At 58.0% G+C, this 270900-nt stretch overlaps 8 protein-coding genes and 1 long non-coding RNA gene across 12 annotated transcripts in view; 6 read left to right on the top strand and 3 right to left on the bottom strand.

The window, feature by feature from the left end:
• Positions 1–42815: 42815 nt before the first annotated feature.
• On the top strand, positions 42816–88517 carry LOC133354818 (uncharacterized). 2 transcript variants are annotated; one of them, XM_061571962.1, is made up of 3 exons: positions 42816–42922; positions 61065–61154; positions 73846–88517. In XM_061571962.1, exon 3 carries the CDS (start codon positions 74040–74042, stop codon positions 86358–86360), a length of 12321 nt encoding a protein of 4106 aa, XP_061427946.1. In that variant the 5' UTR covers positions 42816–42922; positions 61065–61154; positions 73846–74039; the 3' UTR covers positions 86361–88517. The 2 variants fall into 2 exon arrangements, with proteins under 2 accessions (XP_061427946.1, XP_061427947.1); XM_061571963.1 differs by lacking the exon at positions 61065–61154 and having other exon boundaries at positions 42837–42922.
• On the bottom strand, positions 58573–92798 carry LOC133354819 (uncharacterized). The gene is made up of 9 exons (XR_009756629.1): positions 92669–92798; positions 89662–89745; positions 86076–86324; positions 85564–85726; positions 73087–73242; positions 62503–62757; positions 60452–60529; positions 59208–59290; positions 58573–59052 (listed from the first exon to the last, which is right to left on the bottom strand). It is a non-coding gene; the product is annotated as an uncharacterized LOC133354819 (long non-coding RNA).
• A 448-nt stretch (positions 92799–93246) lies between these two features.
• On the top strand, positions 93247–166200 carry LOC133354840 (zinc finger protein ZFPM2-like). 3 transcript variants are annotated; one of them, XM_061571991.1, is made up of 8 exons: positions 93247–93798; positions 128233–128406; positions 134163–134246; positions 146376–146518; positions 152106–152208; positions 156170–156427; positions 157647–158540; positions 159694–166200. In XM_061571991.1, exons 1-8 carry the CDS (start codon positions 93735–93737, stop codon positions 162393–162395), a joined length of 4422 nt encoding a protein of 1473 aa, XP_061427975.1. In that variant the 5' UTR covers positions 93247–93734; the 3' UTR covers positions 162396–166200. The 3 variants fall into 3 exon arrangements, with proteins under 3 accessions (XP_061427975.1, XP_061427977.1, XP_061427976.1); XM_061571993.1 differs by lacking the exons at positions 93247–93798; positions 128233–128406; positions 134163–134246 and adding an exon at positions 150295–150468 and having other exon boundaries at positions 146510–146518; XM_061571992.1 differs by lacking the exons at positions 93247–93798; positions 128233–128406; positions 134163–134246; positions 146376–146518 and adding an exon at positions 149895–150468.
• Positions 166201–170881: 4681 nt separating this feature from the next.
• TRHR (thyrotropin releasing hormone receptor) lies at positions 170882–175246 on the top strand. The gene is made up of 3 exons (XM_061572023.1): positions 170882–171168; positions 173384–174421; positions 174749–175246. Exons 2-3 carry the CDS (start codon positions 173516–173518, stop codon positions 175244–175246), a joined length of 1404 nt encoding a protein of 467 aa, XP_061428007.1. The 5' UTR covers positions 170882–171168; positions 173384–173515.
• Positions 175247–193433: 18187 nt separating this feature from the next.
• On the bottom strand, positions 193434–223983 carry NUDCD1 (NudC domain containing 1). Its single transcript, XM_061571997.1, has 11 exons — positions 223690–223983; positions 216183–216337; positions 215777–215962; positions 210897–211074; positions 210105–210350; positions 207424–207628; positions 203246–203366; positions 201229–201342; positions 197759–197918; positions 194769–194947; positions 193434–193957 (listed from the first exon to the last, which is right to left on the bottom strand). Exons 1-11 carry the CDS (start codon positions 223799–223801, stop codon positions 193832–193834), a joined length of 1782 nt encoding a protein of 593 aa, XP_061427981.1. The 5' UTR covers positions 223802–223983; the 3' UTR covers positions 193434–193831.
• A 919-nt stretch (positions 223984–224902) lies between these two features.
• NAGPA (N-acetylglucosamine-1-phosphodiester alpha-N-acetylglucosaminidase) lies at positions 224903–237228 on the top strand. Its single transcript, XM_061572030.1, has 12 exons — positions 224903–225107; positions 227899–228115; positions 228294–228571; positions 229266–229420; positions 230157–230265; positions 230781–230909; positions 231538–231743; positions 232253–232300; positions 232754–232882; positions 233694–233816; positions 234334–234403; positions 235632–237228. The coding sequence occupies exons 1-12, from the start codon at positions 224977–224979 to the stop codon at positions 235882–235884; spliced, it is 1848 nt and encodes a 615-aa protein (XP_061428014.1). The 5' UTR covers positions 224903–224976; the 3' UTR covers positions 235885–237228.
• A 1135-nt stretch (positions 237229–238363) lies between these two features.
• Positions 238364–244401, bottom strand: LOC133354875 (cytochrome b5-like). Its single transcript, XM_061572025.1, has 5 exons — positions 244223–244401; positions 242056–242184; positions 240326–240352; positions 239696–239733; positions 238364–239571 (listed from the first exon to the last, which is right to left on the bottom strand). The coding sequence occupies exons 1-5, from the start codon at positions 244376–244378 to the stop codon at positions 239478–239480; spliced, it is 444 nt and encodes a 147-aa protein (XP_061428009.1). The 5' UTR covers positions 244379–244401; the 3' UTR covers positions 238364–239477.
• An 819-nt stretch (positions 244402–245220) lies between these two features.
• Positions 245221–260796, top strand: TBC1D31 (TBC1 domain family member 31). Its single transcript, XM_061572006.1, is given in 23 exon segments — positions 245221–245660; positions 246406–246552; positions 246848–246963; positions 248110–248288; positions 248806–248957; positions 249380–249539; positions 249674–249775; positions 249777–249887; positions 251145–251419; positions 251621–251767; positions 252418–252526; positions 252528–252552; positions 252810–252943; positions 253746–253925; positions 254443–254678; positions 255164–255316; positions 256260–256395; positions 256702–256794; positions 256994–257143; positions 257573–257770; positions 258052–258175; positions 258681–258809; positions 259640–260796. Coding segments are annotated over 23 exon segments (3273 nt in total). The 5' UTR covers positions 245221–245586; the 3' UTR covers positions 259783–260796.
• A 2422-nt stretch (positions 260797–263218) lies between these two features.
• LOC133354827 (inositol monophosphatase 1-like) overlaps positions 263219–270900 on the top strand; it is a 12766-nt gene continuing 5084 nt past the window's right edge. The window contains 6 exon segments of the mRNA XM_061571975.1: positions 263219–263355; positions 266355–266488; positions 268633–268737; positions 269097–269142; positions 270813–270839; positions 270842–270900. The exon segment at positions 270842–270900 is cut by the window's right edge and continues 23 nt beyond it. Coding sequence (XP_061427959.1) covers positions 263278–263355; positions 266355–266488; positions 268633–268737; positions 269097–269142; positions 270813–270839; positions 270842–270900 — 449 coding nt within the window. The 5' untranslated portion in view covers positions 263219–263277.

Here is a 270900-nt window from a genome sequence, read left to right as displayed (position 1 = left end):
TGTATGCGTGTGTGCGTGTGTGCGTGTGTGCGTGTGTGTGTACGTGTGTGTGTGTGTACGTGTGTGTGTGGTGTGTGTACGTGTGTGTGTGCGTGTGTGTGTGCGTGTGTGTGTGCGTGTGTGTGTGTACGTGTGTGTGTGCGTGTGTGCGTACGTGTGTGTGTACGTGTGTGTGTGCGTGTATGTGTGTACGTGTGTGTGTGTGCGTGTGCGTTGTGTGTGTGTGCGTGTACGGTGTACGTGTGTACGTGTGATTGCAATTCGCAGGCGAGGTATTTCAATGGATGCATTGACAACCATCCCGGTCCACTTGTCGGCCTCGAGGAGACCTCCTGCACGAGACGATCGAAGTGTGAGCCACCAACCCCGAGGCACCTTGTCACCGGCGTGCGTCCAACGGGGGGGGGGGGGGGGGGGCGGTGGAGTGGAGATTGAGAGCGGGGGGAGGGGAGGAGGGAGGTGAATGCGGGGGGGGGGGGGGGGCGGTGGATTCCAAGTTGACGACTTCACACTGAGAGCGACGCCAGGAATCGCGTTGGGAGGGCGGTGGTGGTGGCCGTGGGGGTGGTTGTGGTGGTGGTGGTGGTGGTAGTGGTGGTTGTGGTGGTGGTGGGGGTGATAGTGGTGGTGGTGGTGGGGGATGTCGGTGGCGTCGCTGCCTCCGGGAATTAACTCCCCGTCACCCGCCGTCGCCGTGTGAATGGTGATCACCACTTACTAGCGGGGGGCGGGGGGGGTGCACGTGTTGAACTTGGCACGGAGCTCGTCCAAGTGCATTACCGGGAGCAGCAGCAGCAGCACGCGCTCCGTGCTGCACGTGAAGCCGGCAGCGGCAGCGGAAAAGTCGCAGGGGCAGCTGCTGCAGCGAGGGCAGCAGTGGCGAGGGCAGCACGAGGGTGGGGAGGTAGAGCGCCGCCCGTGCCTCGCCCCACCGCGCCGCGTGCCGAGCGCACGGCGGCAGCTCCAGCCCCCCCCCCCCCCCACCACTCCCACACCGCCCCCTTCCTCCTCCTCCTCCATTCCCGACTCCCAACCTCCTTCCTTCCATCCACCCTATTCCCATCCCTCCCTCTGGTTCTCTGTGTTCCCCTCACTCCCTCGCCTCCCCACTTGAGGAGTAGCTTAGGACAGGATGAAGCCCACTCACAAGCTGTGCTGCCAGGGGCCCGAATCACTGCGCCACCGCTCCCCACACACCACGCATGGTGCTCTCTCTCTCTCACAAGTGTAGTTACAGGGGGTGCCTATGAAGGTGCACGATGGGAGTGGGGGGGGGGGGGGTGACCCCAGGGATCCGCTTCGGATTCCACTCGCCACTGATGTCAGCCGGGCCACTCGAACTCGGGTGGCCGGGTTCCACTGCACCCACGACTCGCTCTGGACTCGCGTCCCCGCACCCACAGCGAGGGGCAGAAGGGACGGAAGAGACGCAGAGAGACCCGGGCAGGGGGACCACGGGGAGGGGTGAAGTGGGGAAGTTGACAAAATAACGGGGCGGGCGAGAGACAGAGACGCGTTTTGTTCCACGTGCGACCACCCGTGCCGCCACGAGGAAGGGCGCCCTGCAGGGGGGCTCCTCTCTCTGCCCACCTCTACCCCCCCCACCCACCCCTCCACTCAACCCACCTCTACCCCCTCCCCCACTTCTCCACTCAACCCACCTCTACCCCCCACCCCTCCACTCAACCCACTTCTACCCCCCCTCCCACCCCCCACACAACCCACCTCTACCCCCCCACACCACCCACCTTTACCCCCCCCCCCACCCACCCCCCTCCACACAACCCACCTCTACCCCCCCTCCCACCCCCCCCCCCCCACACAACCCACCTCTGCCCCCCTCCCACCCCCCACACAACCCACCTCTGCCCCCCTCCCACCCCCCACACAACCCACCTCTGCCCCCCTCCCACCCCCCACACAACCCACCTCTGCCCCCCTCCCACCCCCCACACAACCCACCTCTGCCCCCCTCCCACCCCCCACACAACCCACCTCTGCCCCCCTCCCACCCCCCACACAACCCACCTCTGCCCCCCTCCCACCCCGCGCCTCCAGCCGCCCGCGGGGCACCCTTCCTGGAGGCGCCTCGTGATGAATGCGCTCACGTGTAAGATGGGTCCGTGGGGGGCGATGATGACGATGATGACGATGAGTGAGTGGGTGAGTGAGATGGGGGGATGAAGGATGAGGGAGGGGGAGTCAGTGACTTCAAGGGGGAGGGGGGCTGCACAATATAGACGAGGTAGTCACCCACTAAGTAGATTAGTGATCAATCTATTAAGCCTATAACGGTGCGTCGATCAAGATCCGAAAGAGTGAATGAGTGAGCGAGTCAGTGGATGAGTGAGTGATCACGTGATTATTATAAGAGGTGGAGGGTTTGGCGACGTAGTGTGTTGGGATGAGTGTGTGAGCGGCTGTCCGAGTGATGAGTTCGATTCGCAGGCCACGGCGAACATCAGTGGTGAGTGATATCCGAACGCTGAGAGTGCATGAGGGTAATTCGCCCGAGATATGGTCAGATCTCGCAAGCTGGTTAGTACTTCAATTATCCACCACCACGTACTAACAGGGTGCTATAGGCTGCTGCTGCGGGGTGAGAAGCAGAGAGCAGTGCCACGCGATCCATCTGCGATAGCACCTCCACACGTGTCGCTTTCACCAGCTCGCGCTCACCAGCGTGGCATGGTCGTCTCATCCTCCTCCGACACGGGGTGTGGGGTGCCCTCATCCAGCGGTGCATTTTGCACGAGCCCATCCACACACACAAATAGACAATCGTTTGCTCCCCCACCCCCCACATCCCATCACGCCCCAGGGCCCTTCCGGGAAGTGATTTGCACCAGGAGCATTGACTCGACGCATTCAGACCCCGGATCGGTTTCGCGCATTCGCTGTCCTCTCAGCAGAGTGGGGGCAGCGCGCTCGAGCGGCTGCTCTCAGGCGCACCGTGGGAGCCACGCGCCACCCCCTCGCCACCCACTCCCTGGACGCTCTCACGGTGGAAGTGGGGGGGGGGGGGGGTGAGAGGGAGGGGTACTGGGGGGTCTCGTCTCGTTGATGAAGTTCGCGTGCAATCCGCAGCTGGAGATGCAGAGACCACGTCCTGTGCGCATTGCTGGGCCCCGCGGGACCAATCCCCACCCTGTGCGTGAGGACGACCTGGCGCGCTTCGTGAGTGATAGGCACCCCCACAACAAGAGACAAAGATCCCCTGTATAGCCTTCACACACTCCTGGGGCAAATGCTGTGAGCGAGCAGTACCTATGAAGACACGAGGGGGGGGGGGGTGGGGGGTGACCAGCACCATGCCCGACCGCCTTTGTCTTCCCAATGGCGATGTTTACGCACAGCACCAGGTACTCGTTTGAGGCTGAATCGACCTAGAGGAGGCCCAGGATCGGTTCAGACAAATCCTGTCCGCTGTTGGCTGTGGGAATCGCACTCGGGTCGCTGGGTCTGCCGAGCAGTGCGCGAACCATCGCGCGCCACTGCACCCCACGTAAGCGTGCAGCCGTGCACGAGAATCGCCAACTCCGCACACTGCACACACACACGCACACACACACTGCACACACACACGCACACACACACTGCACACACACACTGCACACACACACGCGCACACTCCTGCACCCACGCAGCGCGGGTGTGAACCAGCCAGAGGTCAAGGGGTCACCGCGACGCCGCGTCCCCTCACTCCTCCGCGCCGCGCCTGTGCGCGTCTCGCCTGCGCCAGTGACGTCACGCTCATCGCGAGCCCCGCGTCGCCTCCGCCGAATGCTCCCGCCTCCCCGTGCCCCCCCCCCCCATCTAACTCACCCCCCCTCCCGCCACCGGTAGCCCCCCCCCCCCACCCCGATCTGCTCCGAGCTCGTAATCCGGCTCTTCCGAGGGAGTGACACCTCTAATGCCGATCCAGCCTGTAACCTGTTTTGCCCCGCGCTATACCCTCCCAAACCCCCCCCCATCCCCACCCCCCCAAAACAGCTTCTTCACTGCGGTCCCCCGCACCCCTCCCGCCCCCTCCCCCGGAGGTGACTGCCCCGGCTGGAGCGGAGGCCGCGTGCAGTGGCAGCGCTTGGCGTGGTGGTTCCACATCACGTGGTGGTGGTTCCACATGACGTGGTCGTTCCACATCACGTGGTGGTGCTTCCTCGTCGCGTGGTGGTTCCACATCACGTGGTGGTGGTTCCTCATCGCGTGGTGGTTCCACATCACGTGGTGGTGGTTCCACATCGCGTGGTGGTGGTTCCACATCACGTGGTGGTGGTTCCACATCACGTGGTGGTGGTTCCACATCACGTGGTGGTGGTTCCACATCACGTGGTGGTGGTGGTTCCACATCACGTGGTGGTGGTTCCACATCGCGTGGTGGTGGTTCCACATCGCGTGGTGGTGGTTCCACATCACGTGGTGGTGGTTCCACATCACGTGGTGGTTCCACATGACGTGGTAGTGGTTCCTCATCACGTGGTGGTGGTTCCACATCACGTGGTGGTGGTTCCACATCACGTGGTGGTGGTTCCACATCACGTGGTGGTGGTTCCACATCACGTGGTGGTGGTTCCACATCACGTGGTGGTGGTTCCACATCACGTGGTGGTGGTTCCACATCACGTGGTGTGGTTCCACACCACGTGGTGGTGGTTCCACATCACGTGGTGGTGGTTCCACATCGCCAACCCCGGCGGCGCTGCACTCCCTCGTCTCTCGCGTGCACTCCCTCGTCTCTCGCGGGGTTCATTTCTACGTGGGGCACACGGTGGTGCACTCCTCGCTGCCCAGCCGCTCGCGACGCGATAGCGACAGCGAGGTCGGTGTGCGATTGGGTCACGGGGGAGGGGGAGGGGGTGGTGATCAAAAATACACAAATAAAATAATTCCAGAGAATCACGATCTTTATTTATTCAGGAGGAATCTGACGAGCTATAAAGATCTTTATCATAAATGTCCAGAAGGTGCGGGTCATAGAGAACTAGAGACTTCGCATCAAGACCCAGACTCTTTGCGTAGAGACTCAGACTCTTTGCGTAGAGACCCAGCGACATTGCATGAGAGAACCCCAGAGATTACATGAGAGAAGGCACACACACACAGACTCAGTGTCACATCAGCGTGTGACCTGAAGATGTTGCCCGCGCCCCAACAGCTCACATTGTTCTGTGAAGTAGCCCCCAGGATGACCACCCCCAGTGGCGTGGCTTCGTCACCGCTGCTGGATGTGGGCCAGGGCCCAGGGAGGTTTCTCGCGCTATGAGTCTCAACATGAGCCGGGAGAGGGGGAGGGGTGGGCGAGGGATTGGCAGCCTTCAATCCCCGCGACATGTCACCGCTGCGCGTGCTGGCGAGTGTAGCAACTTTTCCCTGCGTGGAAATAAACAAAAAGACCCCACGGACAAATGGGGGCGGTACCACCCCACCTCGAGGGGGCGGGGGGTGGGGGGGGGGCCCAGGGGGTACCTCGCTCGCCGCTTGTTGCAGAGGTTCACATTTCAAATCCATTGGGCCGCCCCGGTTATTACTGCCGGGTGTGTTAACCGCACATACTACTAATACTACGTGCCAATCGTCGGGGACCAGATTTAACAATGTCGAGCATGACAAATTTCTCAAATGGGACTCTCACACGCACAGCACTAGCAGCAGCCATCGCCCCCCCACTACTGGCAGACCGATGTCCCAGGTCTCTCTAGCAAATAAAGACTCCATCGTGGTCTCTTGAGTTCTCACCGCCCGGATGAACAAACTCAACTTCAGCTGCACCTCGCCGAGCCGCGCGACTCTCTGCTGGGTCCCCGCAGGTGCTGCCGATGCGGCTGCCACTGCTGTGTCGAGGAGACAGTGACTCTTCGGTATAGAGACGCAGATACATTACGTAGAGACCCAAAGACCTTGCCTAGAGATCCAGATAATTTTCATAGAGACCCAGATCCTTTGCATAGAATCCCAGAGACGTTGCCTAGAGATCAGAGATTTTGATTAGAGTCCCAAAGACTTTGTATAGAGACTCAAAGACATTTCCTAGAGGTTCAGACACCTTTCATAGAGACCCATAAACTTTGTATAGAGTACCCGAGACTTTGCCTAAAAACTCGGAGACTTTACATAGAGACCCGAGACTTTGCCGAGAGACCCAGCGAAGCAGCCCGTCAACAAGACGCAGCAGCGCAATGGCAGTCCAAAGGAGGGGGAACGCGCCCGAGAGATGGAGCGTTGGAATCGGTGAATGTGCCGGTGCACGGAAAGATTGTTTTTGCCACATCAGCAGAGCCCTTTGCTACATTGGGATGTTTTGGCCAAATTCCGTTAACAATGTGGGGGGGCGGGAGGGGGGGGGGGGGCTCGTGTCACGTGGAGGAGATTCCCGCTGAGATCGCAGGAGGCTCATGCTGCATGGGGGGGGGGGGGGGGGCACGGGAGAAAGGAACGAGAGAGAGGCACGGGAGAGAGGTTTGGCTGCGTGTGACAGAAGGAGATCTGAGAGACGGGAAACGAGATACCAACTCGGCACGCACACGAGGAGGCGACGTGTGGAGTGGGGGGGGGGAGTGACATTGAAAGGTCGGCACATGCGGGTTTACAACCCACCTGCTCTACTGCCACAATCCCACCGCTCTCCCTCGTTTAAGAATTTCACAAATGCGCTGGATTCACCAACATTTGCCTCCAGAGTGTTTGGTGACAACACGTAAGTGTCAATGTCTACCCTCCCGCCCTGCACGCCCACCCCTCCCCCCATCGCTGCGCTAATGTGGACGAGCAGTGATGGGTCCCCGTGGGCAGCGGTGAAAAGAGGATTACAACTCCCCCCTGGATTGTCAAGACGAGGGCGATAACGCGTGCTGGTGGATTCATTGAATTGCAACGAGCCGACAATCGTTGTGCACAGAAACCCACTGATTCAGAGGCCCACAGATTCACACAGAGACCCACAGATTCAGAGGCCCACAGATTCACTCCCATACTCGCACGAACCCACTCACCGCACTGCTGGACACCTCACATCTATCCCTGCTTGTTGTGTCCCTCGTCACCACCACCTTCATCACCACCACCTTCATCACCACCACCACCACCGCCTCTCTTCCCCCGAGCACCTCACCACAAACAACAACCTTTGCTCGATGCAAGGGCACGTGCTGCACTCGTATCGATCACTGAACAACCTTGATAGTGCTGTTTGTTGCTGCCCGCTTGGCACTCCGCGTTAAGGAATCGCCGCCCACGGATGGACGGACAGGAGAGTGGGGGGGGGCCTCCTGAGCTCGTCCTCACGTGAACCGAGGAAGCTTTGACCGTGACCCTCATCCTGCGAAATCTCGACACCGCGTGACCCGGAGCCGAGCGCGCAGCCCGTAACCCGAAACGCGGCGGTTCCCCTCCTCGGCCCGCAGTCTCTACCCTGCACTCCCCACCCCCCACCTCCCCCCACCTCCCCCCACCCCCCCACCCCCCTCGCCGCCCGGAGCCCGTCAGTGCTGGACGCGAATTCACGGCGAGACGCGCGCTGCGCGACCCCTGGGGTCGGGGCTCCGCGATGTCGAATTACTCCGCCCGGAGTGTGGGGGGAGGGGGGGTCAGGCCCCTTCACTTCACCTGATTCCGCCGCGGAAGGCTTTGAAATGAAAGAAGCGCGTACGTGCGTGTGTGTGATTGCGTGTGTGTGTCTGTGTGTGTGATTGCGTGTGTGTGTGTGATTGCGTGTGTGTGTGTCTGTGTGTGTGTGTGATTGCGTGTGTGTGTGTGATTGCGTGTGTGTGTGATTGCGTGTGTGTGTGTGTCTGTGTGTGTGTGTGATTGCGTGTGTGTGTGTGATTGCGTGTGTGTGTGATTGCGTGTGTGTGTGTTAACGCGAGTGCGCTACGAACCCGGCGACCCGAGTTGGATTCCCGCTCTGAACCGATCCTGGGGCTCCCCTAGGTCTACTCAGCCTCAAATGAGTACCTGAAGCGATTTGTAAGACATCGCCACTCGGGAGACAAAGGCGGCCGGGTGCGGTGTCGCCCACCCGTACCCCTCGTGTGCCGCGCGTTCCCCATAGAAGCACTTGCCCCAGCGCTCTGACAAGGCTACACGGGGCATCTGCGTCTTTGCGAGTGAATTGAGACGCGGGCTGCAGCGTCGTCTGCGGTGAGTGGAAGCAGCTGCCCCGCGCCTCTCGCTGCTGCTGCCGCTGCTGCTGCGAGTGACGCATTGAGCGCCGCGCGGCTCCTTCCCCACTTCACCAAATCACCCCCCGCCCCCCCACCCGCCTGCTCCACCAGCAGCACCTCGCTCCGCAGCCTCGACTCGGAGTGAGCGCCAGAGCGCGGAGGAGAGCGGACGGCGGCAGGAGGAGCAGGAGGAGGAGGGCAGGAGGAGGAGGGCCGCGCCGACTCCCCGCGGGCGAAGAGCGCCCAGGACAGCATCGGGTGGAGTCTCGGTTCGCCACGCGATAAAGGTGAGACCCGGTCTCGGTGTGCTACGACCATTGGTATCTCGGCGTGATGAGGTGGAGGGAGGTGATGAAGGCGTGACGAGGTGGATGGAGGTGGTGAAGTGCCCTCTGCACTTGAGGCCACTGCGCGGCACCGTGCGCGGCGTCTCGCCGCAGGTGAGCGACCTCCCGCCCCGGGTCAGGGGCCCGGCCGTGCCTGGCGCTGGCTGCTGTGCCTCCAGTGAGGGGCCCTGAGGCTGCCTCGTCTGGGGGGCTGCCTCGTCTGGGGGGCTGCCTCGTCTGGGGGGGCTGCGTCTGACTCGTGCTGCTGTGCCAGGGATGGCTGGCCCCTGGGATGGCTCTGTGTCCTGGGTAGGCGTTTGGCGAGGAGGGCTGTCTCTTTCTGGGAGGCTGTACCTAGGAGCGGCTGTATGTGGGTGAGGCTGTATCTATCAATCAATGCAACTTTATTTCTGTAGCGCTATTCGTGCAAAAAAAAACGCAATGCCTGGTGCTTTACAGGCATGAAGAATACAAGTAGAATTGTAGGCAAAATACAATCACGATGTAACAAAGTTATATCAAGGGCATAATAAAAAATGACACATTAAGAAAATCGTTAATAAAAGCAAGTTTTAAAAAGTAAGTTTTTAGATTTATTTTAAAAGTGCTTAATGATTGATAATTGGTTCTTTACCCTTCTATCTGGCAACAAAACTGACACCTTTTTGCAAGGAGTCATGTTTGCATAGACCGCAATACCTGCAGTCATAATACAAACAAAAGAACATAACTCTGATAATGTGCACTGTCCTTGAAGTTGATTGGTCCACACCCGAGACAGCTTTCCTTCGAGCCTAGTCTCATATGTCTCATATGGGTTGGACCAGATGACGCCTTTTGGCGTCATCTGGTCCAACCCATATGAGACTAGGCTCGAAGGAAAGCTGTCTCGGGTGTGGACCAATCAACTTCAAGGACAGTGCACATTATCAGAGTTATGTTCTTTTGTTTGTATTATGACTGCAGGTATTGCGGTCTATGCAAACATGACTCCTTGCAAAAAGGTGTCAGTTTTGTTGCCAGATAGAAGGGTAAAGAACCAATTATCATATTTTTACTGGCAAATGAGGTCCCCATAGTGCTTAATGATTCTGAAGCCCTCCGACCCCTGGCAGGCTGTTCCGCAGGCGAGGACCGTAAACACGAAAAGCCGCTTCGCCCTCGGGTTTAGTCCCTGGCCTTTGGGACTACTCAAAGACCGGCACCAGAGGATCTGTGTGGTCTTGCTGGTTCATATCTTAACAGCTGGGGGCTGCGGGTCTCTGTCAGCCCGTCTCGACAGTCGCAGAGAACGCTCCACGCGCGACGTCCGCGGATGGTGGTGGAGATGGTGGTGGTGGGGGTGGTGGGGGTGGTGGAGGTGGTGGTGGTGTAGGTGGTGGGGGTGGTGGTGGTGGTGGTGGCGGTGGTGGTGGTGGGGGTGGTGGTGGTTGAGGTGGTGGTGTAGGTGGTGGGGGTGGTGGTGTAGGTGGTGGTGGCGGTGGTGGTGGTGGTGGTGGTGGAGGTGGTGGTGGTTGAGGTGGTGGAGGTGGTGGTGTAGGTGGTGGGGGTGGTGTAGGTGGTGGTGGTGGTGGTGGTGGAGGCGGTGGTGGTGGAGGTGGTGGAGGTGGTGGAGGTGGTGGAGGTGGTGGTGGTGGAGGTGGTGGTGGGGGTGGTGGAGGTGGTGGTGGTGATGCAGGTGGTGGGGGTGGTGGAGGTGGTGGAGGTGGTGGTGTAGGTGGTGGAGGTGGTGGTGGTGATGCAGGTGGTGGGGGTGGTGGAGGTGGTGGAGGTGGTGGTGTAGGTGGTGGTGGTGGAGGCGGTGGTGGTGGTGGAGGTGGTGGAGGTGGTGGAGGTGGTGGTGGTGGAGGTGGTGGTGTAGGTGGTGGTGTAGGTGGTGGGGGTGATGGTGGTGAGGGTGGTGGTGGTGGGGGTCTCGTCACGCCACGTCCGTCGGCGGGGCCGGGTGCGAACCGGGGCGAGATCTGCCACCGCGTGGAGTGAGGAATTTTGGCTTGGGCAGGAGAGGGGCGGAGGGACGTTAACAGCAGCCGTTAGCAGCGCGCAATTGCGGCTCAGCCACGCGCACCCTCCGCCTGTGAGGTCCCTCACGTTGCGACGCGCGGGCGGATTAATGAAGCGGCCGGTGAAAAGAGCGTCGAGAGGGGCGGTCAGGGCACGTCCGTCACGACCCCACGTCCCCACGTGCCCACGTTCGTCACGTCCCCACGCCCGTCAGGCCCCCACGTCCGCAGCGTGGCCGCGTGGGCCCCACGAGCCGCTGCGCGCTCTGTCAGCGAGAGTCACTTTGAGCTCGAGGGCTCCAGATCGGCGCGGCGTTGGCGGATGTGACCCCTGTCCCCCGACTTTTTGGCCAAAACCCTCGCGCGCCTCCATCATCGGCAGCGCCCCAGCAACGTGGAGAATTCCGCGTGCAACGCGGCGAGTTTAACCCAGACGTGGAATCTCGGGCCACCCAAGGTCAGCAAACGTGACCTCAGGGGGGGGGGGGGGTTGGCCGTGGGGGTGTCGTCGTCCCAGGGCGGCCCGTCACGTGACCCGCTTCCAGCAGCGAGCCTTCAGCACGTCACGTGACGGCGTGAAAGAGGGCACCTGTCCTGAGCGGCCCTCATTGTTGGTGTTGCTGTGTGTGTGTGTCTCACGTGGGAGCGGTAGCGCGACAAACTAAATCATCCGCCACCCTCACTTAAGCAGTGAGCGACGTTTAAACTGCACTTCCCCGAGGTTTTAAAACGAATAGCTGCTGCGACCTGTGAACAGCGGCACACACAACGGCAGGTCGGCGTGGTGCTGGTGCCACGTGAACAACAACAACAACAACACGTGAACACGCTCCTCCTCCACGTGAACAACAACAACACGTGAACAACAACAACAACACGTGAACACGCTCCTCCTCCACGTGAACAACAACAACACGTGAACAACAACAACAACAACACGTAAACACGCTCCTCCTCCACGTGAACAACAACAACAACACGTGAACACGTCCTCCTTCACGTGAACAACAACAACACGTGAACACGCTCCTCCTCCACGTGAACAACAACAACACGTGAACAACAACAACAACAACACGTGAACACGCTCCTCCTCCACGTGAACAACAACAACACGTGAACAACAACAACACGTAAACACGCTCCTCCTCCACGTGAACAACAACAACAACACGTGAACACGTCCTCCTTCACGTGAACAACAACAACACGTGAACACGCTCCTCCTCCACGTGAACAACAACAACAACACGTGAACAACAACACGTGGAGGAGGAGGAGCTCGCGTGGTGCTCACGCGACGAGGCTCTCGTCTGGGCCCTTGTCCGCGGCGTCGGCGGCGGCGATCGTCTTCACCGCCCTCCCCTCCTACGGGCCCCGGGAGAATTCGCGCAGATTTCACTCCGCGCGGAGCGGCCGATCGGCAACCTCTGAGCCGCCACGGGAATGGCGGTGGGGAGCGGCGTGGGGAGGTACGGCTCGTGATCTGCGTCCGTCAAAGCCTTCACATCATCACCATCACCACCGCCGCCACGATCATCATCATCATCAGCATCATCACCACCACCACCACCGCCACGATCATCATCAGCATCATTATCATCATCACCATCACCACCGCCGCCACAATTATCATCATCACCATCACCACCACCGCCGCCACGATCATTATCATCACCATCATCACCATCATCACCATAATCACCATCACCACCACCGCCACAATTATCATCATCACCATCACCACCACCGCCGCCACAATCATTATCATCACCACCACCGCCGCCACGATCATTATCATCACCATCATCACCATCACCACCACCGCCGCCACGATCATCATCATCAGCATCATCATCACCATCACCACCACTGCAGCCACGATCATCATCACCATCATCACCACCACCACCGCCGCCACCATGGCAGGCAACCCAGCGTGTGTACGGCGGTGGGCACGCGTTCGCCGCTCGCTGTCGATGTTCACGGTTCGAAGCAGGCGGCCGCCCTGGCGAGAATGCCGCGGTGCGGGCACGTGGCGTGAGGGACGAACACGCGCCCCTCGCAGCCCGCGTCACTCGCGAGACTTCGCCGTTTACATTTACAACAACAACAGCAACAACAACGGCAACAACAACAACAACAACAACAACGGCAACAACAACAGCAACAACAACAACAACAGCAACAACAGCAACAACAACAACAACAGCAACAACAGCAACAACAACAACAACAACAACAGCAACAACAACAGCAACAACAACAACAACAACAGCAACAACAACAGCAACAACAACAACAACAACAGCAACAACAGCAACAACAACAACAACAACAACAACAGCAACAACAACAGCAACAACAACAAAAACAACAACAACAACAGCAACAACAACAACAACAACAACAACAACAGCAACAACAGCAACAACAACAACAACAACAACAGCAACAACAACAGCAACAACAACAGCAACAACAACAACAACAGCAACAACAACAACAAAGCGACGTCAACATTTACACCGCGGATTCGCGTCGCCGGAATCCCGCACAGTGGCGATCATCGCTGCCCCAGGCTGCAAAATAAATAAATAAAGTTTGGCAGGACCCCATGACAGACCCCTCCCAAGTCGCGAACACCCCCGTGAAGGATGAGGGATTGCCCCCCATGGAGATCCGCCGACTCTGAGATTGTGACCGGCCACTTCATCACCCGGCACGCGCCCGATCTCGTCACGTCTGTGCCTGGCCGGTGCGTGAACGTGCGAGCCCCGGGCATAGCAGGAGATAGAGGCTGCTGCCGCTGCTGCTGCCGCTGCTGCTGCCGCTGCTGCTGCCGCTGCTACGTGGCTACGCGGCGAGCGGCAGCAGCAAGAGGCACGGCGACTTCATCTGGGCGCCGAGCGTATCGCGCGGCCACGGCCTCCACCCCCCGCACCGACCAGCGAGGTGAAGTATAGCCAACTAGCCACCCCGCCCCCCTCTCCCCGCGACCCCGAGGATGCGTGGAGGTAACCCCCCCCCATCACCCAGCAGTGGGTTTGACAAAGCGGCTCGACGCGCGAGCGGTGAAGGCGACACCCGCCCGGGCGCTGCCTCGGGGTCTCCCCGTGGGGTTCGCGCCCCTCGCTGGCCCCGTGGCTCCCCGTGGCTCCCCGTGGCTCCCCGGGACTCCCCGTGACTCCGCGACTCGCTGCCGCCCAACGCGGCTCGCGCCGTCCGTGGCGTATCGCGTTTCCACGACTCCAGGCCTCCCTTGAACTATCCACTTGAATTCCCTGCGGGCGCTCACCTGGCTCAAATACAAGAGCTGCAGCGTCGTGGGGTTCAGACCCGGGGGGGACTCACGTGGGGGTGGGTGGCGTTGTGGTGGGTGGATGGTGGGGGTGGGTGGCGTTGTGGTGGGTGGATGGTGGGGGGGGGGGGCTCCCTGAAGGTCAGGTTCACACACACAGCGGACACAAAGGGGACCCGCCCTCTCCATGAGATCCTCCGCGGGGCACAGATCGCCTGGGTAGCGCCGAGTTGGAGAGAATGCTGCTCATACATCCATACATCTTCCTCGCTCTCTCTCTCTTACATCTTCCTCGCTTGCTCTCTCTCTAATTTTAATGTCTCTCTCTCTTACATCTTCCTCGCTCTCTCTCTCTCTCACATCTTAATGTCTCTCTCTCTTACATCTTCCTCGCTCTCTCTCTCTCTCACATCTTAATGTCTCTCTTTCTTACATCTTCCTCGCTCTCTCTTTAATCTTCACGGCGCGCTCCACGTGACGCACCGAGGCTTCCGCTGCCCCTGCGCCACCCCGGGACACGCGCCCGCTTCGCTCGCCCCGTCGAGTTCCCACCGCACGGCTGCTTGAGTTGTAATCACGACAGAGTTTTTATTCTCGAGGAGGGAGAGAAGGTGATGATTTAAGCCCCGGGGGAGGCGAGCGGAGCAGGATGGATGAGGGAGAGGTGTGCGGGGGGGGGGGGGTCGGTTGGGGGTGCGGGGCTGCGGTGGTGGGGAGGAAGGGAGCAGGGGAGTGGGTGGTGGAGTGGGTGGGGGTCAGCCCAAGCCCTCTCGTGTGGGGCGCAATGGAGAGCGAGTTGCCGCTCGCCACCCGAGCCGCGACCCCTCGCGCCCCGAGCCCAGGGGCCCCTCGCGCGAGGCCGAGCCGGGCGCGGGTCTCGGCCTCTGTGGCGCGGCAGGAGGCGGCAGCGCCAAGACGCAGTCGCGCCGGTGATGGAGCCGCGTTGTGTCGGCGGCAGGGGCGGGGGGGGGGCGCTCGGGTTACGCTCGGTCGGCCGCTATCCCGCCCGGCCACTGCCCTCGCGAGACGCGCGGCGTTCACCCCGCGGGCAGGGATCGTGTGCGGGGTTGGTGTGCGGGGTTGGTGTGCGGGGTTGGTTTGCGGGGTTGGTGTGCGCGTGACGGAGCGCGCCTCCAATGTCTCGCGCGCGCCGGGCGAGCCGAGCGAACGTCACGGAGGTTGTGGTGGTGGTGGTGATATTAGCGGTGTTGGTGGTGTGTGATTTTGTTTTTTAAGTGATTAAAATCGCTATTTTGCATTACCGATAACCGAATGCAATACAACGGTCAGACGCGGTTACCGGTTTGCCACGTGTATAGAAAGGTCGAGAGCAAAAAAACACACACAAGCCTACGTGTTAAACACACAACGTGTTTAGCATTTTATCCGAGAATCGAAGGAAGGGTCAGAAACACGCTGGATTTGCCATCCAGAGGTCACGGCTCCCATGCAACCTCCCGCCTCTGTCCAGGAATGGCGGGGTAAAGTGTGGGTGCTTCCACCTCTTCCGAGGCACCGGGCCAGCGTGATGGAGTCGGCTCTCTCTCTCTCTCTCGAGCTCGAGCTCGAGTGGAGGTCCTTCCGCCGAGCAGGGAGCGTGAGCCGGACGTTTCAGGGCTGCGCCTTTAACTCTCCCGTGCAATTCCTTTCGGGGTCGATCCCGTTCTCACGGAGATCATTGATAGCCGCTGCTGATTTCATTTCTCCCCGTTTTAAACTTCTCACAGGCAGACTCGCTCAGACACTTCCCCCCATTACAAGCTCCGATTTAAAACAATGTCGCTCTGAACAAAGAGACGCTAGCAAGTGTCAACACCTTAGTCTGTGACAATTGCAGCGCCCGGGCTTTTACAGGGAAGCCAACATTGGTTGTCCCTTTTGAGAGTTTCCCCCACCCACCAAAAGACCCCGCCATGGGACTGTGGAATTTCCACGACCGGTTCAGGGCTGTTCAACATGAGCTGAGCACCGATGCCTCGACGCCCAGGGCATCGCTTCGACTCTCTTGAGTGGCACCTCGCGACAAGGTGACGCTGTCTAAGATGTGATCGCCCTTCGGTAATTGTTGAGTCCCAGCAACGTTTCCGTCTCGCCGTGGCCTCGCCCCGGGGCAGCAGCGGGCTGCCTGAAGTCTCCCGGGCGCAGCAGCATCATCGCCTGTGAGAGTCGTTCTCTCCAGGGCTCTCCCACTCGCATGAACTCCCAAACATCTCGCTGCTCTGAACGAGTCGTGCAGTTGAATCTTAACTCGCCCAATCACCGCGGCGTGCGTGCCCCGCTTGCGTAAAGCATTCCAAGGGGACCCTCAGTGGCAGCTGTCCCTGCGTGGCACAAGATTACTAATCACCGGCCTGTAAGAGAAAATTAGCCTGTGAAAAATAGCCTGTCAGTAGGGGGGGGGGGCGAGAGGGGGAGGGGCGATGGAGAGGGCGATAACTGCTCTGCGCGTAATCCCAATTGAGCAGTCTGCGGTGACATGTCAAAACAAAGATTTACATTCAGATTTGGGACCGTCTCTCCGACACTCGATGGGCTGAGCTTCCGAATGACGTCACGCGACGTGTGTCGTCCACCGTGGGGAGCACGGCGCGTCCTGACGTCACGGTCGTCAACGCGCACCGCAGCAGGAGCCGGGGGGGCGGGGGGGGCGGGGGGGGCGGGGGGAGGCCTTCAGCACCCGGACCGCGGAGCCTCCGTCGGCAATGGGCAGCAGCAGCCGCGCTGGCGCGGGCCCAGCGGCGCTCGCCGGCACTCGCCGGCGCTCTTCAGCGTCGGCTCCATCTCGTCCCTCGGTGTCCGCGAGGGTCGACGTCGACGTTCACGACTGGAGGCCGCCGGTCTCGTCGCGGGCCTCGGCACCCCGTGAGGCGAGAACCTCGCCCAGACCCTGGGGGGGGGGGGGGGGGGGGGCGCTGGCGAACGAAGTAGAACAGCGCGGACGTCCAGAACAAACACCCGCGCTAGGGCCTCCACGGCACCATCTTTGGCTGACGAGTCCAGCAGACGAGCTGTGTGATCCGTGGGTCCCCGACAACCGCTTTCATCGCCACACATCGAACCCATATCGACACTGGGTGGGGGGGAGGGTGTCAGTGCCTAGAGCACGTGGCGGTTGACTTGACTAATCACCTGGCTCAAGCGAGCCTGACAGCTGACACCTCGTGTCGAAATCCGCCCGGAGTTTGCTCGTGCTGATGATGCGCTCTCAACAGGCCGTGTGGCCCACGGGGATGCGTACAACAAGAAGAAAAAACCCCCACGGAATGTGATTCCTTATTACGTAGTGGAACGCGTACGAGGAGTTCTCATCTCGTTGCTCCAAATCCGTGCTCGGAGCGCGCCAGCGGCAGCAGCAGCGTCGTGATGAGCGTGCCAGAGTGAAGAGGCGGCGCTGGGGTGGAGGGGGGTGGGAGCGGGGGGGGAGGCAGCTCAGAGAGGCACCTCCTGCGGGCTGTGATCGACTCCGCTGTGGTTCCGCGTCCATCGTTTTGGAAAAAGGATCTCAATTTCCATGCAGTGCCCCGTGCAGCACCAGCCTGGGGGGGGGGGGGGGCTCTGTGCTGTCTCCAGGCTGTGAGCACCTGCTGCACACAGGAGCCCTCCTCACCCCCCCCCCCCAATCCGCCACCCATCCCCTCGAACCCCCTGGGAGGATACCCCCTCCCCCTCTACCCCCCTCAAGCAGCTCACGGAAATTGTAGTCGAGCACCTGACGGCGTCTGCGCTGAGCCTCCTCGCCCGCGGGGGGGGGGGGGGGGCAGGGGGAGGGCGCCCTGCCCGTCCCTGCGGTGTCTGCCGGCGCGTGTCGGGCCCTGGGGGTGCGGGCATTCCGCGCTGTGTCCCGTAGGAGGGGGGGGGGCAGAGCCAGGGGACAGGGACGGGGGGTGGGGGCTGGGGGGCCGCTGAGTGGCGTCCACGAGGAGGCTGCGTCCCGAGGAGGAGCGGCGTTGGCAGCTGAATCGAGAGCGTGGTGGCAGTGGTGGTGTTGTTGTTGGCGGTGGTGGTGTTGTTGCTGCTGATGTTGGTGTTGTCGTTGTTGGCGTCGTTGCACCGCAGAGCCCACCACACAGGGCTTCCCTTCCAGCTACTTCGCACCCACAGCTACAGAGAGGGCCTTGCCTCTCAACATCGAGCACCACGCCAGCACCCACAGCTACAGAGAGGGCCTTGCCTCTCAACATCGAGCACCCCGCCAGCACCCACAGCTACAGAGAGGGCCTTGCCTCTCAACATCGAGCACCTCGCCAGCACCCGCAGCTACAGAGAGGGCCTTGCCTCTCAACATCGAGCACCACGCCAGCACCCACAGCTACAGAGAGGGCCTTGCCTCTCAACATCGAGCACCTCGCCAGCACCCACAGTTACAGAGAGGGCCTTGCCTCTCAACATCGAGCACCCCGCCAGCACCCACAGCTACAGAGAGGGCCTTGCCTCTCAACATCGAGCACCTCGCCAGCACCCACAGCTACAGAGAGGGCCTTGCCTCTTAACATCGAGCACCCCGCCAGCACCCACAGTTACAGAGAGGGCCTTGCCTCTCAACACCGAGCACCTCGCCAGCACCCGCAGCTACAGAGAGGGCCTTGCCTCTCAACATCGAGCACCACGCCAGCACCCACAGCTACAGAGAGGGCCTTGCCTCTCAACATCGAGCACCTCGCCAGCACCCACAGCTACAGAAAGGGCCTTGCCTCTTAACATCGAGCACCCCGCCAGCACCCACAGTTACAGAGAGGGCCTTGCCTCTCAACACCGAGCACCACGCCAGCACCCACAGTTACAGAGAGGGCCTTGCCTCTCAACATCGAGCACCACGCCAGCACCCACAGCTACAGAGAGGGCCTTGCCTCTCAACATCGAGCACCCCGCCAGCACCCACAGTTACAGAGAGGGCCTTGCCTCTCAACATCGAGCACCCCACCAGCACCCACAGCTACAGAGTGGGCCTTGCCTCTCAACATCGAGCACCTCGCCAGCACCCACAGTTACAGAGAGGGCCTTGCCTCTCAACACCGAGCACCACGCCAGCACCCACAGTTACAGAGAGGGCCTTGCCTCTCAACATCGAGCACCACGCCAGCACCCACAGCTACAGAGAGGGCCTTGCCTCTCAACATCGAGCACCACGCCAGCACCCACAGCTACAGAGAGGGCCTTGCCTCTCAACATCGAGCACCTCGCCAGCACCCACAGCTACAGAGAAGGCCTTGCCTCTCAACACCGAGCACCTCGCCAGCACCCACAGCTACCAGAGAGGGCCTTGCCTCTCAACATCGAGCACCTCGCCAGCACCCACAGCTACAGAGAGGGCCTTGCCTCTCAACACCGAGCTCCTCGCCAGCACCCACAGCTACAGAGAGGGCCTTGCCTCTCAACATCGAGCACCCCGCCAGCACCCACAGCTACAGAGAAGGCCTTGCCTCTCAACACCGAGCACCTCGCCAGCACCCACAGCTACCAGAGAGGGCCTTGCCTCTCAACATCGAGCACCTCGCCAGCACCCACAGCTACAGAGAGGGCCTTGCCTCTCAACACCGAGCTCCTCGCCAGAATGTGCCCAAGGGATGCCCGAATGCCCAAAGTTGTGCACGTGTCACGACGACGCTGCTGACATTATCGCGCATGCGCAATGTGGCCGTGCGTGATGTGCTCACATTATGTAATATCGCTCCATTGCAATTGATATGAGGATTTTTTTCTCCTGGATAATTCCAGAGCAGTGGAAAGCATTTTTAAGATGAGAAACATCGTAATGAGAGAGTGCGTGTGTCCATCCCTTGGTTCATAATAGACCCCCCCCCCCCCCCCGCTGTGAGGGCGCTGGGTCTCGTACAGGAGCCGAGAGAGAGAGGGAGTGAGAGTGATTGTGGGGGAGCTGGGTCTCGTACAGGAGCCGAGAGAGAGAGAGGGAGGAATGAAGGGAGAGTGGTTGTGGGGGATCTGGGGGGTCTCCTGGCTCTGTAATTAAGGCTGCGAGGCGCGGGCCCCGGGACGTCCCCGTGGTGTCAACATCTCGCGAGCCGCTCGCTAAACTCGTCTTTTTCCGATCCGTTTCGGCTCGCGGACTTTTTTTTCTTTCTTTTTACTCGCAACAGAAATAATGATTTTGGCGAGACTGGAAAAATTCGTTCCCTTTTGGACGGCTGCCCGATATCTCGCCCGCGGTGAAAATGAATTTGGTCGGTGACTCTGGGCAGCACAGTCTCGTTGTGGCTCGGCTCGGTTAAGAACCCGGCACGGGTCAGGTGTCACTGCGACCCCGAGTCGTGCCGAGCCGAGATCGCCAGGTGGATTAGTTGCAGGTGTATCTGCTCGAGGTGACGCTTGATTCGAGGAGAGGACCAAGTGGTGCTCCAGGCCTGCTTGCCTGGGCGCCGTAGTGGCGAGGAGATGTTCACTACCTCGCCTGGCGTGCAGGGGGGCGTGGGCTCGATCCCGACTCTGACACCTGCCGCTGTGTATTTGGAGTTTGCGTGTCTCTCTCTCTCTGCCTGTATTCGCGTGGATTTTTCTCCGGGTGCTCCGGGTTTTTTACCTCCACATGTTAGAATCAACATCACCAAGCGTTTAGAGTATTTGGCTGCTAGAAATATCCACGCGATAAGCCACTTCGTTTAGCTATCATGTGTGGCCAGGTCACTTCTGAAAAATAGCTACGTAGCTCTCAGTGGACTTTGCCTGGTATAATAAAAGGTTTAGTTTCGTTTTCGGTGGGTTGCATGTGCAGGCGTGAGGTTGAGTGCGGTGTTTTGTTTGATGGAGACGCGTGTTTCTGCTCCTCCCCTCTCTGCTGGACCGAAAATTTCTACCCTGAACGCATCACCAACCACCCCGCTTCGGTCTCAATTTGTGATATGTAATGTTCACGATGATTGTGGTGGTGTGTAATATCTGTGTAATATCTGTGTGATACCTGTGTAATATATGTGTAATTGCTGTGTAATTCCAGTGTAATATCTGTGAAATATCCGTGTAATTGCTGTGTAATTCCTGTGTAATATCTGTGTAATATCTGTGTGATACCCGTGTAAACAAGACAATATTGTCGCGTGGTGGCATAACATTACCACGTGGCCGAGCGCCAAAACAACTCGAGATCAGAGTTGATACCATTTGTTAGCATCATCACCATGACCATCACCACCATCACCATCATCACCATGACCATCATCACCATCACCATCACCACGACCATCATCACCATCAACACGACCATCATCACCATCACCACGACCATCATCACCATAACGATCATCACAATCACCACGACCATCATCACCATCACCATGACCATCATCTCCATCTCCATGACCATCATCTCCATCACCACGACCATCATCTCCATCACCACGACCATCATCACCATCACCATGACCATCATCACCATCACCATGACCATCATCACCACCACGACCATCATCACCATCACCACGACCATCATCATCATCATCATCACCATGACCATCACCATCAACACGACCATCATCACCATCACCACCACGACCATCATCACCATCACCATGACCATCATCTCCATCTCCATGACCATCATCTCCATCACCATGACCATCATCACCATCAACATGACCATCATCACCATCACCATGACCATCATCACCATCACCACCACGACCATCATCACCATCACCATGACCATCATCTCCATGACCATCATCTCCATCACCATGACCATCATCACCATCACCATGACCATCATCACCATCACCACGACCATCATCACCATGACCATCATCACCATCACCACGACCATCATCATCATCACCATGACCATCACCATCAACACGACCATCATCACCATCACCATGACCATCATCTCCATGACCATCATCTCCATCACCATCACCATGACCATCATCACCATCACCATGACCATCATCACCATCACCATGACCATCATCACCATCACCACCACGACCATCATCACCATCACCATGACCATCATCTCCATCTCCATGACCATCATCTCCATCACCATGACCATCATCACCATCACCATGACCATCATCACCATCACCATGACCATCATCACCATCACCACGGCCATCATCACCATCACCATGACCATCATCACCATCACCACGACCATCATCACCATCACCATGACCATCATCTCCATCACCATGACCATCATCACCATCACAATGACCATCATCACCATCACCACGACCATCATCTCCATCACCATGACCATCATCACCATCACAATGACCATCATCACCACGACCATCATCTCCATCACCACAACCATCACCACCATGACCATGACCATCATCACCATCACTATTACCATCATCATCATGACCATCATCTCTATCACCACGGCTATCATCACCATCATCTCCATCACCACAACCATCATCTCCATCACAATGACCATCATCATCACCACGACCATCATCACTATCACCATGACCATCATCTCCATCACCACCACCATCATCACCATCACCACGACCATCATTTCCGTCACCATGACCATCATCACCATCACCACGACCATCATCACCATCACCACGACCATCATTTCCGTCACCATGACCATCATCACCATCACCACGACCATCATCACCATCACTGTTAATATCATCATCATCACCACGACCACCGTCATCATTGTTAACATCGCTATTGTCGTCATCATCAGCACCATCGCCGTCACTACGAAGTGGGGGGGGGGGGTGCGGTGTGGGGGGGGGGGTCTGTGAGAGCGGCCCCCTAACGGGGGGATGCGAGTGTCTCCACACACAAGGCGCGCTTTGAGAGCGGCTCGCGCCCGCCACGGAGACTTTCGCGTTCTGACGCGGCCCGGCCGCCCCGGGTGAGCGCCACATTCCTTCATCCGCTAGGAAATCGCGGAATCGTGCGGAATTTGGGCGGAATGCGCCGAGGTTTTTCGAAACTGGAACCCGGGAGAGGTTTTCCGTCGGGATGAATATTGAATGAGCGGCTCGACGTTTCTCACTTACAGAGCCCCTCACTCGCTTACACTACCCCCACAGACTCCCTCACTCACCTCCACTACTCTCACCCACAGACTCTCTCACCCACAGACTCCCTCACTCATAGTCTCCCACTCACTCACAGACTCTCCCACTCACAGACTCTCTCACTCGCCTCCACTACCCCGATAGACTCTCTCACTCACAGACTCCCTCTCTCACTCACCTCCGCTACTCTCACCTCCCCTACTCTCACCCATAAACTCTCCCACTACGCTTCCCCTACTACTGACAATGCAATCGTCACGTGCGGACTCTCGCGGCCCAAGGATTCCGTGTGAGCGCTGCATCACTTCCACGGACCCCCCCCCCCTCTTCGTCAGCACAGACCCCCCTCCCGCCCATCGAGTGCTCGTGGCTGTGGTCATCATCGCGGCCCTCCTCCTCCTCCTCGCTCGCGGTGCCGCTCCGCCGTCACCCGCGGCGCCGCGGTGCGCTGCGGGTCACGTGGCGCGCTGCGGGTCACGTGGCGCGCGAGGCAATCGGCTGCCGGAGCGAGGCGCGGTGTCCCCGACACCTGCAAGCTCGGGCGTAGTGGTGGGGGTGAGACCCCCACCACTACCCCCCTGCCCCCCAGTCTTTATGACATGAACAGATGCACATGCACAGTTGGTTTAGCGCTCCCGCGTCTTCATTGAATAACAGTCGCGCGAAGCCAGCGGAGTGCGGTACTTCACAGCGGCCAATAAAGCGCCTGGCAGGGCCCCGATTGGCCGGGGAGGCTGCGCGCGCGGCAGCTTCAGCAGCTGGCGCTGCGGGGCAGGGAGAGCGGAGATCGTGATGAGGGCCACGGCGAGGTGAGCCACAGAGAGTCGCGGGGTCAGAGTGACACAGGGTCAGAGTGACACTCACGGGGTCAGAGAGAGACTCGTGGGGTCAGAGTGAGACTCACAGGGTCAGAGTGACACTCACGGGGTCAGAGTGAGACTCGTGAGGTCAGAGTGAGACTCACGGGGTCAGAGTGACACTCGTGGGGTCAGAGTAAGACTCGTGGGGTCAGAGTGACACTCGTGGGGTCAGGGAGAGACTCACGGGGTCAGAGAGAGACTCACGGGGTCAGAGTGACACTCGTGGGGTCAGGGAGAGACTCACGGGGTCAGAGTGACACTCGGAGACTCGCGGGGTCAGAGAGAGACTCAGAGACCCACTATACGCGAGATGAGAATCAGCTATGCACGTGGTCTCCGCCTCACCTCTACGTCTTGACCCCGTGAATTTGACCTCACCGTGAAATCTACCAAAACATCCCAATGCAGGACTCCCTGGCAGCGAATATTGTGACTCCGCGAGCCTTTAAAAGACGACATTAGCATGAGACGTTCCCCTTGGCGTGGTCGACTTGCATCCCCACGCTCGGGGTTGAGGTCGGACGAGGCGGGTTGGGGGACGAGACTACAGCCCCCTCCCTCTCTCGTGTCCCCCCTCTGCCCCCCCGGGTATCACCCGGCTACAGGAGCGGCTGTCTTGCGCCTGCGCCACATTTGAGGGTTTTTTTCTCTGGAGCCGGACACTGGACCCTTGTGAAGGTCCTCGTGGCCCGCAGACGAATTGCCCTGCCGATCGGTTACTGAAATAACAGCGGCCGATTTATTTTGACACCGCGATGCTCAGAGCGGGGGAGGCGCCGTGGGTGCCCCCGCCCCCGCCACGGCCTTGACGGGCCACAGCGCGCACGCGTCGCGTGGAATTCTCAGCGGCCCCCTGCGAGGGCCAAGGGCGGCACAAACGCGGCCTCTGTGCGGCCGCCGCCGCCGCCGGGCTCCCCGACGAGTCTCGTCGCCGTGTCGCCGCCGCATTCGGTGTGAAATTCGCGAGCGCGGAGAGAGTGGCCGGATGTCGCGACCCCCCCCCTCTCACCCCAGCCCCACCCCCTCCCGCCGCATCGTCCGTGCAATTCAGCCCAGAAATCAAGAAGTCATTGGGATCGGTAAGGATGTGGCTGTTCACCAAACCCGCACTGACCCTCGTGGTGAAGCATAGCCCAGTGCCCCCCACACCCTGCGGTCTTCATCCAGCAGTGGATCGATAGGAGGGTTTCAAGGAGGCGATGGAGAGCGAGGAAGAAGCCACCCGGAGCGCGGTGAAGGGAAGGGCCGCGTGGGGCCAAGTCTGCGCTCGCCGCTGTATCGAGAGGCTGTTCTGGGATTTGCCCGCGGAGGGACATCGCGACAGCAGCGCACGAGCGGCGTGGCGGGGAACCCAACTCGCGCGCTCCGTCTCGACACCGACACAAACACATCCATGCAAGTGCCTTTTTCCCTGACACACATCCCATCAGCCACACGCGGCCTTCTGGGAGTGCCTCCCATCGGCAGCCGTGGCTTGACACAAGCGACGGTCCGGAGCGGATTCCACTCTCGCCGCTCTCATCATCATCAGCAGCAGCAGCAGGCGGCGGTTTTCTTGAGGCCATGCTGGTGAGCAGCTTCACCAGACTGTGATCGCACGCGCAAGGATGTCGGTGACCCGCGAGTAATTCGTTTCCCCGGCGGAGTGCGACGCACAAGCCGATGGAAAGCGCTGCCGGCTCCTGGTGAAACAATAAAGAGAGGCGAGAGAGGAGGGGGAGGGGAGGGGGGACCCGATGGGGGGGGGGGGGGCAGGAAGCGTCACCGCTGCCCGAGCGGCAGCTGCTGGGAGGTTGCGACTGAAGAGCGCGGCGGATGAAGCTGGGGTCACGGCTCGGTGGAAGAGGAGGTGGGGGGGGGGGGGGGGTGGAACTGGGGGGGGGGTTCTCCCATGACCCAGGAGAGTCACCACCCCCCCGCTCCCCCTCTCACCGCCCCTCCACAACCCCTTCCTTACCCCGGCCGCGATGCGCGCTCCATCTCCGTGTCTCCCAACCCAGCGCGCACGAATCCTCCCCCCTCCCCCTCCTCCTCCGATGGCGGTGGGGGGTTTATATATTTATTTATTTTGTAACAAATCCGAGCGCTCTGAGCAATAGGGAAAATATAATGAAGTTTAAACGCAGCTCGATCTGATGTCAACATTCCTGGCGTTAAAAAGAAAAGCACGCACGGAGAAAAACGACCCCCAAACCCCGCACGTCACCGCATGGGCGCAAGTTGAGCGCGGAGTCGAATCGTCTCGGCGCGATCCTCGGCGCGATCCCTCGACTTGAACCGCGGCCGCCGCGAGGTCTCAACCCGCGGGTTGTCCGGGTCGATCGGCCAGGGGGGTGCCTCTCACCGGCGGAGCGCCCCCTGACCTGCCTGGGGCGAGCAGCGCAGGGAGGCATCGGTGGGATCCCCCGGGGAGGTGCGGGGCGGGCGCCGGGCGCTGCGCTAGAACGCGTCTCTGTTGGCGAGCAGCAGAGAGCAGCGGCAGCAGCGGCAGCAGTGGCGACTCGTGAGTCTGGGAGTGTCCGAGGGAGACTCAAGCGGTTGCAGATGGCGGTGGTTGCCGCCGGGTGTCGTGCTGGAGAATCGCTCGGGGCCAGGGCCCCCGGGCAGCCCGGCCCAGCGCCACGCACTCACGTGGGCATGGGCCAGGCACGGCACCAACATGAACCCTGACCCTGACCTCTAGCCCACAGCACCAACATGAACCCCGCCCCCTAACCCACACCAACATGAACCCTGACCCTGCCCATTAACCCACAGCACCAACATGAACCCTGACCCTGACCTCTAGCCCACACCACCAACATGAACCCTGACCCTGACCTCTAGCCCACACCAACATGAACCCTGACCCTGACCTCTAGCCCACACCACCAACATGAACCCTGACCCTGACCTCTAGCCCACACCAACATGAACCCTGACCCTGACCTCTAGCCCACACCAACATGAACCCTGACCCTGACCTCTAGCCCACAGCACCAACATGAACCCTGCCCCCTAACCCACACCACCAACATGAACCTTGACCCTGCCCTCTAACCCACACCACCGACATGAACCCTGACCCCTAACCCACAGCACCAGCATGAACTCTGACCCTGACCCCTAACCCACAACACCAACATGAACCCTGACCCTGCCCCCTAGCTCACAGCACCAACATGAACCCTGACCTTGCCCCCTAGCCCACAGCACCAACATGAACCCTGACCCTGCCCCCTAACTCACAGCATCAACATGAACCCTGACCCTGACCTCTAACCCACAGCACCAACATTAACCCTGACCCTTCCCCCTAGCCCACACCACCAACATGAACCCTGACCTCTAGCCCACAGCACTAACATGAACCCTGACCCTCCCTCTAACCCACACCACCAACATGACCCTGACCCTGCCACTGCCATTAACCCTGAGCATGCATTTAACGTTGACAAGAACGCTAACCCGTACCCTGTCTCTAACTATAGCACCAACATTAATCATTACCCTCCCACTAACACGAAACCCTAACTATAGCCCACACACGAATCTTATCCCTATCTATACCTCTGACCCTAACACGTCGCTATATTTCTCACAGTGACCCTGAGTGTACACTAATCTTAGAATTGCCTCTTCCCAATAACCCCTAACTCGAACCTTAACCCTGGCCCTAAGAGTCGTCCTACAATTCTCTCCCTGACCTATACAAAATCATAAATATCTATGTATGCGGGAGGAATCCGAACAGCTATAAAGCTCTTCTTCACACATGTCCAGTCGGGGGCGGGTCGGAACGTGACACCAACAAAGAGTACACGACACGATAGGAGTGCAGAGTTTAAGAAAGGTAAACACATCACGACACCAATAGAAATAAGGCGAATCTATGTTTTTCGCAGGTAAAGCCCACGAAGCTTTTAGTTTATTTTTCAGAACCGACCTGATCACAAATGATTGCTTAACGAAGTGGCTTAGGGGCCGTCCATAAATGACGTCACGCACCAAGGGGGGGGGGGGGTTGAGAAATGTGACGTCACATCTTTAAATAAATATAGACAACACGTTCTCCTTAATTAAATATACATTTTAATTAAAAAAATCCTCCTACAGCATCAGAGTGCAGCGCCACATTAAATACGCACTACAATGACAATAGTTTAAAGCGATTTTAAGCATGTTTATTTTTTTTTAGGGGGGGGAGCAGAGCTTTGTGACGTCATATTTGAGGGGGGTCTGACTTTTTGTGACGTCGTGTGATGAAGGGGGGAGGGAGTCAAAAATCGTCCAAAATAGCGTGACGTCATTTATGGACGGCCCCTTGTCGCGTGGCAATGTAGAGCAGTGAAATACTCTGAACGCACGTCTCGAACTCTACGCCTCTTGACGCGATCTCTAACACCACCACAGCTACAACCCCGAGTCCACCTCGCCTCGAGCAGCTCTTCCTCGGGGTCTCCGTGTTGGCGAGGCGTTGACTACCTCGCCTGGTCTACGGGAGGTGGTGCCTTGAGAGGAGTTGGCTGCTGTAACATTCCACATGCGATCAGCCACTTGGTTGAGCTGTCATGCACGGGCAGGTCGGTTCTGAAAAATAAACGAATAGCTCAGTGGGCCCTTACCTGGTAAAATAATAAAAAAAAAATGTTTAAAAATAAAACATATTGCTGAGCGTGGAAAAAGGGTGGGGGGAGGTGGGGTGGGATTCCCAGCTTCCTCGGGGAACTCCACGCGCTCAGCCTCGCCCCGTCTACCGGACCCCCCCCCTGCCATCACCTCCACGTGGCACGACGGCGCTCCCCACGCTCGCCGCCCTCGCATCGAGACGATGGGGTGGGGGGCTGGGTGGGGGGCTGGGTGGGGGGCTAGGTGGGGGTGGGGGGTGGGGTGGCTGGGTGGGGAGTGGGGTGGCTGGGTGGGGGTGGGGTGGCTGGGTGGGGGTGGGGTGGCTGGGTGGGGTGGCTGGGTGGGGTGGCTGGGTGGGGGGTGGTGTGCTGGGTGGGGGGTGAGGTGGCTGGGTGGCTGGGTGGGGGGTGGTGTGGCTGGGTGGGGGATGAGGTTGCTGGGTATGGTGGGGGCTGGGTGGGGGGTGGAGACTCGAGCCGGGGCCGACGCGAACGCGCGCGGGTGACGGAACGCAGAGCGAGAAATCCGCGACGATTATTAAATAAACAACGAGGTGACCCACAAATAGTGAGCGGGCGAGGGCACAGAACCGGGACAATTGGGCCGGGCTTTGAAGTGTGAGCGAGGGGAGCGAGGGGAGGGGAGTGGAGTGGAGGTTCGCCACGGACTCGAGTCTTGACGAAGGAAATTCCGCGGTCCCTCGCGGCTCTACAGATGACTGGCGCCGCTGTTGCCGTCAGTGCCGCCCAATTACTTCCCAGGATTTTGCTGCTGCCCCGGGATGAATGATTGTTTCCCGCGGTGCCTGCGAGTGGCGGGGGGCTGTTGTTACCTTGCACGGGAGAGGGGTAATGGGAATGTCTTCTGTTCGTGCCGGAGGCGCGCGGCCCGGGGACCCTGCCTGGTGACCCAGAGCGCCGCCAGTCCACGGACGACGGTGCGCGCACGACTCACAGACGCGGCGTGCGCGCGAGTCGGTTCCCGCTCACGGCCACCGACACGGGCGGGGATTGTCCGCGCCAGTCGTGGGCCTTGACGAGCTTCTGCTCAGCCTCAAATGAGCTTGGGATGCGATGTGTGAATGGCGTCATTCGGGAGACAAAGGCGGTCGGGCGTGGTACTGGTCACCCGAACGCACCCTCGTGTGCCGTGTCGCCCCTTCATCGGTGCTCGCTCGCAGATCTTTCCCCAGCAATATGTTAAGACGTTTGCCTTTGTGTCAAAATACAAATATCAACGCTGTATACAAACACATGCGCACGGACACGGGGACACGCTACTGGGCAGTTGGAGGCAGTCCGCACGACAGACGAGCGGCGCTCACCCTGACGGGCAGAGCGCCGGGCGGGCGGCTCAAGCGCAGCGGGTATCTCTTCTCTTCGCGATTCACGCGAGAGTCAACACACGCGGACATGCGCCGTGGCATCGCGCGCGCGTTTAACGGATCCACGCGTCACAGTCGTCTGTTGTTGTTGTTCTATAGGGTGGGGGGGGGGGTTCTCGTCATCCACGCAGCCGCTAGAGACCGCTACATTCTCGAGCTCGTACATCGAGATGACGAGTCGAATCGCCCGTGACGGCTGCGGGGGTGGAGGCTGGGGGGTTCGCGGGGGGTCACGGAATAACCCCCACGGCGTCGAATTCGTCTGTGACGTTGCTGGCGGGGTGGCTGATGGAGGCGGGCGTGCCGAGTGGCCACAGAGCCGCCGGCGGCTCCTGGGGGAGGCGCGCGTGGAAGTCTGCCCCCTGGGCCGCCCACTGACAACGGATTCCAACCGCACCACAGGCGGCCAGGTGGACTCACCACTGCCCTGGGGCTGTGAGGACAACGCGTGGCCAGGGGGTGGGGCTGCGTGGCTGTGTATTGTGGCGGAGTTGGTGGGCGAGGGAGGGGGGCGACTCGACGATGCGAGGCTCGTGATGACACGTCCCGAACGCACCAAGCCGCACGCGGCGAGGTGGCACGTGACCGTCGCCGCGCGCGACGCGAGACGCGTGGCGGGTGACGTCACCGAGAGACCCCCCCCCCCCGCAGCGGAGAGTTCCCAGCGATGTTATCATTCCCAGCATCATCAGTAGCAGCATCATCAGCAGCAGCATTATCAGCAGCAGCATCATCATCAGCAGCATCATCAGCAGCATCATCATCAGCAGCAGCATCATCAGCAGCATCATCAGCATCAGCAGCATCATCAGCAGCATCATCATCAGCAGCAGCATCATCAGCAGCATCATCAGCAGCATCATCAGCAGCAGCATCATCAGCAGCAGCATCAGCAGCATCAGCAGTAGCAGCAGCATCATTAGCAGCAGCATCAGCATCATCAGCAGCATCATCATCAGCATCATCAGCAGCACCAGCAGCAGCATCATCATCAGCAGCATCATCATCAGCAGCAGGCGCGCTCAATCCACTCCCCACCCCAAGCTGTCGCCATCTCTCACGGCACCCCGAGACGCCACGACCCACCCAGCAGCTGCCGCCCTCTCCGCCGCCGGTCTCGAGCGGAGTCCTGGCCGAGTCGACGCGTGCCGCCTTCCCGGCATCGGAGCTGCAACTTTGACAACCGGATCACCGTCACAGCGGCCGGATCTCGTCAAATCTTAGAAGCCGAGCGAGGAGTAGAGGGCCTGGTTTATACTCCATTGGCCGGACGACCTGGGAATTGCAGAAGTTGTGTGCCGTGGGCAGCCACGTGGCCAGGAAAGGGCGGCTCAGCACGAGATGACCCATTGCCCCGGTGCGGAGCTCCCGAGTGCGGACCCCTCGTCTGGGCTGTCTCCGGCCCCCTGCGGTTTCCCGGCACAAGAAGCCAAACTCGAGTTGTCAAAGTGGAATTGCCCCAAACTTTCCGATGTAGCGGGACCCGCGTGGTGATAAAAAAAACCCAAATCCCTGAGACTCGGCGAGGCCTTCCTGGGAACACATCTCGAGTGGAGTCCATCTCACACAATCCCTCACCCCCCCTCACCCCCCCACCCCCTCACCGAGTGGAGTTCCCGTCAGCTCCGTGCGTCTGGGCCGGCCCGGGCTCCCGTCCTCAGGGACCCCGTGTGGCGCTGTCCGCCTTCACGGAGGCGAGGTGCGGGCGGATTCATTGCGCGACCTCCTGACCCCCATCCTTCCTCCCCACCCCCACCCCAAGCACGTGCTGCCAGCCCCGTCCGCGCGGCTCCCCTGCAAACAATCGCCAAGTCGAGGAGCGCGTGGAGGTGGGAAGCTCTCGTTACTGGGGGTGGGACAACAACAACAACAAAGTTACTCTCGGGTATAGTCATCGCACCTCCGATGAGCGCGCTTTGACCACGTACGGTACGAAAGAAGTTCAACATTCGTACAGATACAAACGTCTTGACGACGGCCGTGTGACGTCACTCGCCAATGCGGTGACGTCACAGGAGCACAATGGCGGCGCGGCCCGAGAGACTCAACAACCCGCGTCGCGCTGAAGCCAACGCGGCGTGATGGGCCCGTGGGCTTCATTGTGTGGGGTGCCTACCACCACCACTGCCACCACCACCGCCACCACCACCACCACCGCCACCAACACCACCACCACCGCCGCCACCTCCACCGCCACCACCACCACCGCCACCACCACCATATCATTACCTGAGCCGCCTCTGGGGGGGGGGGGGTGTCCACTCGGGGCTTGGCGCGGGCTGGAGGCGGCAGTGACGGGGGGGGGGGTCGCGGCTCCCCGCGCGGCACTCGCACGCCGCTGGGAGTCGTGGCCCGAGCATCGCAACGCTGCAGCCGCCCCGCTGAGAGCAACAGCGAGACTTCGTCTGGAGACGCGCGGTGCAAGCTGTGGCCGTGTGAATAGTTGACATTATTGTTGTTATTTTCATCGAATACCGGCCAACGAGCATTAGCAGTGGTATGCCGAGCGAGTGGAAACGCCCCCCCTCCCTCAGCCCCCCCCCCCCACCACCCCCCCACCACCCCCCCACCACCCCCCCCCCCACCACCCCCCCCCCACCACCCCCCCGCGGGGTGGCCGGGATCCAGGAGCGGGAGATCTCAAACGGAGGCAGCGGCGCCCGGCGGCGCCGCTGCCTCAACAGCGACGCAGCGGCGCAATCACAGCCCCCTCCTCCCCCCCAGTGTCCACCCCCAGTGTCCACCCCCCAATGTCCACCCCCAGTGTCCACCCCCAGTGTCCACCCCCTCCCCCAGTGTCCTCCCCCAGTGTCCACCCCCTCCTCCAGTGTCCATCTCTCCCTCTGTCCACCCATTACGATGCCCCCCCCCCCGCACCCGTCGTCCTCCCCCCACTCTCAACTCTCGCCCTGAGCGCCGCGTCCCATCACGCCGGGGAGCGGCCCGCGGAAGCAGCTGCCGCAGAACCAACGGCGGAGATCGCTTCAGGTGGCGACCTCTCGCCCCGCGCGAGGGTCTGTGTCGCCCTGAGCGCGCCGTCCATCGCCACGCGGTCGCGGTCGATCTCTCGCTCTACCCGGGGGGTCGTGCTCGTCGCGCGAGCCCGATTCAAACCCAGAAGAGGTCTCAACGCGACCCCTGGCGAGGCCAAACGCGTCATTACGAGCTCCGTCCTGCTCAGACGAGCCCCCGCTTACAGCCCTGAGCCAGCGGCGGACTTTCCGCATCCGTATGGCGGCGGCCGCATGTTGATCTTCCCCACGAATTGGTACTAATTTTAACGACCTCGGAGGGTGGATCTGATGGGATTCAACCCTTGACCACGACACTGAAGGCGCGCGCACCCTTCCGACTGGGAGCCTTTCGCTCATGCCGCTGAGTAGCCGCCTTCACGCTGTGACTCGAGCGAGTGCGTCTATGGGTCTCTGTGAGTCACGTGGTCTGTGTGTGAGTCTATGGGTCTGTGTGCGAGTCTGTGGCTCTCTGTGTGAGTCTATGGGTTTCAATGTCAATAATGTGGTCTGTGTGTGAGTCTATGGGTCTCTATGTGTGTCACGTGGTCTGTGTGTGAGTCTATGGGTCTCTATGTGAGTCACGTGGTCTGTGTGTCAGTCTATGGGTCTCCGACAATGCGCCCTAGGGCACCGCTCGCGTCAAACGAGCGCGAATTCCTGGAGCCGCCCTGCGCCGCGTGTGAGCGCGCGAGTGGGAGGGCGAGCGCGAGAGAGTTTAAGTGAGTGCGAGACAGAGTGTCAGTGAGAGTGTGAGAGTGTGAGTGAGTGAGTGAGTGCGAGAGAGAGAGTGTGATTGAGTGCGAGAGAGAGTGTGAGTGAGAGAGAGGGTGAGTGAATGAGAGTGTGAGTGTGAGTGAGCGTGAGTGTGAGTGAATGTGAGTGAGTGAGAGTGTGTTTATGTGAGTGAGAGTGTGAGTGCGAGTGAGTGAGAGTGAGTGAGAGTGTGAGTGAAAGTGAGAGTGAAAGTGAGAGTGTGAGTGTGAATGAGAGAGTGAGCGAGTGAGAGTGTGAGTGCGAGTGAGTGAGAGTGAGTGAGAGTGAGTGAGAGTGTGAGTGAGAGTGAGTGAGAGTGTGAGTGAGAGTGTGAGTGAAAGTGAGAGTGTGTGTGAGTGAGTGAGCGAGTGAGAGTGTGAGTGATTGAGCGAGTGAGAGTGTGAGTGAGTGAGTGAGCGAGTGAGAGTGTGAGTGATTGAGCGAGTGAGAGTGTGAGTGAGAGAGAGAGTGTGATTGAGTGCGAGAGAGAGTGTGAGTGAGAGAGAGGGTGAGTGAGTGAGTGAGCGAGTGAGAGTGTGAGTGAGTGAGTGAGCGAGTGAGAGTGTGAGTGAGTGAGTGAGCGAGTGAGAGTGTGAGTGAGTGAGCGAGTGAGAGTGTGAGTGAGAGTGTGTGTGAAAGTGAGAGTGAAAGTGAGAGTGTGAGTGAGAGGGTGAGCGAGTGAGAGTGTGAGTGAGTGAGCGAGTGAGAGTGTGAGTGAGTGAGTGAGTGAGCGAGTGAGAGTGTGAGTGAGTGAGCGAGTGAGAGTGTGAGTGAGAGTGTGTGTGAAAGTGAGTGTGAGAGTGAGAGTGTGAGTGAGAGGGTGAGCGAGTGAGAGTGTGAGTGAGTGAGCGAGTGAGAGTGTGAGTGAGTGAGTGAGAGTGTGAGTGAGTGAGCGAGTGAGAGTGTGAGTGAGTGAGTGAGAGTGAGTGAGTGAGTGAGCGAGTGAGAGTGTGAGTGAGTGAGCGAGTGAGAGTGTGAGTGAGTGAGTGAGCGAGTGAGAGTGTGAGTGAGTGAGCGAGTGAGAGTGTGAGTGAGTGAGTGAGCGAGTGAGAGTGTGAGTGAAAGTGAAAGTGAGAGTGTGAGTGAGAGTGTGAGCGAGTGAGAGTGTGAGCGAGTGAGAGTGTGAGTGAGCGAGTGAGAGTGTGAGTGAGAGTGTGAGTGAAAGTGAGTGTGTGAGTGAGCGAGTGAGAGTGTGAGTGAGAGTGATAGTGAAAGTGAGAGTGAAAGTGAGAGTGTGAGTGAGAGAGTAAGCGAGTGAGAGTGTGAGTGAGTGAGTGAGCGAGTGAGAGTGTGAGTGAGAGTGTGAGTGAAAGTGAGAGTGTGAGTGAGAGAGTAAGCGAGTGAGAGTGTGAGTGAGAGTGTGAGTGAAAGTGAGAGTGTGAGAGTAAGCACGTGAGAGTGTGAGTGAAAGTGTGAGCGAGCTCCCCGCGCTTACGCGGGCTCGTGGCCAGGAACAAGTTGGCCGTGGGGGGCGAGGGAGGGGGGGCTAGGGGGGCGAGGGGGGGGGATGGGGGGCGAGGGGGGGGCTTTGTCAGCGCTGGAATTTTCCGACCCTCCACCCCGCCTACCTTTTTATTACCAATTTTTCTTTTTTTTTTTCAAAATAAAAAATCCCTTCTCGGTTATTGGAGAGAAAGGAAAGAGTCCAAATGTCTTATCCCGCTGCGTAGAGGCGGGTAGACGATCGCCTACCTGAGACCAGGAACGGCACCGGGCAGAGATGATCTCCCAAGCGAAATGCTGAGGGAGGGTGGCGTTTATGCACAGACAGCCCTACATGACATCATAACAACAGTCTGGACCACTGGACGGGTTCCGCAGGATTGGAAGGATGCCCTGGTGGTCCCCCTCTTTAAGAAGGGGCACTGCATATACTGTAACAACTACAGGGGCATCTCACTCCTCAGTGTGCCGGGAAAGGTCCTGGCAAGGATTATTCAACATCGCCTTGCCAGGCACGCGGAGGAGAGGCTTGCGGAGCCCCAATGTGGTTTCAGGAAAGGGCGGTCCTGCACAGATGCCATATTTTCTGTCCGTCTGCTACAGCAGAGGTGCAGGGAATTCCAGCAAGACCTACATCTCTACTTTATTGACCTGGTCAAGGCCTATGATACAATCAGTAGGCATGGGCTCTGGGTTGTTCTTCGTACTTTCGCAGTCCCTGACCCGCTGCTCACGATAATTAAGGACCTTCATGATGGTGAGCGTGCCCGGGTAAAACTACGTGGCCGGGAGTCGGAGCCAACCCCTGTACACCTTGGGGTGCAACAGGGATGTCCTCTGGCTCTGACATTATTTAACATCTATTTCGACCACGTAGTTCGTGAAGCCTTCAATAGCTGCACCAGAGGAATTTCCATCTGGTACAGATACAATGGGACGCTGATCGATCTCCGGGTGCGGTCAAGGGATTGCTCCCTATTGGTCAACCACGTTATGTATGCCGATGGCCTGGTAATTGCTGCTCAGAGGAGGAGTTGGAGGCGCTGCTGCTGAACCTGGAGCTTGCCACCAAGAGGTGGGGACTGACCATCAGCCCCACCAAAACTAAGCACCTGCCTGAGTATTTTGTACAATCGGATAATCCACCCCCACAACTCCCAATTGGTGATAGGGCAGTTGTGGAGAGAGTGGAAAGTTTCCCATACCTGAGCAGTGTGCTCATGACCGGCTCCGGTTTGACAGCAGAGGTCTCACTCCGAATCAGTCGAGTGGCATTATCTTTTCATCGGCTGCGTCACGCTGTGTGGAAGCTATCTGGTCTGTCGCTCCGCATTAAGCTTCAGGTCTTCTCGGCCACGGTCATTTCCTCCCTTCTCTACGCTTGCGAAACGTGGACCCCCTTAATGTACCATCTTCACCGGTTAGAAACATTTAGGCTGGCCTGCCTACGATCCATCCTGGGTTTAACCAGGCTAGATTGTGTGAGGAGCTCACAAATCCTTGAAAGATCTGGGCAAAGTCCCATCGGTGTGCTCCTCCGGCAGGCAAGGCTGCGTTGGCTGGGTCATGTAGCCCGCATGCCCAGCCACCGCATGCCCAAACAGCTTTTGTTCGGCCGGATCGAGGGGGCTAAACGGGCGCGGCACGGGCTAGAGAAGAGATGGAGTGATGTGGTAGAGGAGGATGTGGAGCTTAGTGGACTTGCCGATGACTGATACTAGCGGTGTCAAGATCGGCCTCTGTGGAGGAGGCTCGTGAAGGACGCTACTGGGCAGTTGAAGGCAGTCGCCCTCCAACAACAACGGAGGGGGGAGGAGCGACGCTCACAACAATGAGCGGAGCGCCGAGTGGCTAAAGCACAGCAAGTTGGCACAGTAGGGGGCAGAGGTGGTGCATCAGCCAGTCATCTCAGTCAGTCGACCCGTGGCACCTGGGTCTGCCCAGCGGACGTTCGACACTTCACGTGGCCTCAACGTAAAATTAAATGAAACTGAAACGTGCACACAGCCTGGTACAAGCGTCGTGGTGACGTCACCGTCACTTCGTGGCGAATGGCAGTTGTTGTTATTGGGGGTGAGTGAGGGTGTGGGGGAGGGGGTGGGGGATGGGTGGCGGAGGGGGTGGGGGTGCAATCACAATTGAGTCATTTTCAACACGTGGGAACTGTGGACACGTGACGCTGGCAATATAATTGGCCTACTCCTGGGGAATGACGGCACGTGATCTTTAATTGTATCTGCTCAGTAGTGGGGGGTTTTGATGTTGTATCATCTGTGCAAGGGACCGGCTCATTGATGTTGCAGCGTTGTGGTATTTATGTACATGAATGACGCTCCATAAAATGAAATTATCATCATCATCATCATTATTTATGAATTATTAGATGGCGGCGAGTGGTGTTTCTTACGCCAATGCACGCCGCGGTATTAACCAGGGCGGCCGCTGACAATCGACGTGCGAACCTCCTGCAGCAACGAGCGACGAACGCGCCGCCGCCTCCTCTGCCGTGGGGCCGCGTTCGCGAGACGAGCCCCCCGGGACGAGCCCCCCCCCCCATCTCGCCGTGCCCGACTTCCCCCTTTCTGTCAGGAGCCCGCGGTCAACCTTCCATCCCCCTCTGCCCCCCCCCCCCCCCCAGGGTCTGGAACTCCCTCCCCAGCCGTCCGTGCTGTCCACTCCCCTACCCCCTGTTCCAGGGTGCTGGCCTCAATCTTCTCCTGTGGCCGTGATCGCCTCTTTCCTTGCCGCTAGAGACAGCGGCCCTCTTCGCCCTCCCCTCTGCCTGGCTCGGCCCCCCTGCGCCCACCCGCCCTCTGCCTGCCTCGGCCCCCCTGTGCCCCACCCGCCCCTCTGCCTGGCTCGGCCCCCCTGTGCCCCACCCGCCCTCTGCCTGGCTCGGCCCCCCTGTGCCCCACCCGCCCCTCTGCCTGGCTCGGCCCCCCTGTGCCCCACCCGCCCTCTGCCTGGCTCGGCCCCCCTGTGCCCCACCCGCCCCTCTGCCTGGCTCGGCCCCCCTGTGCCCCACCCGCCCTCTGCCTGGCTCGGCCCCCCTGTGCCCCACCCGCCCTCTGCCTGGCTCGGCCCCCCTGTGCCCCACCCGCCCCTCTGCCTGGCTCGGCCCCCCTGTGCCCCACCCGCCCTCTGCCTGGCTCGGCCCCCCTGTGCCCCACCCGCCCCTCTGCCTGGCTCGGCCCCCCTGTGCCCCACCCGCCCTCTGCCTGGCTCGGCCCCCCTGTGCCCCACCCGCCCCTCTGCCTGGCTCGGCCCCCCTGTGCCCCACCCGCCCTCTGCCTGGCTCGGCCCCCCTGTGCCCCACCCGCCCTCTGCCTGGCTCGGCCCCCCTGTGCCCCACCCGCCCTCTGCCTGGCTCGGCCCCCCTGTGCCCCACCCGCCCCTCTGCCTGGCTCGGCCCCCCTGTGCCCCACCCGCCCTCTGCCTGGCTCGGCCCCCCTGTGCCCCACCCGCCCTCTGCCTGGCTCGGCCCCCCTGTGCCCCACCCGCCCTCTGCCTGGCTCGGCCCCCCTGTGCCCCACCCGCCCTCTGCCTGGCTCGGCCCCCCTGTGCCCCACCCGCCCCTCTGCCTGGCTCGGCCCCCCTGTGCCCCGCGTCCCGACACGCGGTCGCATCTTGACACGCCGCGTCCTCGTCACACGGGGTGGAGTGCATTGTGGGATATCTGATTGCAATTGTCGCTCACGAGTGGTGGGGCGGGTGCGGGGTGGGTGTCTCGGGGTCTGTAAACTTGGAGTCGAGTTGTTGAACCATCGCGCACTGGGTCATGCCGCGTCCAGGGCTGTCCAGGGCACGGGAGTAGCCAACGCTGAATGACCACGTGCACACACTCACTGTCACCCACGTGCTGTGTGAATCCACGTGCTGTGTGAATCCACGTGCCGTGTGAATCCACGTGCTGTGTGAATCCACGTGTTGTGTGAATCCATGTGCTGTGTGAATCCACGTGCTGTGTGAATCCACGTGTTGTGTGAATCCACGTGCTGTGTGAATCCATGTGCTGTGTGAATCCACGTGTGCTTGAGGGGTGCATCTGCGAACTTCGCATTTGGGATCGCTTCGTGATTCGTGCCACGATCACAAGCCCCGCGTCTTGTCACCCCCCCCCGTCTCCCGCGAGCCGCTGCCCCACTGCACCGACGATGTCTGCCGCGTACCGCGACGTCCCAACTTTATGTCTGCCGCGATCTTTCAATGGATTGTTACCCTGTGTGTCTGTGTCTCTCTCTCTGTCTCCTATCAAACACATTGACACGTCACGGTGTGTCACTGTGTCAGACTTCTCGAAACAACAAGAGCTCAACAGTGTCCTAGCGTCTCCGTGTCTCAGCATCTCTGTGTCTCCGTGTCTCAGTGTCTCAGTGTCCCAGTGTCTCAGTGTCCCAGTGTCTCAGTGTCCCAGTGTCCCAGTGTCTCAGTGTCCCAGTGTCCCAGTGTCCCAGTGTCTCAGTGTCCCAGTGTCCCAGTGTCCCAGTGTCTCAGTGTCCCAGTGTCCCAGTGTCTCAGTGTCCCAGTGTCTCAGTGTCCCAGTGTCCCAGTGTCCCAGTGTCTCAGTGTCCCAGTGTCTCAGTGTCCCAGTGTCCCAGTGTCCCAGTGTCTCAGTGTCCCAGTGTCCCAGTGTCCCAGTGTCTCAGTGTCCCAGTGTCCCAGTGTTCCAGTGTCTCAGTGTCTTAGTGTCTCAGTATCTCAGTGTGTCTCAGTGTCCCAGTGTCCCAGCGTCTCTGTGTCTCTGTCCCAGTGTCCCAGTGTCTTTGTGTCTCCGTGTCTCCATCTCCACCGTGGCCAGTAAACGTGTTTCTGCTCGCACGACTCCCCCACGCCGCCCCACGTGGCGGTAACAACACACCCGACTTGGCCCGCAACGGCCACAACCAAGTGAACGCGAACTCCGTCTCCTCTCCTCTCTCTCTCCTCTCTCTCTGATTTGCTTGGCCAGTGGCCGCCGCTCCTCCCGCTTTTGGCTTCGGCAGCGCGGTCCAGCGACGTGGAGTCCTCGAACAGAATTGTGAGCAGTGAGGAGTTGGGGTGGAGGGTGGTGGGGTGGACAGAGGGAGGGAAATGGTACCCCCCCACACCCCCCCACCCCAGGCGCCCACCCCAAACGCGACCCTCCTTGCTCGATGCGGTGACCTTGTAGCGAAGAGGTCACCGCCAGGTGAGGGCGGCGTGCTTCAGGTGCGGTGACGTCGCGTGTGGCCAGGCAAGTTGGGCCGTGAGCCGCCTCGGTGCATTCGCTGCGTTGTTGCTAACTGGCAAGTTTATCGCTGTTGGGGTGGCCGCTGCTGCTGCTGTTGTTGGTGGTGGTGGTGGTGGCTGCTGTTGTTGTTGGTGGTGGTGGCTGTTGTTGTTGGTGGTGGTGGTGGCTGCTGTTGTTGTTGGTGGTGGTGGCTGCTGCTGCTGTTGTTGGTGGTGGTGGTGGCTGCTGTTGTTGTTGGTGGTGGCTGCTGTTGTTGTTGGTGGTGGTGGTGGCTGCTGTTGTTGTTGGTGGTGGTGGCTGCTGTTGTTGTTGGTGGTGGTGGTGGCTGCTGCTGCTGTTGTTGGTGGTGGTGGTGGCTGCTGTTGTTGTTGGTGGTGGTGGTGGCTGCTGCTGCTGTTGTTGGTGGTGGTGGTGGCTGCTGTTGTTGTTGGTGGTGGTGGTGGCTGCTGTTGTTGTTGGTGGTGGTGGTGGCTGCTGCTGTTGTTGTTGGTGGTGGTGGTTGCTGCTGTTGTTGGTGGTGGTGGTGGCTGCTGTTGTTGTTGGTGGTGGTGGCTGCTGTTGTTGTTGGTGGTGGTGGTGGCTGCTGTTGTTGTTGGTGGTGGTGGTGGCTGCTGCTGTTGTTGTTGGTGGTGGTGGCTGCTGTTGTTGTTGGTGGTGGTGGTGGCTGCTGTTGTTGTTGGTGGTGGTGGTGGCTGCTGCTGTTGTTGTTGGTGGTGGTGGTTGCTGCTGTTGTTGGTGGTGGTGGTGGCTGCTGCTGTTGTTGGTGGTGGTGGTTGCTGCTGTTGTTGTTGGTGGTGGTGGCTGCTGTTGTTGTTGGTGGTGGTGGCTGCTGCTGTTGTTGTTGGTGGTGGTGGCTGCTGCTGTTGTTGGTGGTGGTGGTGGCTGCTGCTGCTGTTGTTGGTGGTGGTGGTGGCTGCTGCTGTTGTTGTTGGTGGTGGTGGTGGCTGCTGTTGTTGTTGGTGGTGGTGGTTGCTGTTGTTGTTGGTGGTGGCTGCTGTTGTTGGTGGCTGCTGCTGTTGTTGCCGCTGCTGCTGTTGTTGGTGGTGGTGGTGGCTGCTGTTGTTGTTGGTGGTGGCTGCTGTTGTTGGTGGTGGTGGCTGCTGCTGTTGTTGGTGGTGGTGGTGGCTGCTGCTGCTGCTGCTGTTGTTGGTGGTGGTGGTGGTGGCTGCTGCTGCTGTTGTTGTTGGTGGTGGTGGTGGCTGCTGCCGCTGTTGTTGTTGGTGGTGGCTGCCACCGTGCAGCAAGCACGGCACGTGTCTGCAGAATCACTTAAATTCGCTCATATTTGGCACCAACGCCTCTTGAGCTCCCACCTCGCACCCCCCTCACCCCTCCCCCTCCTCTCCCCCACCTCGCCCCCCCCTCACCCCCCCACCTCACCCCCTCCTCTCCCCCACCTCGCACTCCCCTCCCCTCCCCCTCCTCTCCTCCACCCCCCCTCACCCTCCCCCCTCCTCCCCTCCTCTCCCCAGCGCCCGCCCCGCGGTCCCCGTGTTTAGCCCCCAGGGCAGGGCCCGAGTGCTCGCGCCTCTTCATCGCAGCCCCCCCCTCAGCCCCCCCCCCCCCTGCGGCGAATCGGCGCGAGGCTCCTGATTGAGATCACGGCGAGTGGGGGGCGGGGGTGGGGGGGGCTCGTAGAGGTGGGGGGAGTCGGGGGGGCTGTGGGCAAGAGGCGTCGATTCCCCTTCTGACCGCGCGTGGTCCTATTGGAAATTCGCGACTCGATGTCGTCGTCGTTGTTGTTGTACTGTACTCCTGCCCCGCTTCTCCTGCCCCATGGCTGCACGTGTCGCGAGCTTCTGCATCGACCGTGATCGATGAGCTCGGTGGTTATTATTATTGTTATTATTCTTCTTCACCTGAGGGGGGGCGAGATGCCCTTTCTGGGGGTGCGAGACACGGACAGATTTATTGAGAAGGTAACTCGTAGAAAACGTAAAGTCAGTTGCAACTTACTTTGTTCCATCAAACCCTCGCGTTAACTGATGCCTCGCTACGCCGCGACCACGTGGTGCAAATACCTGACCACATGACCCGGGTCAGCTTCCAAGACCAGCGCTCAATCGCGCTGGTCTTGGAAGCTAAGCAGCACCTAGCCTGGCCAGGGCTGGGATGGGCAGCCACCATGCATAACAGGTGCTATGGGCTCCGGCGGAGCTCGATGGGTGGGCAGCAGAGGGCAGTGCAGCAGCAGCATCCTCGCTGTCCCGGCATGCACTCGGGGGCTCCCACGTGAGCGGCCGCCGCTTCACAGACCCGCACTGACCGGCGCGGTGAAGTATGGTCAATTAACCCCCCGCCCCCCGCACGACCCGCAAGCGGCCTCGACGCGGACGTCGTTCGTGCGGTCACTTGCCGGGGGTCCCCCGGCTGGGGGGAGGGGCTGGGGGCTGAGGGGAGGGGCTGGGCGCTGAGGGGAGGGGCTGGGCGCTGGGGGGAGGGGCTGGGCGCTGAGGGGAGGGGCTGGGCGCTGGGGGGAGGGGCTGGGCGCTGGGGGGAGGGGCTGGGGCAGGGAATGGGAGTTGGGGGGGGAGTTCCCGCTGCTCCTATTGGCTGTGACTGGTGATGATGAGCTCAACTTGAGGAGGTGGCGGGGGAGGACTGGGGGGAGGAGGGGGAGGACTGAGGGGAGGAGTGGGAGGGGTGGGGGGAAAGCCGGCGCGTGGGGGGGGGGGCATCGGGGAGCCGCGTCTCACGCGCAGCAGCAGCAGCAGGGGAAGTGTCGCTGCTTCAGTTCTTGCTGTGCAGCACCATTCCCCGCAGCAGCGGCGGCAGCAGCAGCAGGAGGAGGAGGAGGTGGTGGAGTTTTGCTCCTCGCGGCTCTGGGGGCTCCTGCGCCGACTCCTCCATCAAGGTGCGCGGGAGTTCATGTGCGCGGGAGTTCACGTGCGTGGGAGTTCAAGTGCGTGGGAGTTCATGTGCGCGAGAGTTCATGTGCGTGGGAGTTCAGGTGTTTGGGAGTTCATGTGCGCGAGAGTTCATGTGCGTGGGAGTTCAGGTGTTTGAGAGTTCATGTGCGCGAGAGTTCATGTGCGCGAGAGTTCATGTGCGTGGGAGTTCAGGTGTTTGGGAGTTCAGGTGTTTGAGAGTTCATGTGCGCGAGAGTTCATGTGCGCGAGAGTTCATGTGCGTGGGAGCGAACTGCACTAAAATCTCTTCGCGACTCCACTGCTTGGCGAGTGTCTCCGTGGCGCGTGTCGGTTTGCTTCTCACCCAAACCTCGCCACGCCGGCCGCTCACGTCACCCTCGCCTCTGACATCCCCCACAGCAGCCGGGGGGAGGGGGGGGTCACAGCGCGCCGCTGCGCTAACCACAGCGCCACCGCTCCCCCGCCTCGTGACCCTTGCCGTGTGCCGCGCGATGAACGAGGAGAGCGCCGATTCGTGAATCAGTCCAAGCCCGTGAGCGGGTCACCGGCATCGCGGCCACCTTGACACGTGTCGGAAGCTCAGCGGGGCTCAGCCTGGATAGGGCTCGGATGGGCGATCAGGATGCATGCTGTGCAGGTGCTATGGGTTTGCAGCGGGGGGCACGTCGTGGCTTTTAAAGCTCAAACGCGGCGAGTTAAATGTTGTACTGTACTCGTATGCTCCCTCGGCCACGCCCCCTCCCTCATCCCTCCCTTCCCTCTCCCGCCGCACTGGCAAGCGCTGGTGAAGTATGGTGAAGTGTGGTAAAGTGTGGTGAAGTGTGGTGAAGTATGGTCAAACAACGGCCGCACGACCCGCGACGGCCCTCATCCAGCAGTGCGCGCGCCGCTGATCACGTGGTCGCCACTGTGCAGAGCATGAGGGTCTCCGCGCGTGACGAGCGCGTCGCGTTCAGCTTTGATGGGGTCTGTCGGGGTGTGGAGGGGTCTGGGGGGGTCTGTCGGGGTGTGGAGGGGTCTGTCAGGGTGTGGAGGGGTCTGGGGGGAGGGATGGGGGGCCCAGGTGGAGGGGTGGAGGCCACGGTTTGCACGGGGGGGGGGGGTACTCGTGGGAGTCATTACCTGGGCGCCACGGTGGCTAGATGTTAGCTGCCTCGCCTGGTGTACAGGAGGTCGTGGGTTCTATCCCGACCCTGACGCCTGCTGCTGTATATTTGGAGTTTGCGTATCTCTCTCTTACCATCATCATCGCGGTGGCTAGGAGATGTTAACTATCTCGCCTGGTGTACAGGAGGTCGTGGGTTCTATCCCGATCCTGACGACGCCTGCTGCTGTATATTTGGAGTTTGCGTGTCTCTCTCTCATCATCATCGCGGTGGCTAGGAGATGTTAACTACCTCGCCTGGTGTAGAGGAGGTCGTGGGTTCTATCCCGACCCTGACGATGCCTGCTGTATATTTGGAGTTTGCGTGTCTCTCTCTCTCTCTCCGTGGTCGCGTGGATTTTTCTCGGGGTCCTCCGGGTTTTCCCTCCACATTTAGAATCAACATCACCACGCGTCTAAAGTCTTTGGCTGCTGCTATACATTTGCACGTGACGAGCTACTGCGTTGAGCTATTATTTGTGGCCAGATTGCTTCTGAATAAATATAAAAAATTGAAATAGTTTAGTAGTTTTACACTCCCTGGTTTATTTTGTTTTATTTTTCACGCAGTTGCTGAGCACAGACTCAAGGCGCAAGACGCCAAGCGACCAGCAACACGCATCATCATTAGAGATGTCATAGATACGAGAAGTGTATCACGTATCTTGAATTGAGCAAGCTTGTGATTTTAAGACAATGATGACGATCATGGGAGGAGAGATTTCCAAAGTGGAGCAGAGCGAGGGAAGATGCAGCAAGAGAAGTGAGGTAGCCTGCAGTTTGGTGGCTGGGTGTGTGTGTGTGTCAGTGGGTTTGTGAGTGAGTGGGTCAGTGGGTGTGTGTATGAGTGGGTGGGGGGGTGTGTCAGTGTGTGAGTGTGTCAGTGGGTTTGTGAGTGGGTCAGTGGGTGGGTGGGTGAGTGAGTGTGTCAGTGGGTTTGTGAGTGTGTCAGTGGGTGTGTGTATGAGGGGGCAAAGGTGGTGCATCAGCCAGTCATCTTGGTCATCTCGGTCAGTCGACCCGTGGCACCTGCTGGGTCTGCCCGGTGACCTCCTGCCAGCGGGCGTTCGACACTTCACGTGGCCTCAAGGTGCACTTGGCCTGGCACAAGCGTCGTGGTGACGTCACCGCCACTTAGTGGCGAATGGCAGTTGTTGTTGTGTATGAGTGGGTCAGTGGGTGTGCGTATGAGTGGGTCAGTGGGTGTATGAGTGAGTGGATGTGTGTGTGAGCGGGTGAGTGGGTGTGTGAGTGTGTGTGTGTGAGCGGGTGAGTGGGTGGGTGAGTGAGCTGGTGAGTGAGTGAGTGTGTGAGCGAGTGAGTGGGTGAGTGTGAGTGTGTGAGTGAGTGTGTGAGCGAGTGAGTGGGTGTGTGAATGTGAGTGTGTGAGCGAGTGAGTGTGTGTGTGAGCGGGTGAGTGCGTTGTTGTAATCTGCAGCGTGCTGGTGCTGGTGGTTGAACACTGGTGGTGGTGGTGGTGCTGCTGGTGGTTGAACACTGCTGGTGGTGGTGATGATGGTGGTGGTTGAACACTGGTGGTGGTGGTGGTGCTGCTGGTGGTTGAACACTGCTGGTGGTGGTTATGGTGGTGGTGGTGGTGCTGGTGGTGGTGGTGGTTGAACACAGCGTGGATGAGACGAGACAGCCGACGTGGCCGCTAGGCCGAGTCCTCGTCACGGGTGCGAGGAGTGAAGTTCGCGGGGACGAGGCGACGAGACCTCACCACGCTGCTCATTGGCCTGCTGACGAAGGCAAAGCAACAGACGTGGGGGGGGGGGGGGGGCAATGGGAAGCCCAGTGCAGAGACGTCGACGCGCATTGCGCCTGCCTCTGCCTCTCGGATCCTAGTCCCGCGGCACGCGCGCGCATCCCTCGCTCAGCCTGGCTCAGCAGGGCTCAGCCTGACTCAGCCTGGCTCAACCTGACTCAGCCTGACTCAGCCTGGCTCAGCCTGGCTCAGCCTGGCTCAGCAGGGCTCAGCCTGGCTCAGCAGGGCTCAGCCTGGCTCAGCAGGGCTCAGCCTGGCTCAGCAGGGGTCAGCCTGGCTCAGCAGGGGTCAGCCTGGCGAGGCGCTATAGCCGATACAGCCTCTCCTCTCTCACGTTGCCACTCGCCGCCGCTGCTACTGCTGCTGCTACTACTGCTGCTACTGTTGCTACTGTTGCTCCTGTTACCGCTGCTGCTACTGCGACTGCTGATGCTGCTGCCGCGGCTGCCGCTACTTCTGCTGCTGCTGCTACTGCTGCTACTGTTGTTACTGTTACCGCAGCTGCTGCTACTGCTGCTACTGATACCGCAGCAGCTGCTACTGCTGCTGCTACTGCTGCTACTGCTGCTACTGTTCCACTCGAGCCGGAGCAGCACCTGGTGACCCGAGCGGCATCGGGAACCGAGCCAAGTGGCAGAGGGATGTGGAGAGAGAGAGAGAGGAGAGAGAGTGACGAGAGAGTAACAGAGAGAGAGAGAGAGTAACACAGAGAGAGTGGAGAGGGAGAGTGGAGGAGAGAGAGAGATCCAGCGAGTAAAGAGAGCGAGCGAGCGAGGGGGGAGAAACGGGAGATCTCTCAAAGAGTTACGGCGCTCACCCTCCCTGGGGGGCCGTCTCGAGGTGAGGTATGTGACTATGGCCAAGTATGCAGCTGGAATGCGGGCCCCGTGGAGAGGGGGGGGGGGGTGATGAGTGCGGGGAGATGGGGGGGGCGGGGGCGCGTGCCGTCTCTGAGGTCCTCGCATCGGGGGGTCACGGGGTCACGGAGGGGCTGAGCTTGCAGTCAGGTCACGGGGTCACGTGTAGCCTGGGTGAGGGGCTTAGAAGTGAGGGTGGGGGTCACGGTGATGGTTGCGCTGGGGGCGGGGTCAGCGCCGTTGGCAGAGGTCATTATGGAGTTCATGATGAGGTCAAGGTCAGGGTCACGCCTGAGGTTGGGATCAAGGGTTTGGGGTTATGTTTAAGGGGTTATGGGGTGAGGGTTGTGATTTTAATGCATCAGCATCAATGAGCTATTCATCACAAAGTGTGACAATACCTACAGTCCACGTGCGACCACTACAGTACATACAGTCCACGTGTGACCACTGCAGTACATACAGTCCACGTGTGACCACTACATTACCTACAGTCCACGTGTGACCTGGGCAGCGTGGCCTCGCTCACCGTGCACGCTCCCCGCACCCAGCACGTGGGCCACAGGGAGCGCGCGTGTCACGGGTGACGGCCGTGACACGCACACACACGCACACACACATCTACACACACACGCACGCGCACACACACGCGCACACACACACATCTACACACGCACACACACACGCACACACACACACGCGCACACACACGCACACACACACATCTACACACACGCACACACACGCACGCACACATCTACACACACGCACACACGCACGCTCACACACGCACACACGCACCCACACACATACACACTCACCCATCCACACACATACACTCACCCACACACACACTCACCCACCCACCCACATACTCACACATGTACCCACCCACACACTCACCCATCCACCCACATACTCACACACACACCCACCCACATACTCACACATTCACCCACACACACACTCACCCATCCACGCACATACTCATACACACACCCACCCACATACTCACACATCCACCTACCCTACCACTCACCCATCCGCTGTAGCGGAGACCCTTCCGTCGGCAGGTGCGTGGACGCGGCATTGCAGGGCTGCGCCTTCACCCATCACTCCGAGCGCGAGGCGAGCGGCAGGGAGGCCGAGCGTGAGGCCCCTGGTGGCTGTGCGGGAGGCGAGGAGGCCGCCCGTGCCGAGCGTGACCCCCTTCATCGCCTTGTTAGCGGGGCGCTCGTCTCGGGCAGGTGCCGCCATGCCCCCCCCCCCTCCCGCGTGGCCAATCAGCGCTGATTGTGAACACGTGCGGAGTGACGCTCGCAGGCGCGTGGGATCGCGGCGGATGGGGGGTGGGGGGGATGAGGGTGGGGGCCCCCGGGGATGCGCTGCGCAGTAGCGCGCTGTGACGTGGGGCGTGTGAACCACGGGGGGGGGGGCCGGGGGGGGGTCCCCCGCGGGGTGCCCCGAGCCTCACTTCGCGTCGCCCGCGGAGACGCTACCGGGGGTGGGGGGCAGCGCAGGGGGGCGGGGGGGTGAAGGGGGGGGTTCTCAGCGCTATTTCCGCGGCTTTAATCTCCTCCCCCCGCTCGGGTCTTCACGCCGCGTGCCCCCCCCCCCCACCCCCCCGCCCGTGACTCGGAGACTCCGCGATTTCGCGAGGCCGCGCCGATTGCGCGTGGGATCGCCACCGAGACAAAGCGGCCCCGTGTGGCCCCAGCAGCGCTTCGTACTCTCAGGCTGATGGCGAGTGGCGCCTACGAAGGGCGGCACGGCGCGCCAGGGGGTGGGCGGCCAGCACCACGACCGGCCGCCTTTGTCTCCCCAGCGGCGATGTTTACACACCGCGCCAAGTACTCATTTGAGGCTGAGTTGAGCTAGGGGAGGTTCAGATATTCATCGCCGGTGTCGCCTGTGAGCGGTATTCGAACTCGCGTCGCCGGGTCCGTAGTGCAGTGCGCTAACCACTGCACCACCACTCCCCACGCGTTAGCAGCAGACGAATGGCCCAGGTGACGCTCGGCTTGCACACGCGACTCTGCGCGGGTCTCGTGACTTCTCTCACCTGGTGAGAGGTCAACTTGAACGCCGCGAGACTGAGAGTCACCTCGTGACCCCACGGCTCAATGGATCCGTGACCACGTAATTTGGTGATCTCTTGATTCCCAGATTCAGTTACCACCCCCCCCCCCCCCCCCGTGATTTGTTCTTCCTGATGACAATTAGTCTGCGACCTCGCGACCCACGGATGCACGCGAGGCCCTGCTGGGTGCACACAAAGCGCGTCTCGCTCGTGAATCCGTGACCCCCCCTGAACCGGAGGCTCGGTGACTCTACGGCCCCCGTGGGATCCGTGACCGAATGATGCTGTGACCCGCTCAGACCTGGCACCTTCGAGGCTTCTCAGTGCCGCGCGCGGTCTTGAAGACGGACCCCCGATCGAGTTCCCACGCCTGGTCTCTCACGAGCTCTGCCTCGCAGACGCAGAGACTGATGGCGCGTGGAGGGGTCCGTGCGAGTGACAGTGAGTCGTGAACTCGCTCAGTGGACAGCGAGTCCAGAAATCGCCACATCAACCATCGCCTCGTGGCCCAATCTCATCATTGCATCTCCCATCTCCTCGCCACCTGCGCCCGACATCGTCTGCTCGTCACTTCGTGGGCCCGCCAGCCTCGCGTGCCGACCCCACGTGTTGCCTCCCCCCACATGGCGGCAGCGGCGGCAGCGGCAGCAGCAGCGGCAGTCGTTGACTCCCGAGCGAAGGGCAGAGTGGGAATCGTGTCCAGATCGCCGCCCAACTTCCCTCCCTCCCCTCCAGCGGTGTCGGCTGAGTTCCCTTTGAAGTTCGCGAGGATCTCGCGGTGCGAGTCGAGTGCGGGTGGAGGCCTCGCGAGAGCTGCCCTCGCTTTTCATCATCAGCGGAGTCACCGCCACCATCGTCATCAGCAGTGGCGTCTTCAGGGGAACCACAATTTAGTTTGTCAGCAGCAGCAGCAGCAGCGTCACGATCGTAATCATCGTCGTTGGGGCCGCGACGGCAACCGCCGCAGGATCATCGTCACCCTCAGCATCTCCGGCGTTCTCGTCGCCAAGTTCACGCGTGACGTGGAATCTCTGAGCGCGAGTTTCTTCTGACCCAGGGTGACCCTCACTCACTCACCACTCAGACTAACTCACTTACTCACACTCACTCACACACACTCACTCACACACTCACTCTCACTCACTCACACACTCACTCACGCACACTCTCACTCACTTACACACACTCTCACTCACCACTCACTCACACTCACACACTCACTCAGTTACACTCACTCACACACTCACACTTACACTCACTCACTCACACTCTCACTTTTACTCTCACTCACACTCTCATTCACTCTCACACTATCTCATTCACTCCCACACATACTTACACATACTCACTCACACACACTCTCACTCATTCATTCTCACACTCATTGACACTCACACATATTTCCCACTCACACTCACGCAGGGAGAGTGTTAGTGATTGATAGTGTGTGAGCCAGGGAGTGTATCAGTGAGTGTGTTAGGCAGGGAGTGTGTTAGCATGCGAGTGTATTAGTGAGTGTCAGCGAGGAGGGTGTCAATGAGGAGCTGTCCCATGTGGCGAGGCAGCTCTCTCCCTGGCAATGCATCCAACATTCATTAACATTTCACATTTCACATTTAAGATTCAACAATTCACATTCAACATTCTCCGCTCGGCTTCACTCGCTGAGCGGCTTCCTGGGGTCACAGCGAGGTCATGCGGTAGCACGCGAGGCAGGGGTCAGCAGACGGGGTCAGGGGTCATCGGGAAGGTGTGGGAAAGCTCGTGTGGGTCGTCGGTTTATGGTCAGAGGTCAACATGCAAGTTAATGGGGCCATCAGACGAAGTCGGGGGGTGGGGTTATCTATAAAGGTCAGGGGTCATCAGACGCGTAAGCGTTAATAGGCGCTCGCTAACAGCACTTGCCCCAACAGTCTGTTAAGGCTATACAGGGGATGTTTGTATGTTGTCTTTGTGTGTGGAGAAGTAGTGTAGCGGTTAGCGCGCTGCGACTACGAACCCAGAGACCCGAGTTCTATTCCCGCTCACGGCCAGCACCAGTGACGATTATCTGAACCGGTCCTGCGCTTCCCCTAGGTCGACTCAGCCTCAAATGAGTACCTGGCGTGTAAACATCACCAGTGAGGAGACAAAGGCGGCCGGGCGTGGTGTAAGCCACCCACCTCCTCGTGTCCCGTGCCGGCCTTGCTAGGTGCTCGCTAACAGCACTCGCTCTAACACTTCGAGGCGAGATGGAGGAATCTTTGCCTTGTACACAAGCGTGTGTGTGAGTGTGAGTAGCACCGGGCTCCCGCCATGTGGAATGGTCGGCAGGCGCTGTGAGAGACAGAGACTCAGATGGTGGAGCCATGTGGAGACCGCACCGATTGTGGCTCTACGGCTGTGACCCCCCCCCCAGGCTGTGACCCCCCCCGTGCCCGGGTCCCATTGTCCCGCTGCCGGCAGGAGGAGGCCCCGCGCGCCCTTCCTGCCCGTCCTGCTGACGGATGCGAGGAGCAGCCCCGCGTGCTTGTGCCGCCAACGGGAAACGCCGCGCGCTGCGATACTGCTGCTGCTAGATGATGCTGCTGCTGCTACTGCTGCTGATGATGCTGCCGGTGATGGTGATGGTGATGCTGGTGATGCTGCCGATGATGGTGATGCTGCTGCCGATGATGCTGCTGCTGCCGATGATGCTGCTGCTGCTGCTATTGCTGCTGCCGATGATGATGATGCTGCTGCTATTGCTGCCGATGATGATGATGTTGCTGCTGCTACTGCTCACGATGATGACAATTCGACTGGTCGGTGGCCGGTTGGGATTCCGACTTCAAATGCCAAAAGTCTCGGTCACGGGGATATCTGGGTAAGCTCTTGGTAAGCTCTTGGTAAGCTCTTGGTAAGCTATTGGTAATATATTTGTAAGCTCTCGCTAAGATCTTGGTAAGCTCTTGGTAATATCTTTATAAGCTCTTTGTAAGATCTTTGTAAGCTCTCGGTAAGCTCTTATCAAGGTGCGGGATTAGACGCAGCGATGTCATATCTGGCGTGTCGGCTCCTGCTCCTGATGAGGATGACGATGCTGATAGTGTATCTGCTGCTGCTGATGATGATGATAGTGTATCTGCTGCTGCTGATGATGATGATAGTGTATCTGCGGATGATGATGATAGTGTATCTGCTGCTGATGATGATGATAGTGTATCTGCTGATGATGATAGTGTATCTGCTGATGATAGTGTATCTGCTGCTGCTGATGATGATAGTGTATCTGCTGCTGATGATGATGATAGTGTATCTGCTGATGATGATGCTAGTGTATCTGCTGATGATGATGATGATGCTAGCGTATCTGCTGCTGATGATGTTGATGATAGTGTATCTGCTGGTGATGATGATAGTGTATCTGCTGATGATAATGTATCTGCTGATGATGATGATGCGAGTGTATCTGCTGATGATGATGATAGTGTATCTGCTGATGATGAGAGTGTATCTGCTGATGATGATGATGAGAGTGTATCTGCTGATGATGATGATGAGAGTGTATCTGCTTCTGATGATGATGAGAGTGTATCTGCTGCTGATAATGATGATGATGAGAGTGTATCTGCTGCTGCTGATGATGAGAGTGTATCTGCTGATGATGATGAGAGTGTATCAGCTGATGATGATGATGAGAGTGTATCTGCTGATGGTGATGATAAGAGTGTATCTGCTGATGGTGATGATGAGAGTGTATCAGCTGATGATGATGATGATGAGAGTGTATCAGCTGATGATGATGATAGTGTATCTGCTGATGGTGATGATGAGAGTGTATCAGCTGATGATGATGATAAGAGTGTATCAGCTGATGATGATGATAGTGTATCTGCTGATGGTGATGATGATAGTGTATCTGCTGATGGTAATGATGAGAGTGTATCTGCTGATGGTGATGATGAGAGTGTATCTGCTGATGATGATGATAGTGTATCAGCTGATGATGATAGTGTATCTGCTGATGATGATGATGAGAGTGTATCTGCTGATGATGATAGTGTATCTGCTGATGATGATGATGAGAGTGTATCAGCTGATGGTGATGATGAGAGTGTATCAGCTGATGATGATGAGAGTGTATCTGCTGATGATGATGATGAGAGTGTATCTGCTGATGATGATGATGATGAGAGTGTATCTGCTGATGATGATGATGAGAGTGTATCTGCTGATGATGATGATGAGAGTGTATCAGCTGATGATGATAGTGTATCTGCTGATGATGATGATGATGCTGCTAGAAAGCGGTGTGGATGTGATCAGCAAGGGGGAAGGGGAGTGGTGAGTGGGACACGGCAGCACAGTGGAGGGGGTGGAGGAGCGGGGCAGGTGACAAGGGACAGGCAATGGGTTGGGGCACCGGGCAGTCGGCAAACGACGGGAAGAGAAGACCAGGCAGGTGGTGGTGGTGTTGGTGTTGTTGGTGGTGGTGTTGGTGGTGTTGGTGGTGGTGTTGGTGGTGGTGTTGGTGGTGGTGTTGGTGGTGTTGGTGGTGTTGGTGGTGGTGGTGTTGGTGGTGGTGTTCGTGGGTGTTGGTGGTGTTGGTGTTGCTGGTGGTGTTGGTCAGAGTGTGAGATCAATCCTTGAAGGATATGTCAACCGTGTCAACACTCATGAACGGAGTTGGCAAACATCCCCAAGCAGGACCACCGGGGGGGAGGGGCTGCTCAATGTCGAGTTGGCAGCGCCGGCTCTGGCCGCCTTCCCCGTCTGTGCTTTGGCCGCCGCGGGTTACAAAGTCGATTGCAGCGGCAAGGAGCAGCAGGGGCGGCGCGAGCTGCAGTTTGCGTCCTGCGGGCATGTCGGACTTCTTTCGCACCGTACGTAGCCAACCGCGCCAACCGGAGGCGCGGGAGTAGACCGCGAGAGCGAGCGGAGCCGTGGAGGTGGCGTGGAGGTGGCGTGTTGACCGCGTGGCAACTGCAGGATGCAGCAGAGGGAAGGAAGCGACGGCGGCGAGAGGCGCTGGCGTCAACGGCATCGTTGAGGTTGACCTCCTGACCCGGAGAAGGGGATGCCCTGGGTGGAGCACAGAGACGCGGGGAATGCCCCCCCATCCTGACCCTCACCCCCTGCCGCGTGAGGCCGAACCGTGACCCGCGGTGTTGGTTTTGTTGTCTCCGAGCTGCCGGGAGAACCGTGAATCTCCACCATGAGCAGAGTCCACCCAGGCTCCGCAGCATTGATTGAAGACAAGGATTGCTCTGGACCACTTCTGACACGCAGTGTCTCATCAGCAGTCTCTAATCAGCAGTGTATCATCATCATCAGCAGCAGTGTCTCATCAGCAGTGTCTCATCATCATCAGCAGTGTCTCATCAGCAGTGTCTCATCATCATCAGCAGTGTCTCATCAGCTGTGTCTCATCATCAGCAGAGTCGGGCTCGCTCGAGTCAATGCTGCTGGGTGATTTCCTCTATCCCTCTACGCTATGGGGTCCTAGTTGGACGCAAAATGATAAGAGTGATACAACCACTCCAAATAAATACATGGATGTATACGAGGAGATGCGGGCGAAAGTACGAACGCTTCAATGAATGAATCCATTGATGAATGAATCCATTGATGAATGAATCACTGAACGAATGAGGGAACTGTGGGGACGATGGGCGAGTGCGGGTTGCCGGTGTGCGAGTGGGTGACTGCACGGGCAGCAGCAGCAGCAGCAGAAAGCCGCGTGCCGCCTGCAGCCCCAGCGGGGGGTAGGGGCGGGGTGGGGGGTAGGGGCGGGGTGGGGGGTAGGGGCGGGGTGGGGGGTAGGGGCGGGGTGGGGGGTAGGGGCGGGGTGGGGGGTAGGGGCGGGGTGGGGGGTAGGGGCGGGGTGGGGGGTAGGGGCGGGGTGGGGGGTAGGGGCGGGGTGGGGGTGAGGGTCGTGCCGCTTCCACGCCGCACGCCGTGATCCGCGTGCTGCTCCTATTCCCCACAAACGTGGGGGGGGGGTGGGGGGGGTCCGGACCACGTGGGTCGCGACGCGCGCCCCAACCCGACGCAGTTGAGGTTGGGCCCCGGGTCCCCTCGAGGAGTGAACGCAGCGGGCCGCGCGCGCGTGACACCGAGCTGCTGCTGCTGTGCGTGGCACGGACGTGACCCGTCGACACACAGACCGTGTTATCGCGATCTGCGCAAGGGCGTTTCATTCGACCAGATCGTTCACCCCGGAGCGCGGTTGGATGTGGACAAGGTCTCGCAAGCTGAGCAGGCTCGAGCCTGGCGAGAACGACTTTGGTGCGAATGGCTGTGTCACGGCCTGCTTGCTGGCAATGCCGAGTGTCACCCCCCCCCCCTCTCCCGTCGTGTGCGCCACGCGGCTGAGACCATCACCTGGCGTCGCGTACGAGCCCGGGCTCATCACGGGCACCTCTGAACCCCGGGTCACAACTCAGATTCTCGGGTGTTTCCAGAGTCAGGGATTCGCGTCTGCGTGAGATCGTCCCGGGGGGAGTCGGCGGGGGCACGGGGGGTGGGGGTGGAGGGGGCTGACCGTCCCCCGACACCCCTCGATCATCGCCGTGCTTTGTTCAATTCCTCGCTGCGTGTGGATAGTCTATCCACGATCTATCGACTGCTGGACGAAGGCCTCTTGTCGACCTCGTCGTGATAGTCGACCTCGTCGTGATTGTCGACCCCGTCGTGATAGTCGACCTCGTCGTGATTGTCCACCTCGTCGTCCGTCGCCGTCCCTTCGAGGCGTCACGCGTCCCGCCCAGTCCCCACGAGATCTTCTCAGCAGTTGAGACGAAGTCGTTGGCCTGCGTGTCATCTCTAGTCCACGCGTCCCTCCGCACTGCCAGGGACAATGTTCAGTCTCTGTTCCGTGAGCGTGGCCGGGTAATTAGCGATGGGTATCTCGTGCGACTTGAGTCAAACCCGGTGACATCAACTCCCTACACACACACCCTGCCGCCTTCTTCTGTACGTCTCGACATCTGTATCCCCCCGCCCCCCTCCACCAGTAGTTTGGTTGGTTTCATTTGCCGATGGGGACGCCACGAACTGTGAAGAGAGGCGCGTGGCGCGTTGGCAGGACGCGCCACGGCGAGCCGAGGGCACGATGGCCGGCGTGATACCGGAGTGGAAGTCAAGGAATTATAATGATGGTGGTGATGGTGTTAATGATGGTGGTGATGATAACGTTGGTAATGATGGTGGTGATGATGGTGGTGATGATGGTAATGATGACGATGGTGATGATAATGTTGGTAATGATGGTGGTGATGATGGTAATGATGACGATGGTGATGATAACGTTGGTAATGATGGTGGTGATGATGGTAATGATGACGATGGTGATGATAACGTTGGTAATGATGGTGGTGATGATGGTAATGATGGCTATGGTGATAACGTTGGTAATGATGGTAATGATGGTGGTGATAGTCAAACCGAGTGGGGATATGCCACTCTGAGCCCTGTTAGCCAAGTCTACGCATGGGGCTCTGTGTGCGACTCCGCCGCGTGTGGGGAGCGGTGGCGCAGCGGTTAGTGAGTTACACTCCGAACCCAGCGCCTTCCGCTCATGGCCGCAACGCCGGTGACGATTATTCATAATCTTGGGCCTCCCCTAGGTCGACTCAGCCTCAAATGAGTCCGTAGTGCGGTGTCTCTGCCACTAGGAAGACAAAGGCGGCCGGGCGTTGCTAGTGGCCACCCTTGTGTGCCGTGTGGGCCTGCCGAGGTGCTCGCTAACAGCACTTGGCCCACAAGTATGTTGAGGCAACGAGGGGGGCGGGATCTTTGTCTTTGTCTGCATACCCCGTACAGCCCGGGATATGCAGGATCTCGAAAGCTAAGCAGGTTTCAACCTGGACGGTGCTTATAGCAGGTGCTATAGGCCACGGACTGCACGGCTGAGTGACTGGCATCAGAGGACCAGCGCAGCAAAACAAATGCATTGTTAATAATGACAAGTTTTTTTACCTGGAAACAAAACTGACCTTTTTTTACAAGGAGTCATGTTTGCATTGACCACAATACCTGCGGTCGGAATGCAAACAAAAACATAACTCTGATAATGTATGCACGGTCTTTGAAATTGATTGGTCCACACCCGAGACAGCTTTCTTTAGAGCCTAGTCTCACCCTGGTGTTGGACCAGATGACGCCAAAAGGCGCACAACTCAAAGACAATGCACCATCAGAGTATGAGAGCTCGGGGTAAGCATTTACACCATTGGAACCTCATTTGCCAGTAGCAAAATATGATAATTGGTTTTTGACTCCTTGTAAAAAAGGTGTCAGTTTTGTTGCCAGATAAAAGGGTAAAACCCAATAATTATATTTTGCTACTGGCAAAGGAGGTTCCAATGGTGTAAATACATTGTTGTACAGTACTGTACGTCTATGTTTCCGCGGCTGTTTGTCTCCGCTGTCATCCGACCCGTGCTGACCTGCGTGGTGAAGTATGGTCGAATAACCCCCGCTCAGCATGGGGGAGGCACCCCATCCAGCAGTGGATAGAGAGTGAGGAGGACTCGTGTGAGTGAAGCCAGGGGCTTGCCGCGCTGTTATTTTAATTGTAAATCGCGGTTAGTTTCAGCTCGCTTGTCCAAAGGTCCCCCAAACGCCAAGCGGCCAGCAGCAAACCGCACCATCAGAGCTGTACGCGAAGAGAGTTCACCTCGGTGGAAGGGAAGCATCAGGGACAATCGGGATCAGGGAGCGGCGTGGGGATTGGGGCTGCCTGGTGAGGGATGATCAAAGGGGGAGGGGGGGGGGGTCAATAGATGGGGATGGTGGCATTGACCCCCCCTCGCTCCCCATCCCCTACTGGAAACTTGACTCCGCCTTCTGTAGAGAATAATAATGATGATGATGACTGCTACTCTGCAGCGAGATCAGCTCCCAGACTTCGCCGTGGATTTCGCAGCGAGACGCCGCCCTTCATCACGGCGACCGGCTGCAGCTGCCTGCATCTGTTTTATGTGTGAAGGTGGAGGTGGTGGGGAGGGGTGGGGGTGGTGGTGGGGGGAGGGGTGGTGGGGAGGGGTGGTGGGGAGGGGTGGTGGGGGGAGTGGGGGGAGTGGGGAATCCGCCCCGACCTGCGTCAGTGCGCTCCTCCCGGCTCCCCCGCTCTCACTGCCACCGCTCCCGTTCACTCAGCGACAACAGAGTCCGGCCTCTCGCCCTCTCCGCCCGTCAAGAAGTCTCCGGGTGTCTGAGGGCCAGGCCGCAGCGGGCGGACCTGTACAGTGTGGAAGGTTTCCGAAAAAACAAAAGTATGGGGGGGGGGGGGGGATTGTGCGCTTATGGGACACGGGGGAGGGGGCGGGCGTAGTGGTGGGGGGTGATGAGGGTGACGATGAGGTGGGGGAAGGTCTTTGGGCTTCCGCTGATTTCTATTTTCACGCTGCTCATTAACCTGTGGAGAAACTGTTGACATCCATCCTCCCCTCGTCTCCCCCCACCCCTCCCCCCGTCTCCCCCCACCCCTCCATCTCCCCCCCCCCCGCTCCACCCCTCCATCTCCACCCCCCGCTCCACCCCTCCACCACCCCACCCCTTCCAGGCTACATTTGTATTTTTCATTCCTGTTCTGCTTCATGGCAAAGCCAGACGCCGTGGGTTCATTAAATGAGAAATCTGTGAAATATTCATGAACAAGGGACTTGGGGAACTTCCAAGCGGCTCGGAAGAATGGGGGGGGGGGGGGGGGCGTTCCGTGGCGTGGAGGGGGGTGAGGAGGGGGGGATTGGGGAGGGGCGTCTCTTAGAATCAGAATGTTTATTTATACTGCAGGAATCCGATGAGCTATAAAGCTCCAGTATTTCACAGATGTTATCCATCCCAGGGTCAGTGTTTGGTGGTGGTGGGGGGGGGGTAAGCAGGTGGGGTTCCCCAGGTGAGGTGGGGTCTTCCAGGTGAGGTCCCCCAGGTGAGGTCCCCCAGGTGAAGTTTCACACTCAGGCCACGTGAAGCACAATAACCGAGCACCAGGAAGTCTCAGAGATCTCTTGATCAGTGCCTGCCTCGTGCACTCATGTCCAGAAGCTTGGCCGCGCATATGATGATGATGGTGGTGGTGATGATGATCGTGGAGATGATGACGATGACGATGTTGCTGCTGCTGCTGCTGTAGCCCTGGGTAGTTCTCTCTTGGGCGGAGAAGCTGCCAGAACCTCAAATGCCTCAAATACTTCGCCACGTGAAACGCGTTGTGTTTTTGTTGGGAAGAGGAGCCCTGCCTGGACCTGGACACCGTGGCTCCAGGAGGCTCCGTGCAGGCTCCGGGAAGATCTCGGAAGCTGCGGGAGACACGGGGGGGGGGGGTGGGTGGCGGACACCAGTGGGAGACAGTAGCAGGAGTTGAGGGGTGCAGGGAGACGCAGGGAGACGCAGGGAGGAGGAGGCACCGGTGCCGTCCGGGGCCCCCGTGTGGAGCTGCACTTGTTTTTCTTACCGTTTCGCTTCATCCGCCTTCTCTGCTGCTGCTGCTACCCAGGAGCCGCGCGGTGCCTCATGGAGTCGAATTCCCCGTGGCCTCTGGGGAGCGCGAGAGCGAATGCGCGAGAGTGCGAGAGAGAGAGTGCGTGTGAGAGTGTGTGTGAGAGTGCGTGTGAGAGTGCGAGGGAGTGCGTGAGTGTGTGTGTGAGAGTGCGTGTGAGAGTGAGTGAGAGTGATAGTTGCGTGCGAGTTGTGTGAGAGGGCGAGGTCGAGTGAGAGAGTGCGAGGGTTGTGTGAGAATTGTGTGCGAGCCAATGTGTGAGAGAGTGCGAGAGTGAGGGTTGTGTGAGGGTGCGAGTTGTGTGTGAAGTGAGAGTGCGAGTGAGAATTGTGTGCGAGCCAATGTGAGAGTGTGAGAGAGTGTGAGTGTGAGAGTGAGGGTTGTGTGAGAGTGCGAGTGAGAGTTGTGTGAGAGTGAGAGTTGTGTGAGAGTTGTGTGAGAGTTGTGTGAGAGTGAGGGTTGTGTGAGAGTGAGAGTTGTGTGAGAGAGTGAGGGTTGTGTGAGACGGCGAGTGAGAGAGTGAGAGAGTGTGAGAGAGTGTGAGAGTGTGAGAGTGTGAGAGTGTGAGAGTGTGAGTGAGAGTGTGAGAGAGAGTGAGAGAGTGAGGGTTGTGTGAGAGAGTGAGGGTTGTGTGAGACGGCGAGTGAGAGAGTGAGGGTTGTGTGAGAGTGTGAGAGTGTGAGTGAGAGTGTGAGAGAGAGTGAGAGTGAGAGAGTGTGAGAGAGTGTGAGACAGTGTGAGAGTGTGAGTGAGAGAGTGAGAGTGTGAGAGAGAGTGAGAGTGAGAGAGTGTGAGAGAGTGTGAGACAGTGTGAGAGTGTGAGTGAGAGAGTGAGAGAGTGAGAGAGTGAGAGAGTGAGGGTTGTGTGAGAGTGTGAGTGAGAGTGTGAGAGAGAGTGTGAGAGAGAGTGTGAGAGAGTGTGAGAGAGTGTGAGAGAGTGTGAGACAGTGTGAGAGTGTGAGTGAGAGAGTGAGAGAGTGAGAGAGTGAGAGAGTGAGGGTTGTGTGAGAGTGTGAGTGAGAGTGTGAGAGAGAGTGTGAGAGAGAGTGTGAGAGAGAGTGTGAGAGAGTGTGAGAGAGTGTGAGAGAGTGTGAGAGAGTGTGAGAGTGTGAGTGAGTGAGAGTGAGAGAGTGAGAGCGTGAGAGAGTGAGGGTTGTGTGAGACGGCGAGTGAGAGCGCTCAGGCGGGTTCACGCTGACCGGTCCGCTGCTGGTGTTGACCGTGATTGAGAATCCAACTCAGGTCTCAGTGTTCGTGACTCCGTCACCGATCCTCATCTTCACACACAAAGACAAAGATCCCCCGTATAGCCCAAACAGACTGCTGGGGCAAGTGCAGTTAGTAACACCTCTGAAGGCCGACACGGCACACAACTGGGTGGGCGGGCAGAACCTTGCCCGACCACCTTTGTCTCTCCAAGTGCTGATGTTTGCACACCACAGTTGGTACTAATTTAAGGGCGAGTCTATATCTAGGGGACAACCAGAACTGGCTCAGATTATTGTCTGAATGTAATTCGGATTCGTCGTTTTTGTAGCGCGGCGCGCTAACCGCTGCGCCACCGCTCCCCCCCAGACACGCGCCCCCGCAGGTGCGAGAGCGCCACGTGGCCCTGGATGAGCGAGTCGCTGTGACCACGCGCGGGGGGGGGGGACAATCGTGAAGGGAGCCGCAGCCACCAGGGCTCACAGCGCTGTGCATGACGAGGGAGCTCACCCCCCCCCCTATCTGCCCCCCCCACTCTGCTCCCCCCCCTCTTCTCCTCTGCTCCCCCCCTCTGCCTCACCCCCTCTGCTCCCCCTCCCCCCCCAGGGTATTCGTCTGGACCCCCCAGCATGGCCCAGTGAGCACAGTCGCCGGCCCCCAGCTGCCCCCGCTCCCTCCCACCTCTCACCTCTCCAGGTGAGCTCCCCCCCCCCCCCCTCAATGCCCTGACACCCATCAGCGCGCTGTGCGAGCAAGTCCCATACCTCTGCAGCTGGGCTATTGTCCGAAACGTCGGCGATCACGTGCGTGCGTGTTTCATAACGAGGGCCGTGTTACTGGCGAATGTGTCGATGTTTATGATGTTACAGCTGCTGCTGGTATGATGCTGCTGCTGGTATGAGGCTGCTGCTGGTATGACGCTGCTGTTGTTGCTATGATGCTGCTGCTATATTGAGGCTGCTGTTGTTGGGCTATCGCTCGAGGCAGCCTCAGCTCCCAGGAGCCGACAGCCGTGAGAGTGACGAGTGAGTGACGAGGTCTGATTAATTCACCGGAGCAACCACCGTCCCCCCCCCTCCTCCCCGTCCGCTCTCCTGGGGGGAAATTCCCGTGCACCCCCAGCGCCCCCCCCCCATCCCAAGTGGGGGTGGAGGGGGTAGGGGGCAGACAGCGTTCAGCCACGCGCCGCGGGGGGTAGCCCCCCCCCCCCCTCTGTAGAGACGCCCCGGCACGACTCGGAATGATTCCCGCCGGAGTCGTTGCTGTTCGCGTTACACCAAGTAAATCACCTGCAGCAGCAGCAACACCATCACTCGCGTTCTCCCCTCGTCCTTCGCCGTGTGGTCGCTGTCGCTGCAGGGCAACAGCGAGCTGTGGTTCACATTGAGAGGTCGTCGCCCCAGGGTGACTTGCGGAGCGGAGCATCGCTGCGATGACACCTCCGCCTCCCTCCCTCCGTATTTGCAAATCCGGTGCCGAATCGTTTCATGCTCCAGGGTTCTGTTCTGGGCACCACTGAACGGAGATTTTTTAAAATGAATTTTCCATTCGTCATCATCATCAGCGGCGAGTAGAGCCGCCGTTGCCATAGTTTGTGTGCGGTCGCGAGTTCGGGTGGTGGTCCGTGAGATCCGAAGCCAGGGAGCTCGTGCGCCAGGCTTCTGCGAGGAGGAGTTTTTGTGGCTTCTTGTGCAGCACATTCGGCCTTCCAAGCATCATCGTGAGGGTTGAAGTTGCATCGTTATAATCACCAGGGTCTCATCAGCAGTAAACCAGGACCCATCCATGCAGGATTGGTTCAAGCGAGACAACGACCTGCAGGATTGGTTCAAGCGAGTCTGACTGCTGACGAGCCACTGAATGCCAAAACCGGTGCGGAGTTTTTCGTGGGTTGAACCAATGCCGCTGACAATGTCGTGACGAGGCCGATGAGAGGTGCACATCATCATCATCCTCGTGGGGTTGTAGATGCGGAGACCCCGATATGTAAAGGAGGCGGATTGTGGGGTTATATATTTATATTCATGAGTATTTGCGTGATCACCTGCGCAGGTGGCTCCCGCTGCTGCCGGCCTCCGTCTGTCCCGGGGCGGAACGAGTCTGGGCGCGTGCCGAGTGCGAGACGGGAAGCGACTTGGGCACGAGTCGTACGTGGGACGCGTGAGACGCGTGAGACGGGGCCGTGCGTGGGACGTGAGTGTGACGGGACCCCGCGGGTGATGGCGCTGCTCTCCGACAATTATAATCACCAGTCCGATCGCAAGTGACGTCTCCGAAGCCACCGTCTTAGTCGGGTAGCCTTGTCGGGGAGAGGACAGGGGACGGGGTGCAGAGGGGGGAGGAGGCGAGGGTAATAGCGGGCAGCGTGTGCAGGAGGGCTGCTTCTAGACGGCGTTTGTGGTAGGGTCAGTGCAGTGGATAGGGGGAATGGTACTGGAGTTGTAAACGGGTTGGAGTTGGGATTGGCGTTGCGCAGTTACGGGTCGGGATGTGAGCTGTGCGAGTGTCGTGGCCAGCACTATGGCTTTGTTCGCGATAGTGTGGTGGCTATGGTTGCGTTCGCGATAGTGCGGTGGCTATGGCTGTGTTCGCGATAGTGTGGTGGCTATGGCTGTGTTCGCGATAGTGTGGTGGCTATGGCTGTGTTCGCGATAGTGTGGTGGCTATGGCTGTGTTCGCGATAGTGTGGTGGCTATGGCTGTGTTCGCGATAGTGTGGTGGCTATGGCTGTGTTCGCGATAGTGTGGTGGCTATGGCTGTGTTCGCGATAGTGTGGTGGCTATGGCTGTGTTCGCGATAGTGTGGTGGCTATGGCTGTGTTCGCGATAGTGTGGTGGCTATGGCTGTGTTCGCGATAGTGTGGTGGCTATGGCTGTGTTCGCGATAGTGTGGTGGCTATGGCTGTGTTCGCGATAGTGTGGTGGCTATGGCTGTGTTCGCGATAGTGTGGTGGCTATGGCTGTGTTCGCGATAGTGTAGTGGCTATGGCTGTGTTCGCGATAGTGTGGTGGCTATGGCTGTGTTCGCGATAGTGTGGTGGCTATGGCCGTGTTCGCGATAGTGTGGTGGCTATGGCTGTGTTCGCGATCGTGCGGTGGCTATGGCTGTGTTCGCGATAGTGTGGTGGCTATGGCTGTGTTCGCGATAGTGTGGTGGCTATGGCTGTGTTCGCGATAGTGTGGTGGCTATGGCTGTGTTCGCGATAGTGTGGTGGCTATGGCTGTGGCTGTGTTCGATAGTGCGGTGGCTATGGTTGCGTTCGCGTTGGTGGCTGTGGTTGTCGCCGTTGCGGTCCGCGTTGGGTGTCGTGAGCGGGTGAGGCTGTGGCTGAGGCTGTGGCTGACCGTCTCGCCGCCTCTGGGCGTCACCGCGCATCGCTGAGCCGACGTCGCCCCCTGCTGCCCGCAGCCTCAATCACGCGGGCAGCAGCGGTCAGCGAGCGGGGAGGGGGTCATTGACAGGGGGGATCATTTATCAGGGCTCAGTAAGCGGGGATCATCGATTAGGGATCGTGGATACAGGATTCTGTATCCGGGATTAAAGATCGCGGAGGAGGAGGAGGGCCGTCGTGTATGGAGGACGAGGAGGGATCAGGGCGTGGTGGATGCGGGGGCCTTGCACTGGGCGAGTTTGCGGGTCGTGGAGGAGGGATCAATGAGAAGGGATCGTGTCTCAGGAGCCACGCTGCAGGCAGCAGGGAATAGGGATCACGCGGAATCAATGTCGCGCTCCGTGTGGGGCCCCCCTCGTCGCGTTAGTGGCCGCAGGGGGAGTTGGGGGTGGCGGGCTGGGAGGGGGGGGACACGTGGGGGGTGGTGGGGGGGGGGTGGTGGGGGGCGGTGGTGGTGGTGGGGGGTACACTTGAAGTGGCGCTCCCCACACCACCTCCCCCCCACCCCCCATCTGCATCTCGCGGTGGGTGGGGCGAGGGGGTTCAAAGCGAGTCCCCGGCGCTTGAGGATTAAGCATTGCGTGAAGAATCGCAATGCACAACTCGCCCCCCCCACCCCGAGCCCCCCCCCCACACCCCATCGCGACCCCACGCGTGGGGTCTTGAGTCGGCGTCCCGCTTTTTGCAGGTGACCCCGGTGCGAGCAAGGGGGGTCTGATCCGGCGGGAGGTAGCGTGGTGTGTGTGGTGTGTGTGTAGTGTGTGTGTAGTGTGTGTGTTGTGTGGTGTGTGTAGTGTGTGCGGTGTGTGTGCGGTGTGTGTGTGTTGTGGTGCGTTGTGTGGTGTGTGTGTGTTAGCTGGGGGTGGGGGGGGAGATATCGGCATTGTCATTGGAGCCGCCACTGGGTGTGAGGGGTAGGAGTAAAGCCCCAGCCACGTTCGCACCCCTCACCCCGAGCTGCTTTGTTTCTCCCCCCCCCTCCTCCCCCCTCGACAACAAAAGCGGCGCCTCCGGATTGATTTCATAGCAGGACACGGCCCGCCCCCACGCGGCCCCCACTGGCCACGGGGCCCCCACTCGCAGTGCAAAATGTCCTTCGCTTAACATTTCACTTAATTACAGAGCTCGTGAACATGCTAATGAGGCTGGCCACGCGGCGGCCGGTCGTGGCGTCTGTGCGCCGTTCCGTCCGTGCGTCAAATATCTCTATTTTGGTAGCGCGCTGGCGGGAGGTAGCAGGGGCAGAGGGGGGGGGGGGTGGAGGGGGGGGGGCTGGAGGGGGAGGGAGGAGGGGGAGGGCAGCCACTAATGAGATCCAGCGCCGTGTAACCCGCGGAGAAGTGCGCGTCGCGCTATCTCCGCCGTGCGTGCGGCGCGGAGCAGCGCCGCTAATCTGCCGCTAACAGGCGGCCCAGTCATCAGCCCCAAAAAACTCGCAGCTCATTTGCTTATGAATAGTCATGCGGAGATAGCGCCTCGGCCGCCTCCCTCCTCCTCCTCCTCTCTCCTCCTCCTTCTCTCTGAGTGGCCGCTAACGTCACTTGATATTCACGGCACACATCAGATTTGCATGCCGCGCGCCGTGGCTGTGGCCATGTCGCTCTCTCTCTCTCTCTGTATTTATTTATTTTATTTCTCAAAACTTTGGCTCATTATCTCGGTGGCCATAAATGTGCAGATAAAACACACGCGGCCCCCCACCCCACCCCCCCAATTCGTAAGCAAATTCCTCGCGCGCCGCTTTCTTCATGCGAGGCGACCATAGCGCCGCTCGAGATACTTGATGATTTATATTTGTCCCCGTGCACCCTATCTGTGCTCATTTCACTTCACCCACACACACACGAGATACACACACACACAGATGATACACGTTCAGAGATACACACACAAACAAAGGTCTCACTCCATCCCGTGTAGCCTACGCAGGCCGATGGGGCAAGGGATTTTTAGCGAACGGCATCTACAAAGACCGGAACGGCGCACGAATGGGTGTAGCCGGAACGACCACCCACCCCCAGCCGCCTTTGTCTCCCTGGTTATGATGTTTGTGCATCGCGCCGGGTGCTCACATGTGGCTGAGTCGACCTAGGGGAGACCCAGTGATATTTTGTCGTGAGCGAGAATCGAACTCGGATGGCCGGGTTCGTAGCGCAGTGCACTACCGCTCCCCATAATGACAACATTAGAACAAGAACAGCGGCCATTCTCAACTAAGTGTCTGTGAAGTCATCGCGGCGCTTGTGCCAGGCTAGGTGCACTTCTAATCCGCATGAAGTGTCGAAGGCTCGCTGACATGTGTTCACGGGACAGACGCAGTTGCCATGGATTGACTGAGATGACTGCAGATGCACCACTTGGGTTCCATGCTGTATTCTTAGGTTTTTTCTGTATTTTAACCACCTGGCGCTCCGACCGTTGTTGTGAGCGTCGCTCGTCCGTCCCCCGCTTGTGTTGCATGGAGACTGCCTCCCACTGCCCAGCAGCAGCAGCGTCCTTCACGAGCCTCCTACACAGAATCCGATCTTGGCACTGCTGGTACCAATCGTCGGCAAGTCCACTCAGCTCCACATCCTCCTGTACCACATCACTCCATCTCTTCTCTAGCCTGTGCTGCGCCCGTTTAGCACCCTCTATTCGATCAAACATTAGCTGCTTGGGCAAGCAGTGTGGCTGGACATGAGGGCTACATGACCCAGCCAACACAGCCTTTCAAGCATAGAGAAGGGAAGGCATAACTCGGCACGGACTGTAGAAGAGATGGACTGATATGGTGCAGGAGGATATGAGCCGAGCGGACTTGCCGAAGACTGGTACCAGCGGTGTCAAGATCGGCCGGCCTCTTTAAATGTGGCTTGTGAAGGGCGCTACTGGGCAGTTGGAGGAAGTCACCCTCCAACAGCAGCGGAGGACCGAGGAGTGACGCTCACCACAATGAGTGGCGCACCGGGCGACTAAAATACATCAAGTTGGCACAGTGGGGAGCACAGGTGGTGCAACTGCCAGTCATCCCAGTCAACCCGTGGCACCTGGGTCCGTTCCATGACCTCTTGCAAAGCAAGCCTTGTACACCTCAGATGGCCTGAAAGTGCACCTAGCCTGGCACACGTGCCGTGGTGACGTCACCTGCAAACTTAGTGGCGAATTATGGCTATTGTTGTTGTTGTTGCTTTTGTGTGGTCGTGGTGGGAGATGGGAGGGAGAGTCGGAGCAAGAGTTCGCTATATGAAAGCATGCGGCCCGTATCTTAGGCGAGCAATTGGAAGGAGCTGATGAGGAGAGACAGACGTCCGCTCAGAGCTCATCAGAGGATTAGGATTACTGGGGGACGTGAGGAGCAGGAGCAGGAGGAGGAGGAGGAGCAGGCGCCGTTATCGGCGGTAGCAGCTCCGGTCGTGACGGAACGGGGCCTGCATGGGGGGCGGGCGGGAGGGATAGGGTGGGGGGGTTGGGGGGAGCAGGGGGCTCCTACCCCCCCCCACGGCCCCTCCAGATGAGGCAGCAGGTATTTTTTTTATCCCTAGAAATTAAAAAGGGAAATTATGCCCGTGGTCCCGCCGCGCCCACCGCTCTCCGCGTGTGACGCGCGGCGAGCGGCGTGTGACGCGTCTCCCGTGTTGTTGTTGTTGTTGCCACCTGTTGTCTGTAAACAGATGGCAACAACGTGGAGTGGCCAGCAACAACCGGCACGGTAAAAGTTGTAATCGTTCACAGGTTTCTTAAATTGAGCAAGGTTGTTGCGATAATAGCTCTGGGGGAAGAGGGAGAATGATGGGAGGAGGAACTTCCGTAGTGAAGCAGCACGAGGGAAGACGCAGAAAGAGAAGTGAGGTGACCTGCAGTTTGGTGAGTGGGTGGGTGAGTGAGTGGGTGGGTGAGTGGGTGAGTGAGTGAGTGGGTGGGTGGGTGGGTGAGTGGGTGGGTGAGTGGGTGGGTGAGTGAGTGGGTGGGTGAGTGGGTGAGTGAGTGGGTGGGCGAGTGGGTGGGTGGGTGAGTGGGTGGGTGAGTGGGTGGGTGGGTGGATGAGTGGGTGGATGAGTGGGTGAGTGGGTGAGTGAGTGGGTGGGTGAGTGGGTGGGTGGGTGAGTGGGTGGGTGGGTGGGTGGGTGAGTGAGTGGGTGGGTGGGTGAGTGGGTGGGTGGGTGGGTGAGTGGGTGGGTGAGTGGGTGGGTGGGTGGGTGGGTGGGTGAGTGGGTGGGTGGGTGAGTGGGTGGGTGGGTGGGTGGGTGGGTGGGTGAGTGGGTGGGTGAGTGGGTGAGTGAGTGGGTGAGTGAGTGGGTGGGTGAGTGGGTGAGTGGGTGGGTGGGTGAGTGGGTGGGTGGGTGAGTGGGTGGGTGAGTGGGTGGGTGAGTGGGTGGGTGAGTGGGTGGGTGAGTGGGTGGGTGAGTGGGTGGGTGAGTGAGAGGATGAGTGGGTGGGTGGGTGATTAGAGAGGATGAGTGGGTAAGTTAGTGTGATTTGACCAGCAGTGTCCAGATCGGCCTTTGTGGAGGAGGTTCGTGAAGGACGCTGCTGAGGAGTTCGAGGCAGTCGCCCACCAGCAACAACGAAGGGCAGAGGAGCGACGCTCACAACGAGAGGAGCGCCGAGCGGCTAGAACACAGCGAGTAATTTCACTCAGTCGACTCGTGGCACCTGGGTCTGTTCCGTGACCTCCTGTCAGAGGGCCTTCGACACTTCACGTGGCCTCAAAGTGCACCTGGCCTGGCACAAGCGCCGAGGTGACGTCAGAGTGATTGAGAACCCGGCACTCACTGATTCCCTCGTCGCTCGTGGGCAGTCGCCTCCTTGTCACTGTTCTATCGCGACTACCACGGTCACTCTTCCCGTGAACTTCACTTGTTGATTCCTGCACCCATCTCAATCGCAGTGTGTTCAACTTCCACCACACTGCATGCAGGTCATAAAAAAGAGACAAGGACAAAGATCCCCCATATAGCCTTAACAGACTGTTGGGGCAAGTGCTATTCACGAGCACCTATGAAGGCCGGAACGGTACACGAGGGGGTGGGTGGTCAGCACCACGCCCGACCGCCTTTGACTCCCCAGTGGCGATGATTACACATCACACCAGGTACTCATTTGAGGCTGAATCGACCTAGGGGATGCACAGGACCGGTTCAACTAATCGTCACTGGTGTTAGCCGTGAGCGGGAATCCAACTCGGGTAGCCGGGTTCATAGTGCAGCATGCTAACCACTACACTACCGCTCCCCAGCCACTCACAACCACTCACTCACTCACAACCACTCACTCACACCATCGCACTCACACCCACTCACTCACACCCACTCACTCATAACCACTCACACCCACTAACTCACTCACACCCACTCAGACCCACCCACTCACTCACAACCACTCACAACAACAACCGCCATTCGCCACTAAGTGGCGGTGACGTCACCACGACGCTTGTGCCAGGCCATGTGCACCTTGAGGCCACGTGAAGTGTCGAACGCCCGCTGGCAGGAGGTCACGGGGCAGACCCAGGTGCCACGGGTCGACTGACCGAGATGGCTGGCTGATGCACCACCTGTGCCCCCTACTGTGCCAACTTGCTGTGCTTTAGCAACCCGGCGCTCCGCTCGTTGTTGTGAGCATCGCTCCTCCACCCTCCGTTGTTGTTGGAGGGCGACTGCCTCCAACTGCCCAGTAGCATCCTTCACGAGCCTCCTCCACACCGCTAGTACCAGTCATCGGCAAGTCCACTCAGCTCCACATCCTCCTGTACCACATCACTCCATCTCTTCTCTAGCCTGTGCTGCGCCCGTTTAGACCCTCGATCCGGCCAAACAAAAGCTGTTTAGGCATGCGGGCTACATGACCCAGCCAACGCAGCCTTGCCTGCCGGAGGAGCTCACCGATGGGACTTTGCCCAGATCTTTCAAGGATTTGTGAGCTCCTCACACAATCCAGCCTGGTTAATCCCAGGATGGATCGTAGGCAGGCCAGCCTAAATGTTTCCAACCGGTGAAGATGCTCCATTAGGGGGGTCCACGTTTCGCAAGCGTAGAGAAGGGAGGAAATGACTCACACCCACTCACTCACACCCGCTCACACCCACTCACTCACACCCGCTCACACCCACTCACTCACACCCGCTCACACCCACTCACTCACACCCGCTCACACCCACTCACTCACACCCACTCACACCCACTCACTCACTCAGCCCCACTCACACCCACTCACTCACACCCACTCACTCACCCACACTTACTCTCACTCACTCACACCCATTCACTCACCCCCACTCACACCCACATACTCACTCACTCACACCCACTCACTCACCCCCACTCACCCCCACTCACTCACACCCACTCACACCCACTCACTCACACTCACTCACCCCCACTTACTCACACTCACTCACTCACACCCGCTCACTCACTCACAGCAACTCACACCCACTACTTTGCCCTATTGGCTGTAGACGCAGGTGCTGTTAGGGAGGAGGGCATGACAAACACGGGAGTAGTGTAGCCACCACCATGCCCGTCTCCCTTTGTCTCCCCAATGTTGATGTTCACACATCACATCAGATAATTTACAGCGCTTTGTTTATTCCACTGCTGGATGAAAGCCTGCCCACATCATATCTATCATGGGATTTGATTGGCTATACTTTACCACGCTGGGCAGTGCAGGTTGGTGAAGGTGGTAGTCAGGACAGCTTCAAATCTCACTCAACACCGATGTAACCTGGGTTCATAGCGCAGTGTACTAATCACTGCGCCACCGTTCCCTACGAACAAACAGCCTTACACGCTCTCAAGAGACAGATTCCCTCTGTGGTACATGCAGACTGTTGGAGCAAAGACAAACTCCTCCGTACAGATGTTTTAAAGAAGCATGCTGTTACATCATGGGACCTCCTTTGCCTGTACCAAAATATGAGAATAGGTTTTCCACTTTTTTCTGGAAACAAAACAGCTGTTAAGTTGTTTAAACACCAAACTGAAACCTTTTACACCAGAGACAAATTTAAAATGAAAGCTGTCTCTGGTGTGGACCAATCAGTTTCAAAGACAATGCATCAAATATTATCAGAGTAAGTTTTTTGTTTGCATTCTGACCACACGTATTGTGGTTAATGCAGACATGTTGCTGGTAAAAGAAGGTTTCAGTTTGGTGTTTTAACATCTTAACACCTGTTTTGTTGCCAGAAAAAGGGGAAACCCTATTCTCAAGCATGCTGTGAGCGAGCACTTATTAAGGCTGGCACAACGCACGAGGGAGTGCTACGGCGGACAGCACACTTTGCCGTCTTTGTCTCCCCGGTGTTGATGTTTACAAACTACACCAGGTATTCATTTAAGGCTGAGTCGACCTATGGGAGATCCCGAACCAGTTCAGATATTCACCACTGATGTTAGCTGTGGTCAGGAACCACTCGAGTAACCAGGTTGATAGCGCAGTGCGATCACCACTGCACCATCACTCCACATGTTGAGACACACACAATATCATATTGACATAGGGGAGGTTCATGGCAGGTTCAGATATTCGCCACAGATGGCAGTCGTGACCGGGAACTGAACTTAGTTTGCCGGGTTTGTTGCACAGTGCGCCAAGCACGAACACCGCCGCTTATGGCTCGCAACCACTGCCGCGCTCGCGCACACGAACACACGCACACCCACGCACGCACACACCCACGCACGAACACACGCACGCACGCCCGTCCGCCGTGAAGGAGCGTGTGGGTCCCCCGGTGTGCACGCGCGCGTGCCGTGCTCGCGAGCTGTGGCTCATTCTCCATGGATTCTGGCCTGTTGTGCAACAAGAATTGTGACAACACGACTCGCTTCTCCTTTTTGTTTCTCAGAAGTGAAGTGGCTCTTCCCTGCATGCATTGCCCGTATGCCCTCCCATCACTCTCGCCCATTAACACCACGGGGCCGACTGCCGATGATTCGTTTAGAAGATGCTTATCAGACGCATCGCACTTTCAAACGCCCGAACGGGTGTACGTTTACGCGCATGTAAATACTGCCCCTCCTCCCATTCCCCATTAATGAAATCTGAAATTTGAAACCGCGATTTCACGAGGCACGGCGAGAAATTTCACACGCGCGCCGTTGCCGTGGCGACGTGAATGGCGAGCGGTGCTCTCGGGCTCTGCATCTCCGAGCCACACGCCGATGATTTCACGGCCTCGGTCACGTTTCATTGAACATTAATGGACATGGCAGCCCCCCCCCCCCACGCCCCAACCTTCCAATCTACAAGGGGGGGCCGGTTGGGGGGGTGGGCATAGGGCGAGAAATCCCACAAAATAAAGAAGCCCTTGTCATAACAGGCGTGATGTATCATGGAGGCAGGAGGAGCGCCGAGCTCGTTTCGCGATGCGATAGCCGAGTTTGGCGTCAACAGGTTATCAGCCAGGAGCAGCAGGGCTGGCTGGACCATAACCGGAAGCAGATGCTCCCAGTGTCTCGACCGCAGACCCTGCCCGCTGGCTTGCACCACCTCCGTGGACCCGCGGGGATCTGCCCTCGTCCCTTGGCCGATTGGTGCCGGTGTCCCGCTATCGTGCCCTCCCGCTCTCCTCTGTGTCACCGACGTCAACCAGAAAATTTATTTGCGGTCTCCCGCCGCGGGATGATGCTGCAAAAAGCGTGCGGTTGGGCGGTAGCGTGGCGCGCGGCCCTCGCTCGCGGGCGACGGGGCGAGGAGCGGCGCTCCGCTTCGCTCGGGCCCGGTTGGGGCGCCGTCCACGTCGCGTGGCCCGGGGCCCCTTGGCTCAGAGACAAAGAGGAGCAGCTCCGGCCTCCGTAGCCTCCCGACATGGTGGGCCCCATCTGACCCGGCGGCGATGGCATCGTACGCTCGCCTAACCCGCCTTCGCTCCGCGTTGGTTGCGGCTCATGAACACAGGCCCCCGTGCCAATGTGGCCCACGGCTTTCTTCTTACAGCGCAAAATAATGATTCACGTTGTTGTGGAGAATATAAGTAACTCAATAAATCATCAGACAATATGCCTAATTGAGCCTGACTGCTGACGTGCTATAGAATGTTGAAACTGGTCCAGAGTGCGCTTGTGTTGAACCAATACTGCTCAAATGGTGCACTCCCCGATGGCCCTGGAGGGACATATTTGGGAAGGAGGTGAATTGTCTGCTTATTGATTTAGTTTCTTCTGATTGTGTATGCTATTTTCCATCTCCAGGAATTATCCAGGTCAAATATTTAAATCGGTAAAGTAAAACATTTATAATAATGGGTACCTGGGTGAGGCCACGCCACAGCGTCATGGTCTGCAGTGTCTCGTGCTTTCAGTCCTCCACCCAGTCCAGGCAGAAGGCAAGAACCATCATCCTCCTTAATATGCGTCGCGGTTGGCACTTGTCCACTGCAATGTGGAGGTCGTATCCAAGCAGAACCTGACGACAAACAAGACGTAGACAAATGAGGAATGCACATGGACGGACGCACTGCGACTCGCCCTCACGCGTGAATGCGGTGGTAGAAATGTTGCTGGTGAAACAACGCTAAGAGCAATATCCACAGACAAAGGAGGTCCCTCTAATGCATTCATTAATTATACGGTTCCTCCCATGCAGTAGATCTCGAGGCGCTAAAACATGGTGGGGGGGACATTTGAGAAAATGACAAAAGATTGTCCGTAAAGAAGTGATTTCAGACTACGTATAATTATCAAAACCAAGGTAGTATAGACAATACCCACAAACAACAGCGTGCATACTCCGACGGTGATTCTCAGGGTTGTGCTGCTCCGATGTGTTTTGTGGTTGTACCGCATGTTGTCTGGCACAATGTCCAACATTCTGGGAGCTTCTTCAGAAGCTGAATTGAGCTGCTCACATTCTCTGCTGGTTACATAGCATCATTGCTGGCTGCTGCTGGTTTCCGATGCAGGCTGTCCGATGTTGTTGATTCACTTCACCTGGGAGGAAACCGAAGGACCTGAAGAAAGGATAACGGCACTGTACAAGTCCACAATTGTGTTCGTTTATTTCTTCCAGGACTCATGGCCGTGGAGGAGGGTGGCGCAGCACCGTTGGGCCATGAGGTGCGGGCTCCTTGTGCTGTCCGAGGGCCCCAGCGCAAGGTCTCAGCGCAAGCACCGGCCGTCCTGCCACAGTGATGACCCAGCTACCAGCGCGTGCCTCATCGCCGACGCAGGGCGGCACCGGCGGGCGGCTCACGGGCGGCGACGATGAGCAATCGCTGCAGGCGCGACCTCGCATCGTACATCCACGAGCATGACGGCGGCGGCGACACGGACGAGGCGCAATGGCGCGCGGAGGTGCTGTGCCGACGCTGCTCGTCAATGGACATACGGCGAGCGGAGCATGTGGAGCACGTGGAGCACGTGGGGCGCATGGAACATGCAGCAGCAAGAGACGCCAATGTCTGTCGGGAGGCGACGGCGCACACGCAGGTGGCAAGCGCCGAGCGGGAAAGGGAACGGTGCGACTGCTGCAGGGCCCAGGGGAGGGCCGCTGGCCACGGTGGAGACGCCATACGTGGCCCGTCCCCAGAGAAGCACCGGGCGCCGGAGCGAGTGAGGAGGAACAGCCGTGGGGAAGGGACACACGGTGGTCTCTGCAGGAATAAGCCGGGTGGCCCCAAGAGCAACCCTACCATCGGAATTGCCTACCCGCAACAGAAGGCCGTTCCACAAAGGAGGGCCCCAGGGCCGCGGCCGCCCGTCAACGGGAGCTACCGCTTCCACGTGCCCCGCATCCCCGAGCGCGAAGCCGAGCTGCAAAAGGAGGACATTGGCCACCGGCAGCGCGGGGAGGCACCGCACTTCCATGCCCGGCCGCCCGTGGGAAAGTGCCCGCCGCTGCCCACGCGTACCGCTCAGCAGCAGCAGCACGATGCAAGCCCGCGGGTCTTCCCGGACGGGCGGACGCAGGGTGGTGCCTTCCGCGATGAGCTGGGTTCTGTTGGTCATGTCCCGCACTTCCGCCGCGGCGCGACTGCCGCCACTCCCTGGGGGTTTGCGAGTGCTGGAGGGGAAGCGGCATCGTCTGACGAGAGCAACTTGCTCCCCGGCGTCGTCGAAACCTCGCTCCTCGCACAGTCGCTGCAGGCCGTGTGCGGGCAGCAGCGGCCTCTCCCGCGTGACTCCCCCCCCGAGCCGCTCACGCAGGGACCCTACTCGCTACAGCCGCCACCGCGCTTCTGCCACGGAGAGCACTCCGTGCACAGGCTACCCTATGGCGAAATGCACTCTGTGCCTTTCCAGTGCACCGCGCAGCTCCCCGTCAAACACTTTCCTCTGCCCCTATTACAGCAATCCACCCTGTACCACCATGGGCCAATAGCACCCTGGGTGGAGTGCTCGCACCCATCTGCCCCGTTCAGCCCCATGGAGCCCTCGGATGACGACCCGTCTGGCCCTGCGCAGGCGGCGCCCTTCGGCTTCCAGGGTCCGTGCTTGCCGACGTTCGACGGCAGCGCCACCTCCGACTGCGGCTTCCTGATTCAGAAGCACGGCAGCCTGAAGCAAATGCCAACCAGCTTCTCCGCTGGCAATGCGGCCGAGCAAGTGGCCGGCGATGGCGTGAATGGCACGGACGCATTCCTTCTGCCTCCGTGGGAGCTGCAGGAGGCGCCGTCGCTGTGCGTGGAGGCCGACAAGGGACTACCGTTCCTGTGCGGGCAGGAGCCTCGCTTGGACCAGCTGACACATGGCACCTTTCCCAGCAACAGCAGCAGCATTAGTGGCAGCAGCGTGGGTCATCAGGAGCAGCACATGTCCCTGGGCCCGGTTCCCCTGGGCCTGGCCAAGCTGCCCTGGCAGCAGATCTACCACGCGCCCGTCACGACAAACCAGAATCGGATTGAACTGTCGCGCCAGCTGAGCCACCAGCAGCAGCTGGTGATGTCGGCATTGGGACCGCACGGCAAGGACTGCGCAGACAGGAAGCGCCCACCACTCCCTTTGGATGAGGTCTCGGCTTGGAGATGCGAGGCGGTTGAGGGCTACTCCGGGGCCCCGCAGGGCCCTGTGCCCACCTTTCCTCCCCACGAGAGCCAGGAGCCAAGGATTCCGGGTGTTTTCTCTTTGCCGCAAGTTTTCTTCGGTGCTCACGTCGGCAGAGGGAAGGCGGCGCCGGTACCCGTTAGTGCGGCGAGCGTGGCCGCTTCCCTGCAGATGTCACCATCCTGCACTGGTTCTGGAGGGCCCTGGTCGGGACGGACACGCGCAGGGCCCTGGGGCTGCGAGGGGGGCGTGCCACCGAGCGACGCGGGACTCGACTTGCCGGCGCCGGGTGAACGACAGTCTCGCCTGGACGCCGCGGGGCAACTCTTACAGGATTCACTGTGCAGGGTCATGGGAATGCACGTGGCTGCGCAAAACCAGCAGAGCTTCCTCAACTCCCTCAATGGTGCCAGCTTGGATGGTCTGGACGTGTTCTTGACGTGCCGGCAGTGCGACAAGAACTTCGTCGACGTGGCATCGCTGCTGCAGCACCGGCAGACGTGCAGCGTGCCGACCGGGCCGAGTGCCGCTCTGCTGGAAAGCGTGACCTCCTCGCTCGGCGGCGGCTCCTGTCGCTCGGCAACGCAGCGGCCCGTGTCAACGCAGCTTCCCGAGGGCGGAGGTGTGAGAAGCTTTGAGTGCGGCTCGAGGGCCTCCTCCTCCTCCGTCTGCGCCGAGAATATCCCGGCAAAAGCCAACAAGGACGAGCTCTCGGTCAACCCGAGCCAGCTGGCCACAGCTCCAGGCCACCTCACTCATGCGACGGATTTGGACATGGACGACGCGGCCCGGCTCGACAGCCTGATCATCGAGACGCTCAACGGACTGGGCTACCACACGGACGATGGCGAGCTGGACAGCAGCTTCATCGAGGCGTTCGCGGACGAAGATGCGCCCGTGCCACGTCGTGCCGGCGACGTCGCGGCGGCGGCCACGTTGCCACAACCTCCGGAGAGCACAGCGGAGGTGGCCGCAAGGGACAACGACGTCGGGAAGGGACACGAGGAGACGTCGCCCACGGCGACCGCGGGGCGAGGCAGAGCCAGTCGACACCGGGGTAGGCGCGGGCGAGGCAAGGACATGCGGCAGCTGTACCACACCAGCCGGAGGAGCAAGAAGAAGCAGCGAAGGGGACGGTGGGCAGCCCTGCCAACCGGGAAGCGGAATGGCTATAACCTCACGATCACAACACCTGTGACGTGCATGCCCACAACACCTGTCTTCTTGAGACGAGACATCCTGGCACCATCACCAGACAGCGCGAGTAGCCCTCTCCGGCCACACCATACATCCTCACACGATGTTGGTGGTGCCACTGGTGGAGGTCTGGGAGATGGCACTCTTGATGGGAACACGTGTGGAAAGGATGGACTCAGTGCTGACATGGTGGAGTCCCTCGGCTCACGCCCGGAGAAGCCTCTGCCCTCCGTGTACAAACCCATTGCTCACAGGAGCATTAAACATGTGGACGTGCTGAGCCGGAGGGGAGTGAGTGGCCGGCTAAACAAGGAGCTCATTCACAAAATCGTGCTGCAGAAAAACAACTTCTATAAAGTGAGAATGAAGCCATGGAGGTCGCCCCTCGACAAGTTGAAGCTCGTTTTAAACATCCCAAAGTCCGTGGAGAAAGATCAGCCACTCAGCGAGTACGACTACATATCTGATACAGACACGGATTACGATCCCATGGGAGGCAAGGGCATAAAGACCGACCTAAGAGAGGTTCCTTTGAAACAGCCAATCGCACCAAGTGAGAGGTTGAACATCGCCTCAAATTCACAGACCACCACAAATTTCTCACTGGGGAAAAACAGACTCCAATCTGATACTGTGCAACAATCAGAATTTCCTGAGCACCAGAAAGAATCACACGCCTGGAAGGAGCAGCACAATGAAGACACAGAGCTGGGCATGGCCACTGAACATTGTAAGCATGACGGTGGCAGTTGTGCCAGTTCCGGCGAGGCGGCAGTGTCAAGGCAAGAGGAATCTCAGCCAGAGATGGATAGGGGGTCACTTGGCGGCATATGCAGCCCAGGGCTACAGGGGGGGCCCCAGTTCCATGAGGGAGCTTCTCTACAGGCCCTCAGCAGTCCCTGCTGGAGACTGGAGGATCATGAAAGGTGGAGCGATGCCGTGAGCTGTGAGTCAGGGAGCAGCAGAGATGACCCGACACAGAACTGGGAACCCGGCGCTCAGCACTCGGACTCAACCAGGCCCCTGCAGCATCCGTTGCCGGCAGTCTCTCCTGGCGCCAGCCACTCACTGGCGAGTACTGCCCTCGAGGTATTTGACTTGGGTGGCAGCGCCAGCCCTCAGCTGCCCTTCCCGCCGGGCGGCCACCTGGGAAAGACAGCGGCTCACTTTGACGCAGAGGACATCCTGGAGGCACTGCAGCTCAGCGAGCTGGGCGAGCGGTCGCGGTGTGAACCGATCGAGGCCAGCGGAGTGGCACATGCCACTGACATCGGCCAGGATGGCAGCGCGGCCCACGTGGACACTTTGAGTACCACGGATGCCATGGAGAAGGAGTGGTCCTTCCTAGACGAGATGAGCAGTATTTTCTCGGGGAATTTTGACCTCAACCAAGAGCTGAACTCGAATCTAGCGCAGCCACTGCTCAGTCACGGTGGAAAACTGTCGCTGAATATGGAAAGTAATTTCGAAGAACAGACAGACATCGGCTCTACAGAATTCCACATGACAGACACGTTTCACACCCCGCCTTTAGTCCAGGGTAGCAAGATCAAGAACATAATGGACACCATTAAAAATATTACAGATGTGGAACACCTTAAAAACACAGCTTTGCACAATGACACTTGCATCTGCACTTCAGAGAGCAGCAACAGCAGTAGCAACGGAAGCAGCCTCGGTGAAGGACAGCCAGCCGAGTGCAGGAGAGGAAAAGCACAGTCGCCCGAGTCTGTTGTGGCAGTGCCGAGTGATGCCAAGCAAGCCAAGACAAAACCCATCAGCTTCCTGTCGCCAGTGCTGCACTGTGACTTCTGGACAGGCGACTTCCACCCATTCAGCCCTTGCTTCGATGAAGCGCCATCACCGTCCCCGGACTCCCGTGCGCTCACCGTGCTCGAGCGCTATCTGCCCTGCGACAACAACACAAGCGAAAGTGGTGCTCTAACCATGTCCCCAGTGACCCGGATGATGAGGACGACGACAACAATGCCACTTGGAGCGAAGTTGCCGCAGGTTGAATTGGGGCAGCTTGGTTCGCAAGCTCCCGAGGACACGAGTTTCCTGCCATCAGCTCCACTAAGCGTCCTCGCTGCACTGTGTCACTCGGATGAAGATGCTGCAGCAATGGTCGCCCCCTGTGGCATGCTGAAACCGTCAGACTCTGAAAAACTAGAGCCTTCACATAATGGTAATGTTACTGTGTGCGAATACACGGGGTCTCTAACAGCTGAGCAGGAAGCAGGAAGAATTTCACTGGGACTGGTAAAGAACTTGGAATGCGATGAGGTCCACACACAGCCTGCAGTTACTTGTGATGAAGCTACATGTCTCTCTGAAAACGCCACACTGAACGGAGTCCCTGAACTCTGTGATGAAGGCCCTGAAGCTGCAGTAGCATGCATCAAGGAGAAGGCCATGGTAGTTTCAAGTTCAGTGCAGGGTGACCCACCCATCTGTTCAGAGTTGGAACCAAGGGACTCACCTTACTTCCCTACAGATGGAGCACCTGGAGTTGGAATACATTCGCCCAAGTGCCAGATGCCCATGAATCCTGCCGTAGGCCTTCACGAAGTTCTCTACTCCCCTATTTCCCCTGACAGCTTCATCTTCGGTGACGCGGCGAGTTGTGATGGTGGCTCTGAAACTGACATCGTGAACAGTGCCGAGTGCGGTGGATTTGCAGGTGGAGCCTCTGCCAGGGAGGACATGAAACCAGTTTGCAGAAGCCTTGTGCAAATTAATGCAGATCTCCACGTGAAATCTCTCCTGGACTCTTCTACACTTGAGCACAGCCCAAAAGCAGATCCGGAAATACAGCTCATGGACAGCATAGTTAAATCTGTTGAATCAAGTTATGCAATAACAAAAGAGAATGTTGAAGCAGTTGGTGAGTGCATCGAGTCCGCAAAACCTCCAGAAATGAAAAGACCAAAGGCCACATGTGAAGGTTTACTCTTTGCAAGCGAGCACATCTCTTTGGGTCATAGGAGCAGCAGTTTCTCAGCCACAACAGAGAGTGTCATGACTTTTTCTCGTGCTTGTCCACACTCCTCTAGTGGTGACCCCTGCCCTGACGAGCCTCAGCAGCAGCAGCAGCAGCCACAAGCAGCTGCGGGAAACAGATGTCATCTCACCAATGCTACAAAGTCGCCTCGTAGAAGGAGAAATTCATGCCCCAGTGAAGGAGCGATGGGTCAGCAGCTGCGCTTCGCAAAAGAAAATGGAGAATGTATCACCTCTCAATCTGATGCCGTCCCACTGAATATTCTGCACTCATCTCAAATTGAAAGCAAAACTGAACGGGAATTGGAAACCAAGGCAATGAACCCTTCAGGTGAAACTTGCTTGGGGGAGCGTGGGAACCCAGAGGCCGTTTATCTTCACGCCGAACCCCATCGTGGCCTCCCTACCAAATCTGCCGAGCTCCTGGTCACTGTCGTGGCCCACCATGAACAAGAACTCAATCGCACCGCTCAGCACTGGGGCCTGGGTGCCACGCGGCTCCAGGTGGATGAGGATAACAGCGCACATCCGGTGGCCTTCACAACAAGCCGAGGATCACAACCAGCGCAGCTTGTTGACCGGTGTGAGCCAATAGGCGAGCAGGATCGCCCTTCGTGTTTGGGCTCCTCCGTGCTGGAGTTCACTGCTACAGGAGGAGGACGCGGAGGTCACGAAGGAGGCAGAGATCACGGTGGAGCCATCGTCAGCGGGGGCCATGAGCTCCCTCGTTTAAACACGGAGCACACAGGTCCCGACCTTGATCAGCCAGTCGCAGGTTCAGCCACCAAGAGAGAAAACCACTCTCTCGATTACGAAGATGCACAGACAGTGCCATTGTTGGCGCTGAGTGGCACATTTGGGAAGTCACCTGCAGATGTGCAGGTGAGATTCCTGAGCAGTGGTGAACCTGAAGCTCTGGAGGAAGAAGAAGAACCACCACTCAAGAAGGGCCCTCACTCCAGCCCTCCTGATCCAGGCTCCAAGATAATGAGCCACCCTTGTCCACATTCGGTAACCCAGGCCCCCAGTTCCCCAAGCATTGAGGTCATCACGGGATGGGGTCCAGAGGAGGCCCCCTCACTGTGCAATGTGTGCCAGGCTTCCTTCAGGTCCCGGGTGGGATTAGTGCGGCACAAGGCCATCAGACACAACGCACAAGTGCAGCTTGATGACATCTCGCACGTGAAGGAGGATGCAGTTGAGGGGGCAGAACCGGTGGTGGCAGAATCAGTGGGGGCAGCACAGGAGGGAATATCGCATCCTAACCTTTCCATGCTCACACACAACTCCGACCTGCGCTGGCCACACAAGCAACCTGTGGCAGACATTGACGGCTGCTCACGTGCCCATATAGCACAACTAGACTCGACCATAACGAGCACCAACATCTCGCAGGTGTGCAACGCAGACATGGCCACGACTGTGAACAGTTCCCGACCAGCGCAACCCGAACTATCGCCACCGCAATGTGGTTCTCTCAGCCCGTGCACACCAGTGGTGGAGAACACAGCGCAGGCTTTTGTAGAGAGTTTGTTCCAATTCAATGAACTGGACCAAATTCCTGCAGCTGCGACACATGAGAGCTCAGGTACTGAGATGGACGGTGCAGACAACAGCCCTAAAAGAGCTGGTGGTGTTGGTGAATCCGTGATGCACAGGCACCGGCTGCCGTCGCTGCTTGCGGGAGACGCAATAAGAGATCTGCATGCACAAGTGGATGCGGGTGCCGGATTAGTGAAGATGTGGGAACCCTGTGCACAACCCAGAGCGACAGAGGAGGATGCAGATGTGGGTGGACAGAGAACACCGGAGCCCCGAAGCCCCTTCCTCATCGCCACTGCTCCAAGGGTGATGCCTGTCCCCTACAACCAGAATAAAAGTGTGGAGGATGAGGAGGACAAGGAGGAGGAGGAGAACGAAGACACAGAACGACAGGACATGGAATCACATGGCAGCAGCAGGGAGGAGCCGATGGTGCTGCAGGATCACGGAGCGCGCAGCTTTGAGGCCGACCTTTACCAGGGCCCCTGCAGCCTGCAGGCTTCGCTACCCCTACAAGACACGTATCCTGATTGCCCCAGCGTGGCCATGTTTAGCGGGATTCTGGAGGAGAGGGACGAGAATGGCAGCTGCAATGGTAACAGACATCCCCAATGCATTCCAGAGGTGGCGCCCATGGAGATGATGGGCCAGTGTGAGTTGACCAAAAGCCCGATGCTGGACCTACCCGAGGACCCCTTCATCGAAGCCATCGAGCGGCACCTGAGCACGGTGCGGGCGCACGCGGATGCCCCCCGCGACGTCCCAATGCGCGGCACCGCCGAGCCGAGCGCCGAGGAACCGCACATCTGTGACCTCTCCTCAGCCACAGCAGCCCACGGCGGCCGATGCTCACCGGTGCTGGACGAACAGCTCCTGCCATCCTTCGTGGAGGAACGTCGCCTCTTCTCGCCGTCTCCATCCGACGCGTCTGAGGCTCTGGTGGACGCGCACCTCCTGGCAGAGCCACTGCCACCGGGGTTCCTCGAGGGGGTCCTCCGGGAACTCGCCGACGAAATCAAAACGTGTTCCCGGGGCCGGCAAGAGCCGACCGTGAGGAATCGCGACAAGCAGTACAAGTGTCGCGCATGTTTCCAGTGGTTCCTCACGCTGGGCGAGCTGGACTTCCACAAGCTGTCACACATCCCGGCGCCGCCCCCCACTTGCTACATGTGCGTGCAGCGCAAGTTCAGCTCCCGCGAGCAGCTGCGCGAGCACCTGCGCGAGAAGCACTGCAAGCAAAGTCAGCAGCGCACGTGGAGCTGCGGCATGTGCCTCAAGGAGCTGTCGGACATGTGGATGTACAACGAGCACCTGCGCGAGCACGCGGCACAGTTCTCCAAGAAGGGCCAGGTGCACAAGATGGCGCTCATGATGGCCGCGTGCAACGACGAGTACGGCACCCGCGACTCCGACAACGACGAGGAACGGGGCCCGAAGCCGCAGGCGCCGCTGCTGCCCGCAGGGGCCCTTCCCGAGCCGGTGGCCGGAACCGGCGTGGACGCGACATCCGTCTCTCCTGGCCAGGGCCCCGGTGGGGCACGAGAGGGACCGGCAACGAAGGTCGCGACTGCGGAACCCGAACAGGAACCCGAACAGGGACCCGAACAGGGACCCGAACAGGAACCCGAACAGGAACCCGAACAGGGACCCGAACAGGGACCCGCGTGCGAGCTGGCGGCCGCGCGCATCCCCGCCGGGGGGGTCCACCCCGACTGCAAGGACCCTTCGCGTGACTGCCACCACTGCGGCAAGCAGTTCCCCAAGCCCTTCAAGCTGCAGAGGCACCTGGTGGTGCACAGCCTGCAGCGTGCGCACGTGTGCCAGCTGTGTCCCGTCGTCTTCCTCGACGCGTCGGACCTGCGGGCGCACCTGGGCGCGGCTCACGGCGTGGACGAGGAGGAGGCCGAGGTGGTGCGCCACGTCACCATCTACGACTGCGAACAGTGCGCCGACGTCATGCACGTCATCAAGAAGTCCTTCATCTGCAGCGCTTGCAACTACACCTTCTCAAAGAAGGAGCAGTTCGACCGACACATGGACAAGCACCTGACGGCCGGGGGAGCCGTCAGGGCCTTCCGGAGGGCCGTGAGGCCGCGGGAGTTGCCCCGTGCCAACACCAGCTCACGTGCACTGACCATGGATTGCGGCCCGCGACCGAAGAGGTGCAAACTGGGGGTGGACGAGGGCGACACACTCGAGATGTTTGCAGAGCGCAGGCGAATGATGTTCGGCGAGGAGCCTGGTGAAATGGACGGAGATGCTAAGGAGAACCCCATGCAATCGGAGACGATAGGGGCAGCCAACGTCTTCACGATGTGTGTGGCGAGGTCACATGGCTTCCAAGCAAGGATCTTCCCTTCTGAAGCACCTGCTGATGATGATGATGATGGAGATGATGATGGAGATGATGATGGAGACGATGATGGAGATGATGGAGATGATGATGGAGATGATGATGGAGATGATGATGATGCTGATGATGAAGTTCTGCAAGGAAACAGCTGCTTCACCGTTCCTCATTCCCCGCCTGCACCCCTCACCGAGGGCAATGTGGATGAGGTTGCCGTGTCCCGAGAAAGGGTGCTGCTCCGAGGGGTCTCAATCCCCGCGGGGGGGATCGACTACAGCACCAGCAGAGGGGGCACCAATAACAGCAATAACACGAGGGACACGATCCACAGCAATTGTACAGAGGAAAATCATATCAGCAGGACAGGGGGGACAATCAGCAGCACAGGGGGCACAATCAGTTGCAGCAACAGCACGGCTAACGCCAATAATGGCACAAGCGCGGGAGACGTGAGCCACAGCACCGGCACGGGGGATGCCGATAGCAGCAGTAACAGCGGCACAGAGAGCACGAGAAATAATTGCAGCATAGGGGGTATTAACAGCACCAGCAGTAACAGCAATAGCAGCACGATCACCAGCAGCAGTAGCAGCACAGATATCACCAATAACAGCACTAGCATGGGGGGCCCTAATAACACCAGTGCCAGCATGGGGGCCAGCAATAACAGCACTAGCATGGGGGCCACCAATCACAGCACTGGTACCGGGGGTAATGATAGCAGCAGCAGCAGCAGCACGAAGAACACAAGACACAGCGCCAGCAGCAGCAGCACCGATACAGGGGGTGGCACCAACAACAGCTGCAGCATGGGGAGTGCCGACAGCTACAGCACCAGCACATCAGGCACCAGCTACAGCGACAACACGGGGGACATGAAAAGAAGAAACACAGCGGACACCAACAATAGCATCAGCGGAGGGAATACAGATAGCAACAGCATGGGGGACGCGAGCAATGACAGTGGCAGCAGCACATGGGGCACAAGAACCAGCGGTAGCACCAGTACAGGGTCCATCAAGAATAGCATCAGGAACAGCAGCATGGGCATTACCGATAACAGCAGCGACACAAGGGGCATCGGAAACAGCAGCTCCAGAATAGAGGGTTCCAGTGCAGGGGGTACCAGGGCAGAGGGTAACGGTGCAGAGGGTACCAGCATGGGGGTCACCAGCGATACCAACATTTCAGAAAGCATCAGCGATAGCAGCAGCATCACACCGGGCATCTCCGGCACGAGCGCAGAAGAGTCTCCCGCAGGGGACGGCACGACAGGGATCGCCGTCGTGGGGCACACCAGCAGCACCAGCACCAGCAGCACCAGCAGCACCAGCAGCAGCACCAGCAGCACCAGCAGCAGCAGCAGAACAGGGACCAACATCACGGAGGGCACCAGCACGCGGGGCACCGGCACAGGGGACACTTCACCAGGGGGCACCGGCCAGGGAGGCTCCTATACTCTGACAGAGGGCACCAGCGATAGCAGCAGCGTTGGGTGTACTTTCATGAAGAACATCAGCAACAGCCACGGTACAGGAGGTATTAGCAAGGGAGGAACTATCACAGGTGGCACCGGTACGGGGGGTACCAACACGTGGGGCGCCGCCGCCACCACCTGCAGCACCACCAACAGCTACAACCGGAAGAGCTCACCTGATAAGCCCCAGAGAGGCCCCAAGCGGCCCTGTGACAGCGCTGGCCCCACCGGCGGTTGTAGGGAGGCACCCGGCAAGCGCCTCAAGGTGGCGGCAAGGGCCCCCAAGCCCGGCCACCCCAACCAGACCATACCTCGTCATGGACACCACCTGGGTCTCGCCTGCGGTGGTGGGGGAGGAAATGTCGGTGGAGTCGGCAGTGGAACTGGCGGCAGAGGTGCTGGCGTTGGAAACGTCACCGTAAGCGGCAGTGGAAATGGTGGTACTGGTGGCGGGATTGGTGGAACTGGTGGGGGAAATGTTGGTGGTGGAGTTTCTAGTGAAAAAGTTAACAGTGCCGGAGGTGGAAACATCAGTGGAAAGATTTACGGAGCTAGTTTTGGAAGTGGTGATGGAGTGTCCGGTGGAAAGCTCAATGGTGCTAGTGGCGGAAACGTCAGTGGAACTTTTAGTGGAACGTCCGCTGGCAATGTCAACGGTACGAGCTCGTCTGCTGGCGCAAGCGGCGACCTTGAAGACTCCAGGTCCAGCGTCGGCACCCTCTACACGGCCTTCTTCTCGAGCCACTCCTCCTCGCGCGAGGTGCCGGGGCCCCACAGGAGGCCGCTGCTCGATTCCCTCTGCGGTGGGAGTCGCACGGGGGGCCCTCACACCCCGAGGCCACGGCCGGCACTGCCCGCCAGCTGCAAGTCGGCCCAGTCGCAGCGGGATCTCCTCAACCAGATGTTCGGCCACCGCCTCACGACCTTCAAGATCCCGCTGAGAAAGGAGTGCAAGGAGCAGCTATCGGAATAACCAGGAGGCTTATCAACTATCTCCACGCAGTGTGGCCCTCTCCTGATATTGTGCAGCCATCACCATCAGCAGTTATCTGTCCACTGCTGGATGAAGGCCTCCCCTTGCCATCGCAGTCCAACGCTGCTTCTATGCATCTCACTTATACTCGTGTGGTCAAGTACCATGAATTACCAGACCAAAGAAGCCTTTACATTTCTTCTGTCCTGCTGTACCTCTCCAAGATGTGGCAGATTGTATTTTATACAGACGCGTTTGTTGATTTTCCTCTGCCGAGGTGGGCGAGGTGGTGACACTGAAGTCAGTGGCCTAGCTACTGAGTGCGCAGGCAGTGCAACTGCACCGGGGATTCCCACGGGCCAGAGGGGAGGGCCCGGGCACCAGGAGGGTGACGCTGACAAGGGGGAGGGCACATTGAATTCCTTGCAACAGCGCCCATGACAACCACGCCGTGCCACTGGTGTCAGTATTCTGTGTTATCTCCTGTATTTAAATGTTTACAGCTGTAGCGCTGAGCAATCGCTCTCGGACACAACCACGATTTGACGGAAACCGCAACCCAAACACCACGAGCAACTCTTATCCCACCCATCCCAGCCGGCACAATGCTGCATCATCGATTAATATTGATTCTGAAGCTCGCAGCGCACGCGTCGAACTGCGGTGGCGCAGTGGTTAGCGCGCTGCACTATAAGCTCGGCCGCTTGAGTTCAATTCCCAGCGCATGGCTAACATGAGTGCTCACATCTAAATTGGTCCTACGTCCCCTCCCCCAACCTTCACCAACCTGGACTGAGCCAGCGCGGTGAGGTATGGTCAGACAACACCCCCACGACCGAAATGGCATGGGGAGGCCTTCATTTAGCAGTGGATTGACTATAAGGGGCTGAACATTCTTATTTTACATGTAATGGGTTGACGTTACCCATCGCAGCAGCCACGAGTGGACGTTTAATTCACCAGGCTGTGTTACGGGCTGTCACACACGAGTTTGTGTAGCTTCATCATTGATAAACCAACAAAACAAACCCCTGAAAAGTCACTGTCAGAAGTGCTGCATTGACGTCACTCAACTCCCATGGACATGCGAGCGTTTAACGTCGACATAAGTGCGACGATAAGCGCGATAATTTATATCGCTGCAACTGCCACGTGGCGGCTCTGTCGGCTCTTAGTTACCACCCACAAGGGCAGGCTCATATCGACGGCACGGATGCTAAACATCGGCACCCGTGCCGATCTCGCAAGATTTGAGGTGCTAAAAACCACACATATATAGAAGCCTATATATAGATGTGCAGAATAACACTATATACAGGGTATATATACATAGCACTATGAGTGCAGTATAGACTGCGCATCTGTAGCTTCTACTATATGTGCAGTATGCTGTATGACTATGTAATGGTGTAATACAGTACTATTAGTGCAATGGATGTGTAGTATACATAGTCTATATACTGTACATACTATAAAAAGTGTGCAGAGAAGGCTATTCACTGATAGGTAAACAAACAATTTAATATCTACATTAATATATGTGCTTTTGTGTATATGTGCCTTCATAGGTGCTCGCTAACAGCACTTGCCCCAACAGTCTGTTAAGGCTATACGGGGGATCTTTGTCTTTGCCGAGTGCAACCTTGGACACATTATGAAGTTAAGACACGGCGATTATGCGGCCGTGGTTCTGTGATCTTTCTTTTTACGCGAATACGGGACGAGCGTGGCCAGCGAAGGGGCAGGAGCCAATGGGAAGTGAGATGAGTGGCGGCCGCGCTTCACCGCGCGTGGAATTCGCGTCGGAGAAAATGTTGGATCAGGTGAAGTCGACACAAACACCCACACGTGAAATTCTAGCTGCGCCTCTTGGAGACGGAAACGTAATTTGACGCCTTGTATCGATATAACCAAGTCACGTGGCAAGTTAAGTCGACATCGCTCGTGTCGCATACATAAGCCGGTGTTAATCCTGCCCTCAGTGGGGTCACTGCATCACTGCTGCTGTGACTTCACAGTCCTTTCTCTCGGTAAGAAAGCTTCACACTCGCGTGGGATGGCCCGGGACACTCAGCCCAAACGTGCAGCTACAAGAGAAGAGGTGCTCATTGTTTTATTTGGGTCCCGTATTCCTCGAGAAATGCGAGACCTGGGAGTGAGGGGAGAGACGGGGGGCGGGAGGGACGGGTGGGTTTGCTGTGAAGTCTGGGCCCAGGTCTCCCCTGTGCCGTGTGGCCCTGGGTGGGGGATCAGAGCGAACCTCCATGCCACCACCGCCAGCCGTGCGCAGCCAAGACGACTTCGATTTGAATACTGTGACAGGTGCACGGGTGGGGGCCGTGCGGCGGTTGTGCGAACGGCTCGCTGGCCCCAGGGTCAAGCCCTTTACTCTGATCCAGCCCTGACGACGCTAACCCCGACAGTATTTCTGAGCCTAACCCTCGCCTTGCCCCTAGCCCTGAGCCTAGCCCTAGACCTAACTTTACCCTCGGAGACCTGAGTCTAACCCTGAGTCTAACCCTGAGTCTAACCTTACCCCTAACCCTGAGCCTAGAAGCAACGTTATCGGTTGTCCTGAGCCTAACTCTGAAGATAACCCTCACACTAATCCTGAGCCTAGCTCTGAGCCTTACCTTACCCCTAACCACGATCTTCACCCTAACCCCGCTATACACCCTACAGGTGACCCCTAAGCTTTGCTCTCACATGAAGCCTTCAACACACGCGTCATTTCTTACCCAAACCCTGATCCCGAGTCTAACTCGAACCCTGAAAGCTTGCTGCCGCCATGTGCAAGTGCTGCATCTCATCGTTCGTCATTGTCTGTGTTGATGTTTTAGTGTTGTGTGGTGGGGGACAGAGGGAGGGGGTCATACCTGCCCCCCCAGGTTCGTTCCCCAGAGTTTAATGTCTGACTAAATATGTTACGGGTCACTGGTAGATTCGACTAGGTGCCACGTGACGAGTAGCCACAGCCATAGCGAGAGGAGGTATACTGGATGTGGTGTGCCAGATGCAGAACTATGGTGTTACCCTCCACTCCTCCTCCTCCTCGATCACCACCACAATACTTGCTGTATACCTGCACGCCTCTCGTCAGTACACAAGTACACGTACACAAGTACAAGCACATGTGTGCTTACACACACGCACGTACACGTGTGTATAAATAAGGTGCTTGCATTGAGGGGGGTTGGTGGGCCACGTGAGGACGGGAGTCCTTGACTGGCCCGCGACCGCCCTCCTTCCACTCGCAGTGGACCAAACCCCATGGTGCTATCAGCTGACACAGGTGTGTTACCTGCAGAGTAGGCGAGAGTGATGTCCGATATGAACACGAGGCTCCACGCGGTGAGGGCCGAGATGGAATCGTGCTCACGGGGACCTGGGACTCCACAGAGATGTTACAATGACAATTATTATTTTAAAAATAAATGAATTATAATTATTATTGATATATTAATGACGAAGGTGATGATGATGATGAAATAAATACTCATCGCAGAGATGGTGCCGGCTGCTGCCTGTGTCCTGTTTTACTGCTGTGCGCAGCGAGAGAGATCGAGGTCGGTCGTGTTGGGGTTAGGGCTAGTTGTAGGTAGTAAAAGTGTTGTTAATAATGTTGGGGCTGGAGGTAGCTTTAGTGTTTAGGATAGACGAAGGACTAGGGTTAGGGGGAGTGTATGGGATAGAAGTAGCATGTGGGTGTTTGGGGTAAGGTGGTGGTGTTGGGGATCGTCGGCTCGTGATAGTTATATTTTTGCACACAGAAAAAGTGTGCTCAAGAGCTAAATGGCAATGTTGAGGACTGCTAGCCACGAGAGGGCTGCGGGAGAGAGAGTTCATGTCGCGTTGCTGTTCCTCAATGTAAGGAGCGCAGACTACAGTGGTCTGCTGCGTGATCTCTAGCTCGGGTTGCATGCCCACCATCACACTCCTGTGGCTTGTGTCTTTTCCATTCATGAAGATGTGCTCATCGGCCTGTTGATGTTCTGATGCAGCTGATCGTTACACCAACGTCTTCAAAAGAATGTCAAAGCCATGGGGTGCGATGTGTGTGTCTCGAATGAGGTGTTTCTTTTGGACGTCTGCGTTGTTCCACTCTGCCCGCCAGTGTTCTTCCAGATCTGGGTGAGATGTTCGGATGGTGAGAGGGTGAGAGGGCGATTCAAGGGGGATCGGGACTTGAGTTGGAGGCGAGGAACATTGTTAAGGTCTTGCTTGATATTTAAGTGGTTGTCGTTGGCAATAGAACGTGTAAACTACCTTGCAGTTTGCACGGCTTTGCGGGTATTCGGTGGCAAAATGTTCGATAATGGTAGTTTAAGGGGTATATATAGGTGGTGCTATTGCTAAGGGAAGAGGCAGTGTTTGTGTTAGTTATAGAGGTGTCTTAGTAGTTCCGGGGTAAAGATGGGGTAGAGTAACAGCGTACTCGCAAAGAGGCAGGTGATAGGCAGGGGGAGCTCTCACACAGGTGAGAAAGTGGTTGTTACTCTTAGGTTTTTTCCGATAAAGTCACCTAAGAGTTTGAATCCTTGCAGTCACGAAAGCTTCAAATCTAAAGTGGTTGTTGATGATGTTGGTGATTATCACGATGGTATTAGGGAGGATGGTGAGGATGATTTTTGTCGTGATAAAATTAGTGATGTTGATGGTAGTAGGTGATGATATCGATGAAAAATATGCCATTTATTCAGATGATTATATTCGTGAGGATGCTGCCGAGAATATACGTGATAATTATGATGACAACTCCTGATTATGGTGATGGTATGAGTATATTTGTTTACGGCGATGAGTGATGTAGATGAGATGATCTCAAACTGCGGTCTGCGGACCACGCTCCATTCAGGTGGTCCGCGGAAAGGTTTCATAACTAGGGAAAGGAAGTGGCTGCGTGTTGATAGATCATATATATAGTAAAGCCTTTCACATACTGATAGAGGATGGTTTAGTTATACCCTGACAACGTTTGACACGTATGGTGTTGGAATCAATACAACTAATATTCGATTTTACGTTTAGCTTTATTACACGTTTTCTCGTCGCACAACTGATTCTGAGCTCACGACGACTCGGTTTGTCCACCACTGTTACATGGAAAGCATTGTACCAGAATGCAGTGCGTTTTCTAAAATTTAGTGAGTGCAGTGGGCTCGTATCAGTCGTTAGACATCCAGAAATGGATGTGGCTGAAATGGGATCTTTTCAAACGACAACAACTAATATAGCCAGTGATGACACGGTGAAAAGTCGCGACTCGAGAAAGCGGACATCCACCTGCAGAGGACTTGGAGTGCAGGTGCGTGGTGCTGTTGTTGTTGTTTCGTGGTCAGCGCTACGCTGCGTAGAACCCGGCGACCCGATTTCGATTCCCGCTTCACGGCCAACTCCAGTGACGATTATCTGAACCGGTCCTGGTCCTCCCCTAGGTCGACTCGGCCTCAAATGAGTACAGTACCCGGTGCGGTGTGTAAACATCGCCACCGGGGAGACAAAGGAGGCCGAGCGTGGTTCTGGCCACCCACCCCCTCGTGTGCCGTGCCGGCCTTCATAGGTGCTCGCTAACAACACTTGCCCCCTCCAGCCCGTTAAGGCTACACGGGGGATCTTTGTCTTTGGTAAGCAGCACGAGTGGCCGTACCGGGAATGGGGGCGAAATGACCTCCCAAAAAACCAGAAATAAAATACGACTCGAGCTGTGTGAACGCAACATGAAATGTTAAAGGTCATGGAAAGTTCATATCACGCCAGCCTTCGAATCGCAAAAAAACAGGGAAGCCACCACACACGAGTGACGAATAACCTCCTCTGGCTTGCAAGTAAATAACTTGTCTACAAGGCGGGTAAAGAAGCAGAGGAGGCTCGTGAAGGACGCTGCTGCTGCTGCTGGGGCGTTGGAGGCAGTCGCCCTTCGGCAACAACAGAGGGCAGAGGAGCTACGCTCACAACAACGAGCCGAGCGCCGGGCGGATAAAACGCAGCGAGTTGGCACACGGTGGGTGCATCTGGGAGTCATCTCGGTCAGTCAACCCATGGCACCTGTGTCTGTCCCGTGGCCTCCTGCCAGCGGGCCTGAGAATACTTCACGTGGCCTCAAAGTGCACCTAGCCTGGCACAAGCGCCGTTGTGACATCACCGCCAATTAATGGCAAAAGGAGGTTGTTGTTGTTGAAAGTGATGGCGTTGGTGATGTCGGTGAGACTGATGTTGATGGTATTAGTGATGTTGCTGAGGGTGATGATGTTTGGTGATGGTGACTGTGATGGTGGACATCACCAAACTCACCCTCACCTTTCCCTCACCTGTGGGTTCCACCAAAATCCGCAACGCGCATGCGCAGCTTCTGTTCACACTTGGTAGTGCTGATAAGCGCCTCTGCGGACACCAACGGTGATGGAAAGCGGCTATACAATTGCCAGTCTGGATACGCGGGCGACGTCCCGCCCCCTCCGCTGGTATGGGCGGGGCTCGGGAGGGGAAGGCGAGGCCCAAACACCGAGCTGCTCCAATAGGAGGCGTCGAGCTGCCAAGCGGGGGGAGGGGTCGTGGGGGTTGTAGCTGCGCCAATCGGATTGGGTGAGCACGGCGGTGGGCGTGGCAATCGTGGGGACTCGTAGCCAATCGGCGGCGTTAGACGAGAGGAGGGGCGTGGCGGGGGCGTGGCCCGGTCCAGGGGGGAGAGGGGGGTGTTGGGGGGTGATGCGGGGGGGGGGGAGCGGCTGTCAGTGGGAGCGGAGCGGGCAACGCGGACCCCGGCTCCACGCCGCGCTCTCGCTCGCAACATTCGCGGGGGGCCACCGTGCTGCTGTGCTGGGGGGCACGGGACCTGGGTGACATTGTTTGGAGCGGCGGCCGGGGTGGTGGGGGGGGGGGGGACGCCTTGTCTGTGGTGGTGGGAGGAGGAGGAGGGGGGGGGCGCGAAGCGGGGTGCAGGAGACCCGAGACCCCCTCAGTCGGGGTCTGGGGGGTGTTGTCAGAGTTGAGTTCCCGGCGACGCGAAAGCGCAGGTGGCGGGGGGGGGGGCGGGGGGCTCTCCTCTTCTCCGCGCCTCGCTCCGCCCGCCGCGCACGTGCGGCGCGGCGGGGACAAGTCGGCGGCGGCAGCAGCAGCGGCAGTGGCGGTGTCGCGGACATCATCATCATCATCGTGACCATCACCATTGCTAACTCCATCACTCTCAGCATCACCTCCCCCGTCGCAAACAACATCACTATCGCGACAACTATCATCACCACCATCATCATCGTTGACACGCGCAACAACAACATCACCACCACACTCATCGCCCCCATCGCCCCCATCATCACCATCATTGACGCACGCACCACCATCATCATCGCCATCGCCCGCGGCGCCGGCGGCTTGGCGATGTCCCGGCGCAAGCAGCGCAACCCGCGCCAGATCAAGCGCAGTCGACCCGGAGCCCTGGCGGGTGAGTGACAGAGTGAGCGAGTGAGTGACAGAGTGAGCGAGTGAGTGAGCGAGTGAGTGACAGAATGAGTGAGTGACAGAGTGAGTGAGTGAGTGAGCGGGTGAGTGACAGAGTGAGTGAGTGAGTGACAAAGTGAGTGACAGAGTGAGCGAGTGAGTGACAGAGTGAGCGAGTGAGTGACAGTGAGTGACAGTGAGTGAGTGACAGAGTGAGTGACAGAGTGAGCGAGTGAGTGAGCGAGTGAGTGACAGAGTGAGTGAGTAACGCGGCACACAGGTGAGTGAGCGGTGCTGGCAAGCGAGTGACGCGGTGAGTGATGTGATGTTGTGAGTAGGTTACTCACTTGGGGAGTGAGACAATTGGTGAGTAAGTGGCAAGTGTGTTCGTGACTTGGTGAGCTCTCGTCGTGAGTAACTTTCCTAGTGAGTGATGATGTTTTCTTGACGTGGTAAATGAGTGTGTTGACGAGTGAGTGTTGGTGAGCGAGTGACTGGGAAGATGACTTGGTGAGTGAGTGAGATAATTGGTGAGTGACGTGGTGAGTGAGTGTTTGTGAGCGAGTGACTTGGTGAGTGAGTGTATGTGGTTTGTGGTTGAGTTTGGGAGTGAGTGCCACTGTGAGTGTGGTTGGTGAACGGGTGTCTAGCACACGGGTGGATGTTTCACAGAGTTGGTGACGACATGGTGAGTGTGCCAGCGAATGGACGGGGATCGTCAGTGTGTGAATGAATGAAGAGAGAGCAGGCGAGTGGTTGATTTGGCGGTCTCTCCGCGAGTTACTGAGAGGGTGAGTGAATGAGTCGATGAGTTTGTGAGTGAGAGGGCGAGTGAATGAGTCAATGAACTTGTGAGTAAGAGGGTAAGTGAGCGAAAGAGTCAATGAACTTGTGAGTGAGAGGGTGAGTGAGTGAATGAGTCTATGAGCTTGTGAGTGACAGGTTGAGTGAATGAGTCTGAGCTTATGAGTGACAGGGTGAGTGAGTGAGTGAATTGGTCGATGAGCTTGTGAGTGACAGGGTGAGTGAGTGAATGCCCTGGTGCGAGAGTTCGGCAACCAAAATAAATAGAGGAGACATTTTTTTAGTTCGAATTCGATTAAAAAGTAAAAAAAACCCGCGACATTTCAAGAGCCGCGGTGCCATGTGGACACGAGACGGCGGTCCTTCATAATTCACACGTCGCGATGCAGCAGCAGCCCTCAAGAGCCGCCGCATGCGTCTCTGAAGCAGCAGGTTGATGAGCCGAGCGCGAGGTGGGGGCCCAGTGGGTGGGTCAGCGTGAACGAGTGAGTACAAGCGGCTGTAGGTGAGCGAGTGCGGTGAGCTGGTGAGCGAAGGGGTGCGTGGGTGATTGAGTTGGGAGGTGGGTTGGTGAATGGTCGTGTTTCTCCGGAGTTGCACAGCCGCGCGCGCGCCTGTGAGCGACTCGCGCGTGGACACAGGGAGGGAGACGCGGGGTTCAGATGTTCACTGAGACTCGGTTGAGACAGACTCAAGGAGACGCGGGGATTTGGATGTTCACTGAGGCTCGTTGAGACGGACGCCGGGAGACAGGCGCGTGGGGACACATTGTACACATTGACAGCGGGAGATACGTGCGTGTGACCTATGTGTGTGTGATGTGTGTGGGTGATGTGTGGGTGATGTGTGGGTGATGTGTGTGTGATGTGTGGGTGATGTGTGTGTAATGTGTGGGTGATGTGTGTGTGTGATGTGTGGGTGATGTGTGTGTGTGATGTGTGGGTGATGTGTGTGTGATGTGTGGGTGATGTGTGGGTAATGTGTGTGTTGTGTGTGTTGTGTGTGTGATGTGTGTGGGAGTGGTAGTGTAGCAGTTAGCGCGCTGCGCTTACGAATCCGTCGACCCGGGGTCGATTCCCGCTCACGGTCAACAACCCCCTCGTGTACCGTGCCGGCCTTCATAGGTGCTCGCTAACAGCACTTGCCCCAACAGTCTGCGATGGCTATACGGGGGTTCTTTGTTCGTGTGATGTGTGTATGACCACACTGCGCGGTTGCAGTGTGCGTGGGTGATATGTGTATGATGTGTGTGTGAGTACACTGTGTGTGTGAGTACACTGTGTGTGTGAGTACACTGTGTATGATGTGTGTGTGAGTACACTGTGTGTGTGAGTACACTGTGTGTGTGAGTACACTGTGTGTATGATGTGTGTGTGGCCACACTGTGTGACCACGTGCGTGTGTGATGTGTGGGTGACCGCACTATGTGTGTGGTGTGTGTGTGGGTAATGTGTGTATGGTGTGCCTATGATGTGTGTTCAAACACCAAATATATACCTTTTTCAAGGCATCAAGTCCGCATTTATTGCCAGAAAGGGTAAAACCTATTTTTATTTTTCATAATTGTTTGATCCTGGCAAAAAGGTCTCATAGATATGATGGGGAGCGGTCGTGCAGCGGTTAGCGCTACGCTGCGCTACGAACCCGGCGACCCGAGTTCGATTCCCGCTCACGGCCAACACCGGTGACGATTATCCGAACCGGTTCTGGGCCTCCCCTAGGTCCACTCAGCCTCAAATGAGTACCTGGTGCGATGTGTAAACATCGCACGGAGTTAGACTGATGGCTTTAATCTAAGCTGTCTTGTGGTTGTTGTTGTTTGACTTGCATCCCACTGGGATTTTTGCACACAGCGTTGGTGTACGGTGCTTTTTCTGGAAGATTTTTGCTGTTTTTTCCTGGATTTTTCGGTTTGCGCTAAGTCACTTTAAGATGTTTTCTTATTCATGTTTTTGTTTTTTGTTTGTTGCGATTGCACCTGATTCAAGAGCCGATTGTCTCACAGGGCTATACCAAATAAATGAAACTGAAAAAAACCCAGAAAAAAATCGCCACTGGGGAGACAAAGGCGGCCGAGCGTGGTGCTGGCCACCCACCCCCTCGTGTGCCGCTCTGACCTTCATAGGTGCTCGCTAACAGCACTTGCCCCAACATTGTTACAGGCTATACGGGGGGTCTTTGTCGTGTGCTGTGGGTCTGACTCTCCCATCACTGGCAGCTTGATGGGACTGCGGCAATTGGGCACGGGAGTTCTTCGTCTTGCTGATGATGATGATGGTGGTGATGGTGGTGGCAGGAGGAGGCGCGGGGGGGGGGGGGCTCTTTGCGTGTGGGATGTGCAAATAGGGAGGCGCGCAAAGTGTCGGGGTGAGTTTGTGCACTGTACTCCACAAGTATATCGATTTCCACGCGGTGTCACGTGTGCTCTCCCCATCGCACTGTACGTGTTTACACACAATCAGTGCCACCCGCTGTGTGTGCGTGTGTCAGCTGTGTGTGCGTGTGTCGGCTGTGTGTGTGTGTGTCGGCTGTGTGTGTGTGTCGGCTGTGTGTGTGTGTCGGCTGTGTGTGTGTGTCAACTGTGTGTCAGCTGTGTGTGTGCGTGTAGGGCTGTAGGCTGTGTGTGTGTGTGTGTCAGCTGTGTGTGCGTGTGTCAGCTGTGTGTGTGTGTCAGCTGTTTCTGCGTGTGTGTCAGCTGTGTGTGTGTGTGTCAGCTGTGTGTGTGTGTCGGGCTGTAAGCTATGGGTGTAGGCTCTGTGTGTGTGTGTGTCAGCTGTGTGTGTGTGTCAGCTGTGTGTGCGTGTGTGTCAGCTGTGTGTGTGTGTCAGCTGTGTGTGTGTGTCGGGCTGTAAGCTATGGGTGTAGGCTGTGTGTGTAGTGAGGAGCGGTGGTGCAGCGGTTATCGCGCTGCGCTACGAACCCGGCGACCCGAGTTCGATTCGCGCTCACGGCCAACACCGCTGACAATTATCTGAACCAGTCCTGGGCCTCCCCTAGGTCGAGTCAGCCTCAAATGAGTACCTGGTGCGGTGTGTAAACATCGCTACTGAGGAGACAAAGGCGGCCGGGCGTGGTGCTGGCCACCCACCCCCTTGTGTGTCGTTCCGGCCTTCATAGGTGCTCGCTAACAGCACTTGCCCCTACAGCCTGTCACAGGCTTTGTAGGCTGTGTGTGTGTAGAATGTTCAGCTCTGCGAGTGTATGAATTGTCTGCGTGTGAAGGCTGTGTGTAGTCTGTGGTGTATAGGTTATGTGTAGACTGTGTGTGTGTATAGTCTGTGTGTGTGTATAGTCTGTGTGTGTATAGTCTGTGTGTAGGCTGTGTGTAGTCTGGTGTATAGGTTATGTGAAGACTGTGTATACAGATTGGGCAGGCTGTGTGTGTGTATATAAGCTGTGTGTGCATAGGCTGTGTAGGTAGACTGTGTATATAGCATGTATATATGCTGTGTGTGTATATAGGTTGTGTGTGTGTAGGCTGTGCGTGTGTGTAGGCTGCGCATTGGCCAAGGGGAACGAGTCGCATTGTGGTTGGGGGGTTCGTTCGGGGGGAGCAGAGGGGGGGAGCAGAGGGATTTCAGAGCGCTGTTGGCTGCTGTTAGCGAGCGCCTATTGAGGCCGGCAAGGGTACACGAGGCCAGAACCATGCCCGGTCGCATGCCTGCACCAACCCAGATGTTTAAAGCTGCTCCTGCTGCTGATGCTGCTGATTCTGCTGCTGATGGCACCGCTGATGCTACTGCTGCTGCCATTGCTGCTGATGATCCATTAATAGTGTGACGGGGAGGTGTGATGCAAGGTGTGATGGGAGGTGTGATGGGAGGTGGGCCATCCTGCGGTTTGCGAGAATAACTTTGAGTCACGTGACACTCATACGCGGGCTACGACTGCTGCTGCTACAATGACTGCTGCTACAATGACTGCTGCTGCTACAATGACTGCTGCTGCTACAATGACTGCTGCTGCTATTGCTGCTGCTAGGAGCTGAGTGGCGAAGTGGGAGCCCGACCTGTTTACTGAGCCACCACCAACATCACCACCACCACCATCATCACCACCACCACCATCATCACCACCACCACCATCATCATCACCACCATCATCATCATCACCACCACCACCATCATCACCAACATCATCATTATCACCACCATCATCAGTGCAATCATCATCAGCAGCCATTGCGAGTGAGTGAACCCACAGAGCGGTGGTGCAGCAGTTAACACACTGCGCTAGGAACTCAGCTACCCCCCCTCCTTCCCCATTCGATGCCCGATCATCAGTGGCAAGTGATAGGTGACGCGGGGCCTGGGCCTCCCCTTGGTCGACTCAGCCTCAAACGAATCCCTGATTGCACGTTGCGTGACCATCAGCGCTGGGGAGGCAGGAGCGGCCGTGCGTGGTGCCGGCCACCCACCCCCTCGTGCGCCCTGCCGGCCTTCACGTGATGCGTTGCTCGCTAGCAGCACTTGCCCCTCAAAGTATGTAAGGCTATAAGGGGGATCTTTTGTGTGTGCCCCCCCCCCCCGCACGGCGCACCCCAGCGCATGCTAACGAGCCCTGACCGCACACGTTAAGTGGGACCGTGGGGGGGCCCTAATGAAGGACGTGCCCCTCCACGCCCGCACCCCCTCCGCGTGAAAATAGACCCCTGGGTAGTTTTCATCTCTCGCGATAAGAGCCCCTCCCCACCCACCCACTCCCCCCCACCCACCCACTCCCCCCCACCCACTCCCCACCCGCTCCCCCCCACCTGCTCTCCCCTTCCTCCCACTCGTTCTCCCCCCATCCACTCCCTCCCCACCCACCCGCTCGCTCCCCCCACACCCGCTCCCCCACCCGCTCGCTCCCCCCACACCCGCTCCCCCCACCTGCCCCCCCCCCCCGCGTTCTCCCCCCACTCCCTCCCCACCCACCCGCTCGCTCCCCCCACACCCGCTCCCCCACCCGCTCGCTCCCCCCACACCCGCTCCCCCCACCTGCCCCCCCCCCCCCGCGTTCTCCCCCTCTCGGCCACGTCTCCTTGCGTGACATTGGCCAGGGAATTAGGAGCTTGGAGAGCGGCAACTCCTCCCCTCCTCTCTTGTCTACTGCTGCTGCTGCCTCCGCTGCCCCCCACTGCCCCCCCGCTACCCCCCCCCCAACGCACCCAGGAATATAATAATTATGTTAATCGCTGGGCCGTGTGATTAGAGCCGGGAATGTTAAGTGCTTATCCTGCCAAAATAGATTAACGGTGGGGGGGGGGGGGGCGCATGAGGGAGGGGGTACGAGGGGGTGGGAGGGGTGGTGAGTGGGTTGGTGAGTGAGTGAGCGTCGGGGTGTTGCGCTGTGTGGTGTGTGAGTGGTGGGGTGATGTGTTTTGGCGTGATGATGGAGTGTGGTGTTGGGTGAGTGGCTTGGTTGGTGAGTGAGTGTCAGGGTGTTTGGTGGAGCGGTGACGCAGTGGTTAGCCTCGCGCTGGACTTTTTGAGCCTGGGCACCACCTGACTCCGAGTCTCGGTCACGGCTAACATCAGTGGCAGAACGTGATATCTCAACCTGTCCGAGGTCCCACCCCTCCACCTTCATCAGCCCGCATCGACCAGCGTGATGGTCGAACAGCCCCTGACACTCGACCGACACGGCGTGGGGCGATCTTCTTCCAGCAGTGGATTGACAAGGAGCTGTGGAAGGTGTTGGACAACTGAGCGAGTCTGTGTCCGGGTGTTGGTGGAGTGAGTGTGGGCGTGAGTGAGGGGGAGCGGTGGCGCGGTGCTTAGCACGCTGCGGTACGAACCCAGCGACCCGAGTCCGATTCCTGCTCGCAGCCAACATCGGTGACGAATTTCTCAACCTGGCCTGTGCCTCCCCTAGGTCGACTCAGCCGTAAATTATGAGTACCTGGTGCGGTGCGTAAAAATGAGCACTGGGAAGACAAAGACGGCCGGGCGTGGTGCTGGACCCCCTCGAGAGCGCCGCGGCGGTCTTTATAGGTGCTCGCTAACAGCGCTTGCCCCAACAATCAGTGCAGGCTACATGGGGGAGCTTTACCTTTTGTGTGTTTTTCAGGTTTAAAGTTTGAAGTTTGTTTAATCAGCTGTGCGCTGGTGAGCGTGGTGAGAGGCCGGCATTTCCGGTCCCGTGTCAGGCCAGGTGTGTGTGCACGCTGTCTGCCTGCCCCGTGTCAGGTGCAGGTGTGTGTGTGTGCTGTCTGCCTGCCTGCCTGCCCCGTGTCAGGCCAGGTGTGTGTGTGTGCTGTCTGCCTGCCTGCCCCGTGTCAGGCCAGGTGTGTGTGTGCTGTCTGCCTGCCCCGTGTCAGGCCAGGTGTGTGTGCTGTCTGCCTGCCCCATGTTAGGCCAGGTGTGTGTGTGTGTGTGCTGTCTGCCTGTCCCGTGTCAGGCCAGGTGTGTGTGTGTGTGCTGTCTGCCTGAGTGCCAAACGCAGTAATATCCAGAGATTCCTCCCCAAATGCTCACTCCCACACACACAAGTCTCTCCCGAAACGCACACACACATCTATCCACCGCCTCCTTTACGTATCTTTTTGTTTACATGCAAAGAAAATCCAAGCCTCTGGGAGTGCATAATTGCAGAAGCATTGGTTACGCTCACCAGGTCTCAACCCACGGGGGGCCCTTCATGGAAGGTGCAGGCTGCGGCATGCATCCCGTGCAGGATCATCAACGCCACGTTGCGTTGACAAAACAGCCTGGTAGACAACAATAAACAAATGCCTTGCTCCCACCACTGTGTAGCCCGCACGTGCTGTTGGAGCGAGTGCTGTTCTCCAGCACCTATGAAAGTGAGCACGGGACACGAGGGGGTGGTGTAGCTAATACCGTGTCAGGCCGCCTTTGTCTTCCCAGTGCTGATGTTTACACACCACACCGATTACTCATTTGAGGCTGAGTCGACCTCGGGGAGGCCCCGGACCCATCGAGATATTCATCACTGATGTTGACCGTGAGCAGGAATCAATCTCGGGTCGCCGGGTTCGTAGCACGGCGCGCTAACCGCAAGAGCAACGCCAGCCGCCGTTCGCCACTAAGTGGCGGTGACGTCACCAAGTGGCGGTGACGTCACCATGGCACTTGTGCCAAGCAAGGTGCACTTTGAGGCCACGTGAAGTGTCTAAGGCTCGTTGGCAGGAGGTCACGGGACAGACCCAGGTGTCACTCGGGTGACTGGCAGATGCACCACCTGTTCCCCCTACTGTGTCAACTTGCTGCATGTTCGGCTCCCGTACGCTCCGCTCACTGTCACTCATCTGCCCTCCGATGTTGTTCGAGAGCGACTGTCTCCAACTGCCCAGTAGAATCCTTCACGAGCCTCCATAGGGGCCGATCTTGACACGGCTGGTACCAGTCATCGGAAAGTCCACTCATCTCCACATCCTCCTGTATCACATCAGCCTATCTCTTCTCGAGCCAATGCCTGTTTATTTCCCTCTCTGACCAAAAAACAAGCTGCTTGGGCATGCGGTGGCTGGGCATGCAGTGGCTGGGCGTGTGTGTTACATGACCCAGCCAACGCAGCTTTGCCTGCTGGAAGGAGCTCTGATGATACTGTGTCCAGATTAACACACTCTATCCTGGTTAAACCCAGCTTGGATTGTAGACAGGCCAGCCTGGATGATTATAACCGGCGCAGATGGTCCATTAAAGGGGGCCACGTATTGCAGTCATAGAGAATAGAGGGCATAATTCTAACTGAGAAGACCCAAAGCATTGTGGAACGAAAGACCAGGTAGCTTCCACACAGTGTTAGACAGCCGATGAAAATATAATGGCGCTCGACTGATTTGGAGTGAGACCTCTGATGCTAAACTGGAGCTGGTCATAAGCATGCTACTCAAATATGGAAACTCCTCCACTCTCTCCACAACTGCCCCATCATTCATTGGGAGTTCAGAGGGTGGAGTGTTTGATGACACAAAATAACCAGGCATGTTTTTGTGTCAGTGGGGCTGATGGTAAGGCCCCACCTCTTTAATGGAACGCTCCAGGTTTAGGAGCAGAGCCTCCAACTTTTTCTCAGAGCAGCAATTACCAAATCATCAGCATACGTGACATAGTTGGCCCATAGGGAGCCATCCCTCAACCATACCCGGGCATCGATCATCCTTACGTAGTATCTGTACCAGATGCAGATTCATCTGGGACAGCCATGTAAAGCTTCTTGAACTACGTCATCGAAAACGATGTTAAATAATGTAGGAGCCAGTTGACATCCCTGTCGCGCACCGCAAGGTGAACAGGGAATGGCCCTGACTCCCGGCCAGGTCGTTTTACCCACGTCTCCCGACTATCGTAAAGGTCCTTGATGATTGTGAGCAAGGAGTCACATACCCCAGAGCACGAATAACAACCCAGACCTTTTGATGGTTATCAGAGGCCTTGACCAGGTCAATCAAGTCGATCCTACACCTCTGCTGTAGCAGGCGGACAGAGAATATGGCGTCTGCAGAACCGCCCTGGCCTGAAACCACATCGTGGCTCTCAGCGTTCCTCTCAGCGTGCCTAACAAGGCGATGTTGGATAAACCTTTCCAGGACCTTTCGCGGCACACTGATGAGGAAGATACCCCGGTAATTGTTACAATCATTAGGGTCCCCCTTCTTAAAGAGGGGGACCACCACCAGGGCATCCTTCCAATCCTGCGGAACCCGTCCAGTGCTAACCACCGCAAAAGACAAAGATCTGCCATATAGCCTTAAGAGACTTTTAGGGCAAGTGATGTCCATGAGCACCTATGAAAACCGACACGGCACACGATAGGGTGGGTGGCCATCACCACGTCTGGTCGCCTTTGTCTCCCCAGTGGCGATGTTTACACATCGCACCGATTACGCATTTGAGTCGACCTGGGCCTCGGTTCAGATAATCGTCACTGAGGTGGAATGGAACTCGGGTCGCCGGGTTCGCAGCAGCAGCAGCGGCACGCTAACGGCGACACGACCGCTCCCCATACACATGGACACACACTCGCACTCATCCCAATCCCAAGCCGCCTCATCCCTCAACTCCCCCCCAGCGACGACCCCTCCTCACTTCGCTCAGCACCCCCCCCCCCCGCCTACCCAACCCACACCGCCCTCGTCTCTCCGCCGCGGCCCTCGGCAAACAGATAAAGGCGCGAGTTAAACCGGGACCCATTAATTTGCAGCGATGTTCGGCGCGATAAAAGCCGAGGCGCAGATAATGGGGCCGATAAGGCGCCGCCGCCTCGGCCCGGCCCGGCCCGCGGAGTCTGCCCCGCTGCTGCTGCTGCCGCTGCCGCTGCTGCTGCTGCCCCCGTGACGGTCTCTGCGCGGCGGGGCGCTCTGCGCGCTCCGATAGGGAGGGCCGCCTCCTCCGTTCCCATCACTTAGCGCGATAAGGGCAACGCCGCGCAGCAGAATACGGCCCCGGCGGTGGCTCTGCCTGATTACAGTGTCTGGATATTCTCGATAATGCGTTGATAAATTATGGCTGTATTAGGCATGAAAAAGAGAGGGAGAGAGAGCGGGGGGGGGAGTGTGTGTGAGAGAGATCCGGAGAAATGTGACGCTCTGAGATACATACGGCCAGACACACGCGCAGATATAACACACGCAGATATAACACGGTACAAAAACAAAGGTCCCCCACCCTTTAACATGCGGGGGCGAGTGGCCATCACCACGCCCGGCCGCCTTTGTATCCCCAGTGGCGATATTTACACACCGCACCAGGTACTCATTTAAGGCTGAGTCGACCTAGAAGAGGCCCAAGACCGGTTCAGATAATCGTCACTGGTGTTGACCGTGAACGGGAATCGAACCCAGGTCGCCAGGTTCATAGCGCAACGTAGCGCTAACCTCTACACTACCGCTCCCCACCTAAACATACAACACACACAGACAGACACACACAGACACACACACAGACAGACACACACAGACATACAACAACACACAGACACACACATACAACAACGCACACAACGACAACAACGCACACACAGACATGCACGCACAGACATGCACGCACAGAGAGCATATCCACAGACTCGCACACCGACATACAACACAGAAACACCGACGTGCACACGACGCATAGACACATAAAGATAAAGATTCCCCGTGTAGCCTTACCAAACTGTTGGGACAAGTGCTGTTAAGCGAGCAGCTATTAAGGTCGGAACGGCACACGAAGGGTGGGTGACCAGCACCACGCCCGGCCGCCTTTGTCTCCCCAGTGGCGATATTAACACACCGCACCAGGTACTCATTTGAGGCTGAAGCCCAGGACCGGTTCAAATTAATTGTGACCGGTGTTGGCCGTGAGCAGGAATCGAACTCAGTTCGCCGGGTTCATAGCGCGGCGTAGCGCGAACCGCTCCACCACCGCTCCCCACACACACACAGAGAGACGCACACAGAGACACTAGCAGAGAGACACACAGATAGACACACACACACAGAGACACACACAGAGAGACACAGAGAGAGACGCGCACACACAGAGAGAGAGACGCACACACAGAGAGAGACACACACACAGACACACACACAGAGACACGCACACAGCCGCACATCCACACAGACGCACACACAAACAGAGAGACACACACACAGAGAGACACACACACAGAGACACGTGCGGAACTTTGCGCTGAGTTTGGTCTCTAAGCCCGAGGCAGGGAGCCGCATTGTGAGAGCGGCTCCAGATTGAGAGCAGAGATAGTGGCCGTGTGTCTGTGTGTGTGTGCGTGTGTCTGTGTGTGTCTGTGTGTGTGTGTCTGTGTGTGTCTGTGTGTGTCTGTGTGTGCGTGTCTGTGTGTGTCTGTGTGTGTGTGTCTGTGTGTGTGTCTGTGTGTGTCTGTGTGTGCGTGTCTGTGTGTGTCTGTGTGTGTGTCTGTGTGTGTGTCTGTGTGTGTGTCTGTGTGTGTGTGTGTCTGTGTGTGTCTGTGTGTGTCTGTGTGTGCGCGTGTGTGTGTGCGTGTGTGTCTGCGTGTGTGTCTGTGTGTGTGTCTGTGTGTGTGTGTCTGTGCGTGTGTGGGGAGCGGTGGTGTAGCAGTTAGCGCGCTGCGCTATGAACCTGGCGACCCGGGTTCGATTCCCGCTCACGGCTAACACCAGTGACGATTATCTGAACCGGTCCTGGGCCTCCCCTAGGTCAACTCAGCCTTAAATGAGTACCTGGTGCGGTGTGTAAACATCGCCACTGGGGAGACAAAGGCGGTCGGGCGTGGTGCTGGCCACCCACCCCTTCGTGTACCGTTCCGGCCTTCATAGGTGCTCGCTAACAGCACTTGCCCCTACAGTCTGTTAAGGCTATACGGGGGATCTTTATCTTTGTGCGTGTGTGTCTGCGCGTGTGTGTGTGTCTGTGCGTGTGTGTCTGTGTGTGTCTGTGTGTCTGTGCGTGTGTGTCTGTGTGTGTGTTTGTGCGTGTGTATCTGTGTGTGTGTCTGTGCGTGTGTGTCTGTGCGTGTGTCTATGTGTCTGTGTGTGTGTGTCTGTGCGTGTGTGTCTGTGTGTGTGTCTGTGTGTGTGTCTGTGTGTGTGTCTGTGCGTGTGGCTGTGTGTCTGTGTGTGTGTGTCTGTGCGTGTGTGTCTGTGCGTGCGTGTGTGTCTGCGCGTGCGTGTGTGTGTGTCTGCGCGTGCGTGTGTGTGTGTCTGCGCGTGCGTGTGTGTGTGTCTATGCGTCTGTGCGTGTGTGTATGTGTGTGTCTGCGTGTGTGGCTGTGGCACCGTGCACTGTGTGTGTGTGTGTGGGGAGCGGTGGCGCAGTTGTTAGCGTGGCTGGACTGCGATGCCCGCTCATGGCCACCAGCATCACTGACGATTATCTAAACCGGGCTTGGGCATCCCCTCGGTCGACTCAACCTCAAATGACTACCTGGCGTGGTTTGTAAACATTAGCACTGGGGAGACAAAGGCGGTCGGGCGTGGTTCTGATCAATCGCCCCCTTCGGGTGCCTTCATAGGTGCGCAATAACAGCACTTGACCCAAACGTGTACGAAGGCTATTAGGGGGATCTTTGTATTTGGTGTGTGTGTGTTGCGCGCCGCACATCAGGAGCAGGGAGCGTGGTGGGTTGTGTGGGTTGACGCGTACGTGTGTGATGGGGTGGGTGGAGGTGTGGTGGGTGTGGGGGGGGCTGAGAGGGGGGGGGGGGGGCACACCAGGCCCTATCAATGCTATCTCTGAATCTTTTCTCACTCCCTGAACAGGCTGTTGTTTTTAGCCTTATCAGCGCCGCTCCAAATGCGAGTAAATTTGTGTATAGATTGCGCCGTGCCACACGACTATCGCCCAATTTATTACAGAGGCAGAGAGGGGATGGAGTTATGGGCGGCGCGGGCCCTGCTGCACTCCTCTGATAAAATTGTGCTGCTGCTGCTCCTGCTGCTGCTGCTGCCCACGACTAATAATAATATTCATGCTGCCGCTGCCGTGAGCTGAGGGAGCGGTGAGCTGAGGGCGGTGAGCTGAGAAGTGAGCTGAGGGTGGTGAGCTGAGAGGGCGGTGAGCTGAGAAGTGCACTGAGAGGGTGGTGAGCTGAGGGAGCGGTGAGCTGAGAAGTGAGCTGAGGGCGGTGAGCTGAGAGGGCGGTGAGCTGAGAGAGGGGAGCTGAGTGGGTGGTGAGCTGAGAGGGTGGTGAGCTGAGAGGGTGGTGAGCTGAGAGGGTGGTGAGCTGAGAGGGCGGTGAGCTGAGAGGGCGGTGAACTAGGAGAGAGGGGAGCTGAGTGGGTGGTGAGCTGAGAGGGTGGTGACCTGAGAGGGTGGTGAGCTGAGTGGGTGGTGAGCTGAGAGGGCGGTGAGCTGAGTGGGTGGTGAGCTGAGAGGGTGGTGAGCTGAGAGGGCGGTGAGCTAGGAGAGAGGGGAGCTGAGTGGGTGGTGAGCTGAGAGGGTGGTGACCTGAGAGGGTGGTGAGCTGAGTGGGTGGTGAGCTGAGAGGGTGGTGAGCTGAGTGGGTGGTGAGCTGAGAGGGCGGTGAGCTGAGAGGGTGGTGAGCTGAGAGGGCGGTGAGCTAGGAGAGAGGGGAGCTGAGTGGGTGGTGAGCTGAGAGGGTGGTGAGCTGAGAGGGTGGTGAGCTGAGAGGGCGGTGAGCTGAGAGGGCGGTGAGCTAGGAGAGAGGGGAGCTGAGAGGGTCGTGAGCTGAGAGGGTGGTGAGCTGAGAGGGCGGTGAGCTGAGAGGGCGGTGAGCTAGGAGAGAGGGGAGCTGAGTGGGTGGTGAGCTGAGAGGGTGGTGAGCTGAGAGGGTGGTGAGCTGAGAGGGCGGTGAGCTGAGAGGGCGGTGAGCTAGGAGAGAGGGGAGCTGAGAGGGTGGTGAGCTGAGAGGGTGGTGAGCTGAGAGGGTGGTGAGCTGAGAGGGCGGTGAGCTGAGAGGGTGGTGAGCTCAGAGAGAGGGGAGCTGAGAGGGTGGTGAGCTGAGGGGGCGGTGAGTTGAGGGAGCGGTGAGCTGAAATGGTGGTGAGCTGAGAGGGCGGTGAGCTGAGAGGGTGGTGAGCTGAGATGGCGGTGAGTTGAGAGGGGGGAGCTGAGTGGGTGGTGAGCTGAGAGGGTGGTGAGCTGAGAGGGTGGTGAGCTGAGAGGGTGGTGAGCTGAGAGGGCGGTTTGCTGAGAGGGCGGTGAGTTGAGAGGGTGGTGAGCTAAGAGAGAGGGGAGCTGAGAGGGTGGTGAGCTGAGAGGGCGGTGAGTTGAGGGAGCGGTGAGCTGAAATGGTGGTGAGCTGAGAGGGCGGTGAGTTGAGAGGGTGGTGAGCTGAGAGGGTGGTGAGTTGAGAGGGGGGAGCTGAGAGGGTGGTGAGCTGAGAGGGTGGTGAGTTGAGAGGGGAGAGCTGAGAGGGTGGTGAGTTGAGAGGGTGGTGAGCTGAGAGGGTGGTGAGTTGAGAGGGTGGTGAGCTGAGAGGGTGGTGAGTTGAGAGGGTGGTGAGCTGAGAGGGTGGTGAGTTGAGAGGGTGGTGAGCTGAGAGGGTGGTGAGTTGAGAGGGGGCAGCTGAGAGCGCGGAACCTCTCACCGGGACCTCCGCCACCCCACCACGGCGAGTGGGAATGGAAAGTTTGTGAACGTGCGGAGCGGTGGCGCAGCAGTTAGCGCGCTGCCCTTTGAACCTGGCGGCCCGGATTTGATTCTCACTCACGGCCAACATCGGTCCTGGGTCGACTCAGCCTTAAATTAGTACTTGATGCGGTACGTAAGGGAGAAGAAGGCGCCATCACACAGTGTGTCAGTTTGCAGTGTCGGCCATCATAGGCGTTTTCTAACAAGCACTTGGCCCAACAGTTTGTGGAGGCTACATGGGGGAATTTTGTCTGAGTGAGTCTGTGTGCGGTGATTGCACATCCAGCCCCATGCCCAACGTGACTCCCCCCTCCTTTCACCCCCCTCACCCCCCCTCACCCCCTCCCTCACCCCCCTCACCCTCCCCATCACCCTGGGCCACTCATCCCAACGTGAGTTACAGTCGCATCCCCAACGCCTGTGGGAGCGGAGGGCGCGAGGGAGAGTGCGGAGGAGGATGTGAGAGTGTGAGAGTGAGAGAGTGTGTGGGAGATGTTGAGTGTGAGAGAGTGTGAGAGAGCATTTGCGAGTGTGTGGGAGTGAGTGAGAGTGTGAGAGAGTGTGAGAGAGTGTGAGTGAGAGAGTGTGTGTGAGTGTGTGTGAGAGTGTGTGAGAGTGTGTGAGAGAGTGTGAGAGAGCGAGAGTGTGAGAGAGTGTGAGTGTGAGAGAGTGTGTGTGAGTGTGAGAGTGTGTGTGAGTGTGTGTGTGATTGTGAGTCATGTGAAATTTTACTCACGCAGTGCCACACACTGACACTGACACACACACAGACACACTGACACAGTGACACTGACACGCTGATAGTGACACACTGACACAGTGACACACTGACACAGTGACACACTGACAGTGACACAGTGACACACTGACACACTGACACAGTGACACACTGGGACACTGACACACTGACTGTGTTTACCAGCTGTGTGTGTTTACCAGCTGTGTGTGTTTACCGTGTGTGTGTTTACCGTGTGTGTGTTTACCAGCTGTGTGTGTTTACCAGCTGTGTGTGTTTACCGTGTGTGTGTTTACCAGCTGTGTGTGTTTACCGTGTGTGTGTTTACCAGCTGTGTGTGTTTACCGTGTGTGTGTTTACCAGCTGTGTGTGTTTACCAGCTGTGTGTGTTTACCGTGTGTGTTTACCGTGTGTGTGTTTACCGTGTGTGTGTTTACCAGCTGTGTGTGTTTACCGTGTGTGTGTTTACCAGCTGTGTGTGTTTACCGTGTGTGTGTTTACCAGCTGTGTGTGTTTACCGTGTGTGTGTTTACCAGCTGTGTGTGTTTACCGTGTGTGTGTTTACCAGCTGTGTGTGTTTACCGTGTGTGTGTTTACCAGCTGTGTGTGTTTACCGTGTGTGTGTTTACCAGCTGTGTGTGTTTACCGTGTGTGTGTTTACCAGCTGTGTGTGTTTACCGTGTGTGTGTTTACCAGCTGTGTGTGTTTACCAGCTGTGTGTGTTTACCGTGTGTGTGTTTACCAGCTGTGTGTGTTTACCGTGTGTGTGTTTACCAGCTGTGTGTGTTTACCGTGTGTGTGTTTACCAGCTGTGTGTGTTTACCATGTGTGTATTTACCAGCTGTGTGTGTTTACCGTGTGTGTGTTTACCAGTGTGTGTGTTTACCAGCTGTGTGTGTTTACCGTGTGTGTGTTTACCAGCTGTGTGTGTTTACCGTGTGTGTGTTTACCAGCTGTGTGTGTTTACCGTGTGTGTGTTTACCGTGTGTGTGTTTACCGTGTGTGTGTTTACCAGCTGTGTGTGTTTACCGTGTGTGTGTTTACCAGCTGTGTGTGTTTACCGTGTGTGTGTTTACCAGCTGTCTGTGTTTACCGTGTGTGTGTTTACCAGCTGTGTGTGTTTACCATGTGTGTATTTACCAGCTGTGTGTGTTTACCGTGTGTGTGTTTACCAGCTGTGTGTGTTTACCGTGTGTGTGTGTTTACCGTGTGTGTGTTTACCAGCTTTGTGTGTTTACCAGCTGTGTGTGTGTACCGTGTGTGTGTTTACCGTGTGTGTGTGTTTACCGTGTGTGTGTGTGTTTACCGTGTGTGTTTACCAGCTGTGTGTGTTTACCGTGTGTGTGTGTTTACCGTGTGTGTGTGTGTTTACCGTGTGTGTTTACCAGCTGTGTGTGTTTACCGTGTGTGTGTTTACCGTGTGTGTGTTTACCAGCTGTGTTTGTTTACCAGCTGTGTGTGTTTACCGTGTGTGTGTGTGTTTACCGTGTGTGTGTTTACCGTGTGTGTTTACCAGCTGTGTGTGTTTACCAGCTGTGTGTGTTTGCCGTGTGTTTGTTTACCAGCTGTGTGCGCGTGCGGTCTCCTACCCATCGTACCCCCCCACCTCTCGCTTGCGCCCAGCAAGCAAGGTCAAGAGAAACAAACACCAATCACTCACCAATCACTCACTCGCCACCGCACAGATCTCGCGATGAGATGGGCGATAGCGAGCTATGGAGGGAGGGAGGGAGGGCGAGGGAGGCAGGGAGAGAGATCTGGAGGCTGAGCAGATGTGGCGTGGAGATAGCGAGGGATGATGATGATGCTGCTGCTAATGTTTATGACGAGACGCAGGTGTCTGCGATCCGCGGGGACGTCTCCTCGCCGCTTGTGCTTCTTCAGGGCGCACGCCGCTGCTGCTGCTGCCTGCGGAGTGATCGCGCGATTGGCACGGGCTGGGGCCGCTTGCTAGCGGCACGGGCTGGCGGGACAGGATGGTGGGGAATGTGGAAAATTCCACATTCCCCACTATCTGGAGCAGGGAATCACTCGGGACTCCGCTCGCTCTGTTCGCTCCGTGAGCCTCAGTGTCACAGCCGCAATCTCGCCACGAATCACGGGACAAGTCACCCTCGATGCGTGGTGATGCCGCGTGTCTCTCTGTGTGTTGAGTGTCTCTGTGTGTCTCTGTGTGTTGAGTATCTCTGTGTGTCTCTGTGTGTTGAGTATCTCTGTGTGTCTCTGTGTATCTCTGTGTCTCTGTGTGTCTCTGTGTGTTGAGTATATCTGTGTGTCTCTGTGTCTCTGTGTGTCTCTGTGTGTCTGTTTGTGTCTCTGTGTGTTGAGTATCTCTGTGTGTCTGTGTGTCTCTGTGTGTTGAGTATCTCTGTGTATCTCTGTGTGTCTCTGTGTGTCTCTGTGTGTCTCTGTGTGTCTCTGTGTGTGTGGAACGGTTGGCAAACCTGGCACCCGTTATTTGATTCCCGCTCACGGCGAGCAACACCGGTAACGATTATCTGAACCGTTCCTGGGTCTTCCTTAAGTCGCTTCAGACTCTAACGAGTACCTGGTGCGGTGTGTAAACATCACCACTGCGGAGACAAAGGCGGCCGCGCGCTGTGCAGCCCACCCACCCACCCCTTGTTTTCCGTGCCAGCCTTAATAGGTGCTCCTCGCAAACAGCACTTGCTCCAACAACCTGTTAAAGGCTACACGGGGGGGGATCTTTATCTTTGTTTGTCGTGTGTGCGTGTGTGTGACCAGAGTTGTGTAACCTTATTGACAGCGGTCACGCGAGCGCCGTGCAATCCGTTCATCATCATCACCGCCACCCTTCGGCGCTCTCAGCCTGCGAGCGCTCCTCTGCCGGACGATGATCTCCTCATCGTCCGCCAGGAGAGCGCTCGCACGCTCCTCATCGTCCGCAGGAAGCGGTCGAGTCGGCGGAGCCGGAGCTGCGACGGGCGAGTTTGAGTCGTGCTCCCGAGCGATGGCACGCTCCGCCTCTCCCCGCTCGCCATCCCCCTCTCGCGAAGGGCCGCGTTGCCGATCCACCGCTGGATGGAGGCCTCCTCCTGCCATCGCCGTCCGTCGCAAAGGACGCCGGCGCAGTCAGCCGTCCGGCTCCGGCGCGCGAGCATATTCGCCGCTCCGTTTCCGTGCGTTGTCGAGAACGCGGCCTGCCCCAAGGGCCCCGCTCGCTTCCCGGAAGTCTGCTGGCCCGCGCTAGCCCAGCCCGCTCCTGTGATTGCGGCGTGCGTCTCTCCCGCTCTCCGTGTTGGCGTGGCCCAGCGGTGCCGCGCTCGCCGCCCCTCGCGGAGCCTCACGGTTGCGGTGGCCGCCGCCGGCTCCGATTGCGGCGTGCGGCCTTGAGCGGAGCGCAACTCCGAGCCGCCTGCTGCACCCACAGCGGTGTTGACGATCCCCTGACGTCGAGCGCAAGAGTAGGCCGAAGAGTAGGCCGTTGTGTGCCGGGGTCGGGGTCGGCATTTTTGACGTAACAACGGCAGCGACAATCGCCGCCCCCCGACCGGCACGCTGATGCCCCCGGGTCGCTCTTGCAAACGAGACTGCACCCCGAGCAGCTCTCGAGGTCTCAGCCCACCCGGCGGTTCAACAAAATCAACGTGAACTCTCTCCGACCTTTGGTCCATGCCGCTCTTTTCGGCAGCGTCTGCGTTTCTGCCCCACGCGTCCTGGCGATGGGCGATGATGCCGATCTCTCTCCTCTCGGGGGGGGAGGGGGAGTGTTTCACTGCCCGATTTCCCCGAGTGCTGTTCCTCCCTGCGCTCCCTCCACCTCTCGGCGTCTCCGGTGGCGCGATGCCGTGCCTCTGCCTCCCGGCCCGTGACGCGCGGCTCGTGTCGACCCAGCGTCTCCCTCGTGCCGCGTTAAGACGCGAGCCACGGGGGGTGCGGAACCTGCAGCCCGCGGGTCAACCGCGGGTCAAACGCGGGTCGAACGTGACTTCATCTCGCACGGCCTGTGGCCAACGTGGGCACCGCCACTTTGAACGCGGCGCGCAGACGACGTCCATCCGTCACCGCGCGAGCGCCGAGCCGCCCGGAGTTGGGATGGGGGTGGAGATTGTCGACCTGGCAGCACGGCCGCGTGTCGCGCCGTTGCCCTATGCCCACGTTGTGATCGCGTGGCGATGTTGGCGTTGTGATCGCGTGGCGATGTTGGCGTTCGTGCCGAGCGTTCGAACTCCGACGGTGGCGCCCGAAAGTCCTAACGCGGTGCGGGAGAGGTTCGACGCACGGCAGCGATTGGCAGCTGGCAGCAGAAGGATCGAGAGGCAGGAAGAGGATTGGACAATGGCATGACCCTCGCTGTGAAGGGAAGTGAGCGGGGGGGGGGACGCGATGGCCGAGGGTGGAGCGTGACAGCTGAGCTGCAGCCAAGGGATGGAACGCACCCAAGACACGCGGAGAGAGAGGGAGAGAGGGAGGGAGAGAGAGGGAGAGGGAGCCGCACGTCCGGCGCGGAGACGGAGCGATGAGTGAAATCAGCTCGTCGAGCGCTTGGCGGAGGCCTTCATCCAGCAGTGGATTGACCGTGGCTGCTGCTGACGCCGATGACAGTGGCTGGGTGCTGGTGTCTGTGCCGCCGTGGGCCCAGCGTGGTCCCTGCGTAACGGGAGGCGCGCGGTAGCGGACGCGGTAGCGGACGCGGGGAGCCATCGCCGTGCGGGGTTTATGGCCCCAGCAGCGGCAGCGTGCGGACGCCGCCGCCGCCGCTGGGGCTGTAACTCCGTGACGACACCCGCCTGCCCGCCCGCGGCGCGCTACGCGGCATTCTCACAATGCCAGAGCGGAGTGTTCGCGGCGTGTGTGTGTGCGTGTGAGTCCATGTGTGTGTGTGCGTGCGTGTAGCGTGCGTGTGTGTACGGGGAGCGGTGGTGCGCTACGAACCTGGCGCCTCCCCTAGGTCGACTAAGCCTCAACTGAGTACCTGGTGCGGTGTGTAGTAAACATCGCCACTGGGGAGACAAAGGCGGCCGGGCGTGGTATGGGCCACCCATTCCATCGTGTGCCGCACGTGCCGGCCTTTATAGTTGCTCGCTAACAGCACTTTACCCTACAGTCTGCTAAGGCTATACGAGGGGGGGTCTTTGTGTGTGCGTGCACACACACACACACGCGCGCGCACACACACCGTGTACACGTAAGCACACACGTGCGGGGGGGGGGAGCAAGCCGTTGTCACAGATTGCAACACGTGGCCTCGCTATCAGTGAACTCATCTGGGCGACTGAAAATAGTTTTGGCCGCGATAAGGAGGGGAGAGCGGTGCTTCTGAGATAGTGGCGGGCGGCGTGGGTGCTGGGTGAGCGGCAGGGCGAGTGGAGTGCGGAGCGGTGGGTGATGATTGGGAGCGGGGTGGGGGGGTGGTGAAGTGATGTGAGCTCTGGGTTGGCAAACAGTGCGAGTCACGCAAAGCACGCGGGGCGGGAGGAGGAGGTGGGGGGGGGCAGAGACACGATGGTGGGGGAGCTGCATCGGGGCGTCCCGTGTGTGTGTCTCTGCCTCGTTTCAGGTTGTACGCGCGTGCGTTGTAGTTTCAGGTTGTATGCGCGTGCGTGTGTGTGTGTCACCGTGCGTGTGTGTGTGTCAGCGTGTGTGTGTGTCAGCGTGTGTGTGTCAGCGTGTGTGTGTGTGTGTCAGCGTGTGTGTGTGGTGTCAGCTACCACGTGTCGCACGAGCGGCTCTCTCCTCGATGATGATGATGAGCGATGTAGACGATGGTGGTGATGTAGACGATGGTGGTGATGGCAGCGATGTGATCTCAGTCAGCATACTATCTCACGGGGGCAGGCTTCGGGTTAGATTTCGGGGTCAGGTTTGGAAAAGGGGGGCATCGATGATCGTGGCAATCCCCCCTCCCTCCCACCCCCTCCGCGCTGCCCGGGAACTATCGGGGGGATCATTATGCACAAACGAGGCGTGGTATCGGCCCTCTCCATCACGAGCTGTTTGTGTTCTTATCGGGCAAATACAGTGGTGGGAGTCAACAGCGTGGGGTTGTCATGGGGACATCGTAGGAAAAAGGTCAGCGTGGGCCCCTATCGCATCGCGAGCGAGAGGGGGGAAGGAGGAGTGGGAGTGGGAGAGCGGTTGAGAGTGTTGGGGAAGAAGTGCCGATGAGCGACGGAGGAACCAATTCACCCCCTGCTCCCTTCCCCCAGCCGTCCGTCCCTTCCTCCGTCTCGTTCATCCCGTCAGCCACGCGGCCTCCCCCCCCGGAGGCCGCGTCTTCTCCGCGTTCTCTCGACGCGAGCTCAAACCCCGGGCCGCTTTCCGACGTTCGCCGTCCCGTCGGCAGAGGCGGCAGGGCTCTGCTCGAAGCCGAGCGCCGCTGAACTGCCCGGCGTTTAATAGGCGAGGGGGGGGGCCCTAGGCGAGGGGGGGGGCCCCCTCTCTCTCCGTGAGGTCTGGGTCCTCCTCGTTCGACGCTAAACTCCGCGACACGCAACGCACAGAACCATCGCGCCGAGCGTCGTTGCCGAGAATATTTGGTCGTCCTCAGCGCGACGGCAAATTCGCCTCTTTCACGGACACTCTGTTCTCCTGTCGACGCGGCGGTAGTCGTTGCGTTCCCGAGGAACACCGCGTAGTGGGAAACATCGCGTCGTAATGAAGCGTGACGCGTGAGATGCGCACGCAGGCCGAACAAAGGCCGAGGCGCGTGGCTCGCAACGGGAAGCATCCAGCAGCATCCCGCCCCCTCGCCGAGGCAGCCGCACCGCCGCTTGTTCCTGCTCGCGCGACGTCGTTCCCGTCACTCGATGCGCGTTCTGAAAACGCGCTGCAGCAGCAGCAGCGCGGACCTCAACTGCCTGTAGGTCCACAACAACAAACACATCCCGCCAGGTCGGCTCTTGGTGCTGCCTGGTTGACGCTCTCCGTGGGTGTTGGGACAAGCGGTTCGGAATACGCGGCTGATGATTCATCGCGTTCATCATCACCGCCATCATCATCATCGCCACCATCATCATCGCCATCATCATCATCGCATTCATCATCACCGCCATCATCATCACCGCCACCATCATCATCACCGCCATCATCATCATCATCACCGCCGCCATCATCATCATCGCGTTCATCTCATAGCGTTCATCATCATCACCACTATCATCATCGTCATCACCGCCATCATCATAATCACCGCCATCGCTAGCCCCCTGCCCCCTGCCCCGCGCGAGTGAATGAGGGCGCGAGTGAACGAGAGGCACACACTCGCTGTGTATAGCTCGTGAGGGCAGATGGCGGAGATCACACGTGGCGCTGCCTGTGTGTGTTGCATTAACAGCTTCACAGTTTCATCTCCCGGGCGGATATCATCTCTCCCAGCCTGACAGCTCCCCGACTCTCCCATCATCTCCTCCCATCTCTCTTATCGCTCCCAATTCTGCCGTATCTGCCATCTCCTCCCATCTCTCTCATGTCTCGTATCTCTCTCATCCCTCTTCACCTCTCCCATCCCTCCAATCCCTGCCTCGCAGCTCTGCTGCTCGCGCCTGAGACCGGCCAGGTGCTCGGCACGCGGCTGCGGCGTGTGGGTGGGTGGGGGTGGGGTAGAAGGTGGGTGGGGGTGGGGTAGAAGGTGGGTGGGGGTGGGGTAGAGAGTGGGTACCCCAGTAAGAACGTCGCTGACGCAGCGATGGTCATCGGGCGTTCGGTCTTGAGCCCCCTATCTCCAGCCCCCTTCCCTCGCTTCCCCCTTAGAGGGGTGGGTGGTGGTGTGGGGGGGGGGGCGGTTGCCGGACGGAATTGAAACCGCGTGGCTCCGGGAACCGGTCGCGAGTCCCGGTCGCGTTGCCTCACTGCGTTGCGTCGTCTCCGGCGGACGCGTGGCGTCACAGTGGGGGGGGGCTAGGGGGGGTGGTGTCACACTCAGTGAGGGGGGGGCTAGGGGGGGTGGTGTCACACTCAGTGAGGGGGGGCTAGGGGGGGTGGTGTCACACTCAGTGGGGGGGGGGGGCTAGGACGCGTGGCGTCACACTCAGTGGGGGGGCTAGGGGGGTGGCGTCACACTCAGTGGGGGGGGTGCGAGGGGGGGGTGCTAGGGGGGGTAATTATTAGCTGCGGTCTCTCCCCCCTCCTCCCCGCCCCCCACCAGACGCGGGTGTTGTGCAACTCCAAGGGGCAGGTGCCACGATAGGGAGAGCGATAGGGCCGGGGGCTTGCGTGGGAGGGATGTGGATTACGTCCCGGCCGGATTTGATAGCGGTGATTAGATTGGGTTAGCAACCCCCCTCCCTCCCTCCCCCTCCCCCCGTGAGGTCACTCCTCGTGCTTCACCCTCCTCCCTCTCCCGGCTCTTCCTCTCTCCACCTCGTCAATCCCCTCCCTCCCCGCCTCCCCCTCCTCATCCTCCTCCTCCGCACTATCGCCTCTTCCTCGCAACTCCTCTGCATCCTCCTCCATGTCCCCCCCCCCCCCCCCCGCTGTTCTCACAGCAGCAGCCTCGTCGAGTCCGGGTGGAGTGAGCGCGCGGTAGGAGGGGGGGTGGAGGGGGGGTGCAGGGTGGAGGGGGGGGGTGGAGGAGTTTCGCCTGTGAGTGAGACGGTGCGAGCCTGCGTCGTGAAGCGCGCTGCTGCTGGTGGTGTAATGGTTAGCGCTACGCTGCGCTACGAATCTGGCGACCCCAGAGTTAAATTCCAGCTCACGGCCAACACCGGTGACGATTGTCTGAACCGATCCTGGGCCTCCCCTAGGTCGACTCGGCCTCAAATGAATAGCTAGTGCTATGTGTAAAAACATCGCCACGACGGGGAGACAAAGGCGGCCGGGCGTGGTGCGGGTTTAGTGGTTCATCATGGCCAGAACCACAGGTGGGCCTGTTACCCGTGGCTTTTACTCCGGGTTCTCTGCGTCCCTGCCAGAGCTAATCACACCACCCACAAGTGTCACCGCTAGGCAGCCGCGCCACGTCTCGGAGCCGACACAGCGCGTCGCTGCAATTGGGGATCGCACACGGAGAGCAGCAACATCGCCCCCCACCCTCCCCCCTACTGCGAGCACGTGGCAAGAGGGACCCTCGTGAGCAAGGAGTTGTGAGGCTCTGCGAGGCTTTCGCGGGCGAACGAGCTGAGCCATCGGTGACTAGGCACGAGCGGGTGGCACGCGTGGCACACGGGGTCACAAGTCAGGGGGTCACAAGTCGGGAGTCACAAGTCAGGGGTCACAAGTCAGGGGTCACAAATCAGGGAGTCACAAGTCGGGAGTCACAAGTCAGGGGTCACAAGTCAGGGGTCACAAGTCAGGGAGTCACAAGTCGGGGGTCACAAGTCAGGGGGTCACAAGTCAGGGGTCACAAGTCAGGGGTCACAAGTCAGGGGGTCACAAGTCAGGGAGTCACAAGTCAGAGGTCACAAGTCGGGAGTCACAAGTCAGGGGTCACAAGTCAGGGGTCACAAGTCAGGGGTCACAAGTCAGAGGTCACAAGTCAGGGGTCACAAGTCAGGGGGTCACAAGTCAGGGGTCACAAGTCAGGGGGTCACAAGTCAGGGGGTCACAAGTCAGAGGTCACAAGTCAGGGGGTCACAAGTCAGGGGGTCACAAGTCACGGGGTCGCGGTGATTTGCGCCATGGCCGACTCGCCGGACACTGCCCCCCCCCCCCGCCCAGCACCCCCCCCATTCTTGCCCCCCCCTCTTGCCCCCCCTCTTGCCCCCCCTCTTGCCCCCCCCAACCCCCCTCTTGCCCCCCCCAGCCCCCCCCCCCAGCCCCCCTCTTGCCCCCCCCTCAGCCCCCCTCTTGCCCACACCCCCTCTCGCTCGGGATTTGCATATTAGATTAGGACGTGTCCGTCTCGCGGCGGCGGGGAGGGAGGGAGGCGAGCGAGCGAGCGCTCTGCTCTCCGTGTTATCGTCGCGGCCGCGGGTATAATGAGGTTTTTGTCATATTTGGACGTTGGTCACCCAACTGGCCGATAAGCGCACGGGATAAGAAGAGACACAGGAATTCGCGATATGCGTGGGAGTGTTTTCGCTCCCTCTCCCGCGCTGGTGCAGCGGCCGGGACGCGGGACTGCCCGCTCCGTTCGGCAGCATGGCCCCACCGGACTCCACTCCCACGTCCCATCTCATGAACCCTTCCTGTGCGCGCGCCCGCAACGTGTCATGTGGGGAGCGGTGGGGCAGCGGTTAGCGCTATGCTGAGCTACGAACCCGGCGACCCGAGTTTGATTCCACGCTCGCGGCCAACACCGGTGACGATTGTCTGAACCGGTCCTGGGCCTCCCCTAGGTCGACTCAGCCTCAAATGAGTACCCGTTGCGGTGTGTAAACATCTCCACCGGGGAGACAAAGGCGGCCGGGCGTGGTGCTGGCCACCCACCACCCTCGTGTGCCATGCCGGCCTTCACGGCTGTTCGCTAGCGGCACTTGCCCCAACAGTCTGTAGAAGGCTACATATGTCAGGGGGATCTTTGTCTTTGTGTTATGAAATCTCGCGAGTAGGCGGCTGTGGTGGCGATGTCTGTAACAGCAGCGACGGTAATGCCGCAGTTATCTCTGCCTTGTTCAGTCACCCCAGACCCCCCCTCCGCCTCCTCCTCCCCCCGCCCCAATCCTCCCCCCTCCCAGCGTCCTCCCCCTTTTATTCATTCCTGCAAAGTCTTGTGAGCGCGACGCGCACGGAATGGTGCGAGTGTGCGCGTGTGCGCTCGAGAGAGGAGTGTGCGCGTGTGCGCTAGAGAGAGGAGTGTGTGCGGGATTGCGGGTGGGGGGTATCTGAGCCCATTTCTGGGCATCATCTAGGTCGACTCAGCCCTAAATGAGCACCCCGTGCCGGTGTTGATAAACATCGGTGCTGGGCGGAGGGGGACAGAGAGCGGAACGCAGCGTGGTAGCTGCGGCTGGCGCCCCCAGCCCCTCCGTGTGCCGTGCCGGCCTTCGTCGTGGGTGCCACTCGCCGCCGGCCCCTTGAAGCTCCACGGCGGCGTCTGTGGCGCGGTGGCCACGAGTCGTGCTACAAACCCGAGTGCGGTTCCCGCCCATTGTCAATATCCGTGACCAGTATCTGAGCTTCCCCGAGGTGGACTCAGCCTCACATCGTTAGTAGTACCTAGTTAGTAGTACCTAGTTAGTAGTACCTAGTTAGTAGTACCTGGCACGCGGTGCGGTGTCAACACGAGGGACACAAAGGCGGCCGGGCGTGGTGCTGCCCCCCCCCCCCCCCCCCGTGTGCCGTGCCGGCCTTCATGGGTGCTCGCTCACGACACTTGCCCCAATAGTCCGCTAAGGCCATCCAGGGGATCCTTGTTTGTTGCGTGTCTGGAGTGACTATCCACGGGGACACGACATCAGCTGCTGCGCTGTGAGGGTTGTCGCCCTGTAATCGCGCGTCACGTGTTCCGCGAGCCGCTCCGTCTGCCTGCGACGTTGCGCGCGCTTCCAGAGCTCGTGGCGGGGGGGGGGGTCACGCTCCTCACAAAGTCGCTCAGCTGCGGTGGTTCACTCAGGATCCGCCTGCCGTGAGTGTCCCCCTGGACACACGCACGTGTGTGAGTGTGTGTGTGCGTGTGTGCGTGCGTGTGTGCAACTGCTGCTCCTTAGCCACACACACGCCACCACTCGTCACAGTCAACTACGTGTGTGTGTCTAAGGAGCAGCAGTTACACACACAGCAGCAGTTACACACACACACACATACGTGTGTGTGTGTGTCACTGCTGTCAGTGCCAGCAGCAGCAGCAGCAGCACTGCTGGAGGCTGCCCTGCTCGAGGACGTGGCTACCTGGATGGGTGGTGACAGCTGTGATTTAATTATCATCGCCTGCAATGATTTGTTGCAAAACGGGACAGTGCGGTTACCGCAGAGCGCGTATCGCACAGGACACTGCGATATCTACGCATCTCGCTATCTTCCGTGCGCGCGCGTGTGTGTGGAGAGCGGTGGCGCAATGGTTAGCACACAGGGCTATAAACACGGCGACCCAAGTTCGATTTCCGGCCGTGACCAACATCGGTGGTTTCGTGATTTTGGACCCGGTCCTGGGCCGCCCCTAGCTCAATTCAGCCTTAAAACAAGTGCTTTCAGCAGTAGGTGAACTCTTTAATTACTGGGGAGAAAAAGGTGGCCAGCCGGGCGTGGTGCTGGCCAACCTTCCCCGATGCTCGCTAACGGCACTTTCCCCAACAGTCCGTTTCGACTATACAGGGGACCTTTGTCTGTGTGCAGGTGTATATAATCCATAATAGTCGGTTAGATCGCGTAAAAATATAAATGTGTCATTAAACCCGCCACCACTCGACACAGTCAACTAGTAAGGGTTGTCACGTAAACAGAACGTGCAAATTCGTCACTAGTACAGCACACCGGTGTGTTGGAGAGCCAAGCCACAACATTTACAATCTGTATGTGTGTATAACTGCTGCTGTGTACACACGTCTGCAATTAGGTATGTCTATATGTGTCTATATGTGTGTTTGTGTGTGTCTATATGTGTGTTTGTGTGTCTATATGTGTGTTTGTGTGTGTCTATGTGTCTATATGTGTGTTTGTGTGTGTTTGACTCCCGGCCACACAGTTACACAGAGTCCTGGCTCCCACATTATTCAACATCATCTTCGACCGTGTCATTCGAGAAGCCTTCCATGGCTGTACCAGTGGCACAGATACAATGGGAGGCTGATTGATGCCTGGATTCGGTCGAGGGATGGCTCCCTACTGGTCAACCATGTTACGGACGCTGATGATCTGGTGGTTGCTGCTCACTTTGAGAATGAGTTGGAGGTTCTGCTGCTGAACCTGGAGCATGCTGATAAAAGGTGGGGCCTTACTATCAGCCCCACCAAAACTAGGCACCAGCCTGGGTATTTTGTATCATCCATTACTCCAACCCCCTCAACTCCCCATTGGCCATCAAACAGTTGTGGAGAGAGTGGAGAGAGTTTTCCATTTGTGGGCAGTGTGCTTTTGACCTGCTCTGGTTTGACAGCAGAGGTCTCACTCCGAATCAGTCGGGCGGCATTATCTTTTCATCGGCTGCGTAACACTGCTGTGTGGCGCTACCTACCTGGTCTGTCGCTCGGCACGAAGCTTCGGGTCTTCTCGGCCACGGTCATTCCCTCCCTTCTCTACACTTGCGAAACGTAGACCCCCCTAATGGAACATCTTCGCTGGTTATAAACATTTAGGCTGGCCTGCCTACGATTCCTCCTGGGTTTAACCAGGCTGGATTGTGTGAGCTCACAAATCCTTGAAAGATCTGGACACATTCCCATCACTGAGCTCCTCCAGCAGGCAAGGCTGCATTGACTGGGTCATGTAGGCCTCATGCCCAGCCACCGAATTCCCAAGCAGCTTCTGTTTGGCCAGATAGAGGGGGATAAAAGGGCACGACATGGGCTGCAGAAGAGATGGACTGATGTGGTACAGGAGGATTTGGAGCTGAGTTGACTTGCCAAAGATTGGTCCCAGCAGTGTCAAGATCGGCCTCTATGGAGGAGGCTCGTGAAGGACGCTACTGGTCACAACGAGTGGAGTGCCAGGGAGCACAGTTGGAGCATCTAGCAATAATCTCAGTCAGTCAACCCATGGCACCTGGGCCTCTTCCGGGACCTCCTGTCAGCGAGCCTGCAACACTTCACGTGGCCTCAAAGTGCACCTCGCTTGGCACAGGTGCCCTGGTGACGTCACCACCACTTAGTGGCGAATGGCGGTTGTTGTGTTGTTGTTGTGTGTGTGAGCGCTCGTTATCTGATGCTTTTGTTGCTCGGGGAAGTCGCTGCTGCTGTTGCCGCGATCTTGGCGCCCACTCTCAGATTGAGACAAATGCAGAAGTTCCCTTCCGCGCTACCGGGAGGTGAAGAAAGCGCGCGCACACACACACGTGCACACGCACGCACGCACACGTACAGAGACAAAGACCCCCCCGTATAGCCTTGACAGACTGTTGGGGCTATTGCTGTGAGTGAGCACCTAATGAAGGCCATCGCAGGACACGATGGGTTGGGTGGCCACCTTTGTCTCCCAAGGGGGTGATGGTTACACACCGCACCAGGTACTCATTTGAGGCTAAGTCACCGTCTTGGGTACACAGGACTGGGTCAGATAATTATCGTAACCGGTGTTGGCCGTGAGCGGGAATCGAACTCGCGTCGGCGGCTACATAGCGCAGCGCGCCAACTGATGCGCCACCGCTCCCCACGTACACACACAGAGGCGCGCACACACACACAGACGTACACACAGAGACGTGCACACACACAGAGACGTGCACACAGAGACGTACACACAGACGTGCGCACACACAGACGTGCGCACACACAGACGTGCGCACACACAGACGTGCACACACAGACGCGCGCACACACAGACGCGCACACACACAGACGTGCACACACAGACGTGCACACACAGACGCGCACACACAGACGCGCACACACAGACGCGCACACACAGACATACACACACAGACGTACACAGACGTACATAGAGACGCACACACACACAGAGACGCACACACACAGAGACGCACACAGAGACACACACAGACGCGCGCACACACAGAGACACACACAGAGACGCACACACACAGAGACACACACACACAGAGACACACACAGAGACGAACACAGAGACACACACACAGAGACACGCACACACACAGAGACGCACACACACACAGACGCACACACACACAGACACGCACACATAGACACACAGACACACACACACACAGAGACACACACAGACACACACACAGACACACACACACAGACATACACACACAGATACACACACACAGACAAAGACAAAGACAAAGATCCCCCATATAGCCTTAACAGACTGTAGGGGCAAGTGCTGTTAGCGAGCACCTATGAAGGCCGGAACGGTACACGAGGGGGTGGGTGGCCAGCACCACGCCCGACCGCCTTTGTCTCCCCAGTGGCGATGTTTACACACCGCACCAGGTACTCATTTAAGGCTGAGTCGACCTAGGGGAGGCCTAGGACCGGTTCAGATAATCGTCACTGGTGTTAGCCGTGAGCGGGAATCGAACCCGGGTCGCCAGGTTCATAGCGCAGCGCGCTAACCGCTACAGTACCGCTCCCCACACACACACACAGACACACACAGATACACACACACACAGACACACACACACAGACACACAGACACACACACAGACACACACACAGACACACACACAGACACACACACACAGAGACACACACAGACACACACACACACAGACACACACACAGAGACACACACAGACACACACACACACAGTCTTCTCTGCATTGAGCCGGCTCCGTGGGAATGTCGCCGTCTCTGTTATCACGCGCGACACAGAGAGGAGAGAGAGTGGTGGGGGGGGGCTTGCTGGTGCCCCCCCTCCACTCTGCTGTCCGCACGATGCCCGTCTCCGTTCGAGCCTTCACCTTGGAAGGGCGAGCGAGTGGGGAGGGGGGTATCCCCCCGCAGCGGTTCAGGGGGGGGGGGTTATTGTGTCTCCCTCCGCTCGGTTTGTATCCGCCAGCCCAATTCAGTTCTCGCGGACTGCGCACTCCGTGGCCCTAGAAGGTGGGGGGGGTGGGGGGGGATCTCGTGATCGCAGTCTCGGGGTTGTTAAGGCACGGCGGCCGGGGGGGGGGGGCTGTGGATGTGAGCGGCCAGGGAGGGGGCAGTCGAGCTGGGGAAAGGGGGGGTTGTTGGTGGGGATATAAGCTGCCTGGTATGCAAAGCGGGCGGGCGATAGGGATCTGCTTGTCATTATGCTCTCATTTTCATGTCTATTTCCTTAATGAAGAAAGCCCGGATCAGACTTGGCCTCGCCGGGTCTGTGCGGGCCGATAACTCGCTCCCTGCGCCTCTCTCTCTCTCTCGCACGTTAATCCGCGGCAATTACTACGCCCGCGGGCAATCAGGCCTGATGCTCCACCAGCACCACCAGCACCTCCACCACCAGCACCAGGCACGGCGACTCCACCGCGCTCGGTGATGCAAACGGGCAACGGCGCGCCTACAGAGACGGGGAGAGAGAGAGAGCGGGAGAGTGAATGAGAGAGCGAGCAAGAGAGAGAAATGGCATTGCCTCCGCTGCCCTGCATGTTATTCCCACTTTGGGAATGCGTCTATCCGCGGGATGGAGATGATCGGGGTGGGGTGGGGTGCGAGTCAAGTTCTTAGATTTATTTCTCCTTGCTGCCGATGCCGCGACTGGCGTTTTCATCTCCACTTTATTCCACCTCGGATTATGCAAAGCAGATTAACTCGGCCCGAAAAAAAATGAAAGAGAGAGTGATGGAATGGAAATTGCCGTCTTGAGGAGAAGGAGGGGGGAGGAGGGAGAATCGGTGAGCGGCGCCGAGGTTTGTCCGTCCGTGATCTCCGTCTCTTACTCGAGACGGACGGAGACACGCGGGGACACGCAGGGACACGCGGGGACATGGAGACCCATAGGGGGGCGGTGGGGGGGGCGACACACGGAGACACCCGGCCCATAGGAACCCCGTCTCTCATGGGAACCCAGCAACGCGACATTTCCACCCACAGGGAACGCTCATCATCATCATCCTCATCATCATCACCGCCGTCATTGTGCCTCCGCTCGGGGCAGCAGTGGCGAGAGTGGAGCCGATGAAAACTCGTGAATGCGCGAGACAATGGGCAGCCCCGGGGGGGCATCCAGGGCGCCCAGCCCGGGCACAATGACTCCCCAATGAAGTGTCCACATCCGGAGGAGAGGAGAGGGGGGGGGAGATGGGGGAGCCACTCCCCCACATGAGGAGGGCTGCAGTGAAAACATCCGTGGCGCGGGATGGAGGCAGGGGCAGCAGCAGCCTGCCCTGTCTCCCCACGCTGCCGGCCCTGCTTGAGACGAGACACTGCTGGGCAATAAACAGCGATACGTGAACAAATGCACACGCAAAGACAAAGGTTCCCCGTATAGCCTGAATAGACTATTGGGGCAGCACCACGCCCGGTCGCCTTTATCTCTCACCGGTGTTGGCCGTGAGCGGGAATCGAACTCGGGTCGCCGGGTTCGTAACTCAGCGTAGCGCTAACCGCTACACTACCGCTCCCCACACACACGACACCACACACAAAAACAAAGATCCCCATTGTAGCCTGTAACAGACTGTAGGAGCAAGTGCCGTTAGCGAACGCCCTTGAAGGCCGGCACGGCGCACGAGGTGGTGGGTGGCCAGCATCACGACTGGCCGCCTTTGTCTCTCGAGTGGCGATGTTTACACACCGCACCAGGTACTCATTTGAGGCTGAGTCGACCTTGGGGAGGCTCAGAACGGTTCAGATAATCGTCACTGGTGTTGGCCGTGAGCAGGAATCGAACTCGGGTCGCCGGATTTGTACACTACCACTCCCCATCACACACACCATACACACCACACACACAACAACCGCCGTTCACCACTAAGTGGTGGTGACATCAACACAGCGCTCGTGCCAGGCTAGATGCACTTTGAGGCCACTTGAAGTGTCGAAGGCCCGCTCACAGGAGGTCACGGGACAGACCCAGGTGCCATGAGTTGACTGAGATGACTGGCAGATGCACCACCTGTACTCCCTACTGTGCCAACTTGCTTTGCCTTAGCCGCCCGGCGCTCCACTCGTTGTGAGCGTCGCTCCCCTGCGCTCCGTTGTTGTTGGAGGGCGACTGCCTCCATCTCCTCCACAGCGTCCTTCACAGAGGCCGATCTTGACACCGCTGGTACCAGTCATCGGCAAGTCCAGTCAGCTCCACATCCTCCTGTACCAAATCACTCCATCTCGTCTCTAGCCCGTTCCGCGCCTGTTTAGCCCCCTCCATCCGGCCAAACACACACCACACACAACACACACACACATCACACACAGGTGCATTTTGTTAAGATAATAGTGGTATTTGGTCGTTCATGCCATGTTGTTTGGTGCCGTGTGGTTGGTGGTGGTGCAGTGTGGTTGGTGGTGCAGTGTGGTTGATCGTGGTGGTGGTGGTGTATGATTGTGGTGGTGGTGTAGTATGATGGTGGTGGTGGTGTAGTATGATGGTGGTGGTGGTGTAGTATGGTTGTGGTGGTGGTGTAGTATGGTTGTGGTGGTGGTGTAGTATGATTGTGGAGCGGTGGTGTTGATGAGGAGCGCTCTCTCATTGACTCACCGGTGGATGAGCTGACACGACACCAATCGGCGCGTCGGCACAACGCTTGTGCACATGACCATCGAAGTGTTTGGCTGTACTGGGTGGTGGAGGGTTTATAATCGCAGTGACCACGTGGCATAAACATGTGACTTGCTTGTGACGTCACTGGGGAGGGAGGGGCTTAGCGGCACGTGCTTCCTGTTAAGGTACAGTCGATATACAGTAGAGAGCGGCGGCTGCTATCGTGAAAGTTGTCGGCTTTGCTCCCGAAGTTGTCTAAACAAGATTTACATGGGCTAATAAAGCTTCGTTTACCGTTATTTATCGATGCGAGACCACATCCTGAGCGTAAATCACCCTGAGCTGGTTAATTAGTGAGGTGCTGAGGAAGAAAGTGAATTAGACGCCAATCAACATCAAGCGTGAGGCATCGTCTTGGTGGCTTAATCATGTTCAGTGGTGGTGGTGGTGCTCTTTGTGGTTGCGTTAGTGGTTGTGATGGCGATGTCAATGATGTTGATGTTGGCGGTGATGGTCATGTCGTTGTCGATCAAGTTTATCTTGATGGTGGTGATGTCGGTGACGTTGATAATGGCGGGGATGTTTACATTGATGATGGTGATGTTGATGGCGGTGATGTCGGTGATGTTTATTTTGATGTCGGTGATGTTTACGTTGATGATGCCTGTGATGTCGGTGACGATGATGGCGGGCATGTCGGTGATGTTTATTTTGATGGTGGTGATGTCGGTGACGTTGATGATGTGGGTGATGTTCGTGGTGACGGTGCTGCAGGCTGCGTGGGGGAGGAGGATGACGACGGCTCTCTGGCAGAAGTCCCTGACCTGGGGGGCACGGAGGGGGACACGGGGGGCACGGAGGGGGACACGGACACCGATGATCGCGACCCCTGCTCCTCCGACCCCGATGACGATCGAGCCCCGCCCAGCAGCGCTGCCGACTCACCAGGTGAGAGAAGGGGCGGAGAGGCGAGGGCTGCGAAAGAGGGGGGGTAGTAGGGCAGGTGAGGGGTTGGGGGGTAGTGTGGTAGGTGAGGGGGTGGGGGGTAGTAGGGCAGGTGAGAGGGTGTGGCAGCTGTGGCAGGTGAGAGGGTGTTATTGATTGCGATGGAGCAGAGCGGCCGTGTCGCGCGGGCCTCGGGCTGCGTGCACGACGAGGGGGAGGGGGCTGCTGGGAGCCGGTGGGCAGCAGCAGGAGGCTGGAGCTCAGCCACAGGTGCAGACACAAGGTTCTGTGTCGCCCCACTCTGCACGGCATTCTGTCTATCTGATGAAACCCGCCGGCCGAAACATCACCTAATTAATATATTCCTCCCCCTCGTCTGATACCCAACTCGCCTCTCGGTAACTGATACGGCAGCCCCAGCCCCAGCAGTGGAGCGGTCGCTTGATCGAAAGCCGCTTTGTGCGGTCCATCGCTGGGTCGGGTCGCTTAGAGGTCACCCTTTTGACCCTTGTGCCGTGGGTGGTCTTTGGCGGAGGAGCCCCGGGACCTCGCACGATCGGGTCGCTTTGCCAACTCCGAAAGCTGCCGCGCAAATTACCCTGGCGTCTTGCCGATTGGACGTGGGTCCCCGTTCGACGCAAACCTCCGTATTGCAGCGTGCGCTGTGGAGAATACGACTCCTGTTGTCCGCAACGACTCGCACACAGACCCCTTAGCCGACGTGTTGAGTTGACCGATGGGGCTTGTGCGTCACTGCCAACCAAAGCAGCATCGACAGATAGTTTATTTGATTTCAGAGAGCCCCCCACCGCCCACCGCTCACGTGTAAACTAGCGCTCTCGGACGGGAATTCATTTCCCACTGAATATTTTCCGGGTCGCTGGGAGCGCCGGAGTCACGTGACCAGAAGCATCCACCGCCACGGCCTCCTGTCTTGCCGTGCCCCCGCCGAGAGAGGTGGGCACGCTAAGCGGCGGGCGCGTGCCTCCGGTGCCGCCGGCAGCGCCGTGCCCATTGCTGGCAGGAGACCGGCGGAGCCTCTGGTGTCCGTGCCCTCAGATCGACGGCGGTTGGTCGGCGCGTCGCTGGTCGCGGCCGAACGGGGCGCTCGCGACGAGGGCGCCGAGCTTGCGATGACTCGTTGGGTTCACGTCAATCACTTGCGCCAGTCGGACGTTCAGGCGTGGGTCGGGGAAGTGAGACGCGACGCACACGAGGCCGGCAAATGCCAGACCGAGAGACGGGGTTTTTGGAATCGTGGAGATGAATCGGATTTTGCGGGACAAGGGCGGCTCCCAGCATGCGCACTTTGGCCACTCGGGCAACGCGACGATCGCTGCGATTGTCTCGAAACTAACGCGAGCATCGCACACACATGCACAGACATACATGCACCCACACAACAACAACAACAACTGGTTGTGCCGTCAGCATGCAGCTTTTACCAGGCAAGGTGCACCTTGAGACCTCGTGAAGTGCGGAAGGCTTGCTGACAGGAGGCCACGGGACAGACCCAGATGTTATGGGTTAACCGACTGAGATGACTGTCAGATGGACCACACGTGCTTTCCACTGTGCCGACTTGCAGTGTTTTAGCCACCCGGTGTTCTGCTCGTTGTTGTGAGCGTCCCTCTTCTGCACTCCATTGTTGTTGGAAGACGACTGCCTCCAACTGAGCAGTCGCGTCCTTCACGAGCCTCCTCCAGAGGCCGACCTTTACACCTGCTGTCATTGGCAAGTCCGCTCAGCTCCACATCCTCCACGCTCGTTTAGCCCCCTCTCTCCGGCCAAACAGAAACTGCTTCATAATGCGGTGGCTGCACATGCAGATTATATGACCCATCCAGCACACCGATGGGACTGTGTTCAGAGCTTTCAAGAATGTGTAAGCTCCTGGCTCCTGGTTAAGCCCAGGAGGGATTGCAGACAGGCCAGACTTAATGTTTAAAATCAGAGGAGATGCTCTCTCAGAGGGGTCCAGGTTTCACAAGCATACAGAAGGGGGGGCATGACTGACCGAGAAGACCCAGAGCTTCGTATGGAGCGATAGGTCAGGTAGCTTCTACACAGGGTTGCATCCACACAAAGAACCCCCGTATAGCCTGGAACAGACTGTTGGGGCAAGTGCTGTTAGCGAGCACGTATGAAGGCCAGAACGGCACACGAGGGGGTGGGTGACAAGCACCACACCCGACCACCTTTGTCTCCCCGGTGGCGATGTTTACACACCGCACCAGGTCCTCGTTTTAGGCCGAGTCGACCTAGGGGAGGCCCAGGACCGGTTCAGATAATCTTCACTGATTTTGGCCGTGAGCGGGAATCGAACTTGGGCCGCCAGGTTCGTAGCGCAGCGTAGCGCTAACCGCTACACCACCGATCCCCACACACGTACACACACACACACAACCACGTGTACACAACACACACGTACACACACAACCACGTGTACACAACACACACACACCTACACACAAACACAACCACGTGTACACACACGTACACACACGCGCACGCAGGTGTGTACAAGAGACACGCATCTTTGTATTTGCACGGGGAGAGGTTGCGGGCGCGTGGGGCTATTCATGAAGGGTGACCGCAGGGCAGGGGGGGGGTGGGGGGGGCGCTACTCGCCGGCCCCCCGCCACGGGCGGAACGAAAGCAAAGCAGCCAGCGCTCCGTCACCGCTACCGTTGATCCCACGGCCGGGGAAATTCATCTGCTCCCCCCTCCACCCCTCCACCCCACCCCCGGCCTTGTTCCCCCGCCGCGGCGCGCATCGGAGCCCCGCCGAGGCTTTGGTCGGCCGGACGTGGCGCGGGGTCACGGCTCTGTTGTCGGGACATTCAACGCGGCGCACTTTCTGCCAGCAGCAGCAGCGTGTTGAGCGATTGCAGCGCCGCACCTTGTAACCCGCAGGAGCCGCCGCGGGTGAATTGGTCGGCGCGGCAGACTTGCGGTCCACGGTTTTCGCGAGTTCAGCCTCCCATCATCTCCCTTTACCCTTACGGTGCTGTTCGTTGCTGGCCTGCGCTCGACAATAAAAAAAAACCTTTCTTAAATGCCCTCCCCCCACCTCTGTCCACCCAGCGGGACAGCACAGTCTATCGGCAGGTCACGTGCAGGAGGATGAAGTGTGGGTACTGCCACCTCTGCTAAGACGTGCTGGCCTGCGCATGGAAATGCCATAGCCGTATCAGCCTATGGATCCACTTGTTGTTATTCCGCTTGTTTACCTAGAAAAATCTCACCGAGTCTCAGGACTCTTTTTGAAGAGGGTCCTTCCAAGGGGGGGTGGGGGCATTGTTGCTATGCAGACTCCGCACGCAGTCCTTTGCAGGTTTGGCCAATACCGGAAAACATTGCCTGGCAGAGCGCGACGCCGCGTCTCCACGGACAATCGCAAAGTGGCCCGCGAGGTGCCACGGCCCGGCACCGCTCTGCTCCTCTGCCCCTGCCGCTCCGTTCCTACTCCCCCGCCCCCTCCTCCCCAGCCAGCTTCTCCACCCCGTCCGATGGGATGGGCCGCGATCAGCGGTTTTCTGATGAGGGTTTATCGTACGCGCTGGCTTAAGTACGACTCTTGCGGCGTTTCTCTCCCCCGTTTTGCGAAGGAAAACCGGCAGGTCCTTCCTCGTTAATCCCGTGACGTCACGGCCTGGCTGTGAGGCCCCACTGTAGGCCCAGCTGTGAGGCCCCGCTGTAGGCCCAGCTGTGAGGCCCCACTGTAGGCCCAGCTGTGAGGCCCCACTGTAGGTCCAGCTGTGAGGCCCCACTGTAGGCCCAGCTGTGAGGCCCCACTGTAGGCCCAGCTGTGAGGCCCCACTGTAGGCCCAGCTGTGAGGCCCCACTGTAGGCCCAACTGTGAGGCCCCACTGTAGGCCCAGCTGTGAGGCCCCGCTGTAGGCCCAGCTGTGAGGCCCCGCTGTAGGCCCAGCTGTGAGGCCCCACTGTAGGCCCAGCTGTGAGGCCCCACTGTAGGCCCAGGTGTGAGGCCCCACTGTAGGCCCAGCTGTGAGGCCCCACTGTAGGCCCAGCTGTGAGGCCCCACTGTAGGCCCAACTGTGAGGCCCCACTGTAGGCCCAGCTGTGAGGCCCCGCTGTAGGCCCAGCTGTGAGGCCCCGCTGTAGGCCCAGCTGTGAGGCCCCACTGTAGGCCCAGCTGTGAGGCCCCACTGTAGGCCCAGGTGTGAGGCCCCACTGTAGGCCCAGCTGTGAGGCCCCACTGTAGGCCCAGCTGTGAGGCCCCACTGTAGGCCCAGCTGTGAGGCCCCGCTGTAGGCCCAGCTGTGAGGCCCCGCTGTAGGCCCGGATGGCACCCGTCCCGGCGGCTCGGCCCGGTACTGCGCCCCCCCATCGCGGCTTACTTTCGAGCGGCCATGTGAACGCGGCGCTAATTGCTCGGGGGGACCGACGAGAAGAGGAGACGTGGGAACGGGGGGGGGGGGGAGTGTTTGGGGCGAGCGCCCGGGAGGGGGGGGGGCGGTGAGGGGTGGCTCCCCGGCCCCCCCGTGCCCTGCGTGCCCCGATAGCTGCAGCGCGCCTTGAGGTTGCGATAAGATTAGCGCAGCCCTGGCGCCTCGAGATGAAACAACCAGAAGACAGTTTCAGTGGAAAGAATTACTTCTCCAGCGCCGTGTTCCCACCCTCTTCCCCCCACCCCCCCTTTGCTCATCCCTCCCCCCGCCTCACCCCCTCATCTCCCCCCCCCCCATCTCATCCTCAAACCCCGATAAGCCCTGGTGCTCTCGAGAGCTCTGTCTCTGTGCCGCTGTGGTTCACAATTTGCCGGTGTTTGTCTCGGGGTTTGTTTGCTGCTGCTACTGCAGCTGCTGTCGTGACTGCCGATGCTACGACTGCTGCTGCCACGGCTGCTGATGCTGCTGACAATAATGAGCCTGCTGCTGCTGCCGCTGTCACTGCTGCTGATGCTGCCACTGTTGCTGATGTCGCGGGGGCGGCGCGTTTGTCTCTGACCGTGACGGTGTGCGGCGGTTGACCAGGAACGCTGTCCTTGCCGTACGATGACGAGACGAGCGCACGTTCTTTTTTATGTCCTCAGAAGAGGCTGATTTCCCCTTCTCACTAGTGGGGCCTAGTTAGGCACCGTCAGCTCCTCGTGGACGGCCACAATGGCTCCCATGATCAAGCTGAATGCACACGCGATCACCGTATACACCTTATACTACCAGGCGAGGGCCTGTGGCTGCCCAGGGGAATCTCGCCGAGCCTCAAGACTCATTCGCAGGAGGGATCCTGCGTCGGGATGTCTTGGGTACCCCGAGTAAAGCCACGCTCGTGCCGGGATAGCGTGGCCCTGCGTGCAGGTTCATGATCCCTGTTGCTCTATTACTGCCTCCGTGAGCGAACTACCGCGCCCCTCGCCCACCCCTACCCACCGCCGTGGGTGAATGGGGAAGTCTTTGCTGGGCATTGCCACGTCAGTCGGGGCTGATGATTGAAGCCCTTCCAGTGAAGTGTCACAGTTCGTCGGGGCGGTGTTGTATTGTTTGTCGCAGCTTGGTGATGGTAACAACATTGGTGCTTGGTGGTGATGGTGATGATCGTGGTGATGATCGTGGTGATGATCGTGGTGATGATCGTGGTGAAGATGGCAATGCTAGTGATGGTGAAGATGGTGATGATGGTGGTGGTGATGATGATGATGGTGGTGGTGATGGTGATGAGGATGGTTGCGAGGACGATGATGATGATTATTATTGTTATTTTGACCCCTTTCTGCGCCCCCCCTCCCCCGCCAGTTGCGGTCGATGCCGGGAGGCGGTCACCTTCGGAAGACGAGCGCGACCAGGAGTCACCACGTCCACAGCGGTGGGCACTACCGGGTGAGCGTGACCTCGACCTCGCCCCTCACTCACCCACGCACAACAAAGACAACGATCCCCCCTGTAGCCTTAACAGACTGTTGGGGCAAGTGCTGTTAGCGAACACCTATGAAGGCCAGCACGGCACACGAGGGGGTGGGTGGCCAGCACCACGCCCGGCCGTCTTTGTCTCCCTCGTGACGATGTTTGAGGCTGAGTCGACCTAGGGGAGGCCCGGGACCGGTTCAGATAATCGTCACCGGTGTTGGCCGTGAGCGGGAATGGAACTCGAGTCGCCGGGTTCGTAGCGCAGCGCGCTGACCGCTGCTACACTACCGCTCCCCACTTTACTCGCTCACAGACACACACACTGAGACACGCACTGACACACACACTGACACACACACTGACACACACACTGACACACACACTGAGACACGCACTGAGACACGCACTGACACACACACTGACACACACACACTGACACACACACTGACACACATACTGAGACACACACTGAGACACGCACTGACACACACACTGACACACACACTGAGACACACACTGACACACACACTGAGACACGCACTGAGACACGCACTGACACACACACTGACACACACACACTGAGACACACACTGACACACATACTGAGACACACACTGAGACACACACTGAGACACGCACTGACACACACACTGACACACACACTGACACACACTGAGACACTATACTATTGTTGCGTATGATGGCAATGTGTTCAAGATCTTAATGCCAATGTGGAGGACTGCTCACCACGAGAGGGCTTCAGGAGAGAGACGCTGGGTGTCGCTTTGCTGTTCCTCCTGCGTTGAAGGAGTGCAGGTCACAGTGGTTGACTGTCTGGTCCAGAGTTCGGGTTGCATGGCCACAATCAGCACTGTGGCTACTCTTTAAATGTTCGTAAATTTTCATTCACGAATAAGATGTGCCCATCGGCCTGTTGATGCTCTGACCCACACACTGATGCACTCACTGACACATTGGCACACACACCGACAGTTAATGTGTGAGAGCGTGTGTGCGTGCTTGCGAGTGCGTGCGTGTGTGAGAGCGTGCGTGCGTGCGCGTGCGTTCATGGGTGTGAGCGTGCGAGCGCGTTGGTCAGCGAGCCGGTGAGCGTGTGTGACTGTAGGCGTGCGGTTGTGCATGACCGTGCGTGCGTACATCAAGATCGGGCGAGCTCAGTAGCCGCGATGGCCGTTGCACCAGGCCGCAGGCCTCTCGTGTGGTCACGCTGGGCAGCGCGCGCACGGAAACGAGATCTCGCGTCGCGGTTCGGCGCCATCCACCGGCGTCTTGCACAGTGGCACAGCACAGAGAGAGACACAGCAGAGAGAGAGAGGCACAGCAGAGAGAGAGTGGCACGGGAGAGTGGTACAGCAGAGAGAGAGTGGCACAGGAGAGAGAGTGGTACGAGAGAGTGGCACAGCAGAGAGAGAGTGGTACGAGAGAGTGGCACAGCAGAGAGAGAGTGGCACAGCAGAAAGAGAGTGGCACAGCAGAGAGAGAGGCACAGCAGAGAGAGAGTGGTACGAGAGAGTGGCACAGCAGAGAGAGAGTGGCACAGCAGAGAAAGTGGCACAGCAGAGAGAGAGTGGCACGGGAGAGTGGCACGGTGCCACACAGGGCGTGCACCCAGTGATTGTGCGTTGACCTGATCGGCGGTGTTGTCAGCGCCGGACGCTCACCGGTAGTGGTGATAATGGCAGTGGTGGCGGTGGAGGTGGTGGTGGTGGTGATGGCGGTGGTGGCGGCAGTGGTGGCGATGAAAGCCCTGGCCGAGGCTCCGACTCGGCGCCTGCTGTTTTCTTTCGTGGAATATTGCTGGGTGCCTGCGCCAAATATTAAGAAGTGCTGACACAGCGACAAGAAATCTGGAGAGCTCCTAATCTCTGGGGTGGGGGGTGGGGGGGGGTGGGGGGGGGCTACCGGGCGGGGGAGGGAGGGGGTGGCACGGGGGCACCTCCTTGGCATCCTTCTGTGCTCCTCACTCGAGAGCCACGTGAACTGGTTAGTTCCGCGCGTCAGGCGTGGTCAATCCGCTGCTGGATGAAGGCCTCCCTCCCCAAGGCGCCGCCGCCACCTCCCACGAGCATGCGATCCAGCGCTCTGCTCGACACAAGCCGACTTCATCGCTCCGTCTCCTCGCAGGTCGTCCTCTCGGATGCGTTCCATTCCTTGCATTCCAATCGACCATCGTCCCTCATCATCATCATCAGCCGTAGTCAATCCACTGCTGGGTGAAGGCCGTCCTATGCCGTATCTGTCGTGGAGCGAGCGGCTCGGCAGGTTCTGAGTTTTTAAACAATCCTGGTGGTGGGGTCGATTCATCCCATGTGTGTACATCTCTCGCACCGTACGTAGGCAACCTTGCTCATCAGAGGTGGCGGTTGGTGGGTGAATGGGTTGGTAGTTGGTGGGTGGGTAGGTGGGTTGATAGTTGGTGGGTGGGTCGGCGTGGGGTGGTAGTTGGTGGGTGGGTAGGCGTGGGGTGGTAGTTGGTGGGTGGGTAGGTGGGGTGGTAATTGGTGGGTGGGTAGGTGTGGGGTGGTAATTGGTGGGTAGGTAGGCGTGGGGTGGTAGTTGGTGGGTGGGTAGGCGTGGGGTGGTAGTTGGTGGGTGGGTAGGTGGGGTGGTAGTTGGTGGGTGGGTAGGCGTGGGGTGGTAGTTGGTGGGTGGGTAGGCGTGGGGTGGTAGTTGGTGGGTGGGTAGGCGTGGTAGTTGGTGGGTGGGTGGGTAGGCGTGGGGTGGGGTGTGTGAAGGGGAGTGGGCAGAGAGAGGAGCGGCGTGCGGCGCTCCGTCCGTCACGCCGCTGGGAGAACATTCATTCGGCGTGGAAAAGTCGACGTTTGTGAAACAAAATAAAACTCGCGATGAAGGGGGGGAGGGGTCTTGTTTTTTTTAGCGCCTCGATAAGGATCCGGGTGGGGGGGGGGGGGCCGAGGAGGGAGATGGCGGCGGTGGCGGCGGCGCTGTTCGGGGTTGCGGTCGCGTTTCCGCGTCGCTCTATAAACTCCAGCGCGCCGCTGATTTATCGCGTCGATGTTGCGTTAGTGGTCGTATCGCCTCTCCCCCCCCTCCACTACTGCCCCCTTCCCCAACCGCCACCCCCCTGCACCTCCGGCAGTAGTCACGAGGAGGGGGCGCTGCTGGGCGCGTTGGGGGTGAGGGCGACGTTACCCCCCCCACCCCCCCTCACTCTGCGGTCAGCTCTGAGGTTCGCTGGGTCGGCGATGACGGTGGTGGTGGCGATGGCAACGATGGTGTCGCGATGGTGGCCGCGGTGGTGTTAGTGATGATTGCTGATAGTCACGCCGATGGTGAGGCCGAGGGAAATAGCGTCACGATCATGATTGTACGGTGATGATGGAACGGTGATGATGGTACGGTGACGATGGTGGGGATGATATTGAGCCCTGATAACGCGACGGTGGTGGTGGCGATGATGATGTCGCGGCCGATGGCGACGGCGCTGGCGACGAGCGCTGGCGCTGGAGGAGCGGTGGGGAAGCGGCGACGAAGCAAAACAAGCGCCAGGCGGTTGTGTCTGGCTCCGCTCCAGAGCCCCGGGACCTGTGGCCGCTTCCCCCGGCGGCGGCAGGGCTCTTGTTCCCGGAGCTGTGCTCCCAGCTGCCTGCCGGCGGAACTCTCGACCGGAGGCTCTAAAGCACGCGTCCGTCCGTGCGTGTGCCCGTGCCCATGCGACCTGGACGCGCGTGTGCCCGTGCGTGCGTTGCGACCTGCGCGCGTCCGTGTGCGCGCGTGTTGTTTGGTGTTAGGTTTCACTTTTTTAAGGAAATTCTATCAAAGGGTTTGGTGAGCAGGAAGGGGATGCGATTCACCACTGTTCTGTGCGTGTCTGTGTGTGTGTGTCTGTGTGTGATTGTCTGTGTTTGTCTGTGAGGAGCGGTAGTGCAGTGGTTCGCGTGCTGTATTGCGAACAAGGAGACCGAGTTCGATTCACTACCAACACACGGTTGCCTGAACCGGTCCTAGGCCTCCCCTAGGACGACTCAGTCTCAGATGAGTGCCTGGTGCGGTGCGTAAACATCGCCACTCCGGAGACAAAGGCGGCTGGGCGTGGTGCTGGCCACCAATCCCTTTGTGTGCCGTGCCAGGCTTCAAGGGTGTTCGCTAACAGCACTTGCCCTAACAGTCTGTTAAGGCTATACGGGGGATCTGTGCGTGTCCGGGTGTGTACGTGCATGCGTGCGTGTCTGTACGTCAGTGTGTCTGTACGTCAGTATGTCTGCATGCATCTCTCGCATCAGTAGCCGGGACCCCCCGGGAGTGAACGCGCAGGGGGAGTAGCGCACTCCCAGGGTAGCCGCGCCGATCGTGCGCCCAGCGGGTCGATCGGCGGTACGGGAGACGCGCAGCGGCACCCGCAGGGACGTGCGCCCTTGGCCGCCCGTGGTGCCGTCTCACGGCAGAGCCGGCCATTGTGAGCCCCCCTGCCCCCCCCCCCCGCCCCCCCCCCCCCCGTTAACCACGAGTCGCTCGCCGTGCAGCGGAGCGGAGAGCGCGCCGTGCCATCCGTGTGGCGACGTGGGCACCCGTGCCCTTGGACTCACCGCGCGCTCCCACCCCGCCACCCCCCCCCCCCCGTCCCCGCCACGGTGTCCGCTTACCATCAGATCGCGTCTCTGTGGCTGCCGCTGCCCAGACAGGAGGCCGCTGTCTCCGGAAGACAATGGCCAAGGCCGTGCGCCGCCATCCCCGCCATGCCCACCGTGCCCCGGCCACGTCCTGCCCGCACGTGAGCCCGTGCGTGCACGCACGTGCACGCACGTGCGTGCACGCACGGGCTCACGTGCGTACACGTGCGTGTGTGTGCGTGCGCGCGTACACGTGCGTGCACAAGTGCGTGTTTACGTGCGTGTGTGTGTGCGCGTACACGTACGTACACGCTTGTGCGTGCGCACGAACGTGCACGTGCATGAATGTTACTAATCGTAACGCCGTGACACGCAGTGTAATACCATACGATGGCGTATAATACCGTGTTCACATTACGACCGCTGCAACCGCGGCGTTAGTGGTCAGCAGCAGCAGCAGCGCTGGATTCGCAATGCAGAGGTCGCCGGTTTGATTCCATTCCCCGGCCCGGGCGGCTGAAACAGACGCTGCGAGTTTCTTAAATCCCCGCTCCTGCCTCTCCTGGCGCTGTCCACCCAGCGAGCAAAGCAGAGCTCCACCGCGGTCTGGGGGGTGTCAGCAGATGGCGCGCGGTGGGGGGGGGGGTGAAGCGTGGCTACTCCCGCCTCTTCCAACGAGCGCTTGGGACAAGTGCTCTTGATTGGGGGGGAGGGGCCCATACCAAAGAGGTTGAGAATCCCTGCTGGACACGATCGACGGTGATTTAACTCGCAACGAATTGCCACAATTCAGGTCGATGATTCAGGTCGATGATTCAGGTCAATGATTCGGGGCCAGTGATTCGAGTCCCGTTGCCTCACAGGGGGAGGGAGGCGGGGGGAGGGAGGCGGGGGGAGGGAGGCGGGGGGAGGGAGGCGGGGGGAGGGAGGCGGGGGGAGGGAGGCGGGGGGAGGGAGGTGGGGGGAGGGAGGTGGGGGAGACAAAGGCTGCCAGGCGTGGTGCTATCTACCCACCCCCTCATGTGTCGTTCTGGCCTTCATAGGTGCTCGCTAACAGCACTTGGCCCAACAGTCTGTTAAGGCTATACAGGGGATCTTTGTCTTTGGTGTGAGTGTGGGATCGGGGTGTGTGTGATGAGTGTCATGTTGTGGCTGTAGAGAGTAGAACGATCGCACTGCCCACGTGAAGGTCTCATTCCCAATGAGTTGAGTGGCACTTTTCATCTGTCACGTAACGCTGTGCGGAAGATACCTCGCCTGTCTCTCCACGCTCGTGCCCTCTCCTCTCTATGCTTTGAAAACGTGGCCCTTTTTGAGGAAATATCTGCACCTTTTTGAAATATTCAGGCTGGTCTGCCCACAATCCATCCTTTGGTTAAACCAGACTAGATTGTATGAGGAGCTCACAGATCAATGAAAGATCTGGACACAGTCCCATCAGTGAGTTCCTACGTAAGGTTAGGCTGCGTTGGCTGGGTCACGTAGCCCGCACGCCCAGCCACCGCATGCTCAAGCGGCTTCTGTTCGGCCGGATCGAGGGGGCTAAACGGGCGCGGCACGGGCTAGAGAAGAGATGGAGTGATTTGGTACAGGAGGATGTGGAGCTGAGTGGACTTTCCGATGATCGGTACCAGCGGTGTCAAGATCGGTCTCTGTGGAGGAGGCTCGTGAAGGACGCTGCTGGACAGTTGGAGGCAGTCGCCCTTTTACACTTCACATGGCCTCAGAGTGCACCTAGCTTGGCACTTTGAGATCGAGATCTCTCAGCTCGCGATCCGTATTTTCACTATCGGCAGGGCCCAAAAAAAGCAAAACGTGTCAACCCCAGCCTCGCACCGGACAGGCACATGCGTGCGCCTGTGTGTGTGCATGAATGTGTGTGCCTGAGCGCACGCGTGTGTGTGTGTGTGTGAGCGTGTGCTATTTTTTGTTTTTGTTATAATTAGGGGGGGAAAGTTAACGATCTAATTTTATTTTTTTTCCGAACTCTCCCTGCAAGAATTTATCTTATCGAACAGAATCTGCAATCTAGAGCAAACATTTCCTGTTGTGACTGGCACCGCGCGGAGATTTCAGCTGAGTGCAGCCGAATCGAGCCGAGCTGAGCAGAGACCCCGCTTCCTGCTCCCCCCCACACCAACCCCCTAACCGCCCCCACCCCCACCGGACTGCCTACCCCCCACAATCATCACCTGCCTACCCACCTCCCGGTTAGCCTACCCAATCGCCTGCCTACCTAATCGCCAGCCTATCCATTCGGCTGCCAACCCACTCGCCTACTCGCCCACCTGCCTGCCCACCCACCTACCCATTGGCCAGCCACCACACATAGCCGTCCTCATTGCTGCTGCTGCCCTTCTCCACTGAGCTGTCCTCACCCCTATCCCCGACCGTCTCACTCACCCCCCCACTCACCTGTGAACTCACTCGGTCACCCACACTCACCAACTCACCCACCCACCGCTCACCCCCCCCCCTCGTCATCCCCCCCCTCCCCGTGTCGCTGGGACACGTGGAGCGGTCGACGCTGCGTGGTTTTCACGCTGCCACCGCCTGTTCCCAGAACCCCCCCCCCCAATCCCGTGCCCCCCACCCCCTCCCCCCCCCTCGCGGTCTCTGCTGGCCGTGCTCGCGGTCGCCCGGAGTGGGATCTGTGGACACGGCGGCGGTGAAACAAACCCGAGGGGCTCGGCGAGAACAGGAGGAGAAGGAGCCGGGGCAGTCGCTGGTCCTCTGTGTGGAAGGTGCCATCCTCCTGCTGCTGCTGCCACTGCTGCTGTCACTGCTGCTGTCACTGCTGCTGCCACTGCTGCTGTCACTGCTGCTGCCACTGCTGCTGCCACTGCTGCTGTCACTGCTGCTGTCACTGCTGCTGCCACTGCTGCTGCCACTGCTGCTGTCACTGCTGCTGCTCACTGCTGCTGCCACTGCTGCTGTCACTGCTGCTGTCACTGCTGCTGTCACTGCTGCTGTCACTGCTGCTGTCACTGCTGCTGTCACTGCTGCTGCCACTGCTGCTGTCCACTGCTGCTGTCACTGCTGCTGTCACTGCTGCTGCCACTGCTGCTGTCACTGCTGCTGCACTGCTGCTGTCACTGCTGCTGTCCACTGCTGCTGTCACTGCTGCTGTCACTGCTGCTGTCACTGCTGCTGTCACTGCTGCTGTCACTGCTGCTGTCCACTGCTGCTGTCACTGCTGCTGCCACTGCTGCTGTCACTGCTGCTGTCACTGCTGTCACTGCTGCTGTCACTGCTGCTGCCACTGCTGCTGTCACTGCTGCTGCCACTGCTGCTGTCACTGCTGCTGTCACTGCTGCTGTCACTGCTGCTGCCACTGCTGCTGTCACTGCTGCTGCCACTGCTGCTGTCACTGCTGCTGCCACTGCTGCTGTCACTGCTGCTGCCACTGCTGCTGCCACTGCTGCTGCCACTGCTGCTGTCACTGCTGCTGTCACTGCTGCTGCCACTGCTGCTGTCACTGCTGCTGTCACTGCTGCTGCCACTGCTGCTGTCACTGCTGCTGCCACTGCTGCTGCCACTGCTGCTGCCACTGCTGCTGTCACTGCTGCTGCCACTGCTGCTGTCACTGCTGCTGCCACTGCTGCTGTCACTGCTGCTGCCACTGCTGCTGCCACTGCTGCTGCCACTGCTGCTGCCACTGCTGCTGTCACTGCTGCTGCCACTGCTGCTGTCACTGCTGCTGCCACTGCTGCTGCCACTGCTGCTGCCACTGCTGCTGCCACTGCTGCTGCCACTGCTGCTGCCACTGCTGCTGCCACTGCTGCTGCCACTGCTGCTGTCACTGCTGCTGCCACTGCTGCTGCCACTGCTGCTCATTCCACTGCTGCTCATTCTTCTGCTGCTGTCACCGCTGATGCTACTGCCACTGATGTTACTGCCGCTGCTGAATAATCATCGACTTGGCACGGTGCTCGTACTGCCATAATCACGTTCACGCACATTGGTTCCCCGTAATAGCCTCAGCAGGCACTCGCTGGGACTAAGACAAAACGAAGATCCCCCGTGTAGCCTGCACAGACTGCAGGGGCAAGTGCTGTTAGCGAGCATGGTGCACCGGAGGGGTGGATGGCCGGCGCCACGCCCGGCCGCCTTTGTCTCCCCAACGCTGATGTTTACGCACCGCGCCAGCCGTTCATTTACGGCCGAGTTGACCTCGGGGTCAGCGGTTCAGATATATTCGCCACCGTTATTGGTTCTTGAGCGAGAATTGACCTCGGTAGCCCAGCGCGCTAACCACTGCGCCTCCGCTCCCCGCGCACGTACTCCCACGCGCTCTCTCTCTCGCGCTCGCCACAGGGAGCCGCGCTCTCCCCGCACGCTCGCAGATGTTCCGTCAGATCCTCGCAGCCCCACAATCATCCGCGCTCTCTCCTCGCGAAATCCGTCTTGGCGCTATCGCGCGCCGTGACAAATGAGCGCCGCGCTGTCTCCCGCCGCCGCCGCCACACCGCGCCGTTTTGTTTATTTTATGCGTTATTTACAAATTGCATCGACGACGACAACAACAACAACAACGGCGGCGAAAAGACAGCGGGACGGGAGCACGGCCCCCCCCTGCCCCTCCTGCCGCATCCGCTGCAAGCTGGGACAGACAAACACAATGATGGGGGGCCGGTGGGGAGGGGCGGCGGTCAGGAGGGGGGGCGGTGGGGAGGGGGGGAATGGAGAAGGAGGAGAAAGGAAAGGGGCAGCCGGATGGTGGAGCGACATTGCAGGATGTGGGGGGTGGGGGGGGGGAGTCAGAACGAGTCGACGCTCACCGTTCGGTGGCGTTGCCGTGCGTGTGGGTTCAGGTTTAGTGGCGGGTGGTTGCTGTGGTGGTGGCGGCGGTGGTGTTTGTGGTGGTTGCTGTGGTGGTGGTGGTGTTTGTGGTGGTCGCGGTGGTGGTCGCAGCGGTGGTCGTATTTGTTGTGGTCGTGTGGAGGCTTTGTTTCAGGTGGGGCCTGCGTTTCCGCTGCTGGCGGTGGCGGTGATGGCGGTGGTTGTGGTGGCGGTAGTGCCCGTGTGTTTAAGTTGGTGGCGGGCCGCGCCAGGCATCTGCGGCTGCTCGCCTCGTCGCCATGGCGAGCTAATCTCTGTTTTGACAATGTGTGCTCGCCTGCCGCTTGCGCAGACTTTATCTGCGTGGTGTTTTGAGACGATGGTTCTGCGCAGACACCCCTGGTATTAAACAAACACGTCCCTCCTCCTGCGTCCCGTCCGGGACACGCGCCGTTTCAGCCTGCGGGCGCTTTGGCGCAGTTGCCGAGAGCGGCCGCATCTGTACGCCGAGCAGGGCAGGAACGAGCGGCGCTCTGTCGAAGTACGTAGTAGATGGCGCGAGGTTGTGAGGCGCTCTGAAACACCCCGGGTGTAATGGGCGCTCTCTCGAAAAAAAACGAAGTGCTAACTTGGGGAGAAGAGACGGCGATGATGGGAGGGAGGGAATTCCAACGTGGAGAGGAGCAGTGCAAGGGAAGAAGTGTGTGAGTTAGTGGGTGGGTGAGTGAGTGGGTGAGTGAGTAGGCAGGTGAGTGGGTGAGTTTGTGAGACGGTGAGTGAGTGAGTGGGTGAGTGGGTGGTGTTGTGACCTGCAGTGTGGTGGTTGAACACCGTACGGTGGATAAGGCGACACGCTCGGTGTCTGATCGCGACCGAGTCCTCAAATGCGTGGAGGAATCAATGATTGACATTCACGGGAACGGTCACCATGGCAGTAGCGATAGGCGAGCGATAAGGAGGCGACGGACCGCCGGTGAGCGACTGGAGGGAGTCGGCGCTGGACCATCAGTGGCCCCTGATGTTGGGTCTGCACGTGAGCACAAGGTCACGGGTGGGCGTGCGTGCCAGGCTAGGTGCGGGTGACGTCTGTGCGTCGCAGCTGCCGGGGAGGGTGGTGGTTGCCTCTCACCACGGTTGAAAGGGAAGAGGGACGTCACTTGAGATGGTGGAGGGGGGGGGGAGTGGGGGGGGGGGGAGTGATGGGGGGGTGGGGAGGAGGGGCGGGGTGGGGGGGGCAGCCCCCGGCAGCCCCCTGCAGTTTAAACAAACGTAGCAGCACTGCTGCTGCGGGTCACGTGACAAGTGCTGCGATTGCCTGTGTGTGGTCGAGCAGGGTTCAGGACCCCCACAGGGGGTCACTCGTCTGTGACTCGACCCGTCATCCCACTGGGGTCGATAAAATAGGTACCAATCTGTGGGGAACTCAACAATGGGTGTCCTGTAGATAGACTGGCCCCTGCCATCGGAACGTGGAATTGCCACCACTGTCTTTGCCGGGCTGTAAGCAAGAAAATTATTAGCCAATGCCTCAAATGGATGAATGTTGAGATGCCACTTGACTGATGGCATCCAATCGCAGGGCGAGGGTCACAGCAACAGCTGCGTGTAAAATCGTGGGCAGCAGTGACCTCTCATCGTCGTCGTCGTCGTCATGGCGCTCTTCGTCAGCAGCCACGATCCAACCACTGCTGGATGACGGCCTCCCCAAGCTGCTGCCACCTCTCGCAGGCTTGCGATGTGACGACCCATCTAGCACTGGCGCACGGGCGGAATCCCTCGCCCCATCTCCTCGGTGGAGGTCCCCTGGTTGCCCTCTCGGGCCGTGCCACGGCAACTCCGTTCTGGAGGAGGGTAGAGGTTCGTCGAGCCAATTTCATTTTTGGGTACGCAACGTGGTGGTGCCTTTGGCACAAATCTGCCACTCAAAGCATCGTCGTCGCCGCATTAATATTAAAATGTAAACAATTGTATACAATGAGAGAAAAATCTACTATCTATAGTTACCGCACGAACGAATGAGTGACTCTCTCTCACCCACACACACACGGTGTAGCCGGCATTGGCCACACACCCCAGTGCCAAACATCATCTGCAGTTCACTCGGTTGGGATCACACGCAGCAGCAACGGTGCCCCTCCTATGGCGAAAACTGGGCAGGACTCTCCTGAAACTCGTCCTGAGACTCGGCGAGGCTTTGCCGGGTGAACGAGCTCGTGAACGCCTCACGTGAATGAGCGAGCACGTCACGTGAACGTGAACGAGCGAGCACGTCACGTGAACGAGCTTGCGTGCACGTCACGTGAACGAGCGAGCACGTCACGTGAACGAGCTTGCGTGCACGTCACGTGAACGAGCTTGCGTGCATGTCACGTGAACGAGCGTGCGTGCACGTCACGTGAACGAGCGTGCACGTCACGTGAACAAGCGTGCGAACGCCTCACGTGAACGCGCGAGCGTGCAAGTCACGTGAACGAGCGTGCGTGCACCACGGCTACGTTAAGAAATGCATTGGGAGTGACACAGACACTGCTTTTTTAATGTCTGCCTTGATATTTATCTAATAAAGCGTGGTCCGTTATGGGAGTGGCGCCTTGGCTCCCCCATGTCTCCGTGCTGCCGTGTCTCCTTCTCCCCGTGTCTCCCCCCGTGTCTCCCCCAGGTCTGTCTCCAGGTATCCATGAGATGCGGATGAGTTGAGCACTAACGACCGCCGTGTCTCTGTCTGCAGAGGAGCTGAGCGCCAGCGAGGTTCCGCTGGAGCGATGCCGCGTTCGCAGTCGGCGCCAGCTGCTGCCGGGGGTCACGTGGGGGCCCTACCCCGGGGTCATGCGGCACGGGGGGCACGGGGGGCACGGGGGCGACGGCACGGAGGTGACTGCCTGCACCCACACCCCGCACGTGTGTGGGGTGTGGTATTGTGTCCGTGTGGCCGCGCGTCCGTCTGGCTGCGTGTCCGTCTGGCGGTGTGTTTGGGGTTCTGCCTCTATGTGGTTGTGTGTGTGTGTAGTTGTAGGTGTGCAGTTGTTTGTGTGTGCAGTTGTAGGTGTGTGTGTGGTTGTGTGTGTGTGTAGTTGTAGGTGTGTGTGTGGTTGTGTGTGTGTGTAGTTGAAACATTTAGGCTGGCCTGCCTACGATCCATCCTGGGTTTAACCAGGCTGGATTGTGTGAGGAGCTCACAAATCCTTGAAAGATCTGGGCAAAGTCCCATCAGTGAGCTCCTCCGGCAGGCAAGGCTGCGTTGGCTGGGTCATGTAGCCCGCATGCCCAGCCACCGCATGCCTAAACAGCTTTTGTTCGGCCGGATCGAGGGGGCTAGACGGGCGCGGCACGGGCTGGAGAAGAGATGGAGTGATGTGGTACAGGAGGACGTGGAGCTGAGTGGACTTGCCGATGACTGGTACCAGCGGTGTCAAGATCGGCCTCAGTGGAGGAGGCTCGTGAAGGACGCTACTGGGCAGTTGGAGGCAGTCGCCCTCCAACAACAACGGAGGGCGGAGGAGCGACGCTCACAACAACGAGCGGAGCGCCGGGTGGCTAAAGCACAGCAAGTTGGCACAGTAGGGGGCACAGGTGGTGCATCAGCCAGTCATCTCGGTTATCTCGGTCAGTCGACCCGTGGCACCTGGGTCTGCCCCGTGACCTCCTGCCAGCGGGCTTTCGACACTTCACGTGGCCTCAAGGTGCACTTGGCCTGGCACAAGCATCGTGGTGACGTCACCGCCACTTAGTGGCGAATGGCGGTTGTTGTTGTTGTTGTGTAGTTGTAGGTGTGTGTGTGTGTAGTTGTAGGTGTGTGTGTGTTTTTGTGTGTGTGTGGTTGTGTGTGTTTGTTTTTTGATGACGGTTGCTGAGGACTTCCCCAGAATGCCAAGCAGCCAGCAACAATCAGCACTCTTGAAGGTGTAATTGTTAGAGTGTAACACATTTCTTGATTTGAGTGAGGTTGTTATAAGAACCTGGGAAGAGAGAGACGATGATGGGAGGAGGGAATTCCAGAGTGCAGCAGTGTGAGGGAATGAGCAGAGAAAGAAGCGTTGTGACCTGCATTGCGGTGAGTGGACGAGTGGGTGGACGGGTGAGTGAGTGGGTGAGTGTTGTGTGATGCACAGTGTGGTGGTGGAACACTCTGTAGATATAACAGGCTCGTCTGGCACCCACAAGACTCGTTGAGTCTCAATCACGGCCGAGCCGGCCCCCCTGGGGCCCCCCCAGGGCCGGGGCCCCCCCAGGGCCGGGGCCCCCAGGGCCCCCCCGGGGCCCCCCAGGGCCCCCCCAGGGCCCCCCCGGGCCGTGTGCGTAGATCTCTGCTCGATGGAGGCGGCGGTCCGATCCCCGCGGTGCGAGTCCCGAGCGCAGGCCGAGTTGGCACGAGGCGCAGCGCAGCTGTAACCCGGCGAGCGTGCCGCGCGGGGTGACGGGGCCGACCTGCGGGGGGGTGGGTAGAGGGAGGGGGCTCTCTGTCTCGCTCTCCCTTTCGTTGTGTGTCTCCCTTTCGTGCCAAGAATGCGATTCCTCCGTAATCTTTTCCACTGGATAGCCGCGCTGGAGTTATCATTACAACTGTGGCCCTTCTCACGGTGATAGCCGGGTGCTGGCTCGTGGCGGGCGGGCTGGCGGGCTGGAGAGAGAGGGAGGGAGGGAGAGCGTCGCATCGGCCAGAGATAAATAAATCTGCGTGTTTTTGTCGTTTGTGTCTGTTACCCCCGCTCACCCGATCTAAGCAGCGACCCCACCCCCAAAAAAAAACGCTCACAGAATCTCTCGCTCGCCGCGCGACCCCTCGCTCGTTCCCGCCGAGTTGTCCGTGCGTCGCCCCGCGGCAGCGGCGGCGGGGCGTTCGGCACGGAGAGGGGAGGAGCGGCGAGGAATCCGCGCCATGGGCGCGGCTGTAAGTTTGCGAGGGCGGGGGGGGAGTGGAGGCCCGCGCGGATCTCTCTGTGACTAACTCTGCCCGGCCGCTATCAATTATTTCATTCTATTATTCTGATTTGGCTTCGGAGCGGTGGTGGCGGGTTGCGGGGGGGGGGGGTAGATAGGGATAAATGTGGCCGATAACGAGGGAGACGGGACGGTCCGTCCGCCTGCCCGCCGGGGTCTGGAGTTCGTCATCGCCAGCGCAGGGGGCTCACACGTCCGCCACGCCGGCGGGGTCCCCTTGGCGGGGTGCCTGCCGACTACCGGAGTCCGATAGTCGGGTCTGATCGCCGTGGTCTGGCTCACGGGGTCTGGCTCACGGGGTCTGGCTCACGGGGTCTGGCTCACGGGGTCTGGCTCACGGGGTCTGGCTAACGGGGTCTGGCTCACGGGGTCTGGCTCACGGGGTCTGGCTAACGGGGTCTGGCTCACGGGGTCTGGCTCACGGGGTCTCGCTAACGGGGTCTGGCTCACGGGGTCTGGCTCACGGGGTCTGGCTCACGGGGTCTGGCCAAGGCCGTCCGAAGGCGTCGGCGCTATCGGTACGTGGCTGGCGCGTCGCCGCGTCTGGAGTCGTGGAACCCGGGCACCGTTGAGAACCGGCGAGCAGACCTTGAGGAGAGCGATGCAGCGCTGTGGTCAGAGTCACGGGACCGAGGAGGAGGGGGAGGAGCAGGAGGAGCCGCTGCTCATGGGAATTCAGAATGGAGCTACGGAGTAAAGCGGGGGGGGGGGGGGGGGTGTTAGGTGGGCGGAGGGGTGTGGTGGAAATCAGAGGGAATTTAGGAGGGGGGGGCAGGGAGGCAGGCAGAGGGGGGGTGTGGGTGGGGGGTGGCCTTGGTACCACACCAGCTGATAAGGGCTCCTCTCTCCTCCCACTGAGCTAAAGGTGGGGTGCGGAGAGAGAGGAGAGAAAGCATGAGACACACACGTACAAAGACAAAGGTCCCCTGTATAGCTGTTAGCGAGCACCTATTAAGACCGGCTACTATCTCCGTCCGCCTTTGTCTCCCCAGTGGTGATGTTTACACACCACACCAGGTACTCACTTGAGGCTAAGTCGACCTAGGGGAGGCCCAGCACCGGTTCATATAATCGTCACTGGTGTTGGCCATGAGCGGGAATAAAACTCTGGTCACTGGGTTCATAGAACAGGCAGTGGCGAGTTGACCACACACATACATACAAAGACAAAGATCCCCCATATAGCCTTAACAGACTGTAGGGGCAAGTGCTGTTAGCGAGCACCTATGAAGGCCGGAACGGTACACGAGGGGGTGGGTGGCCAGCACCACGCCCGACCGCCTTTGTCTCCCCAGTGGCGATGTTTACACACCGCACCAGGTACTCATTTGAGGCTGAGTCGAGCTAGGGGAGGCCCAGGACCAGTTCAGATAATTGTCACTGGTGTTGACCGTTAACCGCTACACTACCGCTCCACCCACACATACATACCACACTCACTCATACACTCCCACACTCGCACAGGCACGCATATACACACGTGCCGCCACGGACACAAAATCATCTCCGTAAGAAACCAACAAAAACATTTCCTCAGAGCAACAGATCTGTGGCGTTATCTCTCACTGCACTAATGCATCTCGCTCCACCCACTCTGCCCGCTCCGCCCACTCTGCCCGCTCCACCCACTGACGGTGGTGGTCGTGGCAGCGGTGGCGGCGAAGGTGGTGATGGTTCCTTTAAAAGGAGTCCACGTTTTGCGTGCACAGGGAAGGAAGGGCATAACCGCGGCCGAGACGACCCCGGAGCTTCGTGCGGAGCGACAGACCGGCCAGCTTCGACGCGGCGGCGTTACGCGGCTGATGAAGAGACAATGCCGCTCGACTGATTCGGAGCGAGATCTCCGCTTCCAAACCGGAGTTTGTCATAAGCACACTGCCCAGGTTCAGAAACTTCCCTCCATAATTGCCCCCCTCACTCGTGGGGTGGAGTATTTGATGACATGAAGTCCCGAAGCAGGTGCTTTGTTTTTGTGAGACTGATGGTCAGGCTCCCATCCCGAAGTAGCACGCGTCAGGTTCAGCAGCAGAGTCTTCTCCATTCTGTCTGAGAGTGAGCAGTAATTATACTACCAATCATCGACCATTTTGGGAGCCATTCCTGGACCGCACCGCGGAATCGATGTACCTGTACCAGATGTACCTGTGCCAGATGGAAACTCCTCCGGTACAGCCATGGAAAGTGTCTCAAATTACGGAGGCAGAAAATGAGTTAAATAATGTGGCAGCCAGAGGACACCCCTGTCGCACCCCTAGGTGAACTGCAAATGCAGCTTTACACGTGCCTGCCCACCATTATGGTCCTCATTGACTGTGAGCAGAGGATCAGGGACCCCGAAAGTACAAAAGTGGTGGTGGTTAAAAACTAATTTCTTTAGAACTGATGTTTGTGTTTCGTTTGTTGTCCTTCCCTGCACCTCCGATTAGCACGGTTGGCTACGTACAGTGCAAAAGACGTTCAACATGCATATATGGTGGTTGCGGGAGTGGCAGTGATCTTGTTGTTGGTAGCGGTGGCGGTGGTGGTGCTGGTGGTGGTGTTGGTGTTGGTTGTGGCGGTGCTTAAGGGGTTGGCGGCAGTTGCGATAGTGGACGGTAGTGGCGGTGATAGTGGGTCATAGTGGTGGTGGCGGTGTGGGTGGTAGTGGGTGGTAGTGGTGGTGGTGGCGGTATGGGAGCGGTGGTGATGGTTGTACGCCTGTGTTTAGGAAGCGCTTTATTTAACGCACGGTTTCTGAGCACAGGCCCAAAACGTCAAGCGACTGGCAAACCAACAGCCACAACAATCTGTTGAGGCTGTATGGGGCATCTCTGTGCGCGAGCGTGTCTCGGTGTACATGTGGATGTATGCACGTACGTGTGTGTGTGTGTGCGCACCCGTGTTTGGATGTGCGTGCATTTATGTGTAATTGTGTGCGTTTGTGTACGATTGTGTACAATTGTGTACGATTGTGTGTGTGTGTGTGTGGTTGACATCTGTGCACGTGTTTATGGGGAACCGGTGGCGTCAGCAGTTAGTGCACTTTGCTACGAACCCAGAGACCTCAGTTCAACCGGCAGCCGACATCAGTGACGAATATCGATGACCACTTTTCTCAGTAATCTGTGAAGGCTCGGCGATGGACCCGTGCGTGTTTCCCGTTCTTTGTGTGAGTATATGAGAGTGCGTGAACAGCAGTTGTGGTGTGTAAACATCGCCATTGGGGAGACAAAGGCGGCCAGGCGTGGTGCTGGCCACCACACCCCTTCGTGTGCCATGCCAGCCTTCGTAGGCGCTCGCTAAAGGCACTTTAGCGAGCGCCTACGAGGAGCGGCGGTGCCGTGGTTGGCCCTCCCTGCTACCAACCCGGCGACCTTAATTCAATGTGCGGCGTGCGGTGTGCGGCGTGCGGAGTTCAGCGTGCGGTGTGCAGCGTGCGGTGTGCAGCGTGCGGTGTGCAGCGTGCGGTGTGCAGCGTGCGGTGTGCAGCGTGCGTCAACTACACGGGGGGGGGCATCTTTGTCTCGCGTGCGGTGTGCAGCGGGCGGCGCTGGCGCGCCTGCCGGTGCCGGGCGACTGCTGGCTCCGCGCGCTCGAGGTCACGGACGCGGAGGAGCGGAGCAACTGCGTCGTCTTTCGGAAAGGTCGGTCCCGCGCGTCACGTGACCGGGCAGCCCCCTCCTCCCACCATGGAGCACCCCCTCCCCTCCCCCCGCACCACCCACCCTCCTCCACCCCCTCCCCCAATCCCCTTCCTTTCTCACTTTCAAAGGACTCTTGTTTTCCGTGTCTGTCATAGTGAGGGAGGAGGGCTGGAGGAAGGGAGGAAGGGAGGAAGGGAGAGGAGGGTGTTTGTTTTGAGAGCTGTCTGCTGCGCTAGCACGAGGGCCGGGCCCTGATAACGCAGCAGCAGCAGCAGCAACGATCGCGGATCTCTGGGCCTGGAATCGTTGAGACATTATCAACGTTCATCACGACCCGAGGGGGTGAAGTCTAATGTACACTTTTTTAATCACTGGGGGGGGGGGGTATGACGGGAAAACGTACAATGTACCCTGTGTCGGGGTCAAGAGGTCATCGTGGCCAGTGCCGTCATCGCCTCCTTCCACCTGCCAGGTGCCGCATTCGTTCAAACAAAATAACTGAGCGGGCGATTCTCCTCCTTCGCATGCGTGGGGTGCCACGGTGGCTATGAGATGTTATCTACCTCGCCTGGTATACAGGAGGTCGTGGGTCCGATGCCGACCCTGACGCCTGTTGTGAATTTGAAGTTTGAATGTTCTCTCTCCCCGTGGTTGCGTGGATTTATCTCCAGGCCCTCCACGTTTAGAATCAACATGCGTTGGCTGCCATACATTCCCACGTGATGATGAGAAGCCACTTCGTTGAGCTGTCGTTTGGGGCCAGGTCGCTTCTGAAAAAGAGCCAAGATAACTCAGTGGGGCCTTATCTGGCAAAATAAAAATAGAAGTAAATCGTAAAGAATATCTGATCCTCCATACCTAGAACAATAAAAGTGTGTCTGTACACAGCCCATCAGCCACCGCTGCCTTCTGGGAGTGTGCAGTTTCGGTCGTCTTGGTGTAACCCAGGCAACGGTTTTCGACATTCAGCATCTCATCGGCATTTCTCACTCGCCAATTGCACGCCGCCACGAGTGAGGAGCGCGCTGGACTTGCAGTCCAGATTTTTATCTCCCGGCGCGGCAGTTGTAGCAACGGGGCAGGCTGCATCTCCCCAGCGGTGTAAATGGGTCACACCACAGATAGCCGACCGGCAAGCCGTGTGCGGTGGGGTAAAGTCTGGGAACTGCCACCTCTTCCAAGGCAGTCTGGCAAACGTGGAAGTGAGAATCAAAGTGATCTGCTGCTGCTGCTCAAATGAGCTCGGTGCTCATCTTTTGTTCATAGCCCTGAGCCAGTAGTGGATATTCCACATTCCCATGGCGGGGAATGACAAGAGTTGGTGAAACACTACTCTCTAGAGGGGCCCCCTAGAGCTGCCTGTAGTGCAGGCCGTTCCGCTAGCGGTGACGTGAGCAGGGAATTGCAGGGCTTCACCTTTACCCGCTTCGTCCGAGCGGTGTGGCGCGGTGTGGCACTGCGCGGCGTGGTGTTATTGTGCCCGCGGCACACCGCGCTCCGGCTTGCGATACCTAAGCCGCTGCGGCGGCAGGGCACGTTTCCCAGCGGCGATAAGCGGAGCTTGAGTCTGAAGTTTCTGCTGCTGCGTCCGTTCCAAAACAAACACAGAGAGTGACTGGAATTGTGCGCTGAATTCAGCGCTTTCCGGACTAAGAGGTTCACTCCTGTTTCCTTGATTTGACGCGGATAAGCCTAAGCTGCTCTTGTAAGAGGGGGCGCTCCGAGTTGTAAACCGGAGTCGTTACGAGGATTTTTTCACTGTTTTCTCTCCAAGCGTTGTTCGTTTTCTTTGGACGGCTGTCGCGAGCGATAGCCGGCGAGCGAGCAGCGCGGACCAACGGGCGCTCCACCCTCCACAGCGCGCTCACAGCAGCTCCCTCACCCAAACCCTCGCCTTGAACCCAAACCCTAGCCTTGAACCCAAACCCTAGCCTTGAACCCAAACCCTAGCCTCAAACCCCAACCCTAGCCTCAAACACAAACCCTAGCCTCAAAGCCTAGCCTCAGAACCCCAACCCTAGCCTCAAACACAAACCCTAGCCTCAAAGCCTAGCCTCAAACCCAAACCCTAGCCTCAAACCCAAACCCTAGCCTCGAACCCAAACCCTAGCCTCGAACCCAAACCCTAGCCTCAAACCCAAACCCTAGCCTCAAACCCAAACCCTAGCCTCGAACCCAAACCCTAACCTCAAACCCAAATCTCAACATCAAACCCAAACCCTGGCCTCAAACCCAAACCCTAGCCTTGAACCCAAACCCTAACCTCAAACCCAAACCCTAGCCGCAAACCCAAACCCTAGCCTCGAACCCAAACCCTAGCCTCAAACCCAAACCCTAGCCTCAAACCCAAACCCTAGCCGCAAACCCAAACCCTAGCCTCAAACCCAAACCCTAGCCTCAAACCCAAACCCTAGCCTCAAACCCTAACCTCAAACCCAAACCCTAACCTCAAAGCCTAGCCTCAAACCCCAACCTCAAACCCAAACCCTAGCCTCAAACCCAAACCCTAACCTCAAACACAAACCCTAGCCTCGAAGCGAAACCTAATGTCTAACCCTTACTCTGATCTCTAACCTTTTCCCTAACTTTGACTCTTACCAGTAACCCTAAACTCTACCCCTAATCCTAAACCAAATCTTAACCCAAACTCTCATCCTAACCCTAACCTCTGACCCTTGCCCTGAGGGAGAGGCAGCGGCGAGTGGCGGGGCGCAAGGAGACACCAGCCTGGGTGGCCTCAGCCAGCGTTTAGTCTGCCAAGGCCCCAGGCTGTAGGAGGAGGGGGAAGGGGGGGGCGACTCGTGCACGTGACCAAGTGTTAACGGCACCCCCCCCCCCACCCCCGTGACCCTCACCCTGCCCAACCCTCACCCTCCCTTGACTCTCACGCCCCCGCTGGTGAATTTGCACTGAGAATTATTCTCCCAGGGTAGAGAGGGGAGATGAGCTAGACGGGGAGCAGTGGAGGGAGGGGAGGGGGGGAGGGAGCATGGTGTAGGAGATGGAGGAGGCAGGGAGGGAGAGTAGGGAGGGAGAGGAGCGGGACCTGCTGTAGGGCAGGAGACAAATCTCTTTGGTTTGTGTGAGTGGGAGGAGAGAGCGAGTGGATGCCGTTGCGATGAGCCAGCAGCGGGAGATGCTGATAAGTGGATCACGTATCCCAGCGCGCAGAGGGAGGAGGCCAGGGGTTAAACGCTCCGCTCGCTGATAATGCTCGGCCCGAGTCAACAGCTCTTGCCCCCCCCCCCTCCTCTGTAAACCGTGGTCCCCTCCGTAACGAAGAGCCGGGGCCGCGGTTAATTGTCACGGTGGCTGGCCGTGCCACGTCATCTCTCTTGGGAAGGTGCGGAGGGGGGCGGTGAATCTGTGTCGCGATACCGTGAGTCGGCGTCACGGCCGTCACAGGTGAGAGGAGGGCCTCTTTGTCAGCGGACACCTGGGCCATGACAGCGAGACCTCGGGGCATGAGAATCCACTTCCAAAACAGCCCACGTGCCGTGACCCCTCCTTCCAACCCCTCACCCCGAGCCCTCACCCCTGAGCCCTCACCCCGACCCCTCACCCCGACCCCTCACCCCGACCCCTCACCCCGACCCCTCACCCCGAGCCCTCACCCCGAGCCCTCACCCCGACCCCTCACCCCGAGCCCTCACCCCGAGCCCTCACCCCGACCCCTCACCCCGACCCCTCACCCCGACCCCTCACCCCGACCCCTCACCCCGAGCCCTCACCCCGAGCCCTCACCCCGACCCCTCACCCCGACCCCTCACCCCGACCCCTCACCCCGACCCCTCACCCCGAGCCCCCACCCCGACCCAAATGTGGCTCTTTGTGAAGCGTCATGTGATGAGATCCCATTTTTCCTCTGTGTGAATTCAAATTACTACTGCTCGTCACGAGTTGAGCGTTTACCCGCGTGTGCCCACGTGTAACCTGGTGTTACCCGCGTGTGTCCGCACAGGAGGGCAGCTGTGGTGCTCGTTGACGCGAGCCGTAGTCGGCGGAGAAGAGCTCGTGAGCTACCGGTTCGGCGGGGCCCGCGGGGGTCCGACCGGCAACGGCGCGCGGGACGGGGGGCCCACCGTGAGGCCGCTCGTGGAGGCTGCGGCGGTGGCGGCGGCACCGGCGTCGTACCCTGAGCTGCGCGCGCCACACACGGTGGTGCTGCTGCCCCAGCAGGCCTGCCTGGCGTCGCTGATGCCCACCGCCATCATCAACAGTACGCGCCCCGCACCACGAATTCGCTCACCCGCCCACTCGCTCGGCCACTCACTCACTCACTCAACTATTAACCCAATCACTCGCCCGCCCGCCCACCCACTAGCTCACCCACCCACTAGATCAACCACCCACTAACTCACCCACCCACTCACTCACTCACCCACTCACTAACCTACCCACTCGCTTACCCACTCCTTCGCTCATCCACCCACCCCCGTGTCCAGCACCCATTAAAACATTTTTAAGTGCGGCCGGGAAATGTGGGATTCATAGTGGCCGTGTCGAGCCAGCACCGCCGATTGCCTGGGCGTGAATCAGGATTTCGGCTGTCCGTCATGACACCGCGTAGCGAGTTGATGGTCTCAGCCTGGTCGGCCATTGGCTGTGAAACAACCCCCAATAGGAGTCACTTGTGCCTCTTCACCCCGTTCTGTGAACCTTCCCACGTCGCCTCCGAGTGAGTGGATACGAGAGGTCACGGGAAGGGGCCACCCGCAAAGCCGAGTCGTCAACATATCCATCGCGGTGGGTACTCGCGTCGACAAGCCAACGGAGCGAGTAATTGGCCAACGTTTCGGGCAGCGGCCCTTGTGCACGGCGGAGAACGGAGCTCCGCGCGCCGACCGAGGTCGGGGCGGCCCGAGGGGCGGCGCGCTTCGCCGCCCGCCGTGCACGGCCACTCCTGCCTGAACAGTCTCCTCCACTTGGCCGTCAGACTCGTGGAGACCGCTCTGAATCCCATCTCGGCAACCGCCATTCCTGCCCCCGCCCTGTCCAATCGCATCTCCGGCACGCTCGCCCGCCACGTTCTCTCGCCGGCCTCCGAGTCGCTTTACCCCGGTGCTCCCCGTCGCACTCGTCCCACGCGTTTGCGGAATCCCACCTCTCCGCTCTCTCCCGCACGCCTGCGTGGCTTCTCGCGTCTCCGCCACGACGTCGGTTCGCTCTAAAACAGAAGTGCCCTGTGCGCCATCTGCTTCGCAGGAAAGCATTTGAGATTTCCGGGAGGACGTTCAACCAGATGGGGCCATCGTGTGCGATGGTTCAAATTTGCAAAAATGGCACCGCACATCACTCATTTGGAATATGCAACATAAACGCTGGGCATGACCCTCCTGAAATAAGCGGAACAGCAGAAACTGGGAGTGCACGGCTGTGATTGGCTGGGTTCGTGGTGGTGGTGGTGACACTGCTGTGTGTGGTTTGTGGCTCTGCAGAAGACCTCTTCCCGTGCAAGTTCTGCGGGATCTGGTACCGCAACGAGCGCAACCTGCAGGCGCACCTCACCTACTACTGCGCCGGGCGCAACAAGACGGGAGGAGGCAGAGCGGCCTCCGACGGGGGCAGTCCCCCCACGTCGCCCACGCACGGGGGAACCCACGCGGGCGCACCCACGCACACGCCCACGACCGTGCACGCGCCCGCTCACACGCCCGCTCACACGCCAACGCCCGTGCACGCGCCCGCTCACACGCCCGCTCACACGCCCGCTCACACGCCCGCTCACACGCCAACGCCCGTGCACGCGCCCGCTCACACGCCCGCTCACACGCCCGCTCACACGCCAACGCCCGTGCACGCGCCCGCTTACACGCCAACGCCCGTGCACACGCCCGTGCACACGCCTACGCACCCGCCCACGCACGTGCCCACACACGCACCCGCTCACACGCCCACGCACGCGCCCAGCAGCTCGCCCACGCACGCATCTGTGCCCGCCGCCACACGCAAGGCGGAGCCCTCCCCCGCTCGCTCGCCAGCAGCTTTGCACGCGGGGACGCACGTGGGGACACACGTGGAGACGCACGTGGGGACGCACGTGGGCACGCACGCGCCTTCCCCCGCGTGCAGCCCCCTCTGCTCTCCCGGCCGCTCGCCGCCGGCCGCAACCCCACCCGCGACCCCGCCCGTGACTCCGCCCGTGACCCCGCCCGTGACCCCGCCCGTGACCCCGCCCGTGACCCCGCTCGCGACCCCGCCCGCGACCCCGCCTACCGCCACGTCCCCGGCCGCCCCCGCCGCCCGGGTCACCCCGGCCACTGGGAGCTGCCCCCCGGGGACGCCGCCCTCCGTGGGCCCCGGCCAACACATGGACTCCGACCCCGGCGCAGGTGAGCAGCGTGGACTCGCACACAGAGACCCATAGACTCACACATAGAGACCCATAGACTCACACATGGAGACCCATAGACTCACACACAGAGACCCATAGACTCACACACAGAGACCCATAGACTCACACATCGAGACCCATAGACTCACACACAGAGACCCATAGACTCACACATAGAGACCCATAGACTCACACATGGAGACCCATAGACTCACACACAGAGACCCATAGACTCACACACAGAGACTCATAGACTCACACATCGAGACCCATAGACTCACACACAGAGACCCATAGACTCACACATAGAGACCCATAGACTCACACATAGAGACCCATAGACTCACACAGAGAGACCCATAGACTCACACACAGAGACCCATAGACTCACACACAGAGACCCATAGACTCCCACATAGAGACCCATAGACTCACACACAGAGACCCATAGACTCACACATAGAGACCCATAGACTCACACACAGAGACCCATAAACTCACACACAGAGACCCATAGACTCATACACAGAGACCCATAGACTCACACATAGAGACCCATAGACTCACACATGGAGACCCATAGACTCACACAGAGACCCATAGACTCACACATCGAGACCCATAGACTCACACACAGAGACCCATAGACTCACACATCGAGATCCAAATACTCACACACAGAGACCCATAGACTCACACACAGAGACCCATAGACCCACACATAGAGACCAAAATACTCACACACAGAGACCCATAGACTCACACATCGAGACCCATAGACTCACACGCAGAGACCCATAGACTCACACATAGAGACCCATAGACTCACACATAGAGACCCATAGACTCACACATAGAGACCCATAGACTCACACATCAAGACGCACGTTCCCCTACCCGGCTAAAGCCTGGCCGAGGGGGCTTGCGCGCTATAATCTGGTATCTGCGCGTTGGGACCCCAGATCCGTGTAGAACTGACACCAGGCGCGTGGATTGGATGTGCATCTTACTCTGGAGAACACGGCGCTTGGCAGCAATAATGGATCGCGGTGGTCGAGTGTGAGGCAATTGTCACGCCCCCCCAGCGGGCAGGAGAGCGCTGGCCGGTACTGAACCCCCCCCCGCCCGCCGCGCTGTTTTCCCCCCCGCAGGGGCGGCGGAAGCGGAATGGAAGATCGAGGGTCCCTCCCCTCGTCCCGCGTCGCCGAGCGCCGGCTTCCGGCCTCAACCGCGCCCTCCGGCCACGCCGCCGGCCACGGCCGATCCGGGCCGGCCTGACCCCCATGCGGGGGCCGGCGACCTCGGCGACCCCGGCGACCCCGGCCGCGCGGCGCCAGACCGCGGGACGATGCGCGGCGGCGGCGGCGACGACGCTCGGCGGGGAACGCCGGACGTGCACCGGCGGGCGGCGGGCGCCAGCGGAGGGGGACGAGGCGAAGGCAACAGAGACGGCGCCGGCCACGAGGGCGGCGCCGGATTCGCGGGAGACGAAGCGGGTCGCGGGTTTAAGCGAAGGCGCGGCGACGAGGAAGAGGAGGAGGAGGGCGCGGAGGAAAGTCGGCTCGCGGACGACGGGAACCGGCGCGTCTGGGACGGTCAAACGGGCGGCGGCGGAGCCGATACAGCGACCGGCGCCATCCGCGTGGTGAAGAGGGAGGCGGGGGCGACGCCTAAAGGCAGCGACGCGGAGGACGATTGTGCGCGAGCGCCGTCCCGCTCGTCCCCGTCAGCTGTCCCCACCGTGAAGCTGGAGCCGCTGAGTCCGCAGCCGGTGGCGTCGCCGGTGCAGCAGCAGGCCAAGGGGCCGAGCGGCGGCGTCGCCCTGGCCTCCGTCTTCCCGCCTCACTACTTCTTCATGCCGCACCTACAGACCACGGACGCGCAGGCCTCTGAGATGCTGGCGCGCATTTCAGAGTTGGCGCACCACCGCCTGCAGCGGCAGGCGTCCGTCGCTTTCCCGGCGCAGACCCATCCGGGCGCCATCGCCGCCACCGCCGGCGGCCCCTTCTTCGCGGCCCGCGGGGCCGGCGGGGGCGTGACGTGCGTCGAGTGCAACATCAGCTTCAGCAGCCTCGACAACTTCATGGTGCACAAGCAGCTCTACTGCGCCTACAGGCAGCAGCGCCAGCAGCAGCAGCCCGTGGGGAACGGCACGGCGAGGGACAGGCCGGGCCGGCAAGCCGGCAAGCCGGCGCACTGCTCCCCCGCCGACAAGAGCGGCTCCCCCAGCCCGACGGTGCCCGCCCGGCAGTCGGCGCCGGCGGTCGCGGACGGAGGCGGCGTCGCCCCCGCCCCGGCGAAGGCGATCAAGGCGGAGCGGGCGGAGGAGCCGGCGCGGGCATCGGGGGACGAGGGGAGGGGCCCCGAGGGATCGCCCCCCTCCGGGGCGGACACGGCCCCCGATGACCCCGCGCGGACGACGTGCGACGCCTGCAACATCACGTTCAGCCGGCGCGAGAACTACGCCGTGCACAAGCGCTACTACTGCGCCACGCGGCACGACCCCCCGCCCAAGCGGCAAGCCCACGGCGGCCGGGCCGCCTCCGCTGCGGCCGCAACCGCGGCCGCCGTGGCGCCAGCGGCGGCGACGGTCGTGGCCATCTCGCAGAACCAGCAGCAGCAGCGAACGCGCAAGAGGCGGCGGGTGTGCGGCGTCGCGCACCCCGAGGCGGCGCCGGGCGGCAGGAGGCTCGCGGACGCGGCCAGCCCGCCCGGCGAGGACGCGGCTAAGCGGCGCCGAGAGGAGCGGACTCCGTCCTCCTGCTCGTCCTCCACGTCGCCGGCAGCCTCCACCGCCTCCTCGTCCTGCAGCCCCCCGCGGTCCACCGCCTCCGCCGCCGCCGCCGCCCCGGGGGTCGGCGCCCACGGGGCGGCGGGGAGCACCGGCGTCGCCCGCCGATCCCCGTACCCATCGCCGCCTCCGCCGCAGGACGCCGACGCCCCCATGGACCTGAGCAGAAAGACGGCGGCGCCGGCGGAGCAGCCCGTGGCTCCGCAACGCTCGCCGGAGACGCCCGCCCGGCTCAGCGACTACCACAAGTGCGCGTCGTGCCAGATCACGTTCAGCCGCCTCGAGAACTACCTGGCGCACAAGCGCTACTACTGTTCCGCCACCACCACCCGGCAGCCGGCGGCCGCCGCCCCGCCCGGCGCGCCGCCGCCGCTGGCGGCCGCGCTGCTGACCGGCAACGGCGCGTCCCCGTTGGGCCCCGGCGTGCCCGTCCTACCTTTCGCTCTGAACTCGGTCGTCGCCGCGCCGGCCGGCAGAACCGCGCCGCGGGGAACGCCGACGGCGGCGCCGGGAGGAGGAGGAGGAGCTCACGGTTGCCTGCTGTGCCCGGAGGTCCCGACGGACCTGGCTCGCTTCCCGGGCCTCGCGCCGCTCGCCGAGACGAAGCCGGCGCTGTGCCCGTACTGCGCCTACGCTTGCGGCTCGGGCGACGGCATGGAGGAGCACCGGCGCCGGCACCACGGGGCCGCCACGCCGGGGCCGCCGCCCGAGGCCCGCGGCTCGCGGTCGCCCACGCCGCCGGGACGCGGCGCGGACGGGGCCGCGGGAGACGACGCGGACGGTGCCGCGGAGGGGCCCGCGATCGCCTCCGCCTCGCCCGGACCGCCCGCGCCCAGCCCACGCCCAGCCCCGGCCGGGCGGGGCGGCTCGCCGGCGCCGGCGCTCGGCCCCCCGCACGCGCCGGGCAAGGCGGCGGCTGAGCCGCCGGCGCTGGCGAACGGCGGCGGTGGCGGCAAGTACTGCCGCCTGTGCGACATCCAGTTCAGTAGCCTGTCCAACTTCATCGCTCACAAGAAGTTCTACTGCGCCTCTCACGCCGCCGAGCACCACGCCGTCAAGTGAGGGCCCGCGCCGGCGGCGCCGACCGCGCCAAGCCGTTCCGCCGGGGCCCCGGGGCGCCCGATCGACGGTGGCGGGGAGGAGGCGGCGCGGGGGTCGACGGGCGGCGGAGGGGGAAGCCCTCTCGCCGCGGGGAGCGATTATTTATTTGTCTCCGCGCGCTCCCCGGACGCGCCGCCTCCCGACGGACGCGCACGCCGATGGCAAGATTCTGCCGAGTCGTTGTGAGCAGGCGGGGGGGGGGCGGCAAGAGGAGGGGGAAAGAGCGGGAGGCTCCCACGGCGATCGATACGTGCGGCGGCGGCGGCGGTGACAGCGCCGTCGCAGCTGACGCGGCCGCCAGATAAGAGGTCACCACGCGGCGTCCATCGCTAGGGGGGGTGGGGGCCACGTCCACCGCCGAGGTCGATACGTCCACCCGTGGCGAGCGTTGGCGTCCATCGGCGTGTGGAGCTGTGGCCGCCGGAGCCGAGTGGAGGAGGCCGGCGCCGGTCTCTGACCGCACCCCGTGCTGCCCCCCTTGGCTCGCACGGGATGAGTTCATCACCCTCTCGCTGAGCAGACTAACATTGGACTAGCCACCTTGGCCTAGGGCTCAAGGTGAGGGTTTAGAGCTCGGGGCTTAGGGCTGTGATTTGCCCAGGGCTGGAGTTGGAGGTTAGAGTTGGAGCGTGGGATGTTGGCAGGGGTAAGTTGTGGTCATGGCTAGGTTAGGGTTATGATTAGCGGTAGGGTTAGTGGCTAGGGTTAATGGTTAGGGTTATGATTAGCGGTAGGGGTAGCAGTTAGGGTTAACGGTTAGGGTTATTCTTAGCGGTAGGGGTAGCAGTTAGAGTTAATGGTTAGGGTTATGATTAGCGGTAGGGTTAGCGGTTAGGGTTAGTGTCTCGGGTTAGGATTAGCGGTAGGATTGTCGGGTAGGGTTAGCGGTGAGGGTGTGCTCACACAGGCCTTGCTGGGTATCCGCGTGAGAGGCTGGAGACCTTCGCTCGGCCTAACCCAGCACTCTGAGGCGGCGTGCCGGCGTGAGGGGACGAGAGCGCGATGGGCACGGGAGAGACGCCTCCGGAGTGGGGTACAAGAGGTATTCTCGAGTCCGTCGGACCGATTCATTTTTCACGACTTTGTGGGTTTTTTGTTGTTCCACTTGCATGAAGAGCGCTTATTTGAGCCACAAATAATCACTGGAAACCAGCGACACCCCCCCCCCCATCGATTACACAGCCCCCCCCCCCTCTTGAATTGACAAGCCCCCCCTCACCCGCTCGCGCCCCGCTCGGAGGCTCTCGGGAAGAGACGGGATGGAGCCGTTTCACGGCGGATGCGAATGACCAATGCACTGACGATGCGGTACCAGCCGTGCCGGGGGGACCGGGGTAGTCCGGCTCCCAGTGGACTGGCTCCGCGCCGGGGTTTCTTCATCGCCGCAGCACCGGCAGCAGCAGCGTACCCCCCCCCCCTCCCCCCAACTACAGACTGCTACCCCGTACAGCTCTGCCGGTGCAGTGAACAACACGCGACCCGGACTTTGGCTCCAGATGGACCAGGATCCACAAGCAAAAGCCTGCCACCTCACGGCCTCTTCCTGGAGCTGGCCATGGTGAGCCGAGGGCACGAGGCAGAGTTCAGCGGGAGCTCTGCTCATCTCGACTTGCTCACACGGAATACGGAGAGAGAGGTTCGAAGAAGAAGAAGCTGTGACGATGGCGATGGCGACGACGACGGTGGTGGTGGTGGTGTCAGGCCTGGGTCTTTGTGTCCACGCCCGGGTGGGTGGGTGTCTGAACCCTGGGTCTGGTGTTGAACCCGGAGTTATTTTGCTGGTGGAGCCCCATTCGAAGTCCTCGTGTGTCCCCCCCTCTCGCTGTCGTTCCCCGCGGGTTCTCCACAGCCGGCGGGCAGCCTGTGTCGGGTTGTTGAATGCGTCTGGGAGCGAGTGCGGAATTCAATGTCTGTGGAAGCTTAACGGATAGTGGTTGATTGTGTGTATATGCGCGTGTGTGTATGTGTGTATGGTGGGGAGTAGTAGTGTAGCGGTTAGCGCGCTGCGCTATGAACCTGGCAACCCGGGTTCGATTCCCGCTCACGGCCAACACCAGTGCAGTGACGATTATCTGAACCGGTCCTGGGCCTCCCCTAGGTCGACTCAGTCTCAAATGAGTACCTGGAGCAGTGTGTAAACATCGCCACTGGGGAGACAAAGGCGGTCGGGCGTGGTGCTGGCCACCCACCCCCTTTGTACCGTTTTGGCCTTCATAGGTGCTCGCTAACAGCACTTGTCCCTACAGTCTGACAGGCTACACGGGAGATCTTTGTTTTGTGTATGCGCGTGCATGTTGTGTATTTGTGTGTATGCGCGTGCGCGTTGTGTATATATGCGCACGTGTGTGTATATATGTGTGTGCGTGTTGTGTGTGTATTTTGTGTGTGTAAGTGTGTTTATGTTATTGTACGGTATTTTGTGCCATAAAACACTCCACCCCCTCAACTCCTCATTGATGTTGGGGAAATTGCGGAGAGAGTGGAGAATTTTCCATACTTGGGCAGTGTGCTTATGACTAGCTCTGGTTTTACAGCAGAGGTCTCACTCCGAATCAGTCAAGCGGCATCTTTTCATCAGCTGCGCATTGCTTTGTGGAAGCTACCTGGTCTGTCGCTCCGCACGAAGCTCCGGGTCTTTTCGGCCACGGTCATTCCCTCCCTTTTCTGTGCTTGCGAAACTTTGACTACCCCCCCCCCCCTCCAATGGAACATCGCCAGTAAGCAACATTCATGCCGACCTGTCTACCGTCCATCCTTTGGTTTAACCAGACTGGATTGTGTGAGGAGCTCGCAGATCAATGAAAGATCTGGACAAAGTCCCATCGGTGAGCTCCTCCGGCAGGCAAGGCTGCGTTGGCTGGGTCATGTAGCCCGCATGCCCAGCCACCGCATGCCTCAACAGCTTTTGTTCGACCAGATCGAGGGGGCTAAATGGGCGCGGCACGGGCTAGAGGAGAGATGGAGTGATGTGGTACAGGAGGACGTGGAGCTGAGTGGACTAGCCAATGACTGGTACCAGCGGTGTCAAGATCGGCCTCTGTGGAGGAGGCTCGTGAAGGACGCTACTGGCAAGTTGGAGGCAGGAGCAGTGCTCACAACAACGAGCGGAGCGCCGGGCAGCTAAAACACAGCATGGTTAGCACAGTAGGGGGCACAGGTGGTGCATCGGCCAGCCATCTCAGTCGACCCGTGTCACCTGGGTCTGTCCCGTGACCTGCCAGCGGGCGTTCGACAATTCACGTGGCCTTAAAGTGCACGGAGGCCGGCACAAGCGCCGTGGTGACGTCACTTCTACTTAGTGATGAATGGCGGTTGTGTGTATGAGTGTGTATGTTGAGTGTGTGTGTATGTGAGTGTGTATGTGTGTGTATGTGAGCGTGTATGTGAGCGTGTATGTGTGTGTGTATTTGAGCGTGTATGTGTGTGAGTGTATGTATGTGAGTGATGTTGCTGTCTGCCCCCCAGCCTGTGTTTTTTTGTCTTCACGCAGAGTCAGGCGCCCCCTTGTGCCGGCAGCCAGAGACCCCTCCCCCTCCCTCCCCCTACCGGGCCCCTAAACCACGGAGTCTGGGGGGGGGGTCATCACTTGACCTTCACCCCCCCTGCCCCTCCCTACAGCACTTGCGCGGCACAAGCCGCCTCCTCCCCCCCGTCCTCCCTGCACCCCCCGCACGGACGCACGTGTGGTGGTGGTGGACCACAGCGCGCCTCTCCTCTTTGTATACAAAAACCCTTTACACGTAAATAAACACCTCTGTGCCAGGCACCGTCGCTGTCTCGGCGTCTGTGGAGTTGGTGAGGGTGTGTGGGGGGTGGTGGTGGTGAGGGTGTGTGGGGTGGTGGTGGTGGGGGTGGAGGTGGTGAGGGTGTGGGGGGTGTGTGGGGGGTGGTGTGGGTGGGTGGGGGTGGAGGTGGTGGTGAGGGTGTGGGGGGTGTGTGGGGGGGTGGTGGTGGTGAGGGTGTGGGGGGTGTGTGGGGGGGTGGTGGTGGTGAGGGTGTGGGGGGGGGTGTGGGGTGGGGGTGGCGGTGGTGAGGGTGTGGGGGGTGTGTGGGGGGTGGTGTGGGTGGGTGGGGGTGGAGGTGGTGGTGAGGGTGTGGGGGGTGTGTGGGGGGGTGGTGGTGGTGAGGGTGTGGGGGGTGTGTGGGGGGGTGGTGGTGGTGAGGGTGTGGGGGGGGTGTGTGGGGTGGGGGTGGAGGTGGTAGGGGTGGTGGTGGAGGTGGTGAGGGTGTGTGGGGTGGTGGTGGTGGAGTTGGTGAGGGTGTGTGGGGGTGGAGGTGGTGAAGGTGTGGGGGGTGTGTGGGGTGGTGGTGGAGGGGGTGTGGGGGGTGTGTGGGGGGGGGGGCTTCCGCCCCCTCGTGCTGCAGGAGGCCGCTGGCTCTCGTCGAGCTCCCTCACCTGGGGGAGCGAGAACCCCACGTGACTTCGAGAACCCCACGTGACTTCGAATCTAAACTCGCTGAACACGTTTTTATTGATTATTTGACCAGGTAAGGCTCCCAACGGAGCTGTTATTGCTCTTTTTTTCAGAAGCGACCTGGCCACAAATGATAGCCCAACGAAGTGGCGTATCGCGTGGACATGTATAGCAGAAGACAAATACTCTAGACGCGTGGTGATGTGGATTCTAAATGTGGAGGGGAAAACCGGAGGACCCGGATAAAAACCCACACGACCACGGGAGAGAACTCCGAATATACAGCAGCAGCAGGCGTCAGGGTCGGGATCGGGATCGAACCCACGACTCGCTGTAGACCAGGCGAGTCAATTAACATCTGGCCACTGTGGCGCCTGACAATCGCCGGCGGAGGGGGCGAGCGATGCCCACGGGACGTCTCCGTCGGCCCAGGCCCAACGTGGCGCAGCAGCGTGGAGCAGCAGCCCCGGAGCGCACTGCGGCTTCCCCGACCTCTCCCCGTTCTGCTCGGGCTCACTGGGGGAGATCTCGGGCTCACTGGAGGAGATTCCGACCCCCCCCCCCCCCCCCCCCCCCTGGGGTCGGCGCGGCTTTAACGTCTCGCGCCTCGCAGCAAGAAAAGCCTGGGTTCGATTCCCCCGACTGGAACGCCTTTGTGCGTGGAGTTTCCGTGTCTGCTCCCCTGTTCTGCGTGGGTGTGTGACTGAGCGTTGAGTGTAAAGAGAGCGGTGGCGCAGTGGTTACCGTGCCGCGCTATGAACACCGGACACCCGAGTTCGATTCCCCGCTAACGGCCAACAGCTCCTGGGTCTCCCCCTAGGTCGACTCAGCCTCAGATGAGTTCGTGGTGCAATGTGTAAATATCAGCAACTGATGAGAAAGGCAGTCGGGCGTGGTGCCATGTGGGTCTTCATAGGCGCTGCTCGCTCACAGCACTTGCCTCCAGCGCCTTTGTCTTTGAGTGAGTGTAAGGAGTTTGTGTTCTTGCATGGGTTTCCTCTGGGTTCTCCAGTTTCCTCCCATAGCTCTACCACACAATGTAACTGCAAATTGGGCTAAACAACATCGCAGTGCTGAAAACATGTTACCTGCAAATCACTAATTTGGCGTCGCACACAGCAGCAGCAACAAACCCCCTACCCGCTCCACGACACAATCATTGGCAAGACTCCCCTGACAAGGCCCTGAGACTCGACAAGGCTTTCCCGGGTGAACACGAGGAATCAAAAATCATGAATGCCTCGTGGAACCTGGGGCCCACGGGGCTCCCGCAGTGTCAGTAACCTTCACCAACACCAGAGGGCGCCCTCACCCCACGCTCTCTCTCTCACCCCACGCTCTCTCTTTTTTACGATCAGTGGAAACAAGAATATGCTCGGTGTATTCGGCACTTTGTTTCGTTCATCATTTCGTAAAAAAAATTTTTTAACGGGATTTATGTAACCCTCGCTCGCTCTCTCTCTCGCTCATTCTCTCGGTCACTCTCTCGTTCTGTACGTAGCCCCCTCGCAGTCCGACGGCCTCCGACGGGTAGCTCATAACAGCATGCAGAGCTCCCCGTCATCTGCCACCGAGCACACGGCCTCCTCCATCGCCCACTGCTCCTTGAAGGCCGGCACGGCGTGGGTCAGCCGCGCATGGCGGAACTCCAGCCCACACACCCTGGCTCCGACCAGAGCGCGGAAGATGCCCAGGCTGCTGGCCGGACGTTTCCCCTCCAGGGCCATCTCCCTCTCTCTCGCCCCTCTCTCTCACCCCGCGCTCTCTCTCACCCAGCGCTCTCTCACCCCACGCCATCTCACTCACCCCACGCCCTCTCACTCACCCCACGCTCTCTCTCCCCACGCTCTCTCTCCCTACGCTCTCTCCCCGCGCTCTCTCCCCACGCTCTCTCCACGCTCTCTCTCCCCACGCTCTATCTCCATCTCCACGCTCTCTCTCCCCACGTTCTCCCCACGCTATCTCTCCCTACGCCCTCTCCCCACGCTCTCTCTCTCCACGCTCTCTCTCTCTCCACGCTCTCTTTCTCTCCACGCTCTCTCTCCACGCTCTCTCTCTCCACGCTCTCTCCCCACGTTCTCTCCCCACGCCCTCTCCACGCTCTCTCCCCACTCTCTCTCTCCACGCTCTCCCCACGCTCTCACCCCATGCTCTCTCCCCACGCTCTCTCCCCACGCTCTCACCCCACGCTCTCTCTCTCCACGCTCTCTCTCTCTCCACGCTCTCTCTCCCCACGCTCTCTCTCCCCATGCGCTCTCTCCTCTCCTCGTGGTCCCTGCCGCGCCGGCCACCGGCTGTGAGCGCACGTGGAGCCGCGTCGAGTGCACGAACCGACCAATCCACTGCTGGATGAAGGCTCCCCCCCCGCCCAACGAGTCGCCGTGTCTTACGGTCCAGCCAACCCCACCTCGCACCCGATCTCATTTCGTTGCTCCATCTCTGCGGCGCGCGTTCTCTATCGGGCCGAGTTGTTCGTCTCGGCCAATCGGCTGTCGGCATCTCTTCTGGCCGTGACGAGTCCTGCCCAAACCAACTCGCTTCTCTTCACAACTAGCGCGATGCTTGAACCCTCTAATCCACGTCTTCCTCTAATCCACGTGCTCACACCTTCCTGTCTCTCGGTGTCATTCCAAGCACGCGCCTCTGCGTGATGGCGAGGGGAGTGAGAGACTCACTGGCGGGAGGGGTCCCCGCGTCAAGACTCTTTGGCAGATTCGCTTCGCAGGGAGCGATGTGCGCGCGAGAGGAAACCCGAGCACACGGAGAAGTCTCGCCGCGCACAGCGAGATGACCAACTATCGACGGTCTGCTAGCTCCGCAGACGGGAGCACGAGCCCGCTTGCTGTACTGCCACCTTCGCGGTCCCTTTGCCGCCCAGAGCTTGACCGGTGGCCACGTGATCCACCGACACTTGCATCCGCGGCGCTGGAGGTGTCCCCTCCTCTTAAACCGTCACTCCACATTCCCATGGCGACTAACAGGTAGCAGGCCCCGATCTCGAGTAGTCGTCCCGGAAAGCGCTGCGAGATGCTGGGTGGTCCCTCGGGTGCTGCGGTGGCGAGATGCGAACGACTTCGCCTGATGTCGAGGAGGTCATGGGTTTGTTCCCGACCCTGACGCCTGTTGTCATTTTGAAGTTTGCGTGTCTCTCTCTCTCCCCGTGGTCGCATGGATTTTTTTTCCAGGTCCTCCCTTCACATTGAGAATCGTGCGTTTAGATTATTTGGCCGCTTTCATTCTCCACACGATGATGATGATGAGCTGCTGCTGCTTCATTGGGCTGTCATCTGTGGCCAGGTCGCTTCTGGAAAAGGGCCGTAGAGCTCAGTACGCAAAACATTGTCTCGAAGTTTAATACTCTAGCTTTGATCGTGATGCGTGGAGCTTAGTTATTCATTCAATCATCAAGTGCACGTCATCAAACACCTTATTGTGCCATTTTCGATCACTATCATCAGTCTTTACCATCTGTCATCGTATCGTCGCTTCATCACCATCACTACATCGTCAGCATCGTTTCGTAATCTTCATCAAACGTCACCATTGGCCATCATCGTAATCACACCCTCGTCATCGACACCACTGTTATCGTGTTGCCATGTCCATCAATCATCAACAATCATCATATCATCAGTAATCTTTATCATCATCGTGTCATCAATCACCTCACCATCATCACCAACACCACCATCACCTCACCATCATCACCAACACCACCATCACCTCACCATCATCACCTCACCATCATCACCTCACCATCATCACCTCACCATCATCACCTCACCATCATCACCAACACCATCATCACCTCACCATCGTCACCAACACCATCATCACCTCACCATCATCACCAACACCATCATCACCTCACCATCATCACCAACACCATCATCACCTCACCATCATCACCAACACCATCATCACCTCACCATCATCACCAACACCATCATTACCTCACCATCATCACCAACACCATCATCATCGCCTCGCTCTCGTCAGGTGAACTCCTCATGAGTCCGTGGTCCTCCCAGAGGGGGTCACCGCCGCTCATTTCGAATGCGCCGGGCGCTCTCTCGCTTCGCGCCCCTACTAAGATATTTGGGGGGGCGAGCGGGATGGGTGGGGGGTTATTTTGGTGCGCCCCGGGTCCCTGAGTGATGTACCGGCCCCCCGCTGTGCGCATGCGCGGCCCGGCTCTTTATTGGAGCGCGGCGTGAGCGGCGCGCGCCGCACTTCAGCACCTTCCGCGTGGACAGCGCCCACCGTGCCCGGGCGGAGCCCCCCCCCCCCTCTCTCCACACGAGCCCTGCCACCCCACGGTAAGCTGGGGGGGGTGCGAGCCCCCTACGGATTCTACCCCTCGCTGAGATCCTGGCGGGGGGGGGGGGGGATAGGGGGGGCGGGAAGATGGGGGGGGGGGGTCGTCTCTACTCCGGAGCTGCGAAGTTTCGCTGAGACGCGCGCAGGGCGTTGTGCGAGGGGTCCTCGGAGCCAGGGGGTCCGGGCTCGGGTCCGGGTCAGAGCTCGGGGCGGTTTGGGCTCGGGGCGGTCTGGGCAGGGCACAGGCGATGCTGTAAGCCGGAGGCTTCGCTCAGAATGAGCTCTCGACGTGGCCTTTGCCCGCACCTGTAGCTCCCGCACGTCTGTGTGCGCGTGTCTACGCGAGCCTCTGTGCGTCTTCGCGTGTATCTGTGTGTGTGTTTGTTTGTCTGTGTGTGTGTCTGTGTGTGTCTGTGTGTGTCTGTGTGTGTGTCTATGTGTCTGTGTGTCTGTGTGTGTGTCTGTGTGTGTGTCTGTGTGTATCTCTGTGTATGTCTGTGTGTGTGTCTGTGTGTGTGTCTGTGTGTGTGTCTGTCTGTGTCTCTCTCTGTGTGCGTCTCCGTGTGTGTCTCTGTGTGTGTCTCTGTGTGCGTCTGTCTGTCTCCGTGTGTCTCCGTGTGTCTCTGTGTGCGTACGGGGAGCGGTGGTGCAGCGGTTTGCGCACTGTGCTAAGAACCCAGCGACGCAAGTACGATTCCCTCTCACGGCCAACACCACTGATGATTATCTGAACCGGTCCTGGGTCTCTTCTACGTCGACTCGGCCTCAAATTAATACCCGGTGTGGTGTGTAAATATCACCACCGGGAAGACAAAGGCGGCCGGGGGTGTTGCTGGCTACCCTCTGATGAGCACAGTTGGCTACGTATCGTACAAAATAAGTTCAGCGCTCCTCTACGTGCCATGCAGGGCTTCAAAGGTGCTCGTGAACAGCACTTGCTCCAACAGTCTTTCAAGCGATGCGGGGATATTTGTTTGTGTTGTGTGTGTGGCTTTGTGCATGTGTGGTGTGAACGCGTAGGGAGCGGTGGCGCAAGTGCTTAGCGCAATTCACGAGGAAGCCGGCGAGACGAGTTCGACTCTCTGACACGGCTAACATCAGTGGCGAGTGGTCTGAAATGAGAGCACCTGGTGAGATGTGTGAAACAGTGGGAAGACAAAGGCGGACATCACTCACCCCGACGTCACTAACCCCGACATCACAAACCCCGACGTGTGTAGGTGTGTGTGTGTAGGTGTGTGTAGGTGTGTGTAGGGGTGTAGGTGTGTGTGTAGATGTGTGTGTAGGGGTGTAGGTGTTTGTGTGTAAGTGTGTGTGTGTAGGTGTGTGTAGGTGTGTGTGTGTAGGTGTGTAGGTGTGTGTGTGTGTAGGTGTGCGTGTAGGTGTGTGTAGGTGTGTGTAGGTGTATGTGTGTGTGTAGGTGTGTGTGTGTAGGTGTATGTGTGTGTGTGTGTAGGTGTGTGTGTGTAGGTGTGTGTGTGTAGGTGGGGAGCGGTGACGCGGCGGTCAGTGCGCTGCGCTCCAAACCAGGCGACCCGAGTTTGGTTCCCGCTCATGGCCCATTGCCGATTATCTGAACCGGTCCTGGGCATCCCCTAGGTCGACTCAGCCATGAATGAGTATGCTGTGAAAAGTGTAAACATCAGCACTGGAGAGACAAAGGCGGCCGTGGACGGTTCTGGCCTCAAACGCCGTCGCGTGCCATGCGCGTGTCATGCGTGTGCCATGCGTGTGTCATGCGTATGCCATGCGTGTTATAGAGGACTTGCACCAAGAGTCTGTTAAGGCGACACGGGGGATATTTGCCTTGTGGTGCGCATGCGTGCGTATTAATGCGACTTTGTGAGCAAAGACAAACATCCCCCAGAGAGACTGTTGGGGCAAGTGGTGTTAGCGAGCACCTATTAAGGCTGTCACGGCACACGAGGGGGTGGGCGGGCGACACCACGCCCCCCCCCCCGCCTTTGTCTCCACAGTGCTGACGTTCACATATCGCACTGTAGTAGTTTCAGGCTGAGCCGACCTAGGGGAAGCCCAAGGCGGGTTTAAATATTCGCCGCTGTTTAATGGTTCGTGAGCGGAAGTCGAATTTGTATCGCCGAGTTCGTAGCTAAGCGCGATCACCGCTGCACCACCGCTCTGGGCGCGTGCGCACAGGGGCCGCTGTCGGGTCGAGGTCGCACGAAATGAATCCGCTTTGCTTCCTGCGCACAGCCACCTGCAGCTCTGTGGCTTGAGCCCCTTCGAGCGCGCTCTGCGAGGTGAGGCACCCAGGCGGGGTGCCGAGGAGGACCAGGGGGCTCCAGGGGACGCCAGGGGAGGGTCACCGCGAGACCGCGCGGCAGCATGGGGCGCGTGGTCGAGTGGAGCGCGCAGCCGCCGACTCTGAACGTCACCTTCGGCCATCACCTCCAGATGCTGCTACTGCTGCAGCAGCAGCAGGTGAACGCCTCCTCCAACGGCACGGGCGGCGGCACGCAGCAGCAGCCGCAGCGGCTCTCGCTCGAGTTCCAGGTGGTGAGCGCGCTGCTGGTGCTGCTCGTGTGCGCCGCGGGCATCGTGGGCAACGCCATGGTGGTGGTCGTGGTGCTGACCACGCGCGCCATGCGCACGCCCACCAACTGCTACCTCGTGAGTCTGGCGGTGGCCGACCTCACGGTGCTGGTGAGCGCGGGGCTGCCCAACGTGGCCGAGAGCCTGGCGGGAACCTACGTGTTCGGCCAGGCTGGCTGCCTCTCCATCACCTACCTGCAGTACCTGGGCATCAACGCCTCCTCGTGCTCCATCACGGCGTTCACGGCGGAGCGCTACATCGCCATCTGCCACCCGATCCGCGCGCAGTTCCTGTGCACGGCGAGCCGCGCCAGGAAGATCATCGCGCTCGTGTGGGCCTTCACGGCGCTCTACTGCGTCGTCTGGTTCTTCCTCGTTGACCTCCAGCGGGAGGAGGCCACGGGCGGCCTCTACTGCGGCTACCGCGTGTCGCGTCGCCTCTACCTCCCCATCTACCTAATCGACTTCGCCATCTTCTTCGCGCTGCCGCTGGCGCTCGCCACGGCGCTCTACGCGCTCATCGGGCGCGTCCTCTTCATGAGCCCCATGCCCTCCAAGGGGCCCGGGGACACCGCCGCGCAGCGCTGGGGGCCCGCGGACGCAGCGGCTGGCGGCGCTGGAGCGGCCGGGCAGGCGGGGCGGCTGCTGCTGCTGTGCAGCAGCCGGCGCTCCAAGTCGGCGCTCGCGTCGCGCAAGCAGGTGCGCCCGGACACGCCGTGCTCCTGCTGCTCCTGCTGCTGCTGCTGCTGGTGGAGGTGGTGGTGGTGGTGAGGTGGTGATGGCATATGCGGTAGTGCTCGCGATGACGATGGTAGTTGTCAAATGTGGTGCTGGTGGTGATGCTGATGGTGATGATGGTTGTTATGATGATGTCATATGTGGTGATGGTGATGATGGTAGTTATAATGATGTCATAGGTGCTGGTGGTCTTGATGATTGTTATGATGCCATATGCGGTGATGATGTTTGTGACGGTGATGATGATGTCATATGTGATGATGTCCGTGATGATGTCGATGTTCCCAGGTGGTGAAGATGCTGGCCGTGGTGGTGGCGCTGTTCGCGCTGCTCTGGACGCCCTATCGCACCCTGGTGCTCGTCAACTCCTTCCTGTCGCCCCCGTACGCCGACTCGTGGTTCGTGCTCTGCTGCCGCCTCTGCGTCTACCTCAACTCGGCGTGCAACCCCGTGGTCTACAGCCTCATGTCGCAGAAGTTCCGCGCCGCCTTCCGCAAGCTCTGCGCGTGCCCGTGGCGGCGCGTGTGCCCGCCGTGCCCTCCGGGCGGCGGGGGCCCCGGGGCCCGCGGGGCCCGCGGGGCAGCGAGCGCGGCTGGTGGCCGAGGAGGCCCGAGGGCTCGCGGGCGAGATGAGGAGGATGAGGAGGAGGGGCGGGGGAGGGGAGGTCGCGCGCCACGGGGGGTTAGCGCGTGCGCCGCACACGGGAACGGGATCGGGGTCACGTGCGTGACCTTCGGCGAGCGAGACACGGGGGACGTGGAGGTCACGACCTTTAGCATCGCCTAGAGATGAGGTCGCGACCTCCAGGCTCACCCACAGGCGAGGTGACGACCTCGAGGGTCATCTTGAGTCGAGGTTACCGCCTTGACGGTCATCTTGAGTTGAGGTCATGTGACCTTGAGCGTCATCTTGAGTTGAGGCCATGTGACCTTGAGCATCATCTGGAGTCGAGGTCACGACCTTGACGGTCATCTTGAGTTGAGGTCATGACTTTGAGCGGCATCAGCAGCAGCAGCATTAGCAGCAGCAGCATCAGCAGCTGCAGCATCAGCAGCAGCATCAGCAGCAGCATCAGCAGCAGCATCAGCAGCAGTTGCCACTGCTGATGCGGGCTAACTCTGCACTGCGGTTGTCGCGGAGTGACTCCACCTCTGGAATTCCAAATCAACCTCGAGCGGGGCGGTGGGAGTTGGTGGTGGGGGGCCGGGGGGGGGGGCGCGGTTAAACCGGTAACGGAGCGGTTAATCGGGTAACTGCTTCTCCTTCAAGGTTTATTTCGGATGGAATATCAATCACTCCAAACATTGTACAATGTAAAAGATGAAATCAGCTAAAATGTGGATCTCTAAAGCACACTGAAGGGAGAGCAATGAGGAGGAGGGGGGGAGGAGAGGGGAAGAAAGGAGGGGAGGGGGGAAGGAGGGGAGGGGGTGGGAGGGAATGAGGGAAGGGGGTTGGAGGGGGGAAGGTCTTTGCATCCGGCCCCGAGGCTAATCGACGGGGACGGGGACACGAGGCGCTCCGTGCGTCCCCCTCCCCCGTGCCATCGGCACCGCGGCGCCTGCCGTGCGCGGTGCCGGCCAAGAGGCAGCGGCAACTCCGTGTCCGCTCGGGGTGGTCAGACCACGGAACGGCCACGCTCCGTGCCCCCCCCCCCCCACCCCCCACAACGTAGTCCGGTAACCTGTCTGGTGTTTAGGTTCACTGTGGACTCGATGTCACCAACGCCAGGGCAAGCTCTGCTCGGCGCCGTGGTGCGCTCAAGGCACGGAGATGCGGCTCGCGAGCTTCGTCATCGGTGCCTTCGAGTCGAGACCGTGTCGACCCCCGTCTCTCCCCGGGACAAGGACCTCGATGTCGGGCGTCGTGACGGCCAGGGCTCTCGCGGTCGCAGCCGACTGCGTCTAGGCGGGGAGCCGCACGCCTCTTCTACGGCGGTCACGGACTTGACGAGACGGCTGATTCCCCCCCCCCCGCCCCTGAGGATGACGCGTATCCAGGAGCGATGTGGGCCGACGGCTTCTCGGCAAAGTTTGCCCGGTTCGAGTATGGCCTTGCTTTTGGCGTGCGTCCAGATTCCGAGGTTTTGGTTTGTTACAGTTTGTTTGGCAACCATTGGAATCCGCTGGGAGCCGAGTGATTGAAGAGGTCCCGGGGGGGGGGGCATCTCCACCCCCATCTCAACTCCCATCTCCACCCCCATCACCACCCCCATCTCCACCCTCATCTCCACCCCCATCTCCACCCCCATCTCCACCACCATCTCGACCCCCATCTCCACCCCCATCTCCACCCCATCTCCACCCCCAACTCCACCCCCATCTACACCCCCATCTCCACCCCAACTCCACCCCAACTCCACCCCCATCTCCACCCCATCTCCACCCTCATCTCCACCCCCATCTCCACCCCATCTCGACCCCCATCTCGACCCCCATCTCCACCCCCATCTCCACCCCTATCTCCACCCCCACCTCCACCCTCATCTCCACCCTCATCTCCACCCTCATCTCCACCCTCATCTCCACCCCAACTCCACCCCATCTCCACCCCATCTCCACCCCAACTCCACCCCAACTCCACCCCAACTCCACTCCATCTCCACCCCAACTCAACCCCATCTCCACCCCAACTCCACCCCACCTCCACCCCCATCTCCACCCCATCTCCACCCCCATCTCCACCCGCATCTCCACCCCATCTCCACCCCAACTCCACCCCAGCTCCACCCCATCTCCACCCCAACTCCACCCCAACTCCACCCCAACTCCACTCCATCTCCACCCCAACTCAACCCCATCTCCACCCCAACTCCACCCCACCTCCACCCCCATCTCCACCCCATCTCCACCCCCATCTCCACCCGCATCTCCACCCCATCTCCACCCCACCTCCACCCCAACTCCACCCCCATCTCGACCCCCGCCCTCCTGCACGTCGCCCGTGCTGGCGGCGGTGGGATCCTCCCGTGCAGGGAGCGAGGTCACTGTCCTGCCCAAGTTGACGCGGAATCTCTCGCTCGGGGTTCTGTCGAGTGGCCCGGTCGTTGCTCTCCAGCGGCCTGGAGGCTATGGAGTCGGGCCAGACTATTGGGGTTCCGTATTCAGTCGGAGCAGTGGTTCTTAACCCCCTGGGGGTGCGAGACATGGTGAAATTGATTTTTTAAGATAAATGATCGAAAACACAAATTTGGCACGTAGGTACAAAAATGGCTTTGTTTCACCAAACCCTAAGTGTTTATTAACTTTGTGATTTGTTTAACTATTGAGAACCAAACGGGTGCAGGTTTCGGTGAAGTTTCAAACCCACTGGATGAGTGGCTCTAAGCCTTCCCGGTCTGGCGACTCGCGTACGAACAGCTACCAAAGTGGTTGTACACCTCCCAGAGCCGTGAACTTAACATGACAGTACAATTGCTAATGTGCTTAAACAGTTCACAGCGGTGTTCAATGGTTAACAATGTGGTCATGATTATAACAAAGTGGTTATGATTATAACAATGTGGTTGCTATTATAATGTGGTTATTGTTTACGATGCGCTCTAGCAGTTAAAAACGCGGTAAAACAAAACACGAAAAAACATCATCAGCTCATCAGTGAAAGAACTCGGACGAACGGAGACAAGTCGCGGCCACGAGCAGCAGTGGGGAGCGCGCCGAGGGAGTTCACAGCGCAGGTGGCCGCCACGCGGCTCACGTGGTCACCACTCCGTTCACCCGGAGCCAGCGCTGTGAGCACGCAGCCCATAGCCTCGGTGACCCCCCCCACGCCCCCCCTCCCCCCCATGCCCCCCCTCCCCCCCATACTCCCACGCCCCCCTCCCCCCCATAACCCCCCCTCCCCCCATGCCCCCCACGCCCCCCCCCATGCCTCCCCCCATGCCCCCCTCCCCCCCATTCCTCCCCCCACGCCTCCCCCATAACCCCCCCTCCCATGCCCCCCCTCCCCCCCATGCCCCCCCCCCCCCATGCCCCCCATGCCTCCCCCCCCATGCCCCCCCTCCCCCCCATTCCTCCCCCCCCATGCCTCCCCCCCTCCCCCCCATGCCCCCCCTCCCCCCCCATTCCTCCCCCCCACGCCTCCCCATGCCTCCCCCCCATGCCTCCCCCCCTCCCCCCCATGCCCCCCCTCCCCCCCATTCCTCCCCCCACGCCCCCCCATGCCTCCCCCCATACCCCCGCGCGCCTCCCCAACTGCGCTCGTCGTGTTCACTGATGGACGCGCGAGGCCGCGAGGCTCCGAGTGGGCCGCGTCTGCAGCTCCGTCAAGGCGACCATGACAATGATGACGACGGCTGTGGTGGTGACGACGGCTGTAGTTGTGACGATGACTGAATGTGACGATGATTGCTGTTGTGACGATGACTGAGATTGTGACGGTGGTGGTTGTTGTTGTTGTAACTGTCGCTCGTGGTTCGCGCTGTGGTGTGTCCCCCCGCCATCCCCGCGTCCATCGCTTGCGCAATAAACGGCTGTGCTATACGCGATGGTGGCGATGTTGGTGATGGTGGTGGTGATGGTGGTGGTGGTGATGGTGATGATGGTGGTGATGGTGGTGGTGATGATGGTGGTGGTGTTGGTGGTGATGGTGGTGGTGGTGATGGTGGTGGTGATGGTGGTGGTGTTGGTGGTGATGGTGGTGGTGATGGTGGTGATGGTGGTGGTGATGATGGTGGTGGTGTTGGTGGTGATGGTGGTGGTGGTGATGGTGGTGGTGATGGTGGTGGTGTTGGTGGTGATGGTGGTGATGGTGGTGATTGTGGTGGTGATGATGGTGGTGGTGATGGTGGTGGTGTCGTGGTTAGCGCACCGCGCTACGAGCCTCGGCGAGCACGAGTTCGATTCCTGCTCACGGCCAACACCAGTGACGAATACGTGAACTGGTCCTGGGCCTCCCCGCTAGGTCGACTCAGCCTTAAATGAGTCCCTGGTGCGGCGTGTAGACATCGGCACTGTGGGGGGGGGGGGGGGGCTTCGTAGGTGCTCGCTCCAGGCAGCGCTTGCCCCCCACGCTCTGTTCAAGTCGCGACGGGGGGTCTTGGGTGGGGGTGGCGCGGAGGAGTCGCGGGTTGCACGAGTCGAGGCTCACGTGGCACAAAGCGCCACGCGGCCAGAAACAAACAGCGCCGGCAGAGTTGTAACAGATGAGATTGCAGCACGCTTCTGGAATTCGGCGAGGTCATTGTTGTTCGGGGGGGTTGGGGGGAGAGAGACGGTGGCGACGAGAGGAGTGGTGCGAGGGCTACGCAGCGAGACAAGGGAGGTGACCTACAGAGTGGCGAGTGTTAAGTGCGGGAGTGATTGGGTGGATGGATGTTGTTGTCGCCTGCGGTGCTGGTGGTGGTTGTTGAAACGACACAGTCAGCATGTGGTCGACCGAGTCCTCAACGCGGGTGGAGGAACCAACGAGTGAAGTTCACGGCCACAGGGACCAGAGCGCTTGTGCCAGGCTAGGTGCACCTAGAAGCCAGGTGAAGTGTGGAAGGCAGCTTGGGCTTGCGGTGGCTGGGACACACACACACACAACAACAACAACCACACACACACAATAACAACCGCCATTCGCCACGAAGTGGCGGTGACGTCGCCACGGCCCTTGTGCTAGGCTAGGTGCACGTTGAGGCCACGTGAAGTGGCAAGGAGGTCACGGGGCAGACCCAGCAGGTGCCACGGGTCGACTGAAATGAGCACACAAAGACCCACAGTGACACACGCCGCGTGTGTGGGCGCCGTGTGGCCGTGGAGGATTTCGACTCCATACCCACACACATCGCGTCTGCACAATGCGACTGTAACATCACAACGCATTGGCACCGCAATGAGACACCACACCAGTGGACAATCGTACGCGGCAATTAATCTCTCACTCGATATTTTCCGGAACGCCGCTCGGCCTGGCTTGGAGTAGGGCTTATTGGCGTAAGGCACTACCACTTCGAGTTCAAGGTACGCCCGATCCATAATAATCCAGCTATGTTTTTTCTTCCCAATGTAAATGTTATAATGAGTGCTCTGAGGAGAACAAGGTCAAGCGAGATGGATGTGGCTGGGAGACAAAACTGTCCCGGGAACAGCGTCCCGGGCTGTCCCGGCACTGATCTCCACATTGTGCCCCTACGGAGTCACAGTGGGGCGACCCCAGCCCCAGCCCCCCACCCCTCCACCCCAGCCCCCACCCCAGCCTCTAGACCCCCCCCACCCTAGCCCCCACCCCAGCCCCTAGACCCCCCCCACCCCAGCCCCCAACCCCTAGACCCCCACCTCACACCCCCCCACCCCAGCCCCTAGACCCCTATCTCACACCCCCTACCCCACCCCCAGCCCTAGACCACCCCCACCCCACATTCACCCGCACTAAACGGAGTGCCCCAATTCCCGATCTCACCAACGCGCCGCGTCGCACGCCTCTCAGGCCCACGAGTGAACAGCGAAGCCCGGAACGCACGCGAATCGATGCGCCCGCGAGCTCTCACGCCCACGAGTTGACACGCTCCACACGCGCCGTCTCCCATCCGCACCGCACACGCGCCATTCATCAACTCGGGGCCACTCAATTACCCCTCCCCCACCCCCTCACCCCCCAACCCCCACGTGGGGGGGGGGGGGGGGTGTCAGGGGGTGCTGGCGGGGGAGCCTGGGGGTCGGGGCTGTTTGGGATGACGAGTGCTGCCAATGGCTCGCTGACGGCGTGTTACACTCCAGATCGCGCGCAGCTGCGGTGGCAAGGTCGTGCGGTAGCTTTGTGACAAGGATGGGTGGGGGGGGAGCCCCCTTAATAGGGAGCCTTCACAGATATTCACTGGAACTCAAACACGAGGCCTCGTGTGGGGGACGCTGGTAGATTTCCCACGCCAATTGGAACCGACCAACTCCATGCGCTATGTATACACAGGCGGGTGCTTCGAAAAGATGTGAACACTTCGGAGAATTTGCAACAACACCACGAGAAATGTGCTGTCTCCTCCGGGCTCTGGAGACCACCTGGAGAAGATTCCAGGCCACGCGTTGACGATGGCGAACAAGTGGGGCAGACTCTTTGACTTTTTGAAGCTATTAACATGACACTTGTTATGCTACAGCGTCGTATTATCCGCTAATTTTTCCCTTTAAAACGACAGTCTCATGTAAGTGTTACCATTTTTATGAAGCAACCTCTATATTGTTGTTTACTCAGGAAAGCCTCACCGAGTCTCATTGGTCATTTTTCAAGAGGAGTCCCTGCCGAGAGTCTTAGCAAACGCAGAGCGTGACACCGACAACGCCACACGCACCACACACACCGCATGCACACCACACACACACACCAGACACCACACACACCACACACACACACCATACACACACCACCACACACAACACATACACCACACACACAGCACACACACCCATACACGCCCCACACACACCACACACACACACCATACACACACCACCACACACAACACATACACCACACACACAGCACACACACAGCACACACACACCACACACACACACACCACACACACACCACACACACACTACACACCACACACACACCACACACACGCACCATGCGCCCTGCTCTTGCCAACGACGCCACGGGGTCATCTTTAACGTCCCGCCGGTTGAGTCGACGCTAATGACGGCGCGCGTTGCAACTCCTCGCTCGCGGTTCACGGCGCGTCGCCACGTTAACCAGGGCGGCTGCTGGACCCTCGAACCGCGAGCCGCTCGCCACGAGCCGCTTCCAGAAGGCCGCCGCCACCGCCGCTGGGCCGCGTGGCTGTGCGCTCAGTGCCCGGTCTCTGTACCGCGGCTATGAATATTAATGAGCTGGGGGGGGGGGGGCTCTTGGTGTTGGGGAGGGGCACGGAGACAAATGGTCACCGCGAGTGGCACCACCCCCCAGCCCCTCCCCCCCAGCCCCTCCCCCCCAGCCCCTCCCCCCCAGCACCTCCCTCTCCCAGTTATTCTGGTATTTGCTGCGCCGGTGTTTGGCCTGGGTTCCACCTCCAGAGCGAGTGGTATTTGCATGAGAAAGCCGAGAGTTAGGGAACGGGGTCGATGTCTGTGAGTGTCTCTGTGTATTTGCAGTGACGTAAGGGGCCCTCCATAAATGACGCATGTTTGAACCCCCCCCCCCTCGTCACACATCGTCACAAATGTCTGACCCCCCCCCCCCCCAGGTGCGTTACGTCATTTATAGACGGCCCCTAAATGGAGTCACTATGGCGTTTAGCGCAGCTGCTGTCACAAGAGTGGAACTGCGCGTCTTGAGCAACTCTCTCTGGCACCGGAGCCGGCATGGCAAGGAAGCGGCCCTAGGGGGCATGGCTCTGGTGGCGGTCAGAGAGAGGGCAGGTGAGCACGTGACACTCTGGGTGAACACGAGAGGGCACGTGACCGGGACAGGGTAACGAAGGGGGTCAAAAGGGGGCTTGAGGGACACGTGATGCTCGGTCGAGAACCTTCTGGTGAGATCCAGAAGGGGGCGTGGCCGAGGGCGGAGCGAGGCCACGCCTCTCGGAGTATAAAAGGGAGGTCCCGAGAGCGATCGCGGCTGTCTGTCGAAATGGAACCCGTCGGTGCTGCGGCTCTTCGATCCTCGGTCTTCGGTCTTCACGCTCGGCATCGTGGGTCAGGCAGGTTGTTGCTGACTGACCCGGTTATGTAGTTACCCCGTTGTGGTCTAGTTAACCCGTTGTTACGTTTATGTAGTTACCCTGTTGGGGTGTGGTAATAAATGTGTGGCCTCCAAGTTCAAGTGTGTGCCTCCGTAGAACCCGTTACATATTTGTTTGTGTTTATGTGTCTTTGTGTATTTGTGTGTGTTTGTTTGTGTGTGTTTGTGGCTGTGTGTGTTTGTGTGGGTTTGTGTCTCTGTGTGGGTTTGTGGGAACGGTAGTGAGGATCAACAGCGAGGATTGTATTGTTCTGAACGGCGTTTACAGGACCGGGTGGGGAGAGGTGAGTGGAGGGTGATGGAGGGAGGGGTGAGTGGAGGGTGATGGAGGGAGGGGTGAGCGGAGGGTGATGGAGGGAGGGGTGAGTGGAGGGTGATGGAGGGAGGGGTGAGTGGAGGGTGATGGAGGGAGGGGTGAGTGGAGGGTGATGGAGGGAGGGGTGAGTGGAGGGTGATGGAGGGAGGGGTGAGTGGAGGGTGATGGAGGGAGGGGTGAGTGGAGGGTGATGGAGGGAGGGGTGAGTGGAGGGTGATGGAGGGAGGGGTGAGTGGAGGGTGATGGAGGGAGGGGTGAGTGGAGGGTGATGGAGGGAGGGGTGAGTGGAGGGTGATGGAGGGAGGGTGAGTGGAGGGTGATGGAGGGAGGGGTGAGTGGAGGGTGATGGAGGGAGGGGTGAGTGGAGGGTGATGGAGGGAGGGGTGAGTGGAGGGTGATGGAGGGAGGGGTGAGTGGAGGGTGATGGAGGGAGGGGTGAGTGGAGGGTGATGGAGGGAGGGGTGAGTGGAGGGTGATGGAGGGAGGGGTGAGTGGAGGGTGATGGAGGGAGGGGTGAGTGGAGGGTGATGGAGGGAGGGGTGAGTGGAGGGTGATGGAGGGAGGGGTGAGTGGAGGGGGGTGATGGGAGGGTGATGGAGGGAGGGGTGAGTGGAGGGTGATGGAGGGAGGGGTGAGTGGAGGGTGATGGAGGGAGGGGGTGAGTGGAGGGTGATGGAGGGAGGGGTGAGTGGAGGGTGATGGAGGGAGGGGTGAGTGGAGGGTGATGGAGGGAGGGGTGAGTGGAGGGTGATGGAGGGAGGGGTGAGTGGAGGGTGATGGAGGGAGGGGTGAGTGGAGGGTGATGGAGGGAGGGGTGAGTGGAGGGTGATGGAGGGAGGGGTGAGTGGAGGGTGATGGAGAAAGAGCGAGGGGTGAATTGGAAGTGGGGGGGGGGTCGCGTGGAGGTATTGGAGGGGGGCTGGGTGGGGGGTAATCAGACAGCGGGGGGGGGGGGGCACTACAATTATCTCGTGGCCCCAGGGCCCCCGAACCCCCCGCCCTGTGCCGCCATCCCCGCGTGCTCGCTGCGTGGCTGCTGCTGCTGCTGCCGAGTTTCCAGGGTGTCGCCTCTCCCGCCGTGTGGTGGTGTCCAACTCAGACTTACTGCCGGGTTTTGCGCCCGCGGAAATCACAGTGGGGATCTCCCAGCGGAGATCACAGCGGAAATCACAGCGGAGATCACAGCGCGATGAAAGCCGCCGGAGCTCTTCAACTCGCGCGGTCCGGAATTGCACTTCGTGTTTATAGTGTCCCGACGGCGTGCAGCAGCAGCAGCACCACCACCACCCAGCACCACCACCACCCAGCACCACCACCACCCAGCACCACCACCACCACCCAGCACCACCACCACCCAGCACCACCACCACCACCCAGCACCACCACCACCACCCAGCACCACCACCACCACCCAGCACCACCACCACCACCCAGCACCACCACCACCACCCAGCACCACCACCACCACCCAGCACCACCACCACCACCCAGCACCACCACCACCACCCAGCACCACCACCACCACCCAGCACCACCACCACCACCCAGCACCACCACCACCACCCAGCACCACCACCACCACCCAGCACCACCACCACCACCCAGCACCACCACCACCACCCAGCACCACCACCACCACCCAGCACCACCACCACCACCCAGCACCACCACCACCACCCAGCACCACCACCACCACCCAGCACCACCACCACCACCCAGCACCACCACCACCACCCAGCACCACCACCACCACCCAGCACCACCACCACCACCCAGCACCACCACCACCACCCAGCACCACCACCACCACCCAGCACCACCACCACCACCCAGCACCACCACCACCACCCAGCACCACCCAGCACCACCACCACCACCCAGCACCACCACCACCACCCAGCACCACCACCACCACCCAGCACCACCACCACCACCCAGCACCACCACCACCACCCAGCACCACCACCACCACCCAGCACCACCACCACCACCCAGCACCACCACCACCACCCAGCACCACCACCACCACCACCACCACCCAGCACCACCACCACCACCCAGCACCACCACCACCACCCAGCACCACCACCACCCAGCACCCAGCAGCAGCAGCAGCGGCGGTGGTGGCGGCAAGAGGTCTCGTCCCGTGCACCGATCGGAAATCCGCGGCAGCTCGGGGCGGAGACCGCAGATTTCCGAAATAACGTCTCGAGCAAGAACTCGGATTTACAGCTCGTGCTCGATCAGGTGGATTGATGGGTGACGGCCGCCCGTGCTGCACGCGGCGTGGGGGTCGCGTGGCAAGGCCGTAGCTCACCGCGCTCGGAGGCTTCGTGAAGGCGGTGGGGGGAGGTTCTCGTATCGTGCCCCCCCCCCCTAAACCCACGGGGGGGTCCCGCGTGCACCCCCCCCCTCTGGCTGTCCCGCTGGGCCGAGTCGATCGAGGACGACTCGAGTGGCGAGCCGAGCGGGTCCCGCTCGACCCACGGAACTCCTTCCGCGGTGGACACGCCGAGTTCCACTTTGTTGGGACGACGGCGACGTCGGTGGAGAGAGACTTGGCAAAACCCCGTCACGGGAACGTGGAGTTTGCCCGTGGCGAGGCGCTGTCGCGTCGCTCCCGTGCTCAGCGGAGACGTGATGATCATTATAACTATAATTGATATAATAATTATAATTGATATCGCTGTGGTTATTTCTCGTGTGCCCCCCCCACCCTGCCCCCCCTCCCCTCTCCCCCGCCCCCGTCGCCCGGGATACGCGGCTCCTCGCTGCCTCCTTACCCACAGTTGTCATGGCGACGAAGCCGCGGCTCTGATAGAAAGGACCATGTCACATCTCAGCAGTCATTTACACACAACATACACACAACATACACACAACATACCCACAACACACACGCAACATACACGCCCACAACATACAACATACACACGCAACATACACACGCAACATACACGCACACATACCGCCCCCCCCCCGTAACAGACTGTAGGGGCAAGTGCTGTTCGCACCTGTGAAGGCCGGCACGGCACGCGAGGGGTGATGTGACCCCCACCACCACGCCCGGCCGCCTTCGTCTCGCACGTGGCGATGTTAACAGAGCGCGCGCGAGGTGCTCCTTTAAGGCCGAGTCTACCTACGACTGGTTCGCACACTCGCCACTGATGTTGGCCGTGAGCGGGAGTCGAACTCGGGTGGCCTGGGTGCTGAGCGCAGCGCGCTCGTGACAGCCCTGCACCTCCGCTGCCGCGCCGAGAGGTCGAAACGCGCTGCGCTGCAAACCCGGCCAGCCGAGTTCGACTCCCGCTCACGGCCAACACGATGATCCGAACCGGTCCTGGGCCCCTCCCCTAGGTCGTAAAAACATCGCCACTGGGGAGACAAAGGCGGCCGGGCGTGGTGCTAGTTAACCCCCCCCCCCCCCCCCTCGTGTGCCGTCCCGGCCTTCATCGGTGTTCGTTAACTTGCCCCAACAGCAGCCAGGCTACACGGGTGGTCTTTGTCTTTGTCGCCTGCTGTGAGCGGATTACGTCCGGGGCGTCTCTCTCATGCTGATGATGCCCAACGACGACGACGATGATGCTGATGATGGTGGTGGTGGTGGTGCGGATGATGAAGCTGATGAGAAGAATCTCGGGGGCTCGGGGATTAGCGGCGCGTGCCGGAGACCCTCCACCCGGGGCCCCCACGGTCTCCCCCAACGGCCTGACGCTTGCGCATTGCGCCACTGACTCTTTCACGTCCACTGCGAGTGAAACAGACGGCGCTGGGTACGGCTGTGGTTGTTAGCGCGGTGTTAATCTTGGGGGGGGGGGGGGGGTCCTGGATTCTTTACAGATGCAACAATGTTCACGATTATCAGGAACCAATTCAAATGTTTCACCTGGATAATTTCTTGAGACGATGATGACGACGACGATGAGAACAATTTGGCGCGGCGGTGGCGGCCACGCCGCACGTGGCCGCCTGCGATCCAGCGCCGCGGAGGGAGCCGCGATGGGGTTGGTGGATCACCGCGTGACGGACGGGGCGTGAAGCTCCCCTTCCCGTGAAGCTCCCCTTCCCGTGAAGCTCCCCTTCCCCTTCCCGTGAAGCTCCCCTTCCCGTGGCCCATGACGAGGAGGAGCTCACAGACTGGCTCTGCCAGGAGCAGCACAAACACGTGGGCTCCACCTGGACGGGATCGAGTGTTTCCCCCTCGCACGCGTGGGGTTTCTCCGCGCGCTCGGATTTCCTCGCACGTGTTAAATCGCCGACGACACCTTGATGCAGAAGACCTCGGGGATGGGGCAATTGTTGGCGCTGGCTCCCGCACTGTCTGTGGTTCATCCTCGCGCCTCCGAGTTGCTCTCTTTCTCTCTTCCATAGTGAGCGAGCAATGTGCACGTTGTAAGTTGAATTTATTATTATTTGATGATGATGATTTGTGTTTAACGTAGCCGCCCTGCGATACGCCAGCAAGCCTCAGCAATGTTTATAACATCGCCATTCTGTCTGCAATCTCTGGTCAGTACTCTCTCTGTAACACATTCCTGCGGAGGGAGCTGGTAGGAACGTTGGGTTGCTCGGTCAATGGGCAGGGTCAACGGCGTTGTGGTGTGTTCCGCAAATATGCCCGACTGTGAGGGCGGGCACAAGCCGACGTGAGTAGGTTAAAAATTGAGTTTTATAAGGGCACCACGAGGTGACCAGCCCCTCCCCACCCAGCCCCACCCCTCTCACCCCCCACCCAGCCCCACCCTCTCCACCCTCCCCACCCAGCCCCTCCCTGCACGACGGACGGACACAATAATCCCCTGTTGGCTGGTGTAACCAGGAGGTTCCTACCAGTATTAACTTCCAATTGTTTACTTAATATTGTGATATAACATATTTTTGTACTTGCTTAATATATTTTTCTGCAAAATTTTATTTTAAAAAATTATTCCCAGGACTGTATCCTAACATCAATGGAGGATATCTGTGGGACCCTTTTGCCAGTCTCTCAAATGATGGAAAATAAGAAGAGGTGTTATACTCTTTCTGGCAATGAAACATGTTAAGATGTTCCAAACACCAAACAGAATATCGATTTTCCAAGGCATCAACTTTGCATGAGTGAGGTTGATGCACACTTGATGCCTTGAAATTGGTATCTACTTGGCGCTTTGACCATCTTTACACCGGTTTTATTGCAGATAAAACCTATTCTTATATTTCGTCAATAGATGACTTACCGCAATTGCAATGCAGTGCCCTTGCCAAATAACCTCTGGCGATCCGGCAGCATTTGTTTAACAAGCACGAAGGGCAAAACCGGCCTCGTCATTGTTTGCTGTCGTGCAACATGCTGCTGAATTGTGTTGCTCTGGAGAGGCAACAACCGTCATCATGGTGGTGGTGGTGTCGACTCGTCCCGCACAGGACCTGCTCCCCGCTCTCGTAGAGGAAGAGGAATCACAGACGAGAAAGATGAACCACAGAAGAGGAAGAGGAACCACAGAAGAGGAACCACAGAAGAGGAACCACAGAAGAGGAACCATAGAAGAGGAACCACAGAAGAGGAACCACAGAAGAGGAAGAGGAACCAGAGACGAGAAAGAGGAACCACAGAAGAGGAACCACAGAAGAGGAAGAGGAACCAGAGACGAGAAAGAGGAACCACAGAAGAGGAACCAGAGACGAGGAACCAGAGACGAGGAAGAGGAACCAGAGACGAGGAGCGGGAAGGCAGCAGCAGTTGGCAGCAGGAAAGTGGCGAGGCGCCGTCCCGACCAACAATTGCCCAAACTCTGCGCGCCTCCACATGTGAAGGTGTTTTCGGCCAATTCATGACGAGCGCTTACTCCGCGTGGCAGGGCAGCGGGAGTAACCCGCGCGCGCCACGGGGAATCACTCTCTCGCGTACAGGCGGAACAGGCAGTGCCGGATTATCTTGGTAGCAAAAGTAGCTACATATGCTCCGGGCCCGGCACTTTCAAGCTATCAATTCCGGTTCAGTGATTCTGCACTTGCTCTATTACTATAGTACTATACCGCCTTCAACTTTTAAGAACGACTGGGTGTTTAAAGTGTTATCTGGCTGTATAGCAAATGAATAAATACAATTACTTTACGATGCAAGTTGAAACTTTGTGTTTTAATATTTATATTTTTATTTATTTAGCGCCCCTTTATAGCATCACATGTTACAGGCCCCGCACGAGCTGAATCCGCCCCTGGGACCAGGTGGACATACGCGTTACCACCTCCTCGACCCCCGTTTGTGTGGCGATCCACCAGCCCTTGCTGCTGCTGCCACCACAGCGCTGGGTTGCAGGCCACGTGGGTAGCCGCCGCCGCCACCACCACGACCATCACAGCCCAGAAGTTGGAAACCGGCCCAGGGTTTTGTGTTATTGTTGCAACAAACGCTGCTGGCTGGACCGTATTGCAGTCTGGATATCTCGGCTGATGGTGAACAGCCGTGGTGTTGTGCCTGGAGACAGAACTGAGTTGTGCGTGTATGGAATTGTGTGCGAACCCAGCCCAACTCGGGCCATCGGAGTCACTCCCATTGGAGGAGAGGGCAGGTGGGGGTGGGGGGAGAGGTTGGGGTCTGTGGGCTCCTCTCCGCAGGGAGCCACTAATAGAGGTAACTGGGCAAAGCGAAACGCTTTCTTCACTCTGTTCACGGTTCATTAAGAAGAACGGCAGCAGCCATAGCAGCAGCAGCCATAGCAGCAGCAGCAGCCATAGCAGCAGCAGCAGCCATAGCAGCAGCAGCCATAGCAGCAGCAGCAGCCATAGCAGCAGCAGCAGCAGCCATAGCAGCAGCAGCAGCCATAGCAGCAGCAGCAGCCATAGCAGCAGCAGCAGCCATAGCAGCAGCAGCAGCCATAGCAGCAGCAGCAGCAGCCATAGCAGCAGCAGCAGCCATAGCAGCAGCAGCAGCCATAGCAGCAGCAGCAGCCATAGCAGCAGCAGCAGCCATAGCAGCAGCAGCAGCCATAGCAGCAGCAGCAGCCATAGCAGCAGCAGCAGCCATAGCAGCAGCAGCAGCCATAGCAGCAGCAGCCTAGCAGCAGCAGCAGCCATAGCAGCAGCAGCAGCCACAGCAGCAGCAGCAGCCATAGCAGCAGCAGCAGCCACAGCAGCAGCAGCAGCCATAGCAGCCACAGCAGCAGCAGCAGCCATAGCAGCAGCAGCAGCCATAGCAGCAGCAGCAGCCATAGCAGCAGCAGCAGCCATAGCAGCAGCAGCAGCCATAGCAGCAGCAGCAGCCATAGCAGCAGCAGCAGCCATAGCAGCAGCAGCAGCCATAGCAGCAGCAGCAGCCATAGCAGCAGCAGCAGCAGCCATAGCAGCAGCAGCAGCCATAGCAGCAGCAGCAGCCATAGCAGCAGCAGCAGCCATAGCAGCAGCAGCAGCCATAGCAGCAGCAGCAGCAGCCATAGCAGCAGCAGCAGCAGCGTCTCGTGTCCCGTAGCGGCGCTCGCGAGACGATTGCCGGGACGCTGCGACCTCGCGTCCCGCGCGGGTGACTCGGGGCCACTGGGACCCGCGGCGCAAGCGGCATCCACTCGCACCGCAGGGCTCCTATGAAGATCTTGTGGCACTGTTGGTTCCCATGTGGAGCTGTGGGCCCCTGACGGAGCTATGAAAAACGTGTGGACCTGTGGGTTCCCATGTGGAGCTGTGGGCCCCTGACGGAGCTATGAAAAACGTGTGGACCTGTGGGTTCCCATGTGGAGCTGTGGGCCCCTGACGGAGCTATGAAGAACGTCTGGGCCTGTGGGTTCCCATGTGGAGCTGTGGGCCCCTGACGGAGCTATGAAAAACGTCTGGGCCTGTGGGTTCCCATGTGGAGCTGCGTCCCTGGAGGAGTTGCTGGGTGTGCGTCCTGCCTCAGGGGAAGCCGCGTGCAGCGAGACGCGTCGGCAATGAAGCTGCGCCAAGCGGGAAGCATTGCTGGGGGAGGCGACACTGGTGGGTGGGGGTGGGTGAGATTGCAGCGGGAAAGGTGTTGACGGGGGTCTCTGTTGGGGGTATCCGAAGGGCCCCTGTATAGATATTAGACGGGGATAGCAACAGCGGAGTTTGTGGCCTCTGACCGCGTGGACGAGACTCGTCCGCGGCTTCACAATAACGACGAGTGGGATGAGTGGGGTGCTCTTTGGGTTGCCATGAGCGGAGATTATGTCTGGGGGAGACTCTCCCAACCCCCCCCCCCCCCCGTTTTCAGTGTATGCACTCCCCGTGAAATGACGGCAGAGATAAAAGCCAGGCATGCAGCGAGGAGAGCTGCAGACATCGAGACAAAAGTCATTCGCGTGTGCGTGATATCTGGAGGTTATATTCGGAGCCGAATAAAGAGCTGCCCTTGTGCGGCATTCACGTTCCTCATGACTGCCGGGCCCCTCGATCCACTTCAGGGTCCGAGCATACCAAGCTAATACAGCCCATCAGGCGCGTCCTTCAGCCCCGATCTCCGAAGATTCACATCGCACGTGCCTCCCCCACCACCACCCCCCTCTCGCGACCCCCAAGATGCCAGCGACTCGGCCCCCATCGCGGATTATTCCACTGGGCCCGCGGCTGAACCCTCCGCCCGATTGTCGGCCACACGGAATGGCACGGCAGCAAATGGGGGGGGGGGGTGAAACTCTCTGCCCGTGATGCGAGGGGGTATAGAGCGAGAGGGGAGAAGCGCGTAAATGGGCAGGGGACGGGGCAAGAGGGGAGGGAGGTGGGTCCGCACTCAGCCTGGTTTCCTCCACCTTGCCCTTGCCCCCCCCCCCTCACCTGGACTAATGACTCTGCGACCTTGGGCCTTGGCCCCTGACGCGTTAATTAAGCGGAGCGCGCCACGTGGGGGCAGCGCGAGTGAAGATCCCCCGGCACGACGTCCATCATCGTCGTCGTCGTTATCGGCTGGGGACCCCCAGGTGGTGGGGGGGGGGGGGGAGGTAGCCCACGCCCCCCACAACCAAATAGGAGACGCTTCAGCGGCAATGTTCACCTCGGGAGAGATCAGCGGTGGAAGTTGTGGCCATGCCATCGTTGCTGTTATTTGGTGACCACGACAGGGTTCAGTTTTGAGCCTCAGCGAGTCTCAAGGCTCTCCTGCATCCAGCAGTGGCTTGGCAGTCGCACCCATCTCTCGGTGACCCGGCGACCCTCTCCTCGCCCCGACAGCGCTCGTCATGAACGCGCAGAGCGAGACCTCCGTTTGGAGATGCCATCACTCCCAAGGGTCGGGGCCAATCCCAGAGAAAAACCGCGTCCCATTGGGGAGCCCGCGCTCGGCCTCCCGCCGACCACGACGATGCCGTGCACCATCGACCCCACCGCACTCGCTCTCTTCACTCCGCACCGCCGACAAGGACGCCAGATGGATCGGGGCGGGCACCAGTTTGTGATTAAAGCGCTCAGTGAACCGCCTGTGTGCCAATTGCAGAGTTGTCACCCCATGCCCGGTCCGAAACTCCTGCCTGCCCGTTCTCTCTTGCGTTGTCCAGAACTTCTCATCTCGACCGCCCCCCATCTGTCAGGAGCAACCGTGAACAACAGCGTGTGTGGCCTTTAATAGAAACACGGATCTAGCAAGAGTAATCGGCGACGCTATTGACACAATGGCCATTGTTCACAAGCAGCACAGGCAGAGACCGCAGAGGTGCAGTGAACTCAGTGTGGGGGGGGGGGGGATCTCTGTGAATCGATCGCCCCGTGTTCTTACACGAGATGATTCCATCACGGGGGGATGGGGGGAGGAGATTAGCTCGCACGCTATGTAGGCGGGGTTGGGGGTGCGAACGGAGCAGCGAGAGGTCGCCTTTGGTTGAAGGTTGCCACCAGATGGGACACGGTCCGGTCTGTTGGATTTCGCCAGGGAGCCAACGCCACTCCGGCTCGTTACCATGGCAGCTGTCCAACACGGGAAGCACGAAGAGGTCCTTCCTGTGGTTCCCCGGCAGCCAAAGGGCGACCGTGAGCGCGACTGCGCGCCATGAGCACGCATTGGCCGAGGGGTAAAAAGAATTTGCCTTTATTACAGAGCGGGCGAGTGAAGGACGGTGGGTGGGATGGGCGGCGAGCGCGCTGAGGGATGGAGGCCTCTCCTCTGTGGAGAAACGATCGACTCGGATGCAACATTATCACCACCATCATCATGATCGCCCTTCACATGATATCGCAATCACCTCCACCATCACCTCCTTCCCACCAGACATCGTGTGTGTGGTTCAACAGGGCGGCGTGTGTGTGTGTGGTTCTACAAGGTGGTGTGTGTGTGTGGTTCTACAAGGTGGTGTGTGTGTGTGGTTCTGCAAGGCGGCGTGTGTGTGTGTGGTTCTGCAAGGCAGTGTGTGTGTGCTTCTGTAAGGTGGCGTGTGTGCTTCTGCAGGGCGGCATGTGCGTGCGTCTCTGCACTATCCGTGCGCCGTCTCTGTGACGCGCAGCGCCAGCAGCTTGCTCTGCGTGAGCAGGAACACTCGCTCGTCCGTCACCACGAAGCCCAGGAAGGGCTCGGAGCCAGCGGCTTCCAGCGTGGCCACCTGCAGGAGACACGAGCGCCGCTCACCTCACCATCGCTCACCTCACCATCGCTATCACCGCACCCTTCCACTCACCTCACCGGCACCCTCGCCCTCGCCGCATACATAGTCATGCATATCGTGCTTTGTTTCTCATGGATTTCCGGAACGTTGCTAGGCTGGCTTCGGGGTAGAGATTATTGGCGTAAGGGACCGGCTATCCACAACAATCCTATATTCTCATTCCCTGTATTCCTATAATCATATAATGTTAGGCGGATGTGGCTGCCAAATTAGTTCCTGGAACACCTCCTCTGTAAACGCACGGAGACACAGATTCCCCGTACAGCCTTCCACCATCATCATTGTCGCTCTCTCCGATTTCGTTGTCCTGCGAAAATGCACCTGTGTGCTGCGCGCGTCGTCACCCGAGACTAGGAAAATCCGGAGTGGAGTGTTGTGCTTCCTGAACCGGGGCCTGAGAGCTGCTGCCACCGGCACGCGTGGAAATAGAGGTGAAACTGCGATACAAAGTTTGGGAGTCCTTGGCTCCACTTGGACAGCACGGCTGCGGCTCTCGCACGCATGAGCCAATGAGGGCGGCTCGGGCCAGGCCTGCCTGCCTGCCAGGGCCTAAATGGGCTTCATGACGTTGATGCCACGTGGGGGGTAGTGTTAGCTTTTGTTGTTTTAATTGTAGGAGGCAGTGGGGGCAACGCTGGCACACCACGCGCCCATCCCCGCGGTCGTTATGTTAGTGCCGCCGTCTCGGCTCCGTGGGTGTGGTTATATTGGTGTCGTTGTTGCGCTGCCGGCGGGCCGGCACGTTCACCTGCTGGCGCGCGACGCGCCCGTCTCCCGGGCGGCCGCGCTTGCGGAGCTGCGTGCCGGGAGACGCGGCCGGCTGGCGGTAGAGGAAGACGCGGCGCGAGCACTCGCACAGCGCCGCAAATGCGCGGCCGGGCGCGCACGCCAGGAACTTGCGCTCCTGCTTGGAGGCTTGAACGTAGCCTGCAGCACGGGAGGGGGGCAGCGCGGGGGAGCGGAACACAGAGAAGATTGTACACACAGTACGGACAACACACGGACAACACAAGAGCATGCAGACTACACAGCACACAATACAGCGCTTAAACACACACAGCACACACGAGTACAGGGTAACAGTACACACATGCAACACAGAAACAGGCAGCAGACACACACAACAGACGGCGCACACAGCGCGCACACACAGTGCGCACACACAGCGAGCACACACAGCGCCCACACACAGCGCCCACACACAGCGCCCACACAGCGCGCATACAGCGCGCACACAGCTTCGCCACCTGCTACATGACTCAGTTGACCCCCTGCACAGACACCAGATCACGGGTCAGTAGGAGGCACAGGCCAATCAGATTCCACCACACGGCCGCAGGGAGGGGCTGGTTTGTGGGCCGCGGGCCGCGATGGCCCTCCCTCACCCCGGGCCCCGTCGGCCCGCGAGAGAGTGAATCCGGCTCGGGGAGGAGGCGGCTGAGTCTCAGATTAAATAATCCACGAGCCACTCGAGAACGAAATTAAATTCACCAAAGTGACGGGACGTCAACAAGGCCGCCCGTCGTCACCCCCTGTCGCCGGGGCGAACCCTCAGAAGTTAAAACGGAGAGGCGGGCGGCCGGGTGGCTCGGAGGTAAGAGACGGCGAACCGCCTCCGCCGGGAGATCCAGGGTCCAATCCGGGTCACAGCTGCTGCCCGCGATTGCAAGGGAGCGGGGTTCACAAGGGAGTCACGAGCGACTCGCACGGAAACTCACGGGTGTCGTCACGGGTGTCGTCACGGGTGTCGCCGCGGGTGTCGCCGCGAGACAGCGGCGCCAATAGCGCAGCAGGGATAAAAGCGGGGAAAACGACAACAATTTCCCTGTGAAACCACAGCCGCTACAAAGTGAGAATCACCCTTGTGGACGCCGCTCGGTTGGCTCGGAGACGATTTTCCTAGAGCAGCGGATCCGCTCGGCAGCGCCAGGCTCCGGCTCAATTAATCACCGTCAGCGCCAACATACGGCGCGTCCACAAATCAGCGCCGCCCCATCAATCTCGTAAAGGGATCTCCCGGGCTGCCGGTCGCCATGAGGGACCGCTCCTCGCCGGCCCTTCCAAGCCACCGCGACGGCACCCGCGGGTATTCCGCTCACGCGTGCGTCACGCATCACACGTCGCGCGTCGCGCGCTAGCCGCGACACAGCCAAAGCCGCGACACAGCCAAAGCCGCGGCAGGCACCGCGAGCACGGCTCACAGCGGCGAGGGTGGCGGAGTCGCCGCGAGTGTTAAACAGGCGACGCTGCGAGTGGTAACGCGGCGTGATAATTGTGCGCGCGGCAAATTACGCGCGGACACGCGCTCGGGCATGCGGTCCCGTGGCCTCGCACGACCCCCCCCCCCCCCCGCCATACGCGTGTGTTCATTAGACCACAGGTTTTGCGACCCACAGGAAGGGATTGAGGAGCCGTGACTCCAGGATTTTTAACCCGTGCCCACGATGCAAGTCATTACTGGGGGGAAGGGAGATTGGCAGGGATCGTAGACCTGTGCGTGCGGAATTCGTCAGTGAGCAGCGTGGGTGGGTGACGTGCGTCATCAAGCAGCGGGACACTGGGGCAGCGAGGAAAGGTTTCCGTGACCGCTGCAGCGAAGATGATCGCCCACTCCCCATCGCTCATGATGATGCAAACCAGAATGCGCCCGACCTCATAGAAACTCACAAGGCGAGCAGCATGGAGCCTGGTCCGTAATTGAGTGTGAGACCTGTCCCTTTAAACTCTAACTCTAAACCCTAACTGTAACCATTAACCAATAACCTCCAACCCATAAACCTATCGTCTAGCTTTAGCCCTGTATCTGTGGCGCTGTGGGGGGGGGGGGGTCGGCATGGCGTGCTTGAAAATCGTTAATGCAATCGGCAGCGACAACGGGCAGCTGTACCATGTAAGTGTGCGTGTGTGTGTGCGTGTGTGTGTGCGTGCGTGTGTGCGTGCGTGTGTGTGAGCATGAACCCGGCGACCTGAGTTCTATTCCCGCTCACGGTCAACACCAGTGATGATTATCTGAACCGGTTCTGGGCCTCCCCGAGGTCGACTCAGCCTCAAATAAGTACCTGGCGCGACGTGTCAAAATTTTCCAACAGAAGTGGCCGGGCGTGGTGCTGGCCACCCACCCCTTTGTGTATCGTGTTGGCCCGAATAAGTGCTCGCTAACAGCACTTGCCCCAAAAACCTGGGGATCTTTGTCTTTGTGTGCACGGGGTTATAAACGAGACTGACTTATCGGGCTTGGCGTGTGTGCTGACAGGACCCGGCCACACCGACTTAGCATGGCAATCCCTCCACAAGCCACCGCATCGATCGCTATTCATCGTGAACAAGCGGCTGGCTGGGCTTGCCGAGGACTCTCTCCACACACACGCCGGAATCGCCCGAGTCCATCCAGAATCGCTGCTACCGCCGGCGACAGAATTTGCGCGGCGATCGAAAACTCGTTACGGCGAGTGCAGGGGTTGCGGGGCGATGTCCCCCCACGATCGTCGGTGCGTTACCGGGCGCTCTCCCAAACCTCCCCCCACACCACCCCCTTCCGTGTTGCGAGTTCACGCGGCCGCTTTTGTTTGAGTTCACGGAACCCATGCTACCCAAGGGCTCAAGAGTTCGGGCCTATTATGGCACCATGCGACGCGTACCATGCGACGCGTACCATGTGACGCGCACCCTTTCATCTTGTGCTGTGCGTCGTATTCCCCGCCCGCCGCGCCCTGTGCAACGTCCCCCATCCACGCTCACCCAGGGCGTTGAACGTGTCCAAGTGCTCCCAGGGCCTGGCGTCGTCCTGGGGCCGCGGGCGCCACAGCAGCGCGTCCACGTCGTGCCGCAGGCACAGGCCCGGCATGTCCCCCGCCGCGAGCTGCGCCGTGAACAGGAACTGGTGGCCGCCCAGGTTCACCTGGCAAGGCACCGGCACAACCCGTGGTCAGGGCCGCCACGCCACCGCCACGCCGGGGCCCGCCGCTCTCCTCCCACGCTGAAAAGGATTCGGCTCATCGTGGCCTGAATATTACCCCCGACCCTTCCGACTGCCCCCCACCCCGGCATGTATTAATCACCGCGTACTGCGCACGTGGCGCAGATACACCGCGGCCATTCACAACACAGCAACAAAAAACCGAACAATGCATAACGGAAGCCAGGAAAGATGCATGCTGGTGATTACCCCGGGAGACAGACAGAGGCACACGTGGATGAGAGAAGACACGCAGGTGAACGACATCATCTAAGTGAGCGAGGTATGGGCAGGATGCAATTGCCGACGGTCAAGAACGGTGCCGGAGCAGCATCCGAGGAACAGGACGTGTCCGACAGGGCGTCCACCGAGGAGACGGAGGGATGGAATGGGCTCGTGCGCAGGTGCTGGGAGGAATGTTGCATCGCAGGATCACGAGAGAGAGCGGCAGCTTGGGGAGTCCTTAATCCAGCAGTGGGTTACTCGTGGCTGATGATGGTAATGATGAGAACCACCCCCCCCCCCACCTCCCGTCGTCAAGACCCTTGCCCCCCCCCCTCCCAGGACCCTCGTGCTCCCGCGTGCACGCCTCTCTCGCTCTCTCACTCCCGTCCTTGCATTAAGACCGCGGCGTGGGCAATTTGTCCCAATTGTTCATTGAAAAACCTAATCTCAGCAGCGCTGGTTCTCAAGCACACTCGGAGGCACAGCGGGGGGAGATGACTGCGTTGTTCACTCGGCCTTCGGGAGGGACGCGCGGAGCCTCGCAGGAGCGGCGCATGTGCTCGGCTCCATGGCCCTTTGACCATTTGTCCCCGGTTTCGTTCAGACTGCGCGACGGCAATCAGCGACGTGTCACGACGCGGAGAGTTCTCTCCGGCGCGTTTGCGGTTATCGCCGTGCGACGTCCGGTGCGTCTCTCCACGTGCTGGCAGCATCTTCGGCGTGCGGAGCGAAACGTGGTACGCGCGAAAGTGCCGCTGCCGAATGCGGCCGCTTTTGTCTCTCCGATACCGATGATGTACACACCGCACCAGCTACTCTTTTAAGGCTAAGTCGAGCTAGGAGAGGCCCAGGACCGGTTCAGACATCCGTTACGGGTGTTGGCCATAAGCGGGAATCGACCTCGGGTTGAGTTCATAGCGCAATGCGCTGACCTACTACACTAATGCGCTGACCGCTACACTAACACGCACGCACCCAAGATCTTGAGCACTCGCACATTCAAACGCCCACGCCTTTACACACTCGAACGCCCACACTAGCCCTGCCGCCCGCTGTAGCTCAAGAGGGAAGAATAAGAATAGGGATGCCAATTTATTTATTTATTCACTGTTCGGATGAGAAACGCGGGGGGAAGGGGGGGGGCGGTGGGCCCTTCTCGTGATGATGATACTTGAGCCTCGTGCACCGGGCGGTGCTCGCCGACACGCGGCGCGCACGGAATGCCGATTCTCCTTGACGGGGACCATCTCAGCGAGAGATCGAGGAGGGATCGCGGCGCCAAACACGGGGGCCCGGGACGACGCAGAACGCTCGTACGACCTTTTGCCCCGCGGGGGTTTTGCACGGAACACCCGCCCGCGTGCGGCCCTCGCGAAATAATTACCGCGGCTGGCTTTGAGCTGTCTCCGGCAACCGGTGACACTGTTCGGAGCCGAGGCATCCGTTGTTCGCCGTCATTTATTTGTTTATTTTATATTTCTTCGATTTGTCACAAACTTCACCGCGCTGCAGGGAAATTAATCCGCCAATCGTGGATGACGACTTGATGAGATAACCCGCGGGGCGCACCGAGGGCGGGCGGGCAGCGGGTCGGGGCGGCGTGCCGGGAGATCGGTGACGTGCAGAGGTCGCAACCGGGTACCCGATACCCATACCCTGGTGCGGCCGGGTACAGGTACGGGTAGGCCGTGAGTCACTGGTGAGTAACCGTTTGTCACTCATTTCGGGTAGGGTATGGGTACGGGTAGGGAACGGCTACCCGTAACCTGCCGGGTACGGGTACCCATTTGCGACCCTGGTGCGGCCGGGTACGGGTAAGGAATAAAAACCCATTTGCGACCTCTGGTGACGCGTCTGCTGGGAGACGATGGGTGGTGCAGTGGTTAGCTCACTGCGTTTCAAAACTCGGCGACCAGAGTTTGATTGCTGCTCACGGCCACCAGCAACCAGTGGCGATTATCAGAACTGGTCTTAGTTCTCTCCTAGGTCCGCTCAGCCTTAAAATGAGCACCCTGTGCAGCACTGGGAGACAAAGACGGCCCGGCGTGTGCCATGCCAGCTTTCATTAGGTGCTACTAGCTGACAGCACTTGCCCCGGACAGTCTGTCGAGGCTACACGGGGGATCGTTGTCTTTGTGTGGCGGGAGCAGGGCCACGCCACACCTCATCGGCTGCAGACGCGGCCGCTTGGCAGCGCTCGCCAGACGAGCGGCGGAAGGAAACGACGTGGCGACAAACGCATCGTCAAAAAGGGCGCACGCGCAGACCAATTCGCTGTTTCCCTTCCGTAAGCGTTTGCCATTATTGTCGTCATCATCGCGGCATCGGTCGGGGATGCTTTGTGGATTCATCATTGGTTTGGCGAAACTCTTTGATCGATTTGCTTGGCTTTCGCTCGGGCGAGTCCCGAATTGCAGCACAGCTTTACTCTGAAGTGTCGTTTACGGGAGCTATACGCGGACAGACAGAGCCGACGCTTAACAAAGCATTCACACTCTCAAAAACCTCGGTTGCACACGCGAGGAGGAAATGGACTCGTGAGCCGGATCGCGACCTAAAACCCACCGGATTTGGAACCCGGGGCGCCGAGTGAGCACGCAGGGAATGACGGTAGCAGTGGTCGATGGAAATTACAAAACGAGTTTTCAAGTGGCCCCAAGATAAAAGCTGAAATTATCACCACAGGTGGGGTTAAGGGGGAGTGGGGGGGTCTGTATTTGGCGGAAATTTTCCAGGGCTCCACCCCCCCCCCCCATATCAATGCATGCCTCCTTCCCCACCCCCAACCCACGGCGATTTTCTTTCCATTACGAAGCAATCTGTGTTAATTGCGGTCGACGCAATTATCCGACGCACGTTTGCTCGGGGATAGCAATTTTCCCGTGGAGCGAGGCCTCCGCATCGATTCCCCGATTCCACACCCACCCCGCCACCCCCTGCACGGCCGCTCTCGCCCACAGGGTCATCGTCCTCACCATCGTCATCCTCACCGACGGTGCGCGTGGGCGAGTCAACCGAGCACGCTCACCGTGTAGGTTCGTGCGTGAGAGTCGCCGTCGATGCGGCACAACGTGGCCATCTCCTCGGGAGCGGCGTCGCACTCCTCCAGCTGCTGCGGGTTGTACGCCACCTGCTCCACGGGCTGACGGCGCAACCATGGTCACGACCACGGTCACCACCACGGCAATTACCACAATCGCGACTGTGATCACGATAGCCGTTCGAACCACAGCTACACGAAAACTACAACCGCAATCAATCTGAACCCAAAAAAATCAGTTTACAACCACGGTTGACAACATGATCTGCAACCACAACCTTGGTGATAACGTCGCGGCAAAGGGGGAGAAGCTCACACAGTGGCGCCCACACTAGCCACACACCAGCCACACACCAGCCTACCAGACACCTCCAAAACAGTTCCACAATCAGCACACAAATTGCGAACGACGTGACAATGAATGTTTGACGTCCACTGTGAAGCAGTACTTTGTACGGTAAATATGCCTGCAGTATTCACCAGGGCGGCCACTCGATTCGAACCGTGAACCTCATATTTCATTAATTCTGTTGTATTACATGGATTGGGCACTTGAGTATGGAGATCGGTGATGCCTGCCTCTGGCTATTATAATTATTTTGATCATCAAGAGGCACAGTCTCAGCTGCTCCTTCAGCCCGGCACATAAGTCATATGTACACGCGTGTGGGTGTGTGTGAGTGCGTGCGAGTGTGTCCCCGTGTGTGTGGAGAGCGGGAGTTCAAGCCGTTAGTGTGCTACGATTTGAACCCTGCGATTCGAGTTCAATTACTGCTCACAACAAATATTGGCGACGCATATCTGAACCGGTTTCTCGCTCACCCTAGGTCGACTCAGCCTTAAACGAGTACCTCGTGCAGTGTGTAAACATCAGTACTGAGGATACAAAGGCCGCCGAGTGTGGCGCTCACCACACTATCTCATTTCACACGTGCGTCCTTGAATTTGCGGCGAGCGCGCCAATCCAGCAGGTTAACAACCGCTGTGCCATGCTAAATTGAGTAATTAGCATTTCCCGGCTCGGCAAGGAAGCGTGACAGCTGACACTCGATTAACGAGCAAATCTATGCCGGCACGACCGCGCATCGCCACATGTCCCGGGTGCCAAATAACACTCATTAGCACCGACGAGAGAAACAGTTTAATCGGTTGAATAAATACCCGACGAGCACGCGCCGCGGGCAGGCCGGGCTGCTGCGTCCGTAGCGAACGCGGCTGTCGAGCGATGGGACTCCTCGTCTCGCCGGAAGGACGGCGCGTCACGCCCGCGAGCGATCTCGACGCCGCGGCACCGTGAATGCCGTGTGGATGAGCCACGTTCACTGCCCGCATTGCCGGACACGGGCGTGCGCTCCGCCTGCCATCCAGCGCTTCGGAAGCGAGGGTTGGTGTATATATGTGTGGACGTATATATGCGTGTATATGTATGTAGAACTTCTTTCGCACCATACCTAGCCAACCGTACCAATAGGAGGTGCAGGCTTCTGTGAAACTCCCAAACCCGCCGAGCTACGAAGTAGCAAGGTGATGACAGCACAGCGAGTGGGTCAGTGAACCTGTCTGCCGGGACCTCGTGAGCGTTGTCCCATCGCATGCTTGGCGGGGTTTTCTCCGGGTTCTCCGGTTCCCTACCACGTGAAGCTAAACCCGCACGAGTGGAAAGATCATTCTCATTGTGGCCACATCACATACGCGTGACGAGTTCCCCCCCGGGTTCCCAGTTTGGCTTCGCGTGGCAGGGTACCATCAAGTGAATTGGCCAAACATCCCGATGTAGCAGGACGCTCCTGAAAGAGTCTCGAGACTCAGTGAGGCTTTCCTGGATGAACCAAACTCACTGTACGAACAAATGCTGTGCACTCGGGCAGCGTTTGCCAACGTCCTTGCGTGTGTTTGTGTTTGACACACGAGCGTCTCGCCGGCACCAGGACCAGCGCGAGGAGGGCGCCGGAGCGGGCACCTGCACTGCACGGGCTCACGCCACGCCGCCGCTGCCGCCACCTACCCGCCGCTCAAAGTCGTCCCCTTGAGTCGCTCCGTTCGCTCCGTTCGCTCCACCCACTCCACCCGCCAGCAGCTCAGCCCAGTCCCCGCTAGGCTCGGCCTTCATGAGCGTGAGCTCCAGCCTGCACGCAACACGAGGGTGCACGGCTCACAAGGCGGCCACAGACTCGCACCCCCACGACGCGCCGCACCTCCACGACACGGTCGGTCTTTGGGTTGCGGGGGTCACGATTTGACTCGCGCATCGCTTAGCGTGGCCCTGTTTATACCGTCTCATTTTTATGTGTTTCACGTGCACCGTTTCTATTTTTAAGGGACAAGGCAATAATAAGTGAAAGTCAGAGGAGAAGAGGATGGAAGATGTTGAGAGCCCGGACTTGAACAGAGGTAGGGAGTCGACAGCACGGGTGGCTGGGGAGAAAGACTTCTAGACTACAGGGGCAGCAGAGGAAGAGCAGAAACCTCCACCAGGCGAAGGCTGTGAACAAGCGTGGCAGCTGTCGACCGTAACTTGAAAGTATTTATTTTTACCAATTAATAAAGCTTCAGGCTCGAGTGGGGCAGCCCCGTGACACACAGTGTAAGCTTACAGCGGTTTGTTAGTCTGGGCCGTGTCTGCTCAGGCTGGATGTGGCCCACGACTTAATTTCATACGGCCTGTGGCCCCACGAGGCCTGCTCCCACTTCTAAACCGCCTGCAGTGTTCCTCCGTCACTGCGAGCATCTTCGCCATACTGATCGGGCACAAGAGGTTGGGGGGGGGGGGGGGGGGAGTATTTTCGACTTGGCAGTGAGGCAGTCCGTCACGTGGCCGTCACGTATGTTTAGTTTTGCGTTGTTACTAACTGGACGACGCTTACGTGACTGAACGTTTGTGTGTGGCCGCTCGGGGGAGCGGTGGCACAGTGGTTAGCGCCTTGCGTGATAAACTCAGCGACTCGATTCACGCTAGCCACCAACACTGGTGACGAATATCCGAACCGAGCCTGGGCCTCTCCTGTAGGTTGACTCGGCCTCAAATAAGTATCAGTACTCGGGAGACAAAGGCGACCGGGCATGGTGTTGGCCACCCATCCCCTCGTGTGCAGTGCCAGCCTTCAAAGGTTCTCGCTAACAGCTCTTACCCCAAAAGTCGACTAAGGTTATACGGGGGATCTTTGTCTCTGCGTGACCTTCAATGGCCACGCAAAGGTTCCAACCACACAGCGTCGAGCTCCAGCCACTTTGCAGACGAATAAAGAACAACCAACGTACCTGGCACCATCACCATTGTAGCCACACACGGCGATCACGAAGGCGCTATGTCTCACAGATGGGTCGGAACCGCCGAGCGGTTCGCGTAGTTTTCAAATTGGGCAATTGTAGCCCACGACGCCGGCACGCGGAGTCGCATTCCGGGCTGCCGCCGGGGTAGAACCCAGAAAGCCCTGGAAGCAGGCGGGGCAGGCACTGGCGCTCGTCTCGCACAGACGGTGCCGCCGCCGCCGCCGCCGCCCTCTCGGCGCGTTTGAGTGACCGCGCTCCCCATTAGCGCCACTTCCCTCTTCAGCCCCTTCCCATGGCGACGTGCCGGCGCTCCGACGGAACGCACCCACGGCCCCCACCGCCATCCCTCGGCCCCTTCCCTTTTGTCAGCTCCACAATCACAAACACCCCCACATTCCGCTCCCCCCCGCCCCCGCTCCACTGTGGCGGTGGTGTCTCAGAGAGTGTGTACCAGCAGTCGACGTTAATTAGCGATCGGGGGGCGGTGGAGTGGGGGGGGGCTTCGCTGCGGATTCCGCGCGGAGGAAGTTACTCCAAAGCAGAGCACTCGCTCGGAACGCTGCGACGTTCGGGAACGCCTCGCTATACGCTGGGGAATTCCGGATCCAATTGAACGCCTTACAAAAACAGATTGCATCGTACAAATACAAGAATGATTGCCAGCATTTCATCATCCCACTGCTGGATGTATGGTCACACTTCACCACGCTGGTCAGTGCGGGTGGCTAAAGGGTGGGAGGTGCCCAGGTCTGGTTCAGATGTCGCTTTGCCACCGATGTTAGCCGTGGCCGGGAATCCAGCTCTGGTCATGCATTATACAAACACCCACGTTGCACTGCGTTGCTTTGTACTTGTCGAGATCGACAAGCAGCTCAAACAATGGAACACAGCGGTCCCTTTGTGCCGATGGGAGTGGGTACCGGGATTAGTGGGCTCTGAAAAGGGGGCCATTCCCCACGCGCCGTGTCAGTCATGGGGGTCGTTTGGCCATACCTGACCACGCTGGCACCGTGGGACACACCGTCACACACTTGGCGAACTCCAGAAGTGTCCTGGCTACGTCCCAAGTCACTCGTCCCTGCAGCCTCATCACTTCCTGTGCGTGTCGGTTGTGGGGGGCGGTCGTGTGGAGATGTCCCCCCCACCCCCCCAGGGACCCCCCCCCCAAGTCTTGGTGACATTGTACGAATATCGATGCAGGAATTAGCATCAAGAACAAGTGACTGCCCAAGTCAAGGAGCCCTTGTAAGGTCCTCATGAATTATGCATGGCATTCTGCGAACCTTCGCCCAGTCCGTGGATGGAGTCCGAACGCGTATGTTTACTGAGAGCGACAAACGGACACGTAAATGCGCGAACAGACAAGCGCACACACAAATATACACACAAAGACCCCTCATAGAGCCTTCACCGACTGGGAGGGCACATGCTGTTCACGAACAGCTTTGAAGGCCGGCGCGGCACACGAGGGGGTGGATGGCCAGCATCACGCCAGGAAGTCTTTGTCTCCCTAGTGGCGATGTTTACACAACACACAAGATACCCATTTGAGGCTGAATGGACCTAGCGGAGGCCCAGAACTGGTTCAGATAATCACCACTGATGTTAGCCGTGAGCGGGAATCAAACCCTCATTTAGGGCTTAATTCAGCTGGGTCTCATAAATTATGTCCACAACCCAACACACCACATCCAGTTGCCCTCCCGTTTGCTATTTCAGTGGCTGCTAACAGTCGTGTGCCGGAGACACGGGAATGTTCCGCGGGAATCTGAGCCGCGGTCTCATCATGGACGTGATGGATGCGCAGCCCGAGCCGCCGCGTGGCCGGGGAAACGGACAGGGCGTGAGGGTTGCGGGGGTCGCGGAGTGGCAGGAGATGCGTCATGCTCGGCGGTTATCCGACTCGTAGGGAGCAGTCTGCGCGCGTTCTGCACTGGGCTGGATACGTGGACGCTTGGCACGGCACCCCATGGGCAACACTTTTAAATGGCTGGATCGATAAAAGCACGCGGGGGGAAACACGTGGCAGCGCCCGCAGGGGCGATCGCTCACGTCGCCACCCCTCAGACAAAGAAGAGCAATGGCTCTGTGCGTCTGAATCAAAGCCTCCCTCCTGAGTGCTGACTTGAATGAGTTGAATGTTGACTGCAGGTGGTATCTCTTGTCTTGACCGAAATGCTCATTTGCCGCGTCCTAAACGCGTTGAATGGACGACGCGAACAGAAGGACGTGTCCGTTGTTATCAGTCCCTGCTGGTTTGGCACAACATCTCTTATTGGCAAGTCATCACCAAGCATCATCTATCCACTGTGGAATTAATGATCTATGGAGACACCTGAACACGAGCCGAATCTCATCGCTCCGTCTCCACAGCGGATGCCCCCCCCAGGCACATCTCCCCCCCCCCTTTCATTGCCACTCCGTCGCCAATCTCCACCATTGGTGACGTGTCCTGTGCAAGCCTTTACTTCACCGGGTTGGGAGACGCACGCTTGGCAGCAAGGGGAACACGTGTATTAGAGAGCATGGGCTTGTTTGAGACACCACGTTCACCGTTACCAAGGGTGAGCTCGGGGTTGCGTGGTGTTCTGTAAAGCACCGCGAGGTCTCGCGTGTGACCGGCACTGCGTAAAAATCGAGCATTGGTTGGTTCCTGAGTGGAGGTTGGCTGGACACGTCGCAGCAAGGGACGATGGGTGGTGGCGGCCGATACCGATGACGGGAGTTGCAGAACGGATCGCGCTCGGCCACGGAGACGGAGCGATGAGACCGGCCCGTGCGTAGAGCAGGTGCCGAGTGGACTGTTAACGAGGACGTAAGAGATGACGACGGCTCGGGGAGGCCTTCATCCAGCAGCGGATTGTTCATGGCAGCTGCTAATGATGATGAAGATAACGAGGGGCAATGACTCACCGTCCCGGGCTCCAGGTCCACGCGCTGCCCTCGGGGTCGGCGCGGCCCGCGAGCTCGCCCCGCAGCAGCGTCGCGCCGCCCTTCACCCCGACCTCGAGCCGCTCGGGGGTCACCGTCACCTCCACGTCACCCTTGGGCGTGTCCTCCGGGAGGTCGAAGGTGACCGTGACGTCCTCGGACGTCTGCTGCCACTGGTACGGGGGGGCTGGGCGAGGGGTGGGGGGGGCGCAAGAGACGCACAGACGTGCAGGCGAACACGGGAGAAGAGGGGCGACGGCCAAGGGGAGACGTCACAAGACTCTCACAGAGAGGTAGAGTAGGCACTCGGTCCAACAGAGCCATCGAGAATATCTCGAATAAAAAAGGCAGCCGACTGCCCCAAACAGCAAGCATCTGGTGCAGGTGTGCGGTTAATCTGAGGCGAGCGACATCCCTCTATCTACAGGCAGGATGAGAGCCCGTTCACATGACAGTGGACACGACGGGTCCCTCGCGGGAGAGAGACGTCGCCCGCGCGGGTCCGTAGCGGCGGCGACGGTCACCGCGGCTTGTCTGCGTCTCATCGCTCATGGAGCCGCCGTGATCACCACCCGCGTTCGAATTCGGAGTCAGCCGCTCGCGACGTAAACCGGGTTTGAGTGCGGCGAGTTGGTAGTCCCAGCCTCGTCACGGGTGACTGCACAAACTGGTCATCATCATAATGGGATGCCATGGTGGTGATATGTTAACTATATTTGCCTAGAATACAGATCTCGACCCTGACGTCTGCTGTATAATTGGAGTTTGCATGTTTCCCCCACCATTGCGTGGATTTTTCTCTGGGTCCACCGGTTTTATCCTCCACATTTAGAATCATGCATTTAAAGAATTTAGCAGCGACATTTCCATGTGATAAGCCACTTTGTTGAGCTATCATTTGTTACATAGCTCAGTGGGCCTCACCTGCAAAAAAAAGTGTTATAGTTGTTAGACAATGGCCCCTGGAAGCGGATATCACAGAGCTACCCCTGAAATCCCTTCAAGCGACCTTCTATCCACACACCATGGGGCTGCACTTTGCAACCCGCTCCGCATACCAAAGGAATGTTTGCTGTATGACAGTTGAACAATCGTGGCGGATCAATCGATGGATCGTTACACGGCCCCTCGGCTCCTTTCTCTTATTTTGGTCCCTGGAAGCTACGAGCGCTGCTGGCTGGCAGCCTGGAGCCTGGGGAGATGGTGCATAGAGCGAGAGCGAGGGGGGTGTGGGGAGAGCACGTGAGGGCGCGTGAGCAAGCGAGCGAGCGAGCAGGGTTAATCGTCCCTTTAGCGAGCGACCCCCTTTTTTCCCGGGATTGACAAAACCCCTTGGGGACGCAGACGCAGCTCAAATCGTGTCGCGGGAGATGAAGGGGAGCGAGAGCAACGGTGAAATGGACCAATGATGCCACCGACACTCCTTCCCCGGCCCTACGCCACCTACGTCACCAGCGATGAACGTGGCGAAGCTGATGACAAACATCGCGCTCGCGTGCACGATGCGATGGAGATTATGAACGCCATCGCGCGGCATACAGCAAACATCGACGGCAGCGGGCGACGCTATCCCACCAAGGGAGGACGTGCGACTGCTCTCCGGAGACGACAGTGCGATGACGCGACGCAGGCAGCGCTCGGGCTCACGTCTCCCCACCGCCGGGGAGTCGTGCGTCGCACTCCACTCCATGGTTTATTTGTCAGCTCGCGCGCCACGCACCACTCCGGGGTCACTTTGTCCTGCGAAGGTTTTTAGTTTTTTTCTCGGTGCGTTGGGCGGTGCCGGGTCACCGGATCCTTGCCTCGCCGGCCCACGCCGTTGCAACCACTTCCCCAACCAGGGCTCGGCGCCCGCAAATTATTTTTCGTTTTTTACAAATTAATTCTTTCCAAATGAGAAAAAAAATGGGAAAGGAGAAAAACTCCATGCCGCTCAACAAAAAACAAATCACGTTTCACAACACGTTTAGAAGCAAAAAATATCACGATCAATCGACTCGCAGCGGGAAGCCGCGGCCCAACAAGGATAAAGGGAGAGTGCGTTGCCACGTTTGGGGGTGGGGGGGAGGCTGGATCGGTTCCCGAGAAGTTCTTGAGAGCGAAACAGAAAATTAATTCAGCCGAGCACGAGGGGCGTATCGACATCTCACGCCGAACGCCACGCCCCCTCCCCGCTGCCCCCTCCCCGCTGCCCCCTCCCCGCTGCCCCCTCGCCGCTGCCCCCTCGCCGCTGCCCCCTCGCCGCTGCCCCCTCGCCGCTGCCCCCTCGCCGCTGCCCCCTCGCCGCTGCCCCCTCGCCGCTGCCCCCTCGCCGCTGCCCCCTCGCCGCTGCCCCCTCGCCGCTGCCCCCTCGCCGCTGCCCCCTCGCCGCTGCCCCCCCGCTGCCCCCTCGCCGCTGCCCCCCTCGCCGCTGCCCCCTCGCCGCTGCCCCCCTCGCCGCTGCCCCCTCGCCGCTGGCCCCAATCGCCTGGCGATCGCGCAGATGTGCAAGACACACACGCCATCCCTGCCAATTTAAGCGGCAGGCTGCTGAAATAAAAACAAATTCTCCCACAGTTTTTTTTACAGAATGCGGGACGCCTGCCTCTGACGCAAAGTGCTCGATGATCGTGGCACCATGCAGCTTACACCGTGTGGGACAGTACGCCGCATGAAATCCGCACCTTTCACGTCGTCCACGCCCAGCTCCTTCTCCTCTTCCTCCTCCTCTTTCTCCTCCTCCTCCTCCTTTACTTCCACCTGCTCCTCCTCCGCGACCGGCCGCGCCGAGTCGCTTGTCACACGGAGGGCCTTGTCAGCCGCGACCACGATGCCGGCACCCCATGGCTCCAGGGCGACGTAGAATGGTGCCGAGGGCCCCGCCAGCTCCCGCCGCCGAGACACCGAGAAGCGCGCCGGCCCCACTACTCCTGCCGGCCCCACCACGTGGATGGGAGAGGAGAGTCACGGTGAGACCCGGGCGGGCGGTAGGCACCACCTAGTGGTGGGGCTAGCGGAGTTTGATTTCTGCTCACGTTCAACACCAGTAACGATTATCTGAATCGGTCTTGGGCCTCCCCTAGATCGACTCGGGCTCAACTGAATACGTAGTGCGATAGGTAAACAGCGTCACTTGGGAGACAAAGGCTGACCGGAGTGGTGCTGGCTACCCACTTCCTCGTGTCCCGTGCCGGCCTTCCTAAGTGCCTGCTAACAGCACTTTCCTAAGAGTTGGTTAAGGCTATACTGGGGATCTTTTGTCTTTGATGCTAGTGATGGTGCCAGCAATAATGTTAGTGATTGGACTAGCAGTTGGGTTTGCAGTTGAGTTCGAGGTAGGGCTAACCAAGGTGTTAGTGATGGGGATAGTGGTGGCGAGAGTAATCACGTCAACTCGTAACGTGTAGCCACACAGGACTGGGCAGTGTTCGCGGCTGGGCTATGGGTAGTGCTGGTGGCTGGGCGAGAGGTGCTACCTTCGTCTGGCTCCAGCGTGAGCCACTCGAGCGCGCTGTGGAAGCCGCTCTTGCTGGAGGGCGCCGGGTCGCGCTCCACGCGCAGCAGCAGCAGCTCCAGCACGGCTCCAGCGGCGCCGGCTCTCTGCAGCCCGTCCACCACGAGCGAGGGTGTGCTCACCGCACCGCTATACACCACCTGCAGCGCACGGCACACGTGCACCACGTTGCTGGCATACGGATCTATGTGAGTAGGTGCGTATACGTTCGACGTAGTGAGTTCTTCCCGTCACTCCTCACCGGCAGCGCAGTGAGATCTCGCCTCGACTACAGGATTGCAATTCCGTCCTCGACCTTCCATCGAGTAACCAAGAAACTGCAACGGTCGCGAAACCATCTCGCTAGGGTTGTACTCAGCATTACCCCCCGCCTCCCTCAGCTCCCTCCACTGTCTCCTCACCATCGCCAGCAAGGCTGGCTATATAAGATCTCCTGCCTCCAGTCTCTCCTCCACTGGCTTCCCACCATCGCCAGCAGCAGGGTCAGCTGTAAGATCTCAGATTGTCTGTGCCACCACCGTGCCTCCGGTCGTCCACCGTGTCTCTCCTCGCTGCTGTCAGCCTGCACTGCAGCTCACAGTGACATCTTCCACAGCAGCAGCAGCAGAACAGCGACTCACAACCTCATCCTCCTCCTCTACACTAAGGACCAGGACCGCCACTACCGGACGTCATTTCTCCGTGGAAGCCACCGCCATCTGGAACACGGCCATCATCACCGTTCCGCTGCTGCTGCAACTATCACAGCAGCAACATGAGCAGAGAAACTTAAAAGCCCCCCCTCCTCTTTCCCCTGGCTTTCAAGTGACACTGCACGTGGCTCCGTGCCTCCGTCACGCTTACTCGTGTCTGTGTAACATGGTGCGTGTTACAAATTGCGCGAGTATCCTAGCATCGTTACCGCAGGCGGGACGATGCACCGCAGCGTTGCGAAAGAGGCGATCGGCACAATCAGATCGCCGAACGCGCGCCGCCGCCCGCTCGCCCGCCCACCCGCACGCGCCCTTCCCGGTGGCGGCCCGGCACGCCTGAGCGCGTGGTTTCACTTTTCATGTTCGGGGGGAATAATAAATAATAAATGGCGCGATTAGCGGCGGATCCACACGGTGCGCGCCCTAATCGAGTTAACACAGTCTCCCCCCGGGCGGCACGAGACAAAGCGCGGAGTCTCCGTGCCCCCCACCGCCTCCCCGTACCCCCCCCACCGCCCCCCCACCGCCCCCCCGTCCTCCCCCCGCCCCCCCACCCAACGGTACTGATTATCGAGCGGTGGCTGTGACGGCGCGTCGGTAATTAAACACGAGCCCCTGCGGACAGCGCCGCTAATTGCTCTGCTGCCGCCACTGCGACTGCGCTCGCACACGCACTCGCGCATTCATGCACTCGTGCACACAGTGACGCACGCACTCATTCACTCACTCACTCATTCACTAACTCACACACTCATTCATTCACTCAGTCTCACGCACGCACTCACTCCATTAAATATGCACGCAGTAACTCACCCGGTGCAACCTATGGCATCACACTGATGTATGGGCATCCCTCGACATACAGAACAGATACATTGCTGAAAAGTTCTGTAAAGCGGCATTCTGCAGATCGAACCCTGTTTCTCTATTGACTTCCATTACAGAATTGAAGATGCATTCCCATGGAAAGAATTTCGGACCAAAGACGAAAATGAAATCACGCTTAGGAATTCCACAAATTTTTGTTAATAAAAAATACCCTACAGTACTTAACCATCGTTAATTTTCTCCTCTAAATATTTTACAATTCAGAGACTGAACATCCCGTGAACGCGGATTTAACGTGACGTACATCAAATTTGCTCCCTCATGTGCAGGCGTCGGCAACCAAAATAAGAGCCATTTTTTCGAATTCTGTAAATAAAACTCAGTATTTCAAGAGCCGCAATGCGTACGGTGATTATGAGATGGTGGTTCTTATTAAATAACATGACCAAAGCGGTCCTTAAAGAGCCGCACGCAGCCCCGGACCCACAGGTTGCTGACCCCTGCTCAAGTCACGTTGCAGCGATATAGCCGGCAGTACTGCCCAGTCAACGACAACGAGCGTGGGAGTGACCGGTGGAGAGGCGAGTCTACACCCAGGGGTAAGGAACCTTCCTCCAGAACCGCATCCCACTTTCAAATCTCTTCAGCAAGTCATCGCACGTCAACACACACGTAATGTCCGCCACTCCTGTCACGCTCGCACTCGCTGCCGCTCCAGCAGTAAGCTGCAAATATCTCGGACCAACAGACTCCGAGACAGCTTCTACCACCAGGCCACCAGACTGTTGAAAAGCCATCACTGGCTGTATGTCTGCCCTGTCCTCTTCACCCACACTCACACAAAAAACACACACACAAGCGCACACACACACACGCACACACGCAGTCTCTCGCATAAAAAAACAGAGCTCCCGTATAGCCTTAACTGACTTTAAGAGCAAGTGCTGTTAGCGAGCACCTATAAAGTCCGGCACGGCACACGAGGGGGTGGGTGGCCAACACCACGCCCGGCCGCATTTGTCTCCCTAGCGGCGATATTTACACACCGCGCCAGGTACTTATTTGAGGCTGAGTCGACCTAGGGGAGGCCCAAGACCGGTTCAGATAATCGTTTCTGGTGTTGGCCGTGAGCGGGAATTGAACCCGGGTCACCAGTTCGTAGCGCAGAGCGCTAACCGCTCCACTACACACACACATACACCCTTACTCACGCACACACATACAGACATACACAGTCAACACTGCTGTCCTATGTATAAAGAGACATTGATCACTGGACGCTTCCAATTTATAGTGTTTAGACACACTGTATTTACATACCATACACTCGACAAAGCTCACTCTAATATATCTATTGTTGTACATATCATTGATAGTATATGTTTGTGTTCATTCATCCCATGCATATATGCACAGATTGCTATTTTGATGATTGTTCGACGGGCAGGTGTGGCTCAACTGTGGGCGCAATGCGTGTCAGCCACGTGCGCTCCATCCGTCGACAGCAGTAAGATAGGCCTGTAACTTGAGGCCTGATCTTCTGGCTATCCAGGTTTCACAGCAGGGCCGTGACCTTTGCTCCCTTCCAGGCTCTGTGGATTGTGCCACCGAAATGGACGGTGGTAAACAAGGCCGCGTGCCAGTCTTGGCCGACAGGTCCCAAGTCCTTAAGAATTCTGGGATAGATGTTGTCATCGCCCTGTTTTTTTTGGCTTTGGTGGCCAGAAGAGCGTCAGCAATCTCTTCCCTTGAGTATGGACGGGAGATCGTGGAGCTTGTCGGTAGGCTCCTTAAGGTTGCAGTGAGATGTTTGCGCACGTCTTGTTTGTGTTGCTTTTTCATTGCGGCTTTTGTGCAGGTGAGGAGGCGAGAGGCGATTTGGTTGGCAGTGACTTGCGCACTTTTTTTTTTATAGGTGGTACGTTGGCGCCAAGATGGTAAAGAAGATTCCACGCTTTGCGGCCGGAGTGTGCAAAGTTAATCTCCAAATGTTTTTCGCCAACGCTGTTGTCTGGCCGAATTTAGAACCTCTAATAGTGCTGATGCCTTTGTCTCGTCACGAGTTCTTTTGAACGCTTTCAGGAGTTCACCGCTCTGCAGATTCCAGCATGAAGTGTATCGCTTTCCGTGGCCTCTAGGGATATTGTTGGTGGCCGCTTCGATGATGGCGTTGGCAAAACTGTTGTAGCTATGCGGCACCGGGTCAATGGTTTGCAGCGCGATTTCTGTTTTGCCCTGGAAGGACGACCAGTCTGCCTTCCGGAAGTTCCAGCGAGCAAATGGTTTGGGTGTGATCATCGTAATTTAGAGTCCAATGTGGACGATTGCTGGTCGGTGTTGGCTTCTGGGGAATGGTCCTCGGATTTTCCTTGTCGCGGAGGGTGGGAGACCATGGTGGTCTTTGGACACAAAGCAGAGATCTGGATTGTGCTCCCCCATCGAGCAGAGTGGAGACTCCCTCTGTTTAGGGTCGAAAATCACAAACATCATTTATGGACGACCAGTCAGTCAGTTGATCTCCTGCTTCATCATTTGTGGAATAGCCCCATTGTGTGTGGTGGCTATTAAGGTCACCCACATATACCGATGGATGTGCTGTAATAGGGATCATTGGAGTTGGCCAGGGATTCTTCGGCGGTTTATCCACAGTGGTCATGGACACATGACCTATTCTGATGGTAATGGTTCATGTTTCATTGGTCGTGACTTCTTGTCACCCCGTAGTGTGATGTAAGTGGCGAGGCCGTATTTCGGATGGTTAATGGTGGAATTATGTCATATCTGCTGATTTTATAATTCACAAGTCGTTTATCTTCAGCGTGGGTTTCCTGGAGTGCTACAACGTCAATGTGTTCTTGATGTAAACACTTGGCGAGCACCTCACACTTTGCTCGTGAGAGGCCTTCCACGTTAAGTTCGTCACTCGTAATGTTGGTCCCACTCTTCTTTGACTGATAATTTTGGCCCTTAAAAGGACCGTTATTTTGGATGCGATTTACACATTTGAAATCGAAAATACGCGATATCCAAAAATGACGAAGTAACGGTATTAGTTGTACAATGAGGCACTTAATAGGTGGGCCGCGAGAATGCTACCATCTGTTAGGACAAGTGCTGTAAGGGAGAACCTATGAAGGCCGGCATGGCACACGAGGGGGTGGGTGGCCAGCACCACGCTTGGCCGCCCGTGTCTCCCGAGTGGCGATGTTTGTTACACACCACGCCAAGTACTCAATCAAGGTGGAGTCGACCACTTACCATACACGTGCGCGCACGCACGCATACTTAGCTCGCAGCACGAGTGGCTTGCGGTAGCGCTCACCTCCCACGCAGCGTCGGTCTCCACGGCGCGAGCACCCGTGTGCAGCACGAGCAGCGTCCCTGCGCCGTCGCACAGTGCCGCCCGCTCCTCCGACAGGAAGTGCATGGACGTGCTGACGCGCCCGGGGCTCCCCGCCACCTCCCGCGCCAGCCGGAACACGGGCACCGGCGTTCCCAGGTACGTGTCCTGGCGGGCGACAGAGCCAGCGAAGCACGGATAGATTCAAGCTGGTACCTATTATCTAAACACGGCTGGTCGCGTTTAACCAACTGCGAATCATAGCGAATCACTAAACATGACTAATCATAATTAACTCAACAAGACTTGCCACAGTTAACTAAAAATAACTCGCATATAACCAACTGCGTCGCAATTAACGAAACACGACTCATCGCCTGTCACGCACCAGCGCAACGCGCACGCGCTGCACGCGCCCGGCACGGTCCACGTAGTAGACCGATGTCGCGTCCCAGGGGTCGGCGACCAGGTGGTTGCGCATGCCGTAGACGCGCACGTGGTCGCGTGTGTACAGGTCCTCCGACAGCTCCACCTCGTCCACACCTGCGCACACACGGCGATGACGGCAGGTCAGCCATCTCCTCATCCTCCCCCCTCTCTCCAAAATCCAGTTGTGCTGCGGATGGCAGAGGGACACGGTAGCAGTGAACACTGATGGTCATACTGTACTGAAGATCCCTAATGAGGACGGAGCCGGACTAACGTTGTGTCCGTTGCACCGCCGCTTGTTGTTGGGATGTGGCCACATTTTCTCAACTCATTGAGCCGGTGATTTTAAACCACAACATGACCACACGTTCAGTTCTTGCGAGCCAGTGGTCTGGACAAGGCATGTCCACGCAATGCTGCGCACACCGGTGTGTCATTAAATATGATGGCATTGTGTTGTCAAAAGACGAAGAAATGTTGTTTGAGAGTCTCGCAGTGAGCAGTGTACCACCACGTGCCGAAGAATCAGTCCTGGAATTTGACATCCCAGAACTTGTAAAATACAGTGCTAATTCAGGGGTGGGATGCCCTGGCATGCCCGTCTTAATTACAAATACCCTGCGACTTCCGTAAAGTTATTGATGTTTTGCTTTTAGAATATTAAATAATAATATCAATACAAAGGAAGGTTTGAATAATCGGCCACCAAAATCACTGCGAATTGCAAGCAGAGTCTGGAACGTGCAGCCCAACGCCGCGGTGGTTACCGCCACAGTGCGGCACGAGACTGGGAGTGCGGTGTGCAGATGACACCAGCAGCGTCGCCTTGCGCTGCTGCTCAATTTTCGAGCTTTGGGAGTGGAGTTTTCAATTATTTCCACTTGTCAAATCTACAGGTCTCCATTGGTGACCATCCTGAAACCATCGACTCCCCACACTTGAGAGCCCAGATGTTACATAGTGGGCAGCTGTGAAAATTGAGACGCTGCATTTCAGCTTTGCCGGCTTGGCACTCTGGCCACTGGGCCACTTGGAAACCCCAATGGACAGAGTATGGCTGGCGATGGCGATGCCACGGCTCTGTCACACGGGTTACCGAGACGCAAGCCGTGGGTGCAGAACCTCATACCGGCGATGCCTCGCACACCTCATCACTGCCCCCCCCTGCCGCTCCCCCCCCACTAGGGAGCTTTAAAGCTTAGCTAATTCTCAGCAGCATGAGGGCCGCGTTACATATTCATGCGTGCAATGTTTATTCAAGCGGGATCGCAGCTCTTTTGATTGGAGACAAATCTGCCATTCGAGAGGCTTTTCAAATTACATTTAAAGAACGCTGCCGCGTGCAGATAAAAACAAATCGCAGATTTAGCGACAAAGCAACCGCCCCCACCCCGTCCCCTGCCCCCTTCCATGCTGCCACCGCTGACCGGACAGCCGCACCAGAAACCACGGATGGTGCAGTCGCGGTGGTGCTGGTAGCACAGCGACACGCAGCCAGCCGAGGTGGCAGGTCAGAGATGCCGAGTCGGCACCGCTGAGTTTCTGGGTTCAGCTCCAGGTTCCAAGTTCTCAAGTGCAGTGAAGTCGATGGTCTCAGCCTGATCACCATTGACTAACATAGCCACCCGTAAACCAACATAAAGGTGCACAGACTCGCAAAGAGACCTGCAGACTCATGTAGGATCTGTGGCACCGAGAGGTGGAGTCTAACTCACCCGCGCGAGCTGTGCACCCGTCTCTTTTCCTTTGACTGAGGGGCAAGAGATGAAAAGTGACAAATCGGTTGAGTGGCACGGTGTGCGTGCGTGCACCAGCCTTGGTGCGATACCATCGATCGTCACGACTCAGTAGCCACCATTCTGCGGTACTCCAAACTTTAATTTCATTTTTACTGTATCATGTTTTATTTTATTTTTTTTTGCCTTCTGTCTCGTACAAACTGTGTCTGCTCCAGCAGCTTTCACGCGTGAAAAGAGCGCTCGATTTTAATCGAAGGCAGTCCGCGATATTCCGGATGTACGTTTCAGACATGTCAACGATGTGGACAACTGTGCGTTTAACTATAACAGTGGCTTCTTTACCGTGGAGTAGCACGTCAACCGATTTAGCACCGTAATCCGCAAAAGGGAAAACGCTCGTAATATTCCACCGTGACACTTTAAATAAATAAATGCAGTGATTTATAACGTGCACAATATTTCACAAACACATATATATGTATGTGACCATGATTCTGAAGCGGACAGCCTGGCTCAATGCCCATAAAAATCCAGACAAATGAGGCGGGGGGCCTTTAAGCATCTCTTAGAAGTCAGTGCAGACCGAACGTTGCTGCTGCTGCGAATGTGCAGCGACAGTGGGATGATGATGACCACATTCCACACGGCGGGGGCCGCCACGGAGAAACAACGCCCCACAGTGACCACGGTCCTTGGTGTAGAGAGGAGGAAGTGTTGAATCACGTTGCGAGTCGCGTCGCTCCGGAGAGTTCTACCTTGAGATTTGTCATCCTACGATTGGTGGTGATGGTGCATTCAGATGCATGTGTGTGTCAAACCTTATACTTATTTCGTAAGTAGGGAATGGTGGCATAGTGGTTAGCGTGCTGTTGTACGAACCCGGTGAACCCAGTTCGATTTCCATTCATGGCCAACGCCGCACATCCACGCCGCGATGGTGCTGGAAGAAGAACTGAGCAGAGGATGGCGACGGTGAGAGAGTGTGGTGTGTACGAGTGTGTACGTGTGTGTCCGTGTGTGTAAGTGTGCGAGTGCATGCGTGTGTGCGAGTGCACTGCGCTACGAACGCGGCGACCCGAGTTCAATTCCCGCTCGTGGACACTAACAGTGGCGAATATTTGAACCAGTCCTGGGCCTCCATTAGGTCGACTCAGCCTGAAATGAGTACTTTTTGTGATTTTTAAACATCACCAATGGGGAGAGAAAGGTGGCTGAACATGGTGCTGGCCACCCACCCCCGTGCCGGCCTTAACAGGTGATCGCTAACAGCACTTGCCCCAACAGTTTGTTAAGGTTATACGGGGGATTTTTGCCTTTGTGTTATTTTAATTGACTGCGAGGCTGCCTAATGTACGTAAAAATAATCCCTGCTCACACACAGGATATGCAAAGTGGTTTATATATATGTTTATATATATGCTGAGCATGGGAATCAATATGAATCTATGAATTGATGCATCATAGCACACCACACAACAACAACAGCAGCTGCCATGCCCAACGAGGTGACGCTGACATCGCCACCAACGCTGCGGCGAGCTGCACCCGTTGAAGTGCGGAGGATGGATGCCAGCAAGAGGTCACGGCACAGACACAAGGAGTTATGGGTTCACCGACTGCAATGACTGGTGGATATACCGCCTATGGTGCCAGCTGTGGCAAGCAGTTGGACTCCTTCACGCGTCACACATGCACACAAAACTTATTTGAGCCTCTGTGCCACATTTAAAAAATAATGCCCACACAATGTAACTGGTATTGGCCAAACGCGCTAATGCTGAAAAATTACCTACAAATTTACTCAATTGGGATTAAACACGGCAACATTGCTCCCTACTGCTTCAACATTGGCAGGGCCCTCCTGAAAAAATTGTCCTGAGACTCAGTGAAACCTTCCTGGGTAAACAAGCTGAATTATAATTAATAATGATTGGGGGTTGCCAAACAATTCTGCCAAATCACTGGGCCACTGTGGTGAAGAGAGCTCAAGTGCCACGTGCCCGTCTGGGGCTGGATCCGAGCCACGTGCCCCCTCGCCCGTCCCTCTATCTGCCGAGTAAATTAAAACCGACCACCGGTGCTCTCCAATTTAATATTGGCGAAGATTCTTAATCGTTTAACATAGCTGCGTGCAGTGGTGCCACTGCCGCCGCTGCTGCTATGGTAACGGCTCGAGTTGGAGGCAGAGTGAGATGCGGGCACAAGATTGCACGGAGCGAGGCAGAGCTGCTTGCGCCCGCTTCGTTGCTATAGCCACAAAATAAGCGCGTATATAATACTGATGATAATAATGTGCATTTACCCACGGAAGACTCCCCGAGTCCAACGACTGTTTTACTGCAGGGTCCTGCTACAATGCGGTTTTTGGCTAATTTTCGAAATTGACATTTGCTTTCGTGTGAGAGGAAGCCAGAGAATCAAGAGAGAAGCCAGGACGCTGTGTACGAGGGGGCGACCATCAGCACTGCCATCTCCTCGCCACACCTCGCAGCTCCACGCCTACAACACCAGCCAAGTCCTGCCAGTGTAACCCATTCAAGTCAGAAGATATTCGCTCCAATTCAAATATTAATTGTAACATTGCAAACATATGAACGTCTGCAGAAACTCAGAGTCTTTCGAGTGAAGGGAAACAATTAAACTATATCCAACCAATCATCATCACTTAATATTGATAACACGCTTCCCCCCATGAGGTGCTATGCTCGGGTTGCACGGACGATGATCTACAAAAGCCCCCTCTGTGACTCGGCTGCCACCTGGTGGCCTCAGCACGTGCCACGTGCTTCTGGTGGTTCCAACATTAACACATTGAACTAGATTCGAAGCTTTCGTGACTGCAGGAATTACTCTTTGGTTCTTTCGGTAAAGTCAAGTAGAAAATAAAATCAAATAATAATAGAATACGACGTTTCTGTTGCAACACAATGATGAACACAGACACGGGAACAACACAGGCAGACACGTGCAGAGAGAGGCACACACAAAGACACACCGAGCGAGACACACCAAGACGAACAGAAAGACGACTCTGTGCCGAGACCTTAAGTAGAGAGAGGATGGGGAGGCGAACAAAACGAGGGGCGCAGCAGACAGACGAGGGGACAAGGAGCAGCGTGGAATTCCGGACCACAGTGGCCGGAGGAGAGACAGTGGTTTAGAGCAGGCATGTCCAAAGTCCGGCCCGCGGGCCAATCACGGGCCGCGGTCAGATTTCATACGGCCCACAGCTTCGGTCTTATAAATCATAAAACTTTAAAGATGTAATTCCTCCTTTCACCACACGGTGGCAGCACCATTATAATTCTATCCGGCTCTGTATCCGTGCCGCAAACCCTTCCCGAGTCATTTCTGCCATGGCGACTGCAAAAAAAGAAATGCGGTCATTCGCTAAGAAAATACTGAGCTTATTCGGCTCCACATATTTGTGTGAGCAAACATTCTCAGTCATGAACTTAAACAAGAACCGATTGAGGTCAAGGATGAGTGACTCCCACTTGCGTGGCATTTTACGCATCTCAACCACTGTCCTCAAGCCAGACCTGGTCTCTTTACTGAAATCTAGATCTCAGTATCACCCTTCTCATTAGTGTCAGCAAGTTATCTGTTCCTTGATCAATCTGAAATTGAGTGTTTTGAACGGTAACATCTGTCACTATTAACAGTGAAAAGCCTAAAGCACACTAATGCACTTGGACTTATGGCACTTGTTTTATTAAACTATTGAATAAGATTTGGTTATAACTGTTGGTGTTATGTACCTGTAGATGTGACACAAACTATTGCTTTCTGAAAGATGTTGTAAAAGACAAGGGCAAAATTCACTTGATTTAAAGTTTAATGATAACAGACCACTTTGCATTATGTATAACTCCTGTTTGAAATGTTCATGAGGCAAAGATATTTAACTCATGGAAATTTAAGGTATTCTATACAGTTTGTTCAATGTTATCTGACTGAATGAAAGGCAGAATTGTGTTTTTAGAGTTGTTCACGTCTGCTCGAGTGGCTTATATTTGCTTACATTGTCAATTGAAAAATAAAGGTAATTGTGACAATGAAAATTGTTTTATAAGTGTGTATTTCCACGTAACTTTTGTGGTTAAAAAATATCAAAAGGAACTATTGGCCCCCGGGCATCTTCACTTTATCAAATGTGGCCCTCTTTGCAAAAGGTTTGGACACCCCTGGTTTAGAGCAAGACATCGAAATTTTGAGAAAGCAAATTTAGTAAAATTAAGAAGTGTAATGCAATGCACAGAGTCGTTGCCCTCCTGTTTGTCTTGGTGCGTGTCTCTCTCTGCACGTGTGTCTGCCTATGTTGTTTCCGTGTCTGTGTTCATCATTCATTCTTACCTGATGATGGTTGCTTGTGTTGCAACAGAAACGTCGTATTCTATTACTATTTGATTTGATTTTGTACGTGACTTTACCGAAATAACCAAAGAGATTAATACATTAAGCAGACAACACACTTACTTCTTCCCATTACATCTCCCTACATAAAACATTTTTTTTTATTACACCCCATCAGCCACACACGGCCATCTGGGAGTGCATAATTTCAGGAGCATTGATTTAGTACAAGCAAACTCTGGACGGGTTTTCAATATATGCAGCGTCTCTATCAGAATCTGGCTTGTTTAAACGACAGCTGGTGAACTGCCAGAGATGTGTGTTAGCAAGTGTCCTCTGTGAGATATCGGTCCTAGTTCAATGCAAAACTATCTAAATGTACATTTACAAAACATCTAACAGAGAGGTTTCCTTGCCTTTGAAAAGCTGGCAGTTCCCGAGCACTATATGTTTATCTTGGTTGTTTCGGGTCGATATACCAGGTCCCGCATACAACGAGGTTTTGATGGGAGCTCTAAATATTGAAAGCCATACAAATAACCCCAAAATACACCAGGCGGGTGGGAGCGTGGCACATTTATCAAATGTGACAGGGGTGAGTCCACGTGGCCTACCGAGCGAATCCCCCGGGACAGAAGCTAAGCAGGTAGCGCCTGGATTAAGGTGCTTGCCTTGGCTACCGCCACGTACCAGGGGCTGTTATAGACTGCGGGGCGATATCTTGGGCAGCACAGGGCAGTGCAGCGAAGTTGCATTGTTGTTGTTACTTCACCACCTCACTGGGCAGCGCGGTGGTGAAGTCATCATGGCTTGGCTTCGCGAACGAAGATCTAGGAAGGACATCCACGTCTTCTGCAGGCACGCTGGTGGCTGAAGAGGCCTATGCGGGACAAGCAGGTCCTGCCACAACAGCTGCAAGTATAGGTCTCATCTGGGATGGGTGCTGAAGTATGGTCAAACGAACTCCACGACACGCACAACAGCGGGGGGGCAGCGACCTCATCCAGCAGTGGGTTGACAAAGGAGCTGGACACACACGGGCATTTGAACAGAGGTTCACTCGTAGTCCCATCGTAGTTGTGTGTTGGCGTGAGAGGGGTGAGAGGGTAAGAGAATATGGAGTGAGAGCGTGAGGGCGAGAGAGCGAGAGGGTGAGAACGTGAGAGAGTGAGAGAGATGGTGAGAGGGTCGAGAGAGAGTGAGAGAGAGTGAGAGGGTTAGTGAGTGAGAGAGAGAGAGAGTGAGATGTACCATTGCTCAAGTGCAACTCGCAATGCCCGCGACTTGGCGCTGTGCCCATCTCACAGGGTCCACCTGCTCGGTCCCCAGAGCAGCGGAATTGATCATCAGCTCAGCGAGCGACTCGGTTACCTTCTTGCAGCTGCACGCTGTAGGTGGGGATGGGGTCCAGGGAGAGTCGGTAGCTCTCAAAGTTGGGGTCCAACAGGGCCCGGTTCACGGTGAGCGAGACGTTGACCGCCATGGTTGGCGAGCCGCTAGTCCGTCTCTCGGTGCGGTTGACTAAAGCTCGAATCGCTCTCCCGCTAATTTCTGGCGAGCTGCGATCGCGGCGAGGGTGGGACGCGTGGAGCCCCGCACACTCACACGGACGACTCACAGCACGGAGGGGGCGCCATATTGGGTAGGGGGGGGGGAGCTCGCGGTGTCGTCACGGACCTCCACCCCTTAGTAAGATGGCGATTTTGCGCGAAGTTTGCCGGTGCCGCCATCTTATTCAGGGAGTTCACCGCTGAAAAGCGTGAGGATTGCTATAATCGCCATCTTACTAAGGGGGTACCACGCCCTTAGATGCATGAAGATTGCCGTGACCGCCATCTTAATAAGGAGTTTCCACGCCCTTAGATGCATGACGATTTCCGTGACCGCCATCTTACTAAGGGGGTTCCAACCCTTAGATGCATGACGTTTGCCGTGACCGCCATCTTACTAAGGGGGTTTCACCGCCAGCAAGATGCATGAAGTTTGCCGTGACCGCCATCTTACTAAGGGGGTTTCACCCCCAGCTAGATGCATGAAGTTTGCCGTGACCGCCATCTTACTAAGGGGGTTTCACCCCCAGCAAGATGCATGACGTTTGCCGTGACCGCCATCTTACTAAGGGGGTTTCACCGCCAGCAAGATGCATGAAGTTTGCCGTGACCGCCATCTTACTAAGGGGGTTTCACCCCCAGCTAGATGCATGAAGTTTGCCGTGACCGCCATCTTACTAAGGGGGTTTCACCGCCAGCAAGATGCATGAAGTTTGCCGTGACCGCCATCTTACTAAGGGGGTTTCACCCCCAGCTAGATGCATGAAGTTTGCCGTGACCGCCATCTTACTAAGGGGGTTTCACCCCCAGCTAGATGCATGACGTTTGCCGTGACCGCCATCTTACTAAGGGGGTTCCACCCCCAGCTAGATGCATGAAGCTTCCCGTGACCGCCATCTTACTAAGGGGGTTCCACCCCCAGCTAGATGTATGAAGCTTCCCGTGACCGCCATCTTACTAAGGGGGTTCCACCCCCAGCTAGATGCATGAAGCTTCCCGTGACCGCCATCTTACTAAGGGCGGTGGGAGGAGGAGTTGGGGGGTAACCCCGGCGCGCGCGCGCGAGGCGCCCCAGTCGGGGCCGGGTGGCTCGGCCCAGCAGGGCGACATGGTGGGGACGCGGCGGGGGCGACTCTGGCCGCGGGAGTTCGCGGTGGTGGCAGTGGCGGTGTTCGTGGTCGTCGTGTCTCTCACGGTGCGGGCGCAGGCGGAGCCGTGGCGATCGGGGCCCCGCACGGGGTGAGTGAACGCAAGCCGGGCCCCCCCCCCACCACCACCCCCCGTGTTACTTTCATTTACCAGTTTGTGGAGCACGCACACGGGCGTTAAGAGGCCAGCAACAAACAGCACTATCAGAACTGTACTCTTTGGTTCTTTCGATAAAGTCACGTCGGTATATAATAAATCACGACGTGTCGGGCGCATTCACACGCGTCCGTCATCAGGTGGGAAAGGGCGCTCGTGTTGCGCCCGAAACGTCGTGATTTAGTTTATCTTATACCGACGTAACTTTACCGAATGAACCACAGAGTGTGGATTCCTGCACTCACGAAAGCTTCAAATCAAGACGGCACCATGGGAGCCGTGACAGGCACGAGTTGTCAACGCGCGTCTTGGTCTGTGCGGGTTGCTCATTGAGAGGTGGAGTGGAAGAGACGAGGGGGGGGGGTCCTTGCTGGGTGGCATTTGCCTGAACGTGGAGGGAACGTGGAGTGAACGTCCTGACCAAGACGTGGACCCAGGCCCGTGACTTGTGACGCGCCGACTCCGCGTCTGTGTCGCGTTGCTGGTGGCCCGTGAGGAGCGGTGGGCGCAGTGGTTAGCGTAGTGCGCTAAGCAGTGCTGTACTATGTACAGTACGTACTATATACAGTACTGTATACAGTACGTACTATGCACAGAGTACACCGATGGGAGTGAGTGGGGTCCACCGAGACCGGAGCGGTGTCCGAACGGGTTGGTGGTTGCGAGCTGCCTCTCCACACACGAACTGCAGCCACCGTCAAGTCTGCTTTGAAGAAGGGCCATTGTCCGAAACGTCGTCTTCCTAAGTACGTGTCCCCCCCCCTCCCCACCAAACTTCCCTTGAGGGCAGTGTTGTTGACACATCCATTGAGTTTGTGTTACTTGCGCTCATGCACCAACGCGAAAGATCTCCCCGATGTACCCTGAACGGAGGGCCCACACGGGCCCACGATGGTGGTGGGTGGCCGAGCACCTTGCACACAGCGTTGTAATAAGGTGTTTTTTTTATTCTGGAAGATTTGCTGGTTTATCCAGGAAGTTTTTGTTGCGCGTCGCCGCTTTAAGACGTTCCCTGTTCATATTTAGTCTGTTGCGGTTGCACCCGACTCAAGAGCCGCATGGCTCACAGGGCTACATAATCTTACTGAGGTTTTTTCGGTAAAGTCACGTAGGTAGAAATAAATAATAAACATAATAGAAATAATAATAGAAATAAAATAATAAATAACGACGTTTCGGAGGCAACACAAGACGCCGTCATCAGGTGGGACCGTCACAGCTAAATTTACTGTATCAAGTGAGGCAAAAATCCATGAGACAAGCTCTTAAATACAAGTCAAGGGGGAGGGGCTTATCTGAATGTGGTAGCCAATGAATGGAAAGTGTTGGGGGGGTGGGCGGGGCTATAAGAGAACCATGGTGCACCGGGCTGCAGCTAATACATGAAACTTGAACCCCGCCAGGACGGGGTCACACATTCCCCGCTGGTCGATGGCCGCGGGCGGGAATCCAACTCGGGTGGCCGGGTTTGGAGCGCAGCGCGCTAACCACTCCCGAAACCGGAATGCCTTCATCCAGCAGTGGAATTTACAAACAAAAAGGGTGGGGGGTGGGGGGCGATGCAGTATATCCACACAAGTGTGCATCTTGTATAATGCGCTCGTGATTGTGGTGTGTATTTGTGTAGTGTTACGTCGAATTAGAGGGGCGTCCTGAGCTGTCAGCAAACATCTGGCAGTTCAATATTGGTTAAAGCATGGATCTGCTGAATGTCGAAATCGGTCCAGAGCTTGTGTTGAACCAGTTCTGCTGGTATTGTGCATTCCCAGAAGGGCGTGTTACTTTTAAAAAAAAAATTATGTTGAGGTACAGATATGTGGAGGCGGATTATCCCGTTATTTTATAACTTACATTCTCCACAGCGACGCTAAATGGCCGTTTTGTGTTGTACAATCGCATAACTGGAGCAACTGTTGCTGCCGATGTCGCTAATTATACGGCAGTGGTGGTTACCGGAGTCTCGTGGATAATCACGAGACCACGCCAGGCCAGGTCGACTTCCCCCCCCCCCACCGCACAGTCTGGGACTGCAACGTGGCAGCAGCGTTCCTTCCCAGGGCCACTCCCCACTGAGGTGGCGTCACCTCACCTGTGTGTGTGTGTGTTCACCGGGGGTCATGCACACTGTGCGTGACCCCACATTCAAAAGTCGAGGGAGCAACAGCCTACAATACGTGCACAGAAACACAGGGAGCTGCATGTGTACCACCTTGGGAAGTTGCCGACGCGAGCGAAGTATACGAGGAGGCGAGCTCCTGTCAGTCGCGATAGCACCTAGCCTGGCACCGAGAGTGCTGGCTGAACATTATTCTTCCCGGGTCCCAGCAGGCGCCTGGAGATCGGCACCAGCTAATCAGAAGCCGATTTCGGTCCACCAATCGGCCCGCTTCGATTTTTTTCGCGTAATGCTGCTCGACTCTGATCGATTATTAACGTTTCTTGTGCGCGTTTTCACCGTAATTGATGTATCGCTAAGGAGAGTGAACTTGGTGGGCCAAAGGGACATTTGGTAGTGCAGGGCCCACTCCAGCACCCCCCTTGTGGGAGCCAGATTGTTGCTTTGCGAGACTTTGAGAGATGGCAACGGATGGGGGCAGGAGGGGGTGCCTTCATCCGGCAGTAGATAGTTCTTGGCTCATGATGATGATGGAAAAGACCGAATAAAGTCTCGTATGATTCCATACCATGACCCTTCATGACTCCGGTCTCCCCCGTGCCTCCTCAGGCCGTCCCTCGATGACGATCTACTGCTGCCCTACCCGGCGGGCTCCCCGCACGGGGCCCGCGTGCCGCTGCGCGTGGTGCGGCAATGTCAACCGGAGACCTATGGCAACGTCACCCACGAGGCGTGGCCTGCTCACCGGCCCGGCGCGGCCCACGGTCACGGTGTTATCACGCACCAGTTCGTCTCCGACATCAAAACTAGCGACGGCGCTAAGAAGGTAGTCGTGGTAGTAGTCTTCTTCATCATGTTCTTTCTTGTGGCACTTGATAAGCAAGCAGTGTTGAGCTTGGAGAAAAAATATCTGGAGTCTCCAGATGGAATCCATTTGCACCTCCCCGGCATTGATCTGTAATCTGAATGATGTTTCCCACGCAGTTTACCGCCCCTCTGCGCAGTTCGTGTACGGCCACTGGACGGTGGTGGAGGATCCGGCGCGGACCCTGTCGGTGCTGGAGCCGGGAGGAGAGGGCGGGTGCTCAGATTATCGGCGCGAGACGGTGGCGGAGACGGCAGGGACGCGTCGCTGCCTCGTCTCTGCCAACGCAGGCTTCTTCCGCCCGTACACGGGGCGCTGCCTCGGCAACATCGTGAGCGACGGGCACTCCGTGCTCGGTGCCAACGGAGTGAGGAACGCAAATTTCGGCATACGCCGGGACGGCACCATCGTCACCGGGTGAGCATGGCCGCGAGGTTAGGGCTAGCTGCTCATGTCGAGATCAGCGTAGAGCTGCGACTATAGACAGTTGGAATACAAATACAGTTCAGTTTTGATTTGCATAGCGCCTAATGCGACTTCTGATATATGAGCCACCTGGCTATCGCCCGTCACATCTTCTGTCAACGTTTATAATTCTTTTTCATGTAATGGACAATGCTAAGATTGTGCGTGTGTGTTAATGTGTGGTTGTTTGCCAAAGGTAATTGATAGTCCTGTCCGGCGCTCGGTAAGGAAAAGAGTTCTCAACTCCTGCATCATAACAAATGCTCGCTCCACGGTTCTGGTACTAACCCAAGGAATTTTTCTCTCTGAGTGTTGGCTTTTAAGTGTCTGAGGGACTTCGCACATTGTTTTTTTGCAGCAGCAATAGAAGTGCGATGTCTTGGGTTAGGCCCTGTGTGGAGCATCCTTCTCTACAGCTTTTTCTACTCACTACCTTATGGATCTTCACCTTCAGATGCCCACGATCTGGATGATTTGGTCCTAGGCTAAGCATTCAATGTCCGTCTGTCCTCATACAACAGTCCCCTGCATCTTCAGACGCCTGCAATAGCGCATGGCAAAAGTTTTCGAGAGTAAATTCTCAGCATGCGGTCTGAGCCGGAAGTCCACACTTGAACTCCGCTTGGGGTATGGTGGTATCTTGCAGGTACCTGTCGGACGACGAGGAAGAGGAGGAACAGGATGGTGCGGAGCAGAGCCCCTGGCTGCAGCTAGTGTCCGGCGTGGTGTGGCTGTTGCGTAACGGCTCCATCTACATCAACGAGAGCCGTGCCGTCGAGTGTGGCGACACCCAGGAGACCGGTGCGGCGCTGTCCCTGCTTGCCCGCCGTGGCGCGTCCCGTGTTCCACGCAGCCCCGGTTTCATCCCCCATGTGTCGTCTGCCTTGCAATGCTTTTCAGCCAAGGTTGAAATTGGTCAATGGCAAGCCGCATCCGTTCTTCCGTATTACTGTACTGTATTTACTGTATTACTGTCTGTTCTTCTACCTCTAACGGGATGGGGGGGGGGGGCGCTCTGTCACGCTCATGAAGGTTATCCAAGATAAACCAATTTTTTTTCATAAAGTGGCTATTAGGGACCCACCCTTTTGCAAACAGGCGAACTTATTCAGGGGTTAAAGCTGAGAGACACTACCCAGAGCAAAGAGGTATCAAGAATGGCCTATGTGAAGGAGGCTTGTCCAGGTCGCTACTGGGCAGTTGGAGGTACCCACCCTTCAACAACCATGGCATGAGGAGGAGTGATGGTGACAATAAAGAACAGAGCACCGGGTGGCCAAATCCCAGCAAGTTGGGTAGTGGGGAGCGCAGGAGGTACATCTGTGAGTCATCTCAGCCAGTCAATGCATAACACCTGGATCTGTCCTGTGATTTTCTGCCAGCAAACCTTGGACACTTCTTTAAGTGCACCAAGCCTGGCACAAGCGAATGGCAGTTATGTGGATGTATATATGTGTGTCTGTAGGTGCTCGCTAGCAGCACTTTGCCGAACCGTTTGCTAAGGCAACACGGTGGGGATCTGTGTCTGTTCCGGCAGGCACGTTTGACCGCTTCATTAGCGTGGTGTCAGCACGCACGGCCGTCGGGCACGACCGCGAGGGGCGCGTCGTCCTCGTGCAGATCGACGGCCAAACGGATGCACGCGGGTACGAGCGCGGGTGCAGACGCACACGTGGGACTGCCGCCTCCACTGCTCCCACTGCCACCACCACCACTCCCACCGCCACCACCACCACCACCACTCCCACTGTTCCTACCACCACCATTCCTACCACCACCATTCCTACCACGGCCGCCATCTCTCCCACCACCACCGCCTTCGCTACAGCCATGGCGAATCCGCGGCCTTGATTTAAGAGCTGGGGAGCAGTAGTATAGCAGTTAGCTTGCTACGCTCACAGTGACGATTATCGGAACCGGGTCCTGGGCCTCCACGAGGTCGACTCAGCCTCAAATAAGTACCTGGTGTAAACACCACTTGGTAGACAAAGGCAGGCGGGCGTGATGCTGGCCACCCACCCGCTCGTGCGCCATGCCGGCCTTCATAAGTGTTCGCTTACAGCAACCCAACAGTTTGTTAACCTTATCTGGTGGATCTTTGTCTTTTATTAAGAGCTGCTCATTGGTTTTCAATTCCATGCGTCGTGCCTGTGCCACCCAGAGTGAACCTGTGGGAGTTCGCCGCCTTCCTGCAGGCGCACGGTGTCGTGAACGCCGTGAATCTGGACGGCGGGGGCTCGGCGACACTGGTGCTCAACGGCTCGCTCGCCAACTACCCGTCCGACCACTGGTGTGTGTGTGTGCCTATGTGTACTTCCTGTAAGGCGTTACCACTGCATGTCTTGAGGCTTATTTAACTATACTTCATGCTGGTCAGTGTGCGTTGCCAAAGGTATGGAGTGTTGGTGTTGTAGCATAGAAGTACAGTACTGCAATGGGTTTTGCTGCCCTTCCCTCTGCTGCCCACAACGTAATCATCGCAAGCCCTGTGCCAATCCGTGCATGGTGATCACCCACCCACGTGCTGTGCGGGCTCAACTCTGCTTAGCCTCTCATGAGATCGGGTGGGTCCTGGGTGATTGCGCGATTAGAACTTTTTGACAGACATGGAACAGTTCTCCCCTGCCATGATTCTAAGATTTGTCAATATGGCTTTGATTCAAAAATCTGTTTCATTTCTCCCCAAGCGGCGCACGTAGAACGTATCATGGCTTCCACTATTCAGGAATTGGAAACACAATGGGTTGTTACCCACTCACTATGAACAGTCGACCCCATGCTAGCACATCACTTCTCTTTCAAAAGCTCTTACATGCAAACACAATCACAATATTACAAGACCACCACACACACGGTCCTCTTTGATTGACTGTCGCGTCATGATGTCCCCGCGTGCGTGCGCGCGTGTGTGTGTGCAGTGCGGAAGACCCCATGTGGCGTTGCGCGCGCCACGTCTCCACTGTGCTGTGCGTGCATGAGCCGGCATGTGCGCCGCCTGGGTGCGGCGAGCATGGCGAGTGTGTGGCCGGGCTGTGCCGGTGCCGGCGCGGCTGGGTGGGCGCCGTGTGCGACACGCTGCTCTGCGGCGCCGCCAACTGCAGCGGCCGTGGCATTTGCACGGAAGGTACCGCCCGGCCCGGTGCTCGGTGGAGGCTCCCTTAACGTGCCCGTCTGCATTGGCGGGAGTGATGTTGTGAATGCCTGTGCCCAAATTGAGATGGAGCGGTGACGCATTTGTTAGCGTGCCGCCCTATGAACCCAGTGGCCTGAGTTTGAATCCCGGTCAATATTAACATCGTTACGTCCTCCTACCCCGCTTCACCAAACCCGCACTGACCAACCTGGTGAGGAATGGTCATATAACCACACGCACCACCGATTAGCACGGTTTGCTACGTACGGTGCGAAAGAAGTTTAGCATCAATAAATACAATAACCCTTGAAACCCGAATGGCACACGAGGATCCTCAGCCAGCAGTGGATTGACAGTAAGGGCAGCACATGTACGTGATTGGGTAGTGAGCACGTTAGCCTACAGTAGGCCCATAATAAACACATTAGGCACTGCCCGGCCAGGTGCTGATGGACTACCTGTGCACCTGTGTGTGGATGTGTGTGCGCGTGTCCCGGCAGATGGCTGTGTTTGTGACGCCGGGTGGATGGGTGAAAACTGCACAACCGGTAAGCGCTGCTACTGTTGGTGCTGCTGCTGCTGCTGCTGTGGGGGGCACAGGTGATGTATCGACCAGTCATCTCAGTCAGTCGACCCATGGCACCTGGGTTTGTCCCGTGACCTCCTGACACTTCAGATGGCCTTTACGTGCACATAGCCTGGCATAAGCGGCATCGTGACGTTCTGCCACTTAGTGGCGATGGCGGTTGTTGTTGCTGCTGCTAGTAATGGGATTTACGGCCGTGTTTGTGCCATCGAGAAAGGTTTTTTGCTTTGGTTTGGTTGTACCTGGTAGAAACCTGAACTGATGAAATCATTCCTCACACGGAGTAAAGAAAGCACTCCAGATCAATGCAGTCAGCTCTTGTGTGGAGGTGCAGAGTGGATCGTTAAATTGAGATGGATAAATGATGGCCGAGTGTGGTGGTGATGATGATTATGTCGTCCCCGCTGTGCGCCAGATTGCCCCAAGGGATGGTTCGGGGGCGGCTGTGCCCAGCGGTGCGCGTGTGCGCACGGCGCGACCTGTGACCCTGTGAGCGGGCGCTGCGGTTGTGCGCGTGGGTTCCACGGCGCCCACTGTGACGCAGGTAGCGCCGCACTCTCGCCTCAACACCACCCTGAACCTGCACCCCAACACCACCCTACACCCCAACACCACCCTACACCCCAACACCACCCTGAACCTGCACCCCAACACCACCCTACAGCTACGCTCCAACACCACCCTGCACCTGCACCTCAACACCACCCTGCACACGGTCCCCTCTTCCTCGATCCAGCCTCTCATCCTCAATCCAGCCTCTCATCTTCACGCAAACCCCAACTACTCGATCTAGAGGCAAGTCGGTCATAGGCTAAGAAGAAGAGGAGGTCTTGAGCTTGGACCTGAACAGGGACTTCACAGCATGGAAGGCTGATAGAGTGTGTGGAGGACAGTAGAGTGAGATGAGTGGGGAGAGATAAGGGAGGGTGTGGAGGAGAGTAGAGTGAGATGAGTGGGGAGAGATAAGGGAGGGTGTGGAGGAGAGTAGAGTGAGATGAGAGGTAGAAGAGTGTGTGGAGGAGGGGAGTCGAGTGAAATGAGAGGGAAGAGGTGAGCAGGGGTGAGTCCGTGGATGATGTTGAAGGTGGCGAGTGCAATCTTGATATTAATCCAGCATTGGATTGGTGACGCCTCTGCAGGGGAGGAGTCTGGCAGCGGCGTTTTCGACCGTGTGGAGTTCGGAGAGGAGGCCTTTGAGGCCACGCTGCTCTCACGACGCAGCACACTGACTTCCTCGCTGCACACTTTTTTACGGCAGCGATTTTTGTAAAATTAGCAACAACTCACCGAGTATGTTAAACAACTTGATTCATATACCCTTACCTGCCCCCCCCCCCCACTCCCATGCCCTGCAGAGTGCCCTCCGGGCCTGCACGGCTCTGGCTGCACCCTCGAGTGCAACTGCAGCCACAGCTGCACGTGCGACGCTGTCACCGGCAACTGCACCGGCGGCGCCCTCCCCAGCAGCATCAGCAAAGGTGGCGGCCCCGGCAAGGCCCCGTTAGGGGGGAGCAGGGCCTTCGTGTGACCACCCCTCCGGCCACACGTGGGCCCCCACTCCACCAGGAGAAGGGGTGACGACGATGGCGACGATGGCATCGCCATTGACTAGCGCTGTGACGTGGCCGAGCGATAGCGCGTTCGCCGCTTGTTACAGCGGTTCGAGACCAGTGGCCACCCTGGTGTAATACTGCGACGGGTGTTTTAACGGTTAACAAACTACGGTGCCGTCTGCTTCACGGCAGACGTGAAAGACCCGACGGGGCTGTTCGGACTTTGCCAACTTTCAAAAGATTGCTCGCAATTGACTTAAACCACACGGTAACGTCATACCCCAATGGCAGACTAATACCCGCCTGTGAAACACAGGCACCTGTGTGGTAGTCTCGTGTTATGAGCCAAATGTACTTAACCGTCGTTGATTGAATTAAACTTGCCACGGGTGGCTGGTTGGGTTAACTCGGAGTGGCTCGCTGTGCTGTGCTCCCCCTGCAGTGTGCTCCTGCCTGGCGCAGCGCGCGGTGCGGCAGGGCGCGGCCGCCAGCCTCTCGCATCTTGCTACGGAGTAAGTGCCGCTGCGGCGGCGGCGCCGCGGATCCCCGCACTCGACATCATCGCAGCATCGAGACATCGGCGCTCGTCTCGCGTGTACAAACCCTGCAGAGCCAGTGGTGGAAATTTTACATTCCTATGGCCCGGTCGAGTATATCTATAGGAAAGCCACTTGATCTCCCCACAAAGTGGTGCTCGTTTCATTGACCCTAGGAGAGAGATGGTGGACTGAGTGAGCAGCGAAGCAGGATATGACCTCACGCCCATCCGATTGGGAGCCGCTCGCTCTGCCGCTGAGCTCCCTGCTGCTGCCCATTGTATTAAAGGCATGTGTCCATAATTCGGCTTAGAATTTGAAAATCAAAGGGAGAAAAAAGTGATTCTGCCATACTTCACCATGCTGGTTAGTTCATGTTGGTGAAGGGGGCTGGGGTAGATGGTGCTTGGGACCAGTTGAGGTATTGCTACTGAGGTTAGCCTTGTCCGGGAATCGAACTCAGGTCACTGTTTTCATAACACAGTGCACTAACCCACTGCGCCATCACTACTCCACTCTCCTTAATCTATTTGCCATCATTGTCATGTGTCCCAACTCGTTAGCGTCGATGGGGATTAATGCATTTCCACCACTAAGCTGGTATCACTGCCTTCCTCAGCCTCCACAAACGCCAGCCACTGCCTCCATAAACCGGTCCTAAAGATCTCGGATGCTTTTTGCCATCAAACATTGAGCCATGTGGGAGAAGATGAGATCCTGCTACATCTACGCCTATGTCTGTCATCCTGGGTTCCCGTCTCCCCCAGCTCCGGCTTCCTTCCACTTGAGCGCTCCGCATCGCCCAACTACGGGGGGGGGGGGGGGGGGGGGGGAACAAGCCCGGCCCGGGGCCCGGCCGCTGCCATCTTCTGTCCTTCACTTTGTCTGCTGGGGCCGTGAATGCATTTGTGAAAGTAAAGGTGCAGACCCTGCAGTTGCTTGCTCACACCACTGCTGAAAGAAGGATGTGCACTACTTTGGCCTATTCTGCCACGATGGTCTGGCATCTTGGGCGTACCCACACTTTACCCCACCACTTGCTACTTGATGATCACCTGACTGATTCATACTGCTGGGTGGACGGAGTCGGTGGAGGGAATTTAAGAAATGTCCCCCCTTGTCTGAACTGCCGCGCCGGGACATGCAACCGGCCCGACACGGGATGATCTAATTCCTCCCCTCGTCGTTCCGTCCCTCCGCCCAGCCCCTGGTTCCTCGTCTCCTCCGCGCTGGCCGTGCTGGCGGCGCTGCTGGTGCTGGGAAACGTGCTGCAGTGGTTGGGGCCATCCCGGTGTCGGCGAGCACGCGGGCCTGGGCGCTACGAGTACCATGCGCTGGTGCCCACCGCCAACGGCCGCCAGGCCCGCGAGGAGGAGGTCAGCACAGGCGACGACGACGACAATCACGAGGTGGAGGCCTCCGTGGTGTCACTTACGGGACCGCCAGGGGTCACGTAGAGGTCGGTTACATTGGGAGAGGGCAGGTGAGCGGGGCGGTCACATGGTGCTGAGGTAGGGTCGCGCATTTGCTGCTGATTGATGAAGTTCGTGGATTGAACCCAGTAGTAGGTGGTTTCCTGCTTGAATGAGCATTGAGGCTGTGCTCATCTTCTGTTTACAACCCTGAGCCTGTGGTGTAAATTCTACATTCCTATGGCAGGGGTGAGGCTATCCATATGGTTGTATTAATCGTGAACACGCACAGTGTACTTCACGATGGATGTTAAAGTTCCCGTGAACGTTATTCAACAAAAGATGAGGCTGTGTGTGGCAGCTCCGCCATTCAAACTCGCCAAGTTTGGTAACTTACTCGCAGTTGAGGTCGTGTTGCCACGTGGCAAGATCGCTGTATGCCAGCACACTAATGCCCACTTGCTGCCTGGTGCAATGCCCACCTTTTGCTGCTCAGGAACAGATGGTGGCGGAGGGTGGTCCCCCTTGGCGCTGTATAAACGTCAGTCGTTGACGATGCCTGCCATTTTATTGGAGGTTGCCTGCCCAGTTGATTACCAGTTAGGGATGGCTGATTTAGATTTGGCCACATTTTAGCGACAGCAATTGACATTTGCCATCGACGATCACTCTTAAGTAGCCCTGGTTTAGCGCGGCCTTCAGCTCCGTCAGATGATGGAATAGCGCACTAGGCCACGGCAGCTCCATACCAGTTATGTCTTCCGGACTCGCATTTCCATGCCAATGGGGGGATGCCATGGTCTGTGCGGGAAGTGCACGAGTCGTGGGCGGAGCGGTCGCGAGGGTGATTGCGCGTTCCGCGAGCGCGCTGCGGGTATTAATTTTGTGGGATGTGGGAGCCGGGCGTTGCGTCCCCCTTCATGCGTGTGCAGAGCCTTCCCTGTGGCTCTCGCGCCATGCGACGCGGGAAGAGGTGGCGACGGATGTGTTGAGGTGCAATTCTTAACTGTGAACGACTCGCCGCCGTTTACAATCGGTTTAATATTATTGCGCGGCATGCTGTGACGTCAACGGGTCGGGTCTGTAGCCCGGCAGGCAGAAGCGTTCGTTTGTTTGATTTTCGTTTCCCAATGATGTTCCCCGGCCGGTTGTGTTGCAACACTTTATTGATCTACGCACATTGCTCATCTCTTGGGACTACGAGCCAAGGAAGGCTGGGCTGGGCGGATTCCGGGGGACGAGCAACACGGGGACCAAGCGTCTGCTGCTGTTGTGTCGGCAAGTGCCTCGTGGTTTGTCCGACGGTGGAACTCGCTGCATCCGTGGAAGCGTTTCACGGGCTGTGATGAAATAAACGTTCCGCCGCAGGACGTCGCATTGTCGTCGGTTTTGCCGGGCGGTGAGTGGATGACTAAGTATGTATGTATGTTGAACTTCTTTCGCACCGTACGTGGAGGTGCGGGGAAAGTGTATTACTGCGAGCCTCAGTGGGTTTAGCACAGAGTGGATGAGCAAACCACCGATTGGAGGATAGAGCTGCCGTAGTCAAGGTGAGAGGTGATGCAGGCATGGATGTCTCGATGGAACATCCGGATGGGATGAATCGGAGTAGAGTCCACTCCTCCCCTCTCGACGACTCCATTTGGCACATCTCGAAAGGCTCCGGGGGCACCGAGCCAGCCACTTTAGTACCGACCGCGCGGGTCAACGAGCACAGCGGTTGAATATCAAAGTGTTTTGTGGAGCTCCGTGTTTATATTGGGGGGCTTTTGTACGCCACGATTGTACCGAGTGGCACTCACGTGCACATCCGCCAGCAAAACAACAGCAGGTATTTGTTTCAAAGCCAAGGGACTTTGATCTAGGATGACACTCGGTGCATAACAGCTACAATTTGTTCAAAACCAATGCATCTTCCTCTGCTTAATTGGACATGGATGGGTGACCATGCATAACAGGTGCTGCAGAGATTCGTGGACAGCAGAGGGTGGTACAGCAAAATAATTTGTCCTGTACTTCTGTGCTCGCGTTTAAGCTGCCGACCTGCGCTGACCAGCGTGGTCAAAAATCGTCCCCACGACCCACACAGCATGCACAGGAGTGGAGTGACAATTTTGTACGCATTTAATTGGCAAAAGAACAAGCCAATTCGTTGAATCACAGAAATTACACGATCACAAGAATGCCCTTTAAAGACTGCATGTGATGCAACCGTAATGGAGGATAATTAATCCTTGCATGGTGGCGGTATTAACCGTTGATATGCCAAATTTAAGACTATCTGGTAACGTTTTTTTATTATCAAGGCAGCACATTGTGCAGTCTTCAACTCTTATTTGCTCCATCTCCCTTCGTTCTGGTGCCATGAAGGGCCATTGCCCGAAACGTCACCTTGAGAGATATTCTCTTCTTAGGTCATAGTATTGTTGATGCACCACACCACAGAGGGTCACACAAGACAAGGGTAATGCTTGCACACAGCCCTCCGTCGAGCCAAAAGAGAAGCAGAGGGATTGGCGTCCAGTGTGAGGCAAGCATGTTAATTTCATTTGTTTACTTAAATATCAAATCCCTTCGGCTTGCACAAACAGTATACAGATATGACACTACAGTGATGCACAAAGATTGTTGTAAAATAATGGCCCTTGAGGAGGGTGGGAAGAAGAGGGTCGGTGTGAAGTGACAACACCCTGGCATTTGCGGCGAAGCGAGAAGGCACAACCACAAACAGTGAAGACACAAACTCTCCAATGTGTTTTCGGGTGGTACTGCATGTTCCGGCATCGTGTCCGACGTTTCGCCCACGTGCAGGAGCAGCTCCCAGCACGCGGAGCAATACGTTGGGACAACGTGCCGACCGACGCACAATGCAGCCCATGAACACATCGGAGCTACACAGCAGCATTGTGAACGCCTACCGCAGTAGGGACACGGCAAGCCCGAGCAATCGCTTACAGCGGTGGAATTTCACATTGTCACCGGAGTCCAAAGGGTTCTCATCCCGCGCTCACTGAAGGCTTTCATCCATCACCTCTCCCCAACCCAACCACCATCACTCGGCTCTCCTTAAACTGCATAAATCGAACGTCATTCCGAATTGCAGCAACTGTGGTGATCTCAATCAGTAGCCGATGTCTGTGTGCAGGTAGTATGCGTCAGGGATGCAATGATGCAGATTTCAAAATCAATTGATTTTTTCACGATATGTGCATTGATTTGTAGAAGTACCGACAGTTACTTAGCCTAATCATGAGGATTCAATCGCAAGGGGAGGCGGAATGGTTACGCAACTCAGAGTTCGCATTAACACGGCTATTAAACATCTTCGTCGGGGTTTACGCGCAGGTATAAGGGACAATCGTAGAGCATTTGAAAAACCATGACCCTGGGACAGAATTAATTCAGTTCAAGCTGCTGCAGGACTCGACACGCACCACTCACACACTCGAGCGACCGATGTACACTTACGACAAACGAAACAAACAAGGAGACACCAATTCTGCCAACACTAGAGCTTGCGCAGAGTTACGCTGCTACGAGCACAGCCTCATACAGAGTGGACACAGTCGCAAGGGCCGGCAGAAGGAATGTACAAAACGCCATTTCTCTTGAAGCGGTCACGTCTTCCGGAGGCCACCTCAGAGGTCCTTGCCGGGGTCGGCCAGGTAGAAGTGGTACATGACGAGTATGACGAAGATGCTCACCACTGGTACCAGCCAGTTTGTCCACGACCTGGTCACAGAGTCGGAAGGGGTCAGGAGAGACTGCTTGGTCAACCCCCACTGGTACAATGACGAAGCCTCACCGTTCGGAAAAATAGTGGTGAGTGGCACATGGGGTGGTGTGGGACTCGTACCCTGCTTTCAGCCCGCCTGTCGTAGTGATGAATATGTCCTGGAAGAGATGGGGGCGACTGTCAGCATCGCATGACCAACAATAGAAATTTCAGTGGCTGCGTCTTACGACTTTACAGCATTGGTCCCAGTAGCATCATTGGCTGTGGTGGGGCCACCACAATACAGCCAAGAACCTCGCAAGGATTCACAGCCAAGCTACTGCGCTCGTGACACAGCGCGCTTCGTTAATATCAGATTATAATCTGATATTAACGATAATAATTAAATTATAAATAATAATTATGAACAATGTCCTTTATTTACTCAGTAAAATCTCTGAGTCTCAAGACTCATATTCAGAAGCATCCTGCTTCAGGATATTCAGTCAATTCTGTTAATTAGCATTTGGTTTAGTGTGGGAGGACACTCGGGTTCCACGGGGAAAACGCAACACATTCAATCCATTGCTGTTGGGTCATCTTCTGGCCACCTCACTGCCCAAGCAATGCAACAGCTGGTATTCCCAGGTAGTCCGCATCCAAGTCCTATCCAGGCTCAGGCCTGCTTAGCTTCAAACATCAGTCACTGGTAAGCATATTCTTGTTTTCAGTAACGTGAAGGCGAGTGCAGAACCCGGCCGTTATACGTACCTTGGTTTCTGTATTTTTCCTCTCGTCCTGGAAAGAGACAGAGCTCACATCAGCATGTGCGGTTTAAATATCACGTCTTGAAGTGATCACCCCCTGCATCGCCGCGAGCGGAAGGTGGCCTGTGCTAGGGCGCCAGGACCTGACACGCCGTGGTTGGTGGGGGCCGGGTGGGGGCATGAGCGTGGAGGTGGCAGGGAACCAAAACCACGCCCGGTGCTGGACCCCCCCTTGCAGGATCCACTCCAGTTTCCGTGAAGCGAAATCTGATGCCTTGGTTGGGGTGTCAGTGGGCTAATGTTTCCACTTATTGTAATAACTGTAACCCTTGTACAATGGGTGCCTCAGCAGGTGTCGGGCGGCTCAGAGGTCATAGATGGCACCACTGAGCCTGGGTTGGAATCTGCCACAGGTGATTAAATCTTGTTTATTCAGGAGTGACTTGATAGCCTCGGATATGCCACCAATGACCGCACACACAAAAACCCATCACATTCAATTAGTTTTTGTAATAAAAACTGCTGTTTGTGGCAGGGCATCTGGGAAAGAGCTCACCCCTACCGTGTGAACCAGTGATCACCTGAAGACATCTCAAAAGTCTCGGCCCAGTTGCCAATGACTGAACGAAAAAAAAACTTCTCATTAAATTTCGATCTGTACTTAATCTGGCTAAATTACAGCCCTGAGAATAAAAATATCAGTTTTCATGTTATGCAACGAACACTAAGTCTCATATGCAGACCTCGTGGGAAATTGCTGCTCCCCAGTGTGTGGAGCAGCTATCACTTGAAGTGATCTCATACATAGCATTGTGATATCTGCTTCCACGAAGTGTTCTTTAACAGAGGTTCACGCTGATGTCCAAGCAGTACACTATCATAATTGTCTCAAAAAATTATGCTGCAATGCAATTGGGATAAACTGGGAAGCAAGTTTTTTTTTGGTACTAAAATAAAGAGGAATTCACATTTCCCGCTGAGTCAGAGACCCACAATTCGTTTGAGGTTGCATCACTCAGAAGTCACGGGGGTGGTTTCTCGTGTTAAATCATGAATGGCTGCGCTTCACGCGTGCCAGCAACACGACAGAGCGCGCGTGACCGCCCGGCCCTTCCCCGCTGCCGCCAGGGTTATCCCGACTGCTCAAGCTCCCTGTGGGTTCCGATGCCCAGACTCATCATCCCCCCCCTGCCACCCCCCCAGCGTCATCACTCGCGCGAGTCGGTCGCGCCGTGGGTGGAAATGCGCCGGTGTTGCAATTGCGAGCTCGAATCCTGCCCGTGAATCGACTGAGCCCCCTTTCGTCCCTCTTGTCTTTGGTAAAAACTTAAATAAGTACCGCTTTGTGGGAAGTGGTTAATATAGACTTGTACCTGACACAGGTCAATTCCACTAGCAGTGCCAAAGTCCACAATCGACTTCGAACTGGAAACAAGAAGTGAGGAGCCACTGTAGCATGTTAATAAAATTGTGTCAGACAAAAGCAACTCGGTAAAATGTTCTCATTCAAGTAGAGTAGACTGAATACCTACAGAGTAAGTAATTGCTTGCCCAGTGGGCTGCTTTAGTATCACAGCACTGAGCCAGCACCTCTGAACCTTGGTTCAACCTCAGACATTACCCATCCCCCCATTCATTCTCTTTCGCTTGCTACCACCCGACGGTTACGCAACTGCCCCAGTGTCAAGAGTGACCGCTGGACCCGTCCACTCCCCGTGGCAGGCCCCCACGTACCGGGTGAAGGTGCCCGACGAGGTACTGCGGCAGGAGCTCCCGCGCGTCCCGCGAGTGGCCCACGTCCTCGAAGGACTCGGTTCCGTCTCCTCCCGCCTGCTCCAGGAGAACCTCCTCCCCGCCTGGGTGCTGCGGGGAATTGGCGGGTGGGAGTCCCTTAATCACTGGCGTTGAGTAGTGACACACTCCTCTGGGTAAGAGGAGCCCAGATCCCTGGATTTTTAGTTAAGGTAGCAGAGTCCTTGGCCCCTCTCTGGGGTAAGGGGACCCTCTGGCAGACAAAACACCTCGATTCTAGGGTAATAAAACCCTTGAATACTGATTTGTATATGCGGAAAAGACCCCTGGGTGGACGCCCGCGTGTATAAAGAGACCCTCCCAGGGCTTTGCGTCTTGGAGCCCCTGTGTGTCGTGACCCCTGTGTAGGGAGACCCGTCTACTCTAAGATCTCTGTAAAATATAACTCCAGAGCTCTGGAACGCCAGCATACAGGAACCCCGTTTAAGGGGACCGCTGTACAGAGACCCCTTGTGTGTGGAAACCGCCTAGGGAGACCCCTGATCTCTGGAATCCATCAATTCTAGAGGCATGTGCGAGAAGCCCCTGTGTGTGTGTGGAGACCCCTGTACTGCCGAGCTCATGAGAGACCCCCGGGGTTCGGGAGAGACCCCCGGGGTTCGGGAGAGACCCCCGGGGCTCGGGAGAGACCCCCAGGGCTCGGGAGAGACCCCCGGGGTTCGGGAGAGACCCCCGGGGTTCGGGAGAGACCCCCGGGGCTCGGGAGAGACCCCCGGGATTCGGGATAGACCCCGGGCTCGAGAGAGACCCCCGGGGTTCGGGAGAGACCCCCGGGGCTCGGGAGAGACCCCGGGATTCGGGATAGACCCCGGGCTCGAGAGAGACCCCCGGGGTTCGGGAGATACCCCCGGGATTCGGGAGAGACCCCCGGGGCTCGGGAGACCCCGGGATTCGGGATAGACCCCGGGCTCAGGAGAGACCCCCGGGGTTCGGGAGAGACCCCCGGTTTCAGGAGAGATCCCCGGGCTCAGGAGAGACCCCCGGGCCTTGGGAGAGACCCCCGGGTTCAGGAGAGACCCCCGGGTTCAGGAGAGACCCCCGAGCTTAGGAGAGACCCCCGGGATCAGGAGAGACCCCCGGGCTCAGGAGAGACCCCCGGGCTCAGGAGAGACCCCCGGGCCTCGGGAGAGACCCCCGAGCTCAGGAGAGACCCCGGGCCTCAGGAGAGACCCCCGGGCCTCAGGAGAGACCCCCGGGCCTCGGGAGAGACTCCCGGGCCTCGGGAGAGACTCCCGGGCCTCGGGAGAGACCCCCGGGCTCGGGAGAGACCCCCGGGTTCGGGAGAGACCCCCGGGCTCGGGAGAGACCCCCGGGCTCGGGAGAGACCCCCGGGTTCAGGAGAGACCCCCGGGTTCAGGAGAGACCCCCGGGCTCAGGAGAGACCCCTGGGCCTCGGGAGAGACCCCCGGGCTCGGGAGAGACCCCCGGCTCGGGAGAGACCCCCGGGCTCAGGAGAGACCCCTGGGCCTCGGGAGAGACCCCCGGGCTCGGGAGAGACCCCGGGGCTCGGGAGAGACCCCGGGGCTCGGGAGAGACCCCCGGAGCTCGGGAGAGACCCCGGGGCTCGGGAGAGACCCCCGGGGCTCGGGAGAGACCCCGGGGCTCGGGAGAGACCCCCGGGCCCGGGAGAGACCCCCGGGCTCAGGAGAGACCCCCGGGCTCAGGGGAGACCCCGGGGCTCAGGAGAGACCCCCGGGCTCAGGAGAGACCCCGGGGCTCAGGAGAGACCCCCGGGCTCAGGAGAGACCCCCGGGGCTCGGGAGAGACCCCCGGGCTCGGGAGAGAACCCCGGGCTCGGGAGAGACCCCGGGGCTCGGGAGAGACCCCCGGGCTCGGGAGAGACCCCGGGGCTCGGGAGAGACCCCGGGGCTCGGGAGAGACCCCCGGGCTCGGGAGAGACCCCGGGGCTCAGGCTCAGAAGAGACCCCCGGGTTCAGGAGCGACCCCCGGGCTCAGGAGAGACCGCAGCATTCCGAGATTCCCTCGCGACTGACACCGCCCTGGGTCGCGCCGCGCGCTTTGGACGCGGGAGGGACCCCCGCCCGCTCGCCCGCCCGCAGCCTTCCTCACCACCCCGCAGGCGCCTCACCTGGTCGAGGAAGGAGCTGACGTCGTAGACGTTGTCGTGCAGGATGATCCAGGTGCCGCTCGCCGTGTCGTTGTGGAGCTTCACGTCGGCGCGGCGGTAGAGCGGCAGCCGCGGCGCCGCGTCCTCCTGCTGCTGCTGCTCCTCGCACGCCGCCATGACAGAGGGGAGGGGGAGGGGGCAAAGAAGGGGGCGGGGTCACCGCGCGTGACGTCACCGCGACGGGGCCTCGCGCGCGGAGAAGTTCTCGCGGAACGCGATTCGTTAATCGCCGCCCCGCCCCCAACTGTTTATATTCCGTCTCACGTGAATGCTCGTTGTGTATGCGGGGGATGAACGACGTCGCTTGAGCAGGGAGCCGTGTGGTTTGTGTATGGTCCACGCACCCACAATAGGCCTGAGGGAGGGCCACGAGCAAAGTCAACACCACTTTGGTCTTAATATGCAACGTTCCGCGCAACGACCCTTCTTCAGAGCACCGAGAAACCAGACGTGCGGCGTCCCCTCTACGCCTGTTGCACGACTAAGGCGTCATTCAGGCGGCCAGTTGGCCAGGGTGCGGGGTGCGCTGTGGGGAAACAACAGGCGGAGGAGCCTCGATTCAGAACGGGTGGCGGGGGCTTTAGCCCATCGGATTAACTGTGTTGGTGCCACCGCTGGGGGATGCGGGATTTGAATTAACTTTATTGGTCGCGCCGCTATCCCCACGTCGGAAATGGAATGAACTTTATTGATCGCAGCTGCTATCCCAATATCAGAAATGGAATGAACTTAAATTTTTATTTAAAGCTTTCGTGACTGCAGGGATTCATATTCTTGGTTCTTTCGGTGAAGCCACGTAGAAGGGAAATAATAAAATAATATAAATATAAAATAATACAAATTCTCACGACGTTTCGACTGCAACACAAGCAGTCATCATCAGGTGTGAAATCCACAGCAAGAAAATTTGTGGATTTCACACCTGATGATGATTGCTTGTGTTGCAGTCGAAACGTCGTGAGAATTTTATTATTTTATATTTGTATTATTTTATTATTTCCTTCTACGTGACTTTACCGAAAGAACCAAGAATATAAAATGAACTTTATTGTCACACTGTTATCCCCACCTCGGCAATGGAATGAACTTTATTGATCGCGCCGATCACGTGACGTCGGAATAACTTTATTGCTCCGTCCCGCCACCGTTTGAAGATTTCGCGCGACTTCTGAACGAGACGTGAGGGGCAGACGGAGCAGAGGGAGATGAGGAGAATGATGATGATGAGATAACAGGGACGAGGAACGAGGTAAAGAAGACGAGAAGAACAAGGTGCGAGCAAGGCAAGAGACCCCACGAGGAGGAGTAGAGGAGGAGGAGGCGCCATGCAGAGCGCGGATCTCGGGAACAGGGAGCGCGGCCTTCTGTGGCACCGGAGAGCGGCCCCGGCTGCGGACGGGTGAGTCGGAGGCCCTCCCTGTGGGGCTGTGACCCGGGCACGCCGGGGTCTGTGACCCTGGCAGGCCGGGGTCTGTGACCCGGGCAGGCCGGGGTCTGTGTGGGACGGGCGAGTCGTACCGAGATCTGGTTACCGGTGTTGCTCTGTTGAACTTTATTACAGTAAAGCTGCACAGCACTGACAGGAGACCTGACCGAATGGTGACAGAGAAATGTGTGTGGGCTTGCTCTGTGGAGAAGGTGGCAACCCTGTATGAGAGAGAGAGAGACGAGGTTAGGATTAGAGGCAAGAAGGTGTGAGGTAAACAGGTGGTATGAGGCAGGTGTGAGGAGGAGGGCTTGATATGAGGTGATAAGCTGTTTGTTGTGAGGAGGTGTGAGGTGAGATGTGAAGGAAAGAGGTGGTATGAGGAGGAGGTCTTGGTGTGAGGTGAGAATCTGTTTGTTGTGAGGTGGTGTGGGGAGGTGTGAGGTGAGATGTGAGTTAAAGAGGTGGTATGAGGAGATGTTGATGTGAGCTGAGGAAGTGGTGTGTAATTGAGCTGAGGAGCGGATGTGAGGTGATGAAGTAGTGTGAAATGTGAGGTGAGGAGGTGTGAGATGAGGGGATGGTGTGAGGTTGGTGCATGTGCCGTAGCCGGCAGCGGTGTGCCGTAGCCGGCAGCGGTGTGCCCCACCGTTCCTTGTCCACCGTGCCTTGTCCACCGTGCCTTGTCCACCGTGCCACTTTGCGTGGTGCGGCGCAGGTCGGTGCTGCGGGTGCTGCGCTCGGTCGAGGGCTCTCACTCGCGCACCGTGAGGTTCCTCCACGCCGCGTTCGACTCCACGGGCGAAGCCTTCGTCGCTGGTGACCACCAGGGCCACGTCTACCTCCTCGACCTCGCACGCAACTCGTGAGCGGACAACTACCCGTCATTACACCTTGTGTTTTTGTGACACGTTGCTGTTCGTGGGAGGGCATGTGGGAAATGCTACCCCCTACTTGAATCGATCTCTCAAAGGTAGCTCTGTGGTATCTGCTCACACTGCGCTGTGAGGTTTCCAGATGAATTCTCCAACCCGTTACAGGATGCCATTGAAACAATTAGAATACGTGCGGGAGAAGAGACGAGGTTAAGCGGGTTTGGTCGCGTGTTGGCGTTGATTTTTGTGAATGACCTGGCGCCACATTTGTCGCGCGGTGCACAGGTTCCGCCTGGTGCAGCGGACAGGGCTGGCGTGCACAGCGCTGGCGTTCTGTCTGCGCCGGCGCAGCGAGTTCCTGGTGGCGCTGTCAGACTACTCCATCAAGTGCTTCGATGCCGGTGAGCGCCGCGCCGCACCATCGTCCCCGCGTGCATTCGCCCGAGTGTCGCATACCTGTCAACCCCTTATCAGTGCCTACCTTGTTACAGACCAATTCAGACCGTATTGGTTACCCCCGTGCCCTTGTAAATCTCAACGTTCATCCTACAACGTCCCATCACAAACGAGAAACGCGAACAAAGAGACAAAAACAAATTTCCCGTCTTGAAACGGTTGTACGCCGTATGGACCTGAAAACACAATTTCCCTGTACAAGAATACTTGATGCAGTAAATTTAGCTGTGACGGTCCCACCTGATGACGGAGACTTGTGTTGCCTTCGAAACGTCGTGATTTATTATTTTATTTCTATTATTACTTCGATTATTTTTTTTATTTTTGCCTAAGAGTAATACGGGTAAACCGTATGGGTTGACAAATATGGTGTTGGGTAGCCCTCCTACTGGATAGCAGCTTCACTGAGAGTCTTCCACACATGTACCTGTTCGCGCACAGCCTTTTGTCAATCCACTGCTGGATGAAGGCCTACCCCTGCCGTGCAGGTCACGGGGGTTATTTGACGATTATTCGCCAAACTAATTATTCCGGTTTGCTGAAGGCGGAGAGCGTAGACGTGGGAGCACAACGAGTGTTTCACTGCACCGCCCTCTGCTGTCCATAACGTAGGGTTTCACACAGTTGCTCCGAAATTCTCACACGATCACGACCCTTAATATCCCTCATTGCAACTCCTGAAGACGCGATGGTGTGTGGCGATGAAAGCCCAACACGTGGCTTGACCTGGAAGACCACACTTGTACCTCTTTTCCACTATACAAACGAGGTGTGCCAGGGTAGTGCCGAGCCAGCCTGATACAGCAGCCAGATTATTTTCCCACTGCAGAACAACTAAGTACTCAATGACGCAACATACGGCGAATACTATTAACCCCACGCAACACCAGATTCCGATACATTGTTAGGCCAGAGTTTGACAGTTTAGTCCTGGCTCATCTCAGCAAATAGCCAGTGGGAAACTTCCTGTGATGGCCACGCTCTGCCGAGGCTAATTTGTGTCAAGGGGAAAGAAGTATTGGATTACGAGTGCCTGCGAAAACCGATGCGTGAAAGCGATGCGTTTGTGTAAACGCATGCGCGCATTCAAGAGACGAGCGAGCTGGTGAGCTGGATGCGCGGGCACAACTCGGCGGTGAGTTGCATCTCGGTGCACGCATCCGGGCGGCTGGCGCTCACCACGTCCGGAGACACCGCCCAGCTCTGGGACCTCGACACCTTCCAGCGGCGCCGGCGCCTCACCCTCAGCAACAATGACACCTTGCAGAAGGTAGCGCTAATGTCACCTCGTAGCCTCGGACTACACCCTGCAGCCGAGGCTTGTAATGATTTGTGGATCAAATATCAATCCTTTTGCTCACAATACAAGTATAAAACTGTGTGTGTGGGAGCTGATTGTTGTCCTCTCTATGTTAATGGTCTCGTTGAATGTGATAGAACAAACGAGACTGATACAGTTGGCTACATATTGTGCAAAAGAAGTTCAACATATATACATACAGACAGTATCAAGATGAAGGGAAATGGGATGGGGAAGGGTCCATTCAATTTATTTCACCAGGACCCATGCCAACCATGTTATGCTACTGTTTACAACATCAAGGGACCTCTGATTCCAACTGCTCAAGTAAAATGGAAATACACCTTCGAATAAATGGAGTTGGATGGAAAGAATCATCAACGTTCTCATCATTCCTTGCACCAGGGCCCATGCCAACCGCGCCAGGCCACTGTAACCCCCGTCGCCTTCGTGAGCATGTGCTTGTGTGCGTGTGACGCCGCGCCAGGTGTTCTTCCTGCCGATGAGCAACACCATCGTGAGCTGTTTGAAGAATGGCTCCGTGTTAGGCTGGGACGGCGACTCGCTCGACTGCCGCTTCCAGCTCCCAGTGCCCCCCACTAGCGCGCGACTCGCCTACCGTGTCTTTGCGGCCACGAGGTTACCACGCCAACCCCCCTTCCCCCACTTTACCGTCGAACCGACACAACCAATTAGTAAGGTTTGTCACGTAAAAAGAACATGCGAATTCGTTACTAGTGCAGCACATCGGTGTGTTGAAGAGCAAAGCAACAACATTTACGTGACAAACCTTACTTATTGGCTGTGTCGGGTGGTGGCGGGTTTAACGACATGTATATTTACGCGATATAACCCACAAAACCTATATTATGCATTATATTGGTCGCTAAAGCTTACGTGTTGAACGAAATTATCTTAATCTGCGTATTCGTTCAGCCTTGTTAATTTTGTCTGGTCATCGTCACGCTTGATGATTTTCACCCACTCGTTATCATCTAAAATATGAATCACTTTGTTGCCGAATGATTTCGAAAACGAAACTGACGCTGCTGTGCTCGCAGGGACGGGCGGACGCTGGCATGCGGGGGCCGCTCGGGCTGCGTGCACGTGTGGGCGCTGGAGCCGCGCCGTCTCGTCTCCGTGCTGCAGATGCCCCCAGCGGTGCGCGCCGTGCGCCAACTGCACTACCTGAGCGACGCTTTCGACGGCGGGGCCAACCAGGTGGGGCACACGAGGACCCGCAGAAGCACAGGAGGAGGAGCGACTTGCCACGCTTTGGAGGGAAATTTTTTTGGAAGCGAATTTTTCACCGAGACTCCTTCTCCTTGTGGCTCACCCCCCTCCCACCCTGGCAGGTGCTGGGCGTGCTGGCGCAGGACGGTGTGGCACGCTTCGTGCACGTAGGGACGACGCAGCTGCTCTTCTCGCTGGGCAGTGGCAGCGGCGGTGGGGATGGTCGCCCTGAGCTCGCTGGTGGTGTGCCCGGCAGGCCGGAACGTGCTGGGACTCGGCGAGGACGGCGCGATGACCCTATATAGCATCGCGGCGCTAACCCACTCGCTCAAGCAGGCACGTGGACGCGGGCTCACAGGATAACGCACACACACACGCACAGGGCGTGACGATAACCGAATTCTATCACTCCTTGTAAACGATGAGACACTCATCGGACAGAAAATTGCGTGCAGTGTGGAAACAAGAGTGATGGTACGAGTGCAGCCCTTTGTCAATGCACTGCTGGATGAAGGCCTTCCCACGGTATCAGTTTTGACAGTTTGCTTTGACTGTGCTTTACAATCCTGGTCGGTGCGCGTTGATGAAGCACCCAGGACTGGTTCAGATATCACCCACTACTGATGTTGACCGTGGCTGAACGCCGGATTCATAGCCCTCCACTCCCACGTGTAAAACTACATCCACAATGTTACTTCTAGACGGCAAAAGGTGTGATCGTAACCCCTGGTTCAGTCCTCCCACCATGCCTTGCATGTCACATGACATACAAAGCCATGTTGCATGCATGTATCAACCTTGTTTCAGTCCACCAGGACTCACAATTATGGCGTTTTTAACACATAGGCTTTCGCGACCAATAATTATGCACAATATAGGTTTTAGAATGAAAAAGGAGGATTTCTCCACAAATCTGCCTGTTGCCTGAAGATGCTAGTTGTCATTATTGTCGAAATGTACTCAGATTGTAAATGTTGTGGATTTACTCTCCAACACACTGGTGTGCTGTACTAGTAACGAATTAGCATGTTCTGTTTATGTGACAAACCTTCCTAATTGGGTGGTGGTGGTTTTAACGACACATTTATATTTACGTGATGTAACCCAAAAAAACCTGTTATGGATAATTGTGTTCTTATTAACTTATACAGCAGCATGCACGATGTAACTGATGAGTTTCTCATCAATTATGGAAAGCATTATAATCGGTTTCTTGTCACCCGTAGGCAGTGCCAAACTGTCCCTCGCTTTACATGGAGAAGCAAGGGCTTCTCCACGTAAAGCTCCTGTGGCACAAGGCGGCCGTAGTACTAAGCAATTATCTGCTGATGATTCCTAACAAAGATGAACCCGGTATTGTCCTGCTGGTTCCAAAACACAGTACAACCTGGAACTGAATACTTTAGTCCCGTTCTATAAGGAGCTCCCAGTACATGCACTGAAATATGGGACATCACGCTGGGCAACACGCGGTGCAACCCGGAAAAGCATCGCATTGGAAAAACGACATCGTGGCAACCCTAGTGGTGAGCAGGGTGGACGGACAGGTGGGGCATCGGCTGACGGCGCCATCTCGGTTCTATCTGCGTGCAGCCGCCTCTGTCACTCGTCAGGGTGGTACAGGAATCGAAGTCGCGCGGGAAGATGACGCCCGCCGGTGACGCCCCTCCTACACGGCGCGTCGGCTCGGGAAAAGTGCGGCGGCCCTCCCGGGTACGTGGGGAGGCCGTGGGCACGCGGGTGGAACGAGGAGGAGGTGGGCACCAGCATGGGGAGGAGCAGGTGGAGGGGCAGGGGGAGGAAGTGCTGGATCGGAGGCGCCTGCTCGCACTGCTCAAGGGATTTGGGGAGTACCCGGCTAAGTACAGGTCAGGGTTGTTACCTCTGCCCTTCATTGTTATTCATTATATGTGCTCTGCATTATTTTTTATGTTATCAACTCGTTCGAAATATCAGTTGTATTTAACATGATCTTGCGTGTCTTGAGACATCGCATCGAGTCCTTTGTCAGTCGCCTGCTGGATGAGGTGCTCGTAATGATGATGCTTTTATCGGTGTTGCCGGCACAGGTTGTTCATCTGGCGTGCGCTGCTGCAGCTGCCGGAGAACCATGATGTGTACAACGCGCTGGTGGAGAAGGGCACACACCCCGCGTACGGCGCCCTGCACCGGCACTACCCCGTGCGCTCGCATAAGCTGCTGCGCGGCCTGCAGAGGTGCGTCCCACCCGCCGGTGGCAAACAGCGGCACGCATGTTGGGATTATGACTGGCTTACATTTACTATCATTCACAGGACCAGTTAAGATAAAACGTTACTCTCCACTGATGTTAGCCACAGCCGGGAATGGAACGTGGGTCGTCGATTTCATAGCACAGTGGGCTCGCCACTCTACCACCGCTCCACCTCATGACTGACTGGTAGAGTGGTAGATTAATACCAGGGGACTAGGCACATGAACTTTGTCTGTGCTGTGTTTTACACTGCTGGTACAACCATAGTGGTTGTGGTCCCAGCTATGGATTCACACCTGGTGTGTATGAGCATGTTATTTGAGTGTAGCTGCACAATGCTGATGATCTTCAGAAGGTGGAATCTAGCGGGTTCACTCATGTGCATGCGTTCATTACGTGCGTTATGAACGTGGCGATCCCAGTTCGATTCCCACTCATGGCCTCTGCTTGGTCGACTCAGCCACAAATGAGTACAGTTTCTGGTGTGGTGTGTCAAAATCACCACGAGGGCGTGGTGCTGACCACCCACCCCCTCATCTGCCGTACCGGCCTTCATAGGTGCTCTCTTACAGCACTTGCCCTGACAGTCTGTTAAAGGCTACATGGGGGATCTTTGTTTGTATCTGTGAGCAGGACCCTGTCGGCACTGGCGCACTGGGCGCCCATTTTTGGAGAAACGGAGTTCCTCCCTCTCCTCGCTTTTCCCTTCGTCAAGCTCTTCCAGAACAACCAGCTCGTTTGCTTTCGAGGTCCTCGCCACAGTGCTCGGTGAGATAACAACATTTCATGCAGTTGCACAAACAGACGTTATTTTAGCAAGCCAGCCACCCAGTCACATCGTTCACCAGCCATTCAGTTACCCAGATACCCAGTCACACAATTAACATCGCCAATCAGTTACCACCCACCCATCTCATGTGCCTTGCTGGCCTTCAAAGGTGCTCACAAATCACCCTTGCCCCAACAGTCTGTTAAAGGCTACACGAAGGATCTTTGTCTTTGTGTCGCACCGTGGCGCGCTGCAGTGAACTGGTGCAGCCGCTGGTTTGAGTATTTCCCGAACCCCCCTCTGAACGTGCTGGCGTGCGTGGAGAACGCACTGGCGCACCACGACCACCAGCTGCTGCAGCACTTCGTGGACCACGGAGTCACCGCGCAGGTGCAAACGCCATCACTGTCTGCGTTAATAAAGCCTGATTCAAATCAAGTGTGCGCATGTGCGTTCGCATCTCCAGTGCATGCATGCACGTGTTGCACGTGACGCAGACAGCATTGATCGCTTGGCGCGTTATGTGGGACGTGTGTAACAATTATCGGGTGTGTGCAGCGTGGAATGCGTTAGTATTTCAATGGAAGGAGGAAAGTGGTAAACGCAGAAAGATGTAGCGTGGTGATGGGCCATGACCACTGGAGTTTGGCACACCCTGCCACGTAAAAATAGAAAATAATTCTCGCGATATTTGTAGCATGCGTTTTGAGAAAAATAATCGGTAACTCGATGCATCGTTCTGTGTTTGCTAGGCCGTGCAGTCCCTTGAATCTGCGTGTGTGCAGTCTGCTGAGTTTGTGCGAGCGTGTGTGGTAGGTGAGGAGTAGCAGTGTCGCAGCAGGTTAGCGCACTGCTCTATGGACCTGGCAACCCGAGTCCTGTTCGTGCTCACGGCGAACATTGGTGACGAATATCTAAACTAATCCTGAGCCTTCCCTTGGTCAACTCGGCCTCAAATGAGTACCTGGCGCAGTTTGTAAATATCAGCATTTGGGAGACAAAGGCAGCCGGATGTGGTGCTGGCCACCCTCCCCCTCTTATGCCTTGCCAATCTTTGTAAGCGCTCGCTAACATGCACCTCCGATTAGCACGGTTGGCTGCGTATGGTGCAAAAGAAGTTCAACATACATACGTAACAGCACTTCACCTCAAAGGTCTGTCCAAGGCTATACGGGGGATCGTTGTTCGGTAGGTGTACGCATGGCCGCTGCTGGAGACGCTCTTCTCGGAGGTGCTCACGAGGGACGAGTGGCTGCGGCTCTTCGACTGGGTGCTCTCGCGGCCACCCGCATTCCTGCCGGCTGTTGCCGCCGCCTTCTCGTCCTGCGCACGCGGGGCCCTGCTCCGCCTCACGCAGCTCGAGGACTTCCAGGTGAAGGGTCGCTCGCTCGCTCTCGCACCACGACAAGCGTGCTCACACTCGCGCGCTCATGCACTAATTTCTCACGCGTGCGGACGGACACGTGCACGCTCGCATGTTCACATGCGATACGCACTCACCCTCTCAAACTCGCTCAAAAGGCAACGATCCGCCCTATGACAGATTATATTTTATTGAGGCGAGTGCTGTTAGCGAGCACCTATAAAGGCAAGCATGCCATAGGAGGGGTTGGGTAGCCAGCACCACGCCCGATCGCCTTTGATGTTTACATTTAAGGTTAAATCGACCTAGGGGAGGCCCAGGACCGGTTAAAATATTCACCATGAGCGGGAATCGAATGGCTGTTGGGTTCGTAGCGCAATGCATTCGCTCACTCACACACATGACAAAGCTCCCCCGTATACCCTTAACAGACTGTTGGGGCAAATGCTGTTAGTGAGCACCTATGAAGACTACACTCACACATACACACGCGCACGCGCTCTCCCTGTCACCGTCCTCTGCTCAGTTCTTCTTCCACCACCGTGGCGGCGTGGACATTGGGCGCTTGCTGCGCGAGGCCCAGCGGCTGCTGGACACGGCACCCCAGGACGCGCAGCCAGGCCCCGCCGCCGAGGAGCAGTTCCAGCCGCTCCCGCGCGGCCTCTACCCAGTGTTCAACAAGTACCCCGAGAGCGTGGTGCAGTTCCACGCTCGGGAGCGCGACCGCATCTGCGCTCAGGAGCTGGAGTACTTGCGGGAGAAGTGAGTCACCTCCATCTCCTCCGTCTCCCCCCATCTCCAGCCACCGTCATTTTATAGGTGGTAGCCACGATGAGATGGGCAAGAGCTTCACGGTGTTGGCAGGAACCTCAGTCGGTGGCGATTCTCTTGACAGTTTTATTCACAGTTTTAGTCACAAAGCAGTGTTGTATAGCTGGTATCCACACATACAGTTGTTACTTTTGTGAAGCACCATTAGTGGGGGTGATTGGGTATGGTTGTGGGGGTGAATGTCATAATGAGTGGTGGTTGTAAGGATGACTGTGGGCGGTGACTGCGTGGGTGACTCGGTGACGTATATGCAAGTCGCTCTGGCCGGCGCATGCTCTCCGCGAACTGGCAGAGGAGGTGGAGGGAGGTGCCTTGTGATGGCTGTGGCGGTGATTGGAGTGACGATTGCCTGGTAGTTACCGTCACGATGGCTGTGTGGGCGACGGAGTGACGTGTGCTCGATTCGCCGCCACCAGGCAGGTTCTGCATGAGCTGGCGGGGGAGGCGGAGCGTCGCCGTGCCGCAGACGAGGCCTGGAGCCAGCAGCAGGCGGAGCTGGTGCTCGCCGAGGAGGGAAAGCGCAAGCAGCTGCAGCTTGAGGAGCAGCGTCTGGTGGAGCAGCGGGCACGGTGACGGCTCCCTTGGCCTCGCACTCACATACGCACGCTCACACCTGCACGTATACATATGCACGTACTCGCACAAATATACCGAGGCACTCCTACTTGCTAACTCGCACATATTCACATATGCATGCATGCAAGCATTCACAAATATTAACTTACACAATCACACATGCTCACACATGCAATTACACAAACACTAAAATAATTAATTCAATCCTATACATATACACAGACAAAGATCCCCCGTATAGCCTTAATATACTTTTGTAGCAAGCGCTGTCAATGAGCACCTAATGAAGGTTGAGCACCTATAAACACACAAACTCACACATATATACATACACACCAACACCTATCCACTTACACAGTTACTTACATACACAAATATAGCATGCACACTTTTACACGCTCACACTCACAAGCACCTACACACTTGCACATGCACACACATGATCAAACCAATATACTCACACACCGCACACGAGTCGTCTTTAGTCAGGGAACTTTTATTGTTCCAACTCACAGCGCACTCGTGGAAGCTTACTATCCGATTCTCCCAAAATAACCCCAGCATGCGTCACACGACCATTTTTATAACCTCCTCGTTCTAAAACTTTCTTGAAGGTTCCTCAAATCTCCCACTCCTCTCCAACAATCCTGTCCCTTGGTTTCTTCTCCCTCCCTCGCCTGTCCCACAAATCTCTCTTCCACGTCTTCATCCAATCCCGTGCTTTTTCCGAGTCCGCCAGTGCGCAAGCAGCCCTTTCATTAATTATTTTAGCAAAGGTGTCCTTACGTGGTCAGTGCCTCACCCCAAAGTGTCTCCACATGACCCCTGAACATTCTTGGGGACCCACACACACTCGAAACTCGGCGTGTGGAGACCACGGGGGCTCTGCGGGCGCGGTGCTGAGCTGCGTGGTGCGCGCGCCCCGTGTCGGCGCAGGCTGGTGGCGATGCGGCGCGAGCTGCGTGTGAAGGAGCTGGCCATGCTGGACGCGACGCGCCGGCGCCACGAGCAGCAGCAGCTGGCGAAGCGCCGCACCGACCTCGCCACGCTCGACCACCACATCGAGCACACGGTGCGCACTGTTGTCACCGCTGGGCCTGGGGACTCCTACCCCATCTCTACCCCGTGGGACCCCCCCTCCCCCCTTCCTCACTAGTGCCCTACTCCACGGGGTCCACTACCCCATATCTCCTATTTCATGGCTTCCCTACCCCACTGTGTCCCCTACCCTGTCACTACCCCATGTGACCCCTACTCCACTGGGTCCCCTACACCACTGGGTTCCCTATCTCATGAGTCACCCACCCCATCGTTTCCCCATGGGCCCCTCCCCAACCTCCCCCACCTGTTCACGCCATGGTACTGCCCTGCGTTTCAGACGCGGCTGCGAGACCAGGAGACCGAGGCGGCCATCCAGGAGGTGGAGGTGCGGCGCTTGGAGCTGGAGACCCAGCGGCGGCTCTTTGAGCTGGTGAGTGATTTGATTATTGACAACAATGCCCGTTGACCAGAAACACGACAGCCAACCGGGTCTTGCTTAATTAAGGTGTCAGACATCGCCGATGGCGATATTATTGAAGACGTTTTCGTGTCCCTGTAGAGCTCTGTCTGGAGCAGTTGGTCGTTGGCCTGCACGCTTCACATGCGGCGTGTGCATTCTTGGTCCTCAGGACCTGGCCAAAGAACACGAGGCAGTGGACATGCTGGTGCGTGGTGAACTGGACATGCACCGCCGGCGGGCAGGGGAAGAAGGCGTCGACGAGACGCTGACTCGAAGCCGCACGGCGATGGATTTGGAGAAAAACACATCGACCGGACAGGTGGGTTGCCCACGTATTACCGCACCATAAATAATTATCATCAAACCCATTGCAGTGTTCTTGCGTTGAATTCCTTGATGTCTCATTCTCCTTTGCTGCTCCATCGTCAGGAACTCCATTCACTCCAGCCATCTGTGCTGTCGAATCGTTGCCTCCGTTCAAGTCCAGGCTTGACTGCCCATGAATGTTTTATGAGTAATATGTGCCGACTGCTTCTGGATACTGCTACGACATGCAGACCCATGCACTTACACAGACTCGCATCAAGACCCACAGACCTACATAGACCTACATAGAAATATATTTACAAAGAAACCCACAGTTTCACGTAGAGGCCCGTGCCTCTCTCTAGGGCATACATTTCCACCTTTTCCGCACAGCGTCTTGAGATGCGGCCGTGTTTAGACGCTGTACAACGCATAATTGTAGCAGGCTGTGCACACGAGCCTGGCGACGGCGAGCGGGCTGGCGCAGGACGGCGCGTGGCGAGGGGCGCTGGCGAGCCGTGCCGCCCAGGGCGCTGCGCGGGAAGAGGCGAGGGCCGCGCTGGTGGAGCAGGGAGAGCGCGCGGTGAGGCACGAGCAGAGGCAGCTGCTGGACGCCGCGCAAGCGCTGCACAACAACCGGGTGAGCCCAGCTCCCGGAGCCACCGTGTGTCACGCTGTTCACACCGCCGCGGAGGTTTGCGCGGCTGTGCTGTGCATCAGCTCTCCAGTGTGTGTTTGGGTTGTACCACGCGTTGTTCGGCGCGATGTCCCGGCGTTTCGCTCCATGTGCCGAGAACGTACACGTGATTTGAAAAAGCTGCCAGCGACTTGCTTTGGGAGCTCGCCTGTTGTTTTGGGAGCTCGCCGCGTCGTTGCTTTGGTGTCACCAATGCTCTGCGTGTCCTGGTCTGTGGGGTGCAGTGGGAGGAGGTGAGGAGGCGCTGGGAAATCCTGGAGGTAGAACCTCCCTCGCATGACCACGTGGCCCAGCTGGGCCCTCGTGATGCTCTCCTGGTGGATGAAGAGAGCACCGACCATCCCATGGGTGAGCGTCCTCGGTGGCCGGCTATAGCCAACTGGCTCCACAGCTGTGGGCACCAGGACCTCTGTCTTCTTACTGCGGAGGGTATGGCGGATGTGGCCGTTCTGCTGGGATAAGAGACGTCCTGTATAGCAGGGCTCTTCAACTGGCGGCCCACGAGCCACATCTGACCCTCGGAGGTTTTGGAGATACGACTCGATGAAGAGATGGAGAATAATGAGATGAATAATAGACAAACAAAACTGCTGAGAGAGCTGGAAAAAATAAAAATATTACTGACATAAAAGATTGATAAACAGGAGGTCAAAAATTGTAAGAGGTACAAGTGGTGATCACATGTAACGGGCGTTATGATGTCACAGCGCCATGTGACGTCATGACGTCTGTACATGTGACCTGTGATGTTTATGTAACGTGGCCCGCTGGCAAAATATGGATAGAAGTTATCCTCCTCTAGAGCAGCTGGACAGGAACACTCCGATCTCACAATCCTGGTTGTGTCGTGCAGATTACCTGGGCGATGTCGGACGCCGGGTTGCAACGAGCGAGTCTCTGTGGGGCAAGCACTCGCCATCGCCCAACCGGCCGCCCACGTGCCTCAACGACCCCTCCAGATCGGATGCCGCCCACCCACAGAGTGTGTATGCGACGTCACCGTTCGCTCGTTACTGATGATGAGCACACGTGACTGTGTGTACGCAGACCGCCACTGACTAATTCCATAGTTCATTCGCAGCCCATTTGCCAATCCGCGGCTGGATGAAGGCCTCCATGACAGTCATGGGGATTGTTTGACCGTACTTCACACTGGTCAGTGTATGTTGATGGAGGTGCGGGGAACCCCAGCACTGCTTCAGAAATTACTCGCCACTGATGTTAGCCATGGCTGGGAATCAAACTCAGGTCGAAGGGTTCATTGCGCACTGCGGTTAACCACTGTTCCACCCCATTTTTTTTCTAAAATTAGATCATTGGGGGTGTAATGGCGTTACATTGGTTAGCAAGCTACATGATCAACCCAGAAACCCAAGTTTTATTCCAGCTACAGCTAATATCAGTGCCAAGTGATATCAAAACCAGTCCTTCCCTCCCCCTTTGCCAACTCGCACTGGCCAGAATGGAGACAATAAAAAAAAATCCATAATTGACATTGGATGAAATTGATAGTATATCATTCCCTTTAAAATTACAATCATACGTAGGACCATAATTTGTGGAACTGCCCATGTGTGCCCATGTTTGTCTGTGCGCGGGCCTGTGCTTGTGCATCTCTGTGCGCCGATATGTGTCCGTGTGCGTGTCTTTGTTTTGTTATTGTCCATGTGCCCGTGTGTATTTATCCTTGTGTGTGTGTGTGTGCGCGGGTGCCCCGTGTCCCCACGTGTGTGTGTGTATGTGTGGGTCCCCGTGTCCCAACGTGTTTCCGTGTGTGTGTGGATCCCCGTGTCCCCACATGTGCCCATGCAGTGAGGCCACACACGGGGCTGCCGTCCCTTGGGCGTGCGGAGCGTGATCTGCTGGGGGACGTGCGGGAGCTGCGGCGCCGTCTGGCCGCGCAAGCCCTGGCCGCACCACCCACCCTGGCGCGGCCTGCCGTGTATCGCACTTGACCCGCCGTGTATCGCACTTGACCCGCCGTGTATCGCACGTGACCGAGCGAAGCGATTGTTCCAGACTGAGCCTTGATCTTGCTCACGACTGCATTTGTGTTACCTTTATATGCAGGATTCTGTGGTCGGTAATGTTACCTTCATATGTACACGACCATGGCCTTTGTTTTAATCTGTTATTGACTGCACCAGCCTCTGCTCCATTTGTCGATGAGACACGCATGCTTATACACATGCGCACACATGCGCACACTCTAAAAACAAAGACTGTTAAGGCAAGTGTTGCTTGCGAGCAGCTATTTGAGCCAGTACTGCATAGGAGATGGTGGTGGGATCAGCACCATATACATGTCCGCCTAAATCGAACTCAGGTTTCCAGGTTAGTTGTGCAGTGCGATAACCTCTGTGCCATCACTTCCCACGTACCCACAAGAACAACAACTGCTGTTCTCCACGAAGTTGCAGTGACATCACGGTGCCTGTTCCAGGCAAGGTACACTCTTGAGACCACGTTAAGTGTCGAAGGCTCGCTAGCAGGAGGTTACAGGACAGACCCAGGTGCTATGCGTTGATTCAGATGATGGACAGATGCACCACCTGTGACTACCCAGATCTCAAGTATCTGTGAGCTCACATAGTCCAGTCTAGTTAGACCCAGGATGGATTGTGGGCAGGCCAGCCTAAAATTTTCTAAACGGCACATGTTCTTTCAAAGGGGTCCACGTTTCATAAGCACAGAGAAGGGAGGGAATAATTGTGGCCGAGAAATGTGTGGAGCGACAGGCCAGGTAGTTGCCACGCAGCATTACGCAGCTGATGAAAAGATGCTTCTCAAATGATTTGGAGTGAGTCCCCTTGCCAAACAGGAGTACAAGCACAGAGACAAGACACCTGATAACCCTTACCAAATATGGCAAATAACACCCAGTGGCAGACGAATGTAACATACTTGTTATCGAAGTGGGCTTGTGTTTAGTGTTGTATTAATGTATGCCTTATTAAATTTAAATTATCTGTCGTGTAAATGGTGTTAATTACAGTTTGAAGTTAAAATATTACTTTGATTTCCTCAGCTTTAAGATGTAGCGGGACTTGCAGTGAACTGATGTCCCTTGTGCTATCATTTAAAACGTTTTCTTAATTGAGTTGTGTTGTTTGTGTGACGTGTGTACGAGCTAAGAACTATGTGTTTCCACGTTGTACTCACCTGGTGACTTAGCACAAAAATGTGAGCGATATTGTAATGATTTTGTTAATAAATGAGAGGAGAGGCAGGAGAATGCGTGGAGTAAGATTTGAGGGGAGGTACGAGAGCGCATTCGGTAGCGAAATGAGAAGGGAGACATCGGTGAATGCGTGGAGGAATTAGGAACCATTCCAATTCCGAACCAATCAAGATGAGACCATGTCAAGGAAAGATTTTGCGAGTGGGCAGTGAAGTTGGGTTCGTGGAGTGAATGGTGATGAAGTGATGGCCATCATTAAAACTGGAGATTATTTTAACAAGATTGAGCAGGGGGGGGCAAGGATGGAACCATTTTATTTCTGATTTCCTGCGTTCTGATTTTCTGGACCCTGTCTCAATAATATTTGGCGATATTCCAAATTAAACGTCGCAAATCTAATGACTAAATTTTGTTGAGGATTGTTCCTTAACCTACCGGTGTGAGTTAAAGCAAGCATTCGTAAACCATAGCGTAATGTACACTGGAGGTGATGTGCTCGGTTCATCCATATTTTCTGGGTCAATGAACCAAACAGGCCCAGCTGAACTCAAGTTCCGTGGCCGGTTACAGTACAGTGTCTGTGCTTCTTAACTGTTTACACTCCATGGCACACTTTCAAGCTTGCTCGATCTTGGCACAACACTCGTAGCTGCGAGATAAATTAATGATCCCTTGCTTATCTCCCTAGAGAATTAGGAGATCGAGTGGCGCTGCCAAAATCCGTGACAATTGCCGAACGACGCGAGTGGTTTCGTGGCCGTGCGTGTCTGTGGGTGTCGGTGTTTATTTTCTCAACTGGGGCATGTGCGACCGAGGGCATTGAGAGGGCCGTGGGTGGGGGGCTGACAGCTGTCCGCTGCCGACCTGCGTAGAAGCAACCAATGGAGAGGCGGAGGAGCTGGATCGGCCACTGAACGGCACGCGACCATACGGCGCACCGGCCGCGAAGCACTGGGTTACATAAACATCTTCAGATGAAATGCCATTCATTTCCTACTACCTAATTTAATGTCAACTAAGGAACATTTTCAGTTAAAATATTAGGCAACTGACTACACCAAGTGAAATTATTATGTAGTTTGCATAATTGACGTAAGTTAAACATTTTCAATACCATTCGTTATCAACCTACATTTAAATATAAGGGACATCTCGACTAATACCGTTGGTTGCGTTTCCCCAACCATGATCCCTACTCAGCATGGTCGCAGTGAAACCCCCACCCAGCATGGCCGCAGGGATACCCCCACCCAGCATGGCGGCCGGGATACCCCCACCCAGCATGGCCGCCGGGATACCCCCACCCAGCATGGTCGCTGTGAAACCCCCACCCAGCATGGCCGCAAGGATTCCCCCACCCAGCATGGCCGTCGGGATACCCCCACCCAGCATGGCGGCCGGGATACCCCCACCCAGCATGGTCGCCGGGATACCCCTACCCAGCATGGTCGCCGGGATACCCCCACCCAGCATGGCCGTCGGGATACCCCTACCCAGCATGGCCGTCGGGATACCCCCACCCAGTATGACCGTCGGGATACCCCCACCCAGCATGGCCGTCGGGATACCCCCACCCAGCATGGCCGTCGGGATACCCCCACCCAACATGGCGGCCGGGATACCCCCATCCAGCATGGCCGCCGGGATACCCCCACCCAGCATGGCCGCCGGGATACCCCCACCCAGCATGGCCGCCGGGATACCCCCACCCAGCATGGCCATCGGGATACCCCCACCCAGCATGGCCGCCGGGATACCCCACCCAGCATGGCCGTCGGGATACCCCCACCCAGCATGGCGGCCGGGATACCCCCACCCATCATGGCGGCCGGGATACCCCCACCCATCATGGCGGCCGGGATACCCCCACCCAGCATGGCCGCCGGGATACCCCCACCCAGCATGGTCGCCGGGATACCCCCACCCAGCATGGTCGCCGGGATACCCCCACCCAGCATGGCGGCCGGGATACCCCCACCCAGCATGGCCGCCGGGATACCCCCACCCAGCATGGTCGCCGGGATACCCCCACCCAGCATGGTCGCCGGGATACCCCCACCCAGCATGGCGGCCGGGATACCCCCACCCAGCATGGCCGCCGGGATACCCCCACCCAACATGGTCGCCGGGATACCCCCACCCAGCATGGCGGCCGGGATACCCCCACCCAGCATGGCCGTTTTGGGTGTGTGCGCGTCAGGGGCCACCGCTGACGCCTCCCGGCTCGGGGCGGCACGGGGAGTGCCCCAGGAAGCCGGGCGAGGCGACGATGGCGGAGTCGAGCGTGCGGGACGAGTGGGACGAGTGCCTGGACGCGGCCCTCCAGGTGGCCCGGCAGGCCGGCGAGGTGAGCGCTTGGGGGGTTAGCGGCGTAGCAGCAACTGTGTGGTACAATCTTGATTTGAAGCTGTGTGGTACAGTTGTGCATTGCGCCGGCCCTTTTGTCAATCCACGGCTGGGTGAGGACCTCCCCACGCCGTGCGGGTCGTGGAGGGTGGTGGTGGGGGGGGGGGGTTGTATGGACGTGGAACTTCTTTCGCGCCGTACGCAGCCCGCCGTCGTGCTAAATCGGAGATGCGGTGGAAGCGCGGCTGCTGTCAACCCATGCGGGTCGCCCCGTATTGTTGTACAGGGAAATTAAGTTTGCATGGCCATACGGCGTACGGCCGTTTCAATGCGGGAAAAATAAATATTCTGTTGTCTGTGTTTGTCCCTTGTGATGGCACTTTGTGGGATGAACGTTGAGATTTGTAAGGGGCACGGGGTGACCAGCAAGGTCTGAGTTGGTCTGTCACAAGGTAGGGCACTGATAAGGGGTTGACAGGTGTGGGGAAGCACAACAAACCAAAACACAAACAGCAGTTCTACATAAATTAGTTTTTAATTTGATTGACCATACTTCACCACTGCGCTGCGCTGGTCGGCTGCGGGGTCGGTGCAAGCGGGACGCATAGAAGTGCAGTCTAACACCAACGTGCAGTGTGTTTTGTTGCAGTGCCCTCTGCTGTTCAACAGCAGCAGCCGCAGCCGACTTGCTGTACGAAACAGGTGGACTTCACGAATCTGGCTGTCGCCTGATGAAGCTAGTTGTAATTACTGGCGAAACGTCGTACTCAGATTGTAAATGTTGTGGCTTGGCTCTCCAACACACCGGTGTGCTGTACTAGTACACTACACTATACACTACACTACACACTAGTGCTGTACTAGTAACGAATTGGCCACGTTCTGTTTACGTGACAACCCTTACTAGTTGGCTGTGTCGGGTGGTGGTGGGTTTTAACGCCACATTTATATATTTACGCGATTTAACCTAAAAAACTACTATTGCTGTACCCACTCGCCTGTACCCATTCAGACGCTGTGAAGGCTCAAAGCCCTGCTGAGCCTCAAGAGATTTGACGAGATCGGGGCGGTCCTGAGCCACTGAATAATGATCGCAGCAGCAGCAAAATCATCATCATCATCAGCTGTGACTTGTTCATTTAACTTTTCTCAGCAGCATCAGACCAATAATTATCGGCAAGCTTTTCATGGCTCAAAGCATCACCATCAACTACGGGTCGCATGTCTCCTCCGCCGTCCGTCGCGTCAAAACTCATCCACACAGTTTAGTTACAACCACATCATGGGACCTCCTTTGCCAGTACCCAAATATGAGAATAGGTTTTTCACCTTTTTTGCCAGATAAAGAGGGGAAACCCCTATTCTCTTAGTGACAACCACTTGAGCAGTCTGTGCGGCCTTCAGCGGAGGAGGAAAAGTGCACATCGACACGAATTCACTGTCTTTCTCTCTCAAGTGCAGCCCTCTTAGTCGTGGCCAGCAGCAGATATCGACATTGGCATCTCGCTCCGGAACGTTTTGCCATCCTCAATAATAAAAGTCACATCATAAGTACGCGTACTTTGTAGGATGGACGTTGAGATTTATGAGGGCACGGGGTGACCAATAAGGTCTAAATTTGTAATAAGGTAGGAGGCACTGATTAGGGGTTGACAGGTATGTCAGCGTCACCATTGGGCACCATTCGTATCGTTGTTAATTTGATCAGCACCGTCATGTTCATCGATTATTGTGGGAGTCGTCAGCAACGGTGTCATCAGTACAGCCCTCCCTGGCACCACAGTGTTCTGCAGCTGCCATCACCAACCGCCCCACCCCTCCTCCTTCGAGTTGTCGTTTTAAGTTTATTTTTATTTGTGACACGGATAATCCCGTTCAGCCAGTTTCCCCGCTAATTTGCACGGGAGATCCGTGGTGCATGAGCAACAACAGCAGTAACACAATACAAGGAGGTCCATGTTGCAGAGAACGAGTACACGGTCCTTCAGGAATACTGCACAACTAGCAAAACGAAACTACTTAATGGTCGAAAACAAAACACGAGAATAACAAAAAACTGGCGCAAATATAATGAGAGCCAAAGGTGCCAGAATAGGTTATAGGTCCTACTTCTATTACGTTTAGTTGTCCTTCCCCCGCACCTCCGATTAGCACGGTTGGCTACGTACGGGTGCGGAACATACGTACAGGTGCAAGTTAGCTCTCTGTGTTCGTCTTTACAGAGATATAAATACACGCAAATCTTAAAAGGCAGTGCAAACATTTGAAAGGCAAAGAATAGCAGACCATGCAGTATTGAAATACGGGACTTATTTATTGGACTTATATTGTACACAAACACTCAGGGGAGGAGCAGACGGTGTGCACCACGCAAGCAAGGATGGCTAGCGAGGTGGACCTCAGGGATCGGATTCTAAACGAACGAAGAGACGGGGAGAAGGCAAGAGTTGGTGGTGCCCATCTCAGGCAAGCTGAGAGGCCGCATCGGATGGCTAGGATGGGGCACGTCGTAGGAAATAAGGAAAACCACGTGGGTAAAATCGTGACGAGACATGGAAGTACCGTGGCAGAGACAGAGAGGCAAGCCTCGGATGCGGTGGCTGGAAGTGGTTAGCCATGGACATGAAGGGCTATGGAGTGGATGTGGAGATTATATTATATTCTTGCGTATGATGGCAGTATGTTCAGGGGCTAAATGCCAATGTCGAGGCCTTCTAGCCACGACGAGAGGGCTTCAGTGTGATATTGCTGTTCCTCCATTGCAGGAGCGTGCAGACTGCAGTGGTTTACTATTTGGTCCATAGTGTGGGTCACATGCCCACGGTGAGATGGTGACCAATGACAGGAGTGAGTGGAGAAACAGGACCAAGAGGGCAGGCCCCACATGAATGGGGTAAAAATGTCAGGAGCAAGTCAAAGCCACCATCCCACTCATGAACGCTGCACCACTCGTGGCCCGGGTTCTGTGTCTTGGTGCGTGTGCGTGCGTGCATGTTCAAGGTGGTGCGTGCCGCACTCAAGACTGACAAGGAAGTGCTGACAAAGAGCTCGGAGGCAGACCTCGTCACGGAGACGGATCAAAAAGTCGAAAAACTCATCATTTCATTTCTTCAGCACAAGTTCCCCAGCCACCGGTTCGTATGCCATGGGCCCCAGAGCCCATATGGAGGACACCACAGGCCTCAGCTCCCATGCGAAGCAGCCAGCGACCGGGTTTGAGTGATCATGCGTGCAAGGGGATTACTAGATGATTGGATTGGGCCCTCCTATCATGCCTTGCGTGTCACGTGACTTCACCGCACTGAGCGTGTGACGCGTACTGCCTTGTTTTAGACTGCCGAGCCTTCAACAGAGTCCACACTGATGTTGTGGCCACAACATTAACTCTTGAGTTGGTGGTTTCAAACAGGACTGTGTGCATTCCACGCTCGGTGTGGTCAAGTCACGTGACATGCAAGGCATGATGGGAGGACAAATCCAACGGTCAAAATTGTGCCTTTTACCAGCTAGAAATCACCTCTTTACACAAAGTATTATCGTGAAATTATTACTTTTATCTGCTGCCAGCCCACACTCAATTTTCCGTCTGGTTATACAGAGAATGTGAGAAGTTGGTTAAGGTTGGGGTTTGCCGAGCGGCTGGGTGGACAGAAGGTGGCACTACAGGCTTGCTCTGGCTGGGAGACCATCGCAGAGCGTGACATCACATCAAGCCACATCATTGGGCGAGTTCTGGTTTCATACATTGCAAGTGGAGGCTGGGTTGTGGTTACTTGCAGTTGATTTTGAGGTAGTGGTTTCCATCATGCTCACAATTGAATCTATTGGCTATAACTGCACCACCGTAAATGTGGAAAACAGATTAGGGCACGTTGATTGTCTGTGTCTCTCTCGGTCTCATGGGGAAAATAAAGGATGTGGTCTGGTAGAGTTGTGCAAAATGAAATTCAATTTTAGGAATTCATTCCAGGATTAAAATTTCCAGAAAACTATCGGAACAGTCAACAGCATGGGGTGCATTTGTGCGGGCGTGCGCATCGGACGGGCCACGCCACCACGCGCTTCGTGCGCCATGCCGACCGCAATGCCTCGAAGGGAGCTCGCTCATGACACTTGCCCCGGCACTCTGTAAAGAGGCTGTACGAGGGGGCTTGTGACTTTGTGCGATAGGCATCGATGTTTGGCCTTCCCCCACCCAGCGGTTCTACGAATGCCCGAGATTCATAGATTGCGACTCATTTCAAGCATCGGTTCTTTTTTTCCAATTTGTAACGTCTCTCGTCTGTTTTCTAACTGTTACCTCATTTCCATGGTCTTGTTCGCACCAATAGATTGAGCGTAACATCAGTCATTCCATTTGCGTATCGGTTGCATCAGTTGTAAGTAGTCGATATTTCGGCGCGCTGTTCAATGCGCACATTGTGATTGCAGGAATTTATTTCGCTCGGTGGATTAAGGCATCAGTGCATGTCTTGCGCACAGTCCCCTACTATGTGGACCAGTGAAGAAGTGCATTTTTGCACTTGCAGGGACACATTCGCTCATAAAGTGTCGAATATATAATTTGTACTGTGTACGTCTGCGATGTCTGAGACAAACATCCTCTGTGTGGCATTTAACAGACTGTTGGAGTAATAGGTGCTGTTTGCAAGCACCTATTAAACCGGCATGATATGTGAGGGCGTGGTTCTGGCTACACCCACCCCGTTGCGTGCCAAACAGCCCTGAGCAGGTGCATGCTATTAGCACTCGCGCCACCAGCCTGGCAAAAGGCCACACCGGGGATCTTAACCAGATCGGTGACACGGACAAGCGGTGGCACGTTTGCCACGTGTTGCAGAGGTTTGCGGTTGGGACCCAGCGGCCGGCCCGGTCAATACTGCGGCAGGTTTATTAACCATAAGTAGGCGCCGTCTACTTCACAGTGGACGTTAAAGATCTCGTTAATTTATTTGAAAACAGAGCAGGCAATGTGTGCCAGCCAGTGTCACGGTGCAACTTTGATAAATTATTTAATCGGGGAAGCCCAATTTGTAACAACGCCCCCTTCTGGCAGACTAACGCCAACTTGCTGGCTGTTGCTGCAAGTGAGCATCTGGTACCACAGGGACAGCTGCCACCGGGGTTCCCCTGGGCTGGACCGCAGCTCGGCATTGGAATGGTTGAGTGGAGCTGTGGTGTAAGGTGCTCTCTGGCGCCGAGACGCTGAGCACCATTTTACACGCCCCCCGTGTTTGCTCGTGCGATGTTTCCATGCGCGTCACGTACTCCGCGACAGCTTCATCGGAGAGGAGTCGGTGGCGGCGGGCGAGGGCTGCCACCTGGAGGACGCCCCGACCTGGATCATCGACCCTGTCGACGGAACCACCAACTTCGTGCACACGTGGGTCTCCTCTCCAGCCACGGCGGCGGCGGCGGTCGGTCGGTCCGGAGGCACGGGGGACACCGCGGGGGGAGAGAGCCGCGGAGGGCTTCTGCCGGGGTCAATCGGCTAGTCGATGGGTACCGCCACATTGCCGGGTGGGACATTCCGCGGTTAAATGCCGCCGGTGAGCCACGACTGCTTTGCCCGCGGGCTACGTCCCCCTGACCTTTCATGTAAATACCCCACCCGTCAAAGAGCGTTGAAAACGCCACTCGGACGTCAAACCCAGCAGCTTCGGCAGAAAAAGTTATTGCCGTGGCTGGAAGTGTCGCCGCGGTTCATGAATGCCCCGCCTTGGTGTCGCCTCCGTGTTCCAGGTTCCCCTTCGTGGCCGTCTCGATTGGCTTCGCAGTCAAGAAGCAGGTGGGTGGTTGTTGTCGGCCGCCCGTTATCGTCCCGTCGCCACCTCTCCCCCGGGCGTGGTCTCGCGGTGGACGACGGTGCTCAGGGGAGCATGGCCTCGGGATTTCTCAAACGCAAGAGAAACAAAACAGGGCATGCGCACGCGTTATGCGACGCTTTACACCGCTCCTGTGTGCTCAGAAGTATTTCGTGGCAATGGCAGCCAGCTCCGGCACGAGGCGCGCCTGTCGGCCGCGATGACACAACACGGCTTGGGGAGCAGAATCAGAATCTTTATCTCGACTGAAGGAATTTGATGAAGAAGAATCCAATGAAAAAGAAGCTCTTTTTCACTAATGCGTCTGCCAGGGATGAAACCAGCAACCTCGTTTCATCAATTTGGCCGCTTTCTCGCGAACAGCAACGTAACTTTGTACTCAAGTTATTTTAATCTTGGATCATCTTTACGAGCATTATCACAGAGCCAGTCGGCCACAGATCTTGCATAAACGCTTGTGACCTAAGTTGGAGAGGGCTGAAAAGTCACCTGGATTTGCAAAACATATGCCGAGCAGCGTCGCTTGTTGCCGGCTAGCCGCGGGCCTGTGGCCTACGTGCCGGGCACGTCACTCGCCGCTCAACGGCTCTCACCGACAGCACATTGCCAGCGGCGAGTGCCGTGCCGCTATCAATACACCAACGTGAGCCCACACCTCACAGCGGCCTCTAAACCTTGCCAACAGTTGCTCAGTGTAATAAATCCCAATTTAACGGTTGCCTCATAAACAAGAACTCTGTGTACAAATACAATGGTGCACACCCATTACAGCCATTTGTCAACGTTGTCCTTAATCCTAACTATTACCTTTTTGTGACATTAAGAGTGATTATATTATTAGTCATTCCTCTGTCAATCCACTGCTGGATGAAGGCTTCCCCATCAGTCATGGCGGTTGTTTGGCCTAGACTTCACCACGCCAGACAGCTTGTGCATTGAAGGAGGGTGAGAAGGAGCCATTCAGATATCCCTCGCCACTGATGTTAGCCATGGCCGGAAATGGAAGTCAAGTCACCGGGGTTCATATCGGAATTCACTCACCACCGCGTCACCACTCCCCACCCACCCGTGACATTAACATTGTCGTAAAAACTACTTGGACGTTAATAATCTTGTTTTTGGTGACATGACCCAGTGCATCCAGCGCACCGCCCTGCATTCTTTAGCGGTATAGGTCACACGCATTTGTGCAGCTTACGCGGAAGGCAAGGCAGGGTTGGGCTGCCAGGGCTAAAAGTACATATCGAGGTGTTGTGTATTATTTATGGCAACTGATTTGGGATTCGTCTCGGATCCAACGTGCCTTTCTGAAATGTTTCAAGTTACGTTTGCCGCGGAGGGTGGAGGCGGGGTGGCAAGTGGCTGCCCGTAAACCAAGCCGTGCCGGGGTGATTGCCTGCCCGGCAGATTTACGGCTCGCAAATATTATCGCCAGAAAAACAAACAGCGCACGGTGGCTTGCACGTGCACGCGCGGGCCGCGCACCGTGTGCTCGCTGGACACCGTGTACCCGCCGCGCGTGGGACGCTGGAAACTCAATGCGCCAAAGTGGCACGAGTTATTCCTAACGATTAGCCAATTTGTCTGTGTGCGTGTGTGTGTGCGTGGGTGGCGCCGGTCCTCGCGAACCCAGCTGGAGCTAGGAGTGGTGTACAGCTGCGCCTGACGACAAGATGTACTTCGGCCCGCCGCGGACGGGGCGCCCGCTGCAACGGCGAGGC

Source organism: Lethenteron reissneri, chromosome 49, assembly GCF_015708825.2.
Source record: "Lethenteron reissneri isolate LAM-NWPU_2019-01 chromosome 49, ASM1570882v1, whole genome shotgun sequence".
Taxonomy (NCBI): Eukaryota; Metazoa; Chordata; class Hyperoartia; order Petromyzontiformes; family Petromyzontidae; genus Lethenteron; species Lethenteron reissneri.
The sequence above is the reverse complement of the archived record's forward strand: the minus strand, read 5'-3'. Positions and strand labels throughout refer to the sequence as shown.

Bases quoted from the DNA above. Each gene is read 5' to 3' on its own strand.
- LOC133354840 (XM_061571991.1), top strand. From the start codon at position 93,735: ATGTCCCGGCGCAAGCAGCGCAACCCGCGCCAGATCAAGCGCAGTCGA. The intron at 93,799-128,232 runs GTGAGTGACAGA...ACGGTGCTGCAG, and splicing joins TCGACCCGGAGCCCTGGCGG to GCTGCGTGGGGGAGGAGGAT. The intron at 156,428-157,646 runs GTACGCGCCCCG...GTGGCTCTGCAG, and splicing joins GCCCACCGCCATCATCAACA to AAGACCTCTTCCCGTGCAAG.
- LOC133354818 (XM_061571962.1), top strand. From the start codon at position 74,040: ATGAGCAATCGCTGCAGGCGCGACCTCGCATCGTACATCCACGAGCAT.
- LOC133354875 (XM_061572025.1), bottom strand. From the start codon at position 244,378: ATGGCGGCGTGCGAGGAGCAGCAGCAGCAGGAGGACGCGGCGCCGCGG. The intron at 240,353-242,055 runs GTACGTGGGGGC...GTCTCTTTCCAG, and splicing joins TCGTCGGGCACCTTCACCCG to GACGAGAGGAAAAATACAGA. The intron at 239,572-239,695 runs GTACGAGTCCCA...CTCTGTGACCAG, and splicing joins ACAGGCGGGCTGAAAGCAGG to GTCGTGGACAAACTGGCTGG.
- NUDCD1 (XM_061571997.1), bottom strand. From the start codon at position 223,801: ATGGCGGTCAACGTCTCGCTCACCGTGAACCGGGCCCTGTTGGACCCC. The intron at 203,367-207,423 runs GTGAGTCATTGC...TGTTGCGTGCAG, and splicing joins TGGACCTGGAGCCCGGGACG to GCTGGAGCTCACGCTCATGA. The intron at 201,343-203,245 runs GTAGGTGGCGGC...TTGCGCCGTCAG, and splicing joins GGGACGACTTTGAGCGGCGG to CCCGTGGAGCAGGTGGCGTA.
- TRHR (XM_061572023.1), top strand. From the start codon at position 173,516: ATGGGGCGCGTGGTCGAGTGGAGCGCGCAGCCGCCGACTCTGAACGTC. The intron at 174,422-174,748 runs GTGCGCCCGGAC...CGATGTTCCCAG, and splicing joins CGCTCGCGTCGCGCAAGCAG to GTGGTGAAGATGCTGGCCGT.
- NAGPA (XM_061572030.1), top strand. From the start codon at position 224,977: ATGGTGGGGACGCGGCGGGGGCGACTCTGGCCGCGGGAGTTCGCGGTG. The intron at 225,108-227,898 runs GTGAGTGAACGC...GTGCCTCCTCAG, and splicing joins CGATCGGGGCCCCGCACGGG to GCCGTCCCTCGATGACGATC. The intron at 232,301-232,753 runs GTAAGCGCTGCT...GCTGTGCGCCAG, and splicing joins GGGTGAAAACTGCACAACCG to ATTGCCCCAAGGGATGGTTC.